This window comes from Rhopalosiphum maidis, chromosome 2 (assembly GCF_003676215.2).
Source record: "Rhopalosiphum maidis isolate BTI-1 chromosome 2, ASM367621v3, whole genome shotgun sequence".
Taxonomy (NCBI): domain Eukaryota; kingdom Metazoa; phylum Arthropoda; class Insecta; order Hemiptera; family Aphididae; genus Rhopalosiphum; species Rhopalosiphum maidis.
In genome coordinates, this window is record NC_040878.1 from 55,695,848 (window position 1) to 55,956,929 (window position 261,082).

The 261,082-nt window shown below is 25.9% G+C and overlaps 5 protein-coding genes across 10 annotated transcripts; 1 reads left to right on the top strand and 4 right to left on the bottom strand.

Annotated features, from left to right (window-relative positions):
- Window positions 1-15,328: 15,328 nt before the first annotated feature.
- LOC113552180 (integrator complex subunit 1) lies at window positions 15,329-25,586 on the bottom strand. 2 transcript variants are annotated; one of them, XM_026954917.1, is made up of 29 exons: window positions 25,024-25,586; window positions 24,586-24,755; window positions 23,999-24,265; window positions 23,606-23,935; window positions 23,353-23,549; window positions 23,061-23,223; window positions 22,750-22,998; window positions 22,574-22,693; window positions 22,216-22,462; window positions 21,565-22,150; window positions 21,296-21,491; window positions 21,001-21,135; window positions 20,646-20,921; window positions 20,361-20,576; window positions 20,106-20,275; window positions 19,807-20,033; window positions 19,619-19,728; window positions 19,301-19,559; window positions 18,963-19,117; window positions 18,750-18,901; window positions 18,433-18,562; window positions 17,747-17,928; window positions 17,565-17,683; window positions 17,344-17,500; window positions 17,099-17,288; window positions 16,882-17,018; window positions 16,668-16,810; window positions 16,321-16,602; window positions 15,329-16,101 (listed from the first exon to the last, which is right to left on the bottom strand). In XM_026954917.1, the coding sequence occupies exons 1-29, from the start codon at window positions 25,172-25,174 to the stop codon at window positions 15,986-15,988; spliced, it is 5,832 nt and encodes a 1,943-aa protein (XP_026810718.1). In that variant the 5' UTR covers window positions 25,175-25,586; the 3' UTR covers window positions 15,329-15,985. The 2 variants fall into 2 exon arrangements, with proteins under 2 accessions (XP_026810718.1, XP_026810717.1); XM_026954916.1 differs by having other exon boundaries at window positions 18,963-19,120.
- A 1,502-nt stretch (window positions 25,587-27,088) lies between these two features.
- On the top strand, window positions 27,089-29,066 carry LOC113554163. Of its 2 annotated transcripts, none has more exons than XM_026957884.1 (4): window positions 27,089-27,394; window positions 27,555-27,756; window positions 27,825-28,001; window positions 28,778-29,066. In XM_026957884.1, exons 1-4 carry the CDS (start codon window positions 27,289-27,291, stop codon window positions 28,782-28,784), a joined length of 492 nt encoding a protein of 163 aa, XP_026813685.1. In that variant the 5' UTR covers window positions 27,089-27,288; the 3' UTR covers window positions 28,785-29,066. The 2 variants fall into 2 exon arrangements, with proteins under 2 accessions (XP_026813685.1, XP_026813684.1); XM_026957883.1 differs by having other exon boundaries at window positions 28,692-28,985.
- Window positions 29,067-31,949: 2,883 nt separating this feature from the next.
- Window positions 31,950-43,721, bottom strand: LOC113552041 (RNA polymerase II elongation factor ELL). Of its 2 annotated transcripts, XM_026954706.1 has the most exons (10): window positions 43,455-43,721; window positions 43,113-43,376; window positions 35,282-35,335; window positions 35,096-35,208; window positions 34,888-35,004; window positions 34,409-34,692; window positions 34,189-34,345; window positions 32,512-32,823; window positions 32,267-32,438; window positions 31,950-32,206 (listed from the first exon to the last, which is right to left on the bottom strand). In XM_026954706.1, the coding sequence occupies exons 2-10, from the start codon at window positions 43,272-43,274 to the stop codon at window positions 32,021-32,023; spliced, it is 1,557 nt and encodes a 518-aa protein (XP_026810507.1). In that variant the 5' UTR covers window positions 43,275-43,376; window positions 43,455-43,721; the 3' UTR covers window positions 31,950-32,020. The 2 variants fall into 2 exon arrangements, with proteins under 2 accessions (XP_026810507.1, XP_026810508.1); XM_026954707.1 differs by lacking the exon at window positions 43,455-43,721 and having other exon boundaries at window positions 43,113-43,428.
- A 9,290-nt stretch (window positions 43,722-53,011) lies between these two features.
- Window positions 53,012-71,052, bottom strand: LOC113551665 (furin-like protease 1). Of its 3 annotated transcripts, XM_026954043.1 has the most exons (12): window positions 70,724-71,052; window positions 70,230-70,510; window positions 65,896-65,994; window positions 63,922-64,062; window positions 63,459-63,587; window positions 62,823-63,371; window positions 62,530-62,737; window positions 62,239-62,356; window positions 61,854-62,146; window positions 61,250-61,645; window positions 60,141-60,305; window positions 53,114-53,493 (listed from the first exon to the last, which is right to left on the bottom strand). In XM_026954043.1, the coding sequence occupies exons 2-12, from the start codon at window positions 70,383-70,385 to the stop codon at window positions 53,114-53,116; spliced, it is 2,634 nt and encodes an 877-aa protein (XP_026809844.1). In that variant the 5' UTR covers window positions 70,386-70,510; window positions 70,724-71,052. The 3 variants fall into 3 exon arrangements, with proteins under 3 accessions (XP_026809846.1, XP_026809845.1, XP_026809844.1); XM_026954045.1 differs by lacking the exon at window positions 61,250-61,645 and having other exon boundaries at window positions 53,012-53,493; window positions 70,724-71,048; XM_026954044.1 differs by lacking the exon at window positions 70,724-71,052 and having other exon boundaries at window positions 53,012-53,493; window positions 70,230-70,385.
- A 6,033-nt stretch (window positions 71,053-77,085) lies between these two features.
- On the bottom strand, window positions 77,086-210,817 carry LOC113554193 (adhesion G protein-coupled receptor E3-like). Its single transcript, XM_026957924.1, has 4 exons — window positions 210,463-210,817; window positions 84,662-84,767; window positions 81,874-82,151; window positions 77,086-77,698 (listed from the first exon to the last, which is right to left on the bottom strand). The coding sequence occupies exons 1-4, from the start codon at window positions 210,615-210,617 to the stop codon at window positions 77,206-77,208; spliced, it is 1,032 nt and encodes a 343-aa protein (XP_026813725.1). The 5' UTR covers window positions 210,618-210,817; the 3' UTR covers window positions 77,086-77,205.
- Window positions 210,818-261,082: the final 50,265 nt, after the last annotated feature.

Sequence of the window (261,082 nt, forward strand, 5' to 3'; positions counted from 1 at the left end):
GCGAAAACTTGCTTAGGAGTTTTTTTCAAAAAAGTGGTTTTACCAGATTTGGGTGCTTAATTTTTGGATTTTCGAATTTTTTTTGATGTGAAAAGTATGTAGGACGGTCCTTTATTCGCGCTATAACGTTTTTAGAGGCATCGCCAGTGCCCTTCCATCTTAAAAACACGCATATTTAGTTTTTTTGGTGAAAAACGGCGAAATACGGCTAGGGGCCGTGGGCGGCCGTTATATAAAATAAAAATATCGAGTTTTTCGTGTTTTGTTTCGCGCAAACTGTTTTGGCAAATCGTCTAACGATGCGTGTAAAGAATCAGAGTCGAAAAATAATTCCTTCACCGCGAAAACTTGCTTAGGAGTTTTTTTCAAAAAAGTGGTTTTACCAGATTTGGGTGCTTAATTTTTGGATTTTCGAATTTTTTTTGATGTGAAAAGTATGTCAGACGGTCCTTTATTCGCGCTATAACGTTTTTAGAGGCATCGCCAGTGCCCTTCCATCTTAAAAACACGCATATTTAGTTTTTTTGGTGAAAAACGGCAAAATACGGCTAGGGGCCGTGGGCGGCCGTTATATAAAATAAAAATATCGAGTTTTTCGTGTTTTGTTTCGCGCAAACTGTTTTGGCAAATCGTCTAACGATGCGTGTAAAGAATCAGAGTCGAAAAATAATTCCTTCACCGCGAAAACTTGCTTAGGAGTTTTTTTCAAAAAAGTGGTTTTACCAGATTTGGGTGCTTAATTTTTGGATTTTCGAATTTTTTTTGATGTGAAAAGTATGTCAGACGGTCCTTTATTCGCGCTATAACGTTTTTAGAGGCATCGCCAGTGCCCTTCCATCTTAAAAACACGCATATTTAGTTTTTTTGGTGAAAAACGGCAAAATACGGCTAGGGGCCGTGGGCGGCCGTTATATAAAATAAAAATATCGAGTTTTTCGTGTTTTGTTTCGCGCAAACTGTTTTGCAAATCGTCTAACGATGCGTGTAAAGAATCAGAGTCGAAAAATAATTCCTTCACCGCGAAAACTTGCTTAGGAGTTTTTTTCAAAAAAGTGGTTTTACCAGATTTGGGTGCTTAATTTTTGGATTTTCGAATTTTTTTTGATGTGAAAAGTATGTAGGACGGTCCTTTATTCGCGCTATAACGTTTTTAGAGGCATCGCCAGTGCCCTTCCATCTTAAAAACACGCATATTTAGTTTTTTTGGTGAAAAACGGCGAAATACGGCTAGGGGCCGTGGGCGGCCGTTATATAAAATAAAAATATCGAGTTTTTCGTGTTTTGTTTCGCGCAAACTGTTTTGGCAAATCGTCTAACGATGCGTGTAAAGAATCAGAGTCGAAAAATAATTCCTTCACCGCGAAAACTTGCTTAGGAGTTTTTTTCAAAAAAGTGGTTTTACCAGATTTGGGTGCTTAATTTTTGGATTTTCGAATTTTTTTTGATGTGAAAAGTATGTCAGACGGTCCTTTATTCGCGCTATAACGTTTTTAGAGGCATCGCCAGTGCCCTTCCATCTTAAAAACACGCATATTTAGTTTTTTTGGTGAAAAACGGCAAAATACGGCTAGGGGCCGTGGGCGGCCGTTATATAAAATAAAAATATCGAGTTTTTCGTGTTTTGTTTCGCGCAAACTGTTTTGGCAAATCGTCTAACGATGCGTGTAAAGAATCAGAGTCGAAAAATAATTCCTTCACCGCGAAAACTTGCTTAGGAGTTTTTTTCAAAAAAGTGGTTTTACCAGATTTGGGTGCTTAATTTTTGGATTTTCGAATTTTTTTTGATGTGAAAAGTATGTCAGACGGTCCTTTATTCGCGCTATAACGTTTTTAGAGGCATCGCCAGTGCCCTTCCATCTTAAAAACACGCATATTTAGTTTTTTTGGTGAAAAACGGCAAAATACGGCTAGGGGCCGTGGGCGGCCGTTATATAAAATAAAAATATCGAGTTTTTTCGTGTTTTGTTTCGCACAAACTATTTTGGCAAATCGTCTAACGATGCGTGTAAAGAATCAGAGTCGAAAAATAATTCCTTCACCGCGAAAACTTGCTTAGGAGTTTTTTTCAAAAAAGTGGTTTTACCAGATTTGGGTGCTTAATTTTTGGATTTTCGAATTTTTTTTGATGTGAAAAGTATGTCAGACGGTCCTTTATTCGCGCTATAACGTTTTTAGAGGCATCGCCAGTGCCCTTCCATCTTAAAAACACGCATATTTAGTTTTTTTGGTGAAAAACGGCAAAATACGGCTAGGGGCCGTGGGCGGCCGTTATATAAAATAAAAATATCGAGTTTTTCGTGTTTTGTTTCGCGCAAACTGTTTTGGCAAATCGTCTAACGATGCGTGTAAAGAATCAGAGTCGAAAAATAATTCCTTCACCGCGAAAACTTGCTTAGGAGTTTTTTTCAAAAAAGTGGTTTTACCAGATTTGGGTGCTTAATTTTTGGATTTTCGAATTTTTTTTGATGTGAAAAGTATGTCAGACAGTCCTTTATTCGCGCTATAACGTTTTTAGAGGCATCGCCAGTGCCCTTCCATCTTAAAAACACGCATATTTAGTTTTTTTGGTGAAAAACGGCAAAATACGGCTAGGGGCCGTGGGCGGCCGTTATATAAAATAAAAATATCGAGTTTTTCGTGTTTTGTTTCGCGCAAACTGTTTTGCCAAATCGTCTTACGATGCGTGTAAAGAATCAGAGTCGAAAAATAATTCCTTCACCGCGAAAACTTGCTTAGGAGTTTTTTTCAAAAAAGTGGTTTTACCAGATTTGGGTGCTTAATTTTTGGATTTTCGAATTTTTTTTGATGTGAAAAGTATGTCAGACGGTCCTTTATTCGCGCTATAACGTTTTTAGAGGCATCGCCAGTGCCCTTCCATCTTAAAAACACGCATATTTAGTTTTTTTGGTGAAAAACGGCAAAATACGGCTAGGGGCCGTGGGCGGCCGTTATATAAAATAAAAATATCGAGTTTTTCGTGTTTTGTTTCGCGCAAACTATTTTGGCAAATCGTCTAACGATGCGTGTAAAGAATCAGAGTCGAAAAATAATTCCTTCACCGCGAAAACTTGCTTAGGAGTTTTTTTCAAAAAAGTGGTTTTACCAGATTTGGGTGCTTAATTTTTGGATTTTCGAATTTTTTTTGATGTGAAAAGTATGTAGGACGGTCCTTTATTCGCGCTATAACGTTTTTAGAGGCATCGCCAGTGCCCTTCCATCTTAAAAACACGCATATTTAGTTTTTTTGGTGAAAAACGGCGAAATACGGCTAGGGGCCGTGGGCGGCCGTTATATAAAATAAAAATATCGAGTTTTTCGTGTTTTGTTTCGCGCAAACTGTTTTGGCAAATCGTCTAACGATGCGTGTAAAGAATCAGAGTCGAAAAATAATTCCTTCACCGCGAAAACTTGCTTAGGAGTTTTTTTCAAAAAAGTGGTTTTACCAGATTTGGGTGCTTAATTTTTGGATTTTCGAATTTTTTTTGATGTGAAAAGTATGTCAGACGGTCCTTTATTCGCGCTATAACGTTTTTAGAGGCATCGCCAGTGCCCTTCCATCTTAAAAACACGCATATTTAGTTTTTTTGGTGAAAAACGGCAAAATACGGCTAGGGGCCGTGGGCGGCCGTTATATAAAATAAAAATATCGAGTTTTTCGTGTTTTGTTTCGCGCAAACTGTTTTGGCAAATCGTCTAACGATGCGTGTAAAGAATCAGAGTCGAAAAATAATTCCTTCACCGCGAAAACTTGCTTAGGAGTTTTTTTCAAAAAAGTGGTTTTACCAGATTTGGGTGCTTAATTTTTGGATTTTCGAATTTTTTTTGATGTGAAAAGTATGTCAGACGGTCCTTTATTCGCGCTATAACGTTTTTAGAGGCATCGCCAGTGCCCTTCCATCTTAAAAACACGCATATTTAGTTTTTTTGGTGAAAAACGGCAAAATACGGCTAGGGGCCGTGGGCGGCCGTTATATAAAATAAAAATATCGAGTTTTTCGTGTTTTGTTTCGCGCAAACTGTTTTGCCAAATCGTCTAACGATGCGTGTAAAGAATCAGAGTCGAAAAATAATTCCTTCACCGCGAAAACTTGCTTAGGAGTTTTTTTCAAAAAAGTGGTTTTACCAGATTTGGGTGCTTAATTTTTGGATTTTCGAATTTTTTTTGATGTGAAAAGTATGTAGGACGGTCCTTTATTCGCGCTATAACGTTTTTAGAGGCATCGCCAGTGCCCTTCCATCTTAAAAACACGCATATTTAGTTTTTTTGGTGAAAAACGGCGAAATACGGCTAGGGGCCGTGGGCGGCCGTTATATAAAATAAAAATATCGAGTTTTTCGTGTTTTGTTTCGCGCAAACTGTTTTGGCAAATCGTCTAACGATGCGTGTAAAGAATCAGAGTCGAAAAATAATTCCTTCACCGCGAAAACTTGCTTAGGAGTTTTTTTCAAAAAAGTGGTTTTACCAGATTTGGGTGCTTAATTTTTGGATTTTCGAATTTTTTTTGATGTGAAAAGTATGTAGGACGGTCCTTTATTCGCGCTATAACGTTTTTAGAGGCATCGCCAGTGCCCTTCCATCTTAAAAACACGCATATTTAGTTTTTTTGGTGAAAAACGGCGAAATACGGCTAGGGGCCGTGGGCGGCCGTTATATAAAATAAAAATATCGAGTTTTTCGTGTTTTGTTTCGCACAAACTGTTTTGGCAAATCGTCTAACGATGCGTGTAAAGAATCAGAGTCGAAAAATAATTCCTTCACCGCGAAAACTTGCTTAGGAGTTTTTTTCAAAAAAGTGGTTTTACCAGATTTGGGTGCTTAATTTTTGGATTTTCGAATTTTTTTTGATGTGAAAAGTATGTCAGACGGTCCTTTATTCGCGCTATAACGTTTTTAGAGGCATTGCGAGTGCCCTTCTATCTTAAAAACACGCATATTTAGTTTTTTTGGTGAAAAACGGCAAAATACGGCTAGGGGCCGTGGGCGGCCGTTATATAAAATAAAAATATCGAGTTTTTCGTGTTTTGTTTCGCGCAAACTGTTTTGGCAAATCGTCTAACGATGCGTGTAAAGAATCAGAGTCGAAAAATAATTCCTTCACCGCGAAAACTTGCATAGGAGTTTTTTTCAAAAAAGTGGTTTTACCAGATTTGGGTGCTTAATTTTTGGATTTTCGAATTTTTTTTGATGTGAAAAGTATGTAGGACGGTCCTTTATTCGCGCTATAACGTTTTTAGAGGCATCGCCAGTGCCCTTCCATCTTAAAAACACGCATATTTAGTTTTTTTGGTGAAAAACGGCGAAATACGGCTAGGGGCCGTGGGCGGCCGTTATATAAAATAAAAATATCGAGTTTTTCGTGTTTTGTTTCGCGCAAACTATTTTGGCAAATCGTCTAACGATGCGTGTAAAGAATCAGAGTCGAAAAATAATTCCTTCACCGCGAAAACTTGCTTAGGAGTTTTTTTCAAAAAAGTGGTTTTACCAGATTTGGGTGCTTAATTTTTGGATTTTCGAATTTTTTTTGATGTGAAAAGTATGTCAGACGGTCCTTTATTCGCGCTATAACGTTTTTAGAGGCATCGCGAGTGCCCTTCCATCTTAAAAACACGCATATTTAGTTTTTTTGGTGAAAAACGGCAAAATACGGCTAGGGGCCGTGGGCGGCCGTTATATAAAATAAAAATATCGAGTTTTTCGTGTTTTGTTTCGCGCAAACTGTTTTGGCAAATCGTCTAACGATGCGTGTAAAGAATCAGAGTCGAAAAATAATTCCTTCACCGCGAAAACTTGCTTAGGAGTTTTTTTCAAAAAAGTGGTTTTACCAGATTTGGGTGCTTAATTTTTGGATTTTCGAATTTTTTTTGATGTGAAAAGTATGTCAGACGGTCCTTTATTCGCGCTATAACGTTTTTAGAGGCATCGCCAGTGCCCTTCCATCTTAAAAACACGCATATTTAGTTTTTTTGGTGAAAAACGGCAAAATACGGCTAGGGGCCGTGGGCGGCCGTTATATAAAATAAAAATATCGAGTTTTTCGTGTTTTGTTTCGCGCAAACTGTTTTGCCAAATCGTCTAACGATGCGTGTAAAGAATCAGAGTCGAAAAATAATTCCTTCACCGCGAAATCTTCGGTAAAAAATCGGTTAACCGTGAAAGCACGTTTAAATTACAGTGGACAGGACTGTGCCGTTTGGTTCCGAAGACGTAAAAGAAGTACAGCTAGTCTGCGGACATGCGCTGCAGCATAGTGCCTGATACTGTGTAATGATGGTCCTGCCGTTAATGCTGTCCGTATCCGGTCGTCGCCTGCACCGTACCCGAAAAGAGCAGGTGAGTCGACACTGCTGACATTTGTATTCCAAGCTACTCGTCCTGTACCTTCTTTGCCATCAACACATCTTTGCTAATGTAGTTATCGCACTATTGGGTCCGAGTCGTGTTTCACATTTTGCGATAGCTACCGTAATACTGTTGCGGTAATCCATGCAGGCCAATCAAAACAACGTGGAAATCCAAACGACTTCAAATGGACAAATGGACATCGCCACCGTTGTATGAATGTAGGTACATATGTGTGACCAATATAATAATGATCATAACGATTATTACGAATGCTTATCACCACAGAATATAACACAAGTGCGTCGTTAGATTCCAAACGTCAATAACGTTTGTTAACCGCAGGTCATATTTTATACGTATACTTCTTAGTAATCGTTAGTTTATTATAATGATTTCATTTTTTATTGTATATTTGCAGATTAGCAGATTTTTTATCGGCGGTGACAGATACGTATTGTATACCTGTTCCGTACGAGAATTGTTGAAGTGCATCATGCGCACAGTAAACACGAACATTTTATATTCGGTCCTTCCCATCTCATCATATATTTTGCGTAGAATATGAAAAACGATGGAAGATATACCTGTACAATCATAGACATGCACACGGATGGGCTCGGTGGACATTTTTATGGACATAGTACAATCAGATGATTTGTTATTCATTTAAAAAAAAAATATATTTTACGTGGTTTATTTCGTAACTTATATATATAACTTATACTTTTATACCTTATTAATGTTTAACGTAATCCTTTTGGTTTTTGTTTGTTGAGTACTCTACAATTTTTTGACTGATTTTTGTTGGTTTCCCGACAACAGAGCGCAGACGATTGATTAATTGTCAATAATTGAGCACTATAATATTATACTGAACTGAGTAAAAGTTCATAAACTTTTGTACACGACATGCTGAAATTAAAAATGAATTCATTCGCAGTGTCTGCGAATACTTATATAACTCGTCAGATTATCTTTATGTTTGATGATAATCAGATAATGTTATTACTTATTTGCAGCATCGTTCGTATTGTATCGATACGCGCCGTGGTATTAAATCGTTTTTATTAGAATAAAATTCCAACGAAGATAACGCAGCAGTAGATGTAGGTTCTTATCGCTGGATAACTTTACTATATTTTCACACGATCACACGTGCATAATACTGAATACTATTCAATTTATTGTATTTAACTTTTTAATTTTTTTAAATTATAATTTCATTGATAAAATGGAAATTATTAAAAGTGAAAAAGGTTAGGACCTTCTGTGCTTTAACGGATATTTATATAGATTTGACAAAAACAGTAGTTGGCGATGTATCGAATACAATACGAAAAAATGTCGTGGTTGTATTAATTTGAAGGATGGTCAAATTATTAATGGAAGTGAAAAAGAACACAACCATACATCCGATATTGCAAAAATTGAAGCGAGAAAAGCAATGTAATTTTTAAAAATCCATATTTGTTTATGTGTGACTTATTAGTTTATTTTTATATACGTATTTACTAAAAATAATTTGAAAATTTCAATAATTACTATTGAAATATTATACTAAAATGTATATGAAAATGAAATGTATGATGATATTTTAATTTTTTTAAGACAGTATCATCAATTTGTTAACTTATAATATTATATAAAATAGGTATGGTATATTTTTTTACATCGTACCTGTCTTCCACCGTGTATGAACTTACATATACGTACCTTTTTTTACCGTACAGATACTTACACATCATTTATGGGCGATTGTAAACTCTCCCAATGGTAAACTTTTCTGCTGGTAAACTCTCCCGGGTCTACTTCAGTACTACATGACAGAAACATGTACACTCTCTCGGGTCTTAATTAATTTAATAAAAATCATAAAATAAATCTAATATAAATTTAAGTTTTATTTAAAAATAGTCAATCATATAATAATAATAATAATATAAATTAATGCCTTGAGCTGCTATGAACTATAATATTATAGTCAAAATATAATAAAAAATAAAATTCATAAAATAAATCTAAGATACAAAATAAATGATATATAATAAAATAAAAATGTTTCAATTTAATTTTTTTTTGATAATAGAAACACACAGATTTTAAAAAAACTTATGATATCTATTTCTAATCTAATATTTTTCGAGATATAGTTTTTTTATTATTATTTTTATGTATTACAGTTTTTACTTGTTTTGTTTAATTTATTGCAACTTTGAATTTTAATGTATATTTCAGTTTGAAAATGTTGACCCGGGAGAGTTTACACATTTACTTTAGATAAACATTATGTTTATTCGGGAGAGTTTACCACCGCCCTCATTTATGTAGGAATTAACGTATATATTATTTACCTGCTACTATCGTTTAAGAACTTACGATTCACTTATGTAAAAAAAATTTTAAAATGTTAAAAAAATGCAGCTTATACAATATAGAAAACATATATACACGTAATATATAGGTAATATAAATTGTAAACAAATAAATATCTAATTATACATTTAATAAGAAGGTGTTAATTGGTTTAAATCTATAATTTTAATTTTGTCTTAGCACAGCGTTCGCTCATTTCCAGCTTACTAGTGTTCAATTTAAATGAGTGTCTTGGCGTCTAAAGAAATAGTGAAGCTGCTGTAAGTGCTAAATAATTATTAATCACATTGTATTATAAGTTCAGAGAGTTAAAATGAGTTAAAACTTGTTTGGTACCTAAACTTATCGGATTTTGTATTAAAATATTTTGCGTTTAAAATTGGGTGCAATTGTTTGTGAGTCTTGTGTCTGTAATCGGGTAGAATTGTTTGTTGGCTAGGGGTGTGTGGTACAAAAATGAAACAGAACGTTTACCTATTATAGATTTTGAGTTTAAAATTGGGTAGAAAATATGGTGACATATAAGTTTTGCATTCAAAACCGGGTAAAATTGTCTATGAGTTTCTCATCAGAAACTGGGTAAAATGTGCGAGTAGTGTGGGTAAAGCACTGCACGCTGTCACTGTGTTAGTAGGTTTCAGGTATTGAATAAGGTAACATTTTTTACGGGTTACCCGTTTTTACTCCCTAAATTTTAAAATATAACTTTCAAAATTATGTATACATGTTTTACGGATCACATACTGGTCAACTGATCCACCTAATCTAATATATATATATATAACTATAAATAATATTTAAAAAAAACTTACGGACTAAATACGGTAATATATGAGTACACCGTACACAGCGTACACTAATACGAGTGCTCAATTCCACATTTTGTGTAGTAATATTTATTGTCAAATTAACAGCTTTGGCTGCTTCAATATTTCCACAATCTGGTACATAATTATGTGATATTTCTTTAAGTATTATTTGATCATTGTTAGAATGAATACGGCCTTTACACTTCATTTTTTTATACTGTAGGTTACATTTCCATATAGACTTGTTCAGTTCCAAATTTTTCAAAAATATACATATAACTGTTATAAATTAATTTATCTTTGCCTTTTTCACTCTTAATAAATTCCATTTTTATACAGTAAAAAACCGTTGACACACACAATATCGCACCAGCATCAACTAACAAACACAAATATGTAATGAAAAATTGGTATAACCAACAGAATAGATGACGATAAGGTTATAGTACCAAGTACCTTTCATAATTTATAGACTCATAGTATACCTAAATATTATTATACCTGTTGACCGCATTGTAAATAGGATTAGCTGTCTGTTATTTAAAAATAAATCAATAAGAATACTTGAATATTCTAAAATAATAAACATAAAACTCGGAAATATACCTATAATAATAAAATAAAATAATTAAAAAACTAAAAAAGTTCGTTCGGCGATCAATTATCCTGGCGACCAATTATATTCGCGATCTATCCGCCCACGAACAATTCACCGCGATCTCTATAATTATTATTACAATAATTATGCATGTGTAAATATAAAGCTTGACATATCGTAGGTACCTACATCATGCCACCGGATGACGACACTTTATTTCTTGATTAGGTTAAATTTAAAATTGACCTCAGACCTATATATAATATATAAAATATATTATGTTAATTGAGATTTAAATCTCTACACAACTTCCTCTTCAAACGATGAGGAGGATTACTGGTAATAGTGGTACATATTAGTAGTAAAAATGTTTGAATTTACTATTTAAAAAGCGATTTCTGGTAAGTATCTACTTTGATTTAAATGCTTATTTAATGTCTGAATTTACAGTACTGGTGGAAAAATCATATAGTCACATTCTTAGGTGGGTAGGTAAAAATATTTAACAAAGTTAGTTATAATCAGGGTTCGGAACTTATAGCACTTAAAAACACCGAAATAAGCGCTAAAATATGCATACAAAATCTAAAAATATGCATTTAAAATATTTATTATTCAAACATTAGTATTAGTATTTTAAAACTATTTAATAGTAAAAATAAAAATAAACATATTACAAATCTAAAAATAATTTAAAAGAAAAATATTGCCTTAACATTTTGGATAAATCTGTATTATTTCTTGATATCACCTAAGCATCTTCTAAATTTTTTAACTTTATTTGTTAACTAAATAAATATAAGAAAAATTAAAAATTATATTTTACATTTAAATTAATAAATACATTATTTTATATTTTTGTCTTACCTTGATGGCGCTTAATTGTTACATTAAATAGATTAATGTTTTCGCAAGTTAAAAATAGCGAAAACATACGAATATACGATTGCATTTTTAACAGCCACATTCGAAGTAACTGATATTCGGAGTAATTTATTCGGAACAGTACTATATTCGATGAAATCACTTTTCGTGGCTACGGTGTTATCCTTGCATAGGCAGCACGATATAAGACATATCTTTATACCACGAAAATTAATATATACCTTAAGGTATATCTTAGTTCGTGCTTTATAAATGATCGTGATAGGCAGCTATAATGATAATAATGATAATAATAATAGTCAATAATAATAAATAATTTGTAATTTGATAACATAATAATTTATGACGACGATGATGAAATTAATAGATTACATTGATTGAATGTTTCAATTTGTTTAGTTAGCTTTACGACCCGGTGCTTACTATAATATTTGTGAGTGTTAATAGTTCGCAATCAAAACAAAAACATAATTTATTATTCATATTTCTATCCCGTTTCACCGTCGTGTAAACTATAGTTTAATAATATATTGTTATTATACAAACGGTGTGCTCACTTCCGCAGACATCGCCATGACTGTAACACACGAGTCCATTGACGATCCACAGTTGGTGGCGGCTGCCAATGTGTTTGTAGATGACATAATTGAGACCGCCAAAGTAGAAGCAGCGCAACGAACTATGGTAAGAACCTAATACTTACGTATTACGTAACTACGTGCAGTAATAATGCTCATGTATGTTTAATCAGTCCCCGACTGCCGAGAACACTATTAATGTTGGTGATATATTAAACGATCGATATTTCATTCACAGAATTTTTTCATTAAACTTGAGGTGTTGTGGGAGCAATCCATTTTGAGTATTACTAGTTTGAATATTTTTTAGCATTGTTCTACGAAAGTGTCTTTTGGCTACATTAGAAATACAATAGAAATCAGTAGAATATTTAAAATACATAATATACTTTTAACTGTTTATTGTTTCCTGAGCTATCACATAATATATGCTATAAACATTATACATTCAATATAAAATAAAAACAACTATATGTACATACAATGCACAATAATAATATTTGATTTTAATAAGTGCTACCTATGATTAGCTTAAATAAAGAAACTATTGATTAGTACAACTTCAATTTTGATTTCTAAAAAAAGTGTAACAATACTAAAGGAAGCGGGTACCTTCTTCTCTTAAACCTCAAAATAAGATGACCAAAAGCCAAAAGTGATTGGATGTATACATTTGTTATAAGTTGATAGTGATGGCTAGAGTATTGATTTTGAAGGTATTTTTCTTTATTTTCTATTGATCTAAAACAAAGCTATGTCAGCTACAAATTCAATTTATATTACTATACTACTATGTACGACATTTTATTTTGCTTTTTTTGCGTTTTATGTATATTTATGCTTTTATGGGCATTTTTTGTACATTTTTTCAAAATGTGGATACGTTTAACGAAGTAATTTAGATATGTATATAGTAGATTATTTTATCTTGAAATGACAATAAACACAAAAATATGCTCTTGCTTTGGAAATTATCTACTCAGAATTAAAGTTTAGTTTTCGTTGTAATACCGTATAGTTCGTTATTCTTAACGATTTTCACTTACAAAATTTCAACAATTATTAATAGTAGTGCTTGTCTTCGCAATTTTGTAAAAGAATTTGGTGAAGACATTTTTTCTTATGACAATGCTGTACTTTTTTGCAAAGTATGTGGTGTTAAAGTTTGTACTGAAAAAAATATAATATTTAACAACAAACCTATTTTTAAAGCTTTTTTGGAAGATTTAGAAAGCCTTATTGCTTTGTTTTTAGTTTTTATTGCTTTAAAATCTGTTCTCTAGTGATGGCTTACAAGTTTCGAACATAGATTTTTGTGAAAAGGGACAAAAGCTTATACTTAGGTCTACATTTGAAATTTGTGATTCATAATTTATTAACATCTAAAATATAAATATTTTGTTAAAATTTCTTATTATTTACTAAACTAAATCCAATTCTATTTTATTTTCAGACCAAATGCAATGGAGGATCTCATTTATGTAAGATCAAAATATTTATTTTTTAATATAATTCAGTAATATTCACTAATTTTATTTATTATTTTATAGTTGAATCAAATATAAAAAAAATTAATGAATGGCAGAATCGAGCTAAAGGTGTTCTTAGACGTTTTATGACAACCATATGTGTAAGATTTCAAGATCTTACCTCTAAATAATGCAAAGAATAATGAATTGGAAAAAAAACGGCTTACAATAATTTCTTTATATTAGTTTGACTTGATAAGTCTCCGTAAAGTTACCTATGGTATTAAACACAATATACAAATTACTATTATCTACAAAAATATGGTAATGAAAAATAATCATAATTTAAGCGCCATTCAAACTATTTTAGCAATAAAAGATTATTAAGTATCTATGTTTCTTTACCATTAATACTGTGAACCTAGTATTTAAGTATATAATATTGGTGCAACATGTATTTATTATTATTTATTTTAATATTTAAGACTTAAGTTATATTTGTTTAAGGAAAAGTCATAATGCGCACATAAATAACTATTGTTTTGAAAAATGTATTTAATATTTAATACTATTCATCTTAAAGGAAAATTTATTTTCAAATATCCAAATTAAAAGTTAAATTGTTTTGTTTATAATGGATGATTTATTAATATTTATGAAATATTATTATGTTTGAGTTAAGTATGAATCTCTACTGATAAAAGTTAATCTATTCATGTAATTTAACAGTTATTTATTGGATTATTTACATAATGATAGAATTTCACACTTATATCAATTGACTTCAGTCCGAAGTTTGTTGTATAAACTAGTTATTTAACTTCAAGTGCAATAAAAATATTTATTAATTAATCAAAATTTGAATCAAATCTACTCCATGTCTTAAACAATTCATTAAATAATGAGAAATCAATTATCAATTTTACTATATATTCATACTTTTTCCATAACATTGTGTTAGCCATATTTATAATTTTGTGGGGCCATGTATTGTTGTAATTAAGATTGCATTATTAAAGTGGTTGCTTAATAATTAATTCTGATGTTAAAAATAATAATTGTATAAACCTTGAGTTTTACTTAAAAATGAATTAACTCTTAATCTATGAAATTTGAGCATATTATTATTTTAATTAACACTGTAAGTAAATACATTGAGCCTAAAAGACAAAACATTCTATTTATTAAGTACTAAAACACATATTCTGTACTATTCTTTATGAATTATGTAATATAAAGTTACCTTATTCCAAAATCCTTAACTAAGGTCAATTATGTTGATTTTTATTATTTTACTTTGACAATCAAAATTAATGTATTAATATCATATTACTTAAAATATATTATTTCTATGTCAACACGTACAGTATTTTTAATTTCAATTTTTTTTAGTTACAATTTTTATGTAACCTATTGTTAATTTAATTGTTTGTTACTGCTTAAACCTAAAATATTACAAAATTTAAATGTTAATAAATGAAAATTGTGTCATGGTATCATTAATTGTATGAAGTTATTCTTAAGGATAAAAGGATATTAAGTAGTATAATAATATAATATACATTTCCAATTGTAGATCATTTATTAGTAATATTAATTACTAGAATATAATTAAATTTATTATTATTTAGATTTTTCACTTAGAACTATTATTTTCATCCCATGTCAAATGTGTTATCTTATTTTAATGCTGTTTGTACCTTAATATTAATTTTATAGTCTCATTAGTTGAATACCATATCAACCATTAATAATATTAACTATATTGTACTAAAAATACTGTTTAGTCTTACCGTTTATACATTTTTGTAGTTTAGTAAGTAGACATAATAATAAATATTGATTAAAAATACTTCATGTCATATTTTTTACATCCATAATTCCTATTGTATAATCAAATTAGAAATGTTTAATGTATTTAATACAAAATTGTCAACCCATGTGTAATTGCATGTTTTTTTTTATTTAATTTTAACATTTTAAACATTTTTATCTTGACAGTTATTGTTTAGACTTAATGTTATGAATAGTGGACATAATATTTAATGAATATTAAAAATGAAAATCTAGCATAATTACAATTAATACTCAATGCTAAAACTCATAATGCAATAATGATAAAAAAAGATGTAATTAAACTTTCCTAAAAAGATCTAAAATGCATTATTAAATTTTAACACCAGACAACAATTGAACAATATATTCAGCTTTAACAAATTGATTGTCTGAATCAAGATAAAATGTAACATGTTTTTTAAATAATTGTTACATAAAAAAGATAATGAATCAAAAATTATTTATTAATTATTAAAAAATATATACTATTTTACACTTTTACTTAAGAGTACAAACATACCAATATCAAAACACCTGTTATTTGTGATTACAATAAAAAGAGGTCATCTGTCATACATACCTTCCTGCCATCAAAGAAACAAAATTAAAAATGTAACACATAACATAATATTGTATATAATTTTACTATTATAAGTATATAAAATAACAGAAAAAAACTACCTTTTCACAGTAGATAACTTAGTGTTTGTAATACAACAACTGATTGTATAATTAAAAATAAATGAATTATGATTATACATTATTAAGCTTCAATATAAATAAATATTAAAAGTAATAAAATAATACAAATATTCATTTTTAACTATTTTTTTTCTTTCCTTAACTGTTTTAAACTATTTATGATTGAGATTTAATACTTAAATCCTTTCCTAGAAAAAATCCTCCAATTTCTTATTCTTATGTTATTGAATGTCATTTAAAATTATTTTTATTGTCTCTTTTTACAAACTTTACACAAAATCAGTACTTTTTATATTGGTAGCTAAACGTTTATGTATTATCACACATAAAAAAATATACACCAAGAAAACTCGGTTAAAACTTAAGCACATAATACAATTACATACATAAATTCAACATCCAGACTGAAGATTCATTGTAGAAATTGTTTTTGTAATCATTGGAGTTGTGTTCAAACTTTTGTATATGCCAACTTTGAATGTTTCCAGTAGCAAAGACAATGCCATTTCTGAAAATAATTTGACATTGAGTATTAAGTATTTTTTATAATAAAAAATTCAATAATCAATCTAAAATTAAAAGTAAAAATTGTATAAATAAGACAACTCGTAAAAGAAAAGAAAAGAAATTTTTTTTTTTTTAAATAATTAAAATAAAACAGGCCAACATCAGCCAAAAATTGGTACAAATAGAAACGTGGAATGAATAACATATATAGATAATTTACCTCTAGACATTGACAAAGAATCAATATGGTTTCTTATCGTGCTAGAAACTTCATCATCATCAGATAATAGTGCACTCAGTATCGCTGGTACCAACACAGAGTTTGTAGACAAGTTACTATTGTTAAACTGTAAATAATGCAATAATAATCCAAGAGATGGTAAACGTAAATGTGAACTAGGATTCCTGATCAATGAAGTGACTTTATTTAAAAATGGCTCCAATGCTCTATTACTACGATATGCAGAACGTTCCATATCAGATAATAAATTATTTGCAGAATCTTTAACATATGAATAATTAATGATTAATGTTAATGTACTATATAAAATTTGCGATTTAAATTACCAGAGTCTTTAAAACAACTAAAGAAATGGTCATATGGCAAATCGTTTGATGTTTCATTTGGTGGCTGCAATACAATAACTTGGTCATTTTGACTAATTAGTAAATTCAGGTTTCCAATAGTTTTGTATCTTTCAATGATATTGCTGGGAAAAAAATAATTCAATTACTTAAATTGCATGTATAAAATACTAAATTTTAATGAAATAATATTTACCCAAACCACATAATATTTGATTTAATAAAAATCATAGCATCTTGTGAATTTGCAGCGATATAGCTGTGTACTCGGTTACCAAATTTTGTTAAAAGTGTATTAAATTCTTTTCTAGCAGCACTTACGTTTAAATTATTCTTAAAAATAAAAATATTCAATAGATGTAAATATAGTATGGTAAAATTGTATACTTTATAAAATTAACTAAAATAGTTACACTGATAATGGTCAGGAAAATTCCCAAAAGTTTGTGAAGAGCGTCTGTGTAAAATGAAAAATATACTGTTGGCTCTAAACTTTCTAATAAATCAAGAATATTATTGAGCAATAAAAGATGGCCAGATTTCATTGCTCTAAACTCGAGATAACAACATCGACGCAATGGTGCTGATAATAGCTCAAATACCCTAAAATAAAAATGAATAAAAACAAGCACATATAAAATCAATTATAATTTATTACCTTAGGAACAGAAGAGGATGAGTTGTACATAATCGCTTAGCTAGTATTTCATAGTCATATATTTTTTTATTCAATTCTTTGTCCCTTTTAATTTTAGTGGATACGATTGATGACACAACAGTGTGTGAAATTGAATCCAAAGCACATCCTTCACTTTCTATTAGAATTAAAAACAATTTTAAACATTAATGAATCGATCATATGCCAAGACTGATGTATACCTTTTATAATTACTGGATCCAAAAAGCTATCCATATCATAATATTGTAATTTACTAATGATGTTTGGATCATTAGTGTACACAAGACTTAAAATCTGTTTAAACACTGCAATGTTTGAACTGAAAAAACCATAATAAGATTGATGAATTCTAGATGAATATACCAATAGTCTACTAAATTACCTATTAATATATTTTAAATAAATATTGTGGAAGATTTGGACACAGTCATTTTTGGCCAAACAGTTTTTTAATATCACTGATAACTTGGTTAGCATGAATACAGATAACTCTGTCCAAGTTATACTTGGATCTTCATTTTTTACTTTACATTCTTCAATCATATACAATAACAATGCTGTGAGCTTAAAAAAGAAAATAATAATTATATTTTTATACTGTAAATTATGATAAACAAACAATTGCATGAAAGGCATTAACTATTTTGTTAGTACATGATAAGAATAAAGTAAAAATACATTTTCTTTTAAACTATATTATTTTATTAAATTAAAATAAAATGAATTATCCTTGCATTACCAAACGTGAAAAATTTAAATTAAATACTTAAAAAGTTAAAAGCATTAAATATTTTCAATTTAGAACTACATAAATACATATTTTAACATTTACTATCAACTTCATTCAAAAATATCAAAAATAATTTATTTTTAACTTGAAATATCATATATCTATACAACAATATGCATTTTGAATAATATATCTATGCAATTATATGCATTTAGTATAATAAGTAAATGTAATTAATTATTTTATTATAAATAGAGAAAAACCATCTGCCGATAGAATTTCTAAAGTTTTCCAATCAAATTATTTAGTTGAATTAATTTAACAGAAAAATAGTTTACCTGATCATGGTTCAATAACACTAATCCTTCATTTGATCTATTTTTAGAAGCATTCATTTCTCTACCTTGCCATAATTTTGGATTTGTCGTAATAGCTGTTATTAAGTCAAGAACTGATGAAGGTTCAAATCTAAAAGGAAAAGAAAAAATAATTAAAACATACAAATTTAACTTTAAAATTTCATAAATTATTCAATAGTAGCATTTAAAGTTTTAATTAAAATATTTTTATTAATATAAATATAATGAAAAAAATATTATTTATCAATATTTTAATGTTAATATTAATGTTAAAATATGAAAACCTAGAAACTAACTTTTCAACATTATTTAGCTGCAATAAAATATCTAAGACACATTCCAACGATGACCAATTCATATGGTGATTGAGCAAAGTTAATAAGTATGGTCTGCATTTTCTTACAGAATTCCACTTATCACAAGTTGTCTTTGAAAACAACATATTAACCTAAGTAAACAACATGAAGTAGTAATTTAAATTTTATATTGAAATTTTAATGATATGTTACCTGTTGATCAATTGTTAAATCAGATATTTTTAATTCAATTTCTTTTGGTAGATCTACAAAAAGTGAACGTTTTTGTCCTTTAATTAAATTATCAACTTCCATCAATTCTGATTCATTTGTTTTTTTACGTTTTTGAGGTGGTTTTTTATTTTTTTCTACTAAATTCAAATTTAAATTAGACAATCAAATACCAAAGGATAAAAAAAAAGCAACTGCAGTTTAGCTTCAAAAAAATTATTAGGATTTTTGTTTTTAAACAAAACATAAATTACATTGAAAAAAACTTGCTTATAAGCTAAATTGCAATAATTATTTCATGAAAAAATCAAATAACAAACCATATTTGTTTTTATAATTTGTTATAATCATACGCAAATTATTTTGTTTTTTCTTCACATTCAATTGAACAAGTATCAATTTAACAATAGACATTAATATTTTGTTGTAGCCACATTTTGTCATTAACACTTTAAGTAAATGGCAAGTTATATTTTCATTAGCCACAACAGAACGCAGATACACTTTACTTCTTAACATATTTTTGAACATTGCAATCATACAATTTTGAGCTAATGATTTTAAATCTTGTGATAGTGACTAAAAACATTAAAAATTAAAATATATGTGAAGTAAAATTATGAAATTGGTTAACATACTTGCAACAAAAATAAAAATTCTTCACCCTCCATCTTAGAAGTAAAAAGATTTGAAATGATTAAATCAACATTTACATTTTTACTCTTTTCTAATACATTAATTGAGTTGTCTAAAATAGTAAAATTATTAGTTATATTTATATTTAAATGATAATATGATTAAAATACTTATTTACAAAATTAAATACCTTTTATTGATAACTTTTTTTTATTAGTCAATTGTACTTTTTCTTCTACTTCCATCATTGTTGATTCCTCATTTAATGTTAATACTGATGAGAATATTTGACCTCCTTGTGCTCCACGTCTTTGCTGTACTTGAACTAGTTGAACCATATAAGCTTTATCCATAACAGCAGCTTTAATGGCTTCTGGATCGTGACATACAGCTTTGTCCAATATTTCCAATAATTTGCTAAATTCAATTTTAATTTACATATTTCAAAAAAAAATTAAGGGTTATCAAATTCAATATTATGATATTTACCTCATTGATGCAACTGGTATCCCAAATGATTGAATAAATAATATTAATTGAGGTGGTTCAAGGTCAGTTAATGCTTCTTCAACAAGCCTAGGAACTCTAGACCTAATCATACGCAGCTTAAGCCAATCAGGTATTAGTAATGCTTCTTCTGATGTATCAACTAAATAAGCCTGTAAAAAAAAAAACAGTTGCTTTGTTGAATAGCTAGTAAACAATATTTAAACAATTTATTTAAATAGAAAATTATAGATTTACTTTAGGCATTTGTTTTCTATCTATTGGAAACCAAGCTTCTAACAAATGATCAAATTTCAATGGATCGTGAATACACTGAGGGCCATAAGTTAACAATATAATCATAGCATGTACAACCAAAATGTGCAAAGTGCATTCCTGACCACCTGGCCATGTTACGAGAATTTGATCTTGATTCTCTGACCAAGGATGATTTTGACGACAAGGTTCTCTAGCCTAACATAAATAATTAACATTAATTAATAAATCAATAAATTAAAAATTAAACTGAAAAAATTGACTAACCCTGTTTAGAAATGTGTAAAATATATTAACTAAAGAATTTAAGGCAATATTGAACACAGTAACTGTATCCGTTGACACAGGTAGAACTGCAGCCATAACTGTACTTCGTTCGACAATTAATTGTGCCATATCAAGTACCATGTCAGTAAGCTGCTCATTAGTTAAACTATCTGCCTTGTCCACATCAGATGTCCGCTCAGCCAGAAACGTCAAATAAGCCGTTATTAAATGCGGGTCATTTTCTACTTGACAAGCTTGTCTCAGAGCAATAACAATCTAAAAATATTGAAGTAGACAAATAATTAAAAAATCACTTTGTTGAGCTCAGAACTTAGCAATAAATTATGATTCTTACCTGGGACTTAAAAGCAGGAAAATTTGGAAGTTGTGGTAGACTTGTTAATAACCACGAAACATCAGTTTTTGATTCAATTACTTTATCAATGTCAATAACTTTATCGTCAGTTGCATTTAATAGTAATTTTAAACCCTTTGAAAATTAACATTAAATATTAGTTTTAACAGATTTATAAATATAATTAGTAAAGAAATAAGAACATGAAATTGAAAAAAAAAATAATTTTAATCAAAATCAATATCTAAAAACTAATATTTATTTAACAATGTTTTAAATTTGTATTTTTACTTACTAAAATAGCGTGTTGCCTACTAGTTGGAGAACTTAAGCGTCTCAAAAAATACTCCAAAACTTCACAACTTATTATTGGATCAGTTTCTGGATGCATTAAAAGCTTTTTCAGATGATTTAGTAATTGATTAAATTTACCTTGTTGTCGACAACTTGGACTCAATAAAAACTCACATAAACACTGAACAGGTAAATGACTAAAAATTCAATAATTTAATGACAAAATTACAATTATTAGCAATCATAAAATAATTTTGAATTTATATTTACTTTAATGATCCTTCAGATGAATTTACTAAATCAGCCAGCCAAGGCATTGATTGTGAAGTTCCCTGACGTTGAATGATGTCCAAAAGAAAATCTGGGTCTCTTGATCGGCAAAGCAAATGGCCAATACGTAAGTTAGTATTCATGACTCTTAATTGTTCTAAAATAGATGATGGTGGACGCCTAGGTGGACCTTTTGGGTCCATGCCCATAAGTTGACTTAACAGTAAGCTTGTTTGTTCAGTAATTGTAACTTTTGTAGAAGCTGCAGCCAAGTATGATTCAAATTCAAGTATTTTTTGTTTTTCAAGTGATTGCAGCTGAAGATCTTCCAGGAATGGAGGAAAAGAAAAATTATTTGTGATACACATCTCTATAAACATTCTTAACATTGGATATTTTCGGCAAGCTAGAGTTCCAAAAACTAATGGTATATGAGCACAATATATTAACATTATCAACCATGTTTTCCAATACAAATTTGATATGGCTAATTGTGGAGGTGTATATCCCAATGGTAACTCTATTTTATCAGGATGATGATATTCACATAAATCCAATAACATTTCAAATAATTCGTATTTGTCAGCTAAAAATAGTATGGTTAATTAACATAAACACATTTTAAGAGAATATATATATATAAAATATTACCTCTAATAATATTAGAATTTTGATACACTTGTAGTGAAGCAGCACGTTTTACTAATTGATCCATCAATTCCAAGGCGTCTGGCGAATTCAAAGGATGTTCTTTTGACAATCCCATCATAAGTATTGTTAAAACTGTACCTTGTAACAATGGTACTTCTGTAGCAATTCTAAATATTGTTGTTCTATCTTGCTCAGGAGGCCAACTTTCTAATTTGTAATACTGTTCAGGTGCTTCCATTAATAGTATCTAAAATCATGAAATAAAACTTAAAACATTATACTATATTAACAAAAACTATGCAATATAAATAAAAAAGGTAAGTAAAAAAATTGTATAAATAATAAATAAAATATATACTTTGTGTAATGCATGAACATAGTCAGTAGGAGCAGGCCGATAAGCACTTAAAGCAATACCTTGGAGCCATACAACACCATCCTGTTGAATTTTTGCTATAATGTTTTGCATTTTTTCAAACTAAAAATACAAATAGTTATTTCTTACATAAAATAAATTTTATTATTTATTTTTACCTGTACAACATCTTTTCGTTCTGAACGCATATATGGGTACACAGTTAGAAAAATACACAACGTTAAGAGATCTATAATTCCAGCAAAAACTCTATCCTTAACTTCGGGAGATTGGTTTATTGGCTCTTTGGCATTTAAAAGACCTTGAGAAAAGGTCAAAAAGTTGAAATCAGTTCGAACTTGGCGAGATATTTCTCTTAAAAGTCCACGTAGTGGTCTCAAATAATCATCTCGTAATATTAATAATTCCTAATTATGAATTCAGATTATTAGTACAATTAAATAATTCTAAAGCATTTTAAGAATCAAACCTGAAAAATATCAGCTAAAAGAATTGCACTTGAATCTGGTTCAGCTTTAAAAATAACTTGAAAAATTGCCATATTATTTGTATTCCGTGAAGTGGACATTTCATTATAAACTACATTTTTTAATATAACTGGCAAATTATTTGGATTTGCTGTAATCAACTCTCTGAAAAAAAATAAAAATTAAGTGATAATATTGTGAAATTTCTGACTCCAATTCTAGTTGTTTGTAAAAATTAAAATTAAATAATTGAAAATTAATTAATAATAATAAAAATAAATAAATTTCACTTACTTGATACATGATACATAAAAGTTACCCATAGCTTTTGTTTTTAATCTCATTTTGACAATAGTTGAAATAACATCAAAATCTCTTTGAGTGCGTGATGTACAGTTAACACAAACTGCTAAAAGTAATTCTTGGGCTGGTCGTACAAGCTTAGCATTTTGTAACCAAACTTCCAATTTTCCAGCAACCATAACCCGAATCTAAAATTAAAATTTGTAGCATTCATAATAAAACAATATAAATTGTAATAGCTAACCTCCAAAATTCCAGCAGCAACAGATAATAATTTTAATAAATTCCTGGATATTCCTTCAGTTGATTGTCTTCTGATTAAATATTCTTTGGCAACATCTAAAAATATATTTTCAATAACTGTTTGATTTGCCCCATATCTTGACACAATAGAAACTTCATTAGAATCTGGTAACAATAACGCTGTTTCGGTTGTACTCATAGTATCCAAAAAATCCAAAGGAATAAAAGGCGAAGTACGTGTATTTAAACTAATTTTCAAGTTTTCAACAAAATAACGACATTCTTCATTATCTACCCACAGACGTTCTCCCATTGAATCTTCAACAAAAACCTTAAAATAAATAAATAATAATATTACTTATAAAAATAGTATATCCAGATTTTAAGAAATTACTTTAACAAATGCTTCTGGCCAAAGAACCAATTTATCGTGTGATGCCATTAATAAATTAACAGAAGTAACTGCAGCTACTATGTTATATTGACGCTGTTTAGTTGAAGCAACTGAATGACATGTAAGGATGGAGCACAAAGCATTTATAATTTCTTCATTATGAAATAATGTAGGAAATTGACGAGCAGCAATTAATAAACTCCAAAATAATTCTGGTTTTAATCGCTGGGTATGCATGATTTTAAAAGCTCCAAAAAGTAATCCAATCTAAAATTAAATTATACATAATTAAATAAATATAATAATTTAATGCATTACTTAATGAAAAGAATTGTGTCAACCATGAACATTTAACAAATGCACAAAAATGAGGTTTACAAATTTTGTTTGTATTTATGTCAAATAAAATATATAAGATAAATACTAAAGATTTGTATATTAATTTGATAATAATAAATAGTAAAAAAAAAATTTAATAATTAAATATACTATATAAATTTAAATTTAAATAAAAATAATCAAATATTTCACATAATATGTTATATTCACATTATACATATTCTGAATTAATTTAATTATACACTTACAGCTTTAAGATTTTCTTGATTTTGAATTGAATAATTTAATGATTCAATTAAGTCAACGGAATCGACCTCAATACACATCTGTTCCCAAGCAAATGAACTATGACTAGAACCTGCATGTTTAGGCTTTTTACTAGGTATAGCAGCTATAGGGGGTCCAGTTCTTTTTCTATCTAAATTTAAAATTATAAAAACATGTTAGTACTAAATGCCATAGGTATTGAATAATTATGACGTGTTTTATTAGTAATATAATACTTAAATAAAATAATGAGTTTTGTATTTTATAAATAAACACATCAATGACAGTCACATATGATATTTTACGAATTGTATAAAAACCAAAAATTTGATTTGAACAAATACTCGCTTTTACAATCATATTGTCATCTGGTGACGTGATTATCGTTGCGTCAAACTCAAGACAATTAAAAAACTTACCAGATAAAGTTGATTCCATTAACTTTCTATGTAATAAAATATTACTACCACGTTTCTCTTGTGGATTTGGTTCGACTCGACTATTTTTCGAACCCAATGCCACCAAATCTCCAGGCAGGTATGCATTTTTCGATTTCCCTCCACGACTCATATTAGACGAATAAGTGCTACTTCAATTTATAATAATATATGCAACATGCAGGCCGCAGCTAATGCTGAACGGCTGAATGAAGTACGTCGTATGATTCAATGATTGTAACTTGTTAAGTTATAAGAACACAGCTATACGTAGGACTCGTAGGAGCACCACAACACCAAGTACACTAGCCGGCAAACAATAAATACTTGATTGTATCAATTGTACCATATAAAGCGTACAATTTAATATTAGATACTATACATGGAGTGGTTATTAGTTTTGACGCTTTGTAGGCTGTACATGGCTAAAATATCACACTTCACAAATCACGGAGAGGTACGCAAATGTCAAGTGATAATTTGTTCAATTTGTTGCTACATTGCTAAATACTGAATTGTAGTATGAGTACATAACCACTGAATATTATCTTAATATTTCCGTGCAATAAACAAACAATTCAAGTATTCAATTATTTCACTGATAAGAGAAGGATGTGATACCACCACGGTTTAAGATAGATCTTAAACCGTGGATACCACAGATTTCTAAATAGATAATAGATATAGATATCTCATATCTTATAGTTATAAAGTGTAGTATAGGTGTGATACACACGAATTAAGTTATACTTAAATACTTAATACTACTATGTATGTGATACACTTGTACCTTAGAATAGGTCAGGCGCTCGTGCTTTAAAATTTAGATCATTGGTTATAGAATATTAAATTAGACTATTCTAAAATAACACTAGAATGGTCTATTCGCTCTATTCTATGATCAATGCTTTAGGTCATAATACAGACGTTGGAAAAGTTATTAATTTATCAAACTAAAAATGTCGACGAAATTCGTAAAATCTAGGATTTTTTTTTAGAATTAGAAATTCATAAACAATTATTTTTTCATCATCTAAGAATTGAAATTTTAATTGGTTTAGAGGTTCTATCTTCTATTCTTCTATGTATGTTTTTAAATCTTTATTAAAAGCAATTTTTATTAGAAATTCAAATTCTTATAACATTGCATATTAACTCGTAAAATAACTATTTCTCCATAGATTACATTGATATTAAGTAATAATTAAAAAATGAATAACCTATATAAAGGTATAATATATTTAGGTATCTATTTATTATACAAATAGACATTTGAAATGTTTCCCAAATAGTTATATGATAAATTGATAAATATCTATACGTCATAATAATATTTAAAAAATATTTTAACTTGTTTTGAGTTATTTATTGACATTTGAAATTTTTTTTTTTTAGTCTATGAATGTTGATAAAAAAATTTTTGCTAAATAAAAATGCTTGAAATTTTCATAAAAAATCCCTCATAAATTGTATTTATACGTATTATCATAGATTACAAATACTCAATGGTATTATTAATCAATATTTATAAATTATTTACAACAATATGAAAATAACTAAGTTATTTATTTAAATATTAAAACTATTTTATAGTCATATAGACATGGCCACACGAGAGTAATTAGGATTTAATAGTTACAGGTGCTAGAGTCCTAGAAAACCAAAGTTAAAAATAACTAAGTTGAAGTCGCGGGGACTTTTCCGACTGCCACCATTATAACAAATAATTTATTATTGAATCCAATAAACGATGGCGGTGCCGTGGAAGTAATGTGAAAGCAGCTCCCACAGCGCCGCCGGTCCAAACAAGGAAAAAAAAAGTTATAAATTCTATTTATAATCAATGCTAATAACTACCAAACTTGTCCAATTGTAGAAGTGTAGACAATCGTTGAACGTTGATTGGTTATCGTCCGACGTTCATTGATTACATTAGCTATCATCATTTATACGTTTTTTGATTTCATAGGTTGGTACGAAATTCAAAATTCTTATCACATACTTTGTCTATAAAAAATACCGACAATTTAAAGTCAAACGACAATGCTGACTTTTTTTTATACAGTGATTATAGAATAGGCTATAACTATATTATTATTTATTTATTAATACTTATTAATTATTATATATTTTGTTTTTTTGTACGTTGTTCCGCTATTTACTTTATTCTAGTAAATAAATGATACACTTATATAAGTAATAACTATCTTTTCCCAGAAAATAAAAATTGCATTAACCAAAAGCATTATGAGTTCAGAGCTGGAAAAAGTAACTGAAGACATTGATCGAGCAGTTCATTTACTTGATTTACTGAAATCTAGATATTTTTTCTTAAGAGCTAAATATGATATAGGTAAAATTAATTATTCGTTGTGTATTCACGATTAACATGATTCTTTTGTCTGAGAAAGATATGCATTTAACTTTATTATTTCAGTGTACGTCATGTCATTGAAACATGTTTAATTTTATACCGAAACAAAACACTTACTATTGTACAATATATTTTTCAGACCTTAACTCTCAAACAGCATATGGGTCCAAAGATACTCAATCAGAAAATCAGTTTTCATCTAATGACCTTCAATCATTTATCATGCTGGAACTTCACCTTTTAGAATATGCTTGTACTTATGGTATTTATTCCATGAATATGTATGCAACTCGTTTAAAAACCAATTTAAATTACAATGACAAAGACCATTTTTTTTTAAAGTAATACATATTAATTAAATTATTTGATTTTACCTTTATCAATATTAATTTATATTTTTTGTTTGTAGACTACTTAAAGATCACTTGCGGAGTTTAATTGAAACTAATTCAAGTATTAAAAATCTTTCTGTAGATTCTTATGATAGCTTTACTTCATACATAAATTCATTCAAGGTATATGCCAATGTTTTGAATAGTGTTAACGAATCAAATATCACTCTATTAAATGAAACTGATACAAACAAGTAAGTTTGATAGATTGAAAATTCATATATATTACTGTTAGTTAAAATAAAAATAGTATAACATCATACGGATATAATCACATACTACATCAAATGCTTAGAGCTGCGAATTCAGCTTAATTACTTAGGCCATGTCACACACATTTAGATTGTCTTCTATTATTAATACCTTATATATTTTATTTTTTTGTTTTTGTACCTACCAATAATTAGCCAGGTTAATATGTTACTTGTTATCATACCATTACTTCATTTGTCAATTGTTTGTATCCATATTTTAACTGCCGTTTGGACTGTTTGGTGTAAATAAACTAAGAAAACGTATTATTATTAATTATATCACTGGAGAATATATTGCTATAACATGATACCAAGTTGCATAATTTATATAGTTCTTTAATAATGCATGCTGTTAAAATATATACCTACTATATATTTTTTTATTAAATTTTATATTTTATGTTTGATTGTATTTTATCACAAAAATGCTTGTTTGTAATTATAACTTATCCAGTACATACAATTTTCGACCAAATTACTTAATTATATTCTATAATGGTTTTTATAGTTTTTTTCCAAACCTGATAATTTATGAATGTCAAATAATTCTGCATGTGTTAAATAAATCTAGTCATGTTGAATTATATATAGTAAATGTGATAATTAAAAATAGTGTTCTGAATTTTATAGGAAAAAGAATAAGCTGATGAAGAAAATTTCAAAAATTAATCTAATGTCAAATATTATTACGTTATTTATATCAGACTTTATTTCAGACTATAGAACTGAAGAAGGAAGGGCAGCTTTAAATATGTGTTTAAAGTATAGAACTCCTAGAAGTATCGAATATTATACAAAAAAATGTAATTTAAACAAATAAGAACTCTTTAATAGTTTTAGTTTATGTACAAAGCTTATTATTTTTATGTATTAAGTATCTACTAATCCATAATAGTACATGAATATATATTTTTTAACTTTTAATGTTTATTTTTTTTGTGTTCTACCTATGTTATTTGTGTTGGTCATATTTTTTATAATATTTAATAACATAATCCATATTATCACTAATAACTAATTATTTTAGTTTTAATATATTATATAGATTATAGACTGTACAATATATTGTAATCAAAAACTTATAATCATAATGTAATTATAATAATAAGTGTTTATAAACAGCTTCATATTTTAAAATATTAATTTCAGAAGTAATAACTGTAGCTTTTAAACTTTTTATTATAATTTAAATAATTATTGATTAATATTGTACAAAAATTGTATACTTTAACAAATTGAATACTTAATATGTTTAATTTTAAAAGTTTATTTACTCAATAATATAATAAAGATATATTTTTTAATTTTATTTTACTACACAGATAGTACTGGTATATTTCTATTTTCATATATTAAATTAAATTTATTTAATAAAATATGCATTAATTATTGTTCTGTACACTTTCTATATATTATAAATTTTAGTTATATCAAATCTCTCATTCCTCCATGTGCCCAATATGTTTGAAAAGGGATACAGTTTTCTCTTCACATATTAATATATAGATAAACATTTTTGAATTTTTGAATTACACATTATTACACTATAATATAATGTGCATGCCATTTTTTTTTAAACACAATTTGTAGGTTCATATTTTACAAAAAAAAAAAAAAACAACCTAATACTTTCAGTGAAGAATAAGTAAGTAATAAGTAATAAGTTATTTAGTACTTATAATCTGAAAAATTCTTAATAGCCTGGTTGTTTATGCAATACTTCTTTCATAAGGATAAGTCTTAGGGAAAGGAATTACCTTTACATATAGGATATATATAGACATATAGCTTATTTTCAGTGTACTGAAATTAGTTCTTCTGAAAAAAAGTTGTTCATATTCTTAGAATTTTTTCCTCTTGGTGCATTTCACCATAATAGTTTGAATTTCAACTTATGAGTAAGTAATCGAGACATATTTCTAAAATAAATTCTATTTTTTACTATCTATTCCATTCTAATCACAAACTAAAACAATTATTATTTTATTAAAAAAAAATATGGAAGTTGCAACTGCGTCTAATTTACCAAAAGGATTTAAATTTCATTGATTTATTAAACAATGACACTAAATTATTAAAAGATATGACCCATGTTTGATGGAGATATCAGAATATCATTTAAGATGTTTAGGAGAGTTGGATTTACTATTTTTTTTTTTGTTTTACAAATAGCATAATAAATTTATTAAAGCTGATTACATAAACTGCAGATGGCAATAGTCTTGAATATATCAACACATTTGTTATTAACAAAATATTTTTAAAAAAGTAACATAGAACCTTATCATAATAATAATAATTTATAATTATTAATCAATCTAATGCCTAACCCATATATAAAACACAGCGTACATAATATCATGATATCGATTTACATACTTTTTGTCACCGAGCAAAAAAGTTGAAATGTATTTTATTTTTATTTATACATTTTTATTGATTAAAAAAAAATATACGGATATATGGTCCAAATTTCAGTCTTCAAATAATTTTTATTTAGGGCAAAACATTCGAGATATCACAGAGTTAAAAAATAATAATATAAAACCCTAACAAATACAAGTCTTGGTTGATATTTTATTACTGTGCATTTAATTTGATGAATGAGCTTCCTAAATTTTAATATAAATTATTATTTTAGACATAGCAAGTTTAAATGTCAATACTTGTAATGAAAGATAATTAAATGGTTAATTTAATGTTTCATTAAAATAATAACTTTTTTTAAGCTAAGTCCAAACTAAAATATTTAGATGTATATAATAATTGATCATTAATGAATTTTTTTTTTTTAAGCACAGTTAGTACTTTATTATACACTTAAAAATCTAATATATGATTTATCTGAGATAATTTTGTATTGCTTTAATAACATTAAAATTTCATATAAATATTTATATAGTTGCTCACTATAAACAATATTTATTTATTTCTAAAATTTCCATTTGGTGTTAGTTAATTTAAAAATATAAAAATAAATAAACAACTATATATTATTATTTTTTTAAATTATCATTTTTTTTTGTTTAATGATTAAAATATTAATGACTAATATCCTAACAAAAATTATATTAAATTGTATACCATGTAAAAGCTAAATTTAATAGTTTCAAAACATTAAGATGTATACCAAGTTCTCACTGTTTGTAAGTCTTGGGTTTTGTTTTTAATCATAAAAATAAAAAAAACAATATTTATAACATAATAATCACAATAATAATATTAATAATAATAATAATAATAATAATAATAAAAAACATTTAAACTTGCTACGTAATACGTGTTCATGTCAATATCAAATTGATAATTACCATCACAATTTATATAATAAATGTAATTGAAAAAAATTACTTTATGCATAATATGGATATACCAACAAAATTGAAACCAATTGCATGGCATATAAATGGATACATGTCATACGTAGACACATCCCTAAATTTAAGTTAACAATATGAATGTTTTCAAACAGCCAATAGGAAACCAATTAGTTATATGTGTATATAGCCGCCATACTTCAAGCTCATCCAAAATAAGAAAACAAGCACTTGTGTGATAAACAATTTTGATCTTTAGTGTTAAACTTTAATACAAACAAAAATAAAATAAATATTTCTGGCTAAGTTTTAACACAATCATATTTTTTAACGGTATTTTAATAGATCTTAAATTTGAATACCAAATCCCCCCCCAAAAAAAAACAATAAATCATTAAAAGTTATCATTAGGCTCATACCAAATAATGGAGCCGGTAACCAATGTTAAGACAGTAAAAAATTATAAATGCACTGAGTTTTTAAACATTGAGCGAACCATTATGTGATTAGTCACTGATTTTTCTATCTCTTTTGTGCTATGGAACTAATTTGGGTTTTATAAAAATTGTCATTTAGAATAATTATACATTGTATTTAAAAGAAATAGAAAAAAAAATAATAATATTATAAATAATTGATTGCTCATAGGCAAGAAGAATCTGGTGTTGCAGTTCTAATCAACACTGGATTGTGTTTATCATAGTCATGCACCAGATCTTTAATATGAGACAATTTATTATGAAGATAGTCAAAACGTGTTTTAGCTGCTTGATATTTATCATCATGTTTTCTTTCATTATATTCTTGTAATATTTGGTTTTCTAAAATCTAAAACATATATTTAAATTATTAAACTAATAAACCCTAGAGTAAATAGATAATATATACCTTATATTCATTTGAACCTTTAGGATAAAGCAACATACGATCTTTTAACTTAGCAAATTTATTTCGAACAGGATCCATAATTTCAGCCAGGTGTTTATATTCTTTATGACATTTCATGAATTCTGATTTATATTGCTTTTTTTGCTCCTTGTTTGTTATTCGTACAAAATCTCTGAAAATAAATATAAATATTTTTAAAATAAAAATTAATTATATTCTTTTAAGAATTTTCATAATGTACTCACTGAATATATTTTGGTATTGGATTAGTGTGAGAGGGTGCATGAGTAGGTGATCGTATTGTTGATTGAGTACTAGATACAATTGGTGGAGGACTATTTGATAACAATTTTTTCTCAGGTGATGGTCGTTTAAAATGTGAAATACGTAATCTTTTTGTCTGGAAACCATCAGCACTATTGTAGTACCCAGGTCTTTTGTTACCATGCACATTATTAGGAGGACTGCTGGGGACAGTGCTACTTGGAGATTGTTCACTGCTGCCAGAGCTTCCAGTATCACTCAATCCAGGAGGTGTTAAATTTTGAGGCTTTCGTCTAAATATTAAAATCTTGTTTAGTTTTTTTATCAATCCCTAACTAATTAATAAAAATGTAAATAACTAAACAATTATTTCAAATTATTTATTGGCTATCTAGTACAGAAAATGTATACTTATTTTCATTATATTATTTAGACATACAGAAAATATCATTTGTTTTAAACAGAAAAAAATGGTTTCTCATTTTTTCAAAATAATTAGGTGTTTTTATATGTGAAACTATTTTTTCTAAAACCAATTTTTTGGAGGTACTAAGGTCACTAAGCATGCTACTCTCAATTTAGATAGGCCCACCGGGATACCAGAATTTTTTTGGTGGACCATTACTTATATTGACGAAAATGAGTAGATGAAAAATATCTGAAATCTTGGATATGATCAAGTGGACCGCTGGATTTTATTTTCCTTATAACTAGTTGGTATTTTGGGGGGGAAATAGGTTAGGTTAAAATTAATTTTATAGTTAGGAAAAAAACTCAGGTACAATTAGATTGTATCTGAATGCAATTTATATTATTTAAGAAAAAATATAATAAATATTTCAAGGACCAGAACTAAATAACATGATATTCACTATAATATTATTGATGTCTTAATGTGATAAAAGATAAAAAATTATATTTCTACTATAAAATAATACAGCGTTTCCCAAATTCTTGTTTGAACTGGCCCGGTAATTAATATTTTCCCCTTCGTGATTTACCAAAATCTTTTACATTTATCATAGTGTAAAAAAAGGCAAAATAAAACACATTTGAATGTTCACATTGAATTTTATAATAATATTGAAGCGTTAATTTGTAACAACAATGTAATATAGTTACTAATTATATAAAATTATTAAACAAAATGATAAATAATAAAATGTAATATGAGAATTTTATTAAATTCTGTGACCCGGTAGTGGGTTGAGACTCATTATTTGAGAAACGCTGACATAATAAATTATACAACAGAACTTAAAATAATATATTTTATTAAAAAGCTTATTAAAATATGCTATATATGTAGCAAACTTATAATAAATAACTATGAACTATATTTTAAAAATTGTTATTTAATTTCTTTTAAAATTTCTCCCTCGCTAATATTGAATATTTTTAATGTTATGTAATACGTTAAGTAAAAAATCAATATTTAGTATTTTATTTAATCATATTTTAATTTCCTTGGGTCTGCACTTTTGTTTGTAACATTTAATCTATTAAATTAATAATATTATTGAAATTAATGAACATTAATTATACTTAGTATTATTTTTGTTATAATATTTTATTATATATATATTATTTTATACAGTATTAAACAGAGCTTTTATCATAACTGTTCAATAATAAAAGAAATACACAATTTTACTTACCGTTTTAATACAATATGATCTTGACTACTATAAAATGGCCAGTCTTCTTGTACATCATTCCAAATATGCCTTAATAGATAGTATACATTATCTTTTATTTGTGCTACATGACTAAGAACTGACATTATTTGTGTTCTATCTTTATCTTTCAAACCATCTAAAAAATGTAATATAATTAAATTAAACAAACATGTTAAATTAATTAATAATTTTAACTAACCTCTATTTAATATACTAATTAATTCTGGTTTCTTGTATGGCCTTAATGCTAAAAGATGAATAATTCTATCTCGTAATGGTTTTTTGCTAATATCTGATGCATGATTGGCTGGTGAAGGGATATGCGGGGGTATAGGTTTGGAAATTATAGGTTTTGGAACGTTATTTGTAATATTAACATTATTATAAGTATTATTATTATGACGGCTAGCTCTTATTTGAGCAGGATTTTTTCGGATTTTGCGACTAAGAGCTGATTTGCTGTCAAGTTCAATTTCCCGTGTACTGTAAACAAAGAAAAAATATATCTAATTATAGTTATAATTTCTACAGATATTTATGATAGAAATTTTATTATTAATTAATATTTTTTTATTAATTGTTACATTTGAACAAACATTTCACATCTATAAATACTTTTGATGTAAAGTGATAAATGATTAAGATAAAATTTTTTTTTTAAATAAATAACAACTATACCATGATTTCTTATGTAATTCTTCGACAGCGACCATTCTATGTCTAGTAGCTTCATATACATCATCATTTGCTAGTACTCGTATATGTCTATTTAAGGTACCAACATATTCTAATGATCTATAAATAAATGAAATAGTTTATTTTCTGGCTACTATCATATTATAAATGTTTATTATTAATCAATTGATGAATAATTTTTATAAAATACCTTGAAGTATTTTGACGAATACATTCAAAGCTACTTCTAGGAGCAGCAACATCGTTATTTGATAAACTAAAGTCAAATGTATAATTTTTTGATATGCTCGGTACGCATAATTGCTGTAATAATAAATATAAATATAAAATTAACATATTTAATAATTACTAAGACAGTACAAAAATTAATACTTACGCCTTCATTGCCTTTAAATTGTATTCTAGGTTTTGGAAGGTTTTCTGAGTTACCCTAAAAAAAAATGTATACATATTAATATTAATTACATTTAAGATATATTTATAAACAATTAATTTAACTACCATACTTAAATTCTATATTTGTAATGTAAGTTAGGTTATAAATTAACAAAATAAAGAACTATAATAAACTAAGACTGAAGTTCAGAGAAGTTCATTTTTTTTTTAAATTTTTAAAGGAATGATAAATTTCAAACCATGAAAAAACAAATGTAACTGATTATTATTGATTATTAAATTGGCATGGTTCATTTGAAGTAAATTGCAATCTCTTATCTTGTTTATTGTTATACGTTATTACAATAGTAAACAACTAAAGAATGATAAATCTATGATGGATGTAAGATTCCTTTTTTAAATAGTAACAATAAATTATTTTTTTGAATACGGGTACAACGCACATATTATACAATTAAACCATTTAAGAGGATGCCAGCGTAGTATTTGTTATCTCTCTCTAACCCACGCGCAACATAACAAATTTTACGTTCACAAAAATGACTAATAACCATATTAATATCTCAAATTAGAGTGAAATGACCTATTATAGAATTTAAAGTTAAGAACATTATCTAGGGCACTTCATAAGCGTTTTATAATATTTTTATTTTAATGATTAAAATCACGAATATTACATTTTTTAAATAAATAAATTCACATAATGTTTAAATTATTTTATGTAGTAAAATGTATTATGATCTTATTGAATTCTTTAATTATATGTTTAATGTCTTATGCTAAACATGAATTACGAACATATTACCTTATTTAAAATATAGTGTAGATGACGCGCGAAACTATAATTATATTTTTGTTTATTTATAACATAAACCAAGGAATGTTTTAGTATTATTTTCTCGGTGCCCATAGTTAATATATATTTGGTTTTGCTATATAAATATATAATATTATTCACTACATTTACCTATCTATAGGTAGTATTATAATATGCAATATTATTATTTTAAATTATTTTTATTTTTCCGGTTAAATGTACAGCTAATATCAACCGTATATGTTCGTTTTCATCGCATCGTGTTTTAAAATGACATTATCTCTACATTAGACAAGGGGGACACGTCATTTGTAGTGAATAAAACATTGTTAAATGTTTGACATGTTAATAAATGTTTTAATAATAATAATGGATGTCAAATTATTATTGGTAGGTCATTCTCAGGCTTCACACAGGTAGCTCTGTGAGAGAGCTGGCCTATTGACGTGTATGACCCAAATACCAAACTCTTAGTCTGTAACAGCAGCAATAGTACATAATATATATATATATATATATATATAAATATATAAAAAATAGTGTGGCAGCAGCGGTAGTAGCGAAACTTTCACTTTTTGTCATACAATTGGTCCTGACCTTGTCCTCAACGTAGACAAATATTTAAGCCTTGCCTTGTGTATTAATTGTATTTATTCGAGTTATGCCATTTTAGAATAACCACTAATAATAATAATAGAGTAAAACAGTTATTGCGGAGACAGTCATATATATATTATATTTTATATAAAAACGACTGTAGAACCGAGAATGAAAATAATTTAAAATATACGAAGTCCAACAACTTAAAATTTAAAAAGGCATTTTGTATGTATGATTTTTTTTCTTTATAGTCACAATCCATTCTAAGATATACAATATGTAAGTCACATTAATATTTGGTTTTCTTTTAGATAAAAATAAAAATCATTAAACTTTGTTAGGAAAACTCGACATGGTTAGACACATTGTAGATTCGTGAAAATAATATTTGAACGCTTATTATTATTATTATTAGAGTACGTACACATTTTTATTTGTTGCGTATTACTAATGTTTCACGTGAAAAAGCGGGTGAAAGTACGAGTGCTAAAGACGAAAGGATAATTATGTTACATACATATACAATAATACTGCTTTACAGCCAGTTAAAACCAGTTTTTATTAAACCATTACTATACAGTATGAAAAACACAAAATAAGTTCTATCATAAAGTTCTAGCCCAGATATTACTTTTGTATTTTTACTGGGATACCTCGAAATGAAATAAATATTTACCAAACAATAATTACGGGGACTGTTATTGAGACTTAGTTTGTTCAACACGTAAATAATGAATAGAAAATTCCTAGAATATAATTCTAGTTTTAAAATAAATTCTATTCAGAATAAAATAATTTTTAATTTCCTAAGTTATCAAAAACTCTTTAGTTAAAAGGATGTTATATTTATTTAAATAACATATATTATACAAATCTCGTTAACTAGGTTTTATCAATGATAAGAAAACCAAAACCAGAAAAAAATTATGGATAATTTGTTTTTTTTTTTTTTTGGAACAACTGTGTTCGAGTATAACTGAATTCGAAGGAAGAACTTTTAAAATTTTACAAATAAATGAAATTGTATTTAATAAATACATCCATAATTCAGTGAACAAAAAATCGTTTTCTATGGACTAAGTACAATGATATTTTCACTAAATCTTAATTTAATAGATTTCATACGTTTACGAAAACCAAATTAATTAGTTGTTTATACTTTGACCTTCATTTTATTTCGTCAACATTGTCGATAAGCCAGCTGACATTGTACGGAAAAAAATAAGTACTAACGTAATTCACCAATGCCACTGAGTTCTGTGCACTTAACTATTATTTTTCGGTTTTCAAAAGGTAATCTATTCAGATAGATATTCCATAATAATACACATAAATCAATTATTATGGAAAATGACATAAAATTGTTCAATTTGTTTTATTTGAATAGTGATACTATTTACGACGATGGTAATAACTAATAAATTATTAAACTATAACAATGTTATAATTATTATGTTTTATGACACAACTGATGTGGGTAATATGTAGCTAATCTAATATATATTTCCACATAATAATCATAGACTAAACTATTTTATTTTGTATAGGTACACATATTATACAACTTATTTAACCATAATTTATAAGTATAGGTAGTAAGTTTAAAAACAGTTCTTGCAGTCACCTATGGTAAATATATTATATAAATGCAATTTTATAAAAAAAAAAGCATCTGTTTAATCCATTAAACACTTGTACTGGTGCTTTTCAATTGAAATATTTTCAACATAGTTGCCAAATCGTAATTGAAGAGATAAAAACGAGTTTCGGAAACAGAATAAAAATGGTTACGTTAAATTAATAGACGAAAAAAATTAATTTTTATAACGGAATTAATTCATTTATAAATATTATTCAAGAACAATGAAGTATCTGTGTGTATTTATAATACAAACCAATCTTTCTACAAAAACTTGAACATACTTATGCATAAAAAGTAAGTATATATAATATCATAGTATGTCGAGCCAATATAAGTATAATAATATAATGACTAGTGTTTAATGTATAATGACTAACGAGTAATGACAATATAAACTATAATTACCTGAATAAACGCATTTAATTTAAATATAAAATATGTATGATAACATTTTTTAATCCAGCATTTCTATAAATAGGTTTTGTAGTGTTGATAAATTATTTTGTTAGAATTCAATACTTTATAATAATAACAATCAAAACCATGTTATTTGTTTTTTAAATAGGTACCCTAAAGTGTTACATGAAAAAGAAAAATTGATTCTTGTTTCCAGGCGTATTTTCGGGAATTTTATTTATGGAGAGGGGGTGGGAAGGCTTACAAATTTGTTTTGCGTTCCTAAGACATTTACCACTAGTTTTTAATAATCATTTTTTTTTATTATTATTTATTTTTTTTTTTCGAAAATTATTCGTTATTGTAATATATTTTTAACAAAACAATATAATATATTATTCTATTATAATGTATAATATAATATACAATTTAAGGGACTTTAGCCCCAAAGGCCCCACTTGGGCGCATCACTACTATTCTCTTTTGTTTGCATTGCATAAATTAAAATAAATCGATTATTAGGTATTTTAAAAAGCTGTAGTTTTTTTTTGGAGATTTTAGATAACACTTTAACGACTCATCTTAGAGGCCTATCCAATTCTTTTTAATTGGTTAAAATGTGTATAAAAAATGTATTTTTATTTAATATAGTTCATGACATTCCTAATAATTAATTTTAATGAAGAATAATATTTTAAAAATTTCAATAACTTAACATAAAATTATCACATTATTACTTGTAAGTATTTTAGTTTTTAGTAGAGTAGATTTAAGCAAAACAAGAACCTAAGAAGATGATACACTTCAATCTTTTATTGTATATTAAAATGTATTCTATTTAATATCAGTAGTCTATACTTCTCAAAGTAGATTGTTAATTGTTGTACAAAAAAATTAATCAGATATTTAAAATTAATCTTCATACATAGGATAATTTTAATAAAAAATATAGCTAAATTAGGAAGGTACATGATATAAGTATTTTAAGAGGTTTCTATACAGTAATATCACCACTATTAATTGTGTTACTACCAGTGTTCTTTGTCAAGCATTTTAACCCAAATTCAAATCCATAATACGTATAAAAAACTATTTAAAATCTATTATTACACCAATAAAAAAAAGTCATTATGAATATGATGTTACACGAAAGTTAAATAGAAAATATAAATAAAAAAATTAACCAGCCCAAATTAATATTGTTCTTCAAAGTTAACATGGTACAATATTAATTATTCTGGATGTATGTCGAATAAGAACTATAATAAATATATATGACTAAAAAATAAAAATAATTCTAATTAAATAATATACATATTTTTTAAAGAAAACTCTTTTTGTCATAGTTCACCGATTACCGAATATCACAAAACAATTTGAAAATAAAAATTAAATTATTAAAACCACTAAATATTTGAAATCTTAAAAATACTGTTTGCACATGCCACTTTTAGATTTTAAAAGATTGTTTAACATTTATTTCACCATAGGTACTGTTAAATATAAACTTCAGATACAATGATATATTTGTAATTGTTAAATCATTAATCGATTTAAATAAGGAAAAAAAATAATATTTTATAAAATTAAAAACATTACAATAAATGATATAGGTAGGTAAATACAGGAGACAGACTGGGAAATATGTTTTATAAGGCTCAGTAATTAATAATTTTACAATGATAAACAAATAATACCTAATAACAGTAATAAGTGATATTTTGTATTTTTTTATTCCTCGGTCCACATAATAAACTGGTCTAATCCGTCCCTCGGAATGTAATTTAGTTATAAAAATACCTAATAACCTAATTCTAACTATTAAAATATTATCAACAAATTGTTATAAAACTAAATTATAAATACTTGATATATTCAGTGGGAATCTATTAATAGAATCAAAACACTTTGTACCAACATGATTATATGTGATACTCCTCACCGTAATACTAAACAATTTGTTTAAAAAATTCAATAGCTTATACCCACATAAGATCAGTTGTTTAAATTACGAGGTTGAAAAGTAATTATACCTTTAAAAACTTAAGGGTTTACAAATATTTATTGGAATAAAATATTCAAACTTAAAAAAATATAATACCTACATCTAATTCTCAACCTAAATCTAACATTTCTTTTCTCTACATGACACATAGAAACAGAAATAATTTTTATTTACATAGTTTATACCATTAAGAGAATATATTCTTATCATGATTTAAAAATAATTCTTATGCTATAAAATAAAATATTTGTTAAATTAGATAGGTATAACATGCATTTTGGCCAACTATAAGTAATTCATACAATTTGTTTTAATGTTTATTGTTTGTATAATTGATATACAATATTAATTGATTTACTATAATTTTTTAGAGCTATAAACCATTAGAATGGATGAAATGTATTAATTATCATACAATTATAGTTTTAGTTTATTGTGAACAAGATGATAGCAGATGAAAACAAATATCAAAATTGCACTTTTTTTTTATTAACTTTATAATGGTTGGATAATTTTAACAATAATATGGTTTTAATATTTTAAGTTATGATTGGTTTTGGTTTTTTAAGTTAAAGGTTACAAATCTACTTATTTTAAATTTAAAATAGATAAAGTAATCCAACATTTTTTTTTTTTTGGTATTGATAATATACAAGAATTATTATTCATGAAAATATATTAGAATATTAAGATAATTGTATCTTTTTTTTAGTTTTAGTAAATAGGTAAGTAATGAATGTATGTGTATTTTTATTTTACTACCCTACCTAATTAATAAAAGTACCTATGTGGCAAATAGTTTTCATAATTACCTAGGTACAATAAATGATAATTTATGAAAGATTTTTACAAAATGTAATAAATTGTTTTGAAAGTTAGTAAATTTAGTTTTATAAACAACATAAGAGTATATTTTTGAGAATTTGTGCGCAAAGATCTTTTTTTAAGAATTTTCTACAGTTGATAACAGTGGTATTTTTACTGTTTTTTTTATGTTCTATTAAATTTTTTTTAAATAGGTAATATTATTAAAAAGAACATCTACCAGACTATTGAAATAATTTATTGATATAGTTATGACGCCGAGGATTTTTATTCAAACATTAAAAATAATTCATATACCTAATGAAGATTGTAAAATATTTATTGCATAATCATTCGAGAAGGTCAGAAGGAAGGTAACATGAATCTTATTTAGACTTACAAATCAAAAATTGTGTTGTAAATATCTATATTAGCAAACATTTTGAAAATTAAATTAACAAAACATGTTCTAGGTATAAAAGTATAAATGTATTGAACTACCTACAATTTAAATAGATACTAATATTAATTAAAAACAAATTATACACTTAATATTAAAAACTAAACAACTTGATCATACAATGATTTAAGAGGTACAAATATATAAGAAATATATCTATTTTTGATTTATTTTTAATTATCTAATATTATTAATAGTTATTTGAGGAACAGATATGTATTAAAATTTACTGTTCATTTAGATGGGCTAGTAACATTGTAAGGATTTTAAAAATATGTTAGTTAACCTATGCAGTAATAAAACTTGGTAAATAGTAATTTGTTTGTATAATAATTAATTTTATTTCAATTATAGACTAAAGTTGTTAAAAAAAAATCTTTAAGTATAAGTCTAACAAAAAAGCAGATCTAATTAAATGTGTCACACCATCCAATATTATTATTATAAACAAATATCTAATGACAATATTGTTAATTTATATAATATATAAATTCAACTCTAGCGGGAATGTTAAGACTACGGACAACAGATTTAAGTTATACAAGTTTATGACATCGATATGTGGACAGTATTGAAAACCAGCTGTTTGAAACATTGAGATACATCAGGCTCAGAAATAATGAACAGATATTTTGCGTAAATTAATAAACTGTTGGAAATCTTCCTGGGTCAACTTTGGAGACTGTCAAAATGAAATGTGGAAGTAGAAATATAAAATAAAAACAAGAGGTGTAGATACTGGTAGATGAAATCGATTTCAGTCAAGTAGACAGTGGTCAATTAAAACCGAAGACCTTGAGATGGTTCCCGAAAATTCGGGGTCGCAGAGGTAGGCTGGTTAGGTACTCGGAACGAGTAATGCGAGTTGGTGTCCTGGGCCAAAATCAGAGGACCGACAAAGACTGAAGAGTGGATGTGTGGACGTGGCCGGAGGAAAACGAGTCGCGCGGGACGAGCGCAAGAGAAATCGCGTAGGCGATGACTGAGAGAACAGAGGGACCCCACAAGCAGCGAAAACAAACGGTCGCGGAGAGAAAAGATCGTCGCGTAAATCGCTAAAAGGTCGGCACCTAAGTCTGGTTCTTACCTGTTGACAGCATCGCAGGTAATCCTCGACGGCCTTCAGACAGGAATCGGTCAGCTTGACGAAGAACAGCGTTTTGTTCTTGCCCGTCCTCTGTTTGGGCAAAAGGCCATTGTTCTGGTTCGACGACAGACTGTATTGCACCCCGGCGGTCAAAGCGGACATCGCGGCCGATATGTCGTGGCGACTGGCGACTGTTTGCGGGCGCGTTCTCGGTACGCGGTCGGCGTCCTCTCGTCGTCGTCGATAGAGAGAGGAAAATGATTTCTTTTCGGAAAAAAAAAAAATTAATTTTTTTATTATTATTACTATTACTATTATTATTATTATTATTATTATTATTACATCTACAAACGAATCATAATCGCACCAGCGACGATCGCGGACATGTACGCATAGGGAAAAGATTACGAGACTACTATTAATTATTATATTAAATACGAGTTGTATTACACTACTTCGATAGCTGATGGTAATGGTGCGAGATACCAGGTGCACACGGGACCGCCGCGCTGATACGCACACACCTGGGCCTCCCGGAGTAGTGACGTCACGGACGTACGATGTCTATACGACTGCACGACGGCCAACGATTGCTCCATACACCATAGACGTCGTCGCGCAACACACAATCAGCGACCAGCTGCCGCAGCTGCTGAAAGTTGACGCAACACAGTTTTTTGTGATTACTGATTACTTTGCCGCCGCCGTCATTTGTCCTGCTGTCGACTACTGCCACGGCGCCACTACTGCCACAGCGCTGCTACTATTGACAATACCACCTATACTATATTTACTAACAATATTGTTTACGCAATACCGCGACCGTCATCGGCCGGTCCTTCGATTGTAAATAGTAAAAGGATTATAAGATCTGTATATTGTACTGCAGTACGCAGGATTTTTACCCGTTGCCCAAAGCAGAACGTGTTGGCTGCAAATTATGTCTGATTATATATACTCAAAGTCAATGGGGGTATAGTAATTATAATTATAGTATCGTAGATAGGTAACTCATAACAGTCATTTATCTGAGATCAACAAGTTCAACTTATTTTTTTATGATATTATAGCTGCAAGACAAGATGAGATTACTAAAGTTAAAAGCTTTAACCCTTGATTAAAAAATCTTAAAAAAAAGTATTTTAAAATATTCTTGTTTTTATTTTCATTTGTTCAGGTGTAGTAGTATATATAAACTGAAACGATAATACAATAGTTTTATATAATTACATATATATATACTAGTATACTACCCCCCATAAGTGCATTGTTAAGCCAACGGCACTAATGGTGAATTTCCTGTGGTTCAATTTGGATTCAAGCAACCACTGCGGCACTGCCCATGTCCCGTTAGAACAAATTCCGATTTACTTATTCTGCAGTAATATAATATCCCATCCGACTCACGAACAATAAAAATCGGCAAACACATACGATTCTAGGTTGTGCTGCCGTCCCAAAGGGCCCCTTCGAGACATCAAAACGTCACTTCTCACTAGGAAATCAGCCTCGAAAAAATAAAACGATTTACCTACTGAGGGCTGTACCTGTATGAATATAGAATGTAGTAATATATAGTTTCTTTTTTTTTATTTCCATTTCTTGTTCAACATGCACAGCGCAGTGGGAAGATCAGCCGGTGGTGGTGATGACCAGGTGTTCGAGCTGGAAGCTACACATATTGTACAGGGGTGCGTATTATTATTATTATTTTATTCCGTACCCCACGAAGCCCCCATAGTAATAATCGAATAATAGCTGTATATAAATATATAGATATATATATACACCTATAAATGCCGTTATTTATTATATATGAGCGACGGATTTGTATTATATATGGTAATATACGCCGTAAACAGCTTGTAGGGTATTTTAAAAAAAATATTGGGAATAAACATATAACTTACTACATAGACATAGCACGTAGAATTGAAAGATGTTCGGGGGAACAGTTTGGCGTGTATTATCCTGAAGTCAAAGTCTGGAATTTGCTTGTGGTGTACGAGTACGAGCTTGTATTTATAACAAGTAACATATATTTATAACTATATTATATATTGTATTTATTATTTATAATTTATACACAATATAAACGCATTGTATAACGATATATCTCGACTGGCGCCGTAATTGGGTTTAAATATACATATACGTAAATTAATGTAACTAATAATAATAATGCATAACGCACCATGCATAATACAGAAATATGCACTATAATAAATAATATGTAATATTGTAATCTTAATGTGTTTTTTTACAGCTATGGTATTTACCACTTGGTGACTTTTTCCAGCAACGAGCAACCCTTTTTACGTTTTATAAAATAACATTATACAGAGTGCATTTTTAATTTTATAAAAACTCTTTTTATGTATATAGTTTGAAGTAAATATAACACTAAAAAACAATTATTTTTATCGGTGGTTTTTAATTTTTTTTTAATGACAAGTCAATAACCTATAGATAGGTACTTTTTTTATATATATATATATATATGATCAGAAACAGCTGGACACCTATTAGACTTATAAGAATGTGGTTTAAAAATAATTGAATAAATTAAGTTTTGAAGTTTAAATAAGCAGCGACATATTATACTATAGGCATATTAGGTATAGCAGTGTAACTTTTGTCAAGGGTGATACATTGCGTGTTATTTTAATTAGGTACTGTTGAAGTAGGTAATACCTATAATGTAAATAATAACAAACTATTTATTCAATATTTATACATCAACAATTTCAGAAAAGGATTAGGTATGTTTCTGATTATATTGAAATAAAAATAAATTAAAAATTTAAGGAACCACTATATAATAAAAAATACTTATAGCAAAGTGTAACCATTGATAAGGATTATACTGTGTATGAATCTATATTCTATATAATATTCTATATACGTACGTATAATAAAATACGTATATTATTACACATAATAGTATAATACCTATTTATATAGGTATCAGGTATATGTATAATATGTAATTCTATCGAAAGCGTAAATGATTTTGACTCTGCAGACTACAATAATACATGATATATATGTGTGTGTAATAATAAAAATCACTGCGCACGCTACGTTGACTATATAAGATAATAATAGTTATAATAGATATTGTGTATGGCATATGTATAGGTAGGTATCGCGTTATATTTGGATTTACCTACCTATCATCTGTACACGATTATTCAATCAAGGAGCTCGTAAATCGTTTGAAATTCCAATCTTGATAAAAAAAAAAAAAAAAAAATAATAATGAGAATGATTTGCGATATTCTGCTTTACTGCCGCAGTTATATACCTACATAACATACACACTAAATATATGCGTATACTGTAGTATACACCGTGCCGTGCAGATATTCCAATAAAAGAGACACGCGTAACTCCCTCTATAACTTACCGACCAGTCTCACAACCAGTTATAAAATAATATATTCGTCCATATTAAATTTAATATACATTTATTTATGAAACGACGGTTTTTACGTATATTTCATCATTCCAATAATACTTGTATATATATATATATATATATTATTATGTACGAACCAATGATGTGAATGTAATTATATATACACGTAAGCATCTATATATATATATATATATGTGTGTGTGTGTGTGTGTGTGAGTGCGTATACACACGCGTAATGCGTGAATATATATAACATGAGTACATGACTGTGTATATATTCGTAGTGGGGGAGGTTCCGGGTTTAACCCCCCCACCTAAAATGTCTTCAAAACAATAATTTGTTTTTAGTGTATATTCGTGTATACATATACACTATATATATAAATAGGTTATATGTGATTTTTTTTCATCATAAGGACTTCTCGTAACATTTATACCTCACCCGCGGCTCACCCTATCCAGAAAAAAAGACAGATATTAAGACGCGTGGCAAACAATCGACTTCGTCACAGTAGGTATAACTAATACATCATATATATATATATATACATACATACATGAATATTTATAGCTAAAGACTAAAATAATAAATGCTAATATTATATATATATATAATATTATTATTATATGTATAACATTTCTTATTCATATGTTATAATAATAATATAATATATTATACCAAATATGACGATGTACCTACCTATACATAAGACACAATATTAGTTATTACTGTATTATATACATATATGCACGTAACAATGAAATTTGATAAACAAATAAGTATATATTAATTATCTTAACGACTTTGCCGAAGTTAAGTGTAGTATGACATTATATATACAAAGGTAATTAGAAATTATTTAATTTTGATATCATTATAATTTATTATTTTAATTATTAATATAATAATATGATATAAATAAAAATATTCTCTTATTGCAGGCACCATTGCACCAGACATCAGTTTGTATAATTGTATTATTTTGCACATGATGGGTATTTTATGCGTGATATGTGTATTACATCATATATATATATATTATATCGATGACATATTATTTAGGTGTAATAATATAATAGCAAGCAGGGCATAATAACAAATGACGAGTTAAAAAATAAAATCATATAAATTATTATTAATATGTTCTAACTTATCGAGACAAAAAAAAACATTCTTTATGACAAAAATATAAATTAATATCACTTTAATATTAATTTACAAGACATCCGACGGCCGACGCAATTCCTCTAGCAGAGAGTCGATAATTACCCGGCAGTAATAAGTCAACTGACATCTGACTACATCGTTTTGAGTGGTCGAGCCGTGGATATTACCTATATGAATTTTTCTTATTATATAGTATACAGCGCTTTTATATTATAGTAATTTTGTAATTTACAGTTACTTACATAATTAAGGGTTATTTATTTCTAACTATAATTGGGTTAGCTTTTTAGGTATACTTGCCTAACTTATTAGTTTAAGCTTTTAAGTTAATTTCATGAAGGTACCTATACTTATCTAAATCTAAGCTATCATAAATTAAATTATAAATATTTTTAAAAACACGTTTCTATAATAGGACATAAAGGAATATAATAAAATGGTAATTTTTAATATTTTTTTTTTAGTCAAATATCGATTATGATTAATTATTTATGAGTTTATAGCTGCTTTAACTTTAAAAGTTTGATTGAGAACTGATATGAGTATATACATTCAGGAAGACACACCACTCATTATGATTTATATTCCTATGGGAGTACGGTGCACTATGTACTACTTAATTTCCCATCTTATCTAAACTTTAATAACAATTATAAAAACTAAAATACTAGGCTATATCAAACAAAAAATATTATGTATTATATATTTATATAAGCTTATAAGCTGTAGGTAAGTATGTTAGGTATATGTATTTAAAAAAATATTCCATTGCATAATGTAAAAATTTGTTCAACATTTTTTAAGGATTACAAAATAATTATTCATATTTATTATACTTTCTTGCCCCCAACTTCAACAATACAATTACCCTGTAATATATGCCTATAATATTCTATTATAATTTATAGGTACAGCTTACACACGCACTGCACGGTATTTTTATTTTTTGTACACGCGACTACGCGAATCATATTAGATACCTACTATAATACATATCGATCGACTAGACTAGGATTCATACTTGTACAATACAACAGTTATACACCATGATAATACCATTAACGTATTACGTAGAGCCGTATATAGTATATAATATGTATTAAGTAGATATTATAATAACGATCAACGGAATATATATTGTGCATTGTAATACTGTAATAGTTTCCTACATTTATATATATTTCACTTATCGCGCATCAACTCTAAACTATAATTTTCTTTGCGATCATTGTTCGGTATCTAGGATTTTCATTATGACTTATGAGTCTCCTAACCACTTTAATAACTACAAGTATGTTACTATTACACATGTTATATTTTTCACGGCGAATTATTTATATTTTATACGCGTAGACGACAGTGGCGGATTAAGCAATTTGTCACCGTCTCAAATTATAATATAATATTATAAATAGGTACATTTTATTTTTTAAGTGCGGAAAATTTGCCGCTTCAATCACCTAATTACTTTGCCTGTAGGGTAACCCGACGCTGCGTGTAGATAGTATTATTAATTATTATTAAATTTCGTATTGTTGTTTTTCAGTTTTTTCTTCGGACTGCGTAGTACGGATTACAAATTATAATTTATTATAATACATTTAGATTTAGGTACATAATAGGTATCTAATGTAGTAATGTGTGTTTTGAGTTGATCATTATTGTTGATAAATTTGATATCAATACACGGGTGCCCATAGCTAACATTTTAAGAGGAGAGCGACGAGGGAGCAAAATAAAAAAAATCTCAAATTTAAAGTAGGTAAATAAATAAGGTGTAAATAATGTCATTTCAACATATAAATATAAAATATTATAATATGCTATTATTTTTATAACTAATATTTGTATTTGTTTATTATAGTTAATTAAAATAATTTTTATAAGTACCTATACCTACTTAGAAGTCAAAAATAGAAAATAATATATAATCAGATGTATTATTCAGTATCGGTAAATAAGAACTGAAAATATCTTTGTTTTATAATATAAAAGTCATTAGATAATGGTAATAGTTATTAAATTTACAGTTAATATTGTTTTCCCAGGAGAGGTAAATGCTTCGTCTTATTTTCCTTCCCCACAATCAATGCTTATACATCTATATATTACTTAATATTTAATAATGATTACTTGATAGAATCAAGGTATATATATTTTTTAATCATATTAAAATACTTATATGTAATACAAGTTTACGACTATATAAATACCTACAAACGAGTTATAGTCTCACCATTTTAACATCATACAAATGCAGTGGCGTATTTTCAATTTTTTTCTGGGGGGGGGGGGTCTAATAAATCTGACATAATATAGATAGGTACTGATATAAAGAAATAGTTTTTAATAGATTATGAGAATAAAAAATAGTTGTTTTATTATATTTTAAAGTATAAAATCCAAGCGTCTTTTTTTTTCACAATTATTGATGTTCATCTAATACGGGTATTTTATAAAGTGGTAATACATACAATACAAGGAAAAGTTTAGTTACGCGCGGCGGCGGGTTTTAGAGCGTTCGACCGCATCCGTTGGCTAATTTTAAGCCATATTTTATATAAACATTTTGTTCACGGGAAAAAACTGCATCGTCCGCGCGTGCCGACATAAATCGGGGTTTGCAAATATGTAAGAATTTTTAGTTTTTTTTTTCAAAAGTTCTGGGGGGGGTTCAATACCCTTGGACCCCCCCCCCGTAAATACGCCACTGTACAAATGAACTTATACAGTTGTAGTGATGCAGTGCACGTATAGGTTTATAGGTTATCGAATATTTTAATCATATATTAAGGCGGTGGTTCCTAACGGGGGCGGTACCGTCTCCTTGGGGGCATTTAGGTCTCTCTGGGGGGGGGGGGCGATAGTTTTGAAGGGGCGGTGAGCTTTTTCAAACGAAACAAAGAAATCGGTTGGACATTTGCAACAAAGGTGATCTACGTTTAGCTTTGACCAATATCGAACCAGACATCGCCACATTAACAGTTACTTATCAGGCTCAGGGCAGTCATTGATGGGTATAATTTTTATAATTTATGATTTTTTTTTTTCACAATTAAGTAAATCTTTTTGTATAGTAAAGTAAAATTGTTTTGTTAAGTGGTGTAAAATATAACCATTACTATCTAAAAATAAGAGTTTTTACTTTAATTAATAATGTTTTAATATACTGATGAAAAAAATTTGATTTTGCATGGGGGGGGGGGTGTTAGCAGTTAGTTATTACGATAAAGGGGGCGCTCAACTAAAAAAGGTTAAGAACCACTGTATTAAGGCATCGAAAAGTAATAAAAATGTATTTATTTAACTTATTATTATTTGTAGGTAAGTAGTATACGTAATATAAAAGCATTAATCATTAGGCCAAATAGAAACATTAAAAACTATTGAGTTCTAATGAGTTCAACAATAGAATACATAACTAATAAAATATTTTAAAAATAATAAAAATATTTCATTATTTCAATGAAATATTAAAGTAATTACTCGTCAACCGTGAAAATGGGAAATTGAAATAAAGTTATTAGTTTCTAAATAATAACATATCAAATATCAACGTTCAACGTATCTACTATTCAACTATAGTCATCATATTGTATTTATACTTTACAATGTAAAGTTTACATAACGTGCCTATGATATATATTTTTAGAAAAACAAATGTTATTGATACTTTGAAAACGCGTGTCGTAACTCGTAATAAGTTTTCTGATAGTTAGAGATATAATTTTTTTCCTGATAAAGCGGTTGAGAATTTTTGTTCATTAGGTACCTAGTGAGTAAAAAGTGTGAGATCTAAGTACCAAGTAGGTATTTATTATAATATGTGTACAAATAATAAAAAATAGAAAAAACTCCATTTTAATAATTATTAATTATTATATCATACAATCATAATCATATTTCATACAAATTCTGAATTTATAACAAGCATCTAATTATAATTTTATTAAGCACGTGCTTGGTATATATAATTCCATATATTTATTAGTAGTTAGTACATAGCTATGCGATGTAGGTACAAGGTTTAGTGTTTTGGAATTGAAAATAAACTTTATCCTAAATTCCAATATGACCTTTTAAAAACGCACGTTTTGTAAGTTTAAAATATATATTTATCATTTATACACGATTACTCGAATAGCGAAACTATAAACATTAAAATAATAAAACTAATAATACAAGTATGCAATTTGATCAATATTAAAAATTGTAATTTATAATATAATATAGAATACCTATGTGACTATAATGTATATTGTATAACGAGCATGTCTGAGATTCATACTTACTTATTTTTCGCAGACATCTCTCAATTTAAGAAATTAGATGTTTTATGATTTCCCACAATAACTTTTTATATAGCTACCTATTTGTAACTGTTTTTATCGGATTCGAAATAAAATTATTCGTGTTGAGTTATTGAATAAAATCATTATAATTAGGCATATTATGTTTAAATTCAAATCAATTCTCAAATGTACATAACTATAAATTTAATAGATAAATAATCAAAAGTATGACAGAAAACTGTTAGACGTTAGTGTTTCAATTTGAAAAAATTATATCGAATATAAGGGTCCAAAATTATGTTAAAAATTATTGGAAAAAAAATTTACGAGTACACGGAAAAATGTTCAATGAGTAAGAGGTTACCTAACCAGTAACCTTATATTAATAATATATAACTATAATTATCACATTATTGTTTATTTTCCTAAGCAAAATTCTTAAAATTCCAAACCTCTTAAAAACTGAAAATTATAAAATGGAAGCAGGATAAACTATTCTATAGTTAATATTATTTATCATTTTTCTTTGTAGAATTTGTTATAAGGATAAGCGTGGGTGTATAAATACATAAGATAACAAACATTAATATGTAACTTTATTCTCATAAATTATTTTAATAACAACATTATAGTGTATGGGAAATATGTATAGGCATTTTTTTTTTTTAAATAAAAAACAGTTTTATACTGTCTGTATTTTGTATTTTTAAAAATAATACAAATTATAAATTATATAAACATAAATGAATTGATTGTATTAATTTAAAATATGAATAACAAATAATTTTGTATTAAAAATTAATAGTAACATACAATCAATAATATTGTATCAAATACATTTTATTTTGATGATAAGTAATATACACATTATGGCTTAAAGTATTCAATAAATAATTTATTTTTAATCTATAAATAAATTTATACAAAAATAATAAACAAAATAACATCTATAAGTTTTTAGATAAAATATACAATTTACTATAACTTTAATAGTTAACAAAATAAATATATGAATTTTTAATTACTTGACATTTATGTCTATTATTAAAACACAATTCTTTAACAGTACTATAAAAATTTGAATATTAAATAAGGTTAAAAATTACGTTTTAAAATTTGTTCAACAATCATCACCTTCAATTTGATTTGCTAGTCTGTAATCGCCATGATCTAATCCTGGCTTATATCTTGTAAAAACTCCTCCTTTACAAAATATAAGTAATATAAATATATTGATGATCAGCAGTACTGTTGCTATTATATGCCATGTCTTATCGTCCAGTAAATGCTTAATATTCTTTGAATAACAGTAAGTTTGTCCTAAGGCATGGGTCAGATCTGCATCTCCCCAACAAGTTGTACACTGATAATCATTTGGTCCATTACATTTATAACATGTATAGTGACAATCAGAACATACACCATTGTTATTTGCATATGTTTTGACCGGACAATTGACAGTACATTCACCATTGTATATGTTATATCCAAATGCACATTCTGCAATTAATTAAAATCAGTTATTTTATAATACATAAATACCATGATATTTTAATAAAGCTATGATTATGACAAGCTCAATATTTTTAGTGCTAAAAATTAAAAGCAAAGCTGTGTGGTACACTCACCGCAAGCATTTGATTGATGTTAGAATAATACAGCCCATTTTGCATTCCAATACGCGAAGTTTCATTAGTTGCAAAATAGCAAATTTGTATTTAGATTCTGAGAGTTGAAATTGATTAAGGTTTTACATTTTATTTTAAACAAGATAATAGATAAAAATATAATAATTTACTATTAATAGTTATTTTTCAAAATTAAACACATATCTTTTAAAATAAAACCCAATTTATTGTAAAATTTGATACTAAAGTTTTGATTTGAAAAATAATAATTTCACACATATAAACATAAAATAAAAAAAAAAACAACAATTTTTTAATCAAGTTATAATTAAAATATAATGATATTGAGTTAATATCAGAAAACAGACAAACAGGTAGTTTCAGAGTCGTGTTTAACGGGGGCAAGGGGAGCAATAGCCCCGGGCGGAAAATTTTTGAATTATAATTTACTTAAGGGTGGCATATTTTAATTTGCCCTGGGGCGGCAACATAACTTAACACTGGGTAGTTTAGGTCTTTAATGTTGCTTTATTAAATTGTTTTACATGTAAGCCAATTTCTCCATATCAATAAAACATTTTATCTTTTTTAAAAGTTGTTAAACTAGAGGTTAAGCTATTCTAAAAGTAACTAGTAATTAGTCATTGAAAAGATAAGCTATAATTTTTATTTTTTAAATTGGAACAATCCAACATAACTAAACAATATCAAGGCTTGATTCCTCAAAAATAATATATTTTTATACATCATAGTATTAGCATTATTAAAACTAATATATATTATTGTTGTTGAATATTAAGGGTTAATAAATTTAATTCATCTTTATAATTTTAAGATAAAAAAATAACAATAAAATACTATTTCAAGAGATGTACAATTATTAGGTATATAATCAAATTTGTGTACTTGTTAGCCATTTTCATAAATTTTAATGAACAGTAACAATAACTTAAAAACTTTTAGAAATATAAATATTAATTCAGTATTCAATTAAATAAACCTATATATCAATTAATATCTAAATAATTTTAAGACTATAAATGGAATTTTGACACTAATAACCATAGGACTTATGTAAATCATTCATTCCACTTAAAAATATCAGACAGCTTCATCTCAAATACTCGGTTTCTTCACAATGTTCTTGATTAAAGATGATAAATAAAATAATTACAAACTGAAATGTAGAAGATCAGTAAGCTTGCTTTGAATTAGCAAACATTAATAAGTAATTATTGATTATAAAAAAATTAAATCTCAACAAATTAGAAAATATACACAGTATACTTAAACCATGGCTCAAATTTAAAAAAGTTATTTGTACTATTTTTAATATCTCACTCATGAATTAATGATATTAATTATTTTTAGTATTTATTTGTATACTTGCATAATTAATATTATCTAAGGTAAAAACGTGTTATATTTTATATTATGAATTATATGAATGATTTTCATATAAATCGTTGATAAATAAAAAAAATAAATTTATTTATTTTTAAAATTTACAAATGTTATTGTTTTTTTTTCCAAGTTAAATACTTGAAAAACTATTGTTTTAAATAGTACAGTACATGTTAAATAAAATATTTTTTTTTTATCTGTATAACTGTTCAGGTATTTAATGGAAAAACATATAGATTAGCTGGTTAAATTTATTTGGAAAATACAACACAAATCAAAATACTAATTTTTTCAAAAACACAAATATTTTGAAAGTACCGTAATAATTTTATTTACAAGATAAACAGATTTTTGAGCGTAACATACTTTGGTATTGACGAGAGTAAAATATTGATAATAAAATATTTACATATTATGTCTAATAATTAATGTTTTATAATACTGATTTGGCAAAGTTATATCTATTCAATTGATTTAGACAAATTAAGTAGCTATCCAAAATTATATTAACTTAGAAATGCATTCAATTACAATTAAAACATGACTTATTAACACACCAAAACCAATTTCTATCACTTAATTTTAAAACTTAAATCATTATTATATGTATAACAGCTAATTATAAGTTATAACTTATGTCATTATATTTGAAATCTATAATCTATACTGCCAATTATGAGCTAGGAAGAATATAAATTATACAAAACAAACTTGAACATAGAAAAATAAAAACTATATATAGAAAGGAGATTTTTTTTGTTATTATCTATTATAGCATAGTAATAACAATATTAAATATTAATTGTAGTACCATTGAAAATTTACTATAAATCACTAGAACTGTTATTAGAAAACAATAAAATAATACTAAGTCACTGATGAAATATACAATTTTATAATGCCTATTTAGTCAAGAGTTAAACTATAACTTAAAATAATTATACTTATTATTCTAAAATAAATTAACCCAATAAATAACTATAATTATATAAAAAATATGTTTATGATTTTTTTTCTTTAAAAAGGTCTGTTAAAACTAATTAAGTATTTATTAATGGCAATATTTAAATGGTACATTGAAAAAATATTCTACAGAAACGTAAGAATGAAGTAGATTAATAGTTATATATTATGCTGATTCATTATTGTGATCTAGTACTATATAATACTAAGATTGAAAATATAATATTATTTAAACACAATGAAATTTTGGTTTTGTAATTTTTTCAGTACCAATTGACCAATTGGTCATACTTTAATTTATAAGCAATATAAACCAAATCATAAGTTTAAAATTATAACTATTTAAATGTATTAATGTTTATATACATTAAAATTCCATGATGCTTTTACAGAAAGTAAGCATAGGTATTTAAAAGATAAAAAAAAAACTTTTAAATAATTCAAACACATTTTTAATGGTATTACTATACAGACTTAAAAATATATCACACCAATTCTTAAATGTATTTATAAATTAAACAACATATATTTACTTTTTAATTAATTTGTGTAGAACAATTTACGCATAGTCGTAATATCACATATCATAAAAATGTATAATATATTATTTAATATTTTATTATATTATGACAATTGTACAAATATTATTTTGCTTGTAGATATAGGTTAGAAAAAAAACTATTATTAATCTACAACTAATAAAACCATAATTATGAATATTTTAAGTTCAAATAGATTTATCAAGATTAATGGGAATAAATATTAAAATAATTCTAATATTGAAACACAACTTTTTTGATCGATATATATATGAATATATTCATAAAACAATATTATATTGCAATTTTGTTCAATTCAAATATATATTTTTTTTTAAATAAGAAACATAATTCATATATCATGATATTAGATTTATGATAAATAATTATTTTTTTGTATAAAATATAGTTAAACATATTGTTTGAAAAATACACTATGGTTAATCTAATATTTTTGAAATAATTTCATGTTTTAAAAAAAGTGTAAATAATTTTTCATTCCACACTTAGAAAAAAATGAAAATCTATCATTCTTTAGAGATTTATATAGTTAGAATTATTGTACCTTTTTCATAAATGTTAAATATTTTATATTTTATATTTGCATGTATTGTTATAAATATATTGTAACTTGAATGATATAATTGGGCTTATCCCACATCAAAATATAAATCAATAAATACATATAATGATCTATGAATATTATATATGTACAAGTCGTTTATTCTAGTCGATGGTTATAAATATTTAATAATAAGAGCACCATTATTATTTTGTTAATTAACATTCAAGTACAGATAAAATGGATCTGCAATTTAATATAGCCCATATTAATTAAGAAGCAATAAGTTAAATGTTAATTAGAAAATAATATTTTAAGATTTTAAAATTAACTAAAGAGAAAAATAGCCAGGAAGATATAGTTTGAAAAAGGTCAGACGATATAAAATTAAAAGTTCTTAATGTTTTTCCAGTTTTGTTTTATAAAATTGTTCACAAAGATAATACTAGTATTCAGCATTTTTGTATTTGTATCACAGATAGTTAAATAATAATTAAAAGACAAGATAGGAACATAAAAAACCAAATATATCTGAAATCTAACTGATTTAAATCTCAAAATATTAGGATAAAATTTTCAAGCACACAAATTATAATTTTTAGTTTGAAATACAAATATTTTGTGTTGGCAGTAAATAATTTATTATTAGCAGAAAATTAAAGAAAACTTTTTTAGTAAATAGTGGCAATTGTAATTTATAAAGTATGTAAGAACAAAGCTCCCTTAAATGTATTATAAATAAATACATGTTATATATTATTATTTATTTTGTTCTTATTTTTTTAAATTGTATACATGATGAAAATGCAATCAAATATTTAATGTCCAATATTAATAGCTATATTATCTACTAAGAAATATTATTACAATTTAGTCAAGAAAATACAGTGTATTATATCTTGTATAGCTTGAAAACTACAGAATAGCATAAACTGCATGAAGTACTAAAGTATATTAATATGTTTAATATTTTTAAGATATAAAAATAACTTTATGCAAATTCAAAATGAGTCTCTAAATCATGTTATTTTTTCAAATTATCATTGAACTAAATATTATAATATTATGGATGTTTGAATGTATGATAATAATTAATAATTATTGATGTAAAATAGTTGGTACATTTGAATGGTCACTAAATTTACAAAATCCTTAATTTAAAATATTTAGATAAATATGCAATAAAAAATGATTTAATATTACCTAAATATGTACGCTATGTATTGATTTTTTTGTAACCAATTAATATATTTTATTCACATTTTTATTATAAGTATATAGTACATATTATCATATTTAAATTGAACAGGAAAAACAAATTAACTTTCTACGCCTTGTTAAAACAATTATAAAAAAAATTGATTTTTGGTAAAACACATCATGTAAACATAAACTTTGGCAGTATGTACTTTTAAACTCCTCAATTCGTAGTTTTATATTTAATTAAGTAATTTTTAAATGAATTACATTTATATTGAATTACTCATACTTTTTGAACTAAAAATAAAATTTGCTTACACGGGAAATCATACAAAATATATGGTAAATATAATAAAGCATAGGTGTGTGCCATGTTTTAGGTTAAGTGCAGAAAACATTTTAATTCACAAACAGCAAAATATTTTATAAAAGGTTCAAAGGTTAATATATTTATTTAGATAAAATATAGTTATTGTAATACTCAAACTAAAACTAGTAATAAATAATTAAAATTTGGCTGTGGTTATACAATTGATTATAAAGTAGAGTTAGATATATTTTTGAACCAAGTGAGAACTTTTAAACTACTGTAAAAATTTATCAAGTAATAAATTATTTTTAACTATCAAACATGTATGATTATAAATTAAATATTTGTAAATACTACAAATTGGAAACATATTGGTTATTAATAATTTAGAATTTTCCTTAGTTAAATTTTTCACCCCAATATGCAAATTTTACAAGGCTTATTAGAGGATAGCAGTTCAACTCAAACTACTCATTTAAAAAGTAAAGCAGGTTTAGTCAGGTGCAATAAAAGCATACCCTACTACATCCATGCGCACACCTATGTTTTAAAGAAATTGAAAAAATTTATATCCATTAACCTTTATTAATTACAATGTATTATTAATAACTAATATATTTGTAAAGAAAATAGGTACTTGTTTATTGTACTCAGGACTGTACTAAGTTTTGGCAGGCGCTAAGCAAACTAAATTTTCAGGGCTCTTTTATTTATCCTTGGATTAGGCATGATTTTTAAAAGAAAAATTTGTCTTGTATACAAAAACTAATAATTAATTTATAAATGACAATACATGGATACAATATTAATAAATAAATAAGTTCTGAAAAGTAGTTGAGATTTATTACCTAAATTACAGCCGAGGCTCCTAAGGATTTTTAATTTTTTTGTAAGCACAAACCCCAAACAAATGACCTAAGTAAACCGGTGGTCTGAATACAGCCTTGGTTGTACTTAATGGTTCTATAATATTAGTCAGATTCTTTAGTATATCATCTATTGATCTCTGTGATTGTGAATAAAACTAGTTAGCTATCATGAAATTATCTATATCCATGTAAATCTATCGTCCTTTCATTTAAGTAATTGTCCAATTACTAAAGAACCCAAGCAGTTCATTAAATTGATTATATAACTGTTAATATTTATTTAAATCGTGTTTCACATAATGTCTAACTCATTATCATACGAGTTATAACAAACAAGTACCAGGAAAAAATATTAAAACTGCAAATGCTTCAAAACGTAAAATTCAAGACCCATAGATATATAATATTATTTATTATATCTATATTACAATAATATTAAAACAACTTTAAATTTATCATTGCAATACACTTGAGAGTAAACATTAAGATCAATAAAAAAAAAAAATAAAAATAAAAAAAATGAATATAATTTTTATAATTATCTATGGGCCTTACAAAAATTTAAAGCCTGAAGCAATTTATATGGCACTTTTATGGGAAGACTTAATTAAACCTTAACTTATTTACCCTGTTAAAAATAAGGGATTATTGCACATAACATTAATAACAAACCTAAACATTTAGCAGTGGTCACGCGACATTCTCCAGATTTGAAATTTATTTCAGGTTCATCTTCTGATGTCAGATTTTGGTTTATATTCATAGTAGGAAGTATATGTGTTTGTTCTGGAGGTAATATTGTTCCATAAAAAACCATTTCCCAGTCAGTCATGGTAGCTATAACCAAAAATATATACATTAATTTATTAAGTACAGTCTATAAATTTATTAATTAAATAACAATCAAACAACTATAATTATCAAAATATCAAACAAGAACTATATATTGGCAACATAAGTGGTGAACTAAAAATTGTGAAATTGTAATTTTATTTTCTACAGCTATTTAAATGTGAAATAATTTGAAAACATATTTAGAAATAATAAGAAAAATAGACATTTTAGCATAAGTATTAGGTAATGACTAATGAATAATGATATATTCAATTAAACAGTTATTATTTTGTTATAAATACAAATATGTATAAAAATTAAAATTAAATTAAGTATGTGAATAAAGAGTAAAAAAGGAACTATAAAAAAAATATTAGATTAGATTATGATGTATTATTGTAAATAAATTGTTGATTTACAATAGTAGGGAAATACAAGTAGGTAATCAAATTTTAAATATGATCACAGTGCTGACTAAAAATAACTAATCACAATTGTATATATATATATATGAACTATAGTAGGCTAACGTGTGCCTAGATTTTTCAACTTTAAATAAAAATCTAAATACGTTGTAGATTAATAATTAATTTAATTAAATAAAAAGCATTAATTTGAAATGTTTAAGAAATATAAGAAATAACTTTTTATAATTTTAAAATAATTATAAATATGTTAGCAAATATATTTTTCAATTAAGTAATAATGTGCAATAAAACATACTTTTTACAATAAACTAATATAATTCAACACAACTAAATTAATTAATTAATAATATTTTATGATTACAAAAATAAAATAAATACCCTATGATGTAATAAAATATAAAGACATTTATTTGACTAAAATAAGCAAAATAATAAATGATACCTATTTTTTTTATTACTAAACTATAATTATAGCATGGCATGCAAAGAAAATTGTGATTTCCATGCTGACATTCTTGCCTGAAGTTGTAGGTGATATGTTTCTTTCAGGCGACAAATTTTTTTTTGTCTGCCTGCCATCCACATTTTGTAAACTGTAGAGTCTATGGCTGCTAGGATATGTTTGGATGTTGTCTGTTAGTGTAGGAGACAATTTGGATGAATTTTTAATAGGAAATAGAACAATATGAACATTTGGTTTATAACTAGAAACATTTTGTTTTGTCAGGGTACTAACTGGAGTGGTAGACTGTTTTTGTGATTTACTTTTTTTTGATTTTTTTTTTGTATTTTTGGAATTCCTTCGAGGAATTGGTTTGGGTGGCTGTTCCACAGGATAGATATTAGGAGATAATGTCCTTGGGGAATATTTAGTACCATACAATATCAAACACCACTCGTGTAAAGAAGATCGACCTAAAGCACATTAATTTGTAAGTGGCAATAGATTGTTAGTAAATTATAGAACTTTGATAAATGATACATTTAAAAACATTATTTAGTAATATGTACATAATTTAAATGTATTATAATTATTATTATTTAGTCAACCTCATTGACGGTATTATAAATTTTATTTTTACAAAAAATAAGTTAGTTAAAAATATATAAATTAAATTTTTACCTAATAATTTTCCTTCATTATGAATAGTCAATTGCCAAATACCAAAAGGGCGTTCTCCCCACATATGTACAGTCATAAATGGCCACACATGAAATCCGGCATGAGAATTATCATGAGTTCTTGGAGCAAGTAGTGTTGATTTAGTACCACTTGGAGAAGTCAAATCAATTTTTATATCACCACGTCTACTAGCTGTTAATGATATTTTAGCTTGAACATGTTCTAAAAAATTCACGCTATTGCATTCTTTTACTAAAAGTTGTATTGTAACTGTGCTACGTGCAGGTACTGGTCTGTAATATAATTTAAACATTAAACAATTACAAATAAATAATTTATTAAACCAAGATAAAAATGTATTAAATATTTGTTTAATCAAATATACTTTTCAAAAACTTGAGCAGTAACATTGCAAATATGTTGAGCTGGAACAGTTTTCCATTTACGAGCTAATCTTACCATTGTAGTGGCATCCATCAAACCATAGCCAAAAGAATGACTCACTAAAAAAATATTTAATCATTAATATATGAATGCAAGACTAACATATTAAATCAATTTATAGCCTTTATTTATTTTTTCCTATAAATATATGTTATAGTTATTTTTTAAGTATTGTTAAAAAGTTTAATATCCAAATAACAAATAATAATTTAATTCTGTTATGCATAGATACCTTTTCGTCCAACACCATTAATAATCCAATCAGAAGCTAATAAATGAGTTGGTCTGGCTGTTAACACTACAATATGTTGCATATCTCTCCAAGTTAGTTTATTATTAGCTTCTAATGTTAAAGCTACTATCCCTGCAGCTAATGGCGCGGATGCAGATGTACCAGTATGATTACTAGTACATTCATGATGAAGATCTGTTGTAATGATCTATAATTTTAGAAAATAAAATTCATTCAATAATTAATTAGTTTTAAATATTTTTAAGTTACTTTATAATGTATTTTTTTATTACCTGGCTTTCATAATTACTTCCACTACTATACGTTGTTGCTAAAGTTGAACTACAAGCTTCTGAATACCAAGGGACATGACCATTTTGTGTAGCACTACTTATACTTAATGTCCAGATAGCATTTGTATATCCATCACAATTACAATTATCATGTTCACGGCCACCATTACCAGATGCCCATATAAATATTGATCCTTTACCACCCCGGCCTTTTGATATACCCTCAAGAAATGCTCGAGTAGCTAATTCACCAGGCCCATCAACAGTTTTACCATCATCGTCTGGACCCCATGATGCACTATAGATGTGAATATGCTGAGGATTTAAACTTAAAGATCGAGCTTCAACTGCATCAGTCACATCTCCATCTAACATTCGAACACCACCTATACTCGCACCAAATGCAACACCAACTGAACACAGAGAATTGTTAGCAGTTGCTGCCACTTCTCCAGCACATCTAGTACCATGACGGTTTGTGTCCATTTGATCATATCTAGGCATTGGATCTTCATCTCTGTTGTTCATATCATAACTAGCTGAGGGATCCTATTAAATACATTTGACAAAGGCATATTTATTTATAATTAATATTATTAGATTAACCAGGAACTGTTTTTTTTAAATTAGACTTACATAATTTTTTATTAGATCTGGGTGGTCTTTTTCTAAGCCATCATCTAATATTGTAACAACAGATCCTTTTCCTGTAATCCCTTCTTCCCAAGCACCTTGAACATTCATATCCATATCTCTACCACGGTTCTAAATAATATTAAAATTTAGAAGGTTATTCATATTATAATGGTATAAATGTATTAAAATTAATAAAATTCATAATATAACTAATAAGTAATAATTAACATTGAAAAAAGTAGATACAGGAAATTAAAAACATTCAAGGACATTTTACACGAGTCACAAGGTCGTCACAATTTTAAATTATACAGGGTAAAAAAATAACATTATGTACAATGTTTGCATATTATAATATAATATTATTACTCAATATTTGATTCATAAAGAGTATTAAAATCGTTAACTATGATTTATATTATGATATTTTATGAAGAATAATATTCTATTTCAAATTACTTACTAAATACCACATTTTTGGCCATTTTGGATCATTTAATCCTCCCTTAGTTGCAAATCTTTTTGAACTTCTGCTATCTCGAACATAAGTTAAGTAGTCTCGTTTTGATCGACTTAAAATTCTTTGTTGTTTTGCCCACTTCACCTGAAAAAATAAATAAAAAAGTGTTTACTTTTTAGACTACGTGACAAATAAAGTGATTTGGCACTTTTCTTTAAACATTTGTTTAGAGAAAGCAAAAGAGATAAATATGTTGTTTATATCTAAAGAAACAATTATAATACAATAAATAAGAACAAACATGTATAAAAGTAGACACATATTTTTCATTTATGGGCTAGACTACAAATAGTAATGGTCAACATGAATTCTATACATCTTTTGTTTTTAAATAGTGTTGTAGCAGTACTGTCATTTAACCAGGTATAGTAAATTAGTAACATTGTTATAAATATAATAACAATATAATATATATTAGTAATATTACTAATGAAAATATATTCATTTGAATACTTTTTGTTTAAAAATATAATTTATAGAATAATTTATAAGTAGGTACGTAAACATAATATTATATAAGAGATCTAATAAAAATATTGTCATAAATATTTTTAATTTATCATAAATTATTTGTTTTATATTAAATACGTTTTAATATATTGTACAAGTATACTCAAATTAAATATTAATAAGGATATTTTTTAGAATTTAGAGGATGTCTACCCACATATGTTGTCTCCATTTTACTAACGTATAATACGGTAACAACAATAATTAAGTTCAGTAGTTCCAGTTTTGTATTGTTAGCCTAAATATTAGTGAATTGACTTACAATCAAACTTGAAGGTAAGATAATTATCTGTGTTCTCTCATTGTCTTTTTAGAATATTTTTAACTTTTAAGTGAATTATGAGTATGTAAAATATTAAAATTTAATAATACACTAGAACATCGATTATCCGTGCTCACTCTTCCAAAAATTTAAAAATAAGTATGAACTGTAGATATATATGTAGTTATAATTGAACATTTTATATTACATAATACACAATATCGACAAACGTATTAATGATATTTTTCTTGAAATCTCGATTAACCGTAGTTTTCATTTATCTGTGTGACCCCCTCCCCACCATTAGCGCGGATAATCGAGGTTCCACTGTACTCATAAATTCTGAACCTAAATACTGAATATGTTAAGTGCTAAAAAGATGGGGACAACAAAATGCAATGGAGATGTGGGTTGATGTCTTCTTAATTTATAAAATAATTTATTGATCTATAATTATTATACTATTTTTAGTACATATTTTAATTTATCCTATTAATTCAGTTATATTAATTTGACCTTAAGCATTAGCTTGGTACATGATAAGTTAATTTTTTTTCATATTTAATCACCAATTAGAATGAAAGAAATCTAAAATCTGAAAACAGAAACAAACAGTTAACTTTAAAAGTTGAATCAGTTATCTATGACTTAATAATGTACTAAACTAAACAATTAAAAAAAAATGAATTTTAATATATTAAGAAATAAATTAACCTGTACTTATATTTTTTTAGTTAGCTTTTGATACTCATCAGTGGAAATCAATAAATGTCGGTGAAGAACAATCATATAATCAAGTATTAGAACAATATTTAAATTATTATAATTATTTATATCAGCAAAATTGTATTTTAAATAATCAAAATAATAATGTTTACACCAATCCAATTTCAACAAATATCACAAATGATAGTTCAGTTCCAACAAACATCACAAATACTATTCCAATAAGTGTACTTGAAATGGAAAATAAATCAACAAATGACAAACAGCCAACTATAAGACCAATATTTCCACGAAAAAACAAAATATTGCTGCCTCTTAAACTTAAAACAGAGCCAATAAAACCATTAAAATCAAAAATAAGACTTATTTTATGTAAATCTCAAAATAAAAATAGCATCTAAATAAATTTATTTACTTACATTTTGTTCAGATGTTAATTTTTTATGATGTTCAAGCCCTGGGTTAACTGATCGCTTCGATACATGATTGTGTTCTAGATGATAATAGTCTGGAAATATCTGAAATAATTTATGTTAATGTACATCCATTATTTTTATTATACAATTTGCACAAATGATGTATGATAAAATTATTTGAAAAAGGCATAAGAGAAAGAGGAGACTCATTAGTCTATCCACATAATGGATATATAATATTACTTATGGACCTATATATATTATTTTTATTTGAAAGTGAAGCTATTTATTTTTAAATATTTCTATACCATATTTATATAATAAGCCTATTTAATATATTAGAAATGTGTTTCCCAAAACATTTGAGTACGGAAGAGCATTTTTGTGGTATTAAAAGTAATTATGTGTATTTAGATTTACTTTAATAGTTAAAATGTTAAGATTACTATTAATATTGTTTTATTTGAAACATAAAATAGAACTTTTATTTTAATTATTAATTATTACTTGTTTTTATCCCATAATTGAATTCTAAAAAACCAAATAGATTCAAAAATAGTTTGTAGATATTGATTTGGTTTTTTGTTTTATCAAAAATAATAATGTTTAGTATTAAATAGATATTTTAATTTAATAGACATCAGAAACATTTGTATTGTTATATTTAGTAAAATATCAAAAACATATTTTATAGCATTCAGAATGAAAGTATTAAAGTTAAATGCAATTGGTTAAGTAAAAATAATTTAAAATATTCCATACATAAATATAATTATTATACAGGCTGATTCACCAAGCATAAGTACTTATCCTTTTTTTTTCCAATAATACAATCATTCAAGATCTGATTTTCCCCGTTTTTTTCATTAATAACAAATTTATTCAAATTCAAATTCTGTTTTTTTTTTTTTTAAATTATTTAATATACTTAAAGAACATATTTTCAAATAATATTGAGTATTCATTTAAAAAACAAAAGTTCTTATCGCCACACAACATTATAAAGTAGTATAATAAAGATTAAGAATTTAAAAATATAATTTTTATAAAAACATTAAGTTTAGATTTAGGTATTAAAAATTAAAAAAAAAAAAAAAAGAGAATTTGAATAAATTTGTTATCAAAGGAAAAGGTGGGGATAAACATGCTTGGTAAATCATACTGTATAGCAGTGTTTCTCAAAGTGTGGGTCACGACCCACTGGAGGGTTGTAAGTCAATTTTTGGTGGGTTGCGAACAATTTTTTGAATTATAAATCTATAAAATACTAAATACATAATACAAATTTTGTTTTTTATAACTTATTTTTGAAAAGTGAAACCATGTGGGTCACAAAAGATTTTTCGGAGGAAATTTGGGTCACGGTACTAAACAGATCGAGAACCACTGCTCTATAGTATAGAATAGTACCTATGTTTATTGTTTAGAGATAAATTAGTTTTTTTTTTATGAGTACATTTTAACTACTTAATATCTAATACATCAAAAATTTTACTTGATAAGATGTAGATTAAATAAGTATTAAGCAACTACATGTAAACAGTTAAGTTAGTAAAATTCTAAAAATGAATTAAAGGCCAATGATTATACATAGGTCATAATATTATTGTCATAGGCTAAAGGTGATCTGTAGATTTGAATAGTTTATTCTATGATTTAATAAATTACTAATACTATCAATAACTGCTACAAATTAAATACTATTATAATACAATATTTATTTTATTTTATATTTTTTACTTGTTAGACTAAATAAGAAATATTTATGCTTAGTAGAGCAAAGTATGTTTTAAGTGGGGTTTTAAGCAATAGAATCTGTCAATAGTTACTTTAAACAAATTCTAGTACCATCTATAATGTATTCAATAGAACTACATTATTATTTTATAAAAGAAATTTCATCATAATAATTGTAATATAAAATAAGAGTTTTATTTTTAATATGGTTTGATTACATTATTATGTATATACCAATTACTACAAATGTATATATATAAAATGGAAACAAAATACACAATATTAAAATTGTATTTAAAAATATTTGCATTCGTTATATGATGGTAAAAATTAACAATCAAACACCACAATTTAATTTATCTTTTTTTATAGCCTAGTTATTTATGCTAACTAAGAATTATTGTAGGTAAATCTAATAAAATTCATACTAAGGATTTTTTTTTTTTTTGATTATAAATGTCATGCATTACAACAGGTTTATTTACTTAACTAATTTCAAATTCTAATAATATTTATGTATTTGATATTACAACAGACCTGTTTCTAAATTTAGTTTATATAATTAGTTTTAATTTATAAATATTGAATAAATATTTTTAATTATACCTAGTTCATAAAAATATTCACCAACCATAATTAATTAAGATTATTTATTATATTAAAATTAATAATACAAAAAGTGTCTATAAAATGTGAATAGTTTAAATGCATTTGATTTTATTATATGTAATAAAATTAATTGTATTTTGTACAATTAGTTTTATTATGAAAAAGCATCTGATTAGTACATTTAATATACATTATGATAGTCCTATTGTCTATTAGTATTCATATATAAATTAATATTAAAAAACCTATATGCTGCAATCAGTTAAGATTTTTAATAATACTCAATAAAAATATATGGTACTTTCCTGTTATACGAGACTACCATGATTTTTGACAACATCACAATCCTGTTATTTAAGACTACCAAAATGGTACTTTCTTGTTATACTAGACTACGGCTAATTTCGTGACTACCGCCCAAGACTACCTCCTTTATCGGGACTAACACAATTAGCTATATGATATCCACTATTATTTTTGTATTCATTATAATTATTATTTTATTATTTTTAGTGACTGTACGCAACATATGTAGTGTGTGTTGTGTAATATATTACAAATGATTACTGGGTATTTAAATCCTTTTTTTTTATACATATAATTCGAATATAGCCATCCAAACAATATCTGTTGATTAAAAAAATATCAAAGAATCAAATATGCAGGTGCATTATACAAATATAAGTATTAAATAAAACTAAGGTAATCTGTGATAATAGGAAAATGTGCAAATTTTGGTAGCCTTAGATAACAGGATTTTGGTGTTTCACAAAACAACTGTGGTAGTCTTGGGAGTTAGTCGCGAAAATAGCCGTAGTCTCATAAACAGGAAAATATCAAATATACGATGTGATGCATATTTGTAATTTATGTAATATGTATATTGTTATGTAATTTAGTTATTAACTTAAATGATCTATGTTATTGTAATTATTATAATTGATTTTAAGATATTATGTTACATATTTACAAGATATGATACAATTTTTATTTAATTTATAACATTTATTGGCATTTTGCAAAAGAAATTAGAACCTTTTTAATGCTCAAATATAAGCTGATCTATAAAATAGTTTGTCTTGCACATTTATCTTAATTTTCATCTGTTCGCACCTTTCAAAATCACATTTCCAATCGTTAGGACAGCAATTTGACCGTCAGTTTTTTATGTCATTAAATTAATTTTATTTTTAGTAAAACCTACAAGTTTTGAAACAATTAGGATCAATGTATTTTGTTACAACAAGCTTATTTTTTCTTAAAATTCTTTATTTATATTACCACATAATTGTTTATAGTATATAAATTAAAACAAAATATTCAGTTGTTATCTTATGGAAGAGAGTGTAACTCGAGAATATGTGATACCATCACCGCTGCATTAGATAAAAAATGAGCACACAATTTCAAAAAGACGGCTAATCTGACATCCTAGCTAGTGGATGAAGGTTAAGCATTACTGGGTTTTAGATTTTTAGTGTATTTTATAATGTTAATTATTAACTCTACAATAAAAATAAAGGTGAACTCGAGGATAAACTATATTATGTAAGATATAATATATTATGGTATTAAACATATTTGAAAAGTATTATTATTTTTAATTGACCTTACTACAAAGCTAATAAGTATTCTTAATTTTTTAGGAAGTACTTAACCAATATTTAACTGATAAAAAAAAATAAAAAATATGAAAAATTAACAACCCCTTTTTTTGGACATATATACTTAACCAAAATAATCAAAATGAAGTTAAAGTAACAAAATACTGAATTACATGAAAATTAAAAACTTAGTTAAATTTGTCTTGTTCTCATATTATTATTATTAAGCATTGGTAGTCATTAGACAGCCCACCAGTTACAATATTGTTAACCAGATCAATAACTCAGGATCAATAGAAAATGTTATAGGTTGTTTTGATTTATAGAATAAAATTTTTGAATGAGAGAGTTGGATGTCTATTGATAAAATAAAACAAGATTATTTACCTCCCCTAGTAAAACAAATCCATGTTTTTCTGTTATTCTTTTGGCTATTTCTAATCCACCTTCGATGTGAGCCGCCCACTGAGAAGAATAGTCTTGAGCTGAAATCCATTGTAATGCGACTGTCCACAATAGAAATGAAACCGTGCAGGCAGCCATGGCGCTCGCCCAACACCGGCCAATTGTGGCAAGACTCAGTTCTCAACATCAGTCGTATAACAAACAAAACGAATGAGGATAATAGTCATCATATTGATTGGTTACGTATGATACGCTGCTTCACACTAAATCAACAAGAGACAACAATAAACACTCATTACAACGGTCTCGAAGACACTATACAGTATACAATACTATAATATATCTCCCATTTTGGAATGGTTCAGTCACATTTTCGAGCCGATCAACATATCGACTCGTGATGAAGTTGACGATCATAAGATAGAGTGAAATAATTTTAAGAAAACAGTTAATAAAAAAAAACAATAACGACTTACATCTGCGTCACAATCGACTTATGGACGACGTCGGGCCCGTTGGCGCTGACTGCATGGTGTAGATAGATACTAGCGGACGTCAGCGAGTGTGACGGACGTAAAACGTTTGACGGCGGCGGTGATATTGTCGGCAGAACAGTGAACGCGAGTTGAAGAATTGACACACGCCGCCAACTACTAACGGTACGACACTATTATAGTCTATTCGCTAGCTAGCAGCTAGGTTAATAAATTTTAACGATTCGGCGAGCTTGCTGCCTACTTGTTCGTTGCACCTTGCACTAAAACGCTATCAGTGCGCTACTGCTGACAACTTGCTGGGATTCGGTAATTGGTGTGTGCGTGTGCGCATATAAATAATACGTTCACCTTCACACGGAGGCGACGGTCCGCGGCTGATAAGTGATAAACTGATAACCGATTAGCTACCGTTTGTAGATAACGACGACAATGCGTATGTAGTGACCACGAAAACATATACCCAGTAGAGTAGTAGGTATTTACCTACCTACCTACCTATCTACATAATATGATAATATACTTTGGGTAGTTAAGTTATACAGAGTGATCAATAAAAGTATTTTCACACATTATTAGTGAAAACTATTAAATTAACACTTGAAAATATTTTTTAAATGCAATTAAAAATGGAGTCATTCTGTTTTCGGTTTTTGAAAATCAATCTGTTTCCTATACAACATGCATTGTCTATTTATTCATCAATTAAACTAAGGTTCAAGAGTTCAACTACCGTATTACTAGATAATAGTAAAATAAATTACTTTGCCTACTACATCGGTATAAATTTTAAAGACCTATAATATCATACAAAATATGCATATTGATAAATATAACTGATAACTTTGTTAAAAATCGTTTTTTGCACCTATGCATTGATTTACCATTAAATTACAATTTAACGCATAGTTAGGTAGAACATATATGTATTATGTATTCCAATTACAGTGACTTCTTTAATGATCAGGTACACTCCTGGTACCTAGTGGTTATTTACTTCCTCCTTTTTATTTTTATTTTTTTAATACCTTGTTAAATAAGTTTATTAATTATTTTGTTTAATGTTATTTTAGTTTTTAATGTATTTACCTGCGGGCTGCGTGTGCCCTTGTTCCCCTCCAATTGTTTTTCTCGTTTAAACATATCAACTTACTCAAAAACTCGAGCGTCTCAAGCTATACCTATATTAGATTGTTTTTATTCATTTTAAATTCTGAGTGGAGCGGTGCATGACTTGATTTAAAATGATGCGTGTTGTTTCTGTATATGTAGACGATAAGTAGTTGATAAAATGCTTCGATTTTCAACGTTGAGGGTGGTTAGAAAAAGAATTTAATTTGTAATTTAGAGAGACCAAAATTAAAAATGTCCAGTATTTTTTAAAATAATCAGGAATAAAAAATACAAATCAAGGAAAATGGGGGTTATTCTTCGATACGTGGTCTACCATAGTATGCAGTCTACCTACATTTTATAAATTAATATATAAATAATTGATTTTTTAGCAAAAAAAAAAAAAATGTAATTTGTTTTATTTCGCTACTTATTTGATATTTTTGATATTGAAAACTTTTCGTACTTTTCCTCGGTCATTTATTGATTTATTCAATACAGTTAAACTATCACATTTGTGTCATTATGTTGTACAAGTTATAATAACAGGCCATAATCTTGTAGGTATTTAATAACAGTGGATTCTTTACTTAAAAATGTGCCATAAAATAATTTTACGAGCATTTTAAAAAGTTGATTATAGATTATAATCTACTACCTATACTATTCAATTATATACACCACAAACGACACTAAACCATTTAAGCTATTTTTATGTCGACAGTAAATCATCACCTTGACATGGCTCGCTTATGATTGATGATGTAGATTGAGTACCTAGATTATCTACCTTTAATTATTAGTCTAAAATCTTATCGATGATAGTTATTGGAAAGTACAAACATAAAATGGTATAAAATACCAGTATGAGGGTTTTATTTATGGTAGTATACAAAACATTAGTAGACCGTAAATTATAATAATATTTATAGTTAAGTAGTACATAATAAAACGATGATAGACCGCAAATTGGGAGATAGTCAAAACGGGAAATTTTATAATAAACGAGTTTTTGACAAAATTGATTTTGTTTTTTTTATGTAGTTTGATAACAAATAGCCTTAATTAGGTACTCGAGATTTTCATATAATATTTGTGTTAGCGTTTTCTACACATAAAATAATTTTCAAAATATTTGAATTTTTTCTGAGCTATTTATAGATTTATTAAATTTACAATTTTTTTTCTATACATGTCAATAAAAAAATAATCGTTTGGTAAAAAAGCTTCAATATTTATCAGGAGGTTCCTCCTAATACACAGTGATACGCATATGTTATTCATCAATGTGTGAAATTTGTATAGGGGGTTTGTCAGCAATAATTGTATGTACCTATACCTATTATGAATCGGTAAATCCAAATGAATTTTTAAAATAATATACAATATACTAAATATTGATAATACTTATACGATCGGATCAACCGAAGTGGCTAACCAGCCGAGGGTGAACGATAGAGGCTCTACTGTATTTTTATTTAGGTACTACACTAAATGAAATTTTCGAAAATATTTAGATTAATTAAGGCTATTTTTACAATCACAAATGATAAACTTATTTACGTGGCGCTAAACCTATACATTAGAGGTGACGGTGACCACCCCTTTTTTATGTTAGCTCCATACTCTCGTCTTGCCTCACCACGCTTCATGTTTAGGCTCCACTCCGAGTCGGTATTTTGGTCTTGAATCAAAGGATGCGAGACACCAACTACACCCAGGAAACCTTTCGAAAAGTTCTACTTACCAAAATTCCGGATTCACTCTCTTAACCTAAAACCAAAACCTTTGTAGAAGCCAATAGTAACTGTTATGCGTCCACAGAACATATTTCGGTTTATTTTTCATGATTAATTTCCAATCTAAATTTACTAACCAGTCAACGTTTATTTGTTCAGTGTTTAATGTTTTAATGCTCTCATTAGTCATTACCAAAGATTGCTTCTCCCTAATTATTTTCATACAACGTTTACTCATATAATCTCTTGTCTACTCTGCTACCTATCATATCCTTATCAATATTCATTAATATTTTTTGTATTCCAACTTCGCTTCACTATCAGCTTTATTTAATAATCATATCACTATATTACTTTTTATTTATTCTTAATTAATTATTTTGTTATAAATACATTTTAATCGTGGAAGTCATTACTTTTATTATTATTTATGTATATAATTGTTGAGTTGTAATAGTTTCCATACTAAAAATAAAAAATAAAAAAATACACAAGCATAACTATAACGATAATTGGACTGCGTTTCTAGTTTTCTACCCTCCTTGTTTATTCTATGTTGTCTCTACTACATAAATCCCAAATAAACTTTTCATTCGTGTAAGGGGGTTAATTGAGTTTTTTTGTGTGTAGAATATAACACCTCCTCAAATAGTGAATAAGTTGATAATTAATTTATGCATGGTTATTATGTCTATATAATATTATAATATCATCACTCTGTATACAACCATGGCTGTATGAAGGGGGTTTTTATATCTTTCCTATAGCGAATTAATATAGAGTACCTGTCCTTTAAGATTACTATAAAAGAACAATAAATAAATGCTAAATAATATAATTTAAGAATTATTGTAGATATATACATTATTAATATTGTTTTAATAGTTAAAATACAGTACTATAGTAAATCATTTTTAAAAACCCAAGTAATGTTTTATAATATAATAACAACATTTTACATTAATTATTGTTGTTTAATAACAATATATCTACGTATTATATAATAAATATTACAGTGCCATTTAATATCATACAATAAAATAGGTATGTTATTATATATATGTAGGTAAATAATAAATGTTTTTAAAAAAAACAATCATATATGATATATTATACTTTAATTTATATTTAACAAAAAATAATAGTTAAATACCTATAACTAAAAATACTGTTAAATACACATTATAAATAATACGATAATGTAATTGATAAAAAAATATTTTATTTGTGCAACGTACTATTTTTGGGTTCATTCACCCTTTACCCGCGATCTTCTACGCGTCTATTGAAATTTGTCATCATAAATATATTAACAGAATAGTATTCACGTGGACTCGTTTATAAAGTCTTTAAGGGTAGGTTAAGTTAGTTTTATGATCTAATTGGAATTTATTTTAGACTATACATAATTTGTATGAAGAGAGACAAGAGAGTGTATACAAGTTTTTAGTATGTATACAATATTATTTTAAATTTTTAGAATGTTAAATGTTTACTAAAACATCATAAAATATATTTAATTATATATTATACGGTTTATTAAATGGTTTGTATTTACTTTACTTTTATAACAAATAACTTAATTCTGTTAACTCAAAATCTAAAATATAGAACATAGAAGTCAAAACTTGAAAATAATTAAACCATTTGTATAGCATTCATATAAATATAACATGCGTCATACTTAAAGTTTCGTACTTGAAACCAACTGAATAGACTACAATAGGAGTAAAATCGTGAGATTCGGAAACCTCCAATGTGCACCTCTTGTGTACTAAATATAATGTAATAAAATACAATTTAACGTGTTTCATATAATTTCTACTACTAGATACAATATAAACATAAACCATTTTAACTTTCAAGTATTTTGTACATGAATATCTTTGACGTTATTTAATAGTATTAAAATTAAATCAGATAATCTTAATTGAATTGTGTACTCGTAAACTATTAGAAAATATTATAACAACAAAAAAAGTACATATTATGTGATAATAAGTTTATTACAATTGATATCATATTCTACGACATTAATATATAACAACGTAGGCATAGGTAGGTAGGTACATATAGTAGTTATAATTTGGAAATAATAACGATGATAATACAGTGATTTATATTGGATAATATTATATAAAAGTACTTATACATTATTATAATTATAATATATATATATATACGTAAGTCATTGTAAAAACACGGTTTTTTTCATAACCGGGTTATGATTCTGCTGAAGTAAATTTATTAAACTTAATTATATTTTATATGTAATCTGCAAAGGGTTTAGGTATCTATATCATTATAGCATGATCATTGATCATTTCTGTACACCTCAGCCACCAAAAATGTTGGTGTTAGTCGAATTATTGACATCACTGGTTATGATAATACCATTGTAATTAGTAGGTAATATCACAGAATACGTTAATTTATACTGTGGTAATATTAGATATAATATGTAATAAGATTGTGACATAAATCTAAGGTCCGGATGTCGATGACTTTAACGTTTTATATCGAAATTCGATACGCTTTCTGTTTCTATACGATGATTTAATAGCTTTATAGGTGATCGTTTTATGAACCACACATATCTGTTTATCAAGATTTATTTTACATTTTATGCATTTTTTTCACATTTTGGATGTAATTAATTATTTTATTATTTATTTATTAATTATATAATGTGTACCTATATAAAATGTGACCGTTAAACTTCAATAATGTAGTATTATTTTAACGGCCCATAATTAAACTCATTTTACTTTTTCCGTAGGTATAACTATTATCATAAGAGTATACATTTAATACATATGGATGGTGTGCAACATGTTGAATGTTCTACGTTTTTATTATCAAAATTTAAATGTTCTATTATTTTTTAATAATATCTTAAATTAGCTGTGATAGACTTATAGTTTCAAAAAAATCTTATACGACATATAATTATAAAATATGTAGGTAAAATATTTTTTTTTTTAATTTGAATAGGTTTGTCATCGACCCACATTCGGACTCTAAATCAAAAATATGCGTTAACGCATGTTTAATATGATGATATATATATATATATACAGTATGTCAGTATTTATTATAATATATGACCTATATAATATGTCGACGCATCTACTAAAATATTGATTCGACGGTCACTTTCGTTAACCATGACACGTAGGTACCTATAATATTATACATTTCAATAATATTACCATGAAGATATTACGCACACACGCGAACAACTCTGTTTCGAATTTCCGATGGACGTGTAGCCGTGTGCAAAGATAAGCTTGATCAAGCGACTGGGGATCGTGCAGGTCTGTTGGACGGCCGATTAGTGGCGGGTGCGTGTGTGGGTATACATAATAATAATAATAATAATAATAATAATAATAATAATAATAATAATATAATATAATATAATAATATGCGCTGTGACTCGTGTCACCGTTGGCCTCTCCCTCCCTCCCACCCACCAGTCCCACCCCATCATCACACCCACCGACTGTCGGTGGAACGTGTGACGCACGACCTCGGCGGCGGGGACGGACGCGGCCGTGGCCGGATGAGTCTTGACGTATTCGTCTGCATCGTTATCCACCCCTCGACATTCTAGACGGGCAGAGGGACGGGGTCCCACGTGAGGTTCTGCAGGTACGTCGTGTCGCTGATGTCGTTGTCGCGTTTGTCGAACAGCGCCGTTGCGCTTCCGTTGCGCGGCCGCCGACGGCGTCGCCGAGCGAACGACCGCGTGTAGATCTTTAGAACCTGACAGTTGCACGTGACGGCCAACGCAACCAGTATGCCCTGCAGCGAGTGGCCCACGTTGTACGCGATCCACGCCACTGGGTCGGACGCCGGCGACCCGTTCCTGGCCACGTACCCGAACACGTTCACTGCGAATAGTAGCGTGGCGATCTTGACGTACAGGTGCAGCTGCAACGTGCGCTTCCGATGCATCTTCAGCCGGGTTTTTTTGTCCACCTGCAGACCGACCGTGGCCCGGGCGGTCAGCCAGCTCCGGACCAGCGAGTCGACGATGGCCGCGAAACAGCAAAGCGCCGGCATGGCGAACGTCACATTGTAGATGGTCTTCTCGAAAAACCTGCAACACGGTGGCGTTATGTTATTATTATTAATATTGTTGTCGCATGGCGTTTGCAGACAAATTATTGAATAATATACTCAGTAAAGCCGAACAGCAGAAACAAAATAACAATTTTATATATTCCTTATAATACAGGAGTATACCTCGAAAAATATATCCGTATTGATCCATCTATAGGTCATTTTTTTAGCAGTAATATTACAACTTACAAGACATGTATTTCGATGCCATTAGAATAACCTAATATTTTGGATTAATTAAAAAAAAAAAAAAACCACATTTAAATTTATCAATGTATACAATGGTGATGCGGGGCTTTATAAAAACAAGTTGTATTTATATTATAATTTATTATCATTTGGGACGTATAAATGTCGTTTGAATAAAGGTGTAAATGGTATTAACGATACATAGAAATTTTTTACAAAGATGATGTCTACTTGTATAGCGTGACTGTGTGAAATAATATGTGGTAATTATAAATGGACACGACAAATGTATTATTATTTATGTTACTTACAGACAAAACGTTTAAAGTATAGCGGGATAATACATTAATACATTATAGTATAAACATATAATTAAATAAAGTGATAACTTATAATTACAATTAAGATTGAATTTAAATTGTTGTGTCAACTTCACTTTATATAGTTTATTTTTATAACAGAGGGAAAAAGGTCGACATAATCCGATGAATAAGACTACTGTAGTCACAGACATAGGCGGAATTAGACATTTTCATTAGATTGGACCACTCATGAGAGTCATTTTGTACCTATCATATCCAAAGGAAAAGGTGGAAGGTGATAGAGAACACCAATGTTTTTTTATTACAATATACAAATGTATAACACAAGTAATTTATTTTATTACATTTAAAATAATATGTTCTTAGCAAATGTATACATTAATACGTAGCCAATTAGTCTGGGTCATGGACCAGTTAGCTGTAGTTCCGCCCATGGTCACAGAAGTTGGCTAGTAGGAAATGACAAAGGAAACAGAAAAACACACTGAGTGCTAAGGCGCTTTAAAATATCTAATAACGGAAATAAAGTAGAACGGTCAATAGCGCCGCGGACAAGTCAAATTTAAGAATCGGAGCAGAGTCCGCAGAGTTACATGGATGTACCTGTTTGTGCTGACTTATCAACTCAGAAGCATATAAAGATATATATTAGTAATACAGCTATAGTATAGTTTCATGGTACTTACTCAATATTGTATGTACAAGTATTAATACGTCAAGTTAAAGTCACAGTTCTGTTAATAACCAGCTTATAGCATTTTTAAATTACTTAAATATTTAGTTCAATTATAATATTTTAGTATTTAGTAACAAAATGTTAGTTGTGTGTTTCAAGTTAGCATGATTTATAGTAAAAAATAAAAATATATTTTGGAAATCATATGAGTAGATACTGAAAAAATCTGGATAGATATAATACTCGTAATTACAATATTATGGGAGGACATTAAATTTGAAAGATATAAAATCATTAGTAAATGACATAAAATTGGTACTTATTCTTATGAATTTTATAGATAATATTATGACGTAGATAATTTGATAATAATTAGTAAAAACTCTAAAAATTAAAATTGTAGAATACCTAAAATAGAGTCATTAAATTATATTAATTTATTATTGTATTATTGTAAATAGTATAGGTAAACATGGTTTTTGTAGAAATTACATACTTTTTTCTAACATTAAGCAGTGTCAAAGGTTAAACAATATTGTTTCCGTCGACAAATCCATATTATTATTATCGACCAGTAGAACCTGAGTTAATATTGAGCCATATTTATTACTAACATTACGTATTTACGCCACCACACGTCGTTTGCTGTCAGATATTACTGTAGAAAATTATGTGAATATAGTATGTACGTTATACGTGTATATATAGGTTAGTTTAAGTTACAATTATAAATTAATAATTTATTAATTAATAAATAGGTAATACATAAAAGTTAACCATAAATTAATGTCCTTATCTTCGGAAATTTGTATGAAAACATTTAGGAACACAGAATGTTTATTATAATTATTTATTATTACTATAATATAGTAACGTAAAACTTAGTAAAATTAGGAATAATATTGTTAGTTTTTAATTGTAGAAAAATGTTTGAAGTATGATTTACTATTTAAAATATATTATCTAACATCAAGATTTCATAGAATTTCCTGTTCTGTTTTCTGTTTTACAATTTTGTCTGCGAGTCTTAGTAAAGTACCTATCTAATTTAGTCTGTCAACAAAGTAGATTCGAAAATTAATATACGGTTGTCTACATCATCATTCATTTCCGGATATATTTTATTAACCTCTGACTTTGTGGTGTTAGATGTATATTATTATCTTGCACAACCATTGGATAAAATTGATCAAACCACACACAGGTGCCTTTGTCTACATAATTTTTGCATGGGCGGATTCTACAGGTTTAATACTGATGTCTTTTACAATTCCCACCAAATCGATTATACCAGAAACCTGAGAAACCATTTAATTATATATATATATATAATTATACATCATCATCGATATCAAATTATATTTGTATTCAGATACATTTAAACATTTCATATTCTGAGCAAAGCGTGAAACCTACTGGTTTTATTTTTTATTTCATAAAAGTGCGTTTTTGGGTAATGAAAAATCTCCAACAATTTCGATGTACAGGAATTAATCGTTTGGAAGGACTTCAAAATATGTTTAAAAAAAAATGTAATTCATATCAAATAAAATGTACATCACATACGCACTATAGCACATATTATTATAGATTGATATACATATTATATATTATATATATTAAATATATAGATTATAGACTGTATTACTCAGAATCAATTATCGCTGGTTACTGTTATCCCAAGTTAAATCAATCGTAATATTATTATTACAGGACATAGGTATTCGTGCAAATATGTAATCAATGATAATGATACATTTTGTATTATAATATATTAGTGAAATAATTGTGAAAAGATCACGAATACGAAGAACAATTTTTTTTTTATTAAACGTACCTAAAGGTATATAATAAAATTTATTTTTCTTGTCTTGTCGGATTTTTTACTTTGCATGAAATAGTACTGTATAGTTTTTATGATAAAATAACAATACAATGTTTATCTGAAAACTTTAAGGTACACAATACTTTACTGTATCTGTCTATATTCATAATATATTTATTACGTATAGGTATTATAGGTGTATTGTAGTACAATCAAATATTAATCTTGTCTGTTGGGTGTTTATTTTTTTCCCAATGAAAAACTGTTTACGATTATCAGTATCGTTATTAATTTATTGTCGAAGAAAGCACGAAGAGTAGAGTAGGTATTATTTTCAATATTAATATTCTAAAATAGTTTGAAAATAATAGTGATCTCAGACTAGAAATTGATTAATAAAAAAAAAAATAATACACTTATATATATTAAATTTTACTATTTAGGATACAAAAAGGAAAATAAAAATGTTATTAAATAATATAATTCTGAACTTCTTAAAAGTACCTATAGGCTTTAAAATGAAACATTTACCCACCAACTCACCAGTAATAATTCAGTAGAGGAGTTTTACCCCTTTGCGTTATAGACTTATAGTGTAGTGGACCCTCAGATTCTCAGAACTCATTAAGGATATGGGTTATTTCACGATAAACGCTAGTACTTACATCCTCAAGGTTTTGTATCATGTCGTTACAATATCATCAATTATTATTAAGATAACTTAGATGTATTGCATAAATGTATTAAATTATGTTATCTACTAATAATGTTCGGAAACAATAACTTTCAAAAAGTAACAACGAGTCTGTCGGCCAAATTATAGGACTTTTGGTCTATCGTGACAAGAGGAACGAGGATATCATATTATTATATGATATATATAAGGGTAGTCTGTAATATATCATTTTCAGTTGCATTATAGACGTCGATTCCATCGTACTTTCACTACACATGATTATTGTACTTTTCTATTTAAACTTGTGTTTTCTTTTAATAAATAACTGTTTTGTTTTAATTCATGGAAATTGTCTTAAGTTAATCAATCAATAACATAATATTATTTGGATCACAGACTGTCTACACGCTACAATAGCAATATTATAATAAGTAGACATATAAATATATAATATTATACTGACCAACAGTTGTATGGGTTGAGATTGTCAACAGTCTGGTGGTTAATAGTCACTCTCATCACACTAGCTGATATCACTGACAACGAGGGTACGCCCCAAGCGAACAGGCTATATTTGACAAACCTTGATATTAGCACATTTACCGGCTCCGGTCGGGGGTTGAGATTCACATTGTTGCGGAACGTTATCAACATATCGTACGTCATCACACACAGCCAGCTGATAATGGCCAGACGGAGGTAGTGTATTCCAAACGCCAAGCACAAACAGAGATTATCTTCCTGGAAACATGCATATTACAATTATTATAAATAAAAATATTTTTCATTATCTGATATAATTGATACATTTAACTATAGATGTATTATTTGACTCTACTCTGGGAAAAATGAACAAATATAAAATAAAAAAGTTGTATAGCACTGAATTTAGTTATTTACGACAAGGTTATAAGGTAAAGGTATACAATTTAATTTACAATAAAATAATTGGTAAACACGAAAATTCCTTATTGAGCAGTCGACATATTAGATTATGTGTAAAACACATTATATGAAGTATAGATAGTAGTGGCAGTTTTGTAATTAAATATCGTCGTTCCTAAATTATTTCATACTCGTATATTCATATACCGTATTGTTGTATGCTACATTGGCTGATTTAATTGAACCATTTTTTGATGGAATAGATTTCGTTATTGCGTTTCATACAATTTAAAACAATTTAATTTTTTGACAGCCGCAGTAGTCAGTATTTATAAGTTTTAACGCTAGTGGAAAATAAAGATGTGAAGTGATTATTCCAGGCATTCTTGTGTTATTATGCTAGAATATATATGCATCCATCATACATGAATTTATTTTAGTCTACGTAGTTAATACTGCATCATAGAAGTAAATAAGAGCTAAAACCACAAAAACTCATCATATAAATTAAGTAAAAATATTTATCGCCAGTAAGATTTCTTGGATTTAATAAAAATAACTTTGTTCCCGTATTTTTTATAACGTTCGAGTTACACCATAACATTTATTATTCTTCATTACCTGCGTAATTTTTTGTCATTATTATTCACCAACATTTTATGCTTTCGTTTCTACGGAAATTTAACTCAAATGATAAACTAAATAGGTTAGAAGGTAGGTAAGTACTTGTGTATAAAATACACTTTCTTTGAAAAGTATAAAAATTGTTATTTATACGCACAGTTAGTTCGAATTACAAGTATTTTTCCACAAAACTAGGTATTTAAATATTTCATTTTCATTTATGGTTTCAATTGAATTTCTTAGTTCTATTAAGTGTTCTAATAAAAAAGTCAAAGTTTTTCCTTTATTGAATCGGGAAACAAACGTTATAGATGTTTTTGATTTATTCATTCTTTTTTCTTAGTTTTTGGGGATGAAAAAACAATGACGACGGTACTTTCTTACATCTATATTTGTATGTATGTATGTATGTATGTATGTATGTATGTATGTATGTATGTATGTATGTATGTGTGTGTGTGTGTGTGTGTGTGTGTGTGAAAATGTACCAACGATGTTTAATTATTTTAAAAATTGAGCTGAATTTTACAAATTAAAAAAGAAAAAGCCTTATTACAATTTATTTCATTTAAAAGTCAAAATGTTAAAAACAATAGAATAAGTTCCCACAAATAAAATTTATATTGTTTTGATGGGCGTTCACGAATGCTTTCCATGAATTATTTTTAAAAAGGTTACTCAAAATTGCCTACTGATTTCCATAGTAAAATTTACTTGAATGGCCTCCTATTTTGGACCCTCTTGTACTGGAAACGCCTCCGATAGCTATAATTAATCGATTTAGGTATAATCTTACATATTATAAGAAATATTTATAAATTAAATAAACTGAGAAAATTGAGTCAATATCGATTAATTTAATGTTAATTATTATTACCTAAATCGGGCTAAATGTTAATAAATAATAAATAATTTTAATATTTTAGTAAATAAACCGACTCAGGAGTAATAATTAATAATATTATAAAAATAATAAATAATCAATACGTAAAATAATTTAGATGAAATATCATTCTTTTATACAGTAAAAAATTTAAGTTTGTATATAATGATGGACTAATCTTTAATTGATAATTAGTGACCGATAAGATTGTTGCATTCAAAAAATTAATTCGTCTGGGAAATACTGTATGTCTTAAAAATAATATTTTTGAACATTATGGAAATCGATATAATAATCGATATTATATGTATAACTATCAATATATTAATTAATAATTTAGGTATATTATGGGAGGCAATTCGAGTAGATTGTATTGGTATACTTGAATTGCCTGAAATCGAGTGAAAAAAGGTTATCTATTCAGGTTTCACCGTTTTGATCGATATGTGATAGGTCATATTATAATATGGATGTTTAAATTTTAAATTATGGTTAATATTACTATCTTAGAAGGTTTTATCATATTGATATGCTTTTTTTTTTTTAAATTAAAAGTTCTAATGAAATTATATTCAATCGAATAAAAGTCGACCAAGAGGAAAGTCTAGGCAGCAATGGATGGACCGAAGTCAAAGAAGACTTCATGATGTTGGAAGTTATGAACGGAGAAGAACTGGCAAAGCACAGAGAAGCATGGAGGGAGATAGTGGTAGCGGAAATGGGCCTAAATGGCCTAGAATAAGCTAAAAAAAAAAAAAAAATTAAATTAAAGTATATTGGTATCTCATTGTAATCTATCGATAATTGTAAATATGTTGTCATTTAATTTTTATTTTTTATCCATTGTAAAATATATTACCTGAACTCCTCCGACACCAACTACATAAAAAAGCTGCGTTAAGAACATATTTGCTAGCATGTACATTAATGCCGTGCCGGACATTGTTCTCAGATCTGAAAACAAACTGAAAACAAACAAGAAATAATCAATTATTGTCAAAAAGTTAACATATTATTATTGTTATTGTTTAGGATTTTTTTTTGATTATCAACTACAACCTGCAGTTTCTATATTTCAATAATAATAATGAGTAGGTATGATACCTAATGTTTTAAATGTTTTAATATTCTACTGTAGTTTGGAGTGATGAGTCTTTCTTCAGAAAAACCTTTATATTTAGGACACAGCTATACAGAGAGAATCATTAAGTATGCTCAGTGCTCACTCATTTTTTCTGTAATAATGAATTTAATCAAATTTTGATTTTTGGTAATTTTTATATATAATTATTAATTAGAAACCATATTTTCAAATTTTTGAATTTGTTTTTAGAATTTCTTATGGCAATATAAACTTCTGTTTTTCAGATGAGAATATTCCTCCATTTTTACTGTAAATTATTTAGTGGGTATTTTTTTTCTAAACTTTGATGTACACCTAATTTAAAATGTAAATTAGTAGTTTCTCAGTTGTTAATATATTTATACTAAGGATAATAGTCCTTAAAGAATTAAAGATGGTTTTAATAGATGTCATATTTCCCGTAGATTTAGTATTTATTATACTTGACCATTTTTTTCACAAATTATTAATGTTGGTAGATTTATAAGAATCACTAAAATTTTCAAATTACCATATCTTCTAAATTTAATACTAAATAGTAAGTACCTATAAGTATCCAAAGTATAATTATTACCCAAAGTATACTTAGTACCCAAAGTTAAATAAGTAAATAGCTTAACAATTAAATTACTGGTTCTAATTTTGATTTTGATATGTCAAGAAAAATTATTTACTAAATAATTTACAGTTGAAAAGGTGGGTTTTCTTTTGAAAATTAGATGTGTGTATCTTTATTGTACATTATTTTAGTAGCTAGAACAAAACAATCTTAAGAATTTGAAAATATGACCGTCTTAAAATAAATGTAAAAATTCCATGAACCAAATTTTCATAGTTACATTATTAAAGAAAAAAGGGAATGGCATGCTTGGTGAATTACCCTGTATATCGTAGATGGACGAGAATGAAGAGGAATGGATAGTGAAAGGGTGATAAAGTATCATTTTTTATGGTGACATTTCTGTGTTGACAGAGATATTCTCTACGTTGTGGAGTATTATTGTCATGTCCTTGCTAAGTATTTTACGCTTTCGTTCGGTTCATCTCATTCTATCCAGTCTACCCCTAATTTTCAAGTTGGACACTAGGTTTTAACACTAAATTATCAATATATTAGCTTAATAAATCTACAATATGTATGTGAAGTTGTGTTTATAGCAGAAGTTGGTATGTTGATAAAAGAGATAAGTTATCATTTTTCAAAACTTTTGCTCTAGATAATACCAATTACAAATATGTTCTATAAATAAAATGTGAATGATAAAGAATACGTCATATTTTATCATGCCAAAATAAATCAGTGTTTCTAAAATAAGATTATAGTTTTTTAATTCGTCGAAAAATGAATGCATATATTATGTCATAGGCATATACAAATATACCTATTGAATACCTATTCGTTTAAATACAATTACTAAGTGTTAGATAAAATTTAAATTTGAAGAGACATAAATAATTAAGTTATAAGTAATCAAATTGTACAAAATGTGTATGAATATACACATATATATATATACACATATTATATTTTTGCGTTATATTATTACCATTTATATATTTTTATATGACGTTAGTAATTTACGTGTTATTATGTTTTTCCCAATTTTTAATTCAGATACCCGCTAATTGCAGGACTTGTTGGAGAATATTTTGAGCAATAACAGTCAATAGTAGCTGTTATTTAAAGTTCAAATCATGAGTATATTTTTTTAAAATAATTTTCTTGCGAAAACAAGTATATATGTCAAAAAAGAAAAAATAATAATAATAATAAATGGCCAATAATTTGTTAAAAATAAATAATAATACCAGTCATGGAATCAAATACTCGATAAATAAATAATTTATTTGCTGAACAATTTTTATTGTCTTTCGTCTAGAATAATATACCTATGGTTTTTCTGTTCATATTTTTCTCATGCCATACATTTTTTCAGAATTCAACAAGTCAGATATTATTACTATTTTTATGTCATACGAATGGTACCCGAGAGAATCTATACCGGACAGTCAACCAGTAGATATCAATAAAACAAACTTTTTTTTTAGTAGTGTTGTACTTGTTTCACATAAAATATTTATGTGAATTGTGCAAAGACGTATAGTTATTAAATACCATATATACAATATATTTCTATATATTATATAGAGTTTACATATATTTAAATAAATATTAGGTTCTAAATATTCAGCGTTATAAATTTGTACATTTTGGAAGATAAAAATGTTAAAATGTACAATTTATGTGATTACAATTTATATTTATCAGCTCCACATATAAAACATACACAAACATATAACTATATTCTATTACTCAATATAATACCTATGTAATAAAACCAATTTAAATAATCAATGAAAAAAACATTGAAAGATATGAATCATTCGTGTACAGAAATACAAAATAATTATCTATTTTACTTATTATTCTATACATGTTAACTTTTTTTGATAAATTTTTTATTATGTTTTGATTTAAGCCAATGAAAACAAAAATAAATTCTTAAGAAGCTATAAAATGCAGATTATATAGTATATTAGTAAAAATACTAAGTTAGGTATCTAATATCTACAATACTTTGTCTAAAACTATTAAATTGATAATTGTTTAGGTTAATATGTACATTGGCTATTGGATATTGATGATAACATAGTATTTAGTTACGTACTTAAGTCCTATATTACAAGTTAAAGCTAGGGTTTTTCAGTTAATAAATATAATATATTATAATGATATATAATACTCGTTGAAATATCTGTTTTTTATAATTGTATTTATTGATTAGGATTTAGGAGACTAAGGTACGATATGTTGTTGTTAATATTAGTCAGTACTCAGTAGAAATAAATTAGAAAACTGGCTCTTCTCTGTCATTGGTTAAGTTAATTAATAACTGTTGCTTTATTTGTCGTATTCAAAATAATTATTTAATTGCATAATATACAAAAAGTAAATATTAAAATAAGATTATTATTTTGAAATTCCCAAAACAAAAATAACTGAATATTTCTATCTTTTAAATGTTTTTAATTTAAAAAGTTGGATTCTTAATAACATCTTCCAAATTATATAAATATTAGGTTGAGTTTATATTTATTTTTTTAAGTACCTATTGGTTTATTTATGTTTCAGTATTATTTTTAGTTCTTTGGTTTTTAAACATTGTTAAAATGCCACCAATTATAAAAGCAAACCTTTTTAAATACTACGTTTCCACGTTTATTTTTTATTTAAATCGATTTTATTTATAAATTAATCCACGCTTCTTAATATTTTTTATCCAAAATGAACTTGTACAAAGAAAAGTAGTAAATTGTTATAATAAGAATTATAATTTTTTGAAAATTATTTTTTTTTTTCAATTAATGTTATTAGTTTTTATTTTATAAATATAAAATCTTTAATTTTTATGATAATTTAGAAGATTAAAATCTTTAATAAATATAACTTATAAATATTTGGTTAATGTAAGATAAATCATTGCTTACATGGATAAAAATTTTAGGAATAATAGTCATTTTATAATATTGATTGTCTTTATTATTTTAAACTTGATGTTGATTGTATGTAAAATAAATTATGATAACAGATTTTTCAAACGTATTAAGAATAGTTAGAATGTACTTAATAATAAATTAATATTTAACATTAAGTTATATTACATTTTACTATTTTTGTTTACTCTTTTTTACATTACACCATCAAATTGTAACCAAATGATATGTGTAAATGTAGGTCGACCACTGACCCAAAAATTAGTTTTTTAGCTAAAGATATTTTTAATATCAATTAAACTTATTAATTGCTACACATTTTTATTACATGTGCTTAGAATTTATTTTAATACAAACGTAAAATCATAATGTTTTCTCAAACAGTTTTAGTTATTTTTTTGCAATACAAGAATATACTAATAATAAAGATTTAAAAATTTTCACAATTATCAAACTATATATTATTAATTTATAAGTAATATTTCCAAAATATAGAAATTATTTAGTATATTTTTTTATTTAAACGTTAATAGATTTTTTATGCTCAGTGAAACACTTGAAAACATAATACAGAGTTCATAATAAGTTTTTTTATAAGATTAGAAATATTTATGAAAATTTTTTTTTATAGACATTCGAAGTTTTAATTTTGACGAAATCAGATATTTAATCGAATAATAACGATTTGAGTTATTAGTGTAATTAAAAAAATGAGAACTATATCTTAGGGACTTAAAACTTTTCATCAAATTATTATTTTATATACTTAATATATATTATTTTCAGAATATATACATAGCTGTAAGCTGTACCAGGATGTACTTACTGTTTTATTATGGTAGCCGATATTGATAATTATATTCGTACTTATAAGTTATAATAGTAAGTTAATATACAAATTATTATATATAATATAATATTAAAATATTTAATTATGTTATGTATTCAATGTTTTTAGAAAAGAATAGTATAAAAAATTGTGAGTACTACTAATTGAAAAATAAATTACTTATATAGCAATACCAATAGACAATAATTCACAAATCATCCTTAAAAATAGGGACGGATATACCATTTTTGCTCAGAATTTATTGTTTTTCGTACCTATGGAATTTTATCACTGAATTTAAATTTAATTCATTCATTATAGTATAGTGTCCTACTCAATGAAAAGGTAGTACACTTACGAGGTCCGCAGTAATAGCAATAGTAAAATTTACGAGTACTGCAGCGAGCCGTTGACGATCCGATCTACCACCATGACAGGGCACAAACAGCGTGATTAGGTCAACTCTCATACCTTACCCGACCATAAAATGGATAGGGCGTGAGAGAGTGTGGGACTGAGCTGACTGTGCCAGTGCGGTCTGCGGTAAAGGACTCTATATTAGTCGTACTGGAAATACCGTCTACACGAATAGCTTTACTAAACCAGGTTCGCTGCCCTAAATAAAGTATCGGTATTACAATAAATATTGAAATCGTGCTCCTATTTTTCAAATTTGTTTCACAGTACATCACGGAGTATAAATTTATAAGTCAATTTTATTTTTTATTTTAACTCTCACCTTATGTGAAAAAATTGTATGGGCAGTACCTAACCTAACTCGGGCCAGTCATGAGTGACGTTCGTGCATCCGTCACATCAAAAACGTAATAAAAATTAAAAATGCACTCGAAAGTCATCTGATTTTTTTTGATTTTTAACTTCAAATCATTTCATCTACTTAACATAGTTGATACGGGATGACTGTTACACCGCAACTTACTACACTTAGTTCGTATTACACTCAAGACCTATTGGCTATTATTATAGAGCAGAATGATTTACCTATTTAAAAAAAAATATTTTATAATCATATTATTCGACGTGTCCTTATAAGGTATTATTTTCAAACGTTTGTGTTGTAGATATTATGATATTTAACCAAATCATATTGTTGTATAAGATAATCCCCTGAGGAAAAATTCATCGACCGTGTAAAATACTAGCAGCTCTTTGTTATTAATTTATTATTACAAAAATATACTACACAAAAAAGATTCTACAAAAGTCGACTTTTTTTCTGGTATCAATGATGGAAAATTGGGTTATTGTGCTTATTTTACATCATAAAAAGTAAATATGCCATAAGCAATTCAACATAAAAATTAAAAAATGTATACTTTTCCTAATATAATAAGTTTATCTGTTATGTGTAATAATTTACTATGTTTTCATGCTTACCTATATATTGAAGAGGTTGGTATATATTTTTAATATGAAGTTTCAAGATGAGCCTTTGATCAAGTGGAAATTCGAGATATTTTTACACTGGATAATAGTGGGTAAAGTATAGTGGGTATAGTGGAATTAAGTTAGCAAAACTGTTGAGTAAAAATCTTTACCTGCGGAAAAACGACGTGTGAAGATTTTTCATTGTTTACATTTACTTGCCAAGAACAGAGATCAAGGAGGATTTTCTGATAGTTTGAGGATTGTGACTAAGTTAAGAATTAATTCTAGGTTTGAAAATAGATATTATAGTACCTCTTGGTATAATACATGTAATTTACAGAAAAATAATAAATTTTACTATTACTGAATTGGAGTTCAAACATTATGATATTGTTTGATAAATTAAGTAACATAGGAAATTAAAATGGATATTAATGATTCAAAACCATCAAAGAATGAGGAGAGGGTTCGGGGAAGAATTGATTTGAAAATGGGAAATGGGTTTTGAATTTAAATTTCCTATAACTATTTTTATTTTAAGAAATGAGAATTGACATTAAATACTTATCTTAAACTATAATAATACAAAACAATTCTTACATAAAAAAAATAACAATATGTTGGAAAATAAAATGTTAAATATACATCACTGAAGTATGTACTTCAATAATTATATTATACTGCGATAATATATAAGTAGAACATAATGCATGATAATGTTATAAAAATATAAATAAAAGTATAGAATCCATTTTATTTTTTGAATAAATGTATATTTTTGTGTTTAATGTTAAACAATGAAAATGTATTTGTTATTTCAAATGCTTTTAGATTTTCAATTGACTGCTTTAAAATTAACATTTATATTGGTAGCTCAAGACAATCTGTCACATTATTGAGTCGAATGACTTATTTTTTTTTATCGTTTTCACGAAATTGACATTTTTGGCCACTTCAAAAACGAAAAACCTATATCAAAGGTATTCCCGATTTTCAAAAACTTAAAAGAACTTTTTTACTCTAAACGTCGGTTGATGGGTATTCGATTTTATCTCTACTAGACTATCAAAGTTAGTGGATTAACGAATAAATAAAATGTTTACACTTTACTAATGTAGATATATAATCAAGAATTTTTTTAATTAATGGATATGAAATTTGTTGGATTAATATAATCACTATAAATAGTAGAAGACAGAATGACATTAGAAAATTAGGACGTTTTTGTTGACTTTGATATTATAAAAAAATAGTTTTAGATTTAACCGTTAAATAATTAATTGTTGTTTATTTGAAACTCGAATCGTTATTTGTTGTTATATAGATATGAGACATGTATTATATTAATATATTATGAATTATGATTAAGTTAATAATGATTATAAGATAGTCAATGATTCGCACTATAATGTTGTACTGTATGTAATTTTAAATTAAAAAAATTCACGTAATATTAATGTACGGAATAAAAAAATTCTTAAAATATCAATATACATTTTTTTTTAAACAAAATTAGTTCAATTGTTATAAATCTAAAAAATCTATGGACTTAAAAATTAATTAAAATTACTTATAGGGTTGTTTTTAGTTTTTTGGTTTGTAAAAAAATAATACTTAGTATAATCCAAAAAGCCGAGATGAAAAAACTTAAAATAATATTTTACGATTCCTCCAATGTAGTATATTTGAAGTTTTATACTTTTCACTTTTTAAAGTTTTCCCATGGTTTTTTGTAATAATTAGTAGAATAATCAACAAAGGTTGTTAAAATTTCATTGGATTAAATTGTTGATTTAAAAAATGGTAATTTCTATTTTTCTATTTATTGAACCTTAAGTGGAACTAAGCCTCCTGACAAATACAACTGTTAACAAAATGTATTTATTAAATGTACAGTACTTGTTACAAATGTATTATTTATTATTATTACATATTATTAATGGACATACTACACACCTTCACATATTTTATATCGAAGTTTCAAGAACTTATCCCGTCATGTTTAATAATAAAATATAATTAGTTTTTACTAATATTTCAATAACATAAAACCAAAAACATACCTAATGTTTTCACAAATTTGGGACAAGACACATTGGGCTATTGAATGAAAAATGTATCAAATATATTAAAAATCCACCTCAAGAGTTTATTGAAGAAACAATTCTTTCATGCAAAAAAAAAATCTTCGCATTAAATTGATTTAGAAATAAAAAGTAAACGATATGTTTTCTTGTTTGTATAAAATAAATTATATTTTTAAATTAAATATTTACATGTTGTAATACTGTAATTGTAATAAATCATAATATAATTTATATTATTAAAATGTATGATCAATAAAAAAAAATAATAACCTCTTCCAAAAAATAAAAATGTTTGAATTACACACTGAGTTAAAGAGGAAGTTATTAGGAGTCTACAGGTAATGATTGGAACGAGTATTATTTACTATAATATATAAATAGGTAGGTATTATTGTTTTTTTTTTTATTATAATGTTTATTTTATTAATTTATTTATGAATCTACTTTATTGTTTGATTTGAACAAAAATATTATGTTTATTACCACTTATATGCAACTAATAAGTTAATGACTTAAGTTTCTTAATTGGTTATCTCAATTATCCATTTTTTATATTTAAACATTACACACTTACTCAAAATTTAAATAAAACAAATGAGAAAAATATATTATTGAGATGTATGTTAAGTAGAAGTCTTATTATTAAAAATTAGTTTTTAAAAATTGAATGATTATTCTTATAATATTTGTTTTAACCAATTGAACAGTATTGGTAAAATCATTTGATATATTTTAGAGGGTAAAGTACTTATAATATGTCTGCAACTTGTAATATTCCTTTAAAAAACATTTCATTTGGTATCTCTATAAAAAAACTTTCTTAGTATTACTTGAGTTAGAACTTTTGATATTCTATAGTTTTGACTGTTTAAAGTAGTATGTGGACTGACAATAAAGTTTTCCAACCTAAAAAAGTGTATGTAAAAGTAACTAAAATTCACGTATAGAAACATATTTGTTATAATAGAGAACAATTTCAATTAACTGCTCTTTTGATTATTTTAACATTTTTAACTATATATAAAAAGTTGTATAAGAACTTACTCATTAAATACTATCACAATTTTAATAATTTCATTATAATAGTTTAAGAAAAATAAATATTAATAAAACAAATAATGATTTTTTGTGTGGTATAAAATATTTTAGTAAAATTATTTATTTCAGAACTATGAAGTGATGGCCAGTTTTTAATGATGTGTTTTGGATAACAGTTTTAGTTTATAAAGTTACACAACTTTATTCAAAGGTTTGCTGAATCATTTTCTATACTTACGTTAGAAAATAAACTTTCTAAAAATGTTATCATTTAAAACTTGAGTTTGTTTGAAATATTATTTATAGTTTCAGTATTCAATTTATATCAGTAGTTAAGTAACTAACAATATAAATAATTGTTACAGTTAAAATAATTTATTGTCGGGGAATGTTAGAAATATGCATTTAGCTACTATGTTACAAGTTTTTTTAGTTTCTAGTGTTTACTAAAAATTTGAGTATTAATTATAGGTATTTAAAAAAATATTAGAAACTAATAGTAGGAAAAATCTAAAACTACGGTTTTAAAAAAAAAGATTTTAATTTTTCATCAAATAAAACCTTAGGTTTCATTTTGAATTCATTTATATTTTTTTTATACGTGCTAAATATTAACAGTACGAACAATCGCTAGGAGTATAAAATATGGCAGTATTCATCGAGTATGTGGTGTTTTGTGTCAGTATACTCAGCATTACTTCAAATCAATCAACTAAACAGAATCCAACAGCAGCTTATTATGAATATTTCAAATATAGTTTACGTGGAAAAAGATAAGCCAACTCTTTTGACGTCAATTCAGATTATGAAGCAGTGATGGATGATTGAACGAATAATGAAATTGCCGTACATTTCGATTTTTCATTTTAGATCAAACTTGGATACTATTGGAAAACTAGAAAACACAACATTCACAGAGGAAACTAAATAAACTAATATTATCTAATATTATCACTCAATCGTGTAAGTCATAAGGTTATATGTTAACTTTCTTGTGTTGGGTGAGAGAAAAAAATTAAATCATAAAATTGTATTTTATTTTTAAAACATGAATTACGTGTTTATTAATAATTGTAATCATTTATCTTTAGATTTTATACTTATAAATTGTTTTGTAATCAAAAACTATTAATTCATTGTTAAAGATACTCATAAAAAATATAAAACATTAATACTTTGTAAGTATATATGTAAATAATAATTTAAAAATTAAATTATCTTTTCTTACTTATAAATAAAAAAAATGTCTTAAACTGTATTCATTTAGATTAATCTTTCGTGACATTTTTTTTTCGTTATTAAGTGATCGATTTAAATGTTTTGGAGATCCGTCTTCTAAAAATGTCATCAAGCCTTACCGATATTTTATCGATATGGTTTTTTTTACACTTCTCTCGTAACCAAAAAATTGAAAATCCATTATTGAAATGACAAAAAATACGCGGTTTTGCTCTTCGGTTAGGTTATTTGAGACATAGTTTTATAGATTATATAAATATAATGTAATCGACCAAATATATTGTGTAAGGAGTGGTGATAATCAATCAATATAACATTTAATGCTAATTTATATACATACACGTGTAAAATGATTTTTAAAATGTATTATGCGCGATTCGTGTATGATTAAATTATTAGATATTAAGATCTTTCTTCAAAATTATTATTATATTTTTTAATTTATAACTATGATCGCTATATTGCGTATTAGAAAAATAAAATAAGTTCAATATGATATTAAATAAAAAAAAAATTGTAGTTGATTATATTCTATAGACGAGCTAACAGAAAAATTGATTTATATGAGAAAAAATATAGAATAGATTATATAAATCCGGGTTCTATAATAAAAGATTGGAAGAAACTTACATAAAAGCAAGGCTCAAAGTAGTATATCTTCAATTAAATAAGATTTATATGGATAAAAATGTATTGTTGGCAATCTACCTATCGAATTTACTACCTATAGTCTTATGATTTCATATTATTATATTTTTAAGTCATAATAAAAATATAGTAATATTGTATTTAATTAAATTTTTGATAGAAATCTTATACAAAAATGAAAGTGATAAAGTGTGTATCATTCTCATTATATATTCGCACAAATATAATTTTTTAACTAGGTATTATACTGGGCGTGATTCTTTTAATATTAAATTTTACAAAAATGTATAAGCGTTTGAAGAAAATATTTTTCTATAATATACTTACTTAGTTTGAAATCTTTATGGAACAATATTTTTTTTTTAACAGTCTTTATCGTTATTATTCTTACATTTTTACTTTTTAGAATGTCAAAAAACAATATGTTTATTTTTATATTCCAAAGCAAAATACTTTTCTAAGAATTTTCATGTATAAAAGTTTAATTTCAAAAGAGTAATTAATTAGTTATAATTAATTAAGTTCATTATATTTAGTTATTTAAAGTTATAGTAAGTGGAGTAGTGGATCAGCTTTTTGCGGAGTAACCTTGTACTACTCTATTACGCTCATCAAAACTTTAAATATTTAAACTTATTTATCTACTACAGAAAAATATTTTGTTGTTTTCCAAAAATTACAACACTCTCATGATAATTAGTATTTAGTTGAAAAAAAATTACTCCCTATAATGCATTCCTTTCACATTTGACTAATATGTTTATTTGACCAACTTTATGGAGATAATATTTATAAAAATTGTTATTATTTAAAAAAAAAAAATCACAACTTATTATATTTATATTATTATTGATTATTTGTCGAAAATGAAAAATATTTTATTTAATAATTAAGATTTATTGTAATATATTATAACATAATAACACAAGATATAAATAATACGTATCCAAAATGCTATTTTTTCATCTTCGAATTAAAAATTAAAAAATTTAGAACTGCCTTGTGTAACTCTCTAACATTAAATATTTAATTAAAAATACTAACTATAATTTATTGTATTTATTTAGTGACACGATACATTAATTATTATACATATTTATTCTGATGGTAAAGTATTAAATTGTATTAGGTATCATTCATTATTTTATATAGATTCATCCATAGATATTTCAACTTTAAAGTAGGTATATTCTTTAAGTTCAAAGTACCATCTATGAATCAATTAATAAAATTACATTTATAATTATTGGAAAATTTTTTATTATTTCGCTATCAAAAATTATATAGTTTTATTATATTTTTAATTTTTTTATGGAAATAAACTAAACATTTTAGAATAAGATAAAATTAGAATAATAAATTAATCTTTACATTTAGTTGTAAGCCATCGAACATTTATGGAATTATGCTTTAAAATAATAAATTCAGTAAGCTGAAGTTGTCGGTTTTCTTTGACTTAAAAACTCCATTTCAGACCTGTTATGTGCATTAAAATCTACCCTTAAAATTGAATAAAGCTATAAACTACAGAGTATACTATGGCATGCGTGTTATAATACCGTTGTTATATTATGAATAATGTATTACAACCACAATTGCCAGTTAAATTATTCTATCATACCCTATGGTGTTGATTTACGGTAATAACTTGTACTCAGCAAGTTTTTATGTATGTCTGTTTGATGGTAGTGGACCTTATTCGTTGAGAGCAAAACCCCACAACCATATACACATAATATCATATAATTTTCGATGAACCAAGCCATATAAAATAATATTTATACAAAACTATAAATAAAAAAAATTGAATTTAAAAGTTGAAATTATATGTCTATGGTCACAAATTAAATAAATTACAGTAGTATAGTAAATACAAACTTAATTTCCTGTATTGTGAAAAGGTATAACAAGTTCTCAATAGAGTAATTATTAATTAAAATACATCCTTTGATTGGCTTATTGTTAATTATGAAATAAATTATATTTGTCATCAAAATATCATATAAACAGTGTATATATTGTAATAATTCTCTAGTTGTTAACAAGTAGGTAGTTTATTATTTTTAGAATTGTGACCTTTAATAGATAAATAATTAAGAAAAAAAACCGTAAGAACATAATAATCTAAACAAAACAGCCATATTTTAGAAAACATTAATTATTAATAGGAGACACATACGAAACTGAATTGCTTTTATTAAAGTTTCATGTACATTTAATGTACATATTGTTCAAAATTATTATTAGGCTGAATAAGCAACTATTTAATCCAAATAATTCACATTATTTTATTGTTGATTGCATTTAATGTTAAGTCTATTATTGTGATTTAGTGAGACGACAATATTGAGAATACAAACATTATAAACGTATTATATCGTATTGTTACGGTAAATTACCTTATATCGGAATACAACACCTACAAATGTATGAATTATGAATGATATTTAGCGAATAACTTTAATAACCGTATGAAATGAGATATTACGTCATTTACTGTAAAAATATAATATATCAGTACAAAATGGATAATTTTACGTTAGACATTTTTAAATTTTTCTGATTACTGTTCTTTCGAAAAAAAAATATAAATTTCATTTTAATACTAAAAAATTAAATTTCTGAAAATGATGATTATAACCATATATTGAGTTACTTTAATGTTAATCAATTAAAACTTAAAACTATTTTATTGATAATTTTATATTAATAATTATCATTTTAATGGAAAACATTACTTTTAATTACTTATAAAATATATGAAAGCGTCACGTACGTTTTATTTTTCAATTAAGTAACTGAATTTAGTTTTAATTATCATGCTAACTTTTGATTTACTTGAGTTAACAGAGAATTTAAATTAATTATAATTTATAGTTTAATTTTCCTTAATCGAGTTAAAAAATATCTTTACTCACACAGGCTGACTAAAAGTAAAATCTATTTTATAGACTTATAGTTTAATATTATTATTTAAATATGTATTTTTCATTAATTATAACAAATACAATTTGAAGTATTCATTTTTACCGTTAGAATTATACCTAAGTTATTAATTTAAATATGAGACATTATGGAACATTAATGAAAACCATAAGATTTAGTTAACATTTTATTTAATACTTCTTTATACGAAAGATACAAAAAAAAAAAAACACGAATACCTATACTATACGTTATTATTATTTAATTTAATTTATCGTTGCATATGTTAAAATATAAATTATATTCAAAAAATCATTCAAGTTTGAAATTTAGAGTGTTAATTAACAAAAATTAAAATAATTCCAAAAAATTAAATAATATATAAGGGAGCATCAAGGATAAATTATATTTGAATAGAGTTAACAGGAAGGAACCAAAATGCTTAATGTCTAAGAAAGAATTCTTAAGAATGATAAAGGTAGTAAAAAATAGTTAAAGAAGGATACATATTATAGTGTGCATGAGATGGAGGAAGGTGGGATAAAAGAGAATATTTAAATATTAAACATAAGTTGTATATGCATTGTATGATAATTTTTTTATTGAAATGCAAAGAATTTGTTTTAAATATACGAATCTTTTTGTAGATAATCACAAAGAATTTTTTTTTAAATTAAAAAAGACATTCTTGCTTTTCCTGTTCTAGACCAGGTTAAAGCTGATGATACCTCTTGAAATTATATTGTTAAAAAATTAAATTATTATTTAAATATAAAAAGCATCTGCATTTTTGCACGTAATTATATTTTTCCCAAAAGAAGTTATTTACCAATCATTTATTTATTTCATTATAAAATTTAAAAATAAAACGGATTATAAATATAATCAAAAAAATTAAAAAAAGTTAATCGTTTTTTCATGTTTAATTAGACGTTTTGTATATTAATCATTCAAGTGCCGTTATTTATTTCCTATATAGTATATAATGTTTTAATATAAGACTATGTTTTGTATCGTCCGTATTTAACATTATAATGATAGTATGTATGATATAGGTATAAGGTGGATATTGTGCATGTTTACTCATACAGTGATCCAGCTGAACACAAGTGTGTAGATTAGTTCTACAAAAGTAGCAATCACACAAAACTACCATTAGAGTGGAGATGATAAACGATTTTCTTCGTGGTCCGAAGTAAACTCTTCATCACTTTACCATCTGCCACTTTTATCCATTCACCTTTCCTCTAGTCCTTCTTTACTTGTGTAATCACCAACACAGATTGTGTGGCGTGTGTAGAAGGGTGTGCCTTACACGTGCCAGTATGAATAGTAAACGATAGACGTAAATTCGTGTTCATGATTTCATTTCGATTAGTATTATTCACATACAATCGTATTATAAAAATCTTTTCTTATAGTAAAAATACACTTTAAAGAATGATAATTATATAATATGCTATTATCAATGCATGTTCCTATGTTCTAACAGGTCAAACGTCTATAATAATAGTTTATAATAGGTTAAATACTCAATGTTGTCTTAAATTCGGAACTTGATTACTTTAAAAAAATGTATGTGCGGTTAACGTAACATTTTTTTAATTCCAGTAAAAAAAAAAAATGATATGAAGTCTCGTATTACGTTTTCAAGCATTAGTTGTTATAATTAAAAATTCTATAGTTTTAAACTACACCGTAGTAAAAAACAATTTTGATTTTTATAAATTTCACAATTTGAACTTTAAACTCTATAAAAATAATTGTTATTTTATTTTTTAATTGCTGTAAGGAAAACTTACTAGGAGTCTTGTATTAAATTTTCAAGCTTTATTATTTACAACAATTTTGAAAACTATATTATGTCTGTAAGATTATGTAATTCAAAGTTACTTTAGCCCCCCTAAAATATTAAATAAATTAAATTTGTTACCAAAAACCACTCAAAGTTGAGAACTGAAGCATTTTTAATGTTTCAAAAGATAACGATTAGCACAAAAATAAATATACAATTTTTAGAAATTAATTATTGGAAAATGATTTGATTCACTTCGCTCTAAATCTAATAGTATTTATTATATAACTTAAAACATACATGTCACAAAAAGCTGGGTGGATAAATTTTTCTCTGAAAGCAATGATAAAATAGTGTTAATTATAAACTATTCTAATTGTGGAATTATGTTTACCCAAAAAAAGTCAAAATATAGTTAATACCTACCGGTCAACATTTATTTATCGTTATTTCATTTTTTTCTCAAAAACTATTGATCTATTTTAAAATGACCTCTTTATTCTTAAAAGTACCAATTTTGTTAAATTTACAATCTTTAGATATTGTTTGCATTGTGGTGTATACATTATCATTGTTGAGATTTTATTGCTTTCTCAAAATATTTTCCAGAAAAAAAGGCATAAAAATAAATTACCATTAATTTAAAAATGAACATTTTCAGGGGTTTTATTCGAAAAATAAAAGTCTTAGAAAGGATAATACCCCTTGATATATATCATAGTCAATAGGATTATACGGAATTATAAAACAAACGTCAGAAAAAATTGACCAGTATGGAATTAAAGAAAGTTAAAAATAAAATAAAACTTTGTTATCGACTGCGACGAGCATTAAATCGTCAATATTTGGCACTATGAGTTAGACGAGTTTAGAAAATTACTATCAAATATCCATTTTACTACATTCATTATTATAGTATGATATACAATACATATCAATTATATCATAATATTGTAATAAATCAATGTGTATAGCTATTAGTACAATTGTTAAGAAAATTGGACACAAATTATAAGTAATATATATATATATATATATATATATATATTTTAATTCATGGCACAGCTTCAACTGCTAAGATTATTAGCTTACAACAAAAATGAAAGTATTTGGTTAAATATTATATCTTAATTATATTTTTACAATATAGTACTTATATTTAACTGTAATTATTAGAACATCGACAATTTTTTTTTAAATTACAATAAAATAAATAAATCCGATGAAAATTAATCATTATGCATGGTACCAATCCATTGTTCATGCAACATTAGTTGCACACGCGTTATCATTAATTTATAAAATTGTATTTTGTTCACGCTGTCGGAATTCAAGTTAGTTTATACATTGCTTATAATTTAAAATATCTTCTTTTGGAGTTTTGGATTTTATATAATCTTTCATTTCTGTTACTACAGAGTTAAAACATAATGCTATTTGATATGTCACATAAAAAAGGTTTTATATTTTCCCCTTAGGTACTCGGGCACTCGGTTTAAGTATAAAGTATGTTTTTTATAGTTACCTACTAATTATTATATTATATTATAATATTTAATATACCTATATTTATGTTCACAATGTAACTTAATTATGAAAATAATTTACTTATAAAAATAATATTAATTAAATTCAATTGAATTGATAACTTTATTAAATATTACGTTAATTTGTTGATTTAGAATTTCTTAGGAATGTACTGAGCAATAATTAAATTGTAGTAAAAAAATAAAATATATGAATATAATACAAATCAATAATAATATTATATTATGTTACATTGTACTATTAAGTATTATAATTGTAAATCTACTCCGTTTTATGTGTAACTTGTAGATAATTGTTGCACTTAGTTTATTTTTTTAAAATTTAAATTTTTTAAGGTATTCAAATAGTTGTCTATAATTAATTTAATATGATGGTTGTATCATGTATTTGTATTATATTTTTATAAATATTATAATCATACATAGTATACTAACTAACAATTGAATCGTAGTAGTTATTTGTATTGATGAATCGATGTAAAAAAAAATTAAAATTAAATTTTATATTCTTTTAGTTATATTGCACTTGGCGCAATGACGTATAAACTATAGTTTTTTTTCCGTTGCTACATGCGGCTGAAGCGAAAATCCCGTTTCCGAGATGAATTTAATGAGATTTCTCTTTTTCTCTGATTTCAAATCCCTGTTTGTCGACAGGATGAGTTTTTTTCATTACTCATATGTGTAAAGGGTAAAGAGAAGTGTCCGGTAACAACAACAACTACAAAAAAAGTTTTCCGTTTCGGTATAATATTTGTGTATAAATGGTCATAGTATATTGTTGCCCATCATTTATTTTTTAGACAAAAAACAAAGTTAAACATATAATATAGTAAAATAAAAACTAGAAATATATATATCTAGTATTTTATGTTCAGTGTATAAGACATAGTTGCATATACTATATAGCCACTAGTACTGCTACATAATTGCACGCGTTTTCATATGTAATTGGTGTGTGATGGTAGATTTATTAAAGAATTGCATACTTTTGAATTTAATATACATTTTAATATAATATAAGTATCTAATCTTCAAGTTAAATGTATTGTTTTATGTTTTATATACAAATTAATCTATTTAAAAACATTAACTATAAGGAATACAAATGTTCTTAATTGTAATTTTGGAAAACAATTTAGTATAAATATTATGTGTACATGAATGACATGAGCAAGTTTTAGATTTTTGAATTGAAACTAGTTAGTTTTATTATATTTTATTTCAAATTGTCTATGACAAAGTTTTATTTTTCAAATAGAAAGATTGTTATTTTTGTATTAGTACTGTCGACTAAAGATAGATTAATTTTGAAAAGCAACACTAATTAGAATAATATATATGATTAATATTAAAATAATTAACCATATAATATATATTTATAATACTTAACTTTTACCATTTTTATACTTTTTCAATAACTTAACGAATACTTTTATTAAATTAACTAATATAATATAATTAGTTAATACTTCTTTACCACCTTGATCGAATATGTTTATTCCATTGTTAAATGTGATTACCTAAAACAAACAGAAATACAATAGTTTAATAAAATATGACAATATTAGTATGTATAATACAAATAACTAAATTAAAATCTTTGATTAGGTAACATAATTTCAAAAATAAGAATTAAAAACTTATTAATTCAATTTGACTTTTAATAATATTTATAACGTGTAAGTTTAGTTATAAATTTATAATATAAAAAGATTCGAAAAAAGTAAGAACTTTTTGAAATTATGAGTATTAAATTTTAAAAATCACACCTTTATTATGTATTTAATTGTTAGCAAGGATTAAAATACTAAATTTAAATGTGTTAAGTACAAAGTTGAATTCATATTTATTTTTAATAATAATAAATCACTACCTATGATATTATATTAAGAGTAACTGAACCAACACCATTAAAATGTTGTTATAATATAAGTATATTATGCATTTACATTGTAGAATACATTTTAATACATTTTAATAATTAGGTCAAATGTTTTAATTTATTTTTTATTATTAGTTGTAAAATTTTCACTCTTACACCAGACATATTTTGTTTAAAAATTTAATACTGTATCAATTTATAGTTCTTATTTTATATTTTTACAGACAATTCAATTTATTATTAAATTATAAAATAAAAATTCCGTGTTTATTGTAATTTATAACAAAAAAATTTTCATTTAATTTTCAATTTTAAACTTGAATCATAAAATTATGTAAGTATAAGTTGTTTAATCTTTTAAAATTAATAAAAATATAGTCTTTTTTTATTATAATTACTATTTTTAACGAAATTCTCAGATTATTATGAACTTAAAATAGTATTCAATTTGTTTTATTATTACAAAAGAATGGAGTAAATAGGTAGATGAGGTTTTTTAATAAAAAATTCCAACGGTATTAATAAAAAAATATTTTATTCTTTATGTATATAGCCATATATCTACCTACTCGGTAGGTACGCTTTATATTGTTAAGATAGATGAATAATAATTGTTTTTAAATTTATTTGATCTCTTATAATAAGCTTTAGTTATGAATTTGATAGATATAAATATATAATTAAATTTCCTTCTATTTTTCGTGTAATGATTTTGTAAAAAACAGTTTTTTATAAAAAAAAAAAGTAATAAGTAATTTGTTTTCTGTCTTCGTATTTTGTGATTATAAAATTTCGCGCAATTGGCCGAATATATTGTTCTTTTTTTTGTTTTTACATTGACAACACTTGGTTAATATTTACATTTCACGATTAGCCATGTGATCTACAGGTTATCATGTAGGTTATTTTTTGGCCATCAAGTAATCATGCATTAGCTCTTTAATGCTAGTAATAAAAGTTTGAATTAGTTGTCTTATAAATTATATATAAAAAAAAATATTGCGTATTAATAGAATTTTGATTTTAAAATTTAAAATAAATTTAGCCTTGACGTAAAATGGCCCACTCTACTAATTGGCTTTTTCCAGTCATGTTAATATTTAGAAACCAATGATGACGTGATCACTACTATGGCAACCAACGAACAAACAAACAGCGTTATGTGGGAGTACTACAAATATTATAAAATATACTATCAAAATGGTGAACAACATTAAAAAAGAGCTGAATACCTTTTTAAATAATTAATATTTAACAAATAATAGATTTTGAGGTTAGGATAACTATCTATGTTTGAGATTAAGAATGAACTATGGCGTGTATAACAACTGTCCAAAGTTTAAAATATAATTTCTGTGGGTTGCGAATACTTTTCAGTCGTAAGCGTTACTTTGTCTGTAAGTACGTGACAACCGTATCGTTGTTGGCATCGTTAAAAGTTTTAAGTGACGGTAGTGAAAGAGACAAAATTGAAACTCAAAAACCTAAAGCCCCAATGGCGTTAATTCATGTATGCTTTTTTCTTTACAAATCGTCTGTCACGAATATAATAAAATAATTTTTATTTCTTAATTCAACAAGTTTTTTTTTTTTGTTTATAGTTTTAATAGATATAATACTGTTCAAACAAATGTGTATACCTATATTGTGAAACCATAGAAATTTAAAATAAAATTGTTTTTAGGTCTTCTACTTCATAATGGTTTATTAAAATATTTTTTTGTATACATAACATTAATTATAACTATAAGATTTTGTATAAGGATAAATATAAACTACCTATGTTCGTCATTTGTTTACATTGCTTATTATATATATTGCAATTAATAAGTATTAATAATATGATTTCAATATAAATAATAATTTATTTTTATTTTGACTGAAAATGTTCAAACTATATTAAGTAGGTAACATAAGTATACAATTGTATACAATTTTTGTAATTTTATATTCAGATGCTATACAACAAAATAAATGTATGGGAATATAGGTTATATTAATTGTTGTAATCCAGTTTTATTTATTAGAAACGATGTTACTAATTAATGTAAAATTTAATATTTTAAAATTTATAATTAATAATTTTATTTATATATCTATTATATTTAATATAACTTGAGAATATATAACATAATATATTATATCCTGTGAATATTTTTTTAATTTATCAATTGTTACAATATTCTTATAAGGAATTATATCAACTTTAACTATTTTATTTGTAACCTGATATTTTTCTCATAAATATTTTTTTAGTCATACTTATTTGTTACCTATAAGATATACCAAAATCATTTATTTAATATTAAGTTTTATTCTTTAGAAATAGCTGAATTGAGGCCTTGTTTTATAAGTGATATGTTTTTCAATTAATTTAATTATTATAAGTAGCATATTGATTGATAAAATAAGTAAGCATAAAAAATAAAGTGAAACACTTATATTTTAACCTAACCTTAGTATCTAATATAGAAAAGTTTATTAGTCTCTAGCATCAAGAATAACGACAAAACAATTACGGACTTACAGTTCTTTCATAGTTAAGTTACAGAGAAATCAAGACCTTTTTGATGATTTATCAAATTGTACATTTTTTTTATTGTTTACCATTCATTTCCTTTTCATTACTTCTCTTTTTGTCTCAGTATTAAGTGAGATTTTGGGCTTAATGGGAGTTGATAAATGGACGTTTTCTATATTTTCAATATGAGCGACAAGACGAGGCATCCGAAACGCTTTTAATAACTTAATCACTGTATACAAGTACTTTTAGTAGAATTAACTGAAAATAAAATTGATGATGATCAATCTGAAATTGATGAAAATACTTTAATTTCCAAATCCCAGTCAGTGATGTTTTACAAAGGAAAAATAAATAGTTTTAGAAAAAAAGTTTTTTTTTATATTTGTTTAGAACATGTTTTTGAATTTTGTATGTATTAACTATGGAAAGTAACTGGATTATAAATTTATGAATTAAAGTCCTCGAATAACTGATTTTTAAATATTTTAAAACATACAATTATTTTAGGTTTTTATTAAGTTAATAAATAAATAGTATAGACTAAATTATATTAAGTATCAAATAAATGATGACGCATTATTTAGGTACATTATTAAATCCTAATTTATTTTTACAACAGATCTCAGATTAAATAAAAATCATCTATGTATATTCTATAATAAAAGCTTAAAGTAAAATTTAAAATAAAAAATAACCATTACATATTTTTTATAGTTCTATGTACATTTTATCTTTACATACTGTACAGTTTGATACATAATTTTGAAATATCAATCAAGTATGAATTTAGTAATAAATATTGTATAGCTACAGTAAATTATTTTGAATTTTCAAAAAAAATTGAAAAAAAAATACAATACTGTAAGTTTAACACTCACATTTGCAGAATAAATAAGTTTGTATTTTTTCAGTTATTTATTTGCCCATTTCAAAAACAGAGTCAAATATTATGGTTTTGAATATGGAAACAAATCTTTGAAAAGTACTTACAAACCAAATAGTTTGTTCTTTCGTGTATACGGAGAAAATAAACGAGAAATATTAAAAAAAATCTCATGGGAAATTCAACTATTCTCTTACATACTAACAAAAGTATTGTTATGTTGTACAAGCGAAAGCGCAAAAGAATGATTTATCAGCACAATGAACACAGATAGGTAAATGGTCATTTCACGTCTTATTTCATGGTGGAACAACAATTAATAATTATTATAAACATTTGTAAAATTAACTTAATCCGTGCAGATATAACTAAAACCAACTAAAGCACTATCATTAAATCTTTTATAAGTTATAAATTATAACTAAGCAAACTCATTATAATATCTAAATATCATATTTTGAAAATAATTTTTTTTGAGAATTTAAATATTTATATTAAATAGTAATAATTAGTTATTAGTTTAAATGACGCAAATTTTAGACCACTGCTTATTTAAATTTAAAATTCTTATAATTTACGACTAATATTCGAAGTTAAATTTATAAATTTAAATGTTTAGAATAGTATTCGGTTTTGAAATATGAAATAAAATATATTTGTTATCGTCTAAAAAAAAAACCAAAAAAATAGTAACGATTAAAATTCCTCAGTGTTTCATCAGCGTCACAGATTTAAAAAAAATCCTGTGACCACCATTTATAAAACATAGACATAGATATTTATAAGATATTTTAACTGTATTTGAAAAAAATAATAATGCTTAATAATTATTGTGAATGCAATGTACATTTATAGTTATCTGCGTGGGGCATTGAAAATTAAATATTTCCTATTTAAAATGTGATTTGGATAATTTTAAAATAGTATTAATTTTGAATAAAATAAAATGTTGAGATATATTTACAATAATATGGTATTGTTCTTTTCAACATTTATTACAAGAAACAAGAAATTATAACTTTTCCATATAAACGAATGGTGTTGATCGATTTTGCCGTGGAGTATATTCTACAACTCATTCGAATCCTCGTAATAGTTCAGTCGACCCGAACAAACCTATTAAACTGATTCTACTTGGATGATTCTACTTTGATTTATTCATTAGTATGCACGATAGTATTGTAAATTTGTAACCAATAAATAGTAAATAGTCGGTATTCGATATTGTAGACAAGTTCGTATAAAATAGCGATCTAGGCGATCGTGTCAAAAATGGACAAGTGAGCAACACATTCGAATTGATTGTGTTATATTAATAATTCATTATTATTTTATGATACTATTTTGAACCAACATAATATTTTAATATTTCTTGTGAACTTTCAAATGACAAAATAAAGTTATATTAAATTCATAGACTTTTGGTTAATCGATAAAAAAATCGAATTATTATTAAAATTAGAAATTTACAAGCTTCCAGGTTCAACACAATAATATTGTATTTAAAAATAGAAAATCAGAATAAAACTAGTGCCTATAATTTATTTAAAACACATTAAAAAAGAAAATATATGTTCAAGCAGTAATGACTTAAATTTATACTAAATTATATAAATTATTTTATTCAAATAGATATAATTTCAAATATTAGATAAGTATATGAAATAGTTAAATTCATATTACGTAATACTTATATATTATATCATGTGTTTTTCTGAATAATTAATAAACTGTGTTTTACATTGAGCTTATAATTAATTACCATTTACCAAATAATGCTATATTTAGTAACATATTCATACTATATATCAGGACTGAAAACGCCAATAGGTGCATTTATAATATATAAAAAAGTTATTAAATAATATTCACTCTTGAATAGATTTGTAATCACTGTACATATCCAGGATAAAATACATTTTAGAATGAATAAAACAAATTCGATTACCAAGAATTTTACTGTTTTATGTAATTTTGAGATAACTACTATTAGTATATTTTTTTACATATGTTTTTAAAAAAAGAAAAAGAAATTAAAGTAATTGATTTGTTTGAATAGATTTATCGTAATATACTATAGACTATAGTTGATTTTAGATTAACTATGAAATGTTTTAACCTTTATAGTTTTTAACATAAATAAACATAATTTCATTGCATAGAAGCAAATTGATAAAGAAACAATAAAAAGTTTATTTTTATAATTAATGTCGGAGTTGTATATTAATATGATTATATTGTTTTATTTATATAAAGATATAATAGACATAAAATAAATACACATCACCCATTACGTAAACATATTTATCATAAACAAAATTCTTTGTGATTTGTGTATATCAAAGAGCAGTTTGATATTTGCGAACTAATTGAATTATTTTTGATATTTTATGTTTAAATTACGTGAAATTTAAACTTGAATATAGTTTTGTTTTATAATGTCAAAGGTAATCACCGATGTGGATAATTTTAAGCTCACGGCTATAAATCAAACGGAAATGTAAACTTTAAAAGATTATTACGTATTCCTATATAATATTGAAAATATAATTTCGCAGAAAAGTTTTTGTTGATAATTTTTGGAAAATAATTTTAAAACTTAATTGCATTTTTATAACATTAAAAATAATATCAAATAGGCATACCGAATATTCCTCTGGTTTTTTTCGCCTTAAATAGCTTCTATTATATAATTCTTAATTTTAGATTTTATTTATTTTTTGCAAAACGAAACTGAATTGCATAATTAGATTATCTAATTTTTCATATTTTTTTTATATCTCGTAATATTTTTTTCTTAATTTAAGAAAAAAAGAATTTTAACCCATTCATAAATATTTACTATTTGTATAATATTCTTTGAAAATAATTTTTGAAATTTATTTTTTTTATCTAAAAAAAATGACCATGTAATTGAATCATTCTTAATCTAAAATATAATTAACTACCTAATATACATACAGTTTTAATTTGCAAAAGTATAAATTTGAAAGCAGTAATATTGATGAGGGAAAAATGCATGGTAGGATACTTTTGTAAATTAAATGGGGTTTGTTAAAATTTATTTTTCTTTAACTCAAATAGTTATTTATTTGATAAATTATTAATACTATACTAAAACAATAGATTATGAATTTTTTTTAAAAATACTGCACTTTCATTGAGTATAAAATTATATGAATATTAATGACTTAATTCATTCTAAATATGTTATTAATGTTATTATTATAATTGTTAGAAGTTATATTTTAATTAAAAATAAATATTTTGAGTACCAACCGAATATTTTGTCAATTTAAGAAATGATTGTTATTTTAAGTATGGTAACCTTATACGTATAATATTTAATAATAATAAATATTATAATAATATTTAATAATATAGAACAGTGTTTTCTAAGTTTTTTTATACTCAACGCCCCATATCAATTTTTTCAAAACATAATATTTTATTTTTGAATAAGCTATTTAATTAAAAAAAGTATTATTTAACATTTTAACGCTACAATTCAATTAATTTTAAATTTAAATACCTACTTAATAGTAGGAATAAAAAAATATAAATAAAAATAAATTAACCAAATACGACTACACATAAGATTGTCGGAATTAACTATTGATGAGCGGCTAATCGGAATCTATACGATAAGACCGATAAGATAATAATAATATAAAGTACTGACTTAGAACCTAGATTTTATAGTCTGATAAGATAATATTTTAATGTTATTTAAGTGACCATGAATATAATACTTATATAATAATTATGTATATAACATTTGGTATTTTAAATTAGTTTTTATTCTACGGTTCTACGCAGTTATATATTTAATTGCAATCAATTATAAACGAAACAAATACAAATGAAAGATGAGCGCCCCCTTAGAAAATCTCCCTTTAAATTAAAAAATGCCCACAGGGGGGTGGTAGCGCCCACGTTAGGAATCACTGGTCAAGAAACTATGTTTTTGATAATAACCAATTCATTGAATGCAGATTAATTTTTAAAGTGTATTGAACCTTTTTTTTAAAAAAAAAAAAAAACAAAAAACGAAAAGATATATATATATTCATTCTATTTCAGTTTTGAATGCTAAAATGAAAAAAAAAAACCAGAAATTTGGAGGATACTTTGTTCATAAATCGTTGAAACGTTTACCAGATCAAACATCAAGCAAAATAATAATAAAAAAAATAGGTTGGAAAGGTAGTTCTTGTTTGTTTATAATGAATTTATTGAATTTGTGGGATACGTGATTTCTATAACAATAAAAATAAAAATAAAAAAATCAATTATGGAAATTACACCAATGAGATTAAAACACGTATTCCTTATTCGATAAATTTGTTTACGGTTAACTTTTTTTTTAATCAAAGTTCTGTATCAATAAATATGTTTTTATTTCAGTTTTATTTATTTATGTGAGTATATGACTAGTTTTATCAAATTATATTTGTTTCGTTTACATAAATAATATTATTTGTGTTATAATTATAGTGTTATAATATTAAATGTCAACGTTTGGATAAAAATAGTATGCTTCGAGTTATTATTGTTATAAAATATATTAGTAAAATTGATTATTAGTATCTATTAGATAATAAATAAAAAAAATATACATAGTATTTTAATGTAATAATTAATAATGTACATATTATGCACCATAGAAATGTTCAATACTTATAACCTACCAGGCATGAATTCAGAGTGTAATAATAAGGATGGCGAGGGAGATTTAAAACATTATGAACGTATAGTACTATAGTACTACGTGTGATACTTAGATACCTATCGATACCATTCGAATCACACGATACATATTTCAATTATCGTATATTTTTCAAACTATTTATTCCCGAATGACCAAAAACCGAATTTATTGTCCCAAAAAACCATTTCACAAAAACAAAAATCCCATGTTAATCTTTTTTTTGTTTTAAAATTGTACATAGTTTACTTAATTTTTATTTCATATTTATTGTGACGTGAATATAAAATCACCATAACGTACGCGTCGACGGACAATAGATAGTACAATAGTATAGTACTATAATAGTAGCCATCATACATCTATGTAAGTAAAAGGTATAAGGTATATTAGGTATTGAATAAAGTAATAATGGTGATAACAAATAGATATTTTTCGAACAGCTTATACTATTATCTTATTAAATTAAAATAATTGTTTTAACTTTATTAACACATTAACGTATTATGTTTTAACATTTAAGTAAAAAACAATGAAAAGTTGTCAATAAATACAAGATAAGTAAAGTAGGTATTAAAAATATTACATAAGTGCATATATGACTTAAATAGATTTTTTAAATAAAAAAAATGAATTTGGTATTTTTCTTTTAATAAAATTGTTATTCTAAAAAATGAATTCGAAATTTTAGTTTTTGTGAGATGGTTTTTTTCCGAAAGCGATATTTAAAAAAAGTCTGAGTACCTATATTTTTTTTATAATTACAATGGAAATGATTAAAGTTTAAACCAATTAAATAAATGTTTAATACTCGAATAAATTCAAAATATTGAAAGATAAACAATTTATTTAAATCATTATAAATAAATATTTATTTGAACAAAACAATAATAACTTTGTTTATTCCGTTTATTCCGTTTATAAAGATCCGTAAAACACAACAGTTGAGAATAATATTGGTTTTATTAATGTAATAATTTTATTTTGTATTGTTGTGAGTTTTTGTTACTGCGATCACATGAAATATTAAATTATTATTATAGTAATTTATATTACCATAATTTTACATCAATCAATTTTTATTTATTTTTCAAGATCCACAAAAATGTATCTTTGGATCATGATATAATATTTATACATATTTAAATGTTGTATAAACGTATAACTAAAGAAAAATTAAAATTTATACAGCTATTTGAATTTTTAAAACCAAAATCACTAACTCACTACTTGGTCAGCGAATATTTTGTTCATATAGACATAATTTATATTTTAATAATATATAGGGGTGTTCGGGAGCGTAAACGGGGGAAAGGTAGTGATCATCACAAACCTTCACCATCACTGAAATATTATACAAAAAAAAGTTTTCTTTCATATTATAACTTTTAATTTGTAATTTATATTGGTTATGATTTATAGCTCCTCTTTTTTCTTGAAGTATTTTTCTACGTACATGCGTAGAGGAGTCTCCTCGAGTTCGTTTTCGTACACTCCCACTTGCAAACTATATTGGTAGAATACTTTGATTACCTCCTGCCTAAATTATAAAAGGACTAATTAAATTGTTTATTGGAATAAAGCGATTTGACTTAAATAATATTGCCGAAAATGAACTTAATCAATTGGTTCTAATCGTTAAAGAACGCGAAAATGACAATTGTAATTTTGAGTTTGTTGTTTTGGTGTACCAAAAAACATTTATAATGATATTATATTAATGAATCGTCATTTCGGCATAATCGTATTACCGCAATAAATTAAACTGTAAATACATTCATCTCCTCCGCTCGGAATCTAAAAAAAAAAAATGTATCGACGGGGAGGAGAGAAACGAGGCAAAACGTTCAGCGCTATATTATAATATTAATATCACAAACATCGGAACAATGTGCGTATAATGGGCATATAGGTCGTCGGGAAATCGTGAATAAATAACGAAAAACAGATTAAAAAAACAAAAAAAAAAACGAAAAAAATAAAAATAAAACAGTTCGATATAACATAATAATAATAATAATAATAACAATATGACACGGAACGAATCTCGTCGGGCAAAAGTTGCTCGACAACGAACGGTTTCCCGAACGCGAGTCGCGCAAGCCGTTACGCGCGCGCGGGCCGTAGTAGTAGTACTACACACAGCAGTTTACGCGTGACACCGCCGAGGTCGCGAGCCCCATAAATCAACGCTGCCGCGCGTCTCGTCCTCGTACGTTTCAAATAATATTATTATTACGCGTATTATTGTTACTGTTACTGTTATTATTATTATTATTATTATCATTATCATTATTCCCTGTACGTCTCGTTGCCCGCAAACACCGGAGTACGACCGGCATCCGACCGTCTCGGCGAGCGTAAACAAAATCCGCGATTCCAAACCGATGATATACGCGCGGGCGGTGTACATTTGCGCATCGCACACGTCATATTAATATTACTATTGTGTGCATACGCGCGTGTAAATGTTTACCCACACGCGCCTTTATGCGGCTGTACAACGATATTACCTTTAATGTGTATATTATATTATTGCACCTATACACACGGCATATCACAGGCCGTACGGTGTGATAGTGCACAATCGTACGGCCACGACGCAGTGACACGCACGATATTGTGATATTGTAAATCGATTTCCGCCCGACCGTTATGATAATAATAATAATAATAATATTATGATGTCCTCGTGAAACTATACGCGGACCATAATATTCGTTTGTTATGGGCGCAGTGTATAGTATCCGCAATGCGATTCGAACGCAGCAAAAGTCCCGCCTGGCGGATAATATAAAACACGTGATATTATATTATATTGTTTTGAATACGAATTTTTTTTGAACAGAAATTTTCATGAGAAAATTGTTTTTCAATATTGTTTAAACATAAAATTGAATTAAACCCGAGCGAAAACTAACGGGATTCAGTTACAATACTAAAATATATAATATTCAAAACGGTATTGTATACGTATTATTAGTATTATGTGTGCAATACATTTATTTAATATTTTTTTTTATATTTCGTTTTATGACAACTAAGAATTTGGCGACCACAACACTATTTTTATTAAGGTATTGTTTAATAAAATAGTACACGGCAATTCGTCGATGACGTGGTGATACTAATATCTAATAATAAGATTCATCAGCTGTACTTAGATAATGATAAAATAAGTTATTAATTTTAGAAGAACAAGACAAGTGTTGACTCGACAGTTATTAATACTTTTTAAACGGTCAATTATGATAATTAGTTGATTATAGAACATGGTTTCAAGCATTTAAAATAATTGTGATCTTGTGTTTGAAAATTAAACTTTTAAATACTGTTCCCAAAGCATCTTTAACGGAAGGCATCTTCACCCACCCATAAATAAGCTCATTATCCACCGTATGATACTTATTATACTTATTGAAAAAAAAATTAATAAATTGTGTTATAATAAATTAAAGTAAAAAAAAAAAATTGTTGATCGTCATACCTGTATAGTTTATTGTAAATATAGATATAACTTATGGCTTTTAATAGAAAACCAAATTGACTACTTATAAACGTTTATGATGTATCTCATTTATAACTAATAAATAAATAATATACATTTTTCGGTTTGATATCAAAATAGGTACTAAAGTTCACAAAAAAAAAAAAAACTAAACAATAGGAGGGTGGAATTTTATTCATAAAAAGGTATTTTCTGATCCATTTATTGCCTTTAAAATATACACGATTTTAAGTATAATACAATTTAATGTTTAATATCAGTAGTTTTTAAAATATTACTTGTGATAGAAAAAATCTTAGACGATCGGATTGTACTCATGTACGATGTACGTGATCAAGTGACTAACGAGCAATATTCAGGATCATTTGTTTTTTACTATAGTGCAAAGTATGAGGTAAAGGGAAAACAAACGTGATCAGGTTAATAATTATTTTTATTATAACGGTGGACATTCAAAAAGGTTCAGTCAACTAAGCAACTTTGTTTGATACATTATTATAATTACGATACTATGCAAATGTATAATTTATGTTAACAAAAATATTGTTGTCACTTTATGAAATTTGACCATCATAGAAAAGAATTAAGTGACAAACGGTGTAATATTGATTATAGTATTATATTATTTTGTATGTATGGTGCACAAATACACAATACTAAAACTATATAATATATAAATACCTACGTTAATATTATTCAATATGAAATAAGTATACCACCTTGGTTAATAATTATACAATAAATATTAGCAACTATACTTTATAAGTGCAATAATGATTATTTAAAATTGTTCGTTTAATGACTTCATTCGTCTAACTAATGAGTTGTATCTTATATTATTAAGTTTTTAGGGCATAATAGAACTATCTTAAATAAATAAGAAATAATACAAATATTATCCAAAATGTAGGCGATATTATACATAAATCGAGGAATATCTATTTCTGATTGGCTGGTTGTTAATTTAATTTTGATAATCTTTATTGCTATATAAACTTAATTCAACACCATAATTTATCGTTTAATATGTGAACGTTTGATTACGGCTTTGTATCAAACTTGTACATGATATTATGATAGTATTAACGCTACATACTTACTTGACAATTTAATTGTTATTTTATCATTATACAATATACATAAAAGATAAAGGATTATTCTATCTTAATATCCATCTATTTTGATATCCACTAATAGACTTTTATAATATTCTTGTATATATATAGTGATTTTAGTATATTAATATATTATTATTTTATTAGATTTATAATTGTCATAATAGTATGTAATTAAAATACACTTTTAATGAAAAAAAAATATTAAAAGTTTAGAAATCTCTTAACGACAGATTTTCTTTGAAAAATTAATTTAAAGAATATTAATTGTCATTTTTACTTTTTTTTACACCATTTTAAGAATAAACAGTCTAAAGTACTTTAAAGTTGTTTTATGGATATAGCAATCCATTTTTAATTATTATTTGTATATAATTATACTAATTCGTTCTTACCATAATATAATTACTCTATGAAATATTTAAAAAATAAATGTCTGAGCATCTATAGTAATATAGATATTTATTTTTGTGGAAAAATAAACGAGGTTACAACAAATCTGTAAAAAATGCTACGTCTAAATTAAAGTGGTACATTTAATCATGTGAATCCTTAAGTCTACGTGTAAGATGAAAAAAAAGTTAACATGAAATGTCAAGTCACAAGGACACATTGTAGCTCTGACATTTTTTCTTCTTAAAAACTACATCTCAGACCACATAAAAAAATATTGTTATCCATTTAAAATTTGTTTTTTAAAGTATTTTTTTAATTACATACGAATTCATGAAAATAAGGAACAACTGAATATAATAACCGATTTACTTTTTTTTTTTTTTTAATTATATTTATATAAGGAACTATAGAAGTAAAGAAACGGTTTGATATTAGGTGTATAAAAACTCGACAGTTAAATGATTTGGGAAAAGGGTATTTTTCGATTCCTTTGTACGTGACCAATCTGGTTACCGCGTGGTCAAAATGGTTGTGTTGAATATGGAAATATTTCAATAGAGAAAAAGTACTAAATGTGTTTTTTCTTTATTCATAGATTTTTTTTTGAATGAAATATTCGTATAAAAATGTAATGAATGAAGATCATTATCCTTTGATATTTAATAAATCAATATACAAACATACTATTATGTAAATAATGCTGTATTTTATTTTCGTGTATTTTTTTTTTATAGAACAATTTATAAACATTATCAGGTACTATAATAAATAAACGATTAAAATATGGGTACAACTCAATTTAGCTATTTACATTGTTTATTAAAATGTGTAACATTATTATCTTATTATTTTTTCTATACATATTTTTAAATACTTATAACATTTGTAATTAATGATGTATCGCAAAATAAATAATATTCAAGATATTTTTACGTATTTAATGCCTGCACAACATAATGTTTTAAGACAAAATAACTTTTACAAAACACTTTTAACATACATTTTTTATTTTCTATTGACTCATATTATTAAAGGAAATTTGATGGTGGGATTCCAAAATCACTATGTTTATATACTGTGTATGCACTATATTTATTATATAAAATTGATAAAATGTTTACATGATTTTACCTTGGCAGACGTTTATTGTTGAATATGCTTAAAAGCTTACCTATTAAAATATATACTTGATTAGTGGTTACATTGTTTAAACTTTACTCTAAACAATCTAAGATAGCATATTATCAGAATGAATGTTATGGTATAATTAAATACATTTTTAATGTAATATTTTGTAAGAGTTTCAAACACTCAATAAAAAATGCATTTTTAGTCCTCTTTTTAAAAACAAGAATTTTGTTTTATTATTTGTAGTTTTAATTAATATTTTATTTATATTTTTATTTTATTTAAACGTGTGTTTAAATTTAAATTTATTTAGATTCTATTTTAAATATTACAATATAAAAAAAAATTTTAATATATTTGAGTGTATCTATTGTTATATAGGTAATGCGATATTTATGTAAAATTAGTGCCATTGAAAAGATTAGAATTTGTGCCTATAGAAATATTTTTTTTTTTATTTGTCATGACTTGAGATGGTAGCTAACAACCATACTACATTATCCCTCTGGATGTTTACTATCCTTGATTACCAACCTTTATTATAGGCCAGAGATTGCCTACAATGTGTTCTCTTTTTTTCCCCCTCGAGAGTAAAAGAGAAAATGTATTCTGATAAAATAGCAATACCTGCCTTTAGTAATAATCCGGCATTCAGGTATAATGTATTAAAGTATTAATCACTGAACACGGAAATTAAATATTTCTTGCAAATAGGTAAATATGTTTATAATTTTCATGAAAATATACTATATAGAATTATACACTTTTACCTATAATTATTAGTTCTTTCAGATTTCTGTTAAATTAAATACAATTATATTTTATCTATGACTAAATCTTTTTCATGATGAAGTTGAATAATACAATTTTAATAACGAATTCTATAATTTGAAGTGTATACAATTATTGGTTTTAATATTGGTAAAATTATTTATGTATTTTATATTTAGCGTAAGTATCTGCTGGTATGAAAATTGAAAATATCGTTTATTTGTTTAAAATAATTGTTATATAGTCATGTGGTCAAAATTGTATAAGCTAATGTAAAATATCGTTTTCCACTCACTCTAATAATCTAAAGTTATATTTTTTACTTACTTTCTGGCACCATAGGATGACAATCAAAAAAATGTCATCCCTTTAGAAAAATAAAGGCGTGTTCCACCGTCAATTTATTACTAACTATAATACGATTTAATGTTTATATTTTTTTTTATTTTTAGGGATTTTACAGTTAAAACAGTTGGTCGTTTAAAGGGGTCACGTACTCACGTCATTTTTTTTTTTTTTTTTGGTCATTTATAAACTATACGGGGATCTGCTTAATTCATTTGGATAGTCAGCTTAACTTGGTTCTAATTCCGGATTTTATTTTATTTTTTGTTAAACACAATATGAATGACACATCTCAAATCGTTTTGATTGTATTAACTAATAGTAAATTCAATATTTAAAAATGCTACTTCGTTTATTGTTTTAAATTCTTATTTTGTTTGTTATTATATTATTTTAAATAACACTGTTTAAGAATTTAATATTGAGTTTAAAATCATATGGACAACTAAAAACGAGTAAAGCCTGCAAAGGTACACAAATACAAAATACGAACGAGTATCAACTATATTATTACTTGTTCTATAAAATGTTCATTTACTTTTTTGTGTAATATTATTATATATTATTTTTATTAATAAAAAATTGAACATAAAAACAATTATGTATTTTTATCTTCTAAAATGTTATAAAAACAGTTGTTACAGTATGTAAAATATTATATATATGAATATATTATGTATAGAAATATACGAGGGTGTTATGAATTTTATGAAAATTACAATTATTTTGGAATTTTATTGTAGCAATTTATCAACATTATCAAACAATAGTGTTTAATATTAAAATGACATCTAAAATAAATAAATTGCATTTCTAAAACACCAGTTCAAGTGTTTTTAAAATGTTTAAGATCTATATATTATTATGATATTATTATTTTGTTTTTTATTAAAACAATAGTTATAAGAAAAATGTTTAGTAAATTATACATAAAATAACTCAGATAGCGAAAGTTATATATAGGTTTTAATTTTAATATATAAATATATAATACAAAATATACTTAGCTATTAGGTAAAAATATAGTTGTATAATAAAGCTGACGAATGAATTGTTAGAGTCAGTTGCATTCTAAAATAAACTATTTTGGTATACATTGTGGCCACAATTATTTTTATTTTATATACTAATATTATGTTTTGAAACATTACATTTGTTATTATATATTTAAAATTATTTGTATCTTAGACCTGACACAACAGTGACGCATACGGCTGACATATTTTATCATTGTAGTACATAATATATTATACAATATTTTGAATTTGTGGAAGGTACCAAATGATAGCTTCCATTAATCACTTATCAGTCAACAGTTGTTAAGAATGTATTTAGGCACAAATGCACAATATTTATGCGTGTTTACGCATTTTGACTGTGTATAAAATGTCGGTCGCTTTAAACTGTAATATAGTACATTATTGTACTAAAAATGTATTTAATCGGGTATTGCATTGAATATGGGTACACTTGAATACATATTTTGATTTCTAATAAATTTTTACACTTTTTCTTCGGTAGCATGTTAAATTACATTAAGTATTGTATGTTTCCATCCAATGCATTCACATGTGCGGCTTGCATTAAATTTTAAAAAAATATTTTTTTCGTATAAGATTCAGATTATGGGTCGCTGAACACATCTTCTCTTTTAAAACTTTGTATTCGTAAAGAAGTATCGTTTTTGTTGACGATTGCGAGGAAGTTTAAGAAAAATCAACAACTCCGTTTTATAATATACGCTTACATTGTATTATATGATATGACTGAATTTCTACGAGTAAATGTGCGATGTTTACTCAACAATTGCTTGAAGTTTATTTAAATATTCAACCACATCAAATATGATAGCAGAAAATTCTATGTTACAAACGATACCTATTTTGATATTCAATTCACTAAAAGCAAATTAATGTATCATGTCATCGTATTGAAGACAAGTAATTTAATTAATTGATTATCAAACGCCGAGTACAAAATCGAACTTTTCTAAATGCGTGTAAATTATATATAATATAATAATACATCATTATTATTACTACCTTGTAGTACAATAAGTATAGTAGTGATATCAGCTCTTTGTATCATTCATCTGAATTTTTAATTAAGTGTAAACATTATTCTTTTTTAAATTGAACAACTTTGTGCTTAATATTTATATTTTTATAAAATAATGAGATAGGCATGAAGGTAGTAGTATTATTATTTTCTTATAAATTCCATGCTTATGGGTACAATGGAAAAATGTGAGTTTGTAATTTTTGTATTGGAATGATTTAAAAAAAAACTTTTCGTTTGTTTAAAATATTAATTTTTTTTTTTACCAAATTGCTTTTTTCAGTTCTAAATTATTACTTACTTGTAATTATTTAATGTTGTACAACTGAGACATAATAAATTTAAATCGCATGGTATTTTATAACAGATACGTATCATTTAAAAACTAACTAATAATAAATGAAAAAGGTATTCATTTTAGATTTCTAAATTTAAATATAATTATGTGAATTAATTTAAACATTTGTTAACTTTTGTAAAAATATATTTAATTTTGATAGGTGTTAAGATATGGTGACTTATTACACAGTTGTTAAGCACGTTGAGGAATATTATTATTTTAATACTAATAATATAATAAATATATAAATAAATAATATTGTATTTTATTTGTAATAATAAATAATTTATAAATGCTATCTGTTAAAACAATGAGTATTTTGTGTACTACTTGATTTTAAATATTAAAAATTTAAAAACAGTAAGTTATATATGATATATATGATATAATATTAATAATATAATAATATATTCTAATTATTATTTTAGTTATAATTATAAAGTTGTACGCCTGTTAATTATATTTATAAAGTAGGAAATCATATTTTGACCATTTAATAATCTTCTCAACATTTGAAAATATATATTTTATATTATATAAAAATGTTTGAAATCGATTACTGAAAGTTAAAAAAGTATATAATGCACGCCTGCCATTAACTATAGATTAATATATATTATAGTTGTAGATGGTTAGCGGGTACTTTTTGATCTTTGTGTTGATTTATTATGATACTGTAGTACTTTAAAAATAATACAGTAGACTTATAAGACTCACTTTGGGACCAGCACAAAGTGAGTCTTATGATCGAATGAATCTTATAGACGAAGTGGAAAAAAAAATTAATTACGTATTTATAAATTTTATTTTACTATATATTTTGTTTAATGTTAATACTTTAACACATATTACATATTACATACTTATTATTGAATAAATTTAATAATCCAGATAAAAAAGACAAAATTATAATAGGTAAATATTACATATAAAAATATTATAAAAATTATACACTAATAAAAATATATAAAGGATGTATCTATAATGTATTTATTATTTATTTTGAAAAAAATTAAAAAATTATTATACGTTATAAGGTACCAACAGAAACTAGAAATAATCAACACGAATATCATTTAATTTTTCAATACCAATTTATTCTTAAATTATATCCAAAAAAGCTTATTTTACACTATTTATTTTACGAAATTTGAGTCTTATAACCGATTTTTTTTTTAATGTATTTTGATACGTCTGGACTGTTCCAGACGATTTTGTGTCTAATAAGCGATTGAACCTTATATCCGTGAGTCTTATAAGCGGCGTCTACTGTATTGATTAAAAGTTAAAATTTGTCATTACAAGTAATTGTTTATAATTATTCAACGGTATTGCTCTGCTGCTCTAGTTTTAATATAAATTGGACACTTATATTGCACCCTCGCCACGCAGGTAAGGTTGTTTTTTATCGCTGATCTTAATATATCAAGGTTACAAGAGTTATTACTTAATCGAAGTAATGTGTTGTTTTTAGTAATTTTTTAAAATTATCTTATAAACTAAGTATATTATGGGAAATATGAAAATAAACATAAAAATACTATAGCTTTTTTTTAAATTGAATGAAAGTATTATTGTTTTAGTTAATTAATTTATTGTATAGATATAATATTATATTTAATAACTATAAAATATTTAAATATAGAACTTATCACCATTGAATCAATAATTTATATTTAAAAATTAAACGTTTTAATAATTTTAATCCAGTTTGATTTCCTACTTAAAATATCGGGTTTGGTATTTTTTTGCAAATTATTCTTGTATACGACATTTTTTTATTCAAATATTTCACTAAGCAATATAAGAAGTTTTTCTAAGTGATATACTAATCGTTATTTGTCGTCAGTGTTCATTCTGATCAATTATCATTGTCAACTAACGGTCGGACGTAGGACTATAAAATATTAGTTCCATTTGACAAGCATGCATATTATACTTTTGATGAGCATTCCCGCACCTACATGTACACTGTAGTTGATGAACGTGGTGCCATGTTCGAATATTATGAATTGTGATTATTATTGTTTCATTTAAGCTGACATGACAAATGTTTTAAAATCCGATTGTTACGCGAGTAACAATAACAGTAATTATTGTTGTGAAATAACAATAACATGCCCATCAGACATTTTGAAATCATTACGAGGTGGATGAATCGCATTCCAATTCAAGTGTTTTGGTAAAGCGACACATATCCACAAAATACCTATAATAGAGCACTCCCAGAAGGCGCATAGGTATTATATTTCAGTGAAAACCATTTTATGCACTTCATTAGTATACGAATAATTAATAGAATGATGATTAATGCGTTGACCTTTTCAACTCCTCTTTTACAACCCACACGTGTCCATGATAAAGGGTTAGGTTTTGAATATTCTTGTTACTCAGATCAGATTGGTAACTAAGAATAAAAAAAAAATGATAGAATATCCAAATTACAATAATAACTATCTTTCTTTCTTTTTTTCTTTTTTTTTTTTTTAATAAACTGATATGAATTTAGAATAAATAAAAATAAATAATATCATAGTACCTATATTATTATGTCAAAAATAACGTATTAATATTTTTAGATATTTTATTTTTTACCATTTATTTAATATAGGTATACTCGATAATTATATGTCGCAAAATAGTGCAAGTTATCGAACTATGTTTCACACTAATGTGTAAATTTAATGTTCATTAAATAACAACAATAATAATTATGTTGTATTTAAGATTTGAGGAGAAATAAATACTTTTTACTTTTAAATCAAATGAACATACTTATTTAAAAAAATAAAAATAAATACTATGTATATTAAAAAAAAAAAATTACAAAAATGTTTCAATAAATGTGAAAAAAAGGTTTGAAGACTATACTCTGGTAGTCTAATATAATTATTAATAAATAAAATTTATAATTTTTTATTCACATTAAAGTATACACAATCATAACTATTTAATTAACTATTTTCTATTCCTTCTATTTATTTATTTAATTATTTTTTGGTAATAAGCCACAGTACTAGTTTCTTTTTAGACGACGTTAGGGAGTTGCCAGGTATAGTTTCGGTGGAGAGGATTTTATGAGTAGGTTATTATTAATTTGAAAACGATCTCGAAAGCATGTAGTTTCTTCTGTAACAGTTTTCATTGAAAAATCTTTATTTTTTCTTTTCTTTTATTCTTAATTTTTTTTTTAAATTAAGGGTGAGGAATAAGTCACCTTCCGAAGGTCAATATTCTGGAACTATTAAATTTTGTTTGTAATAGAAACTTTGGAAATACTTAGTAATTGGAGTCTGTAGACTTATAGTAGTATAAGTTATATTTTATATATACGAACTTAAAATTTTAATTTGTTATTTATAGTCAAAGTATATGTAACCTGCAGAAATGAGCATTAAGGCAAGTGTTTTGATACGAATATGGCTAATCCAAGTAAAGCGTTCATTCAAGTTAAGTCCCAAATATCTAAATGTGTTAGATATTAGAATGTGAATATTATATAGGTAGTTACTAAGCTATTAGAATATTCGTTGTCAAGTTTGAAATTGTTCTGAATTTTACAGGGTAAAAAATATTAATTACAATTTATCATCCTGCTTTAATATTTTGAACATAATATTTGTCGAACCAATATGTTCAAATAAATTTTATATCGAGTACCTTTAAAAAAAAAAAGACAAATTCCCATCATGGTTTATAGATTTTAAAATAAGAAAAAATATTCTGAAAAATTAGTTATTTTATTTTCTTAGATCGAAAACTTTCAATTATAATTTATAATTCAAAAAACAAACAAGAGCCTCGTTTCTTACAGACCGATAAGTCTTCTACCAATATAATCAAAAATATTTTGAAATAATTTATTAAAACACTGTTACATAAATTCGGGAAAATATACTTTTTATTTGGTTTTAAAAACGAAAATTCAATCAAAAATATAATTCAATTGTAACATTATTTGGAGCAAAACGGTATTGCTCTTCAATATAATCCTATATGTCACATAAGTTCTCAACAGAGTATATCACGATAATCTTTTTCAAATAGATATCAAAGTAGTGTACAATTATGTTTCGTTATATTTTATTTATATAAGATTTAACCTTACTTAATTGAATAATTTTTTTTTTGTAAATTGACAAAATTTGAGTTTCTTTCTATAAAGCTTTTATTTCTACTATTTAAATCGACCAAATAAGTAATGCTGAACTATTTTTATTCTTTACGTTTTTATGAATGAATGAATTTCAATTAAATTATTGTAGGTACATGTTCGTAGGTATAAGTTAAAAATTGAATTGTCTTCAGATCAAAAAAAAAAAAAAAAAAATTAAAATATAAAATATATTTAAAATAACATTATTTTTGTTCTCAATTTTGGTATTTTTTGTGAGTTTATTTTTAATTAGTGAACGTTAATTATATGTTTAATAAATAAAACGTGTTTAATTTTTTGTTTATGTAATATTATACGAAACAATATTATAATGATCTTTCAAACGATTTACCTATACAATTTATTTAAATTCATTATTTTTAATGTGATTAATAACTATACATTAGTTATTTTTAAATTTTTATTTTTTTAGTATAAAATATAAAAATTGCATACCAATATGGTATAAACCACGATTTATTTAATAATAAATACTATAGTTTACTGAAAAAATTAAGTTGTTGCATTCTTAATTATCAAATACCACATGAAATCTTCATGAATAATCAAAAAATATCTGGTTATCTTATATAATAAATTAGTTGTTATAATGAAGTTATTAAAAGTTAAATATCACTAAAAGCCTATTATAATACAAAAAATTTTTTGAAGAACACTTTAATTTTTAAAGATAAAAAAAAAAACAATCTGAAAATGTAAAATAATTAATTCATAATGATCAGTTAAGAAATTAGACTTTCAAATGACAATTAAAGTGAATATAATCTGTCCTAACTTTGAATGTAGGAACTCTTAGTTATATGGATTATAATCGATAAATTAGTTGTAAGTTTCAAAACAAAGTCTCAATTAATCCCTTTTCATTGTATGTAATTTTATTCGGATGTAAGAACTTTGTATTCTTTATGCATAATATGTTACTTGGTTGCTTCATAGAGTTTAATATTATACGAGTTAAATAATTTTAAGTTAAAATAATTTTATTTGAATGAAATTAGTTCATAATTATCGGTTGAATCATAATTCAAAATATATTTAAATTAGTATATAAGTAATAAATAATAATATAATTTTAAATTTACGAAAGTACCTATTACGTAATTATATCCTTATAGTTTATAGTAATTAGTAATTACCTATGATAAATAACAGTGTACAATTAAAAAAAAAAAAAAAAAATACACTATAGCGTAAATAATTATAATGGATGTGTACAGTGTGAATTAAATGATATTTGATTTTGTGCAAAGACGATGTGTCAGAATTTATTTTTAAATACGTTTGATTTATGATTTATGGAATGGAAAGTTAAACTAATTTTGAATTTCGTCAAAATCTAAACTCTCAATAACATAAAAATAGATGATCGGTATTTTTTAATACTTTGAGACAAAGTTAAAGGGAAACTTGTAGTATTTTTTTATGTTGATTGATAAAATATTCTAAATAAAATAATAAAAACAAATTAAATTTAAATGTTTATAAATAGTCTAAAAGTCATAAAATATTATAATAATTTTATTGTGTTTGGAAAAATTAAATATAAATATTTTGTAAAATTACAAGTATCTACGATAACCGATTGATTTATGAACTATATACAACAAAATATATATTATAGTAAAAAAATTAAAGTTTGTCAATTAATCCAGTTTTCCTAATACTTTTTGGTATTTTTTCAATCATCACAAAAAGTACATCAATTGTATCATTTTTGACCTTTTAAATACCGACTAGATTAATTTTTTACTAGAAACCAATCTTAATACTAAATATAAAATCGTTTTTCTACTCCAAAAAGTGTAATCAGAAACACATACACACACAAAAAAAAAAAATAAATTTGTAAAAATATTACCATTCTATACTCTGAGCAGAGTTTAAAACTGTTAAATTTTTCATTATAAAAAAAAAAAAAACACAATTTCACAAAAGTATACAGAAATGTTGGATGACTAATGTTGGGTAACCGTTAATATTTAGAGTCGGTTATTTTAATTATTTACTCTCGGCCGTGCAGAAGAGCTTTGTCTTTGTCTGTTAAATTATTTGTTTGATGGTAGACAACTAGACATTGTTTGTTCGGTTTTTAATTGATATAAGTTTTTTTTAATGTGTTGATAAAGAGCACACAATAGTAAATTAAAATATTTCTGGTCATGGCATTAAACTAATTGCATCAGATGAAAAACTCCTTCGATTTTAGTATTACCATATTTTTAACATAATGTATAAAATATAATTTATATACTTATATATATATATATATTACTATATTAAATTTAAATCATATTTAAAAAAATGTATAACTTTATAAAAATACGGATATATGATGAAGATTTTGTGTTATTGTGTTGATGTTAAAAAAAAAACTCATTAATTAACAATATTACGATATTTGAGAACTTAAGATTGTGAACGGTGTATAATTATTGTGATAAAGGCTTGGTTTGAAGCTCAAGTTTTCTCTTTATAATCGTTAAAAGTATCTTGGTAGAAAAATCCTAGGAAAGTTGCTTTGTTAAATAGTAGGTATTGAGTACTTTGTTATTGAGTAGGACACTAATGGGTTTGTTAAATTTTAATTTAATAATAAGTTATTGTGTACGAAAAACAATTATAAATGGTTCAATCACCCTATATTTTTAAAGGTATTTTAAAATGTTATATCATATTTATTTTTGATTCAATAATTAAACTAATTTTTGTCTAAAAAAAATCGCATATATTATATAAAATATTATTATAACTAGCTAGCTATTTTTAACATACAAGTTAATATAGGTGTATTGTAGAACGATACTAATAAACGCGTAGTATAAATAACTTAAGATTACTATAAATAAACAAAACTAAAAATACAAAAGATTACTAAAAATACTAAAGATTACTAAAAATTACAAATATTTTGTAAAATGTTATTGTGTTTATTATTTGAGTAGGTACCTCTACCTAAAAGTTGATTGTTTAAAGTTTATATTATTATTATTATTACTGAACAATAAAAATAAATAAATAATAATTTGAGGATAAAATGATACACTATCAAATAATTTTGAATATAAAATGTAATCTTCAAACGCTCTTAAAAATATGTTACTTTACTTTTAATTGTAATAAAAAATATTAAACCTATAAGAAATCTTACATCATATTGTGATACTTTAATAATTTAGATATAGTTCATAAAATTAAAAAGTATATTATATAATTCTGACTATGTATTTTTATATTATTTAATTGATATACAGACAACTTATAACTTTATACATTGTATTAAGCTTTAAAACATTTAATTGAAAAAAGGACCTTATATGAACATGAAATTTAAAAATAAAACAGTTTTAAATGTTTATAAATGGCATGAAAAAAGCCAATATATTTTGTGTAATACATCTCAGTGAATAATTTTTAATTTACACTTATAGAAAAAAAACTGTAATGTGATAAAGCGATAACACTGATCACCGATACTACTTGTCTCGTCAGTTTGCGGTGCGACGGGTTAGTCGTGTAAGCGCGTCAGCGGAGTGCGTCCCGCTTGCACGCTCGTGTTTTATATATGCCTTTTTTTTTGCTATTTTGTCTTTTATTTTTAATGTTCATATTATACATTTATGTCTATTGTTCATTTATATTATACCTAATAAACAATAAGTGTCGATTGCAATTGTGCGTTATATTATTCCTATAGAACAGTGGTTTTCAACTGTTTTGGGTCCACAGCTCCTTTTGATTTTATAATATACGGTTCTTATACGAATAATGATAATAATAAAAAAAAAATGTTTACAATTTTATTTTTAATTTATACTACGGACGCGGTTCGTTTGATGATAACCGACGACGCCACTGGGAGCCGCGACGCACGGGTTCAAAACCACTGCACAAGGATCATATCTATCCTTGACTGTGTAGCCTCTACAAAACTAAAAATAATTGAAAATTTCCAATGCTTATAAAGTTATAAATAGCTTATAATTTATTATAATGTAAACATTTCGTAAAAATTTCAAATATCTTCGGTTATTCATTTCCGAGTAACACCAAAATAAACGAAATCATTTTGCTGAAAATTTAAATAAAAATTCCTAGTTTTTGTTTTCTGTTTTCCCCAATTATAAAAACGATAACATTGTATTTTTAATATTACTTCTCTAAAGTAAAAACTAGATTCAATTTCCTATCCAAAACTTGAAAACTATTCTAAAAGTTGAAAATCAAACTATTTTATTGATTACATATCGTGTATACATATACACAACAATAAAAACACGTAGGTACATAATATAATATTGTAAAATCAATACGTTCATCGCTCCGTTCAGTATCAAAAATAAACACATAATAGTAATACCAATTTTGATAATATTATAGATTATAGAATAGACAATACTCAATTTAAATTATTAATATTCATTAATCTGCGTAGATAACTATATAATTATTTATGACATTGAGCAAAATATTTATTTAACTTTATAATCTATTTTTATGATTAGTATGATAAGTATAGTTAAAAATTAAAATATAATAAGCAATACAGTGTTACTTAAATATTTCTGATTTAATTTCTGAATATTATTTCAAATTGAATACTTTTGAAAATGATCTTATAATAAACCTACTTAGTATTTAGTTTATTTGGGTATTTTGTTTTATTTGTTAAAAATTTAATATATTTTTTTAATTTACACAATGTACTGCAATGAAGATATATTTATATATATATTTTTTTAATAAATTAATTTAATACACGAAATAACAAAAAAACAAAAAAAAAAAAACAATATAAGTATGAAATAAAAATAGTTTTCAAATTGGAATCCATTGGGGAGTTTGAATATATCTAAACTTTCACTATTTTCTATGATGCGTTACACTATATAAAATACCTACTGTACATTAAATGGATCCTTCGTGTACTTTTTTTCTTGAAAACTTTGTTAAATTTTTGAAAACTTTGATGAAATTGTATTTCAAGGTGTTTACATTCAAGTTAAAATAGTAAAGATCCTAACTCCATGTTGAAAATAACATCCATTAATTACGTATAGTATTAAAATAGAAAATACGTATTACGTTTTTTTACTTACTAAAAAAAAAAAAAGAATTGGTAATTTATATTTTGAAATATAAACTAAATAATAACGAATATTATAATTTCTCATAGTTAATGTAAGGACTAGTTATTGAGAACCTATGTGATTTATTTTGGAAGTCAGTATTTATAGCAATGAAGGTAAGCCGTAACACCAATTTATAGTTTTTACACAGTTACTATATTAAATCTACAATGCAATAACTGTTTTATTATATTTTACATAAATAATTTATAGAATAACAATTTTTTCACTGATTCAAGTTTTAATTTAGAAATACAGAAATATATTAGTTCTTTTGTTTAAATTAATTATGAATAAACTGGAATACATTCAACCACTGATAAGTATAGATCTACAAAGAATGTTCAATAAAATATTTTACTTCAAAGACAATTATATAACGTTCAAGATATAGATAAAGGTGTGAAAAAATATATTCGTTCATTTTATCTCTGTTATTCTTTAAGTAGTTTAAACAAGATGCGAATCAACCACGCGTTGTATTCACTTCGAGCTTTTCAAGCTTTGATGAAACATCGTATGGTAAAGTGTGTATATTTTGTTGAAAATGGCAATTATGGGAAATATAGTCTTTAGTTTTCAGAAAAGTACTTTTAATTTCTTGTCAAATACTAATTCTAAAATGAATTAAATGGAAAAATTTACATTTTAACGACTGAAATCTTAATTTTGGGTTCATTTAATTTAAACTATACATTTCAGAAATTAGACGTAGTTTAATAAGTATCAACAAACTTAAAATATATTTTTAATATTGCTGTTTTATAATATATTTATAATATTTATTGTGTTTGGTAAAAAAAAAATTGTTACGAATACTATTTTATAAATAGGTTTACTAAGTCTTATTCAATATATTATATTTTTAATTACAATACACGAAAAATTAGCTAAAAATAAAATACAATTTGCACATATTTTGAATTCTATGTTTATATTTGTTTGTAATTTCTAATATATGGTACGTTGTAAGTACCAGAATTTTCAGATTATGTTAACATATTAATTTGTGTATTATCGAATGCTCTATGTATGTATATATATTAATATAAATGGGTTATACTTACAATAATATGATTTCGTCTTAGTTGAATTTTTGTAAGTCTAGTTCAAAGCTTTAATAGTATAATTACTCTGTACAATGTAAAATTATATAAATATTTTTTTTCATAAAACTTAGTTTCATTTTTGATATATCATATCTAGGTAGGTACTTATCTTAAGTCCATAAATGTATGGTTAAAAATAGTTATCAAAGTTGTGCACAATTATACTATAGATATAAACATTTCCTGTTTTTTTTTTTTTTAATATCATAAAAAATATATTAATTGTATGTTTATAACTATAGTAGATTCTATAAACTGTTAACGACCTTCTATTTAGTGTAATCTAATTTTATCTCACTTATTTTAAATTTAATAATATATTGTTACTGTTCAGAAATTATATTTATAAGTACATACCGACTAAGTCTGTTTAAAATTAGTCATACATTTTACCAATTGACAAAGTTTAAAAAATTATTTCTAACTATTACTTATATATTATTATTCTCATATTTTTTTTATCCTGCTATTATTAATGTACACTTATAAATTATGATATTATTATTTTTTTATTAGGTTAAAAGGCTTTGAAATTATTATTAGATAAAATAACTTATTACTAAAAATCTTAAACCGTGTTGTAAAATGCAACATTTAGTAAATAAATAATATTAAAATAAATAATATTATAATGAACTCATTGAACTCAATATATTTTTATTTATTTAAAATAAAAATTATTGGCCATAGTATGACATATTATTATATTAATAGCATTTAATGCATCATGTTATAAGTTGATATTATGAGTATCAATATTATTGCACGTGAATACCACTGTTCGTTATAAAATTAAATAATTTTTTTTAAATAAATTTTAAATCAATTATAGCAACTAAGATGAAAAAATAAATACTATTAACCGTAAGTGAAAATAATAAGATCAAAGGTAATATACTGAAAACAAACAATTTATTTGTTTAATTTTTAATATATAAATAAATTGAGCTTTAACTGGCTTAGTTTTCAACCAAAGTAAAAGGTATTACTCCATTATAGTGATGTTCTTTAGTGTTAGTTGAACTAATTTTATAATCCCGTAAAATTGCAATTTCAGTTTATTTGATTGTGTAAACCACAGTTTAAGGAAAATGCAATTACTTGATGATATAATACTATATAAAAGAATAATATTACGTTGAAATATTAACAAATTTAAAATATCAGGTTTGATGCGGTTTATTTTAGTCAGGTTAAAAAAAAAATAGAAAAAATGAAAAGGGTATACTTCCAAATTGTATTTAATTTAAATAATTAATATAATGCACTTAATAAATTTACTCTATAATCGATGTTACAGTTAATTTTGTGTTATTTTAGATAATACTACTTATCTATATATTTAATTTAAACAACTTTAAAGTTCCAAAGAATGTCAGAATGTCGACTCTTTATTCACCATTGTTTAAAATATTTGAAAATTGTTGAATAACATTATATTATATTGACATATTAAATCCGTTCAGAATATAAATCTGCGTTATTTTTTAATGTCTAGTATTACTTTTTGTAGATTTATCTGATATATACAGTACATACATACTGTAAAATATAAATATTAAATATATACTCGTATAGTATGACATTTTGTATTTGAACTTTTTGGGCGTTTAATACTGGTAAAAATAAATAATGTATAAACAGTAAAAGCCTTTAATTAGGAACAATTTTAGAATAAGATGAATCTGATTAATTAAATTTCAGTGTTTAGACATTTTTAGTTTTTAGAAAAATGAAATACAAACCACCTTTACGTACGCACGCTGATGCCGAACTAAAACGATAACAGTAAAAACCATAGTAGATACTGTGTTTACGATAAAAAAACAGTAAAAATAAACGAAATTAATTGGACAAGTGGAATTCACTATCGATAAATAACGAAAGTAAAGATAAGATAATATTGTAGTACCTAGTACCGTAGTAGTATTATAGTAGTAGTACCTTGGCCCTAATTGTTTAACCGATGTGTTGTTTCAATAACGTGATAGTATCAATTATCCATATTCCTAAGTGGATTCTACTGTATATAAATATATATTACCAAACTTAGATTTAATAATATCCATGGAAAAAAATAGTTACGATAGACCAGCAATTCGTTATAAGTTATAGAAAGATTAGATGACAGTGTCGGATATTCGGATCGTGTCATTTGAGTAAATTAATTGTGAACATTTTTTTGATGAAATGTCTAGAAATTCCTTTTAATCATGATTTATATGGTTAAAGAGGTATTAACAAATGTCTATGAGAATAACTTTATTCGACATATTCCTTAAATCTTTGAGAAGTTTTTCATTTGATACGTAATATTAATTATAATGATTATCACTAGATTTATAATTTGTTACCATGGAAACTAATTAGAACTGCAAGGCATTCTGAAAGTACAGTAAATCACGTAAAACCACAAACTGTTAAACTTAAAAAGGTTTTCACATGGAACGTGATGATTTAAATCTCTTTGAATCGCTTCCTCAAATGTGCCAAAATCACGATTGAAATCTCATACAAAATTAATAATAATAAAATATGATATGGTTAAAACTTTTTGTTATTTATTATTTGTCACGATTAATAAATGTTTAAATAAGAAATTGAAAATACATATTATAATAATTTATATTAGCAAATCGTGAATCGATATGATATTAAAAATAATACGTACGAGTATATACACGCATACGCAATCACTTGTTTGTGTCAAAAGTTTAAAAACTAAAGTAAGACATAAACTGCCCAGCGTAAATAATATCTTAATATTTTTTTAGAATTTAGTTGATTTTTCTCATAATGTTTTCCAGCGGATGAACAAGCGATTTACAAATTAATTATTTTAATTATTTATTTATTCATAGTCATGCAGTGAATAATATTGTTGTAATATACTCGTAAGTAGTATGTGCGTATTTAAAAAAAAAAAAAAAATATGTATTGCAAGGTGGCTTTAAAATCGTCTACTGCTATGGTGGTAAATAATAGTTTTAATTTTAATCTCGGTTTAAGAGCAATCGCTCCAATCATAGTTTTAATCCAAATCGTCTATAGTTGTGCCTAAGTGGCGAAGTTTTCGCAAACGGTTCCTGAGATATGCGTCATATACACAAAAAAACAATGACAATATAATATCAGTTTAATACGAACGCTTGTTCGTCGTGGAGAGATACATTATAACACTGTGTATAATAATATTATATTATATGAGATGTTTTGTACGACAATAAGCAGACCCAGAGCAAGTGCGCCGTAGTCTTACGACTGTGCATGTTAACAGTCTTTGCGTTGCTTTTTACCCAACAGGCAGACGAAAACGTTCGTATACCTAATAGTAGCGGATATTAAAACCGTTCTCTCTCCCTCGCATCCTACCGACCTGTTTGCAGGAAAAATGTAGCCATAATAATTTATACACGGCATGTTTTAATATTAATATATAGTATGCAGACACGCGTATGTGTTGCATATCATTATGAACGTCAAAAAACCGCGCGCAAGAAGGGAGGACGAGCGGGTAAAAATATGGAAGGAAGAGCTAATTTCCGATTAGTGCGCGAACACGGTTATAATAACACATAAGAAGAGCTCGTACGGCGGTGTAATCGCATCGTTATATGTACCTATACTGTACACGAGAGTAGGGTGTGTATATAATATTATGTAGGTATATACTTAACCCTTTCTTATAGTACGTTTTCTGAAATTAAATTACTTTACTCCGCAACAATGTGATGCCTCGGCCCTGCTACCACCGAGAACAACATTAAGGCGGGGTGTATAGGTGTAGTTGTAGTAGGTGTATACGAGTAGGTATATATAATGATATATTATATTATACAGGACGTACCTCCTACACATGAAACTCGATTTGGTGTTAAAATTCTTTTCACGGGAACATTAAATAACTGCAGCCATACAGTATGGCGAGGTGTTTGAACGTTGGAGATTGTGTTCGATAGCGAATGTAATAGTATCCCGTTTTCTTACGTTATATTACGGCTCGATGGTACGTATCATGATGTTGAGTTCTGAAATGGGCAGAATATAACTGTTATACCGTTCAAACGTTTGCAAAAATTCAACCGGCTTAATTAAATTACGCTTCAATGGCGAAAGTAAAAATAACAGAAATATCGGAGAATTCAAATCTCGATTTAGTATGAAATAATATATTATGATAATAATTGGTCATTTAGAGTTTAATTGGTAAAAAAGAAAAGTTTCTATAATGTAATGTTGTTTGTGCTATTGTTTGTTTCAGATAATGAGATACTATAAACTTTTTATTAAAAATCGTATAATTTTTTAATATCTAGGTTGTCGATCATTTAGTAATGTATCTGGTTATCAAAATACGTATTTTTAAAAATTACATTTTGTGTATTATTTGTAGATTATTTTTGAATGAAAACGAATCAACCACCTATAGGTTATAATAATTATACACTATAAATTAATTTATTCGATTTAGTATTTTTTTTTTTAATATTCATTGAAAACATAAAATAGACCGGGATTATAATATTTATTTGAATATTTAATTTATTTTTAATAATTTTATAATTTAAAAGTATTCAGAAATAAAATACGCATGTAAATTATATAAACAATTATTACAAATAACACAAAAACAAAAAAAAAAAACAATACGTCGTGTGTCACTTGCCAATTGTAATAATTTGGTGAAAATTACAATTGATATATCATAATTGCTTTTTAATAAACAAAAAAATATCATTATATTACATGTACCTTTTAACCCTTTAACCCTTTCCCTATAAACGGTTTTCACATTAACTAGAATATTAGAAAACAATTGATGTCTGAAATCTCAATATATGAATGCCGACGTAAAAGATGCTGAAACAGCACTGCGTTGGTCAAGTTGAACATATAGTTTGGTCCCAGACCTCATTATTATCATACCATTTTTACGACTGACCATTACTTCACAGACAATATATTATATGAACTTTCCAAATAGACAAAAATGCTATGGAAGCTACATGAAATACTGAACAGAAATACTGAAATCAATAAGTCAGCTGTCAGACTGTCGTTTTCTCTAAAGTTTTTTTTCCCTAAGACAACAAAAAAAAAACCCACTGCGTTTGAAAATCTATCTTGTTTTTTAATCTAAATTGAGTACAGTTAAGATTAATTAAAACGTATAATATGTTAGAGGTAGCTGTAATATCAGATGAAATCATAACAATTTCTGATAATTAATTGTATTTAAAAATTATAAAAAATATAATATTCTAATCAGTAGATAATAGCCATTTAATAGGTATCCAATTATTGACAGTACCTATATTTTTTTGTTTACTCTGTATCGTTATATATTTATTTGTATAGTGTTTGATTAATGAATTTAAATTTAAAAATATTTTCTAATAATTATGAATAATATTTATTTACAAGATATTTATATTAATTTCATTTTAAATAAGTTTTCTTTGAACAATACAAATAAATAATTATAATAATATAACATGTATATGTAATAGAAATTATAAAACGAGTTTAAAAATGTATATATATATATATATATATTATTAATAATCTCGAGTTAAATGTATTAATTTTCAAGCTATTTATTTTTTATAAAACTAATTAAATCTATTTGAATTTTGCAATACTTACTATAAAAGATATATATTCGTATGGGAGTGCTTATTTATACTACTGATTTGTACTTCTTAGCTTATTTTAGAAATTGGTTAAATTTTTATACAAATTTTTCTAGATGCAAATAGGTTTCTGTTTTTTTGTGATAAAATTCGTAGAGTTAATATGTATTATATTTATGTCATTGGAATAGTGAGTCCATAATTTCTTGATGAATATTTTAATCTTAATTTGTATTAGTTTGCAATAAAATATTCCTACTATACAAGTTATTTATATCTGGGTAAGACGTTTACATTTCATTTTACTAACTGCGACCAATTAAAAGTTAATTCACCGTAATGGAGTAGTAACTAAGTGATAATTAGGTATTGATATCATACGATACGTTAAATTTAGTTTAAATAATTAAGTCGTAAAGACGTCCTTATTTTATGTGGTGTTAGAGTGGTTTACCTATGTCAAGATGGTAGATAGTAGTGCGTTGAACCTGTTGACTTAAGTCGCTCATAAGAGTGGACTTGAAGAAACTTTAATTCACATATAAATGTGGTATTGCAATTTCGGAATTAATGTTCTTTGCGTATATTAAAGTTTCTTACTAAACATGGATCATTTGTTATTCTTCTTAAGGTTTTTAATATTAATTAACTGGAGTAATTGTGTGATTCTGAATAACTAAATTTATTTTGATATTTTAAATGGTACCAAAGATTTGTATTGAAATATTTTATATTTTATTAAAAAAAAAAAAAACTTAAAGCATCTGTAATATAAAATCTAACCAAGGTAAACTTATATTTTGAAAACTTTTTATTTTTTATTTATAACTTTTATTTTGATTTGAATTTGGTTGAACTATTGAATAAAGGTTAAATATAATATATTGACCTAAAGCGCTTACGTTATGAGACCGGTACTCACATACTTCCGGTAGGAAATCCGGGAAAGAAACTTTTCTAATCGTCTCACTCGCCCAGATAGTCGTTTGCTATTAGAAAACTTTTAGATAACAAATATCAAGTTTGTTTTTTAAAGATTAGGTGGATGGTTTTGATCCAAGGATAGTCAACACTATGTATATAATATTAAGTATATATTAAAATAAGTTAGGAAGACTACTATGTATACCAAGGTTCATATGGAATTTACTAAATAAGGTAGGTATAAGAAAATTGATCACTGAATGTACGTTAAATATTTTTCAGTTTAGTATAATATGACGTTAAAGATGTTTTATTTTATTCAAGTAATATAATAAGTTGAAAATCTGAAATTACAGTAAATTGATAAGTATAAACAGGTGAGCAAGTGAGTTCTGATCTCTTATTATTATGTTTTGAGTTAAATAACACTTAACTGTAAATACAGTAAACAGCGTGAAAAAGATTCATAGCAAACATAGATAATGTTGAAAAATTAATTAACATATTTTGAAAAAGTAGTTGTGAATAATTTATAGTAATTTGAACTACTTAAAATGTCTAAAAATAGAATTAAGTAGATATATTTTTATTTTCTGTTTGAACTTCTTATGAGGAACATATCAAACTTGGTTTTAAATATGAAAGATTTAATACATTTTATACTACAAAATACTTGTAGTTTGTAATTTTCGTGATTTCGTGAAAATTTTAACTTCAAATTTATATAAAATAAAAGTGTTAAATACTAGAAATATTAATGTAGTATCTTTTATTTAATTTTAAAAATGTTGACTTACGAATAATTTTTAAATTTGGATCAGTATTTATGTAAAAAAAAACAACTTAATTTTGTATAGCTCAAAAAGGGAAAAAATATTTTGAAAATGGTATTATTCCATGTATACTATTTGATAATAATATAAATATTTAGTGAAAATAAGGAAGCCAATTTTGACAAAAATTTGTTTTTGTAAAAAATCTCGTTTCCATTAATTTTTAATTTGTTTTTATTGATTATTTTGAAAATACTGGTAATTTTTGATTTTAACCCTTTTAAAGTAAAACTATCCAAAATCAAAAAGGTATCCAAAATTCGAAAATCGAAGCATGTTTTCTATTATGTACTTATTGTATATACAGACACATTTTAGTTATAAAATAAATACATTCATGGCTCCGCTCAGAATCTAAAATGCAATCATATCTGATAAAGGTCTTCAAATAAACTTAAAAATAAAGATGATATTTACATATTATAAAATATAAAGTATTGTAAGTGATAAGTAGCATAAACTGTATTAATATGAGCACATATTTTACAACATTATTCTCAATATTGATGGAAAAAAAAATTACAATTATATTTTATGAAAATTAATTCAAAATAAAACATAGTATAATATTATTATTTAAGTTATCATTTTTTTTTTAAACTTAGTTTATTAAGTTCATATTTTGCATGTAGGAATTTTATAAGATTTTTATGACTAAAATTATTTTTGTATTAGGTTCAAATTTGAACTAGATCAATCATATATTAAATTAATGAAAATAATCTTAACTCTTAAGTTACAAATCCAAATAAAATTTGTACAATTGGCTTGGCTTATAAATGTTTTATTTTAATATAACAAGTTTATCAAATGATATTAAATAGTTTTAGTTTTCGGCTTCAGTCAATAACATTATTATACTTGTTATATAATTAATGAATATATATAATATTGAATCGTTAAAATGATTATGACATTCATATTTTATTTGACGATTATAACAAAGATTGTTGCTAATGTGATTTTGACTAAAATATATCTTTGTAGTTAGAGAATGAATAATAAATAAATGTAATAATGTTATGTGAATAAGAGAATAAATAATGGGTAAATAATAAATTATGCAGGTAAATATGTCAAATTTGAGTTGTATATTTTGTATATTGTTTTTGAAGAAAATAAAATCAAATACATACTTAGATCTTTAATAGAAAGGAAATAATTTTTTTTAATAGAAATTACCACTATGAAATAGAAAAGTAAATAAATATACATTCGAGTCCCAAGTGTTATTTTAAAAACGTAAATATATTTTAAGGTTTGGATTGAAAGTACTAAAAAGTAAGCTTCTCAAAATAAAATGCCTGTGTTTATACCAAAACATGGTTTCGTTTTATTGAATAATTTATCGAATTTCATTCTTACTTGATATATTTAAGAATAATATATTATACATACTACGTATGTGTACCTAAAAGTTGACGAAAGTATAATGATTAACATTTTCTGTCATCGTATTCACAACGAAAATGCGTACCTAGTAATTATACTGTGACGTGAGTCAACTCCAAAATCAGCAATTTAAGTTTTCAGCTTTGATACAAATATACAATATGAATAATGATATGTTGATGAAAAGTTTGAAAACTAGTACCCACCATTAAATTTGTTAATTTTATTTCATAATTAAATTAATCACCAATTAGACATTTGAACTTTCAATTGACAATCGTATGTATATCACAGTTTGAGTGAATTGTAATTAGTATATTAGTAAAAGAAATGTGTTATATTTACAGTACACGAAAGAAGCGACTAATTATTATTATATGATGTATTACATTTATATTTTAATATGAAACATTACACCATTAAATCCATATACATTATGTATAATATATAAATTATAATGAAGAACAACGATAAAATAATAATGCATTTATGATTGGCTGATGAAGCTTAGCCATTGATAACTTTATGTAAAAAACAAAAAAATAAAAATACTTTCACTTTGATTCAAAATAAGTAATAATAATGAAAAATTATATTTTTTTTTTTATTATTTTTAATAAGTTATTTATATATTATTAAAGTATAATAATATTGTTTGTTAAAATCATGCTTTTCTTAACCGTAAAAAAACACTCGTAATTAAATTCTTTAGACATTTTAGTTGAAAAAGTATTCAATCCGATAGGAAGTTGTAGAACATCTACAAAACTAAATTTTCACGTAGTTTTTACACTTTATATACATACTTACAATTTATATAAATTATTTTGTTTTGTTATTACCCGAACTGCAACGAAAAATATTTGATACATTTTGTACAGCACTAATGTATTTAAAATAAGATAATTATTGGATTTTAAATTTAGTTATAACCCACTTCAATTATTCAATTTTATACTGCTTTAAAACTTTAATTGTTGTATTAATTATACACATAATAGTGGGATTATGCTCATTATTTAAGATAATTTTAATAACAAATAATTATGTGTTCTAATAAACGGAGTTCTAATAATAAAAATTGTTCATATTATATTTAAAACAATAACGATAAATTCTTCTAATATAGAATAATTGATTTATAAATATTTCATTAATTAATGTTACACTACCTATAATTCTCCACAATCAGTGAACAGAATATTAACGTATAGCGTTTTATACGGTATCATGACAATAATGGGAATGTCTGGGTAGGCCAAAATCCACCTAAATTTAAAAAAAATATTAAGTACCTAAATAGTAATCCTTTTGGAGGTATTCGTCTTGTATAATTTGTCATTTCATTCAGATTGCTAATATTAATTAGAATGTGCTTCCAAAAGCCAATTAACTCATTTCTCGTATAATAATACTAATATTCTCCAGAAGCGATATAATATATACGTAGTATTATAGTACTTATTGTTAAGCGCATACAATTATTCATAAAATAAACACAGTCCGATCTTCATATTATTAAATTTATTCATACCTATTACCTATACAGCGATCATTATACAAATTGTATTCTAGACGTGTTTTGGCCATTTTTCAACCAAACGTTTTCAACATTTAATAATTTTCAGAATGGTAGCTATACGGTTTAATACTAAATTAAATATTCATAAAATTTGATTTATTTTTAAATTTTAACCCTAAATACATAGAAATTTGTGTATAACTTTGTTCTCACTAGTTAATTTAGAAAACTTAAATTAGAATCATAGAATCAAAAGTAAAATTTCCACTATTTTCAAAACAATCTATTTTTTTTTAAAACAAACCTTAAATAAAAAGTTTCCCATGCATTATATTGTTCATAATATATATATATAGAAATTAAGCAATATCGAAAAAAAATTCACAGCTGTTTTTATAATCGTATAAAATTAAAATATCAACAAAATTTCAAAAATTAACGAATATTTATGTGTAAATTATTTTGTATTTAAGAATTCATTAAGTTTCCAATTTTAAGAGGTTAATCTTTAAAATACAGTCCAAGGTTCCTAATAAGTTGTTATACAAATATATTACAGTTTTTTAAAAATTAAAAAATACATAAGTAAGTATGTACAATCAAAAATTTGACAAAGTTAGGGTTTGAACGGAATATTCAACAAGAATTTTTTCTGTAATATTTTTTGTTATTTTATTTATATTGAAAAAATATTAATTTTGCGGATTTAAATATTTCTTACGATATGAGATTATGTATTAATATTACTTGACTAGGTGTGTATATAATTTTTTTTCCATGCAGAGCTAACTATTCATACAGTTCATGATGTGTGGTATTAGCTTATAAGTTAATGAACATTATATAATAATGTAATATACCTATGCAGTAGTTTTTGCATAAATATGTTAACTTCTAACAAACAAATAAATTCTTAATATTGCAATAAAAATGTATTAGAAAATTACCTTAGAAAATAAATATAAGCTGAAATGAATATAATTGTATTCAAACTTAACATATCAACTTCGGTAACCTATTCATTAAGTGTACACTCAACAGACTATCACTGGGTTTTTGTTATTCTATAACTTGTTAATTACATTATTAGTATCAAAATTAATAACGACTGTATAAGTTTAAGATTGTTTATTTATTTAAATATCATTAAATTTTAACAATCGTTATTGTGTAATCGTCGGTTTTTAAATAATATTGCTGTATAGCAATGGAATACATTTTTTTCAAACGGGTATCATTGAAGTACATAAAATAATTATCTGAGTTTTGCATAATATAATATTTACTAGGGTCTAGAAGTATAATAGTATATAGAATCATTTTAATTAATGGTAATGAAACTTATAACGTATAAGTAATATTATATTATATCTAATTAATATTTAATTTGTGTTTATTTCGTTTATTTCAATTTTCAAGTCTGTTTTAAATTTTTCTTCGAAAAGTTTAGAAATGTAATATTTAACATTATATCTATACATTTAAATTATGTATCAACGTAAAATAACATAGGTTATTTAAAAATAATATATATTAGAGTTATTTGTTTTAAAATAAAATGTTAGAATATTTATTAACTGCATAATATAATATCTATTATTTATGAAGCACAATGTAGAATTTTGGGAGTACACGTATAAAGTTTTAAATCAACTCAAAACGATCGACACAATTTAATCTCATAAAATTAACATTCAAGACGTTTGCAGCGTTGTCAGTTCGTTTCAGGTGTATTCGACCTAAGTAAAAAAAAGGGCGTATACAAAACGTGACCTTTTGAAGAAAAAATAAATGAAAATAATAAAAATAAAAATCAAAGTAAAATTTGCGTTTTTTTTATTGTAGCACTCGACAGTCAAAAGACATTAATGGGCGAATCAAATTAAACACGCAAAATCGACAAGCTAGTTGGTTGCAAAAGGGGTCTTTTTTTATAACAAATTGAATTTGCATTAATCATATTTCATATAATATTAATAATAATAATAATTATTATTATTATTATCATAAATTATTGTTTTTTTACGTTCAGATTTCAAATTCAAAATCACAGGAATTCAATTGCACCGTTTACCCGTTTATTTGCAATTTGTGGACGAAAAAAACTTCAGACGACACTCTCTCCGATTACTAGTGGCAGTCTGCAGATGACGACTAGGTGATTTTAGTAACGACCACCGGGTTAATAAAAAGAGAGCCCGGTAGTAAGTCTTCTATCAGTAGGAGAGGGTGGTACTTGTTATTCCTGCAGTAATTAACATGCAAAAGTCATCCGATCAGGACGGTCTTCGGTCCTCCGTTTTCTTATAATATTATATCTACAGCACGGTCGAGATGTAAACGACCGCATATTATAATAACCACCGATGGATTGTTTTTAGGACAAACGTGTATTCACGGGGACCCGGGCCACGGTGATAATATATCATTAAATTATACGCAGCAGTAAAAAGGTATAATAATGTATTATTATTCTCGTCTTATCGTTATGTCTCCGACCAGAACTCTCGGCAAAAGTTTTTGTTTTTCAAGTCTCGCGCTTGGGTTCGTGCACAAGTCGAATTCGGTCGATTTCTCGTCATCGATTATACAGAAACTATATATTATACAAACAAAATACCGAGAAAAATATCGTATAGTGATGATTAAAAGCTGTTTATAAGGATAATAATATTGCTGTATCGCATTGGAATTTTGGTCTGATTCTGGTTAAAAGGCCATTAGAAACTGGTCGTAAATACTCATTCAATCAACACGTAATCACAAGTGTTGCATTTGTAAAATTGTGTTGGTGGGCGAGATAGGGAAATGAGGGGAATGGTTAGGACCTGGATAGACTTAGCTCACTTACTAAACTATTCACTCTCAAAAAAGCCTTCGAGGGGTTCTCTTAAAAATGGTTTGAAAATATTTAATAATCAGATATTGTCAATATAAAAATCTCAGAATTTTTCCATAATTTAAGTGTTGAATATTTTTACTAAAAAAAATTCTCAAATTCAATTTTGTATAACTATTCAACGAATTGTGTCCACCTTCTAATCTTTTAAAAACAACTATATAAAATATGCATAAAAAAGGACGTCAAATGTCACGCGATACAACATAATACCATAATAACTTATCTATATTAATCGAGTATTTTTGTACTATTAATAATTGTTACGTATTTATAAAGTAAAGAAATCATTTTTTTTTTTTTTACAGATTTTGTTATTTTACAGTATTAGCTCATTCAATAATTGTGTCAAATTGATAAAAATTACGATGAACATCGTTTAATATATTATATTAAACGATAAAAAAAAACCAAAAAAATAAATTATACCTTATATACTCGAGTATATTTTATTCGCTATCTTTCGTATTTTTAAATCATAAATTAGCATGCAACCATGCGGGTTGGACTTTGTAGAAGTTTGGAATATTTTCATCAACGATACATTTTTATCAAAGTCCAGACATTGGTATCACGCTTTTATGCGTCTTGTATATTGTATATAATACAGGCGAGATAAAAGTTAGTAAGCGTTTGTATAGTGGTTTGAGCTAGGGGTGCATTTATATGTATTATATAATATGAGGGTTGTTCGTATAACATATCAAATACGTATTTATCATTTTGCCGATAATATTCTGTTATAATCATATATATTATGTAAAATAAAAATGTATTATATTAAGATATGTGTGTTTACAATTTATTTGATTTTATCAAGTGTTTTCTTATCACATCAATTTTTTCCTTCTTGTTTGAGAATTGCTTGATACCAATTTTCACGGAAACTGCGATGAAACGTAATAATGATGTAGTATTAGAATACGAAAAACTCTAAACATAATATTGGAATTTAAAAAAAATAAATAATAATAACGATAGGTTTATATTTTAGATTCAAGGTTTTAAGCTTTGACTCTGAGTTCATTTAAGAGTTTACAAGTTTGTAATACAAGTATTGAAAAGCTTGCCATGGTTATTTGGACCGGTATTCTTCTTCGTATACGTCTACTTTTTATCTTGCATAGTCGGATTCACAATTTCGCAATAATTTGGCATGCATCGTGCATTCATGTCGCACGTACAAGACCTCTCAAACTTAATAGCAAATGTTGTGGAAATTATGTATTTCTAATAATCAATATCTACATATTTCATCAAAAAACATTAGTAAAATTAATGTATAAATATAATTGTAACTAGGCCAGACAAGGTTAATGTAATGCAAGGGTACAACTGTACAAGATAACTCATAATTCAAAATGTCTACTCTGATAAAAATATATAATACACTTATATATATAGGTACTTGCTAATATAATATAATTTATATTTAAAATGAAAGTCGCACACTCGACCTGTCATTAACTTTAAATTATATATATTTATTTGTGTATTATCATCGTGTATTTAGTTAGACTTCAGATTAAACAATTACTAGTTAATTTTCTACTTATTTACCCTTAAAGTGTGCCAACGCTGTTTGAAATTATCAGAAACTGTCATATATGCTTTACCTGGAACAAAAATAATTTAATTACATCGATAAGATTTATGAAATATTGTACATAAGTACTATTTACATAATACATAAATATATGATATAAAGTAAACATTTAATGATGGGAAATCAATATACACAAATTAATATATTATTGTAAAGACCTTTCTTGGTAAAATTTCTCAACTATATATAAAAAAGTTCATATGAATTTTTCTACATAACTTTCATTAATACAATTTAATCAAATATTATAAGTATTATTTATGTTTGTTTTAGAACAATATACAAACATAATAAATACAGATGTAATAAAAACTAAATGGTATATTATGTTAAATGTAATTATTAGTAATAGTTATAGTAGTTATTGGTAGAACGCGGAACATAATATAATAACATAAAAAACATTAATATTATTATAAATACAAACTCTGTTTTTATACCTTGAAAAACGTTTATTTTTAATATTTTTGGAGAAAAACATGATATATTTTATCTTTGATTTAATTTGAATAATTCATTATTACTAATTTTATATGATTCATTTTTATTTTTAAATTATATATTTTGCATTGAGTCATACAGAATGAACATATTTGTCATCGAAACCTAAATTTTAAGCGTTATATTTATATTATATATTACAGAAAATGCGTGAAAACTTATCCAATATAACTTTATAATAATATCAAGTAAGCTTATAAATATCTAATAGTTAAATATTGATTATATTCTCTAAATTATTCAATATTTAAAATGATATATTATTATTATAACGACAATGAATGAAAACATTTTATACGTGAAAAAAATATATTTCCTGTCTTAAAGCTGTTATTTCGATTATCATGAAATATAGTAATACATTTAAATTAATGACAATGAAATAAGTAAACAAAAATATTGAATTATTCATAAAAAAAAAATAAGTCGAGAGTATAATATTTTGTAATAAAAATGTCTACAAAGAAAATATAAGTGCGTGCATTTTTTTCTCACAGTCCTGTTAAAAAAATAAAAAATAAATTATATTTACTCTTTTTATTTTCTATTTTTTTTTGTTTCACGCGAGAAATCGTTTTCGTCATACGTTCACATTAAACATAGTATAAGGGTCTTTTGTTTAGGATACGCAAGAGTAAAGCGTTACCATAGGAGATCTATGACATTCTGTGTGAATATCGGATATACGTATTATAGTCAATCTAGTGTGAAATAAGTTATTTTAAATAACCTGCATTATTTCTTATATCTATCTAGATACGATGAAACGTGGAAAAGAATAAAAGATTCAGAAAACACCACGGGGTTGTAAATGCATTAAACCAAGTATATATAATTTTATATTGAGTGACCAAAATACTATAATATATTATGAAGTGTGTGAAACAAGACGTCAAGATATATGTGAGAAAAATTAATTGGAGATTTATTAGGATAACAGGAATTATAGTAAACTATCTGTTAGAATTAATGTATTCTTTCGAAATGTCCAAATTTGTCTTCTTAAAAAACTCGGTATTATTTATACAGTAAAAATAAATAAAAATACTGATGCGTGGGTCGCGGATCAATGCAAAAATAATTTTAAAGTTTTGAAGTTATGCCTGAAGCGGCTGAAGCATAAATGGTATTGTGATATCTTACAATGATGATTAATAAATATTTACAATAGAAAGTATCATCAATTCTTTCATCACATTTCAGAGTCTTATCTCATCCATGTTTTTTATTCATTTTTTCATTTATGCTTATTGTCAATATGATATAGATTGCTTATTAAAAATATATAAAAAAAAATCCAATTTAGTTAAAAAGTAATGATTTATTTTTATTTAGTATCATATAGAAATTAAAAAAAAAAAAAAAAAAAAAAAAAAACCAACTACATTAATTTAGTATAATTGTTATTTTATTTTATAGTAAACGTGCCTATAGCTAAAAAAATATATTTTATGTTATTCAAACTTAAACACGACAAGATGATTAAATTTTTTCGAATCTAAGATTTTATATAATATAAATAAAAAAAAAAATATTTTGATTTAATTATAATATATTACAATATTTGAATTGTATGAGAACGATTTTAATCTAAAAACCAGAATACAGACGATTATAATTTATCCTTATAATTATTAATACAATTATATAAATAACTAATTATTCAATCATTCATAAAAATATACTTTCATAATTTGATTTACGACGTATTTTTTATACCTTCATATATACATACTTATACATGCACACAAAGAAGCAGAACACGGCAAAACCACACTATTTACATAGTATAGTAATATATCACTGCCTCAAAACACAATTCATCCTTGTCTTTTTAAGAATCTAACCATTCTACATACGTAGGATTTTAAAAAATATTGTTTTTATTGTTCACTTGCACGTGTGTAAAAAATTATTACAATTTGTATTATAGTATCTGTGCATATTTTTCGTTTTAAAACATTCATTTTTTATGAGAAACTATTCTGTTTAAATGTTTTGAATACTAATTATTGATTTTTAAGATGAATATAGCAAAAATTGTTTCATATAAATTAATGTAGGTATATACATAAACATGTTATTAATAAAATATCAAACGATCAATGGGAAATATTTATTTTTTAGTTATTAGTAATATTACCAATAATTTATGGATGATTCATATACACACACACATACACACATATATATAAGTGCTTTATCTAAATAATAAAATAATTTGATCATTAGAAGTGTAAACTTGAGAACACAAATCTAGATAATATGCATTAGTGGATATATATTTGTGGCACAGTTATAATATAATAAATAGTTTTATAATTTTTACAAAAATGGTTAATGAAATAAACTACTTATAAAATTTGCTCTTAAATTGAGTAGAGTGTAATTCAATTTACGAAGACAGACAAATATATTTACTTTTAAGCCATTGAAGAATATAGATAACGAAATAGTATAAAGAGATTAGGCACTATAAATTTAGATACAAATGTCATACATTATTTATCACAATATGTAATTATCTTTCTTTTCTATCTATATATATATATATATATATAATTTTGTCCCTCCTAAAAAATTGAAATATTATACCTATGTTTATATTGGGTCAGAACGAGTTGGAGTTGGGTTGGAAAGTTTGGCCAGAAAACAATACACACTGATTTCGAAAAAAAAAAACACTGAATTATTGTAGGTTACCTTAATTTATGTACAAAACCTCGTTTTTTAAATGTGTTCGTAGTAATCGGATAACGTATACTTAATCCTAATACTTCCTACGTTTTTTTCATGCTTTCAAAGTATAGTTAATATATTTTTAAAAAAAAGAAATAATCTTCATACAGCTCTAGTAGTTGAGTAACCGTTGCAGCAGGTGTGTTGGGTATATTATATCAAATTTGAATGTAATATAATTATTATTGCATAAAAAAAAAATGTAATTATATAAATACGAGTATACAAGAGGACTTTTTTCATGTATTATACGTCATGTTATATAGTATACATAGCTAAATGGTTATTTTTAAATTAAAATTGTGAAAATAGAATTTTTTAGTTGAAAAATAATTAAAACACGAATAATATGTTATAAAGAAAAAAATGTACATTAATTAAATAAGCTATTTTAAAATCATTTAAGTATCTATATAGTATTGAAAAGTATAATGTGTGATATACCTCTAATATTAATGTAAATACTAAGCCTATTAAATCGCTTTTACTATCCGTTTTTACGAGTAGAACATTGACTTGAAAAATTGTTTAGCAGGATTCTCAATTCTAATCCATTGTTACTATTCTGCTATTTAATATTATTTCAATTCGTAATATACTAAAACGCACACATTTGATATTTAGAGACTCGTGTTCATATGATAATTTTTGGTGTAATAGTGTGTCTTATGTGTTGTGTTCACCTATAAAAATAATAATATATACAATAGGATTTACTCTGGCCACGATAGAAATATGACGAGGTGCTACGATCTATTTTTTTTTAGAATACATAACAGTGTAATATTCATTATTTATTAAGTATAACAAACCGTAAAAATCTAAAATGTGGCAATTATTTTGTTTATTATAATGCGAGTAGGTAGACGCTTTTGTCGGTCAATTCATACAATTGAAATAAAGTTTTTTTTCATATAAAATATCATTCATAATAGAATAATATTAATTTTGATTTTAAGTGGGGTAAACTATTGGATTAAAATGATGTGGTTTTTTTACACGTAATTTTTTTTTTTTGTTTAAGTACTAAAAAACACCGAACAATATAGTACACGACATGCATATGATATATAGAATGAAATCGAATGCATATCAAATATATAATTTTTGGATTTACATTTATGAGTTTTCCTACATGTATAGAGACCAAGTCAAAACACGACGAATTACTCGCATAATATAATCCTAAGTCCTAAAAGATAGTATTATTATATAATATGTAAGTTTATGTTATTCCAAATGCATCGTTACCTTTATTAGTTTTAATCTCAAAAGAAAGCTTTGAATGAAACGTTTTCTAGTCACTTTTAATAAGCACTGATCACTGTTCAAAAAATGGCGATTTATTGAAAATTATTATTAATTTTTATGATGAACATTTTCAAAAGTGTAATATAATATAGTCAAAAAGTATAAGTTGCAATTAAAATGTATTTAGGTAAATTCGTGTTAAACGTCAATCTTTGTCGAGTGCTATTAGTGCTATTAGTGCTATTCGAAATGATATTAAAAAATTTAAATTTTAAAGCACCCATAGTTATGAACATCAAACAAATTCGTCGTTTTCTTATTGATTGTGTATTTTGTAATTGCAGGTTCAAAAATGCATTACTGTATAGCATACCATACGAAATTCAATTAAATTTATATCAACATTCAGATAAATTATAACGTATAAATAAATACTAATAAAAGATTTTAAACTCGAGAAACTAGCAATGAATATTAAACAAACTTAACTGCTAACGCCCATTAATCTATAAAATATCATCAACAATGAATATTTAAATGGGATTATGCGTAAACTAAAGTTTATTTAAATTATAAAGTTGAACTTTGTATTGTCCGTAATACTATAACGACACATTGAGAGTAAAACTAATAAAAACAATACGTGGATTAATTAAATTCGTCTATAATCTATAATTTGAATCGTCCATTTAAATGGAACAATAATAGAATTGAATAATATTAAAATACCTATAATAAATATTATTAATATTGTGTCCATAATAAATTTAATCTCAGATTATTGCTAAGTATAATACATAATATTATATTATTTACGGTACGGCAATGGCTGTTAATGAAAAAAAAAATACGTGATTTTGAGTTTAAACTGTTATAAAATGTATACTTTTTTTCTTGACATGTAACAGTAGATATACATAAATTGACATTGTAAAGCTACATAATATACATTTGTTTTTTTATACTAATGTAATTCCAAACATAAAAATATCGATAATATAATAAACGTCTTGTTAAAAAAAAAAAAAAATTGGAAATATTTCAATTATTCGAAGGGAGATTGTTAAATTTCGTTTTTATATCATTTACAACTCAAAATTTAAAATAAATTACTTTTAAATGTATTTGTTTTTTTGTAAATCATTATTAACTTTTTCATAAACATTTATTGTATGTATCTACGTTCTGATACGACGCTGCTTGTATAATACGGCTAATACATTTTATTATTTCTAATAATAAATAGGAACTAGATCGATAGACACATTTTCTTCCTAACGAAAATTAATCTAACCTATTTAGTTTAAAATATTTGAAAATTAATTATTTTTATTTCCCACGAACCGAAATCGTAGGTTTTATTTAAAATAAATAAAATCAGGAAAATAATATATAATCAGTGTCATCAAATATGATGTATTTATTGATAATTAAAATGAGGGAATTTTTAGTTATTTGGAGGACTTGTTCATACAAAAAAGCTAACAGGAAGTAATTAAATGGATGATTTCACGGAATATAATGATGGTCATCAACCGTAAATCGTGTTTAATAACAGTACTTTATTACATGATAACAAATTAATATTTTGTATGTAATCCAATGGTATTATTTTGTGATAATACTAACCTTGTAATTTAATATGTTGTTAATTCAAAATATATATCTAAAAAAAATAAGAACACTATTTTTACGATTTCACAACTATTTTACTTTTTATTTTTGATAAGATACGTTTTAAAGTAAATAAATAGTATGCCGTTTTCCGAAGCGAATAAATAACTGACTATACTTGAGTTTGTATAAATTATCGCGAAATCATCACATCACGTTATCGTTGTGACTGTCCATCATACGGCTTTTCCCCCGTAAAAAGGTGATAGAATTAAAAAATAAGAATGCGATTTGGACATCATGAAAATAATGAGATTGCACAGCGATCTTTTTTTAACTTGCTGTCAACATCTCGTATGCATCAAATGGACAGGAAATAATGATTATTCATCGAATTTAAAATAAATTACAATTGTATTATCCACACAATTTATATCGATTATAATAGTATATGACTAAATTGTATTGATAAGATTTCCTAAACAACTTTCATTTTATTATACTGTGATTGAATTGAATTGCATTTATATTTAAACGAATTTCGTTTTAGATTCATTATAGAGTGATCATGGCCCTCGTGTTTTAAATGACGCCACAAATTCTCAAAACAAAAAATAAATCCATAAACCATTTATTTTAATATTATAATATAATAGATATATTTCCGGATAGGTCACTTGTTAACAGTGAGTTACGGTCACGGTCTATACCAGCCACATGTCTATAGATAATAAAATAATATATAGGACAAACTTATATTAATTACATATGGGTACTTGGTCTTCTTTGGAGGAAAAGAGATGGACAGTTTTTGGATAAAACAACACTATATCAATGAACCTACACGTTTGGAAAAAAGGTAAGGATAATTTTTTACTTTGGTTGGAGAGAAACAGAAAACATGGTCAGCTTTTGAAGTTATGTACTAAAACAATGAAAATAATAAGCTTCAATTGACGTTTTGAGAAATTTTCCTCACAAGCGTTCTCCACAACGACGATATATTTTCGAAGGTCGAATATTATATCATGCTGAATCGAAGAGGTATTTTTCTTTCTAAATCGGTCACTTCACGTTTTGTTTGTTTCTAATAGCTTCTTGTAATATGTATTAAACGTGCTTGGCACCAAAATTCGTAAATCAGTCCCCACGTTCAGTTGCGTGCAAACGAAAACATAGTGGTAAGATATATTGGCACTATTATTTTTCTATTTTATTAATACTACCGTTGGTTTTCCACAACTTTTCCGCCGAGATTAGCTTAGAATAGTAATTAGTAATAAGTAATAAGTAGTGAACATTGAAAAATTGCAAGATATCTCGGCATTTGTGAAATATTTGGCTCGTGATATACAAGATATCAGTGATATAACTCACACATTGTATAATTTAATATAATGTATAAATATCTATAACTCGTGTAATCGTGTAAAATAAAAATGGATTAGGATAATATTTTTATTTATAAAATTGTATTTGCATTATTGGTAATGCGCAGCTGTACATGTAGCTAAGAACTAACATAATTTAGAAGTTATACAGATAAATATATATAGATAACCTTTTCTAAACACGTAACATACGAATAATAATTCGTTTTATCACACTGTGAAGTTTAGTTAAAAGAACATATATGAGATGTGAATAATAGTTTACAACGAAACGTTAAACTATAAAAAATAAAATCTAGAAATATAATATCACGCCTAGAAAAATATATGTTTAATGTGTATCAATCATACTAAAGAAACAAGCAAGGTTCTTGCAATTTTTCATAGGACTTGAGTTTTAAAGCACTGACACTGATAGACTAGAGTACACTTGACATACTTAAATAACATTGCTGTTTTGTTTTCAATTGTTTTTATATATGTTTTATTTTATTTTAGAAGGAAATGTGACAAATATACTAAGTGAATTTTTTTTAATTTGTCTACACAAATATTAATCTTACCTAGCTGAGATTACAGTGTTCAGAAATAGGTCAATTTTTTGATACAACTCGCCGTAGTGCCTTACAATCGTGTAAATTATATAATATGAATCACTAGTTACAAGAGTTGCTACAAATCAAATGTTTCCACGTACTTTGAGTATGTTATATAAGGTTATCAATATAAATATATTTAATTTTTCAACACGTTTTATACTTTACGGTGACATTTTAAGGGGTTCTGCCTGGAAGAGTTTTTCGATTACGATGATTTTGATCTCTCAACTATTAAATTGTATTTGCTGATAATTTATAATTCTATAATGTGTGCAAAGGACTCTTATCGGAGAAAAGTTTTTATATTTTTTTCATAAATAATAGAAAATTCAAGACAACACGGACATATATGATTAAATTTAATGTTTCAGTATTAAGTATTAGTTACCATGAAACAGTTAAATACAACTCTGAACAATTATATATTAGTAAAAATAGAAGTTTACATCTTTTAGGTTTTAAGATATTTGTATAACTTTAGGTGGGTATTGAACTAAATTATTACTCGTTTTATTTAGCTAATACAAATGAATAATTTCTAACGCATATTTATGGAAATTTATTGTTATCTATTCTATAGGTTGGTACAAATAATTTAAATGAAATAATAATGTTCAGCGTTCCAATAGAATCGAAAAACATGTGCTGTGCACTTTTGGTCGCTTATTAACACAAGCAGTATAAAAGTTTTGGATCGGATGTGTTTTGTTGTGAACAATCCGTAAACGATATCAGAAATCAACAAAACCGCAATAACAAAACATAAAGATAATACGTGTTTTGGAGAGGATTTTTTTATATATATATAAATATATTAATATAACAACGTTGCAAAAGCACGTTTTCAATGGTGGACACAGGGGTGGTAGAAAAATATCATAAACAAAATACAAATTTAATACAATTTTGACGGTTACACGATCATATTAGAAAGATATCAGTATTCTCGCCCGAGTTAAAAAAAAAAAAACCATTATATCGATGTCCAGTGACGTATATTATAGCCACCATGTTGGGCCAGCAGACTACCATTGCTTTACTATACATCACACAAAATATATTATACCATATATACTTGTCCGTCCAGGGTTGGCGCGGATCATCAGCGAGCGATTTCAGTCGTCTCCGTCGACGACCACAACGACGACGTTGCCGCGCCAATAAGTCAAGACGTGTTCACAAAGTACCCTACTTACACATTCCGCGAAGCTTTTCCCCATAGCTGGTATAGTTTTTTTTTTTTTACAAATACACTTGTTTTTCTATATTTTTTTTATGGGAAAACACTCGTATAAACACGCACACATCAAATCGGTAAAAATGTACGTTATAATAATATTATATTACCGTTTATAAAGTCGCTGATCATAATATTTTATTGTTTTAAATGTTCTCACGACCATAGAAAATAATAATATAACATATTAAGGTCAAATAATACAATAATATTTTTTATAGGTTTCTCGAGTACTATTTATTAATATAACAAAGATTTTAATAAGTGGTAATAAAGAGTTGTAAAGAATCTAACAATAAAGAGAACGTTTTCAAACGGTTTTAGTTCGTGGCGATGATGATGAATATAATGTATTACCGATGTGATATTGAACAATTAATCGTTTTTGCATTTATAAAATATCTATGCAATAAAATAGTGCATACAAAAATAATTTGTGCATTTTTTACGTTGTACGTTATATTATAATAATAGGTATGTCGGTGCAAAAAGTTTGTTTTTACAATGCTATTTTTTGAATATAATTTCAGATAGTAAAGATCTAATGATTTCACGTAATTGCTTTTTTCTTCAAAAATAAGAAATCGTAATTAATTGGTGCTTTACCATTTTAGAAATTGAACAGGTTATTTTTTGACTTTGTTACCATGCCAGTGATAAGTTATCACCGATAACTAATTATTGAAATAATTCAAAATACGTGTTCAGATCGTTTAGAAATTGTATTGGATCTTTTTTTATATAAATATGTACGAGGTATACTATATTTTTATATTTAGCATATTGATATGCATATATACGGTATCGCATACTATTGTGACGGGTACTCGTATAGTCGTATATCGGATTTAATTGACATAGCGTGGACGTGGGACTCGATATAATATAATAAAATATATATAAATCGTATATTTACTCGTTGTAAGTGAAAAGAAGACCTGTTCGTTTCACCTCTCGATTTATCATTATTTATTACACGATATTGTCCGATGTGTGTGTCTCTTCCACTCACTACACTATATCGCCGTACTCGTATCGTCTATAATAATACGTTATGTATATTATGTTATATGGTTTGTATATATCTCGTTCAAACGCTGGGACGCTGTCTGTTCACCATATACCACGAAGCGAGCACACCACTACTACCACTACCGTAGGTCGAGCTGAACTTGTTAATTTGTAGCCCGCCATGTCTATCCTTCGCATAAATAACGCATCCGGTCTGCGTGTTTGACCACTATTTCTCGGACGTCCGTCCTATATGCTGCCGTCGCCATATTAACCACAGCGTGTTGCAGTTTCAGTATATAAAGCATCTGTATATATATATAGTTCTGTCAGTGCTGTTAGGCGGTAGACAACAGATTAACGCAATCTCATTAAAAGCGTTTTGTTTTTATTTTGTTTTTGTCTCGCTCGTTTAACCCCTTCGAATACCATTATAATAATATAGTTTCTCAACTTTTTACTGCGAATGATAACAGTTATAAACAGAATTATTTTACCTAAACTAAATTGTTTTATAATTAAATATGTAATTAACCATCAAAGTAATCACTGTGAAAACTTACTATTGCTAAGTAAATATATATATATATTATTTTTCTGACGTATGTTGTACTAATTGACATTTTTCATAATGATTTTGGAAAACTGTTATTTTTTTAGATATTTACAGAGTAATTAAAATGTCTTTTATGTTTTGTTTTTGATTATCTGAATTTTGCTATTTAAAGTTTTGTTATGTAGGTAAATATTTAAAAATTTTAATTACAAATTTTCATTTGAAATATTCAAATATATGTGTAACTAAGTACTATGCACGTTTTAAAGCTTAGTTAGGTGTATCCTATGTATAATATTATATTATAAAGGGGTCACTGAAGTCTTTAATTCTAATTCAGATTTCTTATGGTAAATATACCTAAAAAAAAAAAAAAATACTAAAAATAAAATTTATCACATTGCTATTATTTTACTCTATAATTTCCTATCGGTCAATGTTTGTCTTCCACTTTTAAGGTTTAATTAAAATTTAATAAAAATATAAATGTACTGTTTCATGTTATGTTTACCTTTATATATGTCGTTAGTAATTTTATTCCGGCGATTAAGGGTACCAATTTCTGGTTTTTTGTTTGTTTGTTTTATCGATTACTCATGTTTTATAGCAAAACCGTCAGCAATATAGGTAGTTGGTTTGAACGGCAAATTGTTTTAAAATCAGCATATTATACCTACTGTGATTTAGCATAATTAGCTTGTCTGATTTCGGCACAGTTTTTATATTAATATAGTAAATCAGATTCCTGCTATGATAAACTATTGATTATTCAAAATTTAACTATTCTAAACGGAGTACTACTCCGAAATAATATTAAACGGTATAATTGACTGCCAGTTACGTATCTTAACTGCTATTCGTTACTGTTTCAAACCACACTGTTGCTTAAATATAGTACAACCTAGGTGCTGTGTGGCTTTTAAACAATTGACAAAGTCTATAAGGCAGAACTATTTAAATAATCCAGGAATGTTTAATCTAAAATTGTTTTTCTATGTCAACTGTTATAACTAATAATTATACGATTAGTTATATATTTATAATAACAATACAATACATTTAAATGACAGATTTATCATAAAATTTATTGTGTAATATACCTATACCTACTTTTGAAATTTTAAATTTATTGAATAATTTCAAAAATAAATATTTTTTTCTCTATAGTAAATAAAATGTATATAAAAAATATTTTCGTTAAAACAAAAAAAAAATAATAATTATAAAAATGATATAAAATAAATAATTTATGATATAAATATATATATCTTTGATGTAAAAATGTATTAGCAGTTTTTTTTAAATTTTAACAACTTTTTACGACATGTAAGTAAACACTTTAACACAAAAACTACAAATCAGTAAATTTAAATTAAATCTTTTACAATTTATTTTCATTTCATTATTTTAATTAATTATATGCAGTTGTATCAATATACTTATCACCTTCTCTCCCAAACATATAAAAAGTAGACATAAAAAAACATTAACAATTATTCATAATTAATATATTTTTTCATTATTTGTCGGCAGTTGGCAGATGAAACTGAAAAATGGGTATTTAATTGGCAATTCTGATTGAGTAATTTATTACACTCATCCAGCATCGCAAATTCAAATGTTACCTCTTATAATGACATATTGACCGAATCTATAATCAGATTATGAATATTCACTATGAAAAATTTAATGTGGTAGACTATAACAGTCAATAAAATATAGTATATGAAAGTTTGCTATTTGAAATTCAACGATTTATCGTCGTTTGCTATCAAATCTTGTAGCTAATACCATCACAGAATGTTGTTTTAAAGCCACCTGCACAGTGATGTACCGAAATTGCCTATATACCGTGCCGGCCAATAGACAAATTAATTTTAATTAAGTAATGATAATAATATTATTATTGTTTTAATATTAAAAAGTAAAAATTATAGAGAATAACATCAATATGTATTATTATACAAATTTCGTTTTGTTATGAATAAAAAATTGTAAGCTCCAAGTTTTTTCTCACCCCTTGCAATGTCACCACTGTTCATTATTACTTATTTTTTTTACAAATAACAAATAATTTTAAAAAATATTTATAATAATACATTTTACAAAAACGTCATAAAATTGTGGAGAGTAAGCCGTAGTTTTGTCAAATATACGTGATGAGAAAACCTATAAAATTTAATTTCATCGAAGGTTTAGTCGTCATGTTGACGTATTCCAAAGGGAATGTGAAAAGCTGTTGTATGACAGGCTATAGGTCACTACTCGACAATGCAGGACACGTTCTTCTACTACAGAGGTATTTCAAAACATTCTAAGTAATATTTTTATTTATTCTAATGGTTTTTTTTTATTTTACCAGACACTGCAGTACGCCATACAAATTAGAAAAAATAAATATATTATATTTATTATTGGTTATAGTGTCTTATCTGTATTGTTAACAGTATACCTTTACTATTATTGCAATATTACTAATATTCATCGGGGTATTCATTTTTTAATCTCGTGTTATACTAAAATTACTAGAAAAATAATTCACTTATTTAACTAGGTATTTTATTTTAAGCATAATAATTTAATAATAATTTTCCATGATGTCGAGTAGCACGATAATATGCTATATATATATAAAAAAAATTAAGTTAGGGCGTTACTTACTTTATATTGATATAGTTTGTTATTTATAAAAAAATAATGATCATTAGTAAAATACATCTGAATGTTTATTGATATTGATATTATAAAAAAATATTTTATTTAATTGTTCGTATGTTTAATATTAAATAATATAATACAATATGTAAGTTATTAGTAACGATAATATGATATATTATTCACCGTACAATATACATTGTAGCCACTATTAAATTCACTAAAACGTATCGTAGTGAATAAGATATTCATATTTATATTGCGTTTCTATTCATTAAAGACAGTAATAGTGAAAATAGCTATAGAATTTCATAGTATTGGATTCATGTGATTGACGGGGGCCCCCGAGGGTTATCCATAATTGTATAACAATATAACAACCATTTACCTAGTGAATTTCAATTAATTGTTAACCACTTCAATAAGAGATAATAACGGAACCGAAACCGAAACTGTGCTTTGTAAAAGCAGATTAATATAGCACAATATATACAGTGATACTATATTAGTATAATATTATGCATAGTAGATATTGCGCTAGGGTTTCGTGTAATATGAGTTCCAAATATTTTGGTTGATGAAATATTTATTAATAAAAAATGTTTTCACTGAATGAATTATTAATTAATCTCAGTATTTGTATAACCACAGTCGTATTAATATTTAATAAATAAATAAATAAATAAAATAAAATAATTAATTAAAAATGTTGCTTAGGCCTATTTGATTTCAGTACACATCGCAGTTTTATATTTTAAGAAGTTAAAACATTACAGTGTATATTGTTCTCAATCTCAAATAATATGTTAATAAGACTACGATTATAATCAGCATAAAATAAAAAAACTAAAACTTAAATTACAAGATAACTAACCATTAACAGATAATAATTAGCTAATTATTATCTTCGTTTTTATAAAAATTTGCAACGCTGGATATTAATAGTTTACAATCTAACTCGTCGTTGTTGAAGTATAATTTATAATTCTATGTTTAAGTACGTTTTTTCCCTTTGTTTTAAATATACAGTCTAAAACTCCATGTACAATAAGTGTATGAGCTGGGTTTAATTGTACATTGAACAGCTTGATGAAAGAAGCCATTAGTGATACTTTCTATTTTTTTTATTTTAAAGTATGAATTTAAATAAACTTTTTTGTTTTCTATGACATTTCATACCGTTAGCTTAACAAATATTTTTTTTTTTGTTTAAATATTTAAATTGAGAATACAAATAATAATAATTAAAAAAAAAAAAAAAAAAATTAAATCACATCATTAAAATGAATAAATCCTTCGCTCTGTTCTGTGCTGTACCTAAAATTGAAAACTTACTCGTTATGAATAAATATGCACATGCAGATATATTATTATACTATTTACTAAACACTGTAAACGAAATTTTAAATTATTGTTATGCTAATGAAAGTTTTACATTTAAAATAATATTAAATTAGTCAGAATACGGTGCATTTTTTTTTGATTCATAAATAATTCAATAAAATCGTTATTATACAAAAAAAAAAAAGTGGGACAAAATTCCAGTGGTACCTTTAAGTCATTTATGTTATTATAAAAAGTATACAAAATAGTTATGTGGTTATATGACCAATTTGGCTTGTACTTACTCTTTACGAGTTATGCTAGAGTTTAATACAACATTATATGTACTTATGATTTTCCGATACATGTTCCATACTATAATTATATTACCATTCATTTTATTGTGATTTAAGAAAAAAAACTTTATATTTTATAAAAAACATATTTGATAATGATTTGTTACATGTCTATTGCATATAATATTCATTAATACGGGCAATATGTTAACGAAAAGTCATTATTGCAAAGGGAAATTTTGTTTGAGGTTTAATTATTTTAAGATATACGTAAAATGAACGCTAACAAGGATAATATAAATTTTTGATTGCCAATCTTTCTCATTTTTTTTTTTTTTATCATTCACGTGTTTTTCTCTAACAGGCATTTTAATTCGTTTTAACTTGTCAATGTCAATCGATTTTATTCATAATCGTATAAATAAATAATAGTTTTTGTATACTCATTTTATGCCAATTATAAAATTAATCACATTTTTTTAAGGTTTTTTTTAACAAATAAAAATAGCACAATCACTATATATTATATTATAATATAATTACTAAAAATATATAACACATTTTATAGATAGGTACCCTCATCACTCGACTAACAAATATAATATGGTTTGTGTAATTATTTTTAGATTAGTTTTTTTTGTCATGTTATATTGGTACTTGAAAAATATTATTAATGACATTTTTTCGGTGTTTTCGATTTGAATATCGCTTACAATAATCGCCGTCAGTACCTAATATTTTATAAACGTTATACTTGTGTAAATATTTATCGATAAATTATTAGCATAATACAGAGAGGTAATTTTACTTTCGTCACCACATCACGATCACGTCTAATCATAATAAATTTACCGTGACAGTTGCGAAGCGTTTAGGATTTATATTAAAAAAAAAAAAAATACTACAGCACAGTTTTTAAAAACTCCGTGCACACGCCTTTCTCCATATAGACATTCTCGGAACAGAAGCTTAACTTGGGCACGCGGACCTGCAACCATTGGATTGTAATCACTGATACGAATCCGATCGTTTAAGGATACACGTATTATAGTGCGCAACATCATAATATATCATCGCGATACCATAACGACACGACGTGTCGTGTAAATTTCGCTCCTATTGTTATCGCTTTTCGTGTTCCACAAAAATTATTATTACAACGACCAATGCAGCGGTTTTCTGTCGAAACCGAAACAGCGTAATGCGAGTAAACTGTCGGTCGGTCGATCGGGGCGGGACGGGAGGGCCATTCCACTCGCCCCCCGACCATCAACAATCTACCACCCCATCAGACGTATTATATTCTCGAAAACGTGTAAAAGACGAACGGCAATATACGGTAGCAGGTATGTACTTGTTGGAAAACACCCGGAGCATATAATATATTATTATATTGTAAGGGATTACTGTATAGGTGTGTACAGGGTGATTTGCCAAAAATGTTCACCTCTACTTTTTTTTTATCCTTTATAGTAAAAATGAATATCACGATAACTCAGAATTCTCAAAAAAGGTAGGTTACTCTAGACAATATTTTTATATAATACAGTAGACGCCGCTTATAAGACTCACGGATATAAGGTTCAGTCGCTTATTAGACTCAAAATCGTCTGGAACAGTCCGGACGTATCAAAATACATTAAAAAAAAAAAATCGGTTATAAGACTCAAATTTCGTAAAATAAACTTCTTTTGGATATAATTTAGAAATAAATTGGTATTGAAAAATTAAATAATATTCGTGTTGATTATTTCTAGTTTCTGTTGATACCTTATAACGTATAATAATTTTTTAATTTTTTTCAAAATAAATAATAAATACATTATACATACATCCTTTATATATTTTTATTAATGTATAATTTTTATAATATTTTTATATGTAATATTTACCTATTATAATTTTAGACTTTTTTTTATCAGGATTATTAAATTTATTCAATAATAAGTATGTAATATGTATGTGTTAAAGTATTAAAATTAAAGCAAAATATGTAGTAAAATAAAATTTATAAATACGTAATTAATTTTTTTTTCCATTTCACCTATAAGATTCATTCGGTTATAAGACTCACTGGTCCCAAAGTGAGTCTTATAAGCGGCGTCTACTGTATTTAGATTGTATTGGTACTATTTTAAAGAATATCTAATAGAAAATATTATTGTTTCTAAAATCATTATTTTTTTTTGCTTTAAACAGTAGTAAAGATGTTATATTTTTTTAAATTTTAGTTGAATATCTTAAATCAAAATTCGTTCAAATAGTTTTTAGGTTATTAAGCATTATATTTCACAATGTTAATTTTTTTTTTTTGTTTCTAGGGCTATGATTGTACGTAATACATATACAATTAAACTGAAATCGTGGATTCTATTATACTGGCAGATCGTTTTCACACTTTTAAAAATTTCTAATATTTAAAACCTTTTATTATCAAACCATGATATTTCGATACAAAATATTAGAGCATACATGCAATAGGTTTGAAAACTAGAATTAGAATGAATTCATAAAGTAAGATCATGAAATGATGTAATGTTTTGCGAATCACTCTGTATATAATAGAGGTATATCGGTGAAAAGTACTCTGGGTTAGGTACTCGTAACACTGAAAAACCTCTTATTATAGTAATATAATATAAATTATAATACATTCGCGCCACAATGTAATGTATGTTTTTAAAACAATAAATAATAAAAAAAAAAGATTACGTGATTATAATATGGTCGAAATTTTTTTTTTACATTTAAAAATATACATCTTCATAAACACCTATGTATGTAACGCGTAATTCTCGACTTTTATAACCATTTTTTATAATATACGAAAAAATAAGTGAAATGAGATACGATAGCTAAAATATCATCAAAGTTAATTATTATTTTATATTATATATTTTACATAATATAGTATAAAAAATAAAACATTTTGAGATAACATGATTATATAGTATGTTGTACGTTGTACTTAGATTTTTAGTTGCATTTTTTATATTTTGTTGTTTACCCACCGGTCGTATTTATAATTTTTTCCTAAAACATGAATTTTAGGTATAAGTGCTAAATAATATAATACATATTATAACTTTAAATATATGCAATATGTACATATATTGATATTATTGTGTAAATGGATATTATAAAATTATTGAATTGGATAGATTTCTGGTTAAACTTGTAGTGGTTTAGAGTGTTTTATGTATTTTCTTATATTAATATTTATAATGGAATAAATTATTTTTGGTTGTAACAGAATATGGAGACGTGTGTTGTTGATAAAACATAATAACTTTGAAATAAATGGAATTAATATTTTGAACATAGGCCATAGCCCGGCCTCACACACGGCGTGTATTATTGCTCATTTTGTGTGTAATTACCTTTTCTGATAGATGAAGTGCTTCAAAAGTTTTATATCCGTGGTCGAAATAAAGGTTACATTTGGCATATGATACATTATTACAGTGTACGTTTAAAAGTAATTTTGGAAATTTTCAACGATGAAAACTACAGAAAAACTATGACCGGACTTTTCCAAGAAGAAAAGTTTTTGTGTAAAGTTCCAACTTTTTAATTATCCATAGAAGACTTGAAATTTGAACCGATTAGTTATTTTTGAACCCATTTTATAGACGTGATTAACTTTTTAAAGAAACCATTTTTAATAAGTACACGATTATTTAATGCTAAACATTTGATTTTTTTTTGTATAATCAAAAAATGAACCAAAAAAGCAATTTACAATTTAGATTTACAAATTATGTTTTTTTTTAAAAACTTAAAGGTTATATTTTAATATATTTTTTATCATGTTAATTATTTTAACAACGCTTAGATTTATGGTATTCAATTAAAATTTTATTTTGAAATTTCATATCATCATAACATAATATCTATTACAATAATTACGTTAATACTCATATATAAGCAGATATTTAGGTTTTTTCTCTCCAAAATTTGCCGATTTGATAGTAGTGTAAGTTGAATTTACATTATTTTATGCATGACTATAATATGTTCAATAATACATGTTGAAAATATTTCCACATAAATTTTATTTATGAGCAAACAAAATGTTAAAATGTCATATAAACACTATTGTAATCCGGGCTCAGAGCTCAGAATCGTTTTTCTAATGCGATTATTTATCATTTTTATTTTACTTTTTTATTTGAATTCGAAATAATAGTAGTAGAACTATTATTGCTCGTCCTTGGCCTGAGACAAGGGAGACATAATACACGATGTTGCTCGTATTAGCCAATTAGCAAGCTGTATTATTGTTTTATTTTTTCAGTCCAATCTGTTGCTATGATTGCAGGAAGAATAATTTTAATTATTGAATACAGGATTAAAATACGCTGTTGATTCGCTTGAATTTTTAGACTTAAATAAAAACCAGATCATATTTTTTTAAATTTAATTTAAAATTAATATAATGAAAATAATATGAAAAATGTATAATAAATGATCATAGTCTTCCATCGAATTTGATAATATGTATTTTAATATACGAATATGTAAATCATTCTAGACTGAACAATTTTGATAAAATATACATGAATTATATTTGAGCATAGACTGAGAAAATGAAATAAAAAAAAATGTAGCTTCTTTTGTATTATGGTCATAATATGCAAAAATATTAAGCATACACCGGAAGAATAAAATAAAAGTGTTATTGTACGGGAAAATCCACCAGGATTTGTCACCTATATTTTACTACTCAGCTTATCGTAGAAATGTTCTAAATTTAAAGTTACAATAACAGCAAAAAAAAAAAAAAAAATTGGTCACCGTCCAGAAAGCTAGACATTATATGCTTAATGTGGCTTATGGGGATTCCACTGATTCTCGTATATTTTATTAGCCCCAAGAGTCCAATTTTGAATGTACCGTATAAACTAAATTTCCACTTAAATAATATAAATATAATATGTGTATCTAATGAAATGATTTTTAATCGTATTTTCATTACTTTTGGGTTAAGTATTTTTGTCTAAATCATAGAAATCACATTAATATAATAAATATCATGATGTCCAAATTTATAACAAAATGTACAACAATAATTTATATATGTTTTATCCATTAAGTGAAATCAATTTTTTTATGATCAGGATGTGCAGATATAAAAATTTATTTTTGTAGATCGTGAATTTACCAGAAAATTGTACATTTGGTATGAATATTATGAGATAAACAGTTATTAGTGATTAAACAGTAAGTAATTTTGTTTACTTCAAAAATCTTAAGAGAATAAGCTCTCATCCGAGAATGAACTAATATTGATAATAATATGAACCTTTTGATATATACAGACTTAGGGTGGTAGGGAGAAGACTACAACTTATGTCTTTTAATGAACCTTGAATAATCACGAAGGAGTTAATAATAGTAAATTTCAAGGAGAACACTAAATGGTATAAGGATTGGATATAGGAGAACTCTGATGGACAACATATTTTTACCAATCCAACAATCGGTTTTGTTCAGCCAAGAAAAAAATTGTTGGCTTTAAATCGCTTGCGAACTGGCTACGAAAGCTGTATAATCATATAATGTATAAATTGAAATTACATATTACCCCTTTCTATGGGTGTGGATACGAATCACAAACAATCTCTCATAGAGACTGAATTTCGATCTATGCATCCGAAGTACCCTAAATCATATTCAGACAGTTTAAAATTAAACTTAAGCGTTGTATTAGGAATTAAAAATACCCAAAGTTAATAGAGAGTTGAACAAAACATAATAATTGTGTGATCATGGAATAAAAACAAAAAGGATCACAAAAACTTGGAACAAAGTATGGTTTACTTAAAGTATAGTTAAGCAGTGAATGTTTGAAAAAGTCAATAACTCAATTATTTATATACAGTAAAAGATAAAATTTAATTTTTCTGTTAACTAACTCTTTGTTTAAAAATAAAAAACAATTATCAACGATCTTATAAGACTAACAATTGCAAGATTTAAACAAATGTATATTGTCTATTTAGTAAATTTAGTAATATAGTATAAGATCCAATTTGAATATGCGTCAACTTACTTTACGTATAACTGAAAAAATATTTATTTTTTAGTGTTTTGTTACACATTTGTATTTATATTTATTTTTTATTTTAAATCATAATAAAATATTAAAATATTTATTATTCAATAACATATACACCAAGCAGTTTTATAATGGAACTTAGGCTAATCGGATTACTGATAATGACAAACATTACTCTCAAAATAAGATTGCCTCTGTGTATTATTTTGTAACATTTGAGCGACTAAGTAAATTAGCACCTAAGTGCTATCTCGTCGTTAGCAAATTTGATACTATGATAAAGTGTAAAAGTACGTTGTATGTATACTACATTTGCTAAAAACATTGTTCAAAATAGGAAAAATTGAAAATTTATTAAATAAAAAAACATGATAATAATATAATATAAGTATATTTTGACCAACTATGATAAAATAGTGAAAAAAGCTAAGTTTTTTTGTACAACACATATTATGTAAAATTTCAGTAATATTTACTGAAATTGAACAACGAAAGAAACAGAAAAAATACTTAATTCAACAAATAGAAAAACAATTAACATGTATTTAAAATAATATAATAGTTCTAATTTAAAATGTCTTTATTTTCATATAAAATAAGGTTTTGAATAGTTTTGAGAACTTTTGATTGACTCTTTTGAACATACAATTAAAGTCACTTCTATGGAAGATTATTCTTTTTGACTAAGATTGACAATCCGAAATACGATCTAAGAGACACGCTCGGCAACATCATTTATTGATCATTTATTATTTTGACTTGCTGCTATCCATTGATCAGTACGCGTTTTTGCAGACATTAAATCAAAATTAAATAAGATATTAAGAAGGTAGATAAATAAGACGAAAATAAGATAAAATGAACTCAAACATTGCTATGATTCATTAAGATTCTGAATAAATCAAAAATTTAATCAAACTAGAACAATTTAATAGATAATTGGCTATCTGATGGTAATATACACTAATAGTATGATTTAGTTTAATATAAATTTATGTCAAGCTTTATATACATTTCCGTATGCATACTTCTTGACTTATTAAAATAATAATTACAAATTGTACGCTTTACAATAATAAATAAAAAAAAAAATGATATACGTACAATTTACATGCGTTGAAATATTGTAAGCATCTAAATTCCAAATGATGTGACATCCTTTTTACCTTTTTATATACATATACCTACAAGTAAAGCAAATTATTTATTTATTTTTTGAATTATCTTTCTTTTAGAGTCTTTTATACTTTTTGGATAAACAAATTAACAGCTTAAAACTCTCCATTCTAAATTCTAATTGTTTAGTACCGAATAACAAGATTCAATAAAAGATAAGTTATGGGCATACTATTTGTTGAACGGTACTCGATTACCTTTACACAATTTAAAAAAATATTAGTAACCTACTGAATTGTTGATAATAAAAATATTATGTTGTACTACAAAGTATGTTAGTGTAAATTGTAAATACAAGTAATCATTAACGAAGAATCGTTTTTTTTCTTTTTAATACCAAGATTTCTCATCGATTTGAAATTTAACACATCCATTATAATATTAAAGTGACTTACTTCACGAAGAAGTACACTCAAAATATTCTATACAGTAGACCAAGTTTCTAAGATTTTATTAATTTAAATATGGCTGAATAGAGTGGCAGGAACTTCAACAGAGAGAATGGGATTTTAATTATTTTACAATATTTAAACATACACACGAATATTATCATCAAAAAGTAAGCTTAACACGTTTCCTGGTGTTCCTAATTAGTGGTTTATTTCATATACTTCCAAGAAATTAATTATGTATAAAAATTAATTTAAAAACTAACTTTTTAGTTTTAAGTTATATTATATTATACTATAGTATTAGTATTGCGGTTATGTATTGTATAGTTACTATACAACACATAACCACAAAGCATATCGTTATTTTTATACGCGTTTCAACGGTGTTATTTATCTAAAGAAAATTGCGCGTGTGTGTACTTCAAAATCTATTTTTTTAGTTTTTGAACTTTTCGCCATTCCGGAAAGTATTAACCGAAGAAAAGAAAACATAGTTTGAAAATCAATATCTTCATCACTCAGATCAGAATTTATTTTTTCTAAAGTTTTAATGACATCATTATCGTCTAGACGTGAAAGGGTAAAGCTACAATTTAACTCTATTACAAATAATAACTGTTGAATTGTATTCTCTAATATTATTTAGTTATTTTAGAGGATATATTTTATAAAAAGTATGTAATCTCAATAAAGAAATGTTCCTACTTAATGCGTTTTGTCTTTACTATGGAAAGTAATACTTATTTATTTTACTGCGTATTAGTGCAAAAAAAAAGTGATAGTTGTAGTCAGAAAGGAAATATTATATTCAAGTATAAAATACTGTTTTTAAAGTCCATAACGTATAGCGTAAATAGTAAACACGTTACAAACGATTTGACTACTGTAGTAAACGTTTTCAAAACCATAAAAATAAAATTTTTTTAACATAAAACTCATTTAATTATAGTCTCGGAAGTCTAAAAAAAAAAAAAAAATAATAATAAATCAATATGTATATATTATAATATACATATTAAAAACGTGGAAGTGACTTACTAGAGTAAAATAAAAAGTTATATATCAACTGGGCAGTGTAGCATTAGGTATAAAATATAAAAGTAACAACTATAAGGTTGTCCGCTGGGAGGCATCTTTGATTATTTCGTTATTCGGTTAATGCAATTTGAACATTTCACCGTAGATACATTAAAATATAAATTTTATATTTTAAAGATGTTCGCAAAACATTATGAAATAAATATTGAGTTATAAAAGAGAAGTTAAAAACGTTTATTGAAAGAAGAAAGTTTTTATTTTGTACTAATGCATAATATTACGTATTATTTTGATTTCATATTTCATTTGCGGGTTTATCATGAAATAAAAGATTATAACTTGTGCTTCGTTAGTAAATTCACCTTGAACAGACCTAAAGTCGATATTTATTAAGTGCCTAAACTAAAGTTGTAATTAATATTCTATAGGATGTGTTTTTCTTGCTAATATTTCATAAAAAAAAAAAAAAAATTAAAAATACGTGTTATATCTTCCAAATGTGTATTCGTCATTATACATTTATAAACAGTTAATTAATGAAATAAAATAAATAAAATCTAGTTTTATTTTTAAAACTAAATAGGTGTTTAATAATTTGTTTTAGAAACACTAAAGGCCCAACAAGCGTAAAAAATAACATAGTTAAATGTTAAATAATTTTAGTGGCAAAAGTGTTTCTGAAAAAAATATTATTTTACAACATTATGGTTAAATTTAATTTTATATAAATGGGATATAATACTACAAATATTTTTACTTACAATATTCATGATTTTTTCCTATAATTATAACAATGAATTTTAATTTTTTTATTTGGTCAAAATATTTACGAAAAAATATATATATTAAGACATAATATTTTTTCCAAAATTAACTATTGTGAAAAGTGAAAATAATATCTAATTTTCAATTTTTTCGTACTGCTTTTAAATAAAATTTTATATAATATTTTGTATTAACTATAATATATTGACCTTAAAATATTATATTTTCTTGCTGTAATTTAATTTTTTGATTAAATTCAATTTTACAAGTTCATTGCTTGTAAATCATATGGATTATTATCTAATTATTTAATATGTAGTTCATAATCATTTCAAAATCTAGAAATTCTTATAAAAACGAAAATTAAGAGTTATGGTTGCTGATGAGATCAAAATCAGCTAAATGGAGGTTGAAACATTGACTCTATAACGAAAAAACATATCTTATTTCTTGACCTAGATTCTTTCATAAGATAATTCTCATTCCTTATTTCATATTACGAAGTAAAATATATTTCTAAGAATTTTATAAATTTTAATTTACTGAAAGTGTAGATAGGACATAATGATTAGGTTGAAAAGTAATAAATAAATAAATGAGAAGTATTTTTATTTTTTACACTCATTAACTCGAATATATAAAAATGAATTATTTTTTCAGTACCTATCTATTGAGTTTAACAAATAAATATAAAAGTTTAAAATTCAATATTGTCCTTTTGAAATTAAAATAAGCCAATTGAGTTAAATTATTATATTAACCTCGCGTATAAATAAGTAGGTATTAACATCATATTTTATCAACCAACAACGGTGGCTTGCGGCAAAGTGATATTTGAAATTTAAATATTGGTTTTTAAAACAGAAGATTGTATTTATTTATTAATTAATTAATTTTTCAACTGTGTATTTTTTTTTATAAAATATATATTGTTTGCGATATTTTAAGTAATCATAAAATGTCATTTAATATAGTTTATATTATATTTTATTGACAATCTAATTTAAATCAATAATTGTTGTGAATTTTTAAATTGAATTAATAACTTTTATTAAAACGCATATATTATTATTTCAAAATAATTATTTTAATGAGACCGTAAACATTATATTTTTTGGATATACTAAATTTAAAATTTAATTTATTATTCTATCAACGTTTTATCATACATACTCATTGTTCAGTTTTAATTACTCTAAGTACCTGGAAACTAACTTGTATAAATTAAATTGAATTTAATTGCAATTATCATATTATGGAGTTTTGTCATGAAATAATATGGCTCGTCAAAAAATAGTTATAGACACTCAAATCAATTGAAATGCAATTTGTTACAATTCCGTTTTATTGTTTTATATAATTAATTACTATAATAGTATATTATACTTACAACCCTATACTGATAACTACCTATAAGAAAAAAATAAGATACTCTTTCCGGGAATTTTTGGTTTTAATAATTACTTACATTTTCCAAGTTCAAGTGGTAATTGAATTACTTTTGACGCATTAATTTTACTATGTTAACGTCTCTTTTAATCTTCGAATTTCGGTTTAAACAGTTAAGTTACGGTGAAAACAAACATATTTTTTTGTACCTCAAAAACTCACAAATTGATAACGTCATTTATTTAGGTGCTTTCTTTGAAGACAGCAGAAAATAATCTAGTTTAGAAAACTTCTGTGTGCATTCTACGTTATTATTCTCGTAATCTTTCCACCAAACGTAGTTATAAGTTATATCTCTCGGTTTCCAAAACGGAACTATATTTAAATACTGAAATCATATTATTATATTACGAATTTAACGCAGTGTTATAAAACTATAATAGTCTGAATATCACCTAATCACCCTCCGTGAAACTTCCGTCGTAACAAGAGTAAATACAAATATAGTAAAAACACAATAACGCATAAATAATACTGTTTTATAATTATATGTATTTCCAAAACCAAATTACAGTTAATATGCAATTACTGTAGAGGATTTTTAGGTAAAGTAATTGTTCTAATTCTATAACTAACATTATATTGTATTTGAATAATTTTTTACTATTATATATATATATATATATATATATATACATATTTGACTAGTAAGGTATTTAATCAGATAGGTAATTTCCACAATAGAAGAATGTAATTAATCTTGATTGCATTTCTTTCACAGTGTTCTAAGTATTTAACCAAATGGTAAACTTTTTAACACTATTTTAAAGATTTTACTTTATTATATTTTGTTATTTAACTTGTTTAATACTTTAATCCCATTTTATTTGTATCCACTAGGACTAAACTATTTCTCCCCTATTCAGTATTCAATCGTTATTACCAAATAGGTGTGCAATACGTTTTGAAAAACTATATCATATCATCATCATGACTTGTGGTTAATTTAGATACCTTATATATATATATATATATATATTAATGATAATAAAATGTAATGGGCTAATGAAAGTTTACTTTGCGTTAACATTTCTGTACAACGATCTCAAAAATAGTTTCGAGATTATTGCCTAGCATTGTATTGCGAACAGTTGTAAGTAAAAATAAATCCAATATTTTTATGATACTAATAATATATAATTGAATTCGAAAGTACCCGAGAAGATAACCGTTTAAAATGCAATAATGAACCCAACAGCGGTTTATATCGTTCCGTTTATTCTTGATTTATGTGTATTACAATATTATGATGTTGATAATGGTTGCCGGTGTCTTTAGGCGTTTTAAACTATTATATCGTAACAGACGTATACATTATCTTATTGTTTAACAGTACTTTACATTTATTCTTCAAAATCTCCCGCAGGCCAAATCAACGAGGATCATTCGTGTTTATCTTCAAACCAAATAAACGTGTATTTGTCTTCAGTTTTATGAAACATACAAATATTTGAAATCGAATGGAAAAGAAAATATTACTGTAAAACGTATAATATAGGTAACTGTATGTACTTCATATTGGTACATAATATAATAGTATACGTAAAATAAAAGTAACAGTATTTTTATAAAACTATAATTAAATTCCTATTATTATATTTTTAAGTTATTTTATTAACACTTGTTTTAAAATTAAATAATGTTAAGGACATTTTAAATTACTTTTATTGCTATTTATATATACAATTATAAAAAAAAAAAACATGTATACATTTTTAGAAACAGTTAAATATAAATAAATTAGTTGAATACCTATTAATAAGTACTTAATAGTTATTAAAAAGCGCGTAACTTATCAAATTGTTCAAATTTTTGAAATAAAATTTCCACGCAGGTAATTATAATAATTATTCAGATGCTGATACATTTCAAAGAACATTAAAAAATAACTATCTAGTTATAATATGTATCATTTATTATTTTTAGGTAAACCAATTATAAGCTATTAGGTAACATGATATAGGTTTGTAGATATTTGAATTACTTTTATTAATGTGACCTGTAATATTTTTACGCTCGTCGTTTGAGGACAAATATTAGATATAAAAAATTGTTTTAATTAAAATAATGTATGATACATATTGAATATTTGAACGAAATAAATGAATACTTACCATATGACCATATAGACCTTCTATAAAAACGTTTCAGAACTTTTATCATAATAGATAATTGTATGCGTCGTTTAAAATATCACACCTATGTACACAACGATTGTGAGTGTTCAACGAATACATGCTTCAGAATCACTTTAGCACTAGTGTATACTGAGTTTGGTTTTGGACGTTTATAAGACTTCCGACGACTTGAAAGCAGTCGACAAGGGTTGAAGTTAGATTAGAAGTTAGAACTGTGGTTGTGTTGACACGCACGTTCGGTTGTTTTAATTCCTCTCTAACTCAAAATCGTTTTAGGTGTATACGATGTTCCCGATGCAAGTCCATATTGGATTGATAACAACGTGATGTATACACAACAGCAATATACAGACGTTTATAATCGGTTGATATTCCCAGACTTAATGCGCGTCCAATTAGTCAGCCGGTAACGCGGATAATTCTAGTGGATTTAATTCGCGTTTTCTTTTTCGTTTCGACGTGTCCAGAAAGAGGTTCATTCACCAATTAACAATATTACTTTTTGTTTTATAATAACATATTTTCGGATAGATTTTTTCGGTTTTTTTTCTTTTTCGCCGCCAATGACAGATTTTTAAAACTATTTCACAATTTTTATACACATTGTTATAATATACACAGAGATAATTTGAGAAATGGATCTATTTTTCATTTTTTTATTATAATTTTTTTATTGTTCAATCTTTCTATTCATAAATAAATTTCTTTTATCAAATAAATAACATCTAATTTGTTTTTTTAAAATCAACCTTGACCTAAGACTTTTATAGAAATTGTTATTATGCTCGCTGCGTTATTCACTTTAAAAAAAGTCTTTAATTTTTTGTAGGGCGCAATCTTTAAAGTTTTTTTGGATTATTTGTGATACAAGAAAATAAATATTATATATAAATTACAAACAAAATGACGTTAATATTTAGCGGATTTTGTGTTATTCGTAGTTCCTACATCAATTACGGGCATTGGACGGGTCGTGTCTTCACTATGAAAATACCACATATATCGATAAAATAGGTAAATAAAATGAACTACATGCGTGCATCATAAAATATCATATGTATAGTATATTATTATAATAAAATACATATTTGATATATCTCGTTTTTTTAGTTTGCGCATATTTCAAAGAAGGTCGTATATTTGTTTGCATATTTTAATGATTTTTTGAGTCGGTTGTGGTACCTGAACTCTGATGGTTTATGTGCGTGCATCGTGTATATGTATCGCGTATATACGTGTATATTATTATATCGTTCTCAAATTGATAATTTATATTTTTACATATCTTGATAAGGCGCAACAAAGTTCAACAATGACTTCTCGACTAAGTATTTTTACGTTACATAACCACTCAAGAAGAAATTGTTAAGTTGTTGTCTTGAAATGAACGGGCGAGTAGAAATCATAATGACGAACGTAAAAATTATTTGGCGAGCAAACTTTATGGATAGGTACCAAATGTTTTCTGAATTATTTTATGTATCACCGAAGTACTTTTGATGGAAGATTTCTTCATATATCCACAATTAAACCAATGTCCATTGTACAGTTAGTACTTATAAGATTAGGTTTACCCTTTACTATTGTAAAATAAAATGTTATAGATTGTATAGTAAATAAATTAAAATTTTAAAAAATATTATATTTTTAACTACACCGTTGTTCATTTATATTTACATGTAATTTATATAATAATATTTATTATATTCTAAAAGCATTAATTTGTTTTAAAAATTTTATCAAATAACTGAATTTCGCTTTATTTTTATTGAGGATGTTCAATGAATTACTTAAAATTAACTTTAAAATTGTATTTTAATATGGTATTTAATTTTTTTGTTTTAAATTTTGAACAGAGCAAGTAATGTATTTGTTTTACAATAATGTTTCTTATTTTGTTTCTGATAATAGTATTTGAAGACTTAGGATTTAACATTTTTACCAAATATTTATATTGGCATTTTCTGTTAGGTATATTTAAACCTTAATATAAAAATAGTTTGACTTTTTTTTTAACTAAAAGTAATTATAAAGATTTAACATATTCAATTTTTAAAATTATTTTTTGATTTATATACATAAAAGTTATGAATTAAAATAACTCCTTAATACAGCGACTTAATCAATGGCGTGATACATTCTTAACTCACTCAACATAAAAAGTTTATCAGTTTATTTTTTTAAACACGTTAAAAGTGATATTTAAGTATAATCACACTCGAAAACTATTTATTAATATTCTTCATTTGTACATAGACTTAACCATATAAATATATAATATTATAAAATTCAATTAACTTTTTAATATTGAATCACTGATGTAATAATGCTGTGTGACACTGTGTCACTGACACAAACATTATTTTTGTAAATACTCGTATTCGATATTTTTACAATTACCAACAGTAATGACGTTCTCTGGAAAAAAAAACTTTTAATTGGTTTTTTAATAAAACGTTATGCGTATGGTGTAATACCTACTTTAAGATTTATATTTTAAATTTAACTAATACACTCCACCACTATGTCACGAGGTTCTATCACTAGATGGATCCTTCCTCGAGTGTTCAGTATTTTTACAATGTAGCTAATTTGTTTTAGCTTATTTTATATTAACCTTATAATAAATTATGCTTATTGTAAAAATGTAATTACATATTATATGAATTTTAAATACAAATTAGAAGAAAAAATAACAAATATAAATACGCGAATGAAATAAAAAAACAATTAAAATAGTCCCACGAATAGGTTTTACTGGTAACTTATGAATTTCTGTTTACATGACTTTTTTCTCTCCGAGATTCAATATAAGATTATATTTTTAGTTTTATAATGCAGTTTAATATAGGAGACTAAAAAAATGTTATGAAAATAAACGCGCGGCATGCTTTACAAGTATTGTATTATTTTCTTTAGGTATCTTATTAATTATTTCTTTGAACTCTGTAAGTTATTTGACTATATGAAATGTATTGTGCTAAGAGACGGACATCCATACCACGATGAAAATATAAAAATAAAAATAAAGATGATAACAATGACGGTGATAAAGTAGACGATTTCATTTATCTTTCCGTGACTTTTTAGACGACAACAAAGTTTTAAAACTGAACTAGCTACACTGCATTTTGTTTAAATTCTACCGTCTAATCTTCTGTTTTATGAATGAAACGCAATTACGTATATAATAATTTTATTTCAAATGCACATTGCAATAACACAATAAACTGTATTTAAATGATTTAGTTCCTATGTATGATAATTTAACGAACGTGATTCATAAATTACGAACCAGCCTGCTTCCAATATTTATTATGGATTATGTATATATGTATAAGCTATAAAGTGTTTTTCCATAACGATAACGGAAGCACTCAATATCTTAGCAAAGAATTATTCAATTTTAACCATGATTAATATTGTCCAAAAGGTACTAAATAATATTTATGCTTTTGTATGTTTTTAACTACTTGTTCTTGTTTTGTAATTGTGCAGTACGTTTTTTCTTTTAAATATAATCTATCTATTCTTTTTATGATTTTTTTTTTTTTTTTTTTTTAATGAACTGAAATTATCTTAGTAATTTTTAATTTAAAAATGATCGACTTACAGCTTTTTGAGTGAAAATTATATTTACATGTCTGATATACGTATGGAATTTGTGTTTGTTTTTTAAATCATTAATATTTATTAACCGAGTTTGGCCAACAATTTCACAATTTCTTCCAATAGTTTTTGTTTTAGTTATGTGTGCCTGATATGATTACTAATTCAATTATTAAACTAAGCTAATAACATGTTTTTAAGAGTTTATTAGATCATAAAGACAAAACAAAATATAATACTACGGTACTTAATCTAAGGTAAAAATAATTGGGGTCTCAACTACTACCGACAAAAAATCAGTTGTGTTATTATGCTGAAACTGATTTCCGGGTATTATTGATATATTATTATATATTAATATATATATATACATATGGAGTAGAAGTTTCTAAGTATACTAAAATACAGTAAACATGAAAACTAACGTTGTATCGAATACAATATATTTACTTAATATCGACAATATTAAATTTATATAAACGCGTCTAATATAATTATATGTTTTATAAATGAAAAAATTCAAATTAACTATATTATTGTATTTGAATCGGTAGGGTATACTGAATTATTGTTGTCTGTTTACCTCTGTATGGATATTGAAATGTGTTACTTTCCCAAAAAAGTCCGCTAAACCTAGTTTTTTTTTCTTAGATTTTACTATAGGATTTTGTACAACGCTGAACTATAATATACGCCCACTGCTTATTATAGTATATTATAATACACATTATTGTATTCTGAGTGTTGCTTGTATTTTAAATAAAAAATGTTTAGAATTTATAAGATAGCTTTACGTTGTAGTTTACCTGGTTTACCTGTCGCACATGCACATACAAACGGAGTTTATCAATATGTAGCACAGAGTATACGATTTGAATTATAAATTGATTAGTGTGCAAGCACTTACTAAACGTATTGTCGAAAATAATTTAAACGATCATCATAAGATATCGATTTTATTGTTCTCGTTTGTGCTTGTTTAATAATATATTGCATGTTCTAAAAAATATAGGTACGTGTTAATAGAATGCTATTATTTACCTGGCACAGTATTATTAGTCAAACGCTTGTAGCAGCAGCTTTTATTATTTACACGGGTTACTAGTGTTACTCATTGCTGCAGAGATGTTGCAGGGAGTTTCGATCCTTCTTTTTATTGATTTTTATTGCGTTTCACACTTGTCATGCACTCGAATATCTACGTCGAAACATCAACATCACGATGAAATATAAATTTTAATTCGAATACGTAGTAATGGCAATAGGTTTTATAGTTGATTAAAATAAAAAAATAAATACTCTGGTGACTCAGCACGGACCAGTGGTTTCAACCTTTTTTTTTTTTTTTAAACACAGCACACTTTGCTCTCTGCAGCATTTTCACTGCACATGTCCAGTCACAGACACTATTTCAACAAAACCGTTTTATTTTATTTTTACACCAAATTAGATAAACTATATATACTGTAATTTATTATAAAAATCGAATTAATTCTCGTGTAACGCCAACAACTATACCGTTGAATAGAACATTTAATTGGAATTTCTGAGAACGTATATAATACGTATACCGCGCAAAATATATTACGTGCAATAATCGTGACCACGCGTGCATTTGATAAAATATAGCAACCACCACAAGACACGCCTTACATAAATTCTCGACGCTTTTTAATTATGATAATTAGCACTCGGTTGTATGCGTGGATATATTTATTTTTACATACATTACTCGGAGCAATATTTTAGTATTCTTATACTAAAGTTTATTTTTGAATACACGGGCCCAAAAATATATGAACCGCATATTGCCGCATAAATAACAAAATAAGTCACGCACATCAAATAAACATTTAAGAAAAGAATTGAATAAATAAATTTAGAAGTTTTTTGAAATACGACGTCATGCTTCGTGGAAACGGTAAGGATTTCAAAATAAAAATTTAAAACTAATTTTATGACTTCTTCGTGTTGATGTTTATTTTAAATTGAGATAATTGTTGTGTATTTTGTATAATTATAAATTTTGACTACCCAATCGATACTATTATACGTCGTGTCAATGAGGAATATAATTTCAAAATAATGAATAATATATTTTAAATATTATATTATTATGCTTATTCCATGTCAACTATTGTTTTTAAAGCAAACTGTATTTTATCGACGTATTTTTACGGTTATAAATTAACTTGCTGATCCTGCGCGGGCGCACAGCTAGTGTACGTTGTTGCCCGTGACAAATTAAACTCCCGCGGATTTATCCTTTCTTACACTCTGTTAAATGTAAACTGTACAGGTTTTTAATATAGTTATTATTCGGGTTGTTTGATCAAATATAAAATTCCGGTTAAAATTATATCCATTTACAATACATTTTTATTTATGTAACCAATGGCAACCGTATATGCAAACAAATAAAATAATATCTGTTTTTCATTTTTCGTGAGTCCTCTCTTTAAAATACAAAATTTAAAAATTCGGCTCCGATGTGCATATATTCTGATACGTGATTACCATTGTAACGAAATGTTGTCATTTTAGAACCATGAGTGGATCGCTTATACATACACACACAAATTGGTTTTTATTAGATAAATATATCAAATATATATATATATATATATATATTGATATAGATTAATATTGCTTTCGAAACTTGTAATTGGCATGAAATATTTTTTGAAATTTGGCTCGTATAAATGTGTTCATATTTTGCAAGTTTTCTTTTAATTTTTCTTTCGTACACGAATCGGAACTATAATAATTGTCGTGATTTGCAGTCATTACCTTTTGTATTCATATTATCATTGTATTGCGTTCATCGGCATCGTTTTGTAGGTATAGGTGTATTAATCGAAGGGCACCACGAACGGCGATCGTGTTTAATAATAATATACCTCGCAGTCGCCGGTATATTCTTCACAGTTCACAGCCATTTTAATTATCACAGCAATCGCAATTAACGACGGTTCGTCGATATATAATATAATGGCATTATTATTATTATTATTATTATTATTAAAGCTGTAAAACAGCGTCTCGCGCGCGAAACGGATGTGCGCCGCTAGTTCATCGGCAATCTGCAGAGGTAATGCGGTAACCGTGTTGAATATTCATCGACCTTCCACCCGATTACGTTGTACGGAATTAAACCACCGTGTCCGACCGCTCTCACCCCTCTGCCAATGTCCGCCGGCCGATATTATATTCAATTTTGTGTCGAACAGGCGGGGTGGATATATAATATAGGTACATGTATGCAATATATTGTAGTATATCGGTTATTGGGTGTATTATTATAGCTACGGCTGTCGCAGTGTATCTGACCAGATATTATTTTGTCCATCGGGACATCACATTGTTATTATTATTTACTTATTATAATCCCTAAAGACATTTGGGATTGTATTTGAGTATATTATTATTATTTATTGTTGAATTGTACGAAAGTGCATGTACATACGGTAATGGCTTCCTGCAGACGAGTGACACGCGTCGTTATTATTATTTTACAAAACGTATACACAAAGGTTGTCACAGGATAAGCAAAAACAAAAAAACTAACTTGATTTAGTTAAGAGCATAACGTTAAAATTAAAAATGAATATCATATACAATATAATTAACTCCAAGGGGGTAGTATTATTTATACCTAAAGGAGAACAGATTAATAATTTAACACGGTTCAAAAAAAGCATTTATAATTAGTTTTTTACCTTTGTCACGCATAATGACATATTGACTGTTTAACGTTTAGTCATTATTTAAATTATAACCAAATATTTTAAAATAACAATTGTTAAAAATGCTAAAAAAATATTCCTTTTTTATTGCAGAGGTACTAGATGTAGTGGCTTATACAATTATTACACGTTGGTGTATATTGAATTAAAACAACAAATATGCATTTATTTATTTTGATTCGACAGAACTTTATACAGCATTATTGAATACAAAATAACTAAAGAATTAGTTTTAGATGTAGTTTAACTATAGGATTGTATAAACATGGTATAATTTTATAAATTGTGAATTATTTACTGGAATATATATATATATATATAAATAATATATAAAATTATTCAGTTTCATTTATTGAACATATTATTGTTGTTATTATGCATCTTACGCTAATGAGTTTACGATGACGTCTTTAAATATGATATTATTAATGTAATTTAATCAGTATAATACTGGTTACCATTGTTTATATTCTCCACAAACTATTTGGACGGTATAAGTGTAGCACCGGTATTATATTATGTCAGTTTACTTTCAGCTTTTGAATTAAGATCAAACAGGACTGAGTTACACACTAAATGAAAGAAGATATATACAATATATCCAAGACTTTATAGGATGAAGACTCGTGCAAAAAAAAAAACCCCTGGGTTACTGGGTTACTTACGCAGGTTTGATGGAAGAAATGGTATCGGAAATTATACTCAAGGGGCGGTCGCTCATTAGAAAGTATGACGTCCTGCGGGACGTTATTATAGAAATAAATTATTAATAATTATTACTTATTATACGTTTTATACGAAAGGTTTTGTAATATATGTTAATGTATTAATTTATTGCTCTTCATTCGAGATTCTAAAATCCAATTTACAAGTTCAATAGGCTATAGCTTATACGATTTGTAACATGTTACGAATAGGAAATAAGTTCAGAAAAAAATAGAAAATGCATCATAATAAATAAATGTTAAACAATAAGAAATAAGTATATCAAATAAATATTTATTATTTTAAACGTAAATGCAATGTACATATAAAAAAATTTCCATTTAATCTAAGAGCCCTAATCTTTAGCCAACCTATATATAGGCACCTAAATCACACGCAAATAAATCGAACGTAAAAATAGTTTAATATTTTCGTATTTATCTGTACAAATAAATTTGTATAAATTTTATTAATTTTTTTTTATGAATTAATGTGATTCTTAAACATTGGGATTTTGTAATTTGTAATTTTTTTTTGTTTTTTGTTGGTTTCTTGAAAATCCATTTTAAGGCCGTTATTGGTTTGTATAATATGACTTTTGCCTGTAAACTATACATTCAAAATTATCAATATTTGTAAAAATTAGTTTTGAAACAACTTGATATTATTTTTATAATAGTTTACAATCAGAAAATCTTGTTAAAAGTTTATTTTATAGTTCTTCATTGATGTTTAATAATATTCTGTTTTTGACAGTTTCAATACCTATATGATTTATGAATTTAAACAGGTAATTTTAAATGGATCGAGAGTTGTTCATAAATGTAAAAACAATTAGAGTACCTGTATTAATATTAAAAAAATTTCTTTTAAGTTTTTAATGCTGTTACATTAGTATTCTTACAATAGAATGAAAAATAGTTTTTATTTATCATTAGAAATGATAAATCGTATTTTGTAGTGTTGTTAAATGAAAAACCGTTTCAGACACGTTTGATATGTTTGTTGTCAAAAACTGAAATCCCGAAAAACCATACACTCTTCATTGAAGATATAAAGGTTTCATAAATTGTTGATTTTGTTACACACTTTTACCTATCTGTAAATATTATTATCTGTATGTATAAATACACATAAAGTACTGTGTACGTAGGTACATTGTTGAATGTCGATACTGAACTATTTGTAATATATATCCACAAACTATTACTAACAACATATTTTGTACTACTTATTTTTAATTTTTACTAACAATATTTTGTAGGAATATGAAATAGGGATATGTTTTTTTTTTTTTTTTGGTGTTTAACCTCCCATGATCTTAATGATTTGGAATCATTTAAGTGGCTCTATTGTGTTTAATTAAATCCATCCTAGAGCAAGGATAATTTTTTTGTAATTCTTATACTAAATCCAACATTGAATTTATTGAAGTTGTTCAAAACCGATTTTTAAAGTACATAACATTGAAATTCAACTTAACTAACATGATTAAACGTCAATAAGATTACTTCTAAAACTTCCTACTTTAGTCTCTAGACGTAAATTAGCTGACATTTATATAATAAATAATTAAATAATTAATGATTAACTAAATCCATTCCCTTTATTATTTATTACAAACTATTCAGTTTAATATTCCAGTCTATAATAATCGAACCACTCCCATGTTTCATTTGCCATCATACAGCATACATTAGTAATTCCTTAAAAAACTTTCTTATTCCAACAGCCATGATTTTGTGCAATACATTTGTTCCAAATGTTGATTTTTTCCGTTAGTTACTATTCATAAAATATATTAAGTTAACAATATGTGATATTTGATTTTTATATTACAGTCGATTCCACTAAATAGAGACACCGGTTAAAAAGGACAACCGTTTAATAAGAACAATTCTTCAATTACGAAAACAAATGTACACTTGTAGGGTAAACGTTCACCGCTTATCTGGGCCACGAATCCGGAAAATTGGGATATTTTTAAAGAGTATAATAATAGATCAATAGTTTGACAATCGCGACCGTCTCGCATAATCGATTGTTAGATTAAATTTTATCTTATCGTATGTTCAAATGTGATATACATGATAACATGGTAACATCATGTTTTTCTTTTTGTACTATCAATTAATTTCTATAATAGTTTTTGATTTGTAATATTAAAAATATATAAAAAAAAAAAAAATCAGTTTTTCAACAAATTGTATATATTTGTTTTTGTATTTCGGATTATTTGGACAACCGCTTTACTGGGACAAAATAACACGCAACCGATGTGTCCCAATAAAGCGGAATCGACTGTATATAATATATTCTAGCTTATAAATATTGAAACTTTTATATTATAAATCAATATTAATAAATTATAACAATTTATCCATTTCCTGTCTTGTACTATTGGTAAATTTGACCGTTTTGTTCACTTGAATAAACAATTATTATTATTATTATAATTATTAATATGATCCATATTGATACTTTTCTACCTAATATTTTGTATCGAGTATTTTGTATATTTTGATTGTTTGATAATTATATACAATATACCATTATAATATCAGTTATAATGTACTGAGCTATAAGATAACATAACCATCGTTCGGTCTACATGATGATTATGGTCATCATTTGTATATGACCACTTTTATACAATCAGTGTTTTCGTGGACATTTTTACATGCTAGTGAGCGCGAAGTCGATAACGTATTTTGTATTTTATGGACGCAAAATGTTTGGTGACACTAACGGTATGTATCATATTCAATTTAAAACACTTGTTCCAATTATAATATACCACGAAATTACCACTATTGTCACCCAAAAGTCCTTATTTTTTCATATTTTAATTCAACTTTAAAGAATTTCTTAGTAATGGGTACCGGAAGTGTTTTTCAAAATATCTCATCTTCAAAACGAAAAGTATGTTATTGACATCACTTATTAACTTAAGATGGTTATATATAAAAAAAAAAAAAAATTATAATTATTTTCTTTGATACCATAAAACAACCAGAAAATCTTATTTTTTTTTATTTTTCACATCACACTGACGTGTGCATATGAGCGAGTCTGTGTTAAAACACCAAAAGGTCGAAGAGGTCGTTTTACGCGTTACTGTATAATGATGGTATATTCAAGAGTAACAATATGTAGGTAAATCTCTAGTCGTTATAATCATAACTCACTGCCAGTTGTTATATAAAGGTTGCAATTATGAAAATAAACTGTTTTGAAATAACTGTTTGTCAGAAGGGTAATAGTACAAATCGACTTGCCCTTTACTAAAATTATAGGTCATAAAATAAAGACCATTGTTATTTTGTTGTATAATTAAATGATAATAACGAAGATGTAATATCCCATACTAATTCGATTATTAAAATGACTGTTAGAGGCTGGGTTAACATTGGTAAGCCACGCCTGATTTTTGACGATATCAAACATATTATACAATTTCAAATTGACGTGTAATATTATGTATTGGTGTTGAGCGACGTGTGATTACTATACGAGCGATACCTAAGTGATGCGATTGGGAATTTGGATTAAACATGTTCAATATTTAGTCACTCCTGAGCAATATTAATAACATTTTGCAATTTAATTACATTATTATTGTGACATTTTAATATTATTATGCTATTCATACTACCATATCGTTTCATATTTTAATCTGTAATCATAGGTATCATATTTTATTAAGGCTATCACGTTACACGATATTTTTCTGCGTCCAATCGGGTTGTTAAGAATAAAAATAAAAAAAAAAAAACACGGTCAATCGGTTATCATCGATTTCCGCAGATTCCGTTCCGTATTATAAATTAGGTACGTTCTGAAAAGATCTAAACCGGAATCGAAACATTTCGTCTAGTTCGCGACCAGGAACAACGCGCATATATTATAATATATGCGTTTTTATACATTGTAGTACGAACGGCGTCCTTATATTATTATACAAAAAACCACTACCGGAATTGTTTATGTCTTGTCGTTTCGGGAAATTGGAAATTTCGTGTTTACGGGACAACGGCAACCATCAACGCCGCCGCCGCCGCCGCTCCACCTAGTGGTGCTGACGCGTGTGTCATGCAGATGTCAACGATCAGTTCGCGCGTCACTGGTTCGAGTCCCGGCGCGGTCTTAAACGCCGCCGACGGTGCGACCATCGTATCGAATTAATTGAACTGAATAATATATTACGAAATGCGGTCGTCTACGTGTGACACTCTCGTCGTTCACCGCGATTAACGTTATATGATTTTATGACGCATTATGCGTTCTAAAACACTTGCAATATTATCTCGCAAATGGTTAAAAAAAAGTTTCGACGGAGGATACGGAGTTGTATGAATTGTTATATGACTAGCCGTTTATCCATTTGTTAGCGATTTTGGTGGCGTCGCGTTAAAATCCACTGCAAGGCGAATCAACCAAACACCGTAATAAATTATGGCGTAAGTCTGCGAGTATAAATTATTATGTCGATAAAAGATTATTATTGGCATTAGATACGATGTGATGTTTTGGATTCCTTCTCCGCGAACTAACTTCTTTTCGGTAAGAATGTGTGCGTTCTATACGTATACCTAAGACTTTCGAGAAGACTTATCTATCGATCGAAAATCAACTTGAGTTGGTACTTATTTAAAATTGCCAATATTTGTTTCACGCACTGAATATCTTTTTAAATGCAAGACTTACAAACCATCAACCGTCAGGTGTTTGTTTTCATTATTAATATATTTTAATTTTAAAATATAAGTACGGTTTACTTTACAATGGCTATAATAATATAATATACCTAATTATAACTTTTCTTATAAAATGCATTGTCGAGGTTTTATATTGATCGTCAACATTTAGATCCCACATAATATATAAATTTTATTTAAGTTAAAAATGAGTTGCAACAATGAATTCCAGTATTTATGTAAAAAAATAAATATTTTTAGTAATTTTATTCACGTATTTTAACCATTCAAGGTAAAACAATAACTGTATTATAAAAACATTTGCAAAGTCATAAAAATTAATATATTTTTCAATTACACCTTTAAAACAAAATCGCCTTTCAAAAACTTTATTATTTATTTAGTACTATATTTCAATTGTAAAAATGTATTAACTATCTATATAAAGTTATACTTGATGATGTGAAATAAAAGCATATTATTATTTAAGCAACTTTCGAGATTTCATGTACTTTTCGAATAAAGTGTATTTGTACGACACATCGATTAAAATATTAACGTTTGGAGACTAACTTTAATTAGATAATAATCATTATTTTTTTGCACAACCAATTTTTATGATAAAACTTAAATTTGTTGTTATCGTTTCTGTAATAATTAAAATACTGCAGCATAATTATTGTATTTATTTTAGTGCGATGATCACCTATAACAATAGCTATATTCTTATACACGACATAACGACCGAGGAATAAAATATCATTAAGACTTAATGTCCTGATATTATACTTGGAGTATAAGATAACTTACCTTTGTCCTAATTTCCGTCTAATGACAGACGTTACAATGCTTTTAAGAACGTTCTCGAGAAGGCTAATTATTATCCAAGAGGTTGGTATAATATTACGGAACTTTAGCAAACCCAATGGTAGTGTCTGTGCAATAGTTATTATGCTAAAAAAGAGATTGCATTAATATTATAATAGAAGAATGAAAAATAATGAAATCCAAGCGCACCATGTTGTCATCATCTAAATGTCCTTTGAATAAATATCTAAATGGACAAGAACTGAAATGCCAAGTCGAAAACGACGAAGAATTGGACGAGCAAAGATAAAACTAGGTTATCGTTTGTTTTGTATAAATTTCCTCTAACTTTTTTCATTAATATATATATATATATTTATTTAAACTACGATAATAAATTTAGTACCTATTTTATTCCAGACTAGTAGGCAAGAGAAATATATATTATTATGTAAATGTTTAAAAACAAAATAGAATTTATGCGATGTAGGAGAGGTATTTATTTATCGAACATACGGTGTATATATTTTTTTAGTAAGTACTTATTCCGACAAAGTGAATTAAACTCAAAGTAGGTATATAAATAAAACAGTATTTGTAATCGAAATACCTTCTTTTGAGAATTTGAGATATCCGTCGTACGTTCGTCTAAATCTGAATGTATTTTCGGAGAGATAAAAAAATAATCTATTAAAATCCAAAGTAAAATGTTAATGACAATAATTTTTTACATCTGGTGATATTATCTCGTCAGTTTGTCACTAATATAGATTGTTGTAGATTCTTACTACGTGCCACTAAAGTTATGTATACAGAATCACAAACGTGATTTAATAAGGCAAGGAGAACGATTTTTATTAAAGAACATATTTTTTTTAATCTTCATGGTATAAATTCTCCATATAAGCACCTACAGTACGTAAACATAACCATTTTGGCTCTAAAACACAATTTCGCTCTAGCTGTTGAATAAAAAATATCGACCTGTATTTTTAAAATACATAATTGCATATTCGTATACACATAGTCAACCTTTGTACACATAATTTAGTTTTGTCGCCCTTTATCCGACGAAACTGTTTTATCGATAAATATATTATAAATTATAATATACTGGTCTATTATCTTACCGGGACAGAGATATTTGAGTATTTGCATGTATTTTTTGTATGCATACTCTATTTAGATAAATTACAGTTTAATTCGTATATATATCGAATACATTTTGTTTAAATATTGACACCTATGTATAAATAAATTGTTTACGGTCACTTTATTTTCCATGTATAAATATTAAGCACATTTTTTTACGAATTTAAGAACATAATTTTACGATTATTAAAATTGAATAGGTAATATATTTTGTATTAATAACTGTATAAATCAATTTTATTATCTAGTAAACTTCGATTTACATATAAATGTAAATAAAAAACAAAAACAATTATTCTTTATCTATTGCCATAATCTTTAACACCTAAAAACTAATTTACCATAATTTTAATTTAAGTAATAACATATTTTTGTTAATAAAGAAATAGTTATGTTTCAAAAAATATTTCATATTGGTTTTTATTGTTTAATATTAATTAATAATAATATGTTATTCCGTTTACTTTAAATATCAAATTATGTATAGGTTTGTATGATTTTTATTTGTTAAATAAGTATTTTAAGATAAGTAATTATTTTTATATTATCGTTTAAATATTCGATAAATAATATAAAATATACTGCGTACATTGCAGGTATATTTTCACGTTTATACTTAAATTGTCAAAAAAATATTTAATGCATTTGTATTAATGTATATAACAGTGTAAATGATATATTATTATTACATATGGTATTGATGTTTTCAACAAGGAATCACAGTTTTTTGTAAGGCAAATTTAATTATTATTTTTAAAAAAAGTTCGATAAAGAACTGTAAGTAGTGTACATTACTATAAAAAATATCATGCGTATTACATACATTCATTTGAATGTGTAAGACGATCATGTATAATACTAATTATTTCTGTTTGGTAATATTATTTTCATATAGCGACGCTGTATCGTACGTTAGCCGTATAAAAACATGCGCTAAATTATTTTTCTCGATAACATTATACGAAATAGGATATAAATTACTTGTGTCAGTATAAAAAAAAACTACTATTAATATTAACGTCGACATGAATAGTAAGTGGAGCATTGTGTTATAATACCAATTATGAAAACAAATATAAAATAACTTCATCAAAAATTCTTCCAGAAACCTCCTGAATGTTGATATTTGGAGCAAATTTTCAGCTTCAAAACATGAGTTTATTTTTATTTTTTTTTTTTATTTTGCAATGCATAATATATAATATCAATGCATTTATTTTTCAATTAATTTAAAATCTAAAATACAAATCGTAAAAACTACTATGGTCTATCGTCTGTATGATATAAGCCTAGTATATAGTAAGGCATGCAATATAAATAAAATTCAAAAAATCAATACACAAATATCTATAGTATCCATTCCGTTTTAATCGTATAAATATGATTCGCAGTGCCATATTGTAGAAACCAATATACATTACTCTAGGCTGTAACCGATTGGGTTTCTATGTTAATTTTTTAAATAGCTTGAATATTGCATACTATAATATACATTAAAATCAAAATTTTCATTGTCTAAATATTACATTAGTTCCACATATTAACTAATAATTATTATTCTGTTTGCTACTAAATACAATATACACATTCTTATCAATTATGTATTTATTTAATATATTTTATAAAAACCTATATTTTAAAATATTTGATACACTTTCTGTCGGAACTGTTGCTTGGCTTGCTATAAGATCTCAATTATTAATGTTAGTTTATCGGGCACATGGTTTCCAAAATATCTGTGTGTATTATTCAACAGTTAAGGGTTTATAAAAAAGCGGAGTTCATTCGTTATCTTTGAAAAATTAAAATTAACATGTTCGTGGAAAAATGATCAACATAAATAAAAAAAAACCTTTGATAATTTCAAATGTCAATTAATAGTTTAAGAAGTTCAAAATATTTCCTCAAAAGCCTATTAATATTATATACCCATTATAAACCTATATATTTTTATATTCCTGTTTTTATTAAAACAATCATCAAGACTTTTAACGCACTCTCCTACCACCTTTAAAATAACCACACTTATTGCTGTAAAAATAATACATTCATCAATATTCTAAGAACAAAACACAGGTCGACGAAAGGTGAATGATTTTATTGAATGTCAAAAGTTTTAATTCTTAGGGCGAAATTAAATTAAACGGGTTCCGATGTTTCGAATGGATATTTAAAATCATTTGCTATCGTCCAGCATTCTCCTCTCCCACCTCCGTTCAAAACACGCCTGGCATGTGTGCCCTGTGAATATGATGTATGTGTACAACAAAAAATGCTAATGTAATTTCGAACTGTATTTAAATATGAAATAAAACTTATTAGGATAAACAATTATTAGCGTAAAAATATTGTAATCGTCTACACGTGTCGCATAGTGAAATGTAATTTGTCGCTGCTTACGAGTATATTAATAGATATCCAGTTAGGTATATCTATTTTCAACAGGATCGACATGGTGTGTGTGATATTAATTGTTCGACGATTGACAATAATACGCGATAAAAATACAAAGTCCGTCCGCATCAAAGACCGAAAACAATATAATTTCGATTTAACTACCAATATAGTTAATTTATATTTTACAAAAGAACGGTATACGCAAAACACGGATATATATATATATATATAATATAATTTAATATAAATTAATGAATGATTTAATAATTTATCGTTAAAAACATTTTGCAAGATATGCGTAGTTTGTAGTGTATTACAAGTTTTAACGGATGAATAACCACTTGTAATTCTTATTCAAATAATGGATCCACTACACGGCATATTATTAATTATTATAGATCATCCACGCGGTCTCATAGATTGGACCTGATAGTTGTTTTCCTGCTGTTTTCTTCTGTTCACGTTACAGCTCAACGGTTTCCAACTACAGACTAGGACAAGTCTGGTGATATTCAAATTGTATTGTAAACATTGACGGGAAAAAAATTAACAATAAATAATGCATATTATAATTGATATGATAATAATTTTTTTGTAAAAATTATATCTTTAGGATATCAAATATTTAGGACACATAAAGTGAGATATCGGATTTTTTGATTTATGCGAATAAAACAAAATATTATAAATTAAGTTGGATAATGAACGTTGAAATAAAATGGTTATGTTAGAATCCATTTTAAGACGACTGACCTGTGTCAAAAGTGTACATTTCGCTTACAAAGTTGAAATAAAAATAATGACAGTTTTAATTACGATTATATTTTTTTGTATTTATTTTTTTTATTATGTTAATTTAAACGTATTAATTTTTCCTATTACCATATTTTATGAGTTTCTATTGTTTAAGATAATGTGTTTTTGTGTAAAGTTTGGTAATCTTCAAAAGTTATAAGAAACTAAATGCTTAACAATACGCGGGTTTGTATGCACACTGTTTCGTGTTTGGAATAATTATAAATATTGTTATTTCAGCACCACCCAAACTCAAACAATTTCATTTTAATTTTCAAAGATAGGTAATAATCCGCAATATTATAGTGAGAATTATGAAACCATAAATATTTTATACAAGTTTAAAAAAATTGTGCTGTGAATGGTTAAAACAAAATGCACAAATTTGTTATGACTTGATAAACAAAATTGATTTTGATTTTATTACGTCTACGGGTCTACTTTATATATTTACGATAGTGTCTTGTTACTATGTTACATCTGTATAATAAACGTAAGCTACGTTACACGCTGTACGTATTTGAAAAAAAAAAATCAAATTAAAAAGGATACGCTATAATACGAAAAATTGTAAATTAAATTTAAATTGTTGGTATTTTCATATTTTTATTGTTTAATATTTTCGTTCAAAATTGTTTTCGCTGAGGCAAACAGAAATATGTGGTAATTTGTAGGTAATAAAATGTACGCATCTTCGTGAAGTCAACCTGTTCGTGTTATAAAGTAACAAAATGTCACAAAAATATACTGTTGAATAGACATTTGACACACTCAGATGCAAGTGGCTTCTATTTGTATACAAAAATGAATATTAAGGTGCGTTTTTTTTGTAAAAAAAAATTTAAATAAATCGTTTCCATGACAACTATTTTGGGCTTATTATTCGGCGCTTGTAATCATTTTTTTTTTCATTCATTTTATTTTTTAATAATACAGTATTGTAAGACGGCGTTTTTGTGTAGGCAATTTCAGTACAACAATGTCGTCAGTTCATTTCTCGTAATTTAATGATACCCCGGCTATTAACGAATAATTATTATTATCGAGGTGGACCGAGTATAAATAATCATATTAAAAATTATTATTTGAATAAATTCTCGCGTATACATTAATTGTTAGGTTATCGAAAATACACATTATATTATGATACGTTTTGACAATGACTATAATATTATTACGATAGGTTATATATTACGTGGTGGCGATTATATTACTGTACTATATGTACACTATATACGTACTAAACTGATATTAAGTTTTCGGTAACAATACAACGCACGGAGTATATTATGTAGAATTTGCAAACACGATAAACAGATACGAAGACAAAACTTGTGAACTGTAAATGCGTTGCCCACAAAACGCAAAAACAAACAAATAAAATATCGATGCCAATATTCGGGAATATTCAAAAATAATTTATTGGTTTTAAAACGTTTCCATTTGTAAACAGATATAAAAATAATATTTTCGCGTATTGTATAGACAGTGTGGCTGCGGTTCTCACAGTCGGCTACGATTTTTCGCACTGAAAACAAACGTCGCGCAGGTGTAGAGTACGACGGTACGCGTATGTGTATACGTCGTATACCATTACACAGAGAGACTGTCGGATGAATAGTTTGTGTTCGCGTGTAGAGGCATTATATTATACGCGGTGTGCTGCGATTCTAAAACCGTGTCGACGGTGCCCGGCGTGCGGGTGGTCGCGGGGCGGCGAGACGCGGCTTTGGGGGGATTTCGTCGTCGGTGTGCGTGCGATTTCGGGTTAGGCCCTCCGACAAGCCCGCGCAGAATGTCGTCCCTCGACCCCGAACAGTCGAAACGAATACACCGGAAAATATGTCAAATACAGTCGCCATGTACGCCCGAACAACGGCGGCGGAAGCGTGTTCGCGATTCGACAGATAAGCCCGCGGCCATGTCACACCCGTCGCCGAACACGAAACAATACGCGGAAGGTACAGCAGTGTAACCGCATCACGAGGACCCCACGTTTAACTGTAAAACGTCTCACCGTAGATAAGTGAAGAGGGAAATTTCGTAAAGACGGCGTATGAAAGCGAAACATGTATAGTGTGAGCGGTGCGGGTGATGGTTTTCGGGTATGTTTTTTCGCGTACAATCACGACCCACCCGCGGTTCGAACAAAAGTAAAAAAAAACTAAAACTGTTTAAAAGTTCAATCGCACATAAATATCGCTATGACTTTTCTCATTTGTAAACAGAGGTCTGTATGTCACTGCATGTGTTCCAAAAAAAAAAAAAAAATTCATTGAATCGATTTTTTAAACACCGACAGCGGCCTGTCCTCATTTTTTCTATGTCTTAACGTTTAATTACATATAATATACTACCTATGCCTATATTGCTGAGGTTTTTATTATTTCCACTTTTCGGTGTAAAAGCAAACTACTCGTACTACGAGTATCGAGGTCGCCGTGAAACGTTAAAATACATAAGTTTTAGTTCCTTCGGTCGACGCCTCCGTTTATTCGCCTTGAATGTGAGAAAACCATAATTTTTATTACCGTATGAACTAACCGGAACAATATGTTGTGCTAGATACTAAATTTTGTGTCCGGAAGCGTCCAATACGTGTACAGGCGTTTTTTTTCCACGCCGGAGTTTTCTATTACAGTATAGTACGAAGTACAGTGTATATGTATTTCTCTATAAATCGACACAATGTTATTGTGGTACTAACTTTAATTTCATCAACTGTATTTTGTCAATTAATCCTAGTTAAGAATCATCGATGGTCAAGTATGGAGTATTGAATATATTATACAAAATACCTAATGTACGGTTATGCTAATATAATACGTATAATACTATAATACGTAATTGTAATTTTGAAAATGTCATCATTTAAGATATGTCCTGCTAGAAATGTTTATGTTTTTTTTTTTTTACATTTTTTGTTGGTAGTAGCTTTTGTTTGTTTTCAATATTGATACATATAGTTGTTTTGAAAAAATATATTTTCATAATATTGTCTATTTAAAGAAAATTAAAAAAAAAAAAATATTTTAGTCGATTTTATTTCATGCAAATCAAAAATTGAAATCGAAAACTCGTTAGTTATATACGAATAAAATAATATTATGAATCCATGAATATTTATAAAATTTAAAATACTAATATGATTTTTTTTATGTAAAAAAAAATACATTTTAACGTATGAATCGTATGAATCTACTGAATTTGCATACTCGATGCACTGTTTAATATATTATTATAAATAATTTATTAATAAAAGTTCATTTTTAAATACAAACTAATTGACTGTGACCGAAAACTCGTCTTCAAAAATAGTAAATAATTTATTTGAATATATAACATCATGGAAACAAACAACCGAATAACTGTATAATAATTTAACGTATACGAAATATTTTATAATCCATTTTTGATCATTAATAGTTTATAAATACATTTGGCTGTATGAAGATTTAATCTAATTATTAATTATGCTGCTCTAATAAAATATCTTAACGTAACATATATCATATTTGTTCCACCATTATGGTATATTGTGTTAACTATTAATTTAATTCCTTTTTAATCTATACAGTTATTTGTATGCTTAAGATCTTCATAGAATTAAATGTTATAATCTTTTTTTCAAATTTAGTTATTAATTTGTTTTATTTAATTTATGGAGATCAGTATATTCATTCTATAAAATATGTATTATATCAGCGATAAACAGAATATAATATATAACATACAATATGATATATTTATATATAATTGTCAAATTATTAATGTTAATATAATATACTGTATATTATTAAAATTATAAAATATCTATTGGAACGTAATTATCAGCAAAACTATTTTCAAAATGTAACCATAATCACATTAAAATGTTACACATATCTGGAAAACTTCTACACCGTTTAATTATATTAAATCTAATATTCTTACTCTATAAAAAAAACCACAATTAAGTGTGAAATATAATTCACTCACGTGTTTTTAACACATTGACAAATAATACTGCTATTTCAATTATGACATTTATTGTAATTTTGTATCTCATTATCAATTAGTCCAAATTAAAAATCGGTAAGAGATCTTTCATTCTGTTTGTTGGTTCAGTTATAATAATAATAATAATATATCACATGAACAATATGGTTATGGTTATTCCTTTCTTTCTTGGTTTTTTTTTTCATGACTTTTGCTTTTTATTACAATATATTATGGTATTTAAATACCTGTGGATTATATGACACAGATTATAATATATGATTATTGCACTAAAATTGAAAAGGTTTTTTTTTTTTTAAAATAATTTATTAGTGAAGTTTAGTTATGTGTACACGTTATTATTAATGCACACCGCACACAATAATCAAACATAATGATCTATGAACTATTAAGATAAAACAATGCGTTTATTTAAAATTTAATATAATATACATATATATGTTAATATTTTAAATAAATGTATAACTTCCTAGTAACTCTGAACTAACCTTCATATATTTGATTTAATCGAAATTCTCATAAGCATATAATAAATAAAATATGTATATATTTCTGTAACTAACTAATGTATTATCATATTTTTAAATTAAATAATTTATAAAATATAAATTGTTGTCGAATTTATACAATCAAAATCTAATAATGTAGGATGGTATTTCCGCGTTCTAATAGATTTCTCAAAAATATTTTCAAATTAGATATCATTCAAATTATTGAACAGATTTAATGAAAAAAGTTTTCTCTAAAAGTTTTTTTTATAATTATGTCGTGTTATATATCTAAGCATATATATAAAATAAAATCAGCTTTTAAAATGTATGTTTTCAATGGAATTTTTTCATTATATTAAATAAACAAAAACTATTAAAAAGTTAAAGTTTTATCTACAGATGAGGCAGAATTTTCAAATACGCATTCTAGATATATACATAACAATAATGTCACTTTTTATACAACAATGTAAATGTCTCAATCAAGGGGAAAATTTTTCATTATTTTTACACGAACGAAACATTTAATACGTTCAATATAAAAACCTATCGCATTAGAATATTATTTATTTATCGATTTTTGTTTATTATGCTTACACTCGCACTGTGCACTCTAAGGTAATTATATGTAATAGTGTAGACATATTATAAAATAATCATACAAACATTTTAGCTGGAATGTAATTAGTTTTTAATTTAAATGTTATGTTAACCACTGAACGCGCATTACCTACATGTAATTCGCCGCATGTACACTGTAAAAGGAAAAAGAGAAAAAAACATTGTTGAATCACAACTGGTAATGCGCTGTGTAAATGAACACGAGAGAGAAAGCTTAATATGCGAATTCATTTTCGTGTAAAAATACGTAAATTCGTCACGATCACAAAGGTGATTCGTGTTTGCTCAAATGGCTGTGTAAATTTTCAATTTAATGAAGCTGCGTCAATGTATACGGAATATCAATGGAATTTTCTTTATGCACGTGTCAATACAAGTAAATTTATTGTGGTTCAGTAATTACAAATATTTTTATTTTACAAACCATAATAAGTTTCAAAATTTCAAAAGCAGTTAATTTACAAAATATATCAGATTTTGATGTATTTTTTTTTCAACAAAACGATATCGACAGTCTACATTACACTAGTCGCAGTTGTACACACTTTAAGTAAAATGTATTTTAACTAAAAACACCTTATAAATTATTATGTGTAAATTATATATACATTTTAAAATGCTTATTATAATTGACCATTAATAATTTACAACGAATTTACGATATTGTATTAAGGTAACGTAAGTATGCATTTTCAAGAAAAAAACCATAGACTTTTTTAATAGTTTTGTATTTTCTCTGATTTCTTTGTCTACATGAATCATTCGTTTTTCTATACTGATCAATTTATATCTAACGTATACGATAGATGACATTTGGCCGATTTAATGGGTGTTTTGAATAAAACTATGGTAGGCACTCTATTCGTAGCTGTTGTGGTACATTAAACAAGTGAAATAAACATTTTATTTATCTTTACGACATCGCTTCTTCGCTTGACCTCTTCTTTGCTTTGACATTTTAAGCAAAGTTTCTATTTCTATAACAATGTATATTACTCGATTGAAAATTACAATAATCTTTATCATTTCATTGTTGTGCACATTATGTTTTATAAATAAATACTATTTATCATACTGTACTAAGTATAGTTTAGGTGCTAAACTTTGTTTCTTCTTTCTTGCGGATTATCTCACAAAAGTTTTTACTTTCGACTTACAGTGTTATAAATCGAGTTTTTCATGAAAATTTCTGTATTAGATAATTTATTGTTATATTACATTATTTTATACAATTTCACCAGTTAAATATTATTTTAACGAATTCTGTTGTTTCGTATACGATATTAAGACCAGACCAATAACATCTTTATTTGCTCACATGTGTTCTAATACTGTTGTGGATATATTACACAAATTCTTCAAACATGTGCGATTTAATAACTAAGTGAAAGTCTAACAGTTTACAAATTGGAGAACGTTCATAATATTTACTTTAATTCTGTTTTTGCATGTGTTCAGCGAAATCCAGTTAAGCTGAGTTGTTTCTGACACCTTCTTGAACATAACTCATTTTTCAAAGAAACTTTATAAAACAATACATCTTACAAACTACCTACGTTCTGCCAAAACAAACATTTTAAGAAGAATGCATAGCTGTGAAAGTATTGTTTCTGTAGATCTGTTCAAATACAATTTAGGCGCCATGTTAAATTTTAATCAATTTGTGTACAATTAATTATTTTCAGTAAAATTATTTTAAATAATACTATAATTGTATACCTATGTATTAAATCAATGCGAACAATTTTCAAACAGCAATTAGAATTTCTGATTAGTGAAATGTAAATAATTACTCATCAAAAATACAATTTAAATCGACATTCGAATTAGGACATTTTTATCCAACTTCTGATTTCTCCTTTATTTCTTTATTTCATTCTTTCTTTTATTAATTATATATCTACACAGTAAATTAACCTTGCTGGAGATTTATCGTTGTAGATATTTTTATCCATAGAATTGCTTTTTTTATTTTATGAATCCACGTCTAATGGACTGAAAAATTGGTAAATATATATTATGGTTTTCGTTTATCTATATTATTCGGTTAGACATTTTTGCGGTTTCGTGACTTGTCCTCCTATACGTATACCTGAAACGCACATATATATATTTATACATTGCCAAAAGTGATAGGAACTTTCCCTGCAATAACCAAGCTTAACGCCATTTAAACTCACGCATAGACCGACAACAATCCATTTAATTTGAAAACCGCACTCACAAGAATTACGATTATTACTGTAAGAGACTGTTTTTAGTATATTCTGGAATAGGCACCAACCGAATTCGTTATTAATTATCGTTCACCGTCCGGTAACGTAAACAATTAAATAAATACTAAACACTTGTTAAGTACAACATATTAAAAATAATAAACATAAAGATAGGTATGTTCGTGGAAAATTAAGATTCAAAAAAATCCCTTAATTTTTTTTTTATTTTAGAAATTTCACCTAACATACTCGACAAATGCCATTGTTAGTACGTCAATTGGGAGCAGTACCTGCGACATAATATATAATTTGACTGTGATTTCGACGTTTACCAACTAATAGTTATGTTCGTTGTAATAACCTAAGCAAGTATTCCGGAACAACATATATTACGAACTTATCCTTTTTAGTTACTTCGCTATACCCGACAAGAATCGGGTTAATTACAGGCGCCATTGTTGTATTTGATTTGTAAATTTTGTATGCAAAATAATTTAAGTAAAGTGTATTTATGTATTAGTTTAATATTCACGAAGTGTATGCTATTATGAAACAAAGTTATAGCGCCGTTAATTTATTCGTAAATAATAATTATATTTTTGATTATAGAATTCAGTCATAAACTAATAAACTATATTATTAAAGTATTAAAATAATATTGTTTGATGAAATGTTTTTACTGAATTTATTGATACAAGTTGATTTTGCGCCGAATTGACGTAATTTAAATAAACACAAGGCGATATAATATCGGAAAACGTTATCGTAACGAACACGATGTTTTTAGATCATGATATGTAAACAAAACAAACACGATAAAACAACAAAAACGACCAGATGATTGAGCGACATGGTTTTTTTTTCTCACTCTAAAAAATCGTCTGTATAATGTAAATAAATTTATTACGATATATTATATTCCATTGCTCTTATATGAATTTCTAGGTTTGTCTGCAAGACGGGACGTGAGCGTTTCTTTTATTTTCTCACTCTCCACTGCACACTCCGCGACGCGTATTATATTATAGCAGCTTTCGGTAGACCCATTTTCATCTCGTCACGTATATATATATATATTTGTATAATATAGGCCTATAAAATCCACGAAAGAATGTCCGTATACTTATACAGCATAATACGGAGTTAGCCATTCAGACGGGGAAATCTTTTATCGTCGAATTTTACACACTTTTGAAGTGCGCGCCACTTGCGCACGCTCGTGGACTAGCGTTCTATACGGTGGCGCGTCCAATTATTATATTATACGTAATATTATATTGTATATGTAAAATCGTACGTGTGTGTGTGTGTGTGTGTGTGTGTGTGTGTGTGTTCTGGTGGCATAATTCGCCTATATTATATTATGCATATTATTCGTTTTGCAATTTTATCCAAGTCACTATAATATAATGTAATCTGCAACGCAGCAGCTATGTGTATTAATCGCGATAATATTATATTATTATATAAGGTGTTCTGAATACCGTTGTCATATACATATTTTATGTTTATAGCTGTATAATAATTCACACGAGTTCGTGTAGCGATACGTATCTTATTTTTATTTTTTTTTTTTTTTGGTTTACCCTTTCGTCGGGCCATATTAAGACCGTAAGTGGATATCACAATATATACTTTATAGAACGGCGCTGATTTGAGTGATCTATTGTATATTTATGTACTGTCACCGGTACCTATATATAGTCACCCCGCCGCGTTTACGTGTTTTTATATTTTGTGTTTTATGACGAACATATAATATAGTGACTATATATAATAAGACATAGTAGGGAATTGACGTTCGGGAATATGAAGAGCAATTTTTTTTTTAAATAAATATCCAACGACAACTACGTAAAAGCTCAAGTAACCAGCTTTCTACTCGTATATAATAGATGGTATTATATTCTATACTTATATAAGTCATAATCTTGTACGGTTTTCATAATTACTGTTGTAATATTTTTCTCGCGTTCTCTGTTACTAAATCAGTTGAAATAAAGCTTTTAGAACGACTATTATAATATATATTTCAAATTATGTTGTATTATCATTAAAAATATCTATAATAAACATTTTTAACACATTTTATTAAGATATAAAGAACTTTTTTGCTCATTATCAATTTGTATTTTATGACCTTTCATCATGTTTTGATTGGATAGCATGACTATAAATTAAATAGTGGTGAGAATTGTTATTTTTTTTTTATAATATAACCATTTTAAAACTAAGTTCTTAATAAATATTAATATTATTCTAATATTTAAATATCTAAAAATATTACTTAACTTGTAAAATAATCATATTGCTGTGTGCTTTTTACTAAATCAAATGGATAAAATAAATATTAAATTTGGACATTTATAATTATGAAAATGGCTGCTTTTTAAGAAAAGTTGAATATTTATATAATATATAGAAGCCCTGTTTGATAAATATTTATTAATATTAAAATATGATATATTAAGCATACTTTTCAGCATAAAGACATTTCAAAATAATTGTATACAATACAAAAATCATAAAAAAACATTTTTCCTGAAAAACGGCATTTTTATACATTATAATTAAATAGACGTTTATTCATAAAACTGATATGTTTAAATACTTGACTTAGGTCCCTTAACAAATGTGCATTAATTACGGTTAGAAAAACAATTAATTTATTTTATAACTATAATACTAAATTATAAATCATATAAAAGTTAGTGAACTTATTTATTTTGTATCAATAGTTTTCATTATTTTTTTTTAAAATTTGATTTGTGTTTTTATTATTATTTTTTTTATATATAAACAATATTAATATTTTAATGAACTTAAATTATCTAAATACAAACAATAATATGTATAAAGAATACAGTGATATATTATTCAAAGTTGAATTTAGATGGTAATATTTATTATTTAAAGAAAAATAGTTTACATTTAAGTTACATAATACTATTATTAAAAAATGCACATATTTAAGTCTAAAATATATGAGAAAGGGAGTCTGTCAGGTCAAAAAAATAGACTTATTGGAATATCAGAGTTTAAAGTTTTTTTCCTATCCCAAATTTTAAATCAGACCGTTATTAACTATAGCACAATTATTCGAGACATTTAGTATCATTAAAAGTAACCTTCCTCTGTACTTTGTGTGCAAAATGAGGCATTCTCCAATAAAACCAGTAGCTAAAATAAACAGGCTCAGTGTTTGTGTGTACATGAATGTGATGTTATACATAGTTCAAATGACTAGACTAATGAGATTTATTATACAGGATGATACACATTATCCAAAATTGGATTTGTAACAACAATTCTCGTTAGTCAATTTTGAACGAATATTATTATAAACCATTGTTGTAGTTGTATGTAGTATAATAAGATGTATTATAGTAATATTTATTGTTTATAACTAAATTAAATAACAGTGCACATGTAAGTATTGAATAGAATAATTTTTAAATGGTAGATTCTAAGTTCACGTAAAACATTCCAGACTCTTCTTTGGAATTTATAGTGGTGTGCACATAATCAATATATTTCTGATTTTCAAGTTTCAACATTAAAATATATTTTCAAAATTGTAATACATAATGCATAAATAGTTCTGTAACTATTGTTAATGGCCTATATTAAAACTCAACTTTTATTTTAAATATAGATAAATCTTATTTTAGATTAGAAATTTGGAAGAATAAAAAATCTTATAGTATTAATTTGTTTAAAACACTTTAAGAGATATAGTATAAGACAAAGATTTGAAATTAGATACTTTTCCCACATAACTAAAACCTTCTATGTATACTGCGATATAAAATGTTCACAGACAATCTCAATATATTATATAACTATAATTACTTCCTTAAAAATATCACACAATTTATTTATAGTGTCTTGATAATATATTGGCTTTAAAACGTAAAAATTATAAATAATATTCGTTCTGCACGACGTAAAAAGAATCAGTTACTAAATTGTTCAAGGTCCAACATAAAAGTAAATAACTGTGATCAGGTTTCATCTTTTCACTTCTCTGAGTTATAGTCTTATTTTGAGATAAACTGACTTATTATCAAACTAAAATAGAGTACAGTCACCCATTAGTTAGGTTTATAGTGATAGAAGATTGTTGTCAAACAATCATATGAGACATTACAGCATTGTGATCATCTATTACGATATTTTATATTTTTTGATGAAAAAAAATATATCTTAACAGATAAAAATAGTAAAAATAAAACGATCAATATGTGTTTTCCATAACTATAATTATAGTAGTTGGAAATTTGGAATGATTGATGGAAATACGTACATTTAATGAATATAATATTGTATAATATTTAGTACTGAACAGATTCGTTAAAAAGTGGTTCAACTAGTTTACATTACTTCACCGTATAATCTTGCTTTTTTTCTGGACTTTTGGATTTATTTTCTTAAAATACTCTTGGGAAATTTTAAAGATGAGTAATTTATACAACACTCATTGTCCATTGTTCAAAAAATATACAGACGTTTCATGAAACTTTTTTTTCTGTCCCAATATAATGTTAACGAATTAAAAAGGACATATGAATTACAAACTATCTCTCTCACAGACGCACAAACATTGAAATACCAATTGCATTCTTGGTCCGTTATAAATTTAAAACCGTTACTATTTACAGTATTTCATATAAATGGTAAAATAAAAACGTATAACACAAAGGCTATATTGTTTATAAATTATTTCCTATTTATAAACAAAAAAATATTCATTAAAAATATTTCAAATATTATATAGCGAATTTGAGTTTTTAATTTTAATTTCCGTAAATAGAGTACAGTTAAGACGTAGTGAGAGTCATACAATTGTTATTATTTTTTACACGCAATTACTCAAAGATGAAAATTTGTGGAATTAGGCCATAAATAAATATGACGAACATTGCAGAGAGTTATTTAAATATCGAAATGTTTCATTATTATTTTAATTGGTCTTTATATTTTACTATAACGATTTAAAGGGACATCAGAGATATCAGAAAGTTTGTGAAAAGTAAGTTGAAGTCGGTGATTTACGATCCTTATAGTTTATCGTTTTGAATAAAACCACTTCAAATATTTATTTCTAAGAAAATAATATTATTTACCGTATCGTTATAATTTTGATTACGTTATTATTATTATATTCATATAATTATGCATTCGCGTTTAATTTACATACTATGTTAGAAATTATTATACAACATAAAGTATTTTTTACTTTCAGGTAAAATTTGAGTTTTTACATACTGGAAGTATCTACGCATATACAACAGGTATCAAATGAAGTTATTATACATCATTTTAGAAAATGTATAGAAAGTTTTAAAAATACAACACTGTATAAAAAATTTATGAATAATAAAAACATGCTATATTGTCGTAATACTTATGCAAGGTTTTTAAATTCTCACAGAACATGAAAATTCAATAAAAGCGAAAAACACTGAAATAATAGTTTGGCTTAAAAAGTAATATTAATTGAAAAGTGTTCTACCAAATTCTAGTATTTACTATGTATTTTTGTTTCATAATGATTATTATTCAATTAATATAATTCAATATAACACTTTAATAACACATAAATAAATTATATAGTATATATATTTAAATATAATAATTTGTAGGCATTATTAAATTTCCATAAAAAAAAAAAAATAAAAATAAATAAATAAAATACTCGAGATGTTTTTATTAATGTTTATTTAAATACAATTTTTCATGAAGAAAAATTGTTCTTTACGGTGTATCAGTTATTATCAAATTACTTAGTCGAACCAAACAATATTTGTGAACATTGAGAGGTCTATTTTATATTCCATATAAATGATTTATTATTCTCCATACTATGGAAATTATAATATTAACTACTCGTAACTCAATATTGGAAAAAAAATGATGTTGCAGGTAATTTTTTATTAAGTTAATAAAAAAGTAATATAATCAGAAGTCAACTTTAAGAGCAACTAAATATTTTTATTGATACTTAACTATATTAAAGGATAATACAATAACCATAATATTTTTTTTATTAATTTTTTATTATATTTTTTTTAAATAAAATATTTGTTTGTTTTTTTACATATATATTGTATAATATATATTTACGTACCTCGTATATATAACTTAATATTATGTATTTATGTTTATATTATCTTTTTTAAAGTATTAACTTATAAAATTATGTATTTACTAGTCTCAGGTAAAATTATTAAAAAATAATAATAATAATATGTACATACAATTAATGTAGGAATCGTCAATCAATTCCCTTTTCAAATAAAATTAATAATAATCAATAATTATCTTTTTTTTATAAAGTTATAATATAGAATAATAATTTTTAAAAAGATAGTTCAAATATGAAATGTATTTAAAGGTTGTAAGTGTAAAAGAATTATTTAATTTCTGTTGAATTTATCCAACTTTCTACACTTCAAATGTTTTACAAATAATAATTAACAAGGTGACCGAAATGTGACATTTGCAAACAAATAATACATAATTTGATATACATTGTCATATACATAAACCTATAGTGCATCCTATTTTTAATTAAATTGAAAAGCCAATTTAATTATATAATTCGCAGAGAACATAAGCGCGGAATAGCGTTGAAGTATTATGAAAAAAAAAATACATTTATGTAGGCAATTCAAAAGTAAAAATAATATAAATATATTGAACATTTCAATAGCATTCATATTTTACATAACTTGGTATAAGGATAATAAGCTAAAGAGAAAATACGTTTTTTTATTGTACACATAAATAATCAATTTTGGGATTTATATATTTTTTTTAAATAAAAAACAAATCTTTTTTTAGTGACTTACAATTATTATATAATTTAAAATATTTTTTATAACAATAATACTAATATTAATATGGTTATGATCTATAATAGTGGTCGGCAACCGGTGGCCCGCGCTGCTTTTGTATATGGCCCGCTTTAAAAGACAAATTTCTTTATATTCATCTCAAAATTTCAAAATTGAATGAAAATTTTTATTTTTATCCAGCTCATGAACTCTTTTCAATTCGTGAATGTGGCCCGAGAATCAAAAAAGGTTGCCGACCATTGATATAATATATTGTTAGACATATAAACGTTTATTACTATATTTTATAGAATCGTTAAGTATTTAATAGTCTAACCAATTAAATGTGGTACTTATGATTGTATACCTGTAATCGGTTTGTTCAATTGTATTGGTCAAACATTTTTCGATCAACTTGGCATAAAATATAATATTGCGTGACCTTTATCATCAATAAATACATTCTAACGCATTCTACAGCATTGTGTATGCTTTAAAGTTTAAACGTTTGATTTCACATTAATTTGTTATATCGAAACACTATGTCAATTCGTGAATTTCGAATGTTTAACGTGAATATTTGAATTCAACAAAATCTGCATTCCCTTTTTTAATGTCCATATTTTTATATATTATAATTCAAAATATTTTATTAAATTCTATTCTAGAAAGATTCCTTTACTATATCGTAAGATTATATGACGTAATCTTCTCATTGAATGGTACATTAGAATTTGCAATGTACTTATACAAAAAAAAAATGTATGTATAGCTAACTATACACAATTATTAGGTATGTAACAAGTTCTTCTGAATGACGGTATGAGCATTCATTTTAAAGATTTTTATGAGAAAAGTTGTATTGAATTATATTGTATTATATTCAAATAGGTAAAATTAAGGAAATAATAAATCAATTATTTTTTTATTATTAATTTTACATCAAATCACCATGTTAAATGTTTCCATCGATTCTAAATTTATACGTAAATTCACTTATTCGGTTTTTCAATACTTTTAAGAGCGGTGAGACATACAGGTAATTCGTTTTATTCTTATTATTGTTTTCTCGTGTAGAATAGTAATATGTTGGCCATCCGTCTAAATTCTAAACCTTACTATCTCATATAATATGTTACCAATACAGACGGTAAGATCTTTTGGTGTTAAAGGTAAGACTGTTCCTCTTTAAATTGCTTCGGTGTTTGACTTATTTCTTGTTTTTTATTTTTACTGTAATTTGTGACATTATATATTTATTGTTATGTAAAATAAATCTAATGATCAAAATACAATTTCATAAATCGAAACTGAAAATATTAAAAAAAATATATTTTGAATAGACGTCGGTTTCATAATATAATATATTTTGGGTGTTTTTAAAAATATTTTAATTTGTTTTATCTTAGATCCATAGCAGATCAAGGAAGCTATTATATACTCGTACTTCGATTATTTTGAATATTCACATATTTTGAAAAGTATTGAATTTTACAGAAATGTTATTTTTAAAAGTATTTTAAGTATAAATTTTATTCATAATATGTGATTAGTAACACATCGCTTTAAGTTTGCTGAATAAATGTGAACAACTAACATATTGACGACTGATGTTTTTTATGACATTTTATTTTAAGTGTCGCGTTTTTTTTTTTAATTTTTTTATGTAATTTTTAGGTTTAAGTATTCATTTTTTGAAGACCAGGGTTGAAATATTTCCAAAAAGCTTATCACAAACTATTATAACGTTATTCAAAGTCTAGGAAAAGGTTCATTTTCGATTTAAACACTCAAAATAATGAAATATCTAATGACATAATATAATGAACTCTATATACAATGTAATTCAGCTCTGAATCATTTTTCGAACGCAATGCTTCATCATTGCTTTCGAACTTGAACATTATTATATATATATATATATTTTTTTTATCAATGCAAACAAATAATAGTGATCAATCTTATTGTCCTGTCCTCTATTTCATCGTTAACTTTCACGACTCTGTTTGCTCCCGTTTGTAGCTCGCTTGGGTCATTTTACTCTAATATTCACGTTTGCACTTTGTTCTAATGACTTACGAAACATTATATATAATGATGTTTAGTGTCCAATAGCTTGTGTATTCGAAACTAATGTGATTTGAACTCGGTAGAAAAATAAGCGATATTTAATGAACAAAATGTGCGCGCAGTGTATTGACTGCGTATACGTACAACAATAATAATTTTAAACGTTCGGTTGGAGTCGATTAAATCATCTGCTTTTAAATCAGCGCAGATCGTATTGTTATGCTCACACATGTGGATGTCACTAACAGAACGAGCTTAATAATGTGTCTTATAACAATAACGTCTGGAGTTGTAATATAAGGAATGCCCCACAGTCGTTACGCCGCCGCCGAAACGTATTTGTGAGCTTATTCGCATACTGTATATATAATACGATATATTATTCGTATTATACAGAATCGATTGTGGACAAAAATATTAAAATATGATATTTGTACTCAGTAATATGTACTATTAGTATATATAGTAAAATATTGTATTGGAGAGAGCGAGAGTCGTGGTCTGCGTGTATCGGGTATATAATTACGTATTAAACACTAGATCGAATTGGTTACACGGATAGAACTTTAGGAAAAATGGCTAGCCTAACCTTTGTAAGTCAAGAGAACATTTTTTATCGTCAAGTTGTAGATTGCTAGTGAACAAGCAATATATTATGTATTTAAATCTCTCAATGGATAAAGTTGATACTGGCACAAATATTTACTTAAACCAGTTGTTAAAACGTAAGTTTTAATTATAATCTTTTTTTTTTTTTACAATAACACAGTGATTGTACAATTTGAAGATTGTTTAAATCAATTAATTAACTACTTTTTTTAAAAATTCATCGTATAGTTGATGCATAAAGCACTTATTAATACCAAAATATATTATATAGTTAGGCGGTTACCTGTTAATAACGACTAAATTATTTAATCAAAAAATATTAATCATTGCAGGCTTATGATTATTTTAAACTATCGTAACATGTTATTACAATAATTAGTCACTATAAATCTATTGTCTAGTTAAAATGGTATACCTTTTACACTATATGTTATAGTTACAACGAGTTTTATGTCGGAATTATCAAAAAAAATGTACACAAAACGATACCAAAGACGATGACGATTATTATTTATTGTTATACTGTAATGGTCATTGTAAAGGTGAAGATCGCTGACGACGTCGGTAGGAAATGGGACAAGTGAGCGCAGTACGAGTTTGGTCGTCGTCGAGTTAGCTATGAGTGGAGGCTTTGATCATAGGCGCATTCCATACGATATACATGTACAACTCGTATATAACAATACATTATGACGTGCAGACAGATCGTGACTCCTACCTGTACGTGATGAACGCGAATATGAGTCCCACCAAGGACACGCTGCTACCGAGTACGACGATCAGAGAGAGCACGCTCTCCTGGCTCGCCACCGTCCATCCGTTACCCGTCAGGTTGCCCATGACGGGCACCCGTCGCGGGTAAATGCTCTCCATTTCGGCGACCCGTCTAAAATACGCGTGTATGGTGATTCGTATATATTACAGCAAAGGCTATTACGTGTGTGAAACGCGTATATGGATAGAATAACAATAAAAACAAAAATAATTATTATTATTGTAGTCAAAAATGAACCACGAGAGTATATTTTTGTTTTTTTTTTTTTCAAGACGACATCGTTCGATTCGCGACCGGTCGTCGTGGCCGCGTCGTGCGACTAAACCCATCGCGTTTCAACGCTACCGCCACCGCCGACGGCGTTTCGGCGCGCTCTCTGTGCGCTTCCACATTGTATAATATAATATTGTCTTATACTATTGTACTTACGTCTATAACTCTTAAGTCTTTATATTATATTATGTTTAATTAAGGGTACTCATATTTTCAAGATGATAACAAACAGGGCAAATTTTTACAATCTTTTTGTATAACCAATATATTACATCGAAAGAATCGGAAAAAAAATAGGTAATGATAATAATAAATAAGTTATAAAATATTACAGATAATATCATTTTAATTTTGTACTACCTTTATTATCTATTGAATAATGCAATTTCTTAAGCATTCTAAAATAAGATCAATTAACAACAATATTGTCTCATATATTTCTGTTACCTGTTTCGTTAAATCATATTAAGTATATTATACATAAAACGATTATAGTTGTTTCACATCTACTTAAATAGAATTTAAAGCGTAATTTATTATTATCTTCATTTTAAAATAGACTACCTAAGAAATAGAAAGAATTATAAAACATTAATGAATTATACAGAAAATAATTACCTACTATTTTTTAATTGTTGTCAAGACAACGGCACTTGACTTACAATAAAAAATGAAACAGTACAGTCGTGTTGCCTAAGTCTCACCACGCCAACGGGATTAAAATATTTTGTATTTTTTGCTATATTCTACGACTGGTATAAAATAAACTTAGCAATATTCTAATTGTCTTTCTTCGAATCGTACTGTATAATAATAATATATGGGTATATGAGTGTTTTATGTAAAGTATGTATTATAAACGAAAATATATGATTATCGATCGAGTGGAACCTACGTCCCGACAAAGTATAGCCTTTTATTATAATAATAATATTATAGTATATATTATGGTGTTATAATTTACTGGATAACATTATTATTATTGTTGGATTATATTGATAATATTTTGTCAAATGTGTCGATAAGCGTGCGTTAGGTTCGGTGCGGCGAAATTATGGTGTTCATCAAATTTTTAAATTTCCTTACACCATCTAAAACCGTGTGCCTGTACCTGACCTGCACTTTTGTAAAATAATTCAAGACATTGCCTCGGTTTCCGAGAAAAAATAAAATCAGGAAAAACTTTGCTATGGTTATTGAGTTAAAAAATAATACAACTGTCAAGAATGTGAAAAACAAAAGTTTAATACACAACACGATTAAGTATACGATATAGTGAGAACAAGCGTTTAAGTAAATACAATTTTTTTAACTTTAATTTGTTTAGAAATATTTTATGATATATTGATCGTCATGCTGTAGTATTAATATCTCATGTGGTAGACCTTTTTTACAGTACCATTTGACGCATATACTGATTATATTGTAGTACAAGATGACCATAGGCATAATATTAAAAATCGATGTGTTACACTTTACAAAAATTCAGTATACATATTCTATGTACATAGTGCATGTGTATCAACAGGTGTGACATGTATACATTATTATGCTATGTATTAGCATTGGTTATAGAATACATTATTCTATAATCAATAGTGTTAGTATATCTACTACTACTTCATAGAATTTGAACTTTACAATTTTGGCTTAAAATTAAGTCATATTTATTATGTCTCAAGCAGTAGTTGTCATGCGCGCTAAAATCGTGACATAACCCATAGGTCAAATTTACGTATGTACCTACTTACCTATATACAAAGATGTTGAGGGAAAATTGAAAAATTCTTCAAACAACAGATTTGTGGTTTTAAGTATTTTTTTTTTTTTTAACTTGGTATGACTATGAGTTTTTGTAATTGTAAGAAAACATTTTTACAATTTTTTTTCTTTACGTTGAGTAAATATTTTTTGATTGTCATTTCCGTTCTTAAGTCCACAAGCACGCAATACTACTGATAATATTTTCTTATGAATAATATTGAGGCGAAAATTAAATAAATAGTAATAATAAACTCTTTATAATGTTATCATCGGAGTCAGCAAAATAAACTTTTTATTTTAGTTTACTAACGATATTATTAAATAAATACTGAAATATTGATATTATTTTCTTGAAACTATTTTTAATATTGATATATACAATATAATAATATAATATAAGTATATACAAAAAGCAATATTATCTTTTCTTTATAGTTTAGTGTAGTAATTAGTAATTTTATTTACTTTGATGTATACATATTTAATTATATTTTAATAACTTATATTGCACTTACCAATAAATAATTATCCCAATCATATTTTCCAGGTAAAAAATTAATGTTTAATTATATCGTTATATTCATATATGTTAAGTGATATTTTTTTGTGTTTGTAAAATAATACCTTAGAACTTTTTAATAGTAACATATCTATTATTTATTTATATTTTCAAAAGAATTTCAAATACAATATTTTTATTTCACATATGCATGCATTTCCCTCCTCCAAATGAAGAATACGATTGAGCACATCGTTTGTTATTACTAACCATAACTTTCAAACAACAATTTTCATCATCAACATTGTTTTTATTAAAATAGTATTTTGCAGATGTCAAAGGTAAAACTCTCGTAAAACAATAAAATTAAAATAAAATATTATACTTTGGTAATATTTTAAGCATAATAATATAATATAATTGTATAGAACACCTGTAGGCTATAAAATTGTAATAAAATGCATGAACGATCAAAACTGTTTCATTTGGAAAATATCATCAGTTTTATTGATCTATATAAATTATCGCCTTAAACGTTTTTTTTTTAAGGATTATATTTCATTTTTACAAACTATCTACGTTTTAATTTTTTATAATTTATTAAAATAACACTTAACTAATTTACTTTTTGTGTAAATACTAATATGGTATCAGTATTTATGTATACATCAAATCTGAATTTTTATGTATAAATGAATTCATTTTTTTTTTTGCAAAATGGTAAGCGTTTTATAGAGAAAATTTAAAATTCTTGAAATCTTTGACCTAGTATATAATCAATGAAATAATTTCTCTTAATTAGTAGTTTGGATGGATAAAAAATAATATGTATGTATGTTTTTAATTGCCTATCAATCTAACTCAACATATCCATGTTTAAGTGTTTTTCCAGGAAGCGGTTCGTCAGTTATTTGTCTGTATATTGTGACTATGATATCGTGCACGTTTTATGTTTTGTATATTCATTTTCTTCTTCTTCTTTATTTGCTTTTACTGGCCATTTAGGTTCATTACCGCAAAAACCACTTGCTTCCATCTACCTAGTTCTTCTCCGTCGCTTAATCTTAAAATCGATGCAACTTTTGTAATCCTATCTTTCCACAGCTGTCTGGTTTGTCCTATCGGCATGTTTTGTATATCATATCTAACTCAAATTGTCAATTATACTTCTCAAATAAAAAGTGATTGTTCAATCTACACCTCAAGCACAAGATTAAAAAGCATCACGAGTTTCATAAATAATTGATCAACGAGAACCTAAAATGTAAGCTGTTCAAGTATGTTTGATCCAGCTGAACCATTGTACATTGATTTAAATACTGATTTATTTCATTACGATACTAATTGTAGTTACCGTTTTCATTAATGTGTGGTTAAATGATGAATGGTTAAATTATACGTTCATTTCGGTGCCTTCAAATTAAAAAATAAAAACTTAGGAACGTGCTGCACGAGTGGAAAAATGAAATTGTCAGAGTTACATTAGTCACCTAAATCATTATCAACGTCAGTATAATGTGACACAAGCCTATGAAATATACCTTGGCAATCATACACAAATTTAATAAATTTTGCCAATAAATTGAGATCGTATGGCATAAAATTCAAACTACAACGTCTTAATTATCTTTTTGAGTCATTAAAACCGATAACAAGTTATATAACGCAGATCACAAATGTATTCAAATTTATTTTATAAAAATTACTGACCAATCAATAAATATCATAAATTCAATACATGCATTAGAAGAAAAACTATCGCTAAATTATAAACTATATCGAATCAAAACATTAAATTAATTCGATTGTTCACAACTTTAAAAAATGTCAGACAGCGACTACCAAGTTAGGGCAGATAAAACATATGTCGTCCAATATAAACTATAGTACAATACACAATAATAATAATGTACATATAAATATTTAATTTTAACTTGGTTAATAATTTTAATTCATATAAAACTATCAACGGTCATAATTTAATATACATACTGATATTTCAATAACGAAGCATTACCGGGTCAGCTAATTATAAATATCAAATTTACAGAGAATTAATAGAACAAAAGGATTAAATAATAAAATAAACATTTGATATTTTTTTTTAACAAAGTCATCTCTCTTGACTATTACGCCATAGCAAAGTAAAAAAAAAGTTAATTAATTTTTTGAATTCTATAATCATTTTTTAAACTAAATATTTTCGCATGTCACCCACGTTATTTACTGTGATATTTAAATAAATTCTACGAACATTGCTATTGAAAGTATAAAAATATTTCTAGATGATTTTTATATCTTACAAATTTTAATTATAAAAAAATAAATAATAATAAAACTAAAAACTTTCTTCTTTGGAAAATTAAGGTAGATTAATTTGGAGGATATAATTATAATTTTTATAATGAAATTTTAAATATACACAATTCTAAAAACATTTAAGTTTAAATAAAATAACAACTATAATTTAAAGTAAGTAGTTTTCAGTGTAATAATATTACATAAATTCAATTCACTAACAAATTTAAATCATTCCTTATCTAATGATACGAATGTAAGTGTGCGCTAAATATTTTTAACCAAAGACTGAAACGATAATGATTATACATAGATAATATATATTTATATACAGACTATAAGTATTAGACAATATTACGAGACTTGACCATTTTACTATAATTTATTACCGTAACTCGTAAGACATATTAATTTAACACTGACATGATCCATTACAATTAATTAGCTGTTTGTACTATATATACCTACGAAGTCATGGGTATATTTTCCATCGTATTAACTTCAAAACTTTTAGTGCAATATTATTTTTTCTTACATTACTTTTTAAATTTCAATATACGTATGAGTTATCATCTATCAACAATTTAATATTTATAAATAATAAGCTTTTAAAAAATTAAAACCCCATGGAATTCATTACATTTGTAGTTAAGTAAAAATTCTATCATATTTTTAGATATTTTGTTTAGTTGTAAAACAATATTTTATGTGTATAAGTTATGTCCAATATAAAATAATAGAATGTGTAAAAACATTTATAAATTATCCGCAGGTAACTCAATCAACTAAACTTATTATACGTCCAGTTATATTTATCATCTAATTAGGCATTAAATGAAAAACATCTGGTATAGAAAATTATGAAATGCTAGTACACGAAAATTTAGTTTAAAAAGCTACTATAACTTTGTGTGGGTTTTAAACTTATCGAATACACGGTTTTATAGACAAAAGAGTATTTCATCGTTAACTCGATAGAAACTATAGTAATAAGTAATTCAAAAGTAATTTACTTTATATATATATATATATATATATATACGTGGTTTCTCATGGGTAATAAGTCAAAACTGAAATAAATAATTAAATGCTACTTAAATTCGAAAAATGTAATAATGATTGAGAGTCTGTTTCATTTAAATAACAAATATATACCACAAATGTAGTTCACATATTATTTATAATTATAATAGGTATTGTCATTATTATGTGTACCTATGTTTTTATAAATAAAAAATGCCATGTAACATTTTTTTTTGTTTGATTTGAGTAATAATGTTTTATGCCATTGAATGTCACAAAATATTACAATCATATTTATAAACTACTTTCTTTTTACAAAATGCGTCATTCAAAATTTTTAACAAAAAACTCGAATACTAGAATAATATTATATACAATACGTAGGTATACGTATTAACTCAAAAATCTTCACAAATACTGTTTATTATACCTTTTTGTTATTGCAACATTTTCTGTTGATAAAATTTGTAGCTGAATTGAGGTTGTAAGGTAGGTCATTGTAAATCATAAATTAAAACACAGCGTATCTTCAAATATACGATATGAATGTATATGAATAATAATAATAATAATGATATTATTGTTTAATACTGGTGTCTAACTTTCTAACGGTTTTCCAACTCCCTGCAACCATATAGTAATTAATTATTATGAGCTATCATTTTTTTTTTTTTTTTTGGAAGGGGAGGGTGTTTAATCACTTAAACGGCTTTGTTATTTTTCTCTCTTATAGATCAACCCTTTTCCACTCAAATGTATTTTTCTTTTCTCTTAAAAACAATGCAAAATATAACATGAATAATTATACTTGAACTATAGAGAAGGTAGGTAGTTAAAAAAAAATATATTACAATTTATACCACATTGTGATCTAAAATAATAATAATAAATGCTAGTAATTGTTTAGTATAATATTTTTGAAATAAAAACAATTTTAAAATAATTGAATTAACCCCTCAATAAACAAATCGTATCATACTAATCATCATATTATTAAGGTCATTTATTATGCCTCACGATGAATTAGATTCACATTCAAGGATTTTTTCTTAAAATAGCTTTTTATTTTTACAGAATACGAATACGACAACGTTTCGACGAAATACAATGAGTTAACACCAATACGTCTGAGAATATTAAGGCCTTACTAAAACGTTAAATTATGTATACGCATTACCCGTAATATCCCAAGAGTTCTCTTTAGAATTGTCCCCGAAACTTCGCAAGCTGTGTAATAATATACAAACAAGAGATATAAATAAATAATACAATTTTAATTTTTTTCATTTGTATAAATTTATTTTTTTTTGTTTTTTAATACGCGCTTAGTTCGTACATAACAGTTGCGAGAAAAGCACACAAGTGAAATACATTTCGTATTGTACACAATAATAATAAATTTGTCGTTCGTTCGATAATTCTAATTTAAACTCATTTAAATCCGTTTACGAATGCATGAATTTTCAGTCGTCCAGTAATATTATATAATGTATTTATTATCTATTTTCTGTCTTGATATACAAAAACTACATTTGATCTAATACTATATTTTATACGAAATGCATTAAAAGGAGACTTTTATTTATTTTGGAGGTGAAGACTTGAACATGAAATATTAATTTTCGATTACGTACCTTTATTTTTTTTTTTGTTGAATTCTAAGTAAGTCTGTTTGCATAGATCATATACAGTATAAACATGGTCTTGAATTGCGACTTTGTTTTATTTTAGCACTATTTGGAGAGTTAATTTACATTATTTATGATTCCATTACTGTTCCATACGATCATTTTCATGGTTGTAGTTGTTGATTTTTTTATCGTACATTTTTTAAGTTTGGTTTTTTTTATCATCATGATAAGCAGATAGATCAAAGGACTTGTTAATAATTTTAAATCATTAATGAATTTAAAAAGTTGTTTTGTAAGGATTTGGCTATTATACATACAAATGATTTATGATTATTAATTATGTAAACATTTAAAGAGGCAGAAATTATTATTAAAACTGCGTTGCAAAAGCTTAATTTTCTGAACGATTATTATGAATTTATGATACTACAATAGTAATATTCTTATATTGCTGTAAATAAAAACACACAAATATATTAATATATATAATGTAAATAATAATATTATAATATTATATATTTAAAATTTTAGATTTTTAGCTGACGATGAATGTATATTAGTTTTACTGTGGTGTGTATATATGTGTACATATGTATATGGTTGAATTATTTTTAGCGTCCTTTTTCATTTGAAATTCTTAACGATTACATTATTACATATATTTTTTTTTAATTGTTCAATGTTGCGTGGTAGTAAAATTAAATTTATATTGAGTCGGTGTTGTGTATTTTTGCACTTATTTTAATTTATTTACGTAACATGCGCGATACTTTATAGACGAATAATATGAAAGAGCTATTCGATTGAAGTTATGTGAAAATTCAAAATTCTTTGTGGCTAATGCATTATAAGTTTTAAGAAATATTTTGAGCTATTTTCAGTATTCTATTATTATATTATATAAACTTTATTAAATTTGACTTTGATCGGCTCATCATAAAACTAATACTACCTACTTATCTACCTTCTTTGGAAATTTCAGGAAAAAAATCAATTCCTCCACATCTATTGAAGTGGATTAGAACCATTGAAATGATTTTCAGGTTAACATTTTTTATTTAATATACTATATAAAAGTATACGTATGAGTACTGGGTATTATTATTAAACTATGATAAAATATGTTCGGGAATATTCAGTGTCATTTTATTTTTTCAAAAAAATGTCTAATTTTTAATTATTACTAATTTTTATATATGCATATTAATTGTTATTATGATAGCTAACCAAAAAGTTATAAAATAAAAAAGATGCATTTGAGATACGTATATTATTATCATAAATTATAATTTACATTACTATAATAAAGTACATACATGTCATATTATTATTATATTATTTTATATTTATGTATATATGGTTCGAGAATAATACTTTCTCACATTACCTAGAGAATGTCTAATGTTAATCCAAAAAAATGCATTATACATAATTAAGTAAGTAAGATATAATAATACAGGAATTCTTAAATTTTGAAGCACATTTATTACTTCAGTATTTGTGAAAAAAAAATACTATTATTTAAATTTATAATTAATTATTATAAATTGCAAAATGAAATTATTTGATGAAATTGTAATGAAATAAAATTAGTTTAATCATAATTTATCAATTATTTTTAGTATTATGCAGTAAATTTCTGCAATTGAGTGAGTCTAGATTGCACGGCGAGTATTTTTATATTGACTTTCAATTTAGGCTATTTAGTAGTCAAGTTATTGTTTAATATTTTTATTTAAGACAAGCGTTAAATTATAATACTATACTAGTTTTTTTTTGCTTATAAAAGAATTCTAGTTAAAAACTACTAAACAATTTGAACAATTTATTGTAATAATTATACTCTACGTTTCATTTATGATTTTGTGATAGCATGTTGTATGAAATATTGAAATATTTAAAAATTTTCCTTCGTCTCAAAGAGAATTTTGCGAATGATTAAAAAATGTAAGAGTCACGGCCGTAAACCAATATATTTTTGCTCAGAAATCAGAATCAACTGATAATCATACAATTCTAATATTGTTACATCATAATCCTGCACTGAGGCGAGTAAAGTTCATTTTTTTTTTTATTCTTTTCATCTCTTTGTACAATGTCCAAGTTTATTATTTTCCGTTTCGTCTTCGCCATAGATATTGATGTTTTTTTTTTATATATTATATTGTATTTGACCATACTGTTTTAAAAACAATGTAAAGTCATGTTATTTTATACGATGAAACATAATTGTTTATTATTATCGACTGGTATTATTACTCCTTTTACGAATTTTTTTTTAGATACCTTTGTTAAAAATGGTTTAATAAACCTCTATGTAAATATATTAATAAGGTACATATTTGTTTGATAAATTATTTTCCGTGCATTTCGTGTAATATAAAAATCTGTTTTCAAATTATTCTAATTTGTAAAGAGCTATTTGCAGATTGAAAAGATTAATATTAATAACAATGTAGGTACATAGCAATTATTTATCCTGAACTCATTCATTGTGCTTAAGAAAATTTAAATTACTCTCAAATGACAATGCCTCATAAATATTAATATGTACATTTTGTTTCATAGTGTAGTTTTTGTTATTGCCGCGTTTAACTGATTTTGAATTACCTAATAAAGTATATACGACATAGTTGTGCATGTTTTATAAAAATTCTAAAATATTTACGTCCCATTTATCTTAAAAGATACGGAATAATTCGATAAATGCTTTCACACATCGAGTGTAAAATGTTGAGTCTAGATTACTCTTCATAGCCTCATAGGTAATAATATTAATAACTGATGTGAATAAATAAAATTAAATTTATGAATTTATAAACCTTTCAAGTTTTACATATTATCATTGGTTATATACATAATATGTAGTTATACTATATATAATCAATGGATATTATCTTAAAAATCCTTTTTTTCCTTTTTGCGAAACTCGTAATAATATAAATGTTGTTTGTGTGTAGATAAAAACTGTTGCCGAGGCTTTGTTTTCCCAATCGTTCGAGTGGCCGAGTTATACTGATTGTTCCGAGAACTAGTGTAGTATTCAGCCCTTGCCAAATAGTATTCCTTCAGGCTATAGCGTTGTCATTCTTCAATACAAGTTATCGACGTTAAAACTAAATATTGGTTTGAGTTTTTGTACGCTTGATCAATTTATGATCTACCTTGTAGTTATCAATCTATAAACATATATATATATTTTAAAAAATCCTGAAAAAGTAGAATCAACGACTGCCAAGATCACTGTAATATATTTCTCCGTTAAAGTTGAAAAAAACCATTACAACGTACATATTTTCTAAAGTAAACTGATGTAACTTTTGGCGAATATGTAAGTATTTTAAAGAAGTGGTAATTAGTATTCAGAATCGACGACAAGACGTATGCGTGCTATACGTTTTTGCATGTACTTAACAATCTCTACAAGTTACGTAAGTTGTCTATTTAACTTACACATTACGAATAGTATACATTTCTTGAGTTTTGATATAGTTATCCTAAAATATATGTTATTTTTTTTTCAGTGTAGTTATATTTTTTAAATCTTTTTTTAAATAATCGAATTTTGTCCTATACAATGTTTTACGAGTTTAAAACATGACAATTTTTACCAACTAAATATCTGTTTTATTAGTATGCAAACTTATATATAATACATTATAGTGTGATTTAAATGGTAGGATGTATATTGTATTCATATATTTGATAGTTCACATACTTTTTTAATTTTACGAACGAAATGCAATACGTAGAACTGTGGTATTAATTTTAGCAAAAACTTACATTTATTTATCTCGTTAATTTATTCGTCTCTTGTGAATCTCAAATTACTTAAATGTATTTAAATAGAAAAATAGTTGTACATCCGTTATAATGGGTATACTCAACCAAACATGATTCATATTTAAACAACTATAGAATATTAATATGAATATTGGTATATACACGACGTGTATTACACGTCATTGATAGTTTGATACAACAAATGTATCATATGGGACATGGGTGTAAAATATCCGGTGCTAGGCGTTCAATCCTTGCGAAACAATTTATGAAATACTAAACTAATATTACTTTATGTCTGTCTACTTTGAATCTGTTAAACTATCATATTAGTGGAATATTAAGTTGAAGCACCCTCAACAGGCGTTATTTGTTGGTCTTAACACGTTTTATTTACCTTAAAAATCAAAATGAAAAATACGATTATATCAGGCAATTGTATATTAAACCATGAACTATTTTTTTATACATGTTAATACAAAAAAAAAAAATTGTAATAATTATTTACAAATATTTCTTAAAATTAGTTTGTGGTCAATGGGCTGATTTTTAAACTAAAATCTAGGAACAAAATTCTAAGGAATTATAAGATAGCTATGCAAAAACCAATTGTTACATTCGTCGGTTGCCAACATACAAATACTCACTATTTGATAAAAAAATAAAAATGTATTTTGCATTTTCAAAAGAAAATAATATAGATGTATATTATGGCGTTCAACTGTGATTGCTTTTGCGCGTTTTACAAATCACAGCTGCTCAGATCGTTGACACATTTTTATTGAACGAATTAGTTATTAGAAAAAAATGCTCGCACTCATTTTATCAACTATGTTCTATGAAAATAAAATGGTGAAATTTTTGCATATATCTAATAAATTATTAATATACCTGGAAACTAGTCACCTATCATAAATTAATAAGTGTATAATTCATGTATATAGGTAGAATTTTTTTAGAATTAAAATAAATTTATAATTATATGGTCAATTTATTTTTATCTTACAAGAGATAATATCTTAACTTATTATAAATAATAATTGTATTAATATATACGTATATACGAGTACGTACATACAATTAAACAAATTATTTTATTGAAAAAAAATTTTTTTTCGAAGAATAACGAATACAATGATTATTGACTTTACATTAAAGTTAAAATGTATAATATTATTTAAATTTAATTTATGGTGGTTGCTTATCACTAAGTTGTCTTTTATATCAAATATTTTATCATTATTATTTGTATAAACGGATTTACCACGGGATTTCCGTTTCAATTCAAATTTATTAGTAGACTCTTTAAATAGATTGAAACAGGATACATGTTATTATCATATATTATCTAGAGATTGAATCTATAGAAATGTACGTAAATACTTGTGTACGGTAATTATATTAATAACATTTAATATGTTATAATTAATAATTTGAACAATACTGAAATATTATTGTGCGCTTGATAATCTTAATATTTTTTTAGAAAATGAATACTCTTTTAATTTTTGGTAGTAGCTGAGTATAGTAGTGTAGCTATTGCCATCGGCGTATTTATTTTTTATTACCAGACCTTTCAAATTTCACAAATATTGCATTGCGCTTACAGCTCTTCTTTGAGAGATGTTAATCTGCTTCAGATATTTTTACACGATTTAGATTGCTTTCAAAAGTTATCGTTCGTAATTGATCATGATTTATTAATTTAATTCAATTAAAACACTACCACTTCTAGTTATTTGGATAACGATAATCATCAATTAAGATTCCTATTCTTCCAATAATAACGTAAACCGATTTGAACGTACTTTTGTGTTGTTAAATTTATTAAGAGTTCATAATATAATACTTGTGTTGTTAGTTATTTACTCTATTTTGTATTATTCTTGGTCTAATTGTATATAAAAATTGTTTCTGAATATTAATGATCTTCAATACTTTTTATGAAATAAAAAGATTAGAAAAATGTATTAAAACAAAATAATATATACATATATATGGATAATTAAATAAATTATAAGTACTTAATTTTATTTATAGTTTTTGAGTACTTTTCTTACCTAATTTTACCAGAATTTTCCATAGAAACCTAGCCTATAACTAGTAAAATCTACGAATATCCTAATCAACTATTCCAATTCTATTTAAAGCTCAAAAAACAATGATTCGATGGAATTAAAAAAAAAAAACGTCGATATAATTAAATATCACATTAAATGCTAATTATAGTTATGTGTAATTTCGATATAAATATGTATTATCGTTAAATTAGTAAATGCCATTTTTATTATTTAAGGAAAGGTTAAATGATAAGGTCGATATTGAATTGCATAAATGTTAAGTGTATTTTACTTACACTACAATTTCCGAAACGCTTATTGTTGATAACTAAATATAAATAAGTAAGTACTCCATCTCTCACACAATATATATATCTGGACGTGTGTACTTTTTGGCGTAATATTTAAGACGCCTGCCAGTTTTATACGCAGTGTACTTACATATTACAAAGATTCACCCGACACAACCTGTCACTTTTGTTATTTTTCAATAAAGTTGGTTATGTCTCTATTGTCAATTATTATTCTTAAGTTCTGTCCACTAAGGTAGCTATTGTGTTGAAAATGTGTATTTGAACTGTAATAATATTTATGAAAGTAAATGTAAACACGATTCAGGTGAAGTAGCTGTTTATTACTTAAGTATATAAGAGAAAATTCTAATTGATTATTTAATTTCTCAAATAATTTATAATTCATAACACTAAAAATATATAATCATTTTGATTTTTTTTTTTTTGGTAAAAGTTAGTTATAAGTAGACAACCCGCAATACAAATACTATACACTACTCTCAACTCTCATACATAGGGCCTGTATTTCCGATGATAAATTTTGTAATAAAATAAATTATGTACGTAAAAGCAAGCCAGACATATACCTATATAACATAAATACATAATAATGAGTTGCATTTTTTTGACAGATACCGAATTGATTCCCGTTTGAAAAAAGTATTTTATTAAGATCTGCTGAATATTGTTTCCCGTTTCTGTTCAGGTCAAATAGTTCAAATTTTCCAATAAAACCATGCTGCCAAAATAAGATGAGTAGTTGACTACGTTTATTATACATACATAATGATAGGCAATATCTTCTCACTGGAAATTTGGGCGAAATTTGATATGACTACAATTGTTGCGAATCGTTTCATTCAAAACTAAATATTTAATTTCCCAGCGCTCATCCTAATATATTTTATTTTATAGAGACTTTGAACAGTACTCAAATATTAAATTTAGTAGTAATACAAGGAAACTTAACAACAAACAAGAGAAAAACAATCAATATTCAAAAAATTATATGACTGACTACATCAATGGGAAATTTAAAATATTTGAAGAAAGTTTGCTTCAAAGTTTCAAGGTAAATTTAACCTACCCTATCAACTTTAACAATCTTAAATTTTACATTATTATATTTCATTATCAGTTAATTTTATATACCTAAGTTATTACTGGTTGACTTCTACTTCAACAATCGATAACGTAATTTTTAACCATGCCTACTTTAAGCCAGTAAAATTGGGAAGGAAATGTGCATAATTAAAAAGCGAGAAAAAACTCGACCAGTAGTGGAATCATAATATATTTAAACGGAAACCAATTCGACTTACTTTAATAAAATACACTTTTCAAACGGGAACCAATTCGGCTACTCCCATTTTTTTCGTTTCGTAAATATATTGTATATATATATAGTCGGTACGATGGACTTATTCCAAACCTTCGAGTCTGCACGTGATCGTGATGATCAATATCATATTGGAAAATAAAATCAACTTGAAAATTAGTCTTACCAATTACCATAGTTCGTATTATTATTAAACTGTACTTATCTTACATTTTTTGTTTGTTTGCTAAGTCATTGTAAATTGATCAATTCTTATACATGCATAATATTTTATATAATATAATGGCTTTCACTCAAATGCGTGCAAAGCTTTATTAGAGTGAATTGGAGGAAATAATCATAGCCACAATATGCACGCCCGTATGCATTGATTCGACACAGTCAACGTGTTAGTTCCCAGACGGTAGCTAAGCTTAACACGGTACGCCTAAATGTCTGAGAATCGAGAATGATGTCCTGTGTAATTTAACAAAACCAGTATATAGACTACTAAACAGTTATGAATGTCACGCTCATCTGGGAATACAAATGCATTTAGATTCCGGTTGACACTTACCTCTATAGTTATATGTTGATATAATCTACTACGGTTAGTTAAAGATCTATATTTACACACAATATATGATGAGTGTCGTTTTGACGTATATTCAGCGAATCTTCGCAGAATATAATACCTATACAGTGTATTAAATATTCAAATAATACAATTTAAACACTCTGTATAGTATCATTTAAACAATCCAATAAAATATTTTATAATCAATTGGAATAATGTGTAGGTCCACCCGAGAATCTCTGAGAAAACTCATCACGCCGCTGTTCGGTCGTTTGGAGGGAATAGCTCTGTTTAAGTCAATAATAAATTATCTGATTTCTTCGTCAGTATTTATTAACACCAAAGATGAAAAAGTTTTAGTTTTACAAAAAACATTTTTTGGAAGACATTTCATTCAAATATTTAAATAGCTCGTGCAATTGGATACAAATTTAACATTTACGAATACACAAAAATATTAAATTGTTATATTACAATTATATCGGCAGAGAACATTATAGAGTACTACAAATGTGAATATCATTAAATATTTAATTAAAATTAAACCATATTATTATGTTAGAATGTAGTTTGTAATTGTTTCTTGTGTTTATTTTTTCCCTTTGATTTTGACTATAATAAGTATTTCTTTGGGATTAAAAATTATGTATTATTGCCATCAACGTTTAAAAAGTAAATATCTTAATAAAATCTTAATAGTTATTATCTATATTGATGTTATAATTATGTATATTTAAATTTTTATTTTTTTGTTATTAATAATTTTCTTGTTATAGAGCGATTACATGTATAAAACAATAATTTATTTTTAATGTTTTTTTTATAATAAAAAATTAAATGATAAAAAAAATTTAGTGTTTTTTTTAAAAAATCATATAATTTAAAGAAAATTTTTTAAAAGTAGATGTAATTAATGATTTGATTATAATACTTGTTTGAAAATTGCACTATAATAATATATACATATTAATAGAAATATAATTCATTTTTCAAAAAAATTATAACAAATCTTGCCAAAAGAGGTTTTTAAACTTTTTGTCAAAATCTATCATTATTAATTTGGCGGAAACCCAATCATATATATTCGCTATTAGTGAAATTTTCATATAATTTTTATCTGAACAAAATATTTCGAGCTCTGCTTGGATTAAAATTTAAGTTTAAACTTTGAAGTGTACAATATGTTATCATTATTATCATTATTAAACGGTTCGTAATATGTCTATTTTTAATTTGTAAAAAGTGTAATTTTTTATCCGAAATGCTTGAAATACCATGTATGTGTATAACAAAAGTGAAAAATATTTTACGATCAAATGCTTTCACCTAAAATAATATTGGTAAAGTATTGATATTTACCGGTATCACTTTATAATAATAATATAATGGTTATACCATGTTTATGTCATCTATAAGTTTTCGTTGTATTCAAATCGTGTTGTACTTATAAAGTTTAACAATTAATAGTATCATAACATCATTTTACAGGTCATTTATGCAATTTTTTTCGAAGTTTATACGGAATTCACCGTTTGGTGCATAATATTGACTAGCGCTATAGCCCTATCGTATTATTGTGTAGGAATTTTTGGCAACCGGTTTCTCATAAAATCTATCAGATAAACATTACAAAATTATTTTCATTATTGTAGTACTGGGATAATTTTAAACCTAATAATTTGTTACTTATAATTTATGTAAATACTCTAACGCTTAATATTTTTTTAGTGTTCAATTGTATAATTAATACTTTATCAACTATAAACGCGTCATCAACATTAGAGTTTTGATTTAGTACATCACCATTTGTGTATATGCTAAACAAACCATACGTGGACTTTATTCTGGGAATCTTGCAAATGGAATACACGCCACGAATACAAATACTTAATATAGCATTGTATTAATCGATTTTATTAGCCTTTATAATCAGGTTTAATAAATAATATTGTATAGTAATACACACAATAAACCCTCACTAGTTGTTCACTGTGTACTCGAACAATCTGTGTCTCAGCCGATGATAAGATGAATGTCAATAATAATGTTTTCAATGCGTGATACATTTATGTTTTTCTAATAATGATAATAATAATATGTTGTTGAAATGTACGTATAATATGATACTTATAAAGGTAGCAACGAACAATAACGTTATATTTTATTACTGTTTACCTAACTTGAAAACCATTTTATTCGTAAATATTTCGTCATTTTGTGTCTATTTCTGTTATTCGCGAGAAATTGAAGACCGTTGGATAACGTGTTAGTCGATAAAATAATAAGCTTAAAATTAATTACAAACCGTTTTAAGGTTTATAATACTATGCCTTTACTATAAAAATTAATTTTTATTTTAAAATAAATTCAGAAATATGTTTATTAATTCCAAGTTATTATAAAATTATGTTTGATGTGTATATTATAGAATAAAATAAATCATACAATGTAAGTTTTTAATATTATTACGAAATTGGAATTAAAGTAATTTTCAAGTGAGTTGTATGAAAAATACTATTAAATTTTCTGAGCAAGTAGGAAATGTGTGTTACAATACCAAGAAATCCTATCATTTTAAATTTCATTTTCTAGGAACACCAATACCAATTTTTTGGAAGCCAATCTAAAAATCACCGATTGGGGTTCTATGTTGTTAAACGAAGTATTTTTGCTACTATATTCCTCCGTTTGCTTATGTAACGATAACCATTAATCGCTATCATAAGCTCGCAGCATGTATAAAGAATTTATTTTACAGCGTTTAAATTTTTTTTTAAATACATATTAATATGTATGGTATATTTGAATTTGTAAGTAAAATATTATTTCAATTGTTTTAAGTTCTTAGTGTCAGTTGGCCAAATTTATCACAAAAAAGTTAAGAAATAAAATATATAATTTTTTTTTAATAATAATAATTTAATATAAAATAATGTTAATTAAAAAATTGATATACATGCAGTTTCGCTTATTCAACTATTTTATTTCAACTTGTCAATGAAAAAACTAAACTTGAAAATCCCACTTTCAAAATGAACAGAAACCAAACATCTTATATAATATTTATAAAACGCGAAAAGAAGGTAAATAAAAAAAATATTATTTAATTAAGATTTTAGATTTAGTACATTTGTCACGTAATTAATAATTATTTTGAATGTAACACAGTGTTTAGCGTTTACAATTATACATACAAAAGGCTATTACCACAATAATAATAATTTATTACATTGATAGTAAAATAATATAGGTTATCGCTAGTATATTAACTGTGTATAGGTAGTGTAATGTCCCGATAAATGATTATATCCAATTTATAGTATAACAGTTAATCGTAGTCAATTTGTTGTGATGTCATTGATGTCAATGTTATTTATCAAAGGTAATTTTGTCGACAGCCGAGTTCATCGTTTATCCAAAAACGTATCATTTTTAGCTCAATATATTAGTGTAAACTGGTTAGTAGCATTAAGGTAAGAATATTATCTAAAATATATAAGTATTAAGTTTTTATTGGTGTTTAAATTTCGAGTTATGCACATTTGCACATTTAAAAAATTAAAAAATTAAATTTTAAATAGTTATATCTCAATGTAAAATAATAATATTAGTCGTATTTAGCTGTTAGTTATTTAACTTTAAAGTTAAATTGGGTTAAAAGTGTATATATTATTTCAAATGTACTATTTCAAAACGTTGATTAATATTTACAAGTTCTATGAGTGACAAAAAATACATTTAATTTTTTTTATAATCAAATTTTGTAACTCGAAAAGTCATATTATCATCCGATTACAATTTTGATTGTATATTTATGTATAAAAACGATAGTTAATATGATAAACTAAAAATTGCTATATTTTTCATTGAAAAATGGAATATCAGGAACACTTTATTAAAATTGTGTGATTATGATTTTAGATTTTAAAGTCTCGTACCTGTATTGTCAAATAAAAATAAATGAACTAATCGGACTCATTCATAGATATGGACTTGCAAGTTGAAATAGTTTTTATAATTCCTAAATTCCCAATTCGAAAGAAAATATAATAATATAATAAGTATTAAACCAAACAAACTGAATTCAAATAATGAATATTAATATCGTTGCAACGCGATTGTAATATTATACTTAAATCGATCAAATTGAACGTCTTCAATATCACAAACAAAAAAATACTAAAAATCAGCGGACGCACTTTATTATAATATAGAGTCATAATTTACGTAACTCGCCCAAGTCTGCGGCGCTCAATATAATATCATATACTATTATTATTATATTATACGGTTTTGCGATAGTTGCATTGTACCGTACGGGGTGTACAAGTAAAAACACTTAAGGACTCTGGCGTATAATTGGCTTAACAATAAATAACCACGAGGTGTGTAACGTGTCAGTAGCCAGTTTCCGAGAATCATTATCGCTGAGCCGGGGATCATAATAATATAATAATAATAAGTCGTACGTGGCAAAAGGAATTCGACTGATCACACAACTGATCGATCCAATATTCGGATATTTGGTGTCCATGTAATAATGTTATGTACCGAACTCGAGTCTATAATTTTACCTCGGACATTAAATTCGAACGGTTAGTTTGGTTGCGATGAAATTCTTCTTAGAAACCACCCATTACAACCACCTTTGGGAATTTTACTAGAAATGATGGTCAATCAAATATACAATAGAGAGTGAAGAAAAATTCATTGTTTTACGATGGTTTTGAGTTAAAATTTTATAATTTTAATTAAATATGGATATGTAAATTCTATAGATTACAATAATTTGTTACTAAGAAAATATCATGATCAATTAACACAAAAAACTTTTAAAAGAATCTGTACGTTTCAAGAGTACATTATTATATTATTTTCTCCTATACAGAAAAATAAAACGTAACGTCGGCCATTGCTTTCACAATTTATTATCGGTCTACAATACGCATACTAACGTAAGCCTTTCGTGTCTTACTGTTGAGCACTCGTGGCACGAATGCATGAAATATTTCACTTAAAATGCGCAAGTCTGCCGTGTGGGTCTTAATATGGCTCACATAAAAGACTATATACATGTAGTTACTCGGTGGTCGGTTGCACACATGAAAATTCTGAATTGCATGCGGAAATCATTATCTAGGTCCTAGATTCTTGGTCGAATCACGTGCATGGTTTTCTTACGACAGATCAAGATTGCATAGAAACTTGTTTTTTTTTTTTTGCGACAAAAATGATGTTCACAATATATGACCGAAATATTTAATATTCAGTAAAAATGATCAAACTTGTAAATATCAAAATATTTTAAACTAAAATATAAAACACAAGTAGATTTATAAATAATTTTGTATGCATTTTTTTGTTTATCGTATGAAATATGAATAACCGATATTGAATCAAACCACTATATATATTATTTTATATAGATAAATATACCTACCTATCCATCAAGTTATAATCATTTGTTATCGCTATTCACTAATCTAATACCATCGAAAAACGTATATAATATTAGTTTATTAGTATACAACAAAATAAAATAAATGGAGATCAGTAAAAACCAATAAATTGTCTAAACTTTAACAAACGTTGTTTAAACTTGTAATGAAAAATTCACGCACGTGCAACTGCTTAGTCATAAAAATAAAAAAAAACACGTACGCAACCGTCGTTGACGAACGTTGTTCGTTTTTTTTTTGTATGCAATTTGGATGCAGCTACTTTTATGCATAACTGATAATATCGGCAATAACATTGTAGTGGTGGTCGTATTGTCTATAATGTTCCAAAAAAAATGAACATTCCAAAGTTCCAACAACTATAATGTTGCAATGATAATAATAATCATAATCATAATAGTACTGATAGAATAATAATAACAATAATAATGCAACTTGATGTAAACTATTTTCTAAGAAATAGGAGTATATCTAGAATTTAATACAAGTATATGTATATATGTTTTCTAAATTGAACCGTTTGTCGAGTGTACCAAAAATATATACATAAAAGACTAATAATAATAAAAACAAAATAAAACATATTTCGAGAAACTACGTAACCGAATCACAGGAATGAGGTCGACATATTATTTGATTGACTGCACGAATGCCAAGTTCGACAAACGGTGAACTCGATCGGAATTCCAACCGAAAATATAATAATATATGGCATTTTCTGACGTAGAGACAATAATATAATTTCGAATAAGTTTGTGAATATAAGTCAAGATCGCTAAAAAAAAATACTTCGCGCACTGTAATATAATATGGAAATTACTACACCGTTTTTTTATTTTTATTATTTGTAAATAACAGTATAAAGTATAAATTCTACGAAACAGAGAATACAATTTATTGAAAAGTGGTCCGTTCTTAGATTAAATGGAAAGGAAGAACCCGCAATAAACCATCAGCTCGACGTGTTGCCGGCCACGCGCATACGATATGGTGACCGACCTTAGTCGAGCGAGAAATGTGAGGGATCCAAATCTCAATCAAACGTCATGCCCCCGTGGAATGCCATGATAGTGTATAAAATGAAACGAATACGACCACAGTAAGAATTCACTGTGCGGCAGTGACCGAACTATTCGACTTTTAGCTTCGGGAGGCAACGTCAAAATAATAACATAAGCGGCGAGTAATAATCCCGATTCTGGACGAAAATAATTCTACAGTTTAATCTAAGAAGTTTAATGTTGCAGCTAAAACAATTTATTTATACTAAAACTAAAATAAAATACCGTATACTATCCTCGTGACGTAATTATGTAATATCAGATAGGTTTTAAATTTAAATTAAATACACACAAGTTCGTTCTAAGTATTTATCTAGTATTAGAATACCTAATTAAAATGTTAGATACAGTTTTAATTTTCTTTTTAATGAATATTTTTTTTTTTTAAAACTTCATGTAAATTCCACAAACTACCGGTTCAATCTGCAGTGAACACAATTCTGAATCAATACTGGAGCTAGAATACTATAGGACTTTATAAGCGGCTCTTATATGAATAGAAAAGTTTTTTTTCTGAAAATCTAACATACATTACTATATAACACCATCGAACCATAACAACTTTTTTACTAGCCGTCAGATTCTGAAATAACATATTGACGTTAAGTATTAATATACAATAAATAATAAAAACTTTTTGGTAAGGTATAGAAGTTATATCTCAAATGCAAATACTTGAAAAGTGTTTAATAATAATATCGGTGTTTCTAAAAAAATAAAATAATCCTACATTCAATATAAAAACCATACTTTTGAAAAAAAAACTCAATTTTGCAAGCACATAATTTTATAAACTAAGTAAATTAGTAAAAAATAGCAATATCTAAATATAAGTAATATTAAAATATTAAAATCACACCATAATATTTTAATAAATAAAAGATTTATATTTAGAACTACAATAGTTATATAAAATTTAAGTTTTTATTTTAGGGGGGGGAATTTGTGAAAATTTTGGCAAAAGCTAATCTGACCAGAATTATTAAATCGAAAAAATATGCACTGAAAATTATAAACTATATGAGATAAACTGGCAAACTGCATTTTCATTGGCTGCCATTTTGATTACGAAAATAAATAATGTTATAAATAACATATCGATTACTATGTAATTTTATACTTTATACTTTTTTAAATCTATGAAAAAACAAAATATTAACTTGAATTAGTTTGTATTATTGATATTAATTACCATTAATTTGTGTAGGCTATAATATGTATTATTCATAGTTATATTTTAATGAAATAATATATTCTTGAATATTAAATTTCAACAATTCCATATTATTTTGTTTTTCTAACAGTTAAAAAATAACAATAATTTCCCTCGAAAACATGATACCTGTATACAAATACACACGTGTTAACGAATATATCGTGTACAATATGAAAATCAATTTACTAATAAAATTGAAATCACCATTAAACGTGTAAACTCGTCTAAATAATGTTACTATTATCATACTATGAAAATTGAATTTGTATATAATAATATAAACTAACATAGTTATTGCAATATTGATTTTTATTATTTTTTTTATCAGACTACGTCATAATATTGTATGTGAAGCCAAAACCAAATTCACTACTACGATGTACCTATTTTGCCTAGCTATATCGCCGTGTAATCTTTGATAATATTAGCAATATTATGCGCTATTATATTCTAAATTTTATTTCGTAAATCAATATTTATTTATTTATATTTATTTGGTACATGTCACATACAAACATTTTGCTGGTTTTTACTATGAATATTTCCACGATTTAGCTAAACGCTCACACCAAAATTGAGCACTAAATCTTTTTATCCCCTATATTTTTTTCAATTCTTCTTGATGATGTGTTGTAAATGTAGTTGCACAACACAATATTTCCCTCAGAATTCAATACAAGAGAAAATACGAGTAAATAGTTGATATGAAAATATTGATGTTTATAAACGAAAAATAGAAAAAAACGTTTAGTAAATTATAAAATACAAAATGCTGATGAGTGACGACTGTGGAAGTGCCTATATGACTTAGAAAATATTTATATTTTAAATATAACTTGTAACTAAACATTATCATTGATATTGTAAACTGCTTTTGTGTTAACTTATTATTTATTATTATTTTTATTTTGAACTTAATTTATAAAATAAACAATCTGTAATCATAATAGTATTAAAATACATATGTGTGTAAGCAATTATGCTTTGGACCCATGAAAAAAACAGCTAGAAGATGCTTACAATTTTTTTATAAGAACATTTTACTGGGATTAATCATAATATAGGGTCATTGAGTTTTAATGAAGATTTAAGTCTTTACACTATTTCCTCCTTACCCTACGAAGATAGTTATCAGGAATAGTGATAGAACCAAGAGAAGAAATTAATTTATTTAAGTGATTCTTTAATCATAAGCGGGACCGCTTATATAGGATCTTGGCAGTTTCGTCGATTGTATTTATTTTTAGATCTGTATGAATAGTATGATTAGAGACACAGAATGGGTTATTTGTGATCATACAACGAGTTATAGAGAAGGCTTGAATTTTATTTATATTTGACTTTTTTGCCACGCCCTATTGTTGGATGCGATATGTCAAAAAAAATAAATTGAGTATTATTATTTACTAGATATTAAATAATAAATAATAATATTATCAAAATCGATATTATATCAATATTAAACTATAAAATAAGATTGCTATGAGTACTATGTTGATTAAATAATACAATTAAATGATATTTTTTATATTAATGAAAATCAATGGAATAAAAAAAAAAATGTATTAGTTTGAAATAAATTTTTCATTTTTTTCGTATGTTTTCAAATGTATCAATTTTTGTATACATTATTGCTAAAGAAATTAAATCATAGGCTGATTAATTTCAATTTAGATTCAATATTCGAACTTATTAACATATTTCAGATGTTTTATTATCAACGACGCAAAAATTTAAAATTATGATAATTTTAAAAAATGAATAATATTCCAATTACAAAAGATAAAAATTCCAATATATATATAACTTATATAATCCCGATAATATCACTAATCGGCGATTTAATAATGTTCATGACTCTGCTGCAATAAACAACAATATTTTATCGCATGTCAGACGCCAGTAAAACGTATAGTTAACATTATTAATATTATTATTATTGTTCAATATTTTTTGTTAAGCCTGCACTGCATTGTTCTTTATAACACAAGTATATTATGTTATAATATTATGTAAGATCGTTACTAAACGTATAACTATATTTTGATGATTTAATTAAACATTTCAAAATATTCAATAAATTGATTCAGGCCACGGATAGATATAAAATCTTAGCCGACATAAAAAATGTTCACTATAATGGTATTATAATCAGAACCAATAAAAGTGAAAATAATTATATTATAATGCTGATAATATTACTAATCGGCGATATAATAATGTCCATCACTCGTCAACAGTGTATATTATACGTAAATAGTTTAGGGCATACGAGTAAAACGTAGATCGTAATTATTATATTATTATTGTTCAAACGTTTTATGTCCGGTCTGTACTTAGAATTTTTTTTTTTTTTTTAATGTAACATACATTACAATATAAAAACATGTTACTGGGTGTTTAATACTCTTTTAATAATACTAAAAAATATCATCCAATTAAATCGTTCGTATTGTGTAGTCGAATGTCGTACGACAAGCGCGTGTCAAATAAAACTGTTTATATTTCATACATTACATATTACATACGACTGGTCGCATTCGAGCATTCGGTAGTGACATGATTGTACTTAAAGCAATTTTTTTCTTCTTGATATTCAAATTAGGATGCCATAGTCGGTCTTCGCGAAATTTATTTCAATATTATTGCGCCATATACAACTGCGCAACACCGTCGGGAATATTCACAGAAACGCGCACATGTTATTGTTTTTGCCACATGTTATAGTAAAACCATTATAGTTTCGAGAACTACAAATAAATACTAATTAAACTATTAAATGAAAAACAGCAAAATTTTAAATTTTGAAACCAGATTAATGAAATAAATTGGGTGTGGAAAAATAACAAAATGAGAAATAAATGGACCTAGGGTACTTGGGGAATCTAAGACAATTTTTAAAATATTGATACAAAAGTGAGAATTTTTCCAATTAAATATACGAAATTAATGACGAGAGATCGTGGGGATTTTGGGAATGGCTAAGAAGACAGTAAGGAAGTCTCAAATAGGACTTGGTAGTATTAATTATGAAGTAATAGATTGTGTAGAATTTTGGATATTTTATTTAGTAGTGTACACTTAAGATTGATTATTATTTATTTATTAAATGTTTAATAAAAAATCTCGAAATGTGATACAGGAGTTAGTGGTATATATTAATTTTAACCAACGTATATAATATAACTTAATACATCACAAACATGGTCTTAGAGCACAGTTCATGTGCGTACACTGTACAGTGTAATAAATTTCCATAATTATTTCCATGAACTGTATGATATTATACTTGTGCGACCGGCTCCTCTATTAATTCGCGAGCTTTAAACCAAACGTCGTTGAACGCTAAAATACGCTTGGTCTCTATAGTCTCTAGGGATTTTACACAAATTACGAACTTTCAACTATTATCTACAAACAACCTGGCCGGATTATATTTTCTAGTTAATTTAACAGTACACCTTCCTTTAGGCGGATACAGGTAACTGCGGGTATGCGCCCACTTATTAATATTTTCAATGCAGACATTTTTGGGATACGTTGCTGTGTTTTGAGGACATACATAATTATAAAAAATATTTTGATACTATCTTCTTATAGTCTAACAAAATACTGTGCATAGTTAAAAATTAAAAGATAAAAAGTGTATACAGTTATGCTGTACATAAGGTGTCAAGTGGGTCATTAAAATGGGTGTGTTAAATTTCAATTCAATGATTAATCATTGAATACAAAAAACGATTCTGAGCGAAGACAGTCTGTCAGTTTATAATATCACTATAAATATATTTAGTGATATGTTTTTATGGTTTATAACTATTAATTTTTATTACTTTTAACAATATGGTTGATGATATTTTTTCCGAAAATATTTAATTTACTATAATTAATATTACAATAATATGCATTTACTATTTACGCTATATTATATCAACTTATATAACTAAAAGTGTATAATCATATTTCTGTAAATACTGTGAAAGCATAAAAACGAGTTCATAGTATAAATAGATAATATCATAAAATAAATTAAAAATATCATTGCGTGTTGTAAAATTCATAATAATAATATAATAATATTCGTAAAAGTTTTAGATCCCTCGGTATAATGTTTTTCATTAATAACAAAATAATAAATTAATGTAATTATTCATCGTTAAAATATGTAATTTCGTCAAAATCGTAACTTCAAATGTTTATAAAATCGACTTTCTGGTATTTTTTTTTTTTTTTTTTTATAGTATAGTATATACTCGTAGATTGAAATACTTATAAAAAAATTTTCATTAAATTTTCAAATCATAGAAAAAAAAACAAATTATTTTATAAAATGATTTAATATTTTTCATGATTTTTAAGAATTTTATAAAACTTTTGATTTAAAACGCCTATAAAAAATATTACGACTATAGATTTTCGATATTTTTTAATTGAAAAATTAACAACTAATGAGAAGTTTTATTTTAAATTTTCAAGCATTTTTACCCAGAGAATAATTGTTAATTGACATTTATTTATTTATTGATTAGCGTAAAACTTCACGGTATTATAATTTTTTTTTGTTTTTCCCAATTATAAAAAAAAAATATTGCGAATGTTTTACTTTTGATAACCTTTTTCCCCAAAGTACTAACTAGAACTAATTTTTTACCAGAAAGCTCCCTCGTTTTTGAAAACCAAAACATTGTTACTGTCCTAAAAAGTGATTACGTACAGACAAAAAAAGAACACGCACATCATCCTAAAATCTATAACTGCTCCGCTCAGAATTTAAAACAGTACAGTGTATAATATTTTTAAAAGTAAAGTATACCATAACAACTACATCGGTGAAAAGATTTTACAAAATATTTTAATAGGTTATAACATACGATTGCATTGGACTGAAGTGAAGTACTCTGGATGTTTAAGCGGGGAAGGGTGTCATATTATAAAAACCATCCTTTGTTATGTCGATTTGATATTGATCAATAATATTATAATTGGCTGGTGCGTGTATGACGACCGCGATAGCATAAGCTCGAACGGTGTACGACGAAATGACTAACGAAAAACGACCTTGTACTGCGCGTAGTCGCTGCCATTTTCAAGCAGTATTTATTTTAATCGTCGCGATCGATTTGGGCATTTTATCACTTACCTCAATTTGTACCTAACGATTAAAACGCTGCGCGTGATCCGTGTCCGTGACATAAAATAAAATTGTACTGTTCGCACAAATCATTGTGATTATTGTTTAATAATCGTTTACAATAATCTGTACAAGCACCGACATTTTATTTCCAGCATTTATCGGCGCGGTATACCGTAATGGTATTACTAGGTGTAAATCGATACGGCGACCAACTGGCTCACGGTGTTTAACGCAGCAGTGGGTAGAAACGGATGCACTATTAAATATAATGAAATATTCATCGCGATGTTTCGATGCCAAAGCGATTTCGTTTGACGTCGGGTTAGCAGTGATAGAAACTCGATCGCGAAAACCGTGATGCAAGCGCGCGTGTGCTTGTGTGTGCGTGTGTCCGGATGACACTCTAAATAATATATTGTAATATATACATGGCTCCTAAGTCTCGTCCGATGGTCATGACGCGGCGACGGGCGCGCGTGCAGACGCGGGAGGCGACAATTTAATAATGGACAGATTTCGTGTTTTGACACGGAAATGCGCTTAGGGCACGTCGGATATCGGACAATCGGAAAAAGGCAGACGAGTGTAAAACGCCGTCAAACGGAAAACCGTCACCGTCCATCACGCGGATGACGGGGGCGGGGGCACGATAAAATGGCACCGCAGTGAGGTGGCGGTGGAAATGGCTGCGGTGCGGCAACGGTAGTGCCGGGGCCCGCGTGCGGTAGGAGTATGTATACGGTGAAGTGGAACGAAACGAAACTAATGGTCATCATTGTTATTTGGTCGGTCGGTCCGCATGTGTACACCTATCTAACCTGCAGCAGGACACATTGTGTGTGTCGTGCAAACAGCCAGCGCACGCATCAAATGCATCGTCCCGAATGAAAATACTACCTTCTCGGTAATAAATTACTCGGTATCGTTCGGAAAAAAAAAAAAATACAACGGAATTGAATGCGTATAAAAATATCATTCGATGGAAATCTTTCACCCCGACTCGATATCGTCCTGCGACCCGATTTGTGGGTTAGGTTAGGTTGCGCGCAACGTCGTACGGCCGATGGTACGTTCGCGGCGGCGGTGATTGCAGTTTTGTGACTTGTTTTTTTTTTGCTATTATTATTATTCGCACATCGCTGCGATTTCGTTGATTAAAAATAAAAAAAAAAAAGTTTTCACGAATTTCGTTTAGGAATTCTATTAGGAATGATTATCAGAGGTAGGTGGTATTCGCGGGTCGGCGTTTTAATATGATTACGTACGGAAACGCTATAATTTGATGACTATGACGAAAAAAGTTGCAAGTCATAAATACAAAATCTCACAAAAGAGCTTTTATAAATATTTCAATTTTTTTTTTTTTTTAATTTTATATTTATCATGTTTACGTTTTTTTTCTATAGTTGTAACGGATTCAGAAATGTATTTTTATTCATTTTTTGATACGTTATCTTTTGATATATATATGGTCTATACACATATTATCAATCACAATATATTATTATTATAGTACTATATCCATACTATTAGTATACAAAATATATCATATTACTACGCATATTATTATGAATAACTTGATATAATATAATTTCTAGGTAGGTCATACGAGATTGTGTGTTTTATGTGAATATAATAAATTCATATAAAATATCATATACAAAATAAACACATCATATACACGTATTATTGGACAATCATGAATTTTTATTAAAACTTAATTCCATATAAAAACTGTCATTCGATTATATGAAATGCGAGGAAAATTTAGAAAACATCTGGCGTATTGGAGATATGCTGATTGTGGAAAATGTAAATCGATGTGAGGATTTTCAAAATTAGAAAAAAATGTATGTCAATTACCTCCTTGATTGGACCACAACATCAATTCGATCTTATAATGGTCAACGTCCAGATGTAAATCAATCGAGACAAAGCAAACACCTTCATCAACTTCACTGTAATTTAAAATAGCAAGACACTGAATATTTTTATAGTGATAATATAATTGATTATTATACTTAAGAACAAATCATTTCAACTAAAAACCGTAAGTCTATGTTATTTTTAATAAAAGTTGTAAAAACAACAAAAAAAGGTGATCACAGATATTTTTTATAAGGAGCTGAAGTTTAAATTTAATGAAATTGAATATTCATGCGTAAATTAACGTATTTTCATCAAACGATTTTTGTTGTTGTTGTTGTAACTTAAAAAGTATTATAAGTAGAAATTTGAAACATTTCATTAAAATTATCATTTCCTGTACTCGATGCAATTTTAAAAATATTCAAACTACTATTTAATTATTTATTGAAATTTAAAATTTAGCATATTCATAGCTTTATTTTTCAAAGTATTGATAAATATTCTTAGGCTTAGTTAAAGAGCTTAATAAAATCATATAAAAGATTCCACACTGCATGTTCTTATAGGCTAGCTATAAAAAATTTAAAAATACCTAGAAATTCATTTTTTTACAAGGTTCAAATCAAAGTTCACATTAGATAATATTTGTACAAGTCACGAATATCGAAAATGCTTTTGTGTGTATAATGGAAAGCAGATATTATTATTATTATAACTGCAATAGACACATAGTAAATATTATTGATGTTACTATTTTAACTGTATCGTCACTGTTTTTTCCTCGACATAAGTGGGGCGAAGAATATGCGAACAGATTATAATTAAAATGTTTTGAATTACAATAATCACCATCGAAAATTAAATCTCAGTAGATTGCTGTACCTGTACGTCGATGAAAAACATCTGTTTAAGACTTGTTTTTACGGAAATTCGAATAGCAAATATTTTTATTTTCTTATTATTAACTTTCAATTTTGAAGTACGGATAATAAATTATTATACGCGAAATTTATCATACTATTTCAAACGTTATTTGCTCTGATGATTTTAAATAAAAATAAAAACAAATATTTTGCCATTTATTTAGTTCCACAACTATTTTTCTATATTATATTTTGTATTGCGTTACATTTTTATTTTGTAGAAATGTATACATTTCTATATTATGCACATTTAAATGAATAATTTAGTAGAGCAAACTTTTTATTAAAAACAAAAATACCTTTTAAAATAACCCAGGTGTAAACTGTTTATAAGTAATAGCATAGTTTCGTATAAATGAAATAGTTTATTTGATGAAAATAATAAAGACAAAAAATGCAATTTTACAATATTTGTAAATTGAGTCAAATGGAAATACAAAGATAAATGCAGTACCTATAATAAATATTATGCAAACCGCATTTTTTGAATACGTACGTTATACGATGTATAGTTATAGACGTATCGTTACTTTATATATTAAATTCAACTTTAAAAATATTTAACTTGTCTAACCTTTGGATGCTAATATTCTATGGAAAAAAAATAGTAATATACCGCCATTTATTAAATTATAATGATATAAGTAAAATAATTTTTTTTCATATATCATTTTTTTATACCTGTCCTAGTTTTCAACAAGTAAGGTTTAAAAAACTGAATATTTAACTGTTAGGTATATCCATAAAATATATTATTTCCATTGAAATTCAAATCGAATGTCAAACTATACAAAGGAAATTCTTTAAAAAATCGATTGTTTCAACTCTCATTTTATTACCTCTGTTCTGAATATATTTTTTCCGAATGATTTATATAGATATTATAGGTACTCACAACTATTATTTTATATTTTTTATATTTTATACTATAATAATATATTATTGAATATTATACATATAAATATATTATGCACTCGGTTAACCGAGTGCATATTCCTAACCTAACCTAGGGGGGATAGTGTTTTGGATATGCCTGATACCTCCGTCTACTTATTTATGTAAAAACTTTATTTTCGAATTGCTGACTTTAGTTTGATATACTTTCAACGAACCGATTCACGCAGGTACGCACGTGGTATAATGAACTCTTCTGCCACATATTACTCCCAAAGCCGTTACTTTTAACCAGTTCCGCGGCAATCTGTTCGGCATTTGTTTGCGAAACGGTACGTGCCGTTGCATTATCCGTGCGCCGTTGTCGTTCTCGGCGGTCACCCGTATCGGCCGTACGCGTTCGACCGTCCGCGCGTCTGTATCGCCATCGATAACGGATCGTGTCTTTTGTAATTCGACAGGATATACCGCCAGCAGGTAATCGTCCGTTGTTTTATTTATTGTTCGTGATGATCCTCATTAATTATTGTGCGTGCCATCGCCGTTGCAGTGCAAAGTCTACGCTACACGTTACCGAAACCCACGTGTCTTTATCAGAGGCGAACGTAACCTAACCCAACGGATACAACTGAGCATGTGCACTTTAAAATCGATTTGTATTAAGCACTGAAAATAGTTTATTTACTATTTTATAATGTTATAGATTTTTACAAAATATGTAATTTCTCTTATTCTGCATTATTAACAATATATTGGACGGCTGCAATGAAAGTGAATCAAATGTTATGAGCTATGTTTAGATGTCAATTTAAAACAACTCCTTACCATAAACAAGTCTTCAGAGTACGTGCTTGTTTATATGCATAAAATTATATTGTACACTTTTACGTAAGATTATGATGAGTGCAAATCGTAAACGCTTATTATTGTCTTAAAATGTATGTTTAGTGCCTGTTCCACTTATTAGTTTTACTATTGGTACTTTGTAATACTACTGTTTTTGGGTTGTAAAGTGATGTATTTTTTTTATATGTTTTTTTTTTTGTTTTAAAGTGTTTGTCACTTTAACACTTTTTTGGGAGGATAGAAGCGTTGAGTATAATAGTTAATATTAATATAGTTAATGCTTGACGAACGTTAAAACTTTAGAAAAGCTGTATAAAGTGTAGTGAAAATTGGAGCGATGTTATTTGCCTGCTTCTGCACAGCATTGTACAACAATCTTCGGTTGCTTTTAAATAATTAACTAATACTACTGTAGATTCAATATTCAATTTTTATTTGTTTGCCATTTTAGAGAAATATTATTTTTCAGAGTATAATATTATGAATACCTATTACTGAATAAAACATACTATTTATAAGTAGGTTAGCGAGATAAAAATTAAATATTTTTTATTCGAAATACATAACGTTATAATCATATTGCGTCGAGTTACATTGTAAAATTTTAGTATATATATAAAAAAAGTCCAACATCACGAGCGTACTATATTATACTCTTTTTCTATCCTATCTACCGTGGTTTCGGACTGCGTCAGGGTGTGTGATTAAAATGCATATTCGTTTCGAAATCCGTGAAGCAATAATATGATAATATTATTATGTACGGGTGCGTGGACATCCGGCTTAAATACTGTGTATTAAATATCTACGGTTTACAGTTTTTGAAAAGTGTAAAAGAGTTTATACTCATCAAAAATCCCTGAAATGATTAATCTTCAGCACGTGATCGACAACAAATTTATAAGCTTTTATAAAATCATGTTTGGCGTAATTGTTGCAATAAAACATTGTATCCAACTAAAATATATCATGTTTTAAGTGATTCTTTTAAAATACGATTCAATACATAGGTATCTAATTTTACTTGCCATGATAAGCCCGAGTGCCTGTCAAATACTTGACTTCTAGCCTTCATTAAATAACATTTAATCTTTGTTTAATTTCGTGAATATGCGACAAAATCGTGCCGATTTAAATATCCCAAAACAAAAAGTATTTCTTTAAAAAAATACTACTTGAAATACCAGGCAATAATTTATCAAAATGTTAAATAATCCCCCTAAAAATTTTCCATTAAAAATTGTTTTTAGCATAATATTAAACTATCAAATAATAATGATTAAAGATAAATCTATTTGTATTATTTAAATTTTTATAATTTGATGTTATTACATGATAAAATTCATAAATAAAAATAATTATTTATACATGACACGTATATGTTTGCACTTGACGAAAGTTTCATTTGCCATCCATTAAGTAGTTGCAACCACTTTTGTCGAAAAAAACATATGTACCTACGAAATAAAAATAATGTGAAAATATATATATATATATATAATGTAATAATGTACTCATTATTATAAAAAATATATGTACTAAAAGTAAAAAAAAATTAAAAATATATGTTTCATTTTTAAGTTATTTGATGTACAAAACGACTTTTATACTTGAAAAATAATATTTTCACTTTTGAGACATTTAAAAAAAAAATGAAATATGCATTTAAATCCGGCATTACTCATAAACTTCCGTACAATATCTACAAATTTAAATTACTTTTAAATTAGTTAAAGATATATCATATTATGCATTTATATTTTCTGCTTAACAATTAATATAACATAATAAATCGATTTAAAAAAAATAAGCATTGTAAAATATAAATATTTAAATAAGTAATGCGAATGATATGACTTCCATATATTGTATAAATATCTACGCCATCGCATATTTTTTCTCGTGCATATTAATTACCCGGAGTCTGTCAAAGTACAGGGACCGTAGTTTTCGTTATATACCAACTCCTTCACAACCTGACGATAATGATTAAACAGTATTATTATACACAAGTGTAAGTAAGGTGTTTACTATTATTAGATTACACGTCATATTATATTATGTGAATGAACGGCATTGATTTCACTTTCTAGAAACTCCAAAATAAATAATGTTAACTTCACGAACAATGTGAAGGTACATATGTTGTGTTTATTGTTCATTATATTATTAGTGTGTGAAACCAAATGTGTACAGTCATACACAATATCTAATGCTTTTTTTTAGAGTACACATTTACATCATACTCATCAATGTTCTATAGGTATTTGCTTCTTTTTAAAGTGCTCTTTAGTACTGTTGTAGATATACGTATATTTGCTATTCAAGTATTTATTACATCTTATACTTATATACAATATTAATTTAGCAATGTATTAATTACTTTAGAATTATTTTCATATCGTTTTAAAATAACATGTCGTATACAATTATTTTACTGAATACTCCTACAAGTAAATAAAATTGTCAACACAAAATAAGATATAATACTAACAAATATAAACTTTCATAACATAAAACACGTATTGCACTATAATTTATTATAGTATCTAATTAGATTAAAAGACAGGTATACAATTTATTTGATGTTCTAATTTACAATATTAGGTAACACATATATTTATTTTTGAATCTTTGATGATCCATTATGGATATTTTACTGATTGAAAATGTTAATATAAATATTAAAATAATATTGAGTCATTTGCCTATATTGTAGAGAATTGTTTTACCTTCAACACACATAATATGTTTTACCAGTTTGAGGGTTTCCACACTGGTGGGCCTTACACTTCGCGTTATTTTAAGTTGTTGTTATTCAATTAAGCTGCCTACTGAATTTACTTATTGTATATAATAATATTACAGATTGTAAATATATTTTATTTAAATGAAAAAAAAATATACTACAGCTCAATAATACAATTATGAATGAAAATATAACAATCACATTTTTACAAAAAATAAAAGGTTAATATTAACAATAAAGTTAATTATTTATGCTATAAATTATAATATGTATCTAATGATGTTATAATACAATTATATGTATTAATGTGTCTGACCATTGATTAAAGATCAAAATCTACAAAATAGTGTCAAAACTAATCTTAAGAAATGTTTATAAACCAATACAATATTTTCAGCAATAAAATATATACTAATAATCAATAATTAGCGATTTTAAAAAATATAATTTATGTCGTTAATTTTAAACTTATCCATAAACCAAAGGTTTTATAAAATGTTACATCATACAATAAAATTGTATACAGCAGAGCGGTTACCTAATACCTACTATATGGAATTATGAAAACTAATTTTAAAATTTTTTTTTAATAGGTACATACAATATTTTCAGTAATATAATATACTAATAACAAACTCGCAATAGTTTAAGCTATAGCTGTTGTGGTTAAATCTAAATTTAAAATAAATCAAAAGATTAAAAAATTTTACATCAATCAAAAAACTAATTTATTTTTATTATTTATTAAAAAAAAAAACAGCACATAGTAATAATAATAATATAAAAATAATTTGTGTATCGTTATTCTATAAATAAATTTAAATTTTTAATAATTTTTGTAATTGTCAGCTATATGGCTTCCTGTATAATATAAATGATACAATGCTCACAGCGAAGATAATGGAATCAATAATGTACTAGTACAACATATATACCTATATAATAGAGGTATCTACATACTAATATGTATGCATCGAAGTTCATTTTTAACGTGACGTTGGTAGCCCGATGAAATGATAATATCCTTGTACATAAAAATAATGATCTCAATATAAAGGTATATTTTAATTTAAAATATGATAAGTTTTGTAGTTGACAGTTTTTCAAGTAGCACGTCTGAGTACTAAAGCTTTGCGCTGTCGTTTTTTTTTTTTTTATAATTTGTCGACAATGAAATAAAAACTTTTTAGACATTTTTCCTTTTTGAAAATAAACAGAAAAATATTGCATTAACGATGAAACAACAATATAAGTTTAACACGTTTTAATTGAATTTATAGTTTGTTCGATTTTCACTGGAATAAAATCAGATTTTTTTTATTGGATTACTTATTATATCGTGAGATATAACGCTATTACATTAAAATAACCGTCAAACTTTTTTAGAGTCGGACACTGATAGATTATTTTCATCACATTTTAATATGGAATTAATAATAACATTAGCTGGAGACATATTTTTTGAAAATCTTCTGAAAACCTATGTTTTAAAAATTCAAAATCTATAATAATTAATGTTCAGCCGTGTAATAATGTAACACAATGTGTGTTCAAATAGATGTAACTGAAAACTAGTTCAATCAACAGTGTGATATAATAGAGTATGATTATAATAAACTACAACAGTATTAGATACATATTTTGTATAAGTATATATATATATATATATATATAGGTATTATAATAAGGCTATATTTGTATGTGCGTGTGTATGTATGAAATCGATCAACAGCCAAGTCTATCATGGTTTGAAAATGTGGTACATTGATATTCACGTATCAAACAATGTACACCTTGAAGTCTATTTTATTAAATTTTGCATTTTAACGAGGAATTCGCGCAGAGATCTGTGGTTCACGAATAATTAAGATTAAATTCTAACCATTCATTGGTTAAGTTTATTAAAATATAATTTATTACAATATTATAATTAATTTTGTACTTGTATTTTATACTTGATAAAAATCATTCAAATTAATGTGGTTGAAAATATAATTGGTTTACTTTTAACAGAGCTTTAGACAGAAAAATCCACTGATACTATTTAATTTTTCATGAACAAGGCTGTACAAGATCAGATAATACATTTTTATATTTAAGACTCGTAGTGAATCAGCGATGATTATATTAAATGTAAAATGATATATCCTTTTTTTATCTTTGTGTATAACTTGAAAGACAAAAGAAAAAAACATATAATACAAATGTCCTAAAGAATTTTTTTAAATGTAATATATGACCAATAACTTAAATTTTGTTTAAATTTATAATTAATTTATCCATTAATATATAATAAAAATATTATGGCTAAACGCGTGTAACTAACACCGATCATAATTATTATAAGATGTTGAATATAATAGCCGATTGTTCGTAGTAAAATTTGACTTTGTGTCTTAAAGTGTAAATATATCAATAATATTATTCAGTAAATTATATTTTTAATAATTTTTGATCGTCATAGAATAACTAGAAAAGTATATAATTTTTATATTTATATATAAACATAAATTATTTTAGTTGATAATATAATTTTTTTAAATCTTCTATAGTGACTACGAATAAAAAATGTATTATATACCTATTATATTTTTATTATATTTCCAGTTAGTTTACATTGTATTTAATTTTTAAAAAAACTATATTTTATATAATATTATTCCTTACTGATTTATAAAATAAATCAAAGACTGTCTATTTCAAGAAATAGATTTTCACATTTTATAGATTCACACCTTATAATTTATATGATTTAGAGCCATAATATTATTTTATTTTATTTCACTATCGTTATTTAAGCTACAACACAGAATATTATTAATATAAATTGAATAAATTAAAAACACAAATATTTACAGCATTTTATATTTAACAAGGTGTATTTAAATTTCAATATATTCTAGGTCTTCAATATTTTATATAATACATCTTAAATTGTATAAAATAAATTCAATAATTATATATTAATATAAATTACATAATTTTTAGTAAAACAATAAAAATTACTCATATTATATAATAAATAAATATTGTAACGGCACTACGCAGTTGACAGCTATGTAGCACTGCAGCTTCTGTAGTCTTGTTATTATCATTTATTTATTGATGGTAAAAACTCGAACAAGCTACCTACCAACATTTGTAATTACATATATGATAAAATTGTATTTATTAAAATACAAGTAATCATCACTATAGATTTCGTTTATATTTTTTTCGACAGTTGCTAAATGTTTCCATATATTTTTTAGTATTTTGTAAAATATAATATAGAAAACAATATTGTACTATAATGCATAACAATTAAATATATAACCAATATGATTAAAACATGTAAAAATATATTTTTTTAGTTCAAGCTCAACTCGAAATATAACCATACCATATTATTTTATTTTCCTGCGTTTCTCGACATTATGATAATTATCTGTTAAACTAATACTTAGTTTATACAACTGATATAATATTATGTAAAGTAAATATTTTAAATAGTTGAATTATTAATTTCCATTAATTATTTAAATAGTTTGTATAAGTTTAAAGTTTATGCAGATATGCACGAAAATAAGAACGACAAGACACATCCTATAATAAGATATTAAAGAACAGTGTTTAGAAAGTAGGCATTGAAAACACGTATCAAACACTAAGATTTATACGAAGTTTATAAATAGTAGTTATAATAAAATGTGTTATGTTATATTTGTGTAAGATAAATAAAAGTATTTTCTCCTAGAGAGATTTTCAACTATCTATGTCAATTAAAAAAAAACTGTTTCGACTCGGATCGCCAATGTATATTGATGGAAATCGAATGCGTTCTTTTTAACACAATACGTGATCCATAATTACTGAATATTATTCAAACAATTTTTCGAATTATTTTCGAAAAATAGATCTCCCCATCGACGATAATAGTTGTAAACTAATGCGACGTCATAAAATATTTGTCCTATATCAATAAAAATTATTTACATACCTTCCGGTGTCGCCAAAAAAAAATTATTCTCGATCGTGATTCAATGGACAACTGTCAGAAATAATATTATCTTTAATACATTGATGTTTTACAACTGTTATTGAACTATTTATTCGGCTAATGGCGTACATACCATCTAACAATTGCATTTGTGTTTTAATGTTCTAAGACTAATGAAACTGTATGGAACAAAAACTGACAACTATGAAATTATACTTTCACGATACGCTTAAAGACGATCTTAAACGAGTGCGGATGTGCAGTGTACATCAAATTTGATACCTAATTGATCTCCGCATTAGGTACCGTATTTTAATGTTGTAACTATGATTATATTATTATAGTAAAGATTAAACGGAAAAGCGCGTAATACGAGATCGAAAATCGTTGGGGCGTAATATAAAATCCGTATACTCGAACTTTAATTAATTTTAGAAATATTTTTTGCATCCAAATTACAAAAAAACTTGAATGTAAGCAAGTAATCCTTTATTATTTATATAAAATAATATCGAGTCATATACTCGACATAAATACGCGGGGCGCGGCTGAGGGTTTTGATACATTTTTATGTGAGTCTGTGAACTGAACATAAGAGACAAAGTATCTTGTCTGTTTCATTACAAGCCGAGTTCAAACCTAAACTTTATTTAATAAGAAAAATATGATATTTAATTTTTAAAAACAACATTTTAAGTTATAAAAATTACATTCCACATTATTTTAATACCACGCCCGTTTACATAACCGACGGCCACGCCATGTATTCTGTAGAAATATTTTATTCCGTCGCAGATAAACTAATAGAAACACGATTATAAAACATTATTAGAATTATATTAGTGCTGATAACAATGGAAATAATGACACCACGTGATACTGTGATATTTCAAACGATTCAATGTAGGTATCGAGTATTGGATTTATATCATTAAATTCCATATGTGGTTAATATAATGTTATGCATACATTATGCGAGTTAGATAAGTTCAAAAATATTATTAATCACTTATGTTATTGTAGTGTTGTATAAGTTGTACTGTGATAATCCTCGGTATATTTAATGGGCCGACGACGCGTTCGAGGTACACTTGAGCAAACTCTCGTACGCAAATATTATTGTGTTAAATACTTTGTAGCCGTAGTTATTAGCGTATGTTCGCAGCGAATATTTTCTAACTTTGATAGTTATATTATGTTATGTTGCGTATGTGAAAACTTGCAAATGCGTCGTAAGTTCTAACGTCAAAATTGTTAAAGGTACGTACACGATTAATAGTTTGAACGTTATTCCAACAAGATGTTTATTCGCAAAACCATGTACAATAATATAATAAACCGTTTGTAGTGAGTACATAAATGCGATATTTAATATTACAATTATAATATTGTTGAAATTATTCTTAAAGTGTTGTCATAACTTTGTTTGTGTTGATAGTAGGTACTTACATGTTAGTGAAACGAAATGTATCCGATTGAGAGTCGTACGTAGTCGTCGGAGTATAATTTGAATCCCGTTCACATTTCTGTGGTAACACAGGTACTACAGCAGCAGCCAGGTCACTCGTATTACACAGACGGGATTCATATAAATAATTCAAAATTCAACTAATAATATATACATTAAATATTTATATTTTATGGGGCTGGAGCGAGACGAATTTTCGGTCACATGCATACCGTATTCACTATATTACGTATTATGGTTTAAATTCGTTTTGATGATTGTTTATTTTCGTATAAATGTGTGATAAATTATCGATTCGTACATGATTCTGTGATTATATGTTGTGACTGCATTAGGAAAACATGTTAAAGTTATAACTTAGTTGAACAAGTAATGGATTTACACAAATCTGAACATACCGTGCAATAAAAGTTATTATACCCAAAATTTTTGTGGAAAAAACTTGTTACTTATTAAATTTATTTTGCATACGAATACATGCATTGCGCATGTATCATATTTTACCATATGACCATAAGCTCATACACAGGTAATAATATCTATATTATGTATAGTAAACAGAAACATAAATTTCCATATTTTATAAAATAACTTTTTTTAACTGTCAAATTACCGTTGAAATATCTATCTAAAAATGTTCTTTGACTGATGCCAATCATCCGCACGCTCTAAAACCATATAGAGCTTCAAATTTTTCAATGTATTTATTCCAATAACCCATATGGTTATAAAATATAAATTTAAAATCCTTGAATAGTTCAATATAACAAATATATTTATTTACTTAATATTTTTTCAGATTAAGAAAAAAAAAAAAAACGTTAATTTGTATTTAACTTTTCTTCAAGGAATTATCAGGGAGCTACTAAAAATATATTACTTAGGTATGTATATTGTTTCAGGTTGGTACGTCACTACATTAAGACAAAACTAGCTACAACACAATGATTGTATAATATTATAATGAATCATTATGAAAAATTGTAGGTTTTAATTTTAATTTCGTCGTATTAAATAATAAATATATACATGCAATTTACTTGATACACTTATTCCCTTCTAAATGGCGTTAATGCCTTAAAGGTATAATTAGACTTTTCGACAGATATACCAACGAATCTTTACTATTATTATTCATGGGAAAAATTGTAAATAGAATAATATTTTTATAAATTTTATAAGTCAATAAATAATTATTTTTTTTTTATTTCAATGTTAAAACTTAAAATATTATATTTTTATATAGATATTCTTTAATATTGTTTTTTTTTTCATTGACTTAACACCTGAAATCTAACACTATCGAATATTGTGTTTGTTCTTGCTTTCTTCAATCCATAGTGATTAATGTTCGTTTAACGTTACGATTTAAATACATGTATGATTATGAAGAATTCATTGTACTGTATAAATAATATAATCTACAATACTGTTGACACCAGTCCTATGGTTAGCCACGACGACCTGTACCGATTTTAAAAAGGTGGAGGGATAGATGAAATAGTATTTTTGATAAGTAGTGTAGAATCGAAAGTGACTTTTTCTTGTTCAACAAGTGTTATATTCTACAGGTATAAATAAATACTATCTGACGAAGACGTCTCTTCGGGACATCTTAGCATCGGGACTCCAGTTGATTGATAGATCATAAGTAGACAATTACTCTGCCATATAATGTGTTCGCGAATCTGTATTTGCAACTAAGTCAAGGTCGGAGTCTGGTGGGATGATCGGCAGGGACAAAACACCGACATAATGCACATGAAATCACGTGGTGATACCCACGTCCGTTCACTATCCGAAATGCTCCGAAAGGCGAATGACAGAAAAGGACAACGATAACGGGGTTTAGGGATCGTGTATATCGGCATAACAAAAAGACGCGCACTCTATTAACGATGTGCCTATGAGCAGTGGTATTTTGAGTGGTGGTATACTTGGATGACATATACACCCATTTAGTGAATACACGTACACTGTAAAAATAATACAAAGACCCTCGTATATCTTGACACGTTTTTTTAAAATGCATATAGGATAGGTTACCGACGATAAACGATCGGAAGTGATATAAAGTCGTTACGGATACACTATGGACACACGATTTGGACTTTGAACGGACGGTGGACAGATCTAAACAGAAGTTGGTATTCGACGACACTAGCTGGTTAAGGTGAACACGGAATAAATATAACCGCACAAACAGACCACGTCTGGCGTGTCGAGCGTGCCCCGCTTCGCCGCCGACCCATCTCACTTTATAATTTTCAAATTATTCCTGTATTAAAATATGGTTATGCATTTTGTAATTTATAAATTTAAAAATAGATACGAAGAAAAATTTATCATTTGAAACGATATTAATATTATACTAAATATCTGAATTCTGAAAATTGAGAATAACATAAAAATTCTCCAATGTGGATGTTAAGTTAAAAACATTTTCAATAAATACACTAAGCTTGAACAAAGAATTTGCTGTCTTTAGGAAAGAGTGACAAGCGACCCTCCACAGATTGAATGAATTGATTATTTGGACAACGTTAGTTATTTAATTAAACACAACGCAATTATCTATTAGTTTTATTTTATATTATTATTTTTACTATGCAATATTATCGATTTTTTTATTTATGACTATAAAAGGTACCTAACAATGGCATGTGTAATAATTGTACACAAATAAATAATACATTCAGATAAATAATTAGTATGTTATTTTTAATTTATATGTTGTATTAAGTTACTGGAAAAATAAATTCGGCAAAATGGAACGGATAAATGGGAGCTGAACGTCTGGCGTACACACAACACGGGAAACAGACGAAAAACAGACGCGTACAACACCACAATATATATTACAGCTACATGATCATGATGGCGGATACACCTTTGACATACAGCTAAAGTACTATACAACAACAGTCTTAGTGCAGGTGGATGACCGCGTCGTAAACGCATTGAAGTAGCACAGCAATACGACATATATACGGCTGTCTATACATCGTGGACGTACTAATGGACAAATATAATTGAAAGTAAGTAGGTACTGATCCGGTATCTTCACGAAAAAACCTTGTCAAGCATCTTTAGAATCGTTTTATATGTAATACGTGACGCAGACCAATCGTTCGTAAACGGCATTAACGATAATTTCTGCTCGAAGAGCACCGAACATTTTACAGCTTATGCCTGGGAACCAACGAACATCCTTGTAATAGTGAACTAATCTTCGTTCGAACCACGGGGTAGTCAAATACTGCACATTTTCACTTGAATTTAATGGCGGGAATGCACTTGATATATAATATTGACATAATTTAATATGAAAAATATTCATTTTTAACTACACCAATAACTAAAATTATTGTCAGTCCTAATTCTGTAAGAAATAAGTGTCAAAATGTACTTCCAATTATAAACAGATATAGGTTTCATAGGAAAGTTATTAGAGAAAACATAAAAAAAACGTACTGCAACATGTAATAAGGAGAAAAATTAAGTTCATTTATCGAAATTTCTTTTCTTTTTTTTTTTTTAAACACAAAGAGCAGTTTGATAATCATCATTGGATGTTCACGGGAATGGAATGATTTATTATATTCACAAATTAAATAACATTAATTTTTGCTATTGAATCCCGCTGGTTACACCTGTTATTGACCATTTCAATATACTTTAATTATAAGTCATTTAAATGGTTAAAAGCTGTTGAATATTAATTTTATAATACTGTAGTTCGAATGTTTACAAATATGATACACATTATATTCGTGAAAAATAAATTATGAAAAAAATAATTTTTAATAGACAAGTGCTGGAAAAACGTATTTCTGACAATTTTCAGAATTGTAATTTAGTGGATGAAAGAGTTTGAATGTCCACTGCCACTGACGTGCACTGGCTTATCTTTTATTTATATAAAAGATGAAAGTTTAAAGTTTAAACAAAAATATGCATAGTAATACAAATTAAGAGATGGGTACTTTTGAGGGTATAAAACAAGACGTTGGAAGTTATAAACACTAGGTAACGTTATGACGTGTTATATAAAAATTCGTAATAATATTTTTCAGGAAATCCACACGATTTTTTTTTTAAGTTTTTTACATTTTTATCATCACTGCTATAAAGGTGCTTGAGATTTTTTTGAAGAAAATAAATACAATTTTTATATAATACGGTACGATAAACAGAAAAACCGATCGTAAATTATGGCGAGTGGTCGTGCAATAGCTTTGACCATAACGTCTTTGATCCTGACAAAATTTCATATTTTAGAATTTTCGAGATCACAAATCGGAAAATAATATAACTTGTAGCGTAATGTATCAATGTTAACAATTTTTTTCTTTCTAAGCTGACAGAAAAAAGCAACCATTAAAATAGATATTCTGTCACGACGAATGTGAAACCGAAAAACTGTTATCCTATAATAAATTGCACATACTGTAACTTTTATATGCTCACAATGTCATAATATATGATAAGCAAGTGACTTATTTAAGGGTAGGTGTTTGGGGGGGGGGGTTTGGCTTTCTCCGGGTCGGTTTCTATTTGACGCGTCAACGATATTCGATTTCGTCGTGGAAAAAATGCGATGCTAAGTTGCTAAAATCGCTGTTGAGCGTCCTATCCATCACGAATTTATGTCAGTGGTTATATATTTTAATCAACCAATAGGATAAAGGAACATATTCAGGAACGTTTTATACGCGCTCGAGGGCGTAAATATTATTATATAGTACGTAGCGTCGCAATATACAAAGGTCGATGTATATTAATCAACGTCAGACGACGAAAAATATTGAATTAACCGACGATAATACGTATGCGCGTTTAACGACGTCGTACACTCGAAAATAATATCTTGACTGTCGGTAATAATTAAATTACGAACGCGTGTACGTAGGTACATGCTATAATATTACGCTCGAGATACAAGTTTTTTAATTAATATTAAACGATCGCGTTCCAGCAGCATAATAATATTATAGCAATGTCAAAACATTAAACGGCCAACTCGTATTAAAATATAATATTATTATTCACGATAACGCGATAATTTATTGGAATTTAATAATAATATATTATTATGTTACAATATTACGTTTGTCTCTAAATCCGTTTCAACATAATATTCTGATATTATACTGTATTTACCGTATACTGTATTTTCGTATCCCGTTCATTCGGTTTTAGTACGAATTTGGCCGTTACTGTTGCTTGCACACAACTTGCTTTATCCGTCTGACAGTCATAACGTTGTTTCTACGTGAGAAAAAAAATATGAATTTAAAGTAAAATATTTACTAAACATTTATTCAGTCCGGCGCGGAGTTTAAAACATTTTTACTATCTCCCTTGCGTCGTATAATATTACAACTCGTATATTATGTTTCGTTCTGTAAATTATTGTTATTTTAACGTAGTATCTCTGTCATTTTCATTCATTTACGTATCCATACGAATGGCTCAAACAAATCATTACATTTTAACACATTTCCATTTGGCAAAAACATCGAGAAAACGCGAACGATTAATTAATAATTAAAATGTATACTGACGGAATAACGCAGAGGCTGCAACGGGACGAAGAGTAGGACTCATTTCGCTTTGTCCGTTACACCGTAAAAGCCAGAGGTCATTTGTTTTTTTATGATTAAGCTGTATTTTTTTTTTTTTTTTAAAGTTTTGTTTTAGGTTATTACAACTAACTATTTTTTGTTCTTCACTTTAACTTAATTAATTAATTAATTTTTTTATTTTATTTGATTATTTTTGATTCTGTGCATAGGTGGATTGATGTATTGACTATGCTGTTGTTTGTGTATTTATTAAATATATAATATACTGGTTCATTATATCGGGAACCACTCAATATTTAATATTTATACATTTTTTTGAACAAATTTTGTTTACATAATTTCTAATCAAATTATGCAAATGATGTATTTAAATAATATTTTTTACCGTTATAATTTTTAAAGTATTCTAATTTTAAATGACAACATACATTGAAATTTCATAGTCTGAAGTTCTTAGGCAGAATGTTTTTTTGGAGTATTTCGACAAATACATAACAATTAAATTAGGATGAGTTGTTTATGAATTATAAATATTTAAATTATTAATAAGCTGAGTAATACCCAAACTAACATTTTATTAAGTATACCTTTGACCTTTTCACTCTATTCCTATAAGCTTTGAATACTTAGAATTCAAAATTAATCACTCAGAAAAGTAAAAAATTATAACGATAAAAATATTGAAAAATTTTGTTTTATTTTGATTATAAATTATGTAAAAAAATATTTTCAAAACTATAAATACATTTTAAAATATTGAGTTATTCGATAAAAAAACCAATTTGTAATATATACATACTATTATTGAGTATCTACCATCACTGTTTAAACAAGTTGAATTAAGTAAAAGAAAAAAACCTGAAATTTTTACATGAAATCAGTCTAAATCGTTTTTTTTATTTTTGGCTATATTTTATTAATAAAATAAATCAATAACTGTAGAGCCTTGATGTTTTTCTGAGTTTTTTTAAAGATAAGATATTTTTTTTTTTTATTTATGTGTGATAAAATATTTTCTTTGTAAAAAGCTTGAAAATATGATATAAATATATTATAAAAGATTATACACATTAAGTTCTTTTAACTTGATTTAAAAAAAAAGTTTAGCTTAAAACGAGACATATATTTCTGATGAGCGATCGAAGTATAAGTTATAACAAAATTGGATATACAAATGTAGAATAATCATTTATGGTTTTTTTTTTTAACAAATATTATTCGTGACTAATACGAATATTTGCCATTACATAAAATATTATTATTCACTCTACACGTTATTGAAAATATTTAGATTAATATATATATTTTATACAACAAACCCACCTACACAAGGCTGTTATTTTGATCAATAATTTTGGTTACATATAAATATATAATTCGTCAAAATGCATAAGCGTTTACAGTTTAGGTATGAGTGAAACGCACATATTTATGGAACGCTTATGAAAAATAAAAATCTTTTTAATACCAAATATATCTATATAATTTATATTTGCAATCATAACCATTGCTTGAATTGGAAAAAAAACTAGAAGGGGGACTCAGCGGATGTTGGATGAATGAGCGTTCCATACAAAATTTACTGTCACATTACCGTCTGAGGCAAACTGCCCCACACCTCCTATAACGGCTATAACCACATATGAACCCAAAAAAATCATTAATTATACAAAAATATTTTAAAAGAAAGAAGCACTTATTTATTTATTACATTATAATTTATAAACATAAAATCCATAAAATATAATATCTATTACCTATGGCATAATCACAGATATATGTTTATGTTTCTGTGTGATAATTTCTTATGACTATATTTTACGGTAAAGAATTTTATGGCTATAGGTATATTCTGCATCAGAAAAACTGATGATTTACAAATTCATTATGGTAAATGTTGCAATGTTGCGTTCCTAGCGTTCTGTTTCAATCAAATAAATAGAAGGGGTACACTAAAAAAAAATTTAAAAAAGAGGAGGGACCCTCCCACGACCCCCCAAATTAAGCACAATTTTAATTTTTAACACGTCAAGACACAACATTATACGCTCTTTGATATTGTTCAGCCCAAGCCGTTCGTGTTATATTATTAAACATTATAAGTAAATAAGAAATAGTTTAGTACAAATAAATAAGCAGTATTTGCTATATTTTTTAGCCAATGTATCTTAATTACCCGGCTATACATAAATTAATTTTAATTATTTCGTTTGCGACAGTGGATAGTACGCTTTATATGTAATCTGCTTCTATTTATGGATCTACTATTTGAATAACACGATATTTCCTTTTACAAAATAGGTGCACGTAAATAATATTTTACATAATGTGTTTGTTTCTTAAATTTCTTTATTATTTATAATAATTAATAACGATTATTAGGTAACATTTTCAAAAGTCTGATAAAAGACGTAATAATAATAATAATAATAATATTAGAAAAACAAATCAAAGATAAACAGTTTAAAAGTTTACAACTATTTTATATAATATTATATATATTATATTTTTTATTTATATGTATAATATAAAGTGTATAATAACAATTGTTCTTTTAAACAACATTAAATGCTCGTATATAATATATATATATATATATATAGATAGATATATAGATAATATTATATGCAAATGCAATATATAAAGACGTGAAGGATTATAATAATAATAATAATAATAATAATACTTGAGGTTATAGATAACCATTAATCTATATAATATAAATATTATCTTTACAAGACGCATTAGTGTTAAATCATTTTTTTTTTATTTTTTGAAGACACTGATAAATCAATTAGACACACTATTTACGAATTGATATCATGTGATCAGAGCTACATTTTTGATTGGGTGCAAATTTTAATTGAAAAAAAGTATAACAAAAAAAGTAAATAAATATTCATACTCACGGTATGGTTTGTAAAAAATTAAAAAACAAAAATATAAATAGTGATACAAATTGAGTTTAGACGGTATTTTTATATTCTCAACTAACTGATTGCAAATTATTTTATGTTAAATATTTTTTATAATACTATTTATCATCATTTGAATATTGTGTTTAGGAAGAAAAATAAATGTCAAAAACTTGTTTTGACTATTCTACAATAAATGGTGTAGCAAAATGAATTGGTTTTTTAATTGTTTTTAATAAATCGATACAATTGTAATATTATTTCCTTACAATTTAAATAGTATATTAAATGAAAAAACAAACCCAGAAATAACAAAAGTATTGTTAATGTATTATTATTTTTTTTTTTTTTTTTTTTTTTAACATTTGCGACAAAGAGAACTGACGATCTAATTATATAAATTGGCACATAATATTAATAACGATTTCAATTTTATTTTAAAAGTCAATCAAAACTTACTCGCGTATAAGTAAATTAAATTATAAAAATGTGTATATGTTTCACCCTGGTAAGAAACTAAATTTGTTGAGAAAATAAACGTTGTTACTTTATATAATGTACACCGTTCGGTATATCCTGCACTGTCATTAAATTGTTTACATAACGTATTTGTTTAATCAGCTATTTAATCATTTTAAATACATTAAATGCAGCCTTATCTAATCTCACTGCAGTCGTGTGTTAATCATGAAAACACCATAAAACAACATTGGGTATTTATATAATTGTATAGTTGTATGTCATTTATTTCTAACCACAGTTTTAGATATTGTATTTGCCTAAGCAAAGAGCCTTGAAATAAATATATTTTATAAATCTCAGACTTGAAAAACCAATTATCCGCACTACGACCATTTAATTTCAGAATAGCAAATAATATCATAATATTGAACCAGTGTTGAGACATTTTTCTTATCTCCATTTTTAATATTCATCATCAGTA

Coding starts and splice junctions, on each gene's coding strand:
- LOC113554193 (XM_026957924.1), bottom strand. CDS start 210,617: ATGGAGAGCATTTACCCGCGACGGGTGCCCGTCATGGGCAACCTGACG. Junction 84,768..210,462: donor TTCGCGTTCATCACGTACAG/GTAGGAGTCACG, acceptor GTTTGTTTTCAG/TTTGTTTTCAGATCTGAGAA. Junction 82,152..84,661: donor TTGGTGTCGGAGGAGTTCAG/GTAATATATTTT, acceptor GCATGTTTCCAG/GAAGATAATCTCTGTTTGTG.
- LOC113552041 (XM_026954706.1), bottom strand. CDS start 43,274: ATGTCCGCTTTGACCGCCGGGGTGCAATACAGTCTGTCGTCGAACCAG. Junction 34,693..34,887: donor GAATTACATAAGAAATCATG/GTATAGTTGTTA, acceptor CTTTGTTTACAG/TACACGGGAAATTGAACTTG. Junction 32,824..34,188: donor GATCATATTGTATTAAAACG/GTAAGTAAAATT, acceptor TTTAATATTTAG/ACGAAAGCCTCAAAATTTAA.
- LOC113551665 (XM_026954044.1), bottom strand. CDS start 70,385: ATGGCTGCCTGCACGGTTTCATTTCTATTGTGGACAGTCGCATTACAA. Junction 63,588..63,921: donor GGCCAAAAATGTGGTATTTA/GTAAGTAATTTG, acceptor AATATTATTTAG/AACCGTGGTAGAGATATGGA. Junction 62,357..62,529: donor TAATGGTGTTGGACGAAAAG/GTATCTATGCAT, acceptor ATATTTTTTTAG/TGAGTCATTCTTTTGGCTAT.
- LOC113554163 (XM_026957883.1), top strand. CDS start 27,289: ATGAGTTCAGAGCTGGAAAAAGTAACTGAAGACATTGATCGAGCAGTT. Junction 27,395..27,554: donor AAGAGCTAAATATGATATAG/GTAAAATTAATT, acceptor TATATTTTTCAG/ACCTTAACTCTCAAACAGCA. Junction 27,757..27,824: donor AAAGACCATTTTTTTTTAAA/GTAATACATATT, acceptor TTTTGTTTGTAG/ACTACTTAAAGATCACTTGC.
- LOC113552180 (XM_026954916.1), bottom strand. CDS start 25,174: ATGAGTCGTGGAGGGAAATCGAAAAATGCATACCTGCCTGGAGATTTG. Junction 22,694..22,749: donor AACGAAAAGATGTTGTACAG/GTAAAAATAAAT, acceptor TTGTATTTTTAG/TTTGAAAAAATGCAAAACAT. Junction 17,019..17,098: donor TTTTCCTGACCATTATCAGT/GTAACTATTTTA, acceptor TTTATTTTTAAG/AATAATTTAAACGTAAGTGC.